The sequence below is a fragment of the Ambystoma mexicanum genome, chromosome 1p, assembly GCF_040938575.1.
Source record: "Ambystoma mexicanum isolate Mex_15411 chromosome 1p, UKY_AmexF1_1, whole genome shotgun sequence".
Classification (NCBI taxonomy): domain Eukaryota; kingdom Metazoa; phylum Chordata; class Amphibia; order Caudata; family Ambystomatidae; genus Ambystoma; species Ambystoma mexicanum.
In genome coordinates, this window is record NC_090921.1 from 791,495,624 (window position 1) to 791,783,981 (window position 288,358).

Here is a 288,358-nt window from a genome sequence, read left to right on the forward strand (position 1 = left end):
TGTGGATTCAAGTGATGGCACCCCCACAGTCCTCCCCAACTAATCACCTCCGAAATGCCCTCACAGCAATCTCATCTTATATTCTTGAAAGATGAGCTTGCCATCCTGCGTGGATTTGCAGGGGCGCGTCGATTCCAGTTACTTCACTGGTTTGAAGGCTCGGGAGAGTTCCGGAGAGTATTCACTCTGAGGTTCCTGGTGAGGACCAGTAAGTATTAAGTTCATAGAGTGCAATATGTCCGATTTTCACTCTTGTTCCCCCCCTTCTTTTCTTGTCTTGCATCTGGCTCGTGAAAAGATGCTCTTGTGGCAGCTGGTGGCGCTCAGGTAAGAGTCTGTATTACCCGGCGCTGTCCGGTAAATGTTGCATGAGGAAAACGTGTTGTTTTGTCTCTCTTTACAGATGCGTCACGTGAAAATATGGAGAGTCACAAAAGGATGCCTCCGGTGGTAAATCAGGTAAGTCTATGGTGGTAAGAATTATATTTGTTGGTTCCCTCGGCTCACCTTGTGGTTTTCTTTTGTCTCCTAGGTGCCGAAGTTCGGCGAAGAAATGATGGAGGCAGCGCCGACCCGAAGGATGCTGTGAAGACTGGTGAGTATGGTGCGGCGCTGCAGCTGGAGGTGCGGCGCGTGCAGAAATTATGTTCTTTACCGGTCCGGAGACGAGATGGATCCAGAATCAGGTGTGGAATAGAAATAAGTCTGTTTTCTAACCTTGTCCCTTTCTTTCCTCTTTGTTTTAGGAGCTCCGGATTCGAGGCGGGCGTGGCAGAAGACTGGATGCAGGCACGGTGAGCGTTACGCTGCTGGATGCAGAATAACGCGAAGCGTGTGTTGCTGGTCGGGCGTGGTTTAAATAGCCTCAAAAGTAGTCCCAGGTAAGAAGTTCCTAGAACCACACCGAGTAAAAAAATAGTCCCTGTAGAAAAATAGTCCCTTTCAGGATTCATGTTGGATTGGAGTCATTTGCAGCATGGTCTGCCTGAGATAAATAATGACTATGAGCCTGGCGCCTTAGCCGGGGCTGCTGAGGTTTTACTAAATGTCTAGATGCCTGCTCCCGGGGCTGATGGGCTTGGTCCGGATGCCTGGGGGTAGGCATCATGACAGGGATGAGGAGGGTAGGTGGAGGCAAAGGCACCCACTGTCACTTTCTATATAGGGCTGGTGACTTTGATGCCGAGTGGCAGTGCCGGGGTTGTGTTGCTGTAAGAGGAGAGGAGAGTGTCGGGTGTGTTGAGAGAAGAGTGTGGTCGGTCCAAGAGAGAGAAGAAGTGAGAGGGGTAGAGAGAGGGATGTCAGAAGAGATGAGAACGTCCATGGTGTGGCCCCCGGTATGCACCTATATATCGGAGGTTCTCCAAGGAAAGGAAACATTTTCTGATAGAATGTTGTAAGGAGTGGTATATCAACGGAACAACTCTTGTCTCGCAGCCCGCGTGAGTTGACCGCAGTAGCCGCAGCAGCAGGACCTGCACTGACAGCAAGGATTCTTTCCCCTGGAGAGAGACGGACCGTTAAGGAAAGGACTGCTCATCTCTTGAACATCTACCCACGCCTGCACCCACAAGCCCTGGAGGTGGGGTTCATGGTCTGGTGTGGATGCCCCATCTTGTCTGATGGATAACAGTGACTGATTGTGCACTTCTGAAAGTATTGGTCCTGAAGAAGATGACCCCACTGAAAGTATCATCGAAACCGATCCACCTTGTTTCGTTGTGACGATAGCCTTTTAAAAAAACTGTTGGGATATGGTATATTTGAACTAACCACCCATGTCGACTGCTTTGCCGGCACAGTACTGACGATACTGGTGGGATTGAGTCACTTATATGAGAATTAGATTGGAGCTGAAAAAATGAACAGCCAATGAAGTAGCCAACTGACTGTTTGTTTTTTAAACTTTTAATCGCGCCCTGTTTTTTTCTAAATCTCACATCTTGAATTCTGTGCACACACTTCGTTGGCGGTGAATAAAGAATGGCGCATTGCCAAAGGAAATATTCCTCTGTGAAATGTCCAGACTGTCAAAAGGTCGGGATATGGCTCAACTGCTTTTAAATATTCTGTGATAAACACATTGTAGTGATAGGGACAGTCCCTCTCACCCTCTTTTCTATTAAATAGGCGGTGGATCAGCATTGGCCTAGGGATACCATCACCCAACAGGGACAGGGTGTGCTTCTGACTAGGGATAGTGTTAGCGGACACATTTATGGTTCATATGAAAAACTCATCCTTGCACTCCTGTGTGCTCTACTTCTGTTTTTGTGTGATATAATATATCAACACATGTACCATCTGTCGGGTAAAGTTATGTAATGCTCTAGGGGGCTGTATTTGCAAAAAGGAAACTTTTACTTTGGACTTCTTGACGCAGACTATCCTTAGTTTTTTTAGGTAGGGAAGTCCCGCCTTAGCATAGGGCAAGTTATCCCTTTTTCCAATCTGCTTTTAGTTGAATAAAAGTTTATAGCCCAAAACTTGAATTCAGTTGCCTGTGTCTACTTCATGATGCCTTCGGAAATGGTGTCAGAGTGGGATGTGGATCAACCGATACAAGTTGGGGAACCCTATAGTTTGAGAAGTTAAGTCCCAAAGCATCCGATCCCTCAGTAGCCACATACGGCTCTATTGGGTCTGATATTTGCAGCAGTAGGGAAGAAATCATTCCTCCAGGTGAAAGATGACTAATACCCACTGATCTAGTCTTGGTTCCACCCCCCACACATACATCAGATTGGCTCTCAAGTCAGGGTTAGTGTGGAAGTATGGAACTGATATATTAGCCGTGGTCATAGACCCAGATTTCAGAGGAGATATAAAGGTGTTACTACAAAGCCATGGGAAAGATCCCTTTCACATCCGCCAGGGGGATACTATTGTACAAGGGGTGCTCGAAAGAGCAATGTTTCCTAGAGTAAAGGAAGAGGCCAGGAAAGAAGTAACCAATCGAGGTTCCCAAGGCTTTAGGGAGGATAATTAAACATCTGACACCCAACCTAAACCTGAGCCTGAAAGGGTCATAGAAGAAGAATCAGAAACTCTTCCCGATTTAGCCTTTGCCCAAAGGAATGACCCACTGTTAGCTAAAGCCTTCCTACAAATCATACCAGAAGTAGAGGACCGTGAGACAGGGTGATCCCACCATAATAAGGAACAACCTGCCTCACTTTCTAATCACCTGTCAAAAAGATCTAGATGGAAGTATGATCCCCATTACCAACTGGCTTGTCAATTGGGAGCCACATTTCATTCCCTAACCCTCCAGGCTATTCTCCCCATAAGGAAAACAGCAGAGGGGAATAATTTCCACCTTTTTTGCCCCCAAGATTATTTGGTACAGGAAAGAGACAAAATAATAATTTTGTTTGAAAAACAGATGAGTTTCCCTGAAAATGTTCCCATCTATGTAATATCCCGCTAAGAAAGAGAGTTGAAGATTCTACCTCTCATCTCCTGTTGGCATGAACTAAAGTTTATTCTCCGGAATTTTTCATCAACCCCAATCACAATAAAAAGAGGCGAGCTAATCGGAAGCCTGGTGTATGAAAGTTTTGGGGAATCTCCCTCTCATGAGACCTATAAGGAGAGTCAGTGAAAGGGTTATGGCCATACTTCTGAAGGATATGGACCCCAGAAAATTATCTCTACCCCTCAAAAAGGGAGGTCTAGTATGATTAGATATGGAGTAAGTTCTTGGGGAAGTCAAACCTTAGTCCCAAGGTTTCAATGTCTGTAAAGAGTTTCTCTCCATGGGAAATAGAATCTGAGACCAAAGAGAATTCCTACCAAATTTTACCAGGCAGTGACACTAAGGAAAATTTGGTTTCCCTACCTCCCTCCAAGGATGATAATGCCACAAAATATGGTGGAGAAAACAAGGGAGATTTCCCTTTTGACAAAGAGAAACAAATACTATCCTCCCCAGGGATACCCTTCAATGACCCACTAGAACTAAAGACATCCAATGATTCTGAAGATAGTGAGCCTGATTTAAACACTCTGAGGAGCGGGAGCCAAAGTCTCTCTTCTCCAGCATCATTAAATGATGAGAGCTCCTGTTATTCATGCAAAGAATTTAGCCACCCAAATTAACCGTGTCCTTTGGACCTCCAAATACCTCCTAATAATCAAGAGTTGAAGACATTAGAAAGATCAGGTCCAGACAATCTTCTGATAGGAGCTGGGAATAGAGACATTCCATCCTCTCTACCCCCATCTCCAAAGTAAGATTGAAGATGTTTATCTTGTAGAGGGTCTGGGCATATCGCAAGAGATTGTCCTTTAAATATAATTGATCTCCCCACCACTAAGAAAAGCCAGTCAAAATGGGGTAAACCATCTAATATGAGTGTGCTTTACGCTCAACCTGGTGAGATGCTAGCAGAAGGGGAAGAGAACCCTAAGAAAACCCTCTTAAAGGGGAAGTAAAATAAGAACCAGAGAAAAACCCATGTTTTTCGATGTACTGAAGATAAAACCACATAGAATCCCTGTTACCCGAGAGAGAAAAACTGTTTGGGCGCAATTAGATACAGGGAGTAAGAAGTGCGCCATAAGGCAGGTTTATTTCCCATGGGATGGAAAGAAGTAGGAGAAGAGAGGGTAACTTTTATATATATAGCCATATGGAAAATCACCCGTTAACCCAGATCCCCATCACAATCTTGGGGAGAGAAATAAACCTAACTTTGGCGGTGATCATGACTTACCGTTCCAGTTAGTCCTGGGAAGTGATTTACCCCAATTTAACCGATGGGCCTCACGAGTGGCTCAAATGAAATGGCAAATCCTTAAGGGTGGACCTCCATATCCGAAAGAACCATTGACCTACAGATTGAACAAAACACCTGGGCAAAAAAATCAACACCATCACTATGACCCACAAGCTTATGTCCCTTGTGCGGCAGGCCATATTCATAGGGGAAGGGTATCTGAGGGCGTCCTCACTTCTTTTCCCTATATGTCCTCCCCCAGGTGGCCAGGGAAAGGTTGTTGCTTTCGGATCCTGTCCTTGGGGGTGGAGATGCGAGGCAGGACTACCTGGGTGGAGGAGACTTGGGGAATGAGACGAGGCACCCTTGGGGGAGACACAGTACCCCCCATTCCCGTTTCACAATGAGTCCACCATTTCCCAGGCCTGTATAGGCTCTTTTCAATCCCTACCATGGTTTTCCCGAAAATCTTTCCCTAATAAACACCACTCTAGAACTGGGATGAGGAAGAGGGATGCTGACTACCAAGATCGTTATGTAATGAATGAACATTGTCTACAGCTGAAGCCAAGGGGACGGTATAAATGGCCTGCTCAGGTGAGGCTAAGACGATCATCAGTGGAACGCTTGCCAGAGAAGCTGTAGGTGAAACCAGAGAGACGCATGCCCAAAGTGCAGACGAGCTGCAGAGTCCTTGCAGCAGAAGCTGATCGTGGCGGGAGCATTTGAAAGGCCACTGGTAGCAGAGCTAGTTTGCATACCTCATGGAATCAGACAGACTCACTCTGCGTACAGCAGAGGTGGCAGAGACCCTGGAGGAGAGGCCCGCCGAGCCGTGAGAAGCGACAGCCCCAGCGAGCCTGCCGTTGCGGAGAAGAGCACCTGGCGACAGCGTACTCGGTGAGTGAGAGAAGCCTGAGTGACTCAGGGACAATGAGGTGTACACCACGTAGTTGCGGCAGGTCGGATCGCTTGCGAGTGAGCGAGCAACCATTTTGCCGATATGAATGCCGGTCAAGTTGGACTCGAGTGAAAGGCTTTGTGAATACTGAACTGTAAAAGAGATGAAAGAAAGGCTAACCTTCAGCCGAGTGAAACCCAAGAGTGAATTAGATGAAAGTGTGACTTTAAGCAAGCTTCGTCAAGCCCCAAGAAGAGGTTGTAAGCCTTGCCAAGAGTTAAGAGAGGACAAGCATTCTCCAGGCCAAAGAGGACAAAAGCATTGCCAAGCGTCAAGAGAGTGCCAGTATTGTTAAGGCTAGAGAGGACCAGGGAAAACTATACAATTTGAACTTGTGAATATGCCAGTGAACCAGTGTACAAGTTCCCAGCAGAAGAGCATACTGGGAATTTGATGGTGGTTTCGACAAATCGAACTGTATGAAACCAAGAAAATAAGCACTTTTTGTATAACAATTTGAATGAACTGAATCTGAATGAAAGCAGTTTTGTGAATTCCTACACTATAAAAGAACTGTGTAAATTAAGAGAACAAGCTTTGGCAAGAGGCATAGAAAGATAGGAAAGTGCAACAAGTGAATAGTGGCAAAACAAGCAATGATAACGCATCATGAGGGTGTGAAATGGGAAGAACCCAATTATCACTGTAGAGCTGAAACAGTGGCAAAGTGAATACAAGGAAGAAGAGGCAAGACAGGTGTTTCGGTTGCGTGGCCTATAATGGGTGGACTGTGAGGTCTGACAACTGCGCCTAGAGCGAGGACACCTACTTTTGTGAAAGCCACATACCATCAAAGAAAAAAGCCAAATACCAGCAAAGAAGCTTATAATTGAATATAAAAGAAATTTGGTGAACTGAAGTTAAGGAACTGTATTTTGTGAAATTGGTGAAAGGTAACCAAACCAGAGGAGTTGGAAAGTATCATAACGAACTGTGTTTTGGACCAGGATGAAAGACTTGAAAGCGTGGGGAAGGGAACCCCTTTGCATTGTGAATTATTTTGAAGCGTGGAGAAGGGAACCCCTTTGCATTGTGAATTATTTTGAAGCGTGGAGAAGGGAACCCCTTTGCATTGTGAATTATTTTGAAGCGTGGAGAAGGGAACCCCTTTGCATTGTGAACTATCTTGAGGTGTGGGGAAGGGAACCCCTTTGCATCGTGAACTATTTTGAAGCGTGGAGAAGGGAACCCCTTTGCATTGTGAACTATCTTGAAGCTTGGGGAAGGGGACATCTTTTGCATCGTAAACGATTGTGAACCTTGGGGAAGGGCAAACCCTTTCCAAACTACGAGCTGGAAGAAGCTCTGCACTTGTATTTGAACACTTCTTGTTTTGACACTGACATCCCTCCCCATTGGATACAAATAGCTGTGAGGGCAAGCTTAGATTTTGGACACAGACAGACTTTTACTTTGGACTTCCTGACGTAGACTATCCTTAGTTTATTTAGGTGGGGAAATCCCACCTTAGCAAAGGGCAAGTCAGGCCTTTTTCCAACCTCCTTTTTTGATGAATGAATATTTATAACCCAACACTTGAATTCAGTTGTCTGTGTCTACTTCAGGATGCCTTCACTCTGTGTACTGATGTATTGCCCGATACGACAGGGACACACCCTGTCAAGTCGGCCTTTCCAATGCTCACACTTCCTGTGTCTGTGCTATAAACAGGGGCTTTTGTTCAACAAGAAATGTGAATGGGGTGATAAGAAATGGGAAGGGAGCATAATGCTGCATGCTGTGTTAAGTAATGCCTATGGGGTTAAAACCCAAGTGAGATTAGACTCACATTAATTTGCCCGGTGCCACTGTGACCTTCTATGCAGGATGGCGAGAATAACACCAAAGCCATACTATTATTGCTTAACATATTTGTATGACTATTTAAACTATGCAAGCTTAGGATGTTATGAAAGGCTGGTTTATTATGTAATTTGAGTTATTTTCAAGGCATTGCCATAAAGAACTTATTATTTGGCACATGAAACCCAAAGCAAAATCTTAATAAATATTTATATCAACTAAACGTGGGAACATAGGTGTTAAATTGCTTTAATTGTTCACATCCGGGTTCCTTCATTTAACCAAAGTTTGTGATCCTGGGCAAATCATTTAATCTCACTGTGTCTTATCTGGAGCCTCTGTGAGTGATTCAGTCCATAGCTTATGTTAATATATCATGCTAGTGACTACAGAGTTGCTCCTTATAGTATAATAGTTCTATTCATATATTTCATACCACATTTATCCGCTACTGGGCTTACTTATGGCAGCATCTTTTAAGGTCACTTCCGATGGTGCATTGAAGTATCAAAGACTAAAGATGCTCCTTGCAATGCCCCTTTCTGAGAAATCACTTCTGTTGGTGTCAATGCTTATGCATAGAAGGAGGCTTGCATGTATTTTGACCCATAGGGCCTGGACAGAGCTCTAATAGTCGAGTTTCCTGTGTGTATAATGGTCCTGCAGTTTTGTTCGTTTTTTTTCTGTGAATGTGTTAAAATGCCATCTGCAACTAATGTCACCAAAAAAGTTGATGCAGGCGCGCTAATAATATCTTATGCAATCGTGAGCACTTCCGGTCACTTCTGATACACTACCACCTCCAAAGTGTCCTGCGAAACCATTTGGGAAAGTTGGTCACCCTAGCTGGCATGGCAGTGGCACCCTATGCAAGTGAAAAATTCGCCCCTTGGAGGGCGGAGTAGATTTTCGCTTACCTAGGGCACCTGCTGCTGTGCAGGCTCGGACTGACCCATAGGGCAATAGGCCCATGACCGAACCAAAAATCAAAATGCTGGTATGGGTCAGTTTTTCGGGTCAAAATGGCCCACTTTTTTGGCCAATGTGGACCAGTTTAATGAGTTCCTTCACTATGCAGCTACTCGTTTTGACCAGTATTGCTGAATAAATATTCTTTAAAATGCAGTTTGCATCACATTTTATCAAAAAACTCCACGTTGGATACTATTAAAACAGTGTCACAAAAGGAACGAATAGCCATTTGCTAATGTGGGCCACATTGGTGCCCGAGACAATTTTATGGCCCAGTCCGACCCTGCTGCTGTGCAGCACAAGGGGGCCTTTTAAAGGCTGCTCTCTACTGGCATGGCAACTTTGGCCTCCTTTGTAAATGACAGGATTTTGGCACCTCCGGTGCCTAATGCCAGTCTTGCTCTTAAGAATGAGCGTCAACCAATGGGGCAGTTTCTAGTATTTTATAAAAGCCCAGATGTCAGCCAATGGTTGGCTGCATTATGGGCTTGAGTTAGGTTCCAGCCTACCCTTGAAGTATGGAGTTACTATTATACTATTATTATTAGGTAAACTGACAGCTCCCATAATGAAAATCTAAGAATGCCCAGCCAAAAGAGCCCACAATCGACTATTTGCAAAAGTAGGACCCAAAATGGATTATGTGCATGTAATGTGTTGCTGTGCCAAGAGTAAGGGTACTCAGCAGTGCTTACTTATTCCCTCTAACCGTATCCACTTGTCATTTTCCTTGAATCACAGTAGCAAATTTAATTGTGTGCCACACATAAAACTACACGAATTGGAATACCCCTTATGAGCTATACCCACACCCGACATAGGACACCTAATTGAGCTGTTAGTGGCACTGAATATAGAATCCATGCCAGTCCTGGGTAGCAGGAGAGCTGCCAATTGGCTGTTTTATGCACCTTCAGCCAGTTCCTGCTTTTTCTGCTAAAATAGTACAATAGTACTTTAGGTCCCATTGCGTGGGGTAAGGTCTGGTGTTGGCCCCCTGTCCCCATTTTATCCTGCTAAATTGTATTTTCTGCTAGCACACTTTGCATGCACTACCCGTGTGTTTCCCCACCATAGCTGTGTGTTTGGAGTGGAGGTTCTGCCTACAGGGCCTCCCCCGGACCTGATTGGCGGTTCCCAATCATCAGCTGCGACAAGGGTCAAGGCCCTGCATTCGCCGCCTCCTCCGCACTTTATGTCCCATTGCGTGAGGTAAGGTCTGGTTTTGGCCCCCTGCCCCATTTTGTACTACTAAAATGTATTTCCTGCTAGCGCACTTCCCACGTGCTGCCTGTGTGTTTGCCCACCGTAGCGGTGTGTTTGGAGTCGAGGTTCCCTGTGGACCTGATTGGTGGTTCCCAACCATCAGCTGTGACATTGGTCTAGGCGCTGCGTGCGCCGCCTCTTCTGCACTTTAGGTCCCATTGCGTGAGGTAAGGTCTGGTTTTGGCCCACTGCTCCATTATCTGCTGCTAAATTGAATGTTCTGCTAGCGCACTCACCACACGCTGCCCGTATGTTTCCCCACCGTAGCAGCGTGTGTTTGAGTGGAGTTTCTGCCTGCCGGACCTCCCACAAGATGTGATTGACAGTTTCCACCTCTGAGATACAAGGCCCACGATTGGCTACTAGGGCTTCCTTAAGCCATCACTGTAGGACAAACCCCTGCCGGGTGCAGGCCCCCCTGCAAAGGGCCCCAAGGTAAAGGGTAGCCCCCAATGAGGCAACCATAGGAGGTGTCTGCAGGGGAAGCAAGCAGCCACCTACCAATAAGTATAACAGCCAACACTGCCCAAAAAGGAGCTATCCCAACTGCCACCCTAATCCATCACCTCTCACTCACATTCATTAACCCAAAAGCAAATCACTGACTCCCCCACTACCTCTTGTGGGGACACCACTCAACACTAAGCTCAAGGTGCAGGAGAGTGGTGCCAGTTGTTGTGGCATGCTTCGCTTGATTCCCCTCTAAGCAGCAGCCCACCAAGCTTCGCTGCTTGTACCACTACTCATTTGGGTGGTTGCCAAGGCATTATCCCACCGCAGCCGTGACCTGACCAGAGCCCCCATAAGACTCATCGCACTAAGGTAAGCCCCCTCCCCATTGCAGTCCCCAAGGTAGAGAAGCCAAGGCAGGGGACTGCACCAGTAGAAGTGGCTTGCAACAGTGTCCCCACATGCCAAAGGGGGAGCAGACAGCCGTCAACCGGCATCAACTGACAAAGTAGGCACATTACTAGCAGTAACAGCCAAGACTCCCTCCATCTTATCGTTAAACCACTGACACTTGCAATAATAACACCAACCGCTCACCGCAAACACGCAGGACACCCTCTAGGAAATAAGTGTTAATCCGATCTCGTTTGAAAGACTACCGTTTTGTGAAACCTAGGCCTTTCCTCACTATTCAGGAACCTCAAATCTAGGTGTGTTTCTCTTGCGTCTACAATTTTGTGAAACCTAGGCATTTTTCCCCCACTATCCAGGAAACTCAAATCTAGGTGTGTTTCTCTCATGTCTGCCATTTTGTAAAACCTAGGCGTTTTTTCCACTATCCAGGAACCTCAAATCTAGGTGTGTTTCTCTTGCGTCTACAATTTTGTGAAACCTAGGCATTTTTCCCCCACTATCCAGGAAACTCAAATCTAGGTGTGTTTCTCTCATGTCTGCCATTTTGTGAAACCTATGCCTTTTCCCCACTATCCAGGAAACTCAAATCTAGGTGTGTTTCTCTTGTGTCTGCCATTTTGTGAAATCTAGGCCTTTTTCCCACTACCCAGGAAACATCTAGCCACCCACTGAAAGCAATTGACTACAGCTAGGCCAGTGCCCCCAAACTAATCAAGAACCCAGGTTAGGTCATCTCCCCTCCCAAAAACAACCACCCCGCTTAGGCCCTCCACTCACGGGAAAGCGGAACACCAAAATGCTAACCCACAACTTGGGCAGCCACCCCCGACACCTGAGCAAAATACCTTCACCCCTAGAACTATATCAAGCCTGGAACCCACCTAATATTTCCAACTCATTCATTGTACAGAACAAGAACACCCTAGCAAATCTGCCAACAGCAGCCACCACAACCACCACCACTTCTGGAATATAACCCACGTACAAAGTCGCAATCCCATGGAGTATACACCGCTATCCCCATAATCATAACACAAGCAGCTAAGACTCAACAGCATCCAAACCTCATGAGGTCCAACTGGCGGGCTTCAGCCCGTTACCCATACTCCAAACTTCCAAACCATCTTACATCCAAGAACTCCAACATGCCCCAACACAGACTTGGATGACGCCAAAGAAAAACAGAACATGGAACAAACAGAACAAAACCACACCCCCTTCCAGTAGAAACTGACACAAATACAGAACACACCCCTACAAACATTGTAACCAACAGAACAAACATAATGAGAAGAGAAATGTTCCTATACCTAACACTGTACCTCGCAACTGACCACGCACCACAACATCTCAACGCCACCAACAGGGCTAGGCACGCCAAGCACATACTGGAGCCAAAAAGAAAAAGAAGAGAAACTCTGAGAAGAGAAAGGAACAAAACCAACACCCTCACACATTATATCACAAAAACACAAGGACACTGCCAACAATCGCATCAAAACATAGAAGATGAAGAAGCTGAAGAAATCAGCAACCCAACAACCAATTTAACAGCCTGTTTCAATGACGAAGCAGACCCCACAGAGCACCCATCAATCCGCGACAGCAACACGGAAGCACCCCATCAGAACAGCTGCAAGACAAAAAGATTACAAAATCAACCAAACCACATTGAAAGGATCCACTGCAACCTGATCAATGCATCAATGTCCAAACATGCCACACAGATTTACAACCTCCTGTGCAACAGAGGTATTGACATCCTATTCATAACAGAAACATGGCTAGAGGACAACTACAAAATCACACTCCATACCCGCCTCCCTGACAACTTCAAGTGCTCATAAGCAAACAGGAAAAACAATAGAGAAGGATGACTTGTAATAGCATACTAGGAACACCTCGAAATTAAAACAGATGAACCACTAAGCATCAAAAACTGTGAATCCCTAATCCTTCACCTGACAGCAAACCCCAAATCAAACCTCAAATTTGTCCTGGCATACAGACCACCGACATACGATGCAACCTTTGTGGACACCTTCACAGAAGCCATTACCAACCTAGCCATCGAGTAGGAACACCTGATAATCTTAGGGGACTTCAACATCTGGTCTGAAGAAGAAACCGCAAACCGCCAAATCACAAAAATCATTAGCCAAACAACTGAAGACCATGAAACTACATCAGTTAGTCAAAGGAGCTAGACGCACAGCGGGGCATACACTAGACGCAATCTTTGCCAACAAAAGCCTCATCACCTCGACGCCACCAATACAGATCCTCTAGAGCGACCACCTCATCATTCCATTCGTTATCATTCTACACGCAAAAGCAACCAAACCACCTGGCAAACTGCCGACTATCATAAAAAGAAACTGGAGGACCATCAAAGCTGGCAACCTAGTAGAACACGGGAATTCAACAAACCACCAACCATGCTCCTGAACGAAGATGACCTTGATAGAAAAACAGATCTGCTTCATAAATGCATCATTGGAACAATTGATATCCCCAAGGAAAAACCTTTAACCTCATTGTGCAAAATGGTTTACCCCGCTACTCAGCGCCATGAAAAGAAATCCACCAAATCATACAAAGCAGACGGACCAATCAAAACGCACAACCCACCCTCCCAATTGAGGATCATCAGAACAAACTACAAAGTTTCCCCCAAATATCAGTAGAGACATTCAACAAGTTAGTAAGAAATAGCAACAAAGCAGGCTCCTCCATGGACCCCTGCCCTTCACACATATACAAGTCAATCCTCACACAAGGCACACCCATGGAGCACTACAGAAACCTCCTCAATTTATCACTTTCAACAGGGAAACTACTACGATCATTCAAATTGGCAAACGTCAAACCACTCATCAAGGACACAGCAGGAAACGTGGAAGACCTCTTCAACTACAGACCCATCCCAAACATCTCCTACCCAGCGAAACTATTCAAAACCCACATCTATAGAATAACACAAGAACATAGAGTAAAACACTGACTACTGGACCAAGGGCAAGTCGGCTTCAGACCTATGAGAGGAATGGAAAAGGCACTCCTCTCAATCTGGGACGATCTAAATCAAGAAGGTACGAAAAAGCCCACTAACCCAACTCTAAAACTTTAATTTTCTGCATACACTTATCCAAAACACACAACCACATCTCTGCACAGCAACATGCACACACTTCACCAGGCTGTAACAACATACAAACAACACATAACCATACACAAGAGCACATGGGAATTGCACTGACCCGAAACTCGCACCTAAGCTCAGCGAACAGTGAAAACAAACTGAAGCTGCTAACAGGACATCACAACTCTCACTCTACCTATTCCCGTTATTCCCGACTTTGGCCCCAATATTTTCCGGAGAACGTGTTAATTTTGTGTGGCATAATATTCTGAGACCCCACCAGGCCGTGTGCAGGCCAAGTCTTCCCGACCCATTTCCGGTGTTCCACTTGCCTCTCTCACCCTCTTCCCGCCTCCCAGCCTTCCCACCTCCCCTGACTGGCTAAATTGCAGCTAAGGGCCCCGAGGCAAAGGGCGGCTCCAACAGAGGCGGCTCCATACCGTGTCCGCAGGTGTCAGCAGGGGAAGCCAGAGGTCAGCCGTCAACCAACAGCAACTAGTACAGTAAGAGGGAGCAGGGTGGGGAGTTCAACAGCTACTGAACCCTGGAAGCCCAGGCACTTGGTAAACCTACTTACACCTTTACAATGCTTTGATTACCATCCTCTGCCACTATACACAATTCTCAAATCTAGCTGTGTTTAGTCTCATACTCATTTTACATTAAGTGTAGGCCTCCCTCCCACTATACAGGATTCTCAAATCTAGCTGTGTTTAGTCTTCTATTCAAATCTAGCTGTGTTTAGTTTCATACTCATTTTACATTGTTGTGTAGGCCTCCGTCCCACTATACAGGATTCTCAAATCTAGCTGTGTTTAGTTGTGTACTCAAATCTAGCTGTGTTTAGTCTTGTTCTCACATCTAGCTGTGTTCAGTCTCATGCTTGTTTTACATTGTTAGGTATAGGCCTCTCTCCCACTATACAGGATTCTCAAATCTAGATGTGTTCAGTCTCATACTCATAGGTATAGGCCTCTCTCCCTCTATAGAGGATCCTAAAATCTAGCGGTGTTTGGTCTTGTACTCAAATCTAGCAGTGTTTGGTCTTGTACTCAAATCTAGCAGTGTTTGGTCTTGTACTCAAATCTAGCAGTGTTTGGTCTACTCAAATCTAGCAGTGTTTGGTCTTGTACTCAAATCTAGCTGTGTTTGGTCTTGTACTCAAATCTAGCTGTGTTTGGTCTTGTACTCATACCGCACTGTTAGGTGTGGGCCTCTCTTCCACTATACAGGATTTTCAAATCTGGCTTTGTTTGGTCTTGTGCTCAGACCTAGCTGTATTTGGTCTTGTACTCATTCCGTAATGTTGGGTGTGGGTCTCTCTCCCACTGTGCAGGATTCTCGGGTCTGGCCGTGTTCGGTCTCGTACTCATTTTACATTGTTGGATGTAGGCCTCTCTCCCACTATACACGATTCTCAAATCTGGCAGTGTTTACTGAAATCTAACTGTGTTTAGTCTTATACCCATCTTACACCGTTAGGTGCAGGCCTCTCCGCCACTATGCAGGATTCTCAGATCTGGCCGTGTTTAGTCTTGTAGTCAATTCTGGTTAGACTAAATGGACATGCATCCAGTGGAGACCACAACGTGATAGTATTGTACCAACCCGCCACCAATACCTCAAATAACAATATAGACAGCTACCTGAACTGAGTCCTAAACCACCTGCCAACCGTACCTCAGTACCGTCCAACCCCCCCACGGTCAATGCACCTGTAGGATACACACACAACCCATTGATGGAAGAACAGACAGCACCCAAAGTACCCAAGCTCACCTAGATGAAAGACCAGTATTGGCCCAGCACAAGACATCACAGTCGACTTGTTATCTCTGCACCAAGTAGCAAAATGCCCCGGAACAGGAATGGGCGCCGAGAAGGAGCACACGATCATGCCACAATGGACATGGATACACAAATCCAACTGACCCCAGCAGCAACAGCCCCAAATGCAGGAAACACCCCGCCAAAAACCAATATGACCAGAACAAACTTCGAAAGAGAAAAATCCTTATATCTTACACCATGCCTCGCGACAACCTCAGAACATGGATACCCTGACGACACCGAGACCTCATGCCAAGCAAAGAATTGCTCTAGACAGCTAGAAAAAAGACAGTAGCACCCAAGAAGAGGGTGGGTAGACTTCAACCCTCTCACCCCAAACATCTCAAGAACAGAAGGGCACCACCTACACCCATGAATCACCAGACAAGATGACGAAGTACTATTAACCAACAACCCAACCATTACCCTAACAAACCGATTCAAAGAAGAAGAAGCCTTCGCTGACCTTCAACCAACCGGCATGTGTAGGGAAGCACCGCTATTGAACAGCCAAGCTATCAATCTAGCAGACCACTTCAATGAAGATGCATCCCTCGCTGATCCTCATCCAATCAACGTCAACACAGATGCACCGCGACTGAACAAATGCAAACCAAAACAAGGAACAACTAATAAGCAAAACCTCACCAAAAAGATCCACTGCAATTTAATCAATGCAAGGTCAACGTCCACGCATGGCACCGAAATATACGATCTCCTCTGCGACTGAGGTATCGACATCCTATTTGCAACAGAAACATGGCTAGACGACAACTACAAGATCACCCTCAACGACTGCCTGCTAAAAACTTCAAATGCGTCCAAGCAAACAGAAAAACAAAAAGAGTGGGGGGGGGACTGGCAATCATCCACAAGGAACTCCTGTCTATCAAATTGGAAGACGCATTAAACATCGATAAATGCGAATCCTATCAGTACACCCCAAAATAAACCTGAAATTCATACTGATATACAGACCGCCAACCTACAATGCAACCTTCGTAGACGCCTTCACAGAAGCAATCACCATCCTAGCCATCAATCATAATCACCTGATCGTCCAAAGAGATTTCAAACTCTGGTTCGATGAAGAAATCACAACCACACAAAAATCTCTAACCAGCCAACTACCAGCAATGAATCTACAACAACTAGTCAAAGGAGCAACCCACTCGGCAGGGCATACACTTGACGCAATCTTCGCGAACAAAGAACTCATTACCACAGCAGCCCCAATTCAAATACTTTGGAGCGACCACCTCATCATTCCCTTCGTAATCACAACAAGAACCACTCCAGTAAACAAGCATCAAGACAACCCACTGATCACCATGAAAAGAAACTGGAGAACCATCAAAAACCTAACTGAACTCCTGGAGCTTAGCAAACCGCACCCAACATTTATGGAACAAGTTGACCTGGACAAAAAAGTAGCCCTACTCCACACCTGGATTGCAACAACTATTGACAACATCACCAAAGAAAAACATTTAATTCCTTCCCATAAAAGAGCAACGGCAAAATGGTTCAACCCACTACTCAGCACCATGAAAAGAAAAAAACGAAGACTAGAACTAGGTTAGAGAACCAAACACACTGCAAATAAGCTGAAATTCCTGCAACATAACTGTGCATACAAAAAGGAAATACGAAAAGAAGAGGAAACACTACGACAACCGAATCTTCAAAGAACCAAACACCCAAAAAGAACTCTTCAAAATCATAAACGAAATAAAAAAATCCACCGGGCTGCAACAATACGCCAATTCCTTCGATGAAACTATGCAATGACCTAGCAGACCACTTCCAAAAACAAAGTCATCAGCATCCAACAAACCATACAAAGCAGACCACTCGATCATACTACGAACTCCACCTATCCTCATGAGGAACATCCGAACAAACTACAAAGCTTTCCTGAAATACTTTCGTCAAACTGGTAAATCAAAGCAACAACTCAGGTCCTCCTGAGGACCCTTGCCCCCCGGATATATACAAATCAATTCTTAAACAAGAAACTTCCATGGAATATCACAGGATTGTCCTCAACCTTTCAATCTCGACAGGGAAAGTTCCATAATCCTTCAAATCAGCGTACATCAGGCCACTACTCAAAGATACAGCGGGAACCGTAGAGGACCGCTCCAACTACAGATCCATCTCGAACATCCCGTACACAGCCAAACTGCTTGAAACGTACATATACAAAACAACCCAAGAATTCAAAGAAGAGCACTGCATACTAGATCAGCCACAAGTTGGTTTCATACCAATGAGAGGAATGGAATCAGCTCGCCTCTCAACATAGGATGACCTAAAAACAAATGCAGACTCGCACAACAGTACTGCCTTGATACTTCTAGATCTATCTGCAGCGTTCGACACAGTTAATCACAACATCCTCATAGAGACTATAAAAACTAGGAATAACAGACACCGCCCTACTGTGGCTCAAAGCCTTCTTAACAAACAGAATGGAAACCATATGGATGAAACCTTTCAAATCCAACCCGAGAGACTCCACATGTTTACAATTGTAAAAAAACCTGGGGGTCCTGATGGAGAGCAATCTTACTCTAGAGCCACAAGTAAACGCTCTAGTCAAGAAATGCCCGTTTCTCCTGCGAGCGGCAAAAAGGATCCTACCATTCCTGTCATTCACCAACTTAACAACCACCATCATCACTCTCGTCATGTCCAGAGTAGATTACGCCAATAGCCTATACCTGGGTATGCAGGAATGACTCCTAAAAAAACAACAACGCATACAAAACACGGCAGCCAGATTGCTTCTCAAACTACCCCGAAAAGAACACATCACACCTGCGCTAAAAACACTACATTGGCTACCAATAAAACAACAAATAAAATTCAAAACAATATGCATCGCGCACAGAGCAATACACAAACAAGGCGCTGAGTTCCTGAGCAACAAATTACGCCTACATCAACCAACAAGAACGCTCAGATCAAGCAACGGCATCGGCCTTGAACCAAAACCCTACAATAAAAGAACACTCGGAGGATCTTCTTTCTCTCACCAGGTGCCGAAAACTTTGAACGACCTACCAAAGAACATACGCAAGACAAGAAACCACCTACTATTCAGGAAACTGCTCAAATCCTGTCTTTTCACTTCGTAACTAGAAGACCGCCCTCAGGGACACACACACACACACAACTAAAACAATGATGAATGAAGACACAGATCCCGACTACCACCAAGCAATCAACTAAAAAATTGAATCTAAAGAACACACTCCACAACACACCGAAAGACTAACTGAGAGATAGACATGATTGGAGGACACTAAAGACTGAATACATAGCGAGACCAAGAGGGAAGTACCAGGACGATTCATCAATAGCACCCTGGCCCTAAACCACACCCAAGCCCAACACGCCCATGTCACGACAGATAGCAAGGGAACAGGGAGCACCCAACCCACAGCTCCTACAACAGAGGGAGAGAAATAAACATACCCAATCACATTATACAAAGCTCATAAGGATACAGCGGGAAAGGCGCTGCACCGCCACAGACAAGCAATCAACTAAACAATAGAATCTAAAGAAGACACACCGAACGACTGAGATAGCCATGACAGGAGGACACCAAAGACTGAATACATAGGCAGACCAAGACGGGAGTACCAGGACGATTCATCAATAGCACCCTGGGCCTGAACCACACCCAAGCCACAACAGACCCATGTCACCATAGATAGCAAGGGAATAGGGAGCACCCAACCTCAACTCCTACACAAGTGGGAGAGAAATAGACATACCCAACCACATTACACAAAGCTCATTAGCATACAGCTGGGAGCTTGCCGCATCAATACACACAACAGTTAGACGGCCAATAAAGGAAATCAGCAATAACGCCACCCACAGGAATACAATTTAAATGGAACAAGATGAACTAGAACCAGGATACAGTCCCCACTAACCAAACTTTCAAATCTCTGCATACCTAACCCACCCAAAAATCCACACAACCATCTCTCACCCAGCAAACTGCACGCATTTTACAACACAACATCAACAACAAACAACACTTTAAAAGCACCTACAGCACACGAGGTCTCGCCTGGTCCAATACTCGCACCAAAGCTCAGCGCACGGTGTATACCCAACTGAAGCCGCCAACAGCACACCACTTCTCCCACTCTCCTACTCCCCCTCAACCAGACTAAACTTCGTGCCCTCCATCTTGTTTACAGATCCGCCAGAGCGCCTGGGGACCACTCCGGTGGTGATAGTGCGCGGTACAAATACCCTTTTAATATTAACATGCCTTGAAAAAGTTTCATATTGCCAATTATTAGCATTTGCCTAAAAGTGCTAGCATGCAAACTGTGACTAACAAGCCAGGATTGGCTGAACGTTTCACCCAAGCTACAGGGCCACTTTGCAGTTAGGCATTGCCAGTGCTCATTGGGAATTGAGTGGTTCATTTTTGTTAGCCTGTTTTTCTGGTTCCACGCCTATTTACTCTTTCATGTTGGATGTTGAAATCGCATGTTGCACCAAAACTACTTGCACCCTTGGACAATTTGTGCACGAACAAGGGTGTTGGCTGCACAGGGCGGGTCCAGACAGCATGGATGTTGAAATCGCATGTTGCACCAAACAAACTACTTGCACCCTTGGACAATTTGTGCACGAACAAGGGTGTTGGCTGCACAGGGCGGGTCCAGGCAGCAAGTAGTAACTCGGTTTCTGTTACAGGCACTTTAAGATGGCGGCTCTCGCTTGGATGGAGTGTCCCAAAGTGTCATCAGTGCTGCTTGCTGTTGCTGTCCTGATCCTTGTTCTGGAGCTCCGAAGGTTGTGGCTTCCATCCAAGCGACGACCCCCAGGGCCTGCGCCGCTTCCTTTCCTGGGTAACGTGTTCAGTGATCGAGACAACGTGGAGTTCATGATTCATGTAAGTGAAAGATGTTGTAGGTGACTGTCTTCTGCGAGCTCTCGGGCTTTCTCTTGCTGGACGTCGGTCTGACCTCCTTGTGTCCCGGTGCACTTCAGTAGATGTATAGAAATTTATGTTTCTGCATACAGATTGGAAATGGTTTTCACCTCCGCACTTGTCACAGTTGTGTCCAATGGCTGGACATGGACCAACATGAGGATATTTGAAGCCACACCTGTAGCATTTCTTTTGTTCCGTGGGACGTGGTGCTTCTTTGGAGGTTCTGATGGGGCATATTGATGCCATGGAATTGGACTGGGTGATTTTGATGTTGTCCAGTGATTCTGTCTGTTGCATGAGAGCGGCATCCGCTCGAGCGAGTTGTAGTATTTCTTCTAGTGTCCTGCTCTTCTGCAACAATTTCTTCCTGAACTCTTGAGATGCACATCCGGCAATGGTTTGGGATTTTATCGCTTCTTCCGTTGAATATCTATCGAAATCACAATATTTCGCTCTTTTTCTGAGGCGCATTACAAAATTGTCCATGTTTTCGCTGCTATCCTGTGTGGAGGTGTGGAAAATATGGCGTTCGTAGTCGACGTTTCGCAGAGGCGCGAAATAAGCATTCAAAGCATCAATAATACCTTGGAAGGTGTCTGTGGTGGATTCAGGCATTTCAAAGACGATGTCTCGTACTATTGGTCCTAGAGAGTGGAGTAAGATTCCTCTGAGTCGACGCTCCTCCCTTACCCCTGACGCATCTATGTAGACATGTAATTCTTTGAGCCATCTGGCCCATCTGGGAGCAAGGCTGCTTGTGTCTGACATGTCAAAAGGCGGCACAGCCAGTAGTTGTAGGGATTCCGAGCCATAATCTTCTCTGTGGGTGGCTTGCCGGGGCGTGGAACTGGAGGAGGGGCTCAGGCTGCCACTGTCCGGGTTGTCTGCAGACATGTTTTCTTTATATGTCGGTGGTGCCTTGACTTTGATGTGCGCGTGCAGGCGAAGGATGTGAGGCCTTGTTGTGTGATTTTCAGCACCCACGTGCTATGGGGGGGTTTGTAAACACGGTTGGCTCTTTCTGCTGGTGAGGTAGCGTGATAGGGCAGAGCACGACGACTTCGCACGTGCAGGGCCTGAACATGGGCTTAAGTCAGACTGGCAGTGGAGCGCGATGCGAGTGCGCGCGAGCTAGGCTTGACGATGGTTTTGCATTCACTCCGCAGCATATGAGTGACCTTTTCGCCGAGCACCGCGTGTAATACGCGGCGCGCGTGACGTGACTTCACACTGGTAGGGATGGCCGTATGTAAGTTGACGCTTACTTGAGTCCGAATCAGGGCCGCGTGGTTTGCGAGCGGCTTCGGAGCAGTGAGCGAGGCTCCCGGGGTCTCGAGCAGACGGCTGGCGGGATTTTCCTGCGTGTTCCGGCGCTCGATTATGAAGTCCTCGTCGCCATTGTTGTGGGTGTAGACCGGCATGCAGGCTTGCAATATGCGTGAATATAAATCATTAAGAGCCGGCGCACGGAAATAAACAGAGACAGCGGCGGTGCGTCTTTACACTTCTTTATTCCATATCCAACTGCCGCGCCAAGCGCGGTAACCCCGCCTCCCACACCGCGTGGGGCGCAGCCCACTTTGTCCGTCATAGACAGAGGACTCTTCCTCTGAGTATGCAGTGGAAATGAAGGTAGGACACTACAGTAACGTGTCAAGTTAATGCATCTGTTACAGAAACAAAGTAGTCTTTGGGAGTTAAAAAGTTAAGGGAGGCGGCAGGACAATCATTGTGAGCGTGACGATCTGATGGGGTGGGGCAAAGGAGGGGACGTTTCCTGCAGACAATATTGGAATGTTGTTTGCCTACTGCGGAATGAATCAACACATTGGATGGACACAGCGATGGTGTTTTTGTTTTTAATTAGAACAAAATGACAATCAAACAGGGAGGGCTTCTGATAATTCCGCGTATTGTATGCACTCTTAATTCTTTTTAAGTTGGGCGTAACAAACTCCCCTTCACAATGGGGGTTTGTAGGCAAATGAATTACATTTTTAACTCTAAAAACATCCACACTTCGTTGCACCTATTGTAGGATGTATTTTAAAATTAAAGTTCCTCTTTAGGGCAAGCACCCTCATGTGGCGCTGCCGTGCTGGCATCACTGACTCAAATATTCGTGTATCTGTTAGGGCGTGTGCAAGGGACGCTTTTTTATTGGGAATTTTCAATCCAGATTTTTTTTAGTAAAAGGTAAGTACGCCACTTGCCTGAAGGGCTGCTCACACGAGCAAGGACTGTGCAAATTAGACCTTAACTCGAAATCTTTATTCTTACAGTATAGGCTTTCCAATTTCCGTTAAATAAAATGTTACTGTACTCACTTTAAATGGGCCAACTCTTATGTTAGATATAACACTCCACGCCAGAGTTCTGCAGGATTGCAGTTCACGGCAGGATGCCGTGCTGAATCTCGACATTGTTTCCAGTGGGACCATTTTCTTTTTTACATGTCTGTATAAAACATCCAGCACGCGCAGAGTGCATTTCGGGGCCAGGAGCTCTGGGTGAGTTGATGGAACATAGTTATCACGTGCTTTTTAACCGTCCACTGTTGCCCCGTTGCCCTGCAGTACAACCGTTGTTTATTTCTTGGCTGGGTAGCCTGTTGGAAGCCCGTTGGTAGACTGTAACCTCTATGTACAATTTAAGGAGCAGAACGACTAGTACTGCTGCCATGGAAACCAGAGAGCATACTGCATTACTGTCGTGAGACCTGAAATTGAATCGGGCTTACTCTGAGGAGACAATTGATAGACCTGTTGTGGAAGATAAAATTCACTACTTTGGAACAGCTGGTCTGGACTCTGACCAACAGAGTAGTAATCAAAGAAGGAATCTTGTTGAGGTGAATAGTCGGCACCAAAGTGAGATGTATGAAGCCTGTGGGCTATTAGGGTAAAAAAACAGCGACAGAGAGGCCACCGAAGGACATAAGATTGGGCCTCATAGAGTATTCTAAACTTATACTGAAATCGAAACTGGATACACGAACGCCAGTACAGACAATCAGACTTCAGTCTCACTGCAGGCACTAGCACTGAAGTGGACAAGCCTAAACCTTAAAGCAAATAGAGAAGAGAACAGGAGGGTTAATACTACTGCAGTAAATGACTTAGGTATACTTGAGCTTGATGACATTGTTAATCTGGCGATGAGTGCCAAACGCATAGAACTGAATACCTTAAGCATGGGCTGGTGAGATTTGTTTTTCATGAGCTTGGACTGTGCCCTTGTTGTCGGTCAGATCCTTGGTGAACCACAGGGTGGGGCATTTGGCTCTGGTATGGTCCAGTTTTAAAGGGATATATGTACAGACAAACACCTTTAAGGTTAAATGATCATTTGCAGTATTTATTCATTTATACAGGGAGGAACAATGCTCTGTTGATCAAAAAGCATGTACAATAGATAGGAATTCAGATTTTCAACACATTCGTTCCAGAAAGTCATAATTCTATTAAAGGCACGGAGGCGAAAGATTATGCTTCTCTTTCCATTTTACTACTTCAGCAGCAAATGTACAAACCAATAAAACGTGATAAAACTCATTAAAAAAACTACAATACCCATTGTTTTTGAGTCTTTGGTAGTTCTGATCTTATTGGTCCTCAAACTGACCACATGATAACACTAACCAATCAGCATAGTCCTTATCCTTAAACCACACTGTCCCTCTACTTCACTTCCTCTTTCTTTGCTCAGTCGAGAATGCGTCCAGTCAACTTTGCAATCCCGTCCATTCCATGCAGATACATCCTCAATTTCCGGATTGTTTGGTGTTCGCCACTGCACCTAATAGAAACACCAAGTAACCAGTGACTGTAAGGCGAAAGAGGGTGGGACAATCGTAAAATCAACCATCATTTCCATCTATTATCCTTTTGTGCGTTTTAACAAATCTGTAACACTTCAATCTATTCATCATAAAACATTAAAATAATTTCAGGAAAAACATGTAAAACATTCCAGTAACTTTTCCATTCCATTATTGTTATTACGATTGATCCGTGTCTTTAATAGAATTATGATTTTCTGGAACGAATGTGTTGAAAATCTGAATTCTATGTCAATATCGGAGGCTCGGATTATGCTTGTTCAAAGCTTACTCTCACCACTAACGATGCCACACTTTCCGTTGGTTTAAAATAGAAGTTTTAAATGTCGATTTATTCAACCAATCTGCAGACCTCATAATTTCTTCTACTCTGGCTCCTATGTTGAATGCCTTGGTAGCCATCGCCCCTCTTGCTGAGTGAGCCCCATATTTTACTACGTCAATGCCTGCCTGTTCCATCACCCATCTAAGCCACCTGGCTATGGTAGCCGGTATTATGGCTTTAAAAGGTTTACAAATTGCTATTGGTAACTGAGATACTCCTGGAGGTCTCACTTCCCTTGTCATGCCCTCCTATGCTGCTAAGCATCTGACCGGGCATAATTCTGGTTGTCCCGGAAAAGATTTGTAAGATATGGATCTCAAACCTGTCTTAGCCCTCCTCGTTAAGAGGAAGGTCACTCAGTTTGGTGACACTCTTTCTGTTGATCTCAAGTGCTCTAACGTCTGATGACCTTTTAAAAGTCAATAGACAAAGTAGCATTGCTAGCTTGCCTGAAATAGCCTTCCTGGATAGCTCCTGATTATCTGGCCATGATAGAAATAATTTCAAAACTGTGTTGACATCCCACAATTGAGTATATTTTTCACTAGGGGGTCTAGTTATCTTTACTCCTGTTACTAGTCTACAAAACAGGGAATGTTCACCTATCGCCATGCCTTTGATCCTGGGGTGGCCTGCCGATATTGCTGACCTGCCTGTATTGATTGTTCTGTATGCCTTCCCTTGGGCTGCCAACTGTGCTAAGAAATTGGCTACATGTACTAAATCCGTTCCATCGGGATGGATACTCCCCTCCAAACACCAGCTACGCCATCTAGCCCATGCAGACTTATAAACCCTGTGTGTTCCTGGGGCCTAGGATTCGTTAATGATTTTTTCTGCCTCATTTGATAGTCCTGGCCTAATCCAAGATCTCCTGAATTTGTCCATGCGATTAGGTTGAATCTGCCTGACCCCACTAGTGGATGGCTGAGGTCCCTGGGGTCTCGAAAAATGAATTCGTAGCTGAGTAGCGCCACTGGGTTGTGGTGAGAGAATTCCAGTAGACTGGGGAACTGCACCTGACCCCTCCAATCCGGCGTAACTAGAACTAGCAATGCTTTCTGCAGCCTCAGAGTGTAATAGAAAAAGGAGGAAATGCATAGTTTGTCTGGTTTGTCTGTTGGCCCCATGGTTGCAGGCAGGCCTCTGTCACTTCTGCCTCTGGGTCCGGTCTCCAGCTGAAGAACAAGGTTAATTGTTTGTTCAGTCTCGATGCAAACAGGTCGATCTGGCAGCTTCCAATTGCTGGTGTCCCTGAGGTAACTGGAGTTCCAATCGGCCACCTCATTCTGATGTCCTGGCAGGTACTCCGCCGTCACTTACACTTTCCTCTGAAGACAGAGTTCCCAGAAATCTTTTGCTAATTCTGCCAGTAGTCTGGATCTTGTCCCACCCAGTCTGTTTATGTACCTGACTGTCGAGACATTGTCCATCAATAGCAGGACACAACATTGTGCCCTCTCTTGAGTCCAGCATTTCACTGCAAAGGACCCTGCCAGTAGCTCCATACAGTTGATATGGAGAGTTGTCTCCTGATCCGACCACCTGCCCCCTGTCGACAGGTTCCCGCATCGGGCGCCCCAGCCCCATCTGCTGTCGTCGGATTCGATGACAAGGTCCGGGGATGAGCCAAAACTGGCCCAACCGTTCCATGCATCCATGTGGTGTAGCCACCATTCCAACTCTTCCCTCAATTCTTGGGAGATGGTAACATTCGTTTCGTATGATGCGCCCCTCCTGAGGTGTTTGATCTTTAACCTCTGGAGTGCCCTGTAATGTACTGGTCCTGGAAATATCGCTTGGGTCTTAAGATGCTAGTCGGCCCACTAACCTTGCAATGTCCCTCAGTGACATTTCTCCTCTTGCTACGGTGTGTCTTAACTGTTTTTTGATATCGTTCACCTTGGCAATTGGTAGGCTGAGAGATCCGGAATAGAGTCCATTATGAACCCCAGCAATTCCATTGACTGTTCCGGTACTATCTTGGATTTCTCCCAATTTATTAGGAAACCCAGGTCCTCTAATAATGTTATTATTGTCTGCACCTGTACTTGGAGTGTCTCTTTCTCCCGACACATCAGACATATATCGTCTAGGTATATTATGAGTCTTATTCCCTGACTCCTGAGGTGCGTCACCACTGGCTTCATTATCTTCGTGAAGCACCATGGTGCAGATGCCAGGCCGAAGGGCAGACATCGAAACTCCCATGTCGACTCTCCACAGATAAACCTTAGGAATCTGCAATGTTCCTCTGCTATGGGTATAGTTAGATATGCATCCTTTAGATCTATTCTGGCGAGCCAATCTCCTTGAATTAAGATATCTCTTAACAGGTGTATCCCTTCCATCTTGAAGGGCCTGTACACCACAAATTTGTTCAAACCCTTCATGTTTATAATTGGTCTTACCTTGTGTTTCCCTTTCACCAGGAACATGTTGCTTATATAACCTCTTGAGGGATCTGTTACTAGTCTTATGGCATTTTTGCTTTTTAGTCCTCTTAGCTCTTCCTCTAGCAATAATTTGTCATCTCTGTTTAGCTCTAAACCCTTTGGAGGATTCCTCTGTTGAGGTGTCTCTAGAAAATCTATGTGAAAACCTTGTACAGTTTCTATTATCCAAGTATCCCCAGATATAGTGTGCCAATTTATTGTAAACTCTGCTATTCTCCCCCCTACTGCTGGGGTAATTAATCGTGGGCTGTTCGCTCTCACCTCAGGTCTTTTGTTGACACTCTCTGTGTCGCCAGCTTCTACCCCTTCCTCGGCCCCTTGATGGGAACAAATCGGTCTGCCTTCGATCCTCTTGGTCTCGCCACTTCGTTCTATCCTGGTAGGATCTGTTAAAGTGGAACCGGCCAGCCGAGCGACTCCTGCCTCTGCTGGCCCTCCCGAAAATCTGTCTCCCAAACACTCTCTTGAGTGATGCCTGCGCCTTGTCCAGAGCCGCATAGGAGTTAGCGAACTTTGTTAACTCTTTAATAAAGGAATCTCCAAAGAGCTTTCCCTTTGCGGTCGACGCTGACTCCCAAGAAGCTAGTTGACTTAGCTTCGGGTCTATCTTTACTAGAAGAGATCTTCTCTTCGTGGTGATCGTGTGGTTGGCGTTACCCAACATACAGATTGCCCTCTGGGCCTACACGATCTGAATTGCCGGGTCCACTGGTTCTCCCTTTTCTCTGGCCTCTTCGCCAATCTGCAGAATCTTAGTGAGGGGCCCTGTCATGTCCAGCATTTTGTCCTGGACCTATCTAGTCCTTTTCTCATGTCCGTGGTGTACTTGCTCATGAACGTGATCATTTTCTCATCGATCTCGGGTGTATGCGCCACACCCTCTGGGAGGTGAGGTCTCAGGCATTCTGCCCTCATCTTACTCCTAGCCTCTTTAGCTAGGGGCGCCCTCAGGCGCTTGCTCAGGTAGGCTGCTATTTTATTTGGCGGCTCCCATTTAGAAGACCATGGGTGGATCAGTGCCTCAGGATCAAAATCATCACCTGCACCGTCCTCCTCTGTCTCCTCCTTCCTCTTTTGCTTTGGCGTTTTATGGCCTTCGTCTTCTGAGGAAGATATGGAATATACCTCTTCCTCTGAATATTCTTCCTCCCAGTCCTCCTCTCCCTCATCAGAGGTGTCTGAGGATTTATCCTGCCACCTGGTAGGCCCTGCCTTGGATCTCACTCTCCTTCTCTTACCACCCTTCTTCCTTAGTGGTCTGCCCGGGGGGGGGGGCGGGGTGGGCTTCTTCTGCTTGCCGGCTGCTTTTCTGCCCCCTTTGTTTTCCCCTGTGCTTTTAGCCTTTTGATCTCCTCAGGACCCTGTGAGAACTTGAGCCAGTCCTCCATCAGAGCTATCTGCTGTGGCCTTTGTCCCAAAGAGGCCCCCAGGGCTTTTTGGAGGACCTGAGACATATCTGCATGGCTCCTCTTCTGGCTAATGTTAGCCTTTCCCTCATCACTGGAGGAGCTCAGGTCTGCACAGAACACTGGGGATTTTAAATATGCCGGGAGTTTTTATATCTCTTGGAGATTTAAATATATCTATATTGTATTGATTACCTGGCTTGTTTTATATATATATATATATATATATATATATATATATATATATATATATATATATATATATATATATATATATATATATATATATATATATATATATATATATATGATATAGCAGGTTTTAACTGGGACTGTGCCCATCACTGTTTTGTTGCGGTATCTCTTTCTGGCCTGCAGGGGCGCTGTGATCTATATTTGCGTAGCACGACTATACAGAATGTTGTGTCCTGAAGTGAACAAGCGGATTCTGTCACCAGACTCTTCAGGATCAGATGTTACAAAGGTAGGCTTTCGGAGCGCTCTAATTAATGTGATTATACTCTCTAAACGGTCCGTGAAATGGTGGGAGTGCTGGAACGGTGTGGTCCCGTCACGCTCTCCCTTCCCTGACCGTAGTGCCCTCTGTTGTTCTCTTCAGAGGTTGCGGTCGCCGGAGCACCAGCCCTGTTGCGACCGCAACTTCAGAATTCTCACAAATCAGTTGCGGATATGCTCCGCCAAAGCTCTAAGATGTGCACGCGTGCGTGCAGGTGTGCCTTTCCATACACAGACTATCAACATACATTCAACACAGAATAATGAAAAGGGCACTTAACTCGCTGCCGAACAGCAAAGAAAGAGGAAGTGAAGTAGAGGGACAGTGTGGTTAAAGGAAAAAGACTATGTTGATTGGTTAATGTTAGCATGTGGCAGGGGAGTTGCTAGGTCTAGAAAAGACCCGGGGCTACGCTGAAGTCGGAACTGTTGGGACTCGGGGCTAGCTAGTCTTTTGGCTGTAGCTCCTGAGATTCTACCCGGGGCTACAACCAAAATATCAGGGGCTATAGCCCCCTTAGCCCCCCCCAGCAACGCCCCTGGCATGTGGTCAGTTTGAGGACCAATAAGAACAGAACTACCAAAGACTCAAAAACAATGGTTATTGTCGTTTTGTATGAGTTTTGTTATCATGTTTTATTGGTTTGTGCATTTGCTGCTGAAGTAGTAAAATGGAAAGAGAAGCATTATCCGAGCCTCCGGTCTTGACATAGAATCAGATTTGACGGGAAACAGTGAGTTCGAGGTTGTCGAGGGGAGTAAGTGGAATAGTCACCGGGGACAATGGATGGGTGGACATACGTAAAGGACAAACAACAGTAGACATTTTAAGTGCAGATAGGCTGTACAGCCAGCTGTGTTCGAGATGTGACCATGATGGATGAAGTGCTAGAGTGGAGGCAGAGAATGTGCGGTACAAAGGGAGGTTAGAGGCGAGGGAAAAAATAAATGTTCAAGGATGCAGATTAAGAGGGTAACTCGGAGGTAAGAAGGTGGGCTTTTAGTGTGGATTTGAACAAATCAATGTGGACTGTTTCTCGGATGTAGGTTGTTAGGTTTAGGGGTGGTACTGTCTGAGAGGTTGACCAACCGATTTTCCATTGCTTGCCTTACCCTGTCCCTTGTGGGTAGGGAGGAGAATAGGAATTGTGACACGGTCTGTTCAGTTGAGCATAATTGGATTGAGGCATTTGAGGGGGTTTGCACATGAGTTATATGCGGGGAGCATGCCAGGATAAGGAGAGTAATTCTGGTACTCTTAGTCACTTGGGTTCTGTGAGGGGTCAGAAATGTGAGGCAAACAACTTTGTGAAGGTTTTTCAAAAGAGGCCATTTTATTAACTCAAAAGGTTGGATAAACACCTCACTATCTGACAAGGATTTCCCTGCCTAAAATAAACTAAAGGAAACACTCTAATAAAGGATCTCTGTCCCTCACACTTATACATACAGTAACTCAACGAGGTAATGTATGGCATTTCAAAGGCAACAAAAATATAACAGTTAAGTACACACCATGAAAACAATCTCTCCTTATAATTGTAAGGGAGGAAGGGTCCATATGCCCCCCCTTGTACATTCTGCATGAAATAAGTCTATTTGCTCATCCCATAGTGGGGAGACGTCCAGGGCTGGACTGCCCCACCGGGACACCGGGACATCCCCCGGTAGGCCTCTGGCCCATAGGGCCTCTTTGGAGCGCACACACATTGCCAGCGCAGGTCAGCAGGGCAGGCTGCAGCAGCCAGCCGGGCCGGGATCAATGTGGACTGGAAGATAAGCAAGCAGACACTTGATTAAACAAAGAGATATGAAGGAACTTTTCATTTGAACTGTGTGTGTCACTCACTGATCGTAGCTATAATAGGACTGGACTTTCACCATATGAACGCTGCTGTTCAAGCATTCGGCCTCTCTGGTTATACACAGCATGTGTGTATGTTACACAGCGCTGTTAACCCCTTAGTGCCCTTGTCGACCCTCTTTTAATCAAGTGACCCGCCCAACATCTCTGAATGGCATGCTGTTTTATTCACACGGTGAGACCAGTCTCTAATAGCCTTCTGTGTATGCACCCAACGAGGTGCCGCCACCATGAATGAAATAAATTCTGCAAAGTGGGCCTCGGGAAAGGAACCCTCACAGACCTTACAGTCTCTGCATTTCATCATTCATCCAATCATCCCAAGTAAGCATACATGACATCTCACATACAACCTCTCGCTGGCCAGCAACATCACCAGCTGTCAACCTTTGGGCATGGAACCCTGACAGACCTCACACATGCACCAGATATTCTGCATTCCCCATTCCAAGGCACAGGCAAACATCCAAGCAAGTGAGCATGACACATCACCACACATCTTCTCTGCAACGGAAACCGTACACCCCAACACAAGAACATGGCATATCACAACAGGCTGTGTAGTGAGCAATGTGACCATGGCTTACTAGGCATCATGAAAGTTTTTCACCAAGTCTGCTGTGTCAGCCAATCAGCAAGCTCAGATTGCTGGCTTTATCGACTCATATAAACCCTGATTTTTGCCCGCAGCCATGCGTACCCCCATTGCCCACCCACTCCTCTATGTTTAAAAGAAAAAAAACGTGCCTACAGCCACTTTCCTCTTGGTCCTGCCTAGGCCGGCACCTCTTTAAGATGAAACTAGAAAGAGGACCTTATGCATTTTGAAGGAGCTCTCTTCACTTATTTCAATGGTGCCTTTGGTTCCCTTTTTGGAAGAACCCTTTCTGCCCCGTTTGTCTGCTCGGAGCACAAGTAATCTTTGGAGAAATGGGGCACCCCGTCGCTATTAGCAGCCCAAACGTTTGAGCAAGGGATGGACTGTGTACCAAAAGAGGCCCTGGATATCATTTTCAAAGTGGTCCTATATAACACCTTTTCAGTGAGCCTAATCCTTTTCCTAAGGAAATAAAATAGGTAAAAACACAAAACAGCTCAGGGTGCAGAGGCCTACCAGGAAATCTCTAGAGAACCCTATAGGCCAATCCACCACTGGCCAGGGTGCAGAGGCCTACCAGGAAATCTCTGGAGATCCCTATAGGCCAGTCCACCCTGCCCCTGGTGCAGAGGCCTATCAGGACATCGCCAGAGTTCTGTATTCCGTATAGGCCAGTCCACCCTTGCCCAGTGTGCAGAGGCCTACCAGTAAATCTCCAGAGTTACCTATAGGCTAGTCCACCCATGCGCAGGGTGCAGAGGCCTAAGGTGGCTCTATGGTGACATGTATGCATGCCACCAAAACCGAGTACGAAATTAATTATTCAAAGAAGCCCCTTTTCTTTAGTCTTTGTGCCATTAGAGATACATGAGGACAATAACTGCCTCCCTCGAGTTAGATGGGCGGTGTTTTTTACATTTCTAGTTTTTTGCAATCATTTAACTGAATATTGGTCTTTGGAGTCCAAGGATCACAGTCATCAGATATTACTTAAATCAACCGCAATGAAAGTCAGCCCTTTACAGGATTCTATGGGTATTTAAAGCGGAGCTACGTTATGCCCCCATCCTCACATAATGGCAATTTACTCATACATGATGCAATCCCCAATCCAAAATGTGCCTTCTATGACATTCCTAGTGTATGCAGCTCGATTCCAGGTGCTGGAAAATCGAGTGAGATAGGTACTGGTTTCTCTTCTAAGTTGCGACGTGAAATCGTATATTTTTGGACAATGGGCACCCCTTCACATGAATGATCGCCAGGCAATTTCTCAAGGTCTTGCTCTGAAGAAAGCAACTTTCCTCGGGGTGAAGGCATGAACAATATATTTTTACCTGGGGCTTTTATTTGCCATTTATCCTTTCTGAAGCCTTTGACTTAAGAGTTGTTACCTCAAGGGATGAACGTACATTTAACCAGAGTCTTGCCAAAATAAACAATTATTGACAATGCCAACAGGTTGGGCTTTTGTATAGGCATGGGTAAGGTATTTACCTGGGCATCTAAAAGCAGTACTTCTCAAAAGCCTAATATTTATATACACAAGCTGAAACTGTTGGCTTTACCAATGCTTGTTTTTAACAGGTCTTCATAGGAGGATAGTGCTTATAAATCGAGTGGCTAAAGGCAGACCTTGGTAAGACGTTATTATTACACCAGTAGTGGGTTTACATATCTAATTAAGTCATTAACTGTCACAAGACTGCTTTGAAAAAAACTGGCAGGGACTTCAAATGCAAAGTTTGATGGTAAGGCTTGATTAAAGCAAGCTCGAGGAGTTCCTGTGAGGAGATGTTTTGGGCTGGGAGAGGCAGAAACTGGGTTGGACAGGCCATACAGATTAGCATGGCCATGGGCAGTCAATGGGTGGGCACATAACCAAACAACACCTACAGGCTGTGAGGTCCTCCCCTTATACCATGTCTCTCTATCTGTACTCCTATGCAATAGTTCCGGCTTATAGGTGGTGCAAGTATACAGGGTGTTTCCCTTCTGGTCCAAAAGCTGAATGTGCTGACTTTGTGTGGGATACGGATGTTACCATGTGTGATCATGATCTGTGTCTGTATGGAGCAGGGTAGGAAAAGCTCCTTCAGGGCTATGGGGAAACTCCCTAAAACATTAAGGGGCGGAGGCCCTATAGTAACAGTATCAGGATGGAGAAATCTGGCGCAAGAGTCTAATCTAATTGGACCTAATGTTATAGTCAAGTATCCACTGTCCTATTGTAAGCAATAAGGGAGCCTCATTTTCAAAGTCCCAATAATTGCACTGATGGGGCATTTATGCTTGATGAGCAAACAGGTCCCCTCTGTGCACTTTAGTCATTTGCAATACAAAGTGCAAAACAAAGTTGTAAATGTGTGAGTAATCAACTGTGCACCTTTGTTTTTGCACATCACAGTGCAAATAAGCACTGCTTGATGTTTATGCATGGCAGGCAGCATCTAAAATGGATTCAAAAGTAATCTGCCTGCTTTTTGCTGGTTTAAAAACCATTCAGATTGTATGGGAATCTACATCCTTTACACCAGCATGAATATGTCATGCCGGCATAAATGCTGTGGCATATGGATGGCGGACAGAATGGGGAGACGGAATCCGATATTAGGTTCCATGACCCCTTTCTGCCATATGCATGAAAGAAAATCAGGCATGACATCAAATGGATGTGTACAATTTTACACGTACATTGTACGCATGCACTGTATGCTACAAACTGCTCAACATGAGTCCAACGTTGCCTGGCCCTTAATGTTTTCTTCAGTGCACTCACTATCTCAGGGGTTTAAAGCACCCAGGAGTGGAGTGGCCTATAGTGAACTCTGGAGATTTCCTGGTAGGCCTGTGCACCCTGGGCCCCTTTTGTGTGGTATTTACACATTTTCCCGTAGGAAAAAATGTCTGGGATTGGTAAAAATGACCAATATTGGGCCTCTTTGAAAATTATTTCCAGGGCCTCTTTTCGTTCCCAGTCCCCCCCTGGAGACGTCCTCTTGTCTTTCACTGACGACAGTAGAAGGAAGCCCAGGCACGAATTGTTACAAACTGAAAACAGTATTCTGTCTCTTCCTCTGAGCTCACTGCCCTGAGTGAGACCGGGGCGGATCTTGATTTGTGTATTCATCCGTCTCCACAAACCTGCTCCTTCACCCCCAACTTTAAAAATTATAGCTTGCACAACCTTTTGCCCCTCTATTCTCCTTTGATGTAGCAGTTGGTGAGACCCTTTCCCGTAGACCATGCTAGATTGCCCCCAACATAACTAATACTGTGTGATCATACATTCCTCTTGGACTAATACCTATCAATTCATCCGTTTGAACCATGAGGCACCAGGGTGAATACATCGCAGATCAAAACCTTTAGATAAGCCACCTGGCAAACAAGACCACCGCACCTCAGCCCTGCAAAGGCCTAGGTAAAAAATGTGTATATGTTTGTTCACAATTTATACACGACCCCGCATTTTGGTATGAGTTTTATGTGTTCCATTATTCTTCGTATGTCAACGATTACTGTGTAGTTAGATTAGTTAGGACAAACGCATCTTGTGGACCCAGCCTGACCTTCACCCTTTCACCCCTCCCAGATTAGCCCAGCTGACCCATGTGCTGCGAGAAGCAACAGCTCTGCACCAACCAATCAAGTTGCACCAACTCCATATGGACTACACAGTATAGTTACAATGCACCAATGGGCCCGCACTATTCATCCCTTATACTGTTCATCACTGATGACAAAATTTGTATATAAAGATATGTTGTTTCTGTATTGTTGGCAGAGCGCTCTCAGAGCAGCAGAGTCCTCTGCGTGCGTCATTTACTTTATAAACCTTTACTCAACTTGCAATCTTTCTCCTGGTCTTATTCCCTACTGGGGTGTGTCAGTTTATTCTGAGTTGGGATTTGTATTTTTGTGGAATGACCAGCTTCACTTGGTGACCCCGATGTGATTGGCCCGGGAAGACCCCCATGCTCCGCGGCGAGATCCGGGGCACCCCCATCAAGACCACCGCCACCTACGGCCGACCAGTATTTAAAACGCGTACGCTCCTGAGCAGGTTCTGCGGGTCCCAGCTTTGCAAATACCCAACTGCTCACCGGAGCAGGCGACGGCTTGGTTGGGGGAGGCACCCCATATTGTGGCTAGACCGCAAACTGAGGCTCTCGGACCACCACGAACATGTGAGTATTGATTGCAAGAAGTCTTAAAGGAGGGGGAATTAACGTGAGAAGGGTCAGATTAAAACAAGCAGGGGGAATAGCCTGTGGATTGAATTCAGTATGAGTGGGATTGAGTGATTGTTGATTAAGGTCTTTTTTCTTCTTCATATGGCCATTAGGTCTTTTATATAAGGTGATGAAATAAGAGGAGATACAGGAACCTAGCTCCGAAAGGTGGTGGAAGGCGGCGCTGCATATTACTGTCTTGACCAATGCAGGGTTATACATGGGGAAAAGAGGAATAAGTAGGAGTCTTATATATTAAGTAGACTCGGAAAATATTAGTAATTAGTTTTTCTTTTTTTAGTGTTGGTAAACGCTCTTTAGAGGTCGTCCCAGAAGGGGTCAGGGTGGAGTGACTGTGAAGTGTGAATGAAGGGGAGAATTAAGTATTGTTGAAAAGGAATCGATGCCTAAAAAGATAGCTTAAAAAATATATGTTCTATGTTCTCTGTTGTGAGTGACTTTTTTTGTTGTTGGTGGTAAGGTGCGTCGGACTGTAAGGTCTGTCTGTTCAGTGGTTTATGTGTCCATGGTTTTCTGTTGTCTTAATGAAATGGTAAGAAGCAAAATAAGGTGTAAGTGAAATGTTTTGAAATGCAATCTTGAAGATTCACCATTTTGACATATTTGTCAGCACCTCCCCTTATACAGTGAGAAAATAAAAAAGTATCATGACCAATGGCTGACCGAGATTAAGGGAGAGGATCGTCTCAGATATGGCCAGAAGGAGGGTCCTTTGATAAAACAGTGTTGGATGTGGTAGCAACATACCTATTGGCCAAATATAAGGGAAAGCAGCTCCAAAATAGGAGGGAAGTATTAGACATCTGGAGAAGGTTTGAAGAAGCACAGCCTAAGAAAAATAACGTTGGGGAACCACAGTCTGCAGTGGCAACAAGCAAGGAGGAGGAGGGGGGAGGAAAGAAGGAAGGAGAGGAACCACAGATAAAAATGAAATAAGGAAACCCTGGTTTGTAACAAGGTTCCAACACAGTTCGGTGTGACTCCAACTTGACAACAAAGTTCCAACACTCCAATGGTTCAGCAACGGTTCTTTCTCTTCCTCTTGTAATAAGTAAGACTCAAAGTAATCTTCACATAAACAAAGAATATTTCCTTAGTTCATCAGTATTAACATAAATTGTCTTTGTCAGGATGCGTTTATTTATTTATTTATTTCTAATGTGCCTTAGGCCATAGGCATCAGGGCGTGGAGGAAAGATAGATTGAGAGAAATGGGATGTAAGATAGAGAGTCATCAGTAATAAGTCAATCTAAAAGAATAGAAAAGTCTTCAGTGCTTTTTTAAATGCAATAAACTTCTCTTACAGCGCACATTTACAGGCAATTTATTCCATGCAATGGCCGCTTTTACAGGATAGGACCTTTCTTTTCCCCTGACTCGTCGGGATCTAGGGCATATGAATCGCATGGAGTCCTTTGATCTGATATCTCTGATAGAATATTGGATAGTGATACGAGTTTTCAGATATCTGGGGGCATCGCCAAATAAAAATGTGTGCGCCATGGTTTTAATTTTAAACTCTATTGTCGCTTCTACAGGAAGCCAATGCAGTTCTCTTGTATACTGTGATATATGGTCGCACTTTGATGATTCTCACAGCATCATTTCGCAGAATCTGCAATCTTTTTATATGTTTGCTCGCTCCGCCTAATAATGCGTTGCAATAGTCTAATCTTGACATGACTAAAGCTCTAACTAGAGTAGCACAATTTGTTACTGAAGCAAAGGGTTTTATCAGGCATAATAGCCCGAGATAGTATTGTATGTTTTTGTCACACTTCCAACTTGAGCATCTGCATTAAGCGATGCCTCAATGGTAGCCCCAAGAATTTTTACTTTATTGACTGTATTTATTAGATGTTGGTCAATACATAGCTTTTCGTAATCCACTCCTATTTTTCTCTTGCTTTGTCAGAGCCAAAAACCAGGGGTTCAGTCTTCTGACTATTAAGGCAGAGGCCATTTTTCATCATCCAGATACACATTTTCTCATATACAGACGTGATAAGATCTGTGTCCTTTGCATATTCTCCACTCAGTCTAAAAAGAAGCTTAGTGTCATCTGCGTAATTGGTGAAATACAATCCCATAGTGTCCAATAGATCACACAATGATCGACAGAAGACATTAAAAAGGGTAGGGGACAGACAGGCTCCCTGCGGAACTCCACATATAACAGGCTCTGAATTAGATGAGGCATTTCCCCAGAAAATCTTGGACTTTCTATTACTTAGAAATATCCAAAGCCATTCAACAGTATTGGTAGAACTATTTCCAATTTCCTGAATGCATGTTAGAAGTTTGTAGTGGTCTACAAGATCAAAGGTCGCTGAAAGATCTAAAAGCATCAGCCCTGATCCACTATCATCCATAATATCTAGCATTGCTGTTTGTAAATCGAGTATAGCAGTCTCTGTCCCATGTGCAGTCCTAAAACTGGACTGTCGCTGGTGTAGAATGCTTGATTTCTCGAAATACTGTTGGAGCTGAATAGCCGCCACCTTATCAACTACCTTCAGCAGAAATTGGACACTGGTGATAGGTCTGTAGTTGGAGTATACTGTGGGGTCTAGATTTGCATTTTTAAGTAGAGGGGTAACTGTGACACTTTTCAAGAGGTCAGGCACATCATTATCTAAAAAAAGAGGCATTTGTAAAATGAGTCAGAAAAATATCTAAATATTGTAAAACAATTTTTGAGGGGAGAATGTCCATCTGAAAAGTAGTAGGGCACATTTCCTTGCAAATTTTAATAAGAGAGTCCATTGTAATAGTCTGAAATGAGAAAGGGGGATTAACATAGGATTGAGATTGAGAGGTAGAACCCTGAGCAATAAAATTACTATTGGTCTCTTTTGCATTGGCAATCATGCGTTGCGCTTTATACACTTTATCTGAAAAAGCTTTTTGTACTGCTTCACAATCCACATTATTCAGAATAATGTGTTTTATTTGGGCTTTTACTTTTTCCAACGATTTAACAATCTCAAATAATTTCTTGGTGTCATTGGCAGAATTGGAAATTTGGGAGTTAAAAAGACCCTTTTTTCCTGCAAGATTTCTGTCCGGTAGCTTTTCTCTAAAACCTTCAATTTCTGTTTTTTTCCCTAGGGATTGACCTTTAATCCACGACCAGATGCGGTGTGCACCATTTTTGGCTATATTCTCTCTCCCTGACTTTTTTCTCTTTCAGAGATGCACTTTCATCAAGTAATTCGCAAGTACTTTGAGCATACTTAGGTGCTAGTATAGTAGGTGGGTCATGATCTGATGTAGAAGTCATCAATTTGTTTATGTATTTCTGTAACTCATCAGGTGTAAGTTTATTAAAATTCCTACTAGTGACTGTTTGCAGTTTATTAGATTTCTAAGATTCCTTTTTAGGGAGAAGTAACTCGAAGGTCATTGTGTAATGGTCTCACCAGACACAAGGTTTAATACCAAGAAGTTGTAGGTGCACATTGCTGGCTGCAACCCAATCAAGGGTGTTGCCATGTATCAGCTAAACCGTGATAGGTTAGATTTGTAATAAAAACTGGAGAGCTTCCTTTGGAAAGGGTTTTGGGGGTTTCTAAATCATCCCCTGTAAAGGTGATATGCCCAGCCTAATTCCTATTCTGGTGAATCTAAAGATGGCCAGATTTAATCTGGGCAATTGGGTGGGTGGTACGTAAGGGGATTCACTCTTAGGTTATGCCAGCTGCACATTTAGGAGCACTGATGCCTGAACAAATAAGTGGGATTTGAAAACATCACCTTTAGTGGGTTGTGGATTTTGTAATTCAGAACTGTTTTAATAGCAGTCCATTAATACCCCAATCCATATGTAAATCTAGCATTAAAATCGACCATATAGGCACTTGGTATTCAGAAGGATAAGGAATGTGTTGCTTAACTCTCCTCCTTGGCTGTTATGGTAAATTTAGGTTGCGAGCGCAACATGCAATGTTATTTGTATGACCTTGCTTCATTGCAGTGCCGTCATTTTTGTATGCAAATTCTTGTTTCCATTACAATGGTACCTATATGTGTGATATTGGAACATACATGCTGTCCCACAGGTTCATGACAGCACTGCACACTAATTGCTGTGCTGTAAACACAGCAATGTTTTAGTTTCTTTTGTATGGTAACCTTTTTGTATATGTTTTTGCACTATTGTATGTGTTGTGTGAATAATGACAAAAGGAATCAAAATGATGAAATAATTGTTTGAAAAAATAGTTTACAAGCTAAATAATAAATGCTCTGTAAACCTGATCTACAAAATTGCTATTGTATTTGTATGATGATACCAGCAGATATACAGTCAACTTTGTTAAGGTTGCGAATGGGCTATTTAATGAAAGCTCCCACCAAATAATTGGCCGAAAAACTCAAAAAATTTACATTAATTAATGTGAGTGTGGAAATATATGTGGCAGGGCCCCCCCCCCCCTGTTTCATAATGCATTAAGCCCAGAGTCCTCCCGCTAACCGGGCTGTCCCTCCAAGTACCCCTTCTCAAAAGGAATGGGCGGGCGTGGTGGGGAAAGATGTTTGCCATGGTGGGGTTCTCTGAAACCAATAACATTGCTCTGTGGGTTTTGCACCCGCTAAATTTGTGTGTAACCGGATCATTGTCTTAACAGTGGGTCTGACCCAGCCAATGAGTACCATTCAGGTGCATCATGAGAGCATGCATTTTGAATACCAGGAAATCTTTCTGTATATAGGAATTTGGATTATTTGTATTTGCTACTTTTCTCAATGAAACCTTTGGGATTCTCTCTCTTCTAAGATGCAAAAAAAATATGGCGACATGAGCACCATCTTTTTGGGCCGCACCCCCATCATTCTCCTCAACAGTTACCAGGTGGTGAAGGAGGCTTTGGTGCAGTCTGCCTTGGAGTTTGCCAGCCGGCCATCAATCCCTGTCCTCGAATGGATACTTCATGGCCTAGGTATGTACTAAGTGACCCTTCTTCTGAAGTTAAGGTGGTGGTGGTGGGCATTCAAGCTGTTGTGATGGAGATCTGGCCAGACTTAATCTGTATAACATATTGTTTCATGGACCCAGTCAATGTTAATTATGGTTACAGGGGGAAACATAAAGGCAGTGTGTGGTTTAGCCCAGCCTGGCTTAGTTATTGTTGTGCCGATATGATGTGATGTTAAGGCACAGTGCTGGGGTAATGAAGGTGCTTAAAAATACGGGAGTTTATTCATAGATGGCCCCCAGTCCCGTGCCCACCTCTATGGATGTAAATGTTGGACAGTCTGTTTTTTGGTTGAAGCAGGCAATGTTTTGTTGATTAGTGTAGTGAAGAGAGGGTCACAGGAATGCCCCCGTAATCCCCATGAACATAACGGCCCAAAGAGTCAAGAATGCACGAAGTCACTCACTATTCGGACAGCCCCCAGGAGCGCCAGTGACTGACACGTGTGCAGAGAAGTACTCTCTCAGACAGCCAGTCAAACCTTATCAAGTGAATGTCTTTATGTATACAGGTGCTTCAACAGTGGTCATAGACCCAAATGCCATGATGGATGACATTGACTAGATGCAGAGAAACCACTGTGTGACGTCATTAGTTACACTACAACATAGCCACGTTAGTCATGAAGTACACCTGCAACCATGCACAGCTTTACACACTCGTATACATGAAGAACATGCTTACACAGTTCTGTAGATAGAGGATGGATACATATACATACTGTCGAAGCTTTTATTATTTTTCTCATTAGCTAAGTGCAGAAATGCTGAACGCAAGGCAACAAAGAGATGCAGAGTAAGCTTGCAGATGCATATGGCAACTAACCCTATGGAACTACAGGATCATATAAGGAGCCTGGCAGGACCAATTAGGACTAACCTATAGGAAAGATAGCACTATATAAGGGTGCAGAAATCATAGAATAAGTATAATGAAAATCACATAAGGCCTTAAACTGCAGGACAAGAGACGAGGGAAGCAGAACCAGGCTGCCGATGCAGGAACAGAGACAAGCAGCACATTCCAAATCTAAACACGATAAGGGACCATCTGCAGAAAAACAGAATAAATCCTTATAATTGCAGACCAGAAGAGCTCGATTTCGTGGTCCTCAACCACGTGATGAAGCCGAGCTAGACAATGGGTATTCACCCACAGTGGGAAGACAAACAGTTCTCAGCAACCCAGCATGAAGTGAAACATGAACAAGTTAACAACGTTGCAACATGGGTCTAAATGTGTTTTTAAAAAGTTTGTAATAAACCCAAAACAAAAAGACAACATTGCAACATGGAGAGCACTCTCACAGGAACAAATGGAACTGCTAACAGATACATTGGGCACACAGTCATTCACATCATCTTGAAGAGATGCACAAAGGGCTGAGAACCGAACTGGGTCCCAGGCCTGAGGAAACCAGTTCCAGCCAATCAGGGGACAGAAATCCAGGGGTTGATGGCAGGGGACAAAGATCAATGGTAATCCTGTGACCCTGCAACAATGTAATAGATAGTTTCATGGGGATGGGGCAGGCTAGCCACCTGACATGGAAGGGTCAATTGGGTAGGATGTATAAGGGCAATCCATAGTGTCTGCCACTCCGAGCACCCAATGAGTACATGTGATAGGTTTTTTGAGGAGGGCCCAGATTGTGACGCAATTCTGTATCAAAAAAGGCTGACATTACTTTGGAAATGATGACTGCAGAGATTTTCTGAATGTCATGTATGATTCCTGTCGGTTTTTGTAATAAACAACAGTTCTAACTTGCCCTTGCCTGAGTCCTCCGTTTGTTCTGGGGAAGGGTTGTTGGGCCATTGGGAGCTGAACGGGTAAGCTTGTAGTTACCCCCAGACCTCTGGCATATCAGACCTCACCAACAGTAGTTCCTGCGCTGGCTGGCTCTCCCGCGGTGAGCATGTACACAAAGGTGGAGGGAATGTTAGCATCTCTAAACAGATGGAAAGATTATTTTCCACAAACAGGCCTTAAATGGGCTCCGGTATCTACACGTGGAGGGTAGTCATAAAGTACTGCATAGCGGGATGAAAGGGAACTCGCATTGGATGAAACCCCTCTGGGGTGGTCCAAAGTAGAGGTCTTTGGATGGTGTAGCCTGTCCTAGTAGTAATCAAAGACCAGGATTGCAGCAGAGAGGGGATCTTGTATGGGGTTGGATTGCAGAGATCATCCCTGATTGTGGTTGCGGAGTAGTGTCTAGATCGACTGCCATTGATTACTACTGCACATCAGGCCTCAGACACTACTTCAAGGGAACTATTAACCGTGGATGACCTAGCTTTAGCCTTATAAACTTAGCCTGTGTATTGGGGTTGTTATTTCGTAGAAAATAACATAAATAACATATTGGATGCAAAACATACGAATAAAATTGTGAGTGATAAAATAACACACCTACGAAAGCCGACAAGACTTTTTAATTACCAACCATATTCAGAATAGATGGCTTCCTTGATATGCCATTGACGGGGCATTATATGCCAGGGCTACAGCAGCATAAACAAGTCTGCGGCAATGCCTTCATATGTTATCACAGCCATACATTGTCAGTTACTGCCATCTTATTTCTATTCTAGACTCATACATAATGTATAGGCATACTATTCTAAACCGAGCACCACATATCCCAGTGCTGCCAAACTATACTGAGTATTTTCTCTTATATGTGTGTACCTTCGTGTAAAGTCGGTTATAGCCCCACATGCTTGGTGTAGTCTCAATATGCCTCATATGTCCAGGTGATACCATGATATGCTAAGTGCAGTCGTAAGTGACCAAGGGCATCCATTTCATGTCAGTTAATGCCTCGTTTTCTTGGCACAGTCACCATAGCCAAGAAACAGTAGCTCATCTCCAAGTGCGGCCATCATAGGTCAAGTGCAATGTCGGATGTTGAAGCAATCCCATTCTATGCCAGATACAGCCTTCTATGACCGTAAGAGACATAAGTAGGTAACAGCAACACATGTCCAGGTGCTGCATTACATCCATGTTAAGTGCAGCCGTAAATGCTGTAATATTGCATTATAATGCTAGTTAGTGCTTTGTATACTCGTCACAGTCACTGTATGAAAGTAACACCATTATATGTTCAGGTGCTGCTATCATCATATGCCAAGTGCAGCCTCAAATTCCCATTAATGGCATCTAATGACAGTCAGTGCCTCATATGAATGATATAGTCATCATATGTAAGGTACAGCCTTTCATGTGTAGGTGCCACCATCACGACCTATCTTTCCCTGACATCACTCTTACCTCCTAGGGTCCCTTAAACTCCATTTAGTCACCACCATGCAATTCACCGACAAAAGGGAACATGTTTGTTTGGCTTATAGAATGGAGGAAAACATTGCAAATGCAACGTACTAGTTAAACTGCAAGATTAAAGATACCTCTGCACATTATAATGGTACAGTAAGTACATGGGAAGTTGCCTGTTCTGGAACCCTTTAACAGTGAGTTTACGGTATTGCGACAAGGCCTTGTGCACTACAAACTGGGTCTAAAATTTACAATTTCTATCCCTAGCATGTAGACCAACATTCCCCCTGTCATTTAGGAGATTATCATTCAGTTGCGTTTTTTTCTTTAAATTCAAATAAGTGTAGATATGCTTTTCCCATTTATGAGTTCACATAATGGCAAGAAAAAACAGGAATAGGTGAGCAGCACTCGAATTGACATGGAGTTTGTTGGCATGTATGTAGTAGCAAGAGCTTAGTGACTCATTCAGTCAAGAACTCTACCCCTAATACAAGCCTTTCATCTTTAACATAAAGGCGAGGATTTTTAAAAGCTTGACATTGAAGATCTTTGTAAATTCCCTTTTGAAATACGCCAGGAAAACCTATGCCCTCCTTTGCATAAATGAGACGTAGCACTATGCTAGAAGTCATGGGTCAGCAACCTTTTGCACTCCCGATGTTTTGAACTACAACTCCCATCGCCCCTAACCAGCATAGTCAATGGCGAGGAGGTCATGGGGGGTCATAGTCCAGAGCATCTGGAGAGCCACAGGTTGCATATACGAATGTTAGTACTGAGCATTTCAAAGATGACTTGTATGTGTGATCTTGGAGATTAAGCTCACACGTTCTTATGTAGTTGGGGTAGGTCATTCCTGATAAAACATTCCTGAACAACCCATTCATGATAAAGAAAAGGTTTCAAGCAACCAAATACCTTAATATTTTTTACACCAACCACGTTGTTTTAGCTGCATAAGCATGTGGCAATAGCACTGCCTTATCAAACTGTTTTTACCAAACCTTTCCATATTTTAACAGTTCAAAACACACACAGCTCTTGCCACGGATGCTCTCCTGTGCTTATGAGACTGCCCCACCTCTATTCCAAGACAGAAAGCTGGCTCTCGGAGCTGTGTTTTGCTTTCTTCCAATGCCACTGCTCTTGTGACCCATGCCTGACCGAGCCAAGGGTACCAAGCTGCTACATCTGGCGACGCTCACGTGATATCAATGGACTTTTTCATTTCTGGAATCCCTGACTTGGTGGCAGGGTTTTAGCTTTATCATTTCTACCTCCTTTTTTCCCTTGGGTCTCAGGAATGTGCTGGTTGAGTTCCTATAGGATCTAGGGTTGTCTCTATACTCAGAGGATGGGTCTTTCTCCACTCAAAAATGGTTTCCACATAGGTGAAACAATCGCATGTATCAACTGCTCTAGATAAACTAATGGCCACGAGTCCAAGGTTCCTGGGTGATTGATTTCCCAGGCCAGTATCCACAAAGTCATGCCTCAAGGAGCTATGGCATTCCTGCGCACTTCTTTCCTTGGTGGAGTCGGTTGTCAGTGAAACTGGTCACCACTTGTGCTTCGGATGCATTTCTTCCTGGGATGGTGAGATGGTCTCCAGCAGTGGTTGGACCCCTCATGTCCTAAGGAGTCTGATGTTCTTCTCATTGGGAAGGTGTGTGGATCCCCCCTCGTCCTCTGGGGGTTTCTAATGCATGGTCGCTCCTCCTGCGACATTCTGGATAGAATTAACCCCCCTGCCCCCTTATCTGCTTATCTGTACGGTAAGTCTTGTACTCTTGAGGTCGAACTGATTGCTTGCTCACAGCCACTTCTTATGGATCCCTCCCTACTTGACCATGCTTGTGGATGGTGGGGTTGCCAAGGTGGCCATGTAATACCAGGTGGGTGGGTGATGCCTGACACAGGGGCAGGATGGGTAGAAACCCTTGGCAAACCCCACATTCTTCTGGTGAAGCTGAAGGAACCTGTCTTTTTGCCCCAGCAGCTGGGTACTGTTCCTTTTTAGACACACTTGTGAGCACCCATAGAGAATCAGTACATTCCCTCTCCGGGAACATGTTTGTCAGAAATGATCAATATTCTTTCTTACCAAACATATACCTTATTGTAAAAATAAGAGGCCTAAGTTGTATGAGAAAAGAAGCTGCAAGTGAGAGCAAACTTATGCTCATTGGCACCTCCCAAGGGCCCAGCATTTGGAGAAGGCATCCAGTCCACCAAGCAGCTTTAGAACAAAAATAGTGAAGAGCTGCAGAGTCCCAAGCAAGCACCTCTGCACCATGACTCCCAGAGAGTTAAAAGCCCAGGTGGGAACTCCATGTTTTAATACATTGTGCCATATATCTGTAGTGTGGAAATCCATGGAACACCATGCAAGTGGGTAGTCATGCTCAGCAAATTCAAAGGCCCCAGTCCCATTTCCATGCATGTAAAAGCATTACCCTTGTTATCTGGCGCATTAGCGGCCCACCAAAGGAAAGGGGATTCAGAACCCTGTGGGTGTTTAGAGTCTGAGTAGGAGAGCGTTTTCAGTAAGCTGGAGGGGCACAAGGGAGCACAGAATGTTGGAACAGGTGGAAGGAACAAAGCTAGTGGTGATCAGGATAGAGGAGAGTGAAAAATGTCAGAAAGAGTGGTAGAGGACATCAGGAGAATTTCGAGAGATTTCAGGAGAAAATGGTAGACATCATCGGAAAGAGTTCCTAGTCTAGCCGGACCCATGCATGAATGGGAGGACTTTTGCTTTGACCTTTTTCTTTTTGCGATACCAACCTCAGGGCGGCTGTGACATTAGACCACCCAGAAACAACACTGGGGTTAATGTGAACAACCCTTAGAGAAGCAGAATCCTAATAAAATTAAAGCCAACATCTCTGTATATGTTCTTGCATTCTAAAGTTTAGCTTGATGCAGGGTCGGACTGGTCCATAGAATTGTCTCGGGCACCAATGAAAAAGTGGCCCACAGTTTTCAAATGGCTATTCATTCCTTTTGTGACAATATCTCCATGGTACCCAAGGGGGAGTTTTTGATAAAACGTGATGTAAATTATGCATTTTAGACAATATTTCCTCAGCAACACTGGTCAAACTATTAGCTGCTTAGTAAAGTAACTCATAAAATTGGCCCAAACTGGCTAAAAAAAGTGGCCCACTGAGACCTAAAAAACTGGCCCACACAAACGCTAGTCTGAGCATGGCTTGATGTATCCATCTGAGAAAATCCTACATCAAAGAACCGTGGAGAGACCGATTTGTGCAGGCTTTTTCTTTATCCTTGTTCCATTTGTAACATACCCTAGCCTGAACCTCCAATCCTGTCTTTCTGGTGTAGCCTTCCTGTATCCAAGGGATATAGAGTCGGAATTCTCTGCCACTTTTTTTCAGGCATATATCACCCCTGACATGCTTCAGGTTGTCTGTGTCACTGTATGGTCCCTGCCAGCTCCTCTATTCATGATTTCTACTCTTGCTTGGAATCCCAACCAGGTCCTTCTCTCTGTGAGGTGGCCCATAGTCTACCTCTGTCTGTGCACTGGCCTTTGAGACTGGGTCACGGGCCTGACTCGGGTTAAGGGGGACCTGGGACCCCTCCCGACCTAGGACAGGAGGCTTCCTGGGTGCAAGCCAGAGACACCTTTGTCTCAAAGCTAGGGAAGGGGAGTGTGGGGAGAGAAGGGAGGGGGTCAGTACTTTACTCCCATCTTGTCCAATGACTGCAAATGCTGATACCACCCCCTGTCAAACAATGTCTCCATACTCTCCTCTCCCTCCTTCCCGCCTGCTCTTTCTTCTCCCTCTTTCACCTCTGCTCTCATTCCCCCATACCAATGTCTCTACTCTCTCTTCTCCCTCCATCCATCCTCTCGCGTCTCTCCCTTCACCTCCACTGTCACATCTCCTTCTTCACCTACCCTACATGTTTACCTCTGCTCCTTTCACATTGCTCTCTTCTCCCTCCTTAACCTCCATTCTCACTTCTCCCTCCTTTGCCTCTGCTGTCCATGCGTCCCATATTCCCTTTTTGCCTAACTGCTGCACACTATCCCTCTCACTGAGTCACAGTTGACTGTGTTCTGTGTGTGCGCAACTAATGCCGGTGAATTGCTTCCAAGACAGTCTGTCCTTGCTGTCTATTGCTGCCCTGGGGAGGAGGAGGGGTTAAAACCCCTAAGGAAGCATGGAGCGCAGCGGAGTCAGCGGAGCCACAGTTAACACAGTTTACGGCAGGGTACGCCGCGCTGACCATCAGCTGCTGCAAGGAACTTCGTGAATGGGACCCAATGGATTCGGAGGGAGATATGCTGCGAGGAAGAACGAGACTCCAGACACATGTGCAAGGTGAGAGTTTCCACCCGCCTGTAACCCTTTGCAGCGAATCTGTTACGGCTTCTCCTCCCATTCCCTGATTCATGCCCTTGATGAAGGGGGTCCCTACTGCACCGCTACCTCCTCCGGTTCGTGGTGATTTACATTAAGTGAGGCCCACTTCTACACCTTTATTTACGGCTTCAGTGTCCCAGCTATCGGCATCAAGGCGTGACGTGACAGATGACAAGATGAAGGGCGTGGAGCGGGGATCTCCGTATAGCGTGGGCATGGCACTGACAAACTCTGTGCCCAGGAAGGAAACTCTTACATTTGATCTTTCCAAGCAAATGACCCTATAATGACCCCTAACAGTAGAACAGTCCATCAAGTTGCAAAACAGACTGTGACATGGCTAGCGGAGACCAGACGAGCAATGATGGAATCAATTCTGGATTCTCAAAAAATTGATTTAAAGCTTGCTGAACACTAGAGAGACAGGCGCTCCTGACCATTTTTGTGAGCGGGCCAGAATACCATGGATGAGCCCAAAGGGATCTCGCCCCCAACAGCCTGCCCAACCACAGGCGAAAAGCTCATTAGAAAGTGAGAATTGTATTCAGTCTCTGGCTACTCTGCTCCCTATTAACCAGCCCATCGCTGTATTAGATTAATCATCTAGTGAGCGGTTGGAAGAGCCTGGACGGAAACAGAGGAACAAGATTATTGCTTTCTTGACAGCCACCTCTACACAGGATATCATCCTGATGGATACAGTGGTAGAAGAGCAGCAAGGCTCGATTAAACCCCCCTACCCGAGAAGGCATTGATGTCCACGCCCCAGATGACGGACAAGTGTGATTCCAACTTTTCAATTCTTGGGAAAAGCAGAAGACCAACAGACCAGCTCTTATAAATCAGCAGAAGAAACTTAATAATCCACCTAAAAAAAGAAGCCCAAAAGAATGTCTCCAGAGCCTTCATACACAATTATGAAAGGACCACAATCTATGGTGTGCTCTAATTGCACGATGAGCAAGGAGGTGAGAAAGGAGGCCATTGTCCCACTTCTCTCCGATAATGTGCACAGTAGTAATGCGCCCTTGCCTATACAGGCGGATGAGCCTGTCAGCCTTTTGGATCTCACTCATAGCCACTCGATGGCCTCGATGGAGTATTCCACTTATTCTGTTGAATCAACAGAAGAAACGCTGGCCATTAAAGGGGCTCAGGCGGAGAGTCAGCATGCAAACGTGACCAGCAAATCTGTGCCCTTCACCTGTCGCGCTATTCTCAAGCCCAAGCAGGCAGTTTTGGTTCATTCAGAGGAGGAGCACTACTTGACGTTAGCAGAGCATCGCCAATTGGTGGAAAAGAGCAAGATCTCGGATAATAGCCCTCCTTTCATACCAGCTTCAGCCAGCAGGCCTCGAGGGAGAAATCCGGGCCTTGTAGTGGCAGACATCAACTGGAGCCCCTTCTATTCCAGTGGAGAATCTTGATCATATGAATGATTGTCTAATATTAAATAGATCTAATGTAATGATCTTACTGCATCATGTTCCCGATCCGTGATCTATAAAATCTAGAGACCTTCTGGTTTTGGAATTCACTGAAGGGTCGAGATTTGATTACGTAAGATTGCATGTGAGAGCGCAATCCATTTGGGAAAGGATATGGAGTGCAGCCCCCTTATTTTGGTCACTGAACTTTGAGCTCACGCAAGTTGAAATTCATAAACAAAAAAATAGGAAAATCTGACAGTCAAAATCGAAGGTTACTTTTGGAGGATGTAGCAAACACTCACCGGTGTTACCATCGTCTAGGCTCTCGGGAAAACCGGATACAGGGATCCCTCATAGACCTCGATCAAGCCAGTTCAGATGCAAATTAAATTTGATCGACCATTGAAAATTACCTTCTCCCGGATGCCCAATGAAGCTCAAAGAGTAGAATATGATAACGCTCATCTCGTGATATCAGCAGAAGACGAAGACTGGTCATGGATCCACTCGGATTTGACTACCTCAAATAAACATTAGGTTAAGGGGGGTCATGAAATGCACTCTGTTCTGATGGGATCCTGGAATACTAGGGGCTTTCTTCACTTAATGAATGAGACACTCATGGATTGGTCTCCCTTTCATAAACTACTCTTCAAGAAACCTGGCTATGTGAACCTCCCTTGGCTGATAACTATACAGTATTTTTAAATCATGCCCAAAAGGGAGCTAAGGGGAGACCTTTTTCGGGATTGATGATCCTCATTAAAAAATCTCTATCTTTGGAAATAGTGAGGCACATTATGCCCAATCCCTGGGTGCAGGCCTTAACAGTTAAATGGTCTTTTGGTGTGGGAAACAAGTTCTCAGTGATTGCATTTGTTAATTTATATCTGAACCACCTGATACACATCGACCCCTCCTGCTAGCCCAGGAACGCCATCGCAACTTAGCCCTAGATAACGCCAAACAGGCATATAGAGCGATGCACACCAATCTGTATGAGATGGGTGACAAAGCTAGCAAACTATTGGCATGGCTAGAACGAAGAGATGATGGCCACCGTCAGGTCAGGGAAATCAAAACAGATAGCTCAGAACTATTACAAACTGATTGCGACATTGCGGATGGGCTTGCATCCTATAATGCAGAACTTTATAAACCCCCAGTAGATCCTGGGGTGACGACGCTGCTTGAGGGGATCACACTCCCTCAGTTAAGCACCACACAATCAGCCCTCCTTGAAAAGGACATAACAGAAGATGAAGTGGTTGTAGCCATTTCGCAACTACAGTCAGGGAAAACACTGGGGCCGAATGGCTTCCCTGTCGACATATGGAAAAGGCTGGTAGGGAACGAGATAGCCCCACACCTACTTAGAATGTTCATACACTGCAAGGAGCAAGGGATCTTACCACCTGACCTGAGGAAATCTAACATAATCGTGATTCCCAAAGCAGAAAAACCCCCAGAAAGATGCAGCTCATACAGGCCGATTTCCCTAATCAACAGCGAGACCAAAATCCTGGCAAAAGTGCTAGCGAACAGATTACAAAAAGTGATAGCCTCGCTAATACACCCGGACCAATGCGGATTAATGCTGCAGAGGTCCACACGCACGAACCTCTGCAGACTTCACCTAGCACTAGAAAGGGCCCACACCCTTCAAGAATCTCTCGCCCTCCTAGCGATTGACTTTGAAAAAGCCTTTGATTCTGCCTTCTGGGACGGCCAATGGGGAATTATGCATCAAATGGGATTTGGGGAAAAATTCATTGTCTGGGTACAACTCCTATACAGCTCTCCAGAGACAGAGGTAAAGGTGAATGGTTGGCCCTCGAGAGCCTTCCAACTGGGTAAGATAACAAGACGAGGCTGCCCCCTATGGGCAATGCTCTTTGCAATAATAATTGAACAACTAGCTATATTACTAAGAGACACGCCGTCATGGATGGGCTTCAGTTGGCGGGTGGGCCGGGAAGATAGTTTCCTTATATGCTGACGACCTCCTGATATACTTAGGGAACCCAACTGTCTCTTGTCCTGTGGTTACGAACCTACTGAAACAATATGGACCGTTCAGTGGTCTAAAGGTAAACTGGTCCAAATCTATACTCTTCCCAGTTAAAGGTGCAGGTGATGCCATCCCAGATGACTGCCCATACCCTGTCAAATAGGCCATTTCCGTTACCTGGGCATCCAGATCACGACTAACCTTACAGAATATGTGAACAGGAACCTGCATCCGATAACGGACAGATTCATAGAAGATGTGCGCCACTGGGCTCTGCTTCCACTGACTCTACTGGGGAGAGCAGCGATGTTTAAGATGAGGGATCTGCCTCGATATTTATACATTTTGCAAAATGCCTCGCTCCATGTATCAGCCCTTGAATTTCACAAAATGGACCCCACTCTTAGACAACTTCTATGGGACGCAGGGCACCCGCGAATAGTGCTGCAGACACTTCAACGCTCGATTTGGGAGGGCGGCATTGGGCTACCACACCTGCAGGCTTACTACTGGGCTAGTCAAATGACAGTGGTCAACGACATACTACATGAGGGCAGAGACCTACCTCATGTTAAAGCAGCAATAGCCGCGATGCACGAGTCGTCCCCATTGGGAAGCCTCTATCAGACACTCAAACCTCCACTCCCATGCACCATGACAATACACACTGCACTGATTTGGAGAGAATCCCATAAATCTATTGGTTGGGACAAGAAGGTTACCCCAGTGCAAGCACTGTGGGAAATAGAAATCTCCCCAAACTGAGTAAACTTCTGTCCTGGCCGAATTGGGAAACACTTGGGATAACCAAAGTGGGGGATGTGATCATAAACGGGAAGCTGGCATCATTTGAAGACCTGGCGACTCGGTTCGGTCTTCCTAATAATGAGCGATATCGCTATACCCAACCAAAACACGCAATACATGCACATCTCCCGCTACTTCCTGACATGCCTGAATGTACACTGATAGTGAGAAATATTGTTCTTGACTGCATTAATAGCAAAATTACCTCTGTTATGTATAACGCCACAACCACCTTTGCAACACCAGAACTCTGCAACCTGAAAGGTAAATGGGAGGGGGATATTGGTCCAATACTGCCTGAAGACTGGGTTGCAATCTTAATGTTTCCGTGGGATTCGGCTATCTCTGCTAGGCTCAGACTGATACACCTCAAAGTGTTACATAAAGTGTACTACCCGAGAGTGGCTCTCTATTGATGGAGTAGGGCCACAGACCCCAACTGCTTACGATGCCTACAGGAAGAGGGCTCCTTCTTTCATATACTATGGGAATGCCCCCGGATCCAGGTATACTGGCAACAGTGCTGTGACAAACTATCTGCAGTCCTGGGGTATGCCATCTCTAAAGACCCTAAGTTGATGTTGTTGGGTGTTATGGAGAAGGGAGACACCACACGCTATGAAAAACTGCTCCTCCCGACGACCACAAGAATAATCAAATGCAATATAGCAAAGTTATGGGGCTCCAATGTAACCCCGCAATATGAGCAATGGGTAACAGATGTGGACATTTGTATGTCAATGGAACAGCGCATCTACACTGCCAGAGCATGCCCCAGGAGGGCCCAGAAAATATGGCAGAAATGGGCAGATGCACAATAAAACAATAAAGCGATAACAACTACATAACAGTTAATATGTGAAGATCATATGCCATGGACATGTCATACTGCATCACTTTCAATGATGGTACTGGAACTGTGATTGTTTTGCTTTGTTTGTTGATTTAATTGTATTATTTGTGTCCTCCTTGTTTATGTTGTGGATGGCGCTAATTTCATGAAAACAAATAAAATGTGTTATCGAAACAAATTTATATTGGAACCCGGATATAATTGAGTATGAATAATTTGTGAATGTTGTGATGCAGGTAATTGATGAGATAAGGGTGGAGTGGGAACACCCACCTATCATTCTGGTTGGTGACCTAAACATCAGGTGTGTCCCCTTGAAGGGGATTGATTTTCAAGGGGGGAAAGTGGGAAGTCAATCGCGAGCAACGATCAAAGGTATGGTTGAATGGAATGGGTTCTACAGATTTACTAATGTTAAATAGCAACGCAACAGGAGATAGACCATCTAAGGCTACTTGGGATACGGGAATAAACAAGGCAATATTAGAGTATTGTTTTGTCTCACGTAATATATATTATGACATTGAATCCCTGGAAATGGTAGAGATGGAGACCAGCGATCAAGCCCTCCTTAAAATCTACTGGGCTCACCAACTTCTAATAGCATGTAAAACCAAAGCCATGGGTATTGAGGTTACCCATGGCCAGAACCGACTGCGTCCCCTTCGACAGGATGTTATAGAGATCACTTCCTTCCTAAACTCTAGATTGGAATCAAGGAAGGGTGCCCCCAACTATGTGCCTATATTGGCCAGATATGAGCACCTTCAGGGGCAGGGACCCAGACCAGAGTTTGTTGAGAAGCATAGGTTCAATGATAAATTAGTCATTGAATGTAAGAGATACAGAGCAGATCTTAAAGCCCTAAAAAGTATGCCTCTAAATAGGAGGGCGCAGAGTAAAAGAAAGCGCCAACAACAATATAAAAACTGGTTGAACACCTTCAAAATAGAGCATATTCAGGCAGACGTGGGGAACATGTTGTTGAACCTTAAACAAAAAAAAATCTCCAGACTTGCATGGGAATGGATTAATAAAGTGGGGACATCGCAGGCGGCCCTGCAAGTAGACATGGTAAATGAAAAACAATGGTTGGATCATTTTGACCAACTGCTGTTGAACAAGCCCATTGATTCTGTTCCCAGACAGACTGGGAATCCCAGCGAGTGGGCTTGGAACCTAGGAAAACCAGAAATCCTTGAGGCAATGGATAAACTTTACTCCTCTAGGGCACCGGGGCCCAATGGACTGTCAAATTTTGCATTAAAGCAGGCACTCGCGGAATGGTCTGAATTTGCTCATATGCTGTTTTTGCCAAAGTACTAAAAGGAAAACGAATCCCTCCTTCATGGAAAAAGGCCATTATTGTACCAATTTTTAAGAATGGTGAAAGAAGCGACTCGGGCAATTATCGCCCGATAGCTTTCCTCAACAGTTTTGGTTAAATCTTTGCTTCTTTGTTACTGAAGAGGCTCTCGAGGTGGGTGGTAGAATCAAATCACCAGGATCCCAGACAAACTGGTTTCATTAGAGGCATAGGGGGCGGGATTGAATTTATTTCTGTTCAATTTGCTAAAGCTCCAGGCGATGAAGGCTAAACCTTATTTATATGTGGCCTTCATTGACCTGGAGAAAGCATTTTACAGCATGAACCGGCAACGGTTGTGGTGCAAGTTGCAGGACTGGAAATGCCCGGAGGATCTGTTGGAACCGATGGAAGCCCTTTATTTGGACACGTCGATGCAGGTTCGCCTGACTTCACAGGGTCTGCTATCTAAAACAATTACGGTTAATAGGGACCTTAAGCAGGGTTGTGCCCTTGCCCCATTCTTTTTAATTAGCATATTTGCGATATAGCTAACTCATTAAATGGGATAGGTGGCTTCCCTCCTAAACTTCATGATGGGACCCCGATACCGTGGATGATTTATGCGGATGATCTTCTTCTGATTGACCTGGCACCTATAGGACTTCAAAGGTGCTTAGGTGCACTTTATTCCTATATGCTTGCAAACGACCAAAGAGTAAAATGCAAAGAAATCAAAGATTCTGATATTTAAGGGGAGCGTAGAGGGAAGGCCTCCATTGAATTCAAATGGCAAACAAACCAACAATCTGCTTGATTGCGTCAACCTGATTACTTATTTAGGCGTCTGTTTCAACCAGAGTGTAGCAGAAACTCTGTGGGCATTCCCCTTAAGATCTAAGGTTAAAAATCTAGCTGCCCAGGGCATGGTATTATATCACATATTTGGCAAGTTCTCCTTTATTCCATTGATCACATTTTAGAATCAAAAAGTGATACCAATACTTGCGTATGGGCGAAATCAGGTCTGAACCTGACTTGGCAAATCTGGGATTTGTTAGAAGGGCTCTTTTCTAAGCAAATTCTGTGACTCCCTAGGAGAATGTCCATGGTCTGCATTCGGTTTGAATTGGGCCTACTATCCTTGTATTCCGTTTCGCTATGGAAATCCGTCCAACTCTTTCTCAAATCCTTGCTCTCTCAATATACTCTGCAATTGACCATTTTGTGAGACAGTGGAAGTGCTAGCAACCAAGATCATTTATCTCTATGGAAAACCAAATGCACTGATTGTCTATCATATCTGGACTCTTCAGTGGCAATTTTAATCTCGAATCCTACCTTGGTAAAAAAAGAAACTCAACCAACATGATTGGATACTGACACGGACTAAAAGAAATAAACTCAGTGTCATGAAAGACTATGGGCCTCATTACGACCCTGGCGGTACGGGGTTAACGGCGCCGTAAAAGGTGCCAGCGTCGTTTACCCCGTACCGCTTCATTACGAGGTCCCCTCGTGGGACCCAGGAAGTAACACCTGGTCAAACCAGGCGTGCTTACCGGGTCCCGCGAGGGGAAGAGGGAGCAAACAACGGGCCAACTCGTAACGGCCCGTTGTTTGCTCCCTCTCCCATTCCCATTCAGCCCTAGGGGGGCTGAAATGGGAATGGGGAAGGACCGGGTCCGGGTCCTTGGAGGGAGGAATTACCGGGCTTTCCGAACTCGGAATGGCCCGGTAATTCCTCATTCTGTGGACCCGGACGCGATTTCGGCGGCAGCCATGCCGCCAATAGCGGCATGGCTACCGTCGAGGTCGTAATGAGGGCCTATGTTTTGGAGACCAAATACGCAAAACAGGTACCCAAATATTTGAAAATCTTTCCCTGTCCAAAGGTGCGAGGAGACTTTGTGAGAATTTGCTTGAATTTGTACCCGACCAGGGCATTGGTGGTGGCCAGGAAACAGTTAAAGGGGGTTACGCCGCATTGTAGATATTGCTGGGTCCCTTAAGAGATACAATCATTGAAGCATTTGATAATAACCTGTGTGGGCTGGACAGACAGGCAAACTCGATTTCTGGGCCCTATATTTTCCTCAGCCGCCACATTAGATGCAGATGATTGGTGGTTAAAACATGTAATAGGCGAGAGTCATTTGTTGGTTTTTGCACTGGTGAAGTTCTTGAATGGAATCCCCCTGGGAGATGGCCCTAGGCTACTGTATAGTATTGAGTGTCGTCATTTGGTGATTTGGAAGATACATGAAAAGTGGTCCATGGTGATGCAGGTGTCAAATAAGAGGGGAACGGAGTTTAATTCGATGTTTATTGATCAGTTTTAATTCACAGTGCAGTTTGTTTTGTTTGTTTTTGTTTTGGTTTGATCTGTTTGTCTGAATTAGGAATGTTGTTTACATGTATTTGCACAATTTGGAAAGGTACTTTCCTTTTTATATTGTTTTATATGTATATCTGTGCCCTGGCATTACAGCTTCAGCAACTGGTGCTAGTTGGCTGGTGGACTGTGCTGGGGCTTCACTAGCTATGGCCATTGGCCTTATATCCACCATCTTGCTTTCACAGCAGAGACTGCAGTGGTAGCACGTCCTGTTTAGTGTCAACTTCTCCTTAGTTTGGTAACCGGGTAACAATTAAAGTTTCTGAGATATTTGATGGCTCATGGCGGCGGGAGGGGAGCTTGCGGGGGAGGGAGGGAGCAAGACCAGCAATTACTGTGTGAGTGACGGTCACAGACGTCTGACTTCCAATGAAGCACACACATTTTCTCATGGGCATTATGGGGCTCCTTCTCACTGGAGGCATAACGTTAATGGAAAGCGTAAAAGTCTTGCACAAGACTTTTACTTCTTCCATTAATGTAAACCTCCGTTTTTAATCATTTGTAAGGTGGAGAACTTGCATTTCCGCCCCTCCTTTTTCTCCGCTATTCGAATGCTCGAGCATTTGCACCGGCATGGCAAGCGCAAGCATGCCAGGTAGCATTTACACACTTCGCATTGCGGAGTGCAAATGTGAAGGGCAAAAGGTGGCGTACACACTACTATGCTGCCTTTTTCCATTTACATTTGCACCCCACAGTGCAAATGACCAAAATTTGGTGACAGCACCCGCTTTCGTTAAAGTGTAAACGTAACGGGTCCCTGTCACCAAATTACCAGTTTCATGAAATTGAGCTCCTATGTATTTTGTGAATGCCAGCGGTCATGGCTCCGTGGACAGCTGGAGCTTTTATTACCTTTCTTTTATATTACTCACATTTTGTCATAGCCTTGTTTTGCTTGGTGCCTGGTGGACAGGATTTTGGGGAATAAGCCAAAGCAGTACATGGAATGGGGAGCCTGTAGGCGATCCTTTGTGTTCCCCTTATGGGTCCAGCTTCATGGAACGGGGGTGGCAGTCCCCGGCTCCCAGGGTCACTCCAGTCCTAGCCCTTATCCTCTATGCTGGGATTCCATCACAAATGTTGGTGTTCAGAAGCACTCAAAACTTTTTGATATTTTGAGAGGGAAACTTGAAGAAGCAAATGTGCCCATTGGCTTGCACTGCTGTGCGTGATGTTTCAGAGGGAGAAAAAAGGGAGGAACCACAAATTGTGTGTCTACTCTTGTGCTGTAAATATGGATGGTTTTCATGTGTGGGCACCCCCACCGTCTACAGTTTACAGTAGAACCCACCACAGCACACCCACTTGCGAAAGTAGACAGCATAACACCTACTTGTCCTGATGCTTAATCTTCCTCTTCCGTCTGTGTACTTTCCCACTGATGTGATAGTAGAAGGCATATCATGTGAGAAATCCCGAGAGTGATGACCCGGTGCTGAATTTCTGTAATGGAAACCCCATGGCCATAAAACTCCCTCAGCATGGTGCACATCTCTGGGCTGACAATAATATGCCTGGCAGGTACAGCATCATACTGGAAGTGAAGTGGGTCACAACTTAGCTGCAATGCACAATGAATAACTGTATGGTCATCTAAAAAATGGTTAAGGATAGGACACGGGGTAGACGAGTCACTTAAGACACTGCAGTTTGACTCATACCAACATATGTACATCCATTAACTCTACGGGCCTCATAACAAGTTTGGCGGTGCAGGGAAAAAGATGGCTGTAATGCCATTATCACCACTTTTCTGGCACTGACAAATTATATTTTTGTCGGATTTACTGCCAGCTGAATTACTGCGCGGTAAATCCTCCGCTTTTCGTGGGTAACGTGGTGGATTCACCTCCAGCTTGTTGCTCAAGGTAAATTCTCCACTTTTCCACCAGAAATGGACAGTTTTAATGCACTGTAATTCCGCAGGTGGTAAATCTGCCAAAAATCCCCATGGAGTCCTACTGAGAATTACTAACGGCAATGGAATTTGGCAGTAGTTTCGGCGGCGTCACCGCCAAACTTGTAAGGAGGCCATAGGTGTTTTTATTAAGGGCCTGCTAACCTAGTACATCCTGAGTAGAGGGAAATCTCAAATGTGAAAAGATGCAAAGACAGGCAAGATGCCAAGACCAGTATTGTGTACTCTGCAGGAGGACGATGAACATAGGTGGCCTGAAAGGTAACGCCTATTCTATTAAAGAGACACAGTTAAAATATTCAGAAGTTTAATATGCTATGCAAGCGGTAAGAGAGTTGCCATGACACAAAACCCCTACCCAAAATTCAAAGGGAAAATGGTTTAAAAGGCAGCCCAAGAGCGTATTTAATGTTTCACTGAAGAAGCACATTTTTACTTCTATAGTAATTAAAAAGTGTAACTATTTGCATAGAAAGAACTAATTAATAGCACTGGATATTACGAGGTACCAAATATGGCCATTTTGATCCCTTGATGGACTGAAACCGTCCCGAGCAAATTTATAGGACTATCTTCAGCTATCAAGTGAGTGCACAGAACCCCTCTGCTACCATGCCACGCGGCTAACTGCTCCTCAGAGTGTGCATAAGCTTCAACCCCCATACAGTACTGTACATGACACCATCAGAATGTAAAAAAAGTGTAGTGTACAAGTGGGAGCAGAGATGCCATGGCCCGAACCCAACCCAAAATGCATTACACATTTCCATAAAAAAGCAAATGTTTACAATTCTGTAGTTCTGTCATTAAAATGGGTGACTGTTTGCGGAGAGGGAACGAAAAAGTGTCACTGGAAATAAAGGGGTTCTGAGCCTCTGCTCTCTGGTCCATGGCTGGACTGTCTAAACCTGTCTCAAATCGTTGCACATGCTGTAGCACATCCCCTCAACCACCAAGCTGCAGAGCTAATTGCTTCTCAAAGCATATATTCAAATTTGTAATAGTTTCCAAAACCTTTATTAAAATATCAGGATGGGTGTAACGCCTAACTTGCCCTATTACTATTTTGGGGATTGCCCTACCTAAAGAAACTAAGGAACGTCAATCTCCAAAAGTCCAACACAAACGTCTGTCTGTGTCAAAACCTATGCTTGCCCTCACATCTAATACCGTAATGTAGTGCAGGGATATTCTAACTCAAAAATAGCGTTCATAGTAAAAGTCTGGAGCAGTCTCTAGCTCACTTTCCCAAGTTCAGGATACAGTTTCAAAGGACAATGTTCTCCAGACGCTTGGGATCCCCTTCCCCAGGATTCAAGCATTAAGTTCCAACACAATGTTCTAACGGAGCGCAGGGTTCTTCCTCAAGCTTCAAGTTCTGGTTCACAAAAACAAATATTTTAAAAGAGCTCAGGAGTTCCCTTCCCCAAGATGCAGCTTTCTTCTCGATGTGCTGCAACCTCCTTGGTCTAGGCACAGTTAATGGGACACACAACCCACCCGTTACAGGCCACGCAACCAGTAGTCCTTACCCCTTGGCAGTTCCTTCAGTCTCGCAAGTTCACAATGACTCGTAGATAGAAATATATCTGTCATTGATAATTCTCAGGCTTTTCTTTTCCTCTAAGATGTTTTTCTGCCGTTCTGTTAAGCCTTCGCTCTGCTGGTTAATGTACATTTGCTGGTTTCATGTAGGTTTGCCTACTCGGCAATTTGCTCGCCCTTCACTGGCTCCCCTCGGGTGCATGTTCACACTGTCAGCGTATTGCTCCAACAACCTAGTTTATCTTATTTTCTTAACAGTCTAAACTTCAAGCCTTTTCAGTTTACTTCAGTCGGAGGCTTTTAGCAACGTGCCAACTGCACGCGAGCACTCCGATACAATATAATGTCTTTGCAATTGCAACGTCCTCTTTAAACCTTACCCTCATTTCCGTCTATTTCACTCGGAGGCTTTCAAGAACGTGGGGGCTGCGTGTGACCACTCTGATACAATGTAATGCTTTAGCTTACCTTCACTTTCATACGTGCACCAGCTTTCAGCACATCTCTTTGAAACTCAACGGTTGCTGCGTTTCCTTCTTGGGTTTTTCCTCTCAACTGCTTTGAGGTCAGGGTCACATCGTCTGCCCCTCAGACACCGCTGGAGGGCTCATCTCTTCAGGGGAATACGCACTTCTCAGCCACAGCAAAGGGACAGCCAACCTCCACAGCTCCCTTCTCTCTCGTTCTCCAGCTCCTTGGAGACACGGCTCTCTCGCCATACATTGAAAATTTGACTCACAGTGTCTGGTTCTCCTCATGGTTTTCCTGTGAGCTGTGCTGGTCTTCTCTCTCCACACCGGCTTCCCAGTCTCTGTTTTACTTGAAAAGCTCCACCTTTTATACACCTGTGCCCCTTTAAGGGGTTCCAGGTGTGCACAGCTTTTCTCATTTGCCGGACTCCAATTATTGGGTTGTGCCTGACCCCCAGGTCTGTAACTCCCAGACTACCCTCTTCTTCATCCGAGTACTATAATGGTACTTTCCACAGGTAACCGGCATTACTCTGGCATGTTATTATTTTTCTCAGTGAGAGACTTCACTTCAGGGTTGAAAATAGCATAAGACCAACAATATCCTACAAAAGCTGAGGGAGCATGAATTATATCACTGTTAGGAAAGTGGGTATACCGTTTCTCACCCTCAGGCACCCTCATCCCAATCCCCAAGGACCCTCCACGTAGGTGATCCTCCCTCGCTAGTCCACCCCCAATGCCGGGATCCAAAAGCGATGGCTCTTCCCTGGCCACCTGAACAGAAGATCCCTGGGGAGCAGGTAGACAAAAACAAAAGACTTAAAATAAATAAAAACAAAAGCTGATTCAAAAAGGCGTTGATGGAGGTGAGATTTGAACCCAGCTACCATTGCTGCTCTCCTTTCCTGAGGCAAGCGTCCAAACCAATTTACAACTACATTGTAACCTCGAAGCCCGTAAAAGCTTAGATGAGCGTTAACGCATCATCATATGCCACATGTGCTTGCACAAATACAATTCTGAACAGGCACAGTTTTTGTCTAGCGTTACACCATGAAGAAGCGTTGATATTTTCTCTTTTCTATCTGTGATAGGAGGAAAAAATAAATCAATCAGGGGCACTCTGAGATAAATGGTCTCATATTGGGGCAAAGCGTGCATCATGTTTTGCCTGATTTTTAAGAATTTGATGACAAGCACACTACAGCACCATTAGCTCCTTAGTAAATAGGGTTACATTGACTTTCTATTCAAAAGCTGTGACTTTTAAGTTGGACATCCATGGAGGAAAGTCAACAAAACATAAAAAAAATAGATTTTTCATGGGGATACTGACATGTCCTTTAGGCTGTCAGTTCTGGGAAACATTGTTTCCCTTAGCTTTGTTACATTGTTATCAATTGTGGTAACTTTTTATCATTGTACAATGCATCTTACAAAGCAGTACAATGGGGTGCACTTTTTGTTTTACCCTAGACGAACACACATGGGATTTTTGGTTACTTTTGGTGTGCCCAAGGGACAAGCTGGGGACAGCAGTTACTTTTTGCTATTTCTCTATTTTACTTTGGTCTTACTGCGTTTACCACGTTTGGCCACCTTGGCTAGTGTCCAAACATGGCCGTGCCACAAGGTTTTTCGTTTGTCCCTTGGCCATCTTGTCACTAACCCTTCTACCAGACCTGTGAGGACAGGAAAATCCTTATATGGGCTTCCAGTGCCCGGGAGAGCGGTGCTTTTTGCGGGCTACTGCAGGACCATGGGTGTTTGCTGCCAGGAAGTGGTTCGGCACTGTGGTCCCAATCCACAAACTGGTTTCAGTGTGTCTGAATTGTATGCATGAGATATACCACTAGTGGTGCTGATTGGACAATTGCTAGGGTGTGTGTGTGGGCCAGATCTTTGATTGGCTAGTGGGAATTTCGGCTCTTACCTGGCTTTTGAATAAGAAGAGGCCACTGCACCCATTCTTCAGAGATACTGGAAGAAACCTGAAGGAGCCAAGTATCCTGTCTAGCTGCGAGACGTGTTAGGAGACTGTGGACCCATTGGAAGAAGGCCTAGCAACCAATTTATGCTGTTGCCCTGGAAGAGCCCGGTCTTGAAGGTGATCTTCAGAAGTCCTATGAAGGAGCTCTGACCCTTAGAGTGGAGGGAACATCCATTCTCAACGTCAGCTCAGGGTCCTGTGACGAAGAGCCCTCAGAGGTGCCCCTGGATCACCCATTGGCTGCCCAGCTCAGGGTTTGGGCTACAATACTACAGATGTCGCTGTTCCGCATTTAGGCCCAGAACTATGGGCATCAACAGCTTGTGCTACAAGACTCACTTCTGCCAAATCTTGTGGTTCCAGTAGCAAGGGGTCCCAAGATAGGAGGCAAAGTCCGACCGTGACAAGTGTCCTCCTCCCCCCCCCCCAGCATTACTGTGGATCGAGAGGGGCCCTGCTTCCAGTTCTTCTGCATTCTCCAACCTGAAGACCTTGCACCAGCATTTGTCGCCGACTGGAGAAATGCTTGAACCTGCAACCCCTGGGCATCAGGGACTGGGGTTGAAGGTGGGAAAAGCACCCATGGACCCTCTTCAGAAGACCTGCCAAGTCCTAAGAAGAATCACAGTACAGGGGGTGAGGTGCAGTACTTAACTGAACCCCTAACTCCCTTTTAAAAGTTTGGTAACTTTTAGAAACTTTTACAACAGTTTGGCTTTGCCTGCTTGCTCACGCAAGTATTCTGAAAATTGGCGACACTTTTATTAGTTAGAATAACTTGTCCTTTACCCCTTGGAACTCTTCATTGGACCCCAGCGGCTCCACACTAATTGTTTCCCGCCTCACAAATCTGTGCAGAACTTTGGTGAACCTTTGGGAACAAGGCCCCATACATCTTAGGGATGGATTTTTAAAGTTAGTATTGTATCTTTGTGGACCTTGAGTGCTGGATACTAGTACTTAGCTTTCTTTTCAGGGGCTTGTGTATTTTGCCCTACTCCAGTGATTGTATAACTGTATCTTTTAGTTAGCATTGTGTGATATTACATGCTAAAAGATCATAGTGTTATATGGCCAGAAAAAAATATTTTTATTACTGATTGTCTAAGTGTGTTCCTTGACTGTTTTCACTGTGTGCACTCATTGAGGACCCCTTACAGGCTCACCACCTCTTCAGACGTAGCCTTGACCACTGCCTGGCTACCTTGAACTGGTTTGGTTGCCGCTCCCAGAGTTGTCCCTGTTACTAAACTAGTTTGGCCTTCTATGCATCTGTCCACCAGGCCAGAGTATAGAAAATCAGTCCTAACAAAATTTCACTTGGATTTGAAAAAACATAAAAAAGGGGCGTGCCTAAAAATATAGAAATGGTCCTTTGGGAACAATCAAAAGTAAACACTGCCTGGACACTTTGCATTGCGGCGTGCAAATGTGAGGGGCAAAAGGTGGTGTACATGCTTGTATGCCACCACCCCGCATTTCAAAGTGCAAAAGTAACAGGTCCCTGTCGGCAATTATTTATTTTATCACAATGAGCTCCTATGTACTTTATGGACACCGGCGAGAATGGCTCCTTGGCATTTGGAGATTTTATTGCCTATTGCCTTTGTTTTAGATACTCACATTGTGACATAACCTTGTGTTGCTGGGTGCCCCGTGCAGTGTCATGTGGATCCCAATTCAAATTTGAATCCAAGATTCTGAGAGGTTGAAGGTGCGCTGAATAGGTTTTGTCTGCCTGCTGTCTTGGATATGCGGATTAGGACCCAAATCCATGCAGCCTGTGCTGCAAAGACGCACATAGTATCTATCTGTGACATGTACTGATCACAGCAGTTGGCAAGACCATACCAGAGATTGGTGAAATATTCCCTTTTTTTAAGAAGAAAAACTGACCAATGTCAGGAACCAACGATGCCACACTGCAACATTTTAGAAAGGGGTCAATAGGAGGCCCTTCAGGCAAGTCATGGCTATAGGGATGGCAAGGTCATGCTCCTGTGTGTTACAATATGCCCGTATCAATAAACAGAAATCCAGATTTGGTGGCAGCCATGCAGGTCCATGGCATGGCTCTGAGCCCATGGAGCAGGACTGTGTAAGAACTAAAAGATGGCTGTTTCCTTAGTAAACCATGTAAATGCCTCACACTACGCATGTACATTTTAGGTGGCATGCATTAGTGTTTGTGCTACAGTACAAAGAAACCTGAGACTGTCCTCATATCCTTGCATAGTAAGAACAATTATTGTTGAAGGAAAGTTGACAGGTAGGGTCACTATGCTATGGGCGTGGCTGCAAGCTATGTTTACTGGGTAGTGCAGCTAGAGTTTCTTGTGCTTGGGGTATGGACAAATGCCATGCCATAGCCCTAACAGGCATTGCAATGAGGGTCCATGTGTCTGGGGGTAGCATCCTTGCCCAGCAATCACTCGGACACAGTGTCCACGGGGCAACCAGTGACTGTGTCCTGAGAGCTCTGGACATGGTCTGAAGCCATACCCAGCAGGGAGAGTCACTGTGCCCAGGGTATAGCCAAAGACCATGCTCCTGCAACTGTAACCCGGGGCGTGGCCATATGCTTTTCCCAGTGGGCACTTCAGGTAGGGTCGCTGTGCCGGGGGCATGTTTGCAATCCATGTTCAGTGAGAAAAGCAGGTAGCGACTCTTGTACGTGGGGTATGGGCAAAGGCCATGCCCTGGGCCCAGAAGACATTGCAGGGAATGTCCTTGTGCTTGGGGCTTCAGCCTTTCCCAGCAGGCGCGGCAGTTTGGCTCCATAAGCTCTTGACATGTCCAAGTCCAGGGCGCAGTGTTCATTAGATATATCAAGGCACAGGAACCTCCGGACATGGCCTGAAGCCAGGCACTGCAGGCAATCCAGGGAGGGTCACTTTATGGTGCAATTGAGGTAATGTAATTGGGCCGAGGAAGCAGGCCATTCCCAGAAAGTACTGCGATTAGGGTCACTGTGACATGGGCAGGCCCGCAGACTCTGCTTAACGGGAACAGCGGGAAAGGTCACTATACCTGGGGCAAGGCATATGATGATTTGTATTTTATTTATTTGTAGCACGCACCACCAGGCCCAAAGGCATCAGGGCGCGAAAACTTGAAGGCAGTTACATAAATCTACAATAGACTTGAGATGAGGTCATGCTATAGCAGTTACAAGTACATACAAACTGTGTGAATTAGGATCGGCGTATTACAGCGTGAAAATGAGCAGAAGCAAGTTATCATGGCGGCAACATAAGTTAAGCAAGGCATAATTTACAATAAGGTAGAAGAATCGAAGGGCTAAACAAGTGACAGAGTAACTTTGGGGCACTTACTGAAGTCAAGGATGCCATCTGTGATGTCATGTGAGACATTAGGGGGCGAGTTATGGTTGCACTGTAAACCATAACTGTCAATTCCCAGTATTTTTATAGTTAGCTTTCATTTTGACCATAACAACCCTTCAACTATAGTTTTCTTCCAGTTAATATATAAATGCATATCTATCCTTTGGTATTGCCTATTAAGTCTACCTTCTAGAAATGTAGGGTTGGTAGGTTTCTGTGGGTGGTCTGTTTCCCATTAATGAAAAAACTTCAATTTAGAAACATCATTGACAACAATGATACTAGCCTGGGAGCTGCTCTCGCTGCAAAGGGTTCACACAAGGATATGCACTTACATCCGTGATATCAGCCAGTAAACTGTCCTGAGTACATAGACAACTTACTGAGACTTGCCTTCACAGGTGGTGACCTCACCCATGGAGGTGCTTTATTTGTACCTATCTTTGATGTACGGATATCCAACTATAGTTTTTATAACAGCAAGGTCTCACTGGAAGCTGCCTTCAGTGCAGGAACAGCACATGTTCAGGTATAAAAAGATATATTTTAATAACGCACCATCCAGCCTTCCGTAGAAATGGTTAAACCATTTTGTCAACAAGCATGAAAAATCAGATTGAATATGTTTGCATCTAAAACAGAATGCACACGTCTACTAAGTTTAACAATTTCTTTTTAAACGGGCGTTTTCCTTTTCAGGCATACTGATGGCCCCATATGGGCCTTCCTGGAAGCAACAGAGAAGGTTTGCTTTGACCACTCTCCGCAACTTCGGCTTGGGCAAGAGAAGCACGGAAGCCCGCATATCTGAGGAGGCAGAATTTCTGATCCGGTCTTTCCAGGAAGCAGCGGGTAGGGCAAAATGCTACCTTTGTTTATAGGTCCCTTTGCTGGTGGAGGGGTCTCTTTACTGGCCATGTAGTCTGGTTGCAGTTTTTGGAGTCGCATTGATAAAGGAAAATAATTTTTTTCGGGTGGCTGCGGGTGGAAGTTGCTCTTTGCTGGTTGATGTTCGACTGGGCTGGTGCGGAAAGCTCTTTCCCAGAGGGGAGGGCTCTTTGCTAGCGGGCGGTGGGTGTGCTTGTTTGTGGTATGGAGGTATTGCTAGTGGGAGATCTTTGCTGGTGGCGTAGCTCTGGTGTCTGCTGAGACTCATGGCCAGCAGAAGGGGTCTATGCGAGCAGCAGATGCTTGCTGGCCTTTCCCTTTCTCTTTTTCCCTCCCCCTTCCCTATCACCTACCATTTGTCTCCCATATAACTTTCCTCCATCATCCTCAGTTGTGATAGTTCTCTCTCTGTATACTGGCTTTAGCAAAGTTTTGAGAATAAAAGAAAATGTATACGGTAGGAAAAACCCTAATGTATCCCATACTGTGTTACAACGAGAAGGGAGCAGAAAGAAACGGAATGCATCCTGAAAAGAATAGAAAAGGGCTACGACCAGGGGCATGAGCTATCTACCAGCCTGTACTCTGGAGAAGAAGCAAACTAAGTTTGCGGGGCTCAGAAGGGCATGCGCATGAATACATTCTGCAAATATATTGAAGGATATGTTTAAAAAAATGTAGGGTTCATGAACTGAACAGTATTACAAATGCCCTCTGTAAAAAAAAACTAAATTGTTTGATAGGGATTAACTCTAACTGCTGTTATTACCGCAAATACTACAGCTACGGATATAATATAGTGATGTCACACTGTGCCACTTTTTATTTTATCTTCCTTGTGTAGTTGGAAAGACATGCCACTTTATGATGGGTTCCACACCTCCTCACGCTTCTTGCTTTTATTTTCTATGGGTTATGGGATACTTATTTGTTTTGCGTGTTCAATCATGCACCACCGGCAGAAAAGAGAAAGAGATGGAGGCAAATAGGAGGGAGTTAGGGGAAGAAGGGAAGCAGGCTACATTCACAGCTAGACTGATGGTCCCCTTCCTAAAATCAGACAACATTTGAGACAAATGTCTCACATGTTGCATTTTCAATAGGTGTCCTGCCCATGTCATGGTAGACATCAACCACATTATATGAAATTGTCCTGAGGAGGGAGGGTGACCGCCTAAATCAAACCAGAGTAAGTGCAATGCACTATCCCTATTCCCTTAGAACCCTACTCCTTGGATAGAGTAGGGACACCTAGGAAGTCCCTGATTGAGATTAGAGATCCAGAGTTTTAGGGAGCCATCAGCATAAGATGCTGTTAGACGTCAGGGGGAGAAACATTCGATAGCACTAACACAGGGTTACTAACGGCTGGTAACAAGATGACAGAGGGAGCAGGACGGCCTTAGGCCCCACACATAACCAAATAAAAACCCTTCAACTGTCTCTAAGGACTCCAGAGTAATTTCTGTGCCACATGCGATACAGGATGGAAATCAGCATGTTGTAGGCAGTACTGCCATCTGACACTATCCTGCCTTCTTCCATCCTGTACATTTTTTCTTTATTTTTCTCCATGAACATTCGATCAGATTTGCACATCTACCCATCAGAATGTTTTCCCTCCCTGTGCCTGCCTACTCTCGATGTCCCTGACTGCTGCCCCCTTCACTCGCTTTGTCCTCCACACCTCCCTGTGTCCTTCTTTTAATGAGGTAAACTGCAGTATCACACTTGCTACCCTTCCCTTCCTTCCTACCCCCCTTTTTGGTGTTCCTCACCGCACCCCAACTTCCCTTATGCACTTACTTCACACAAGTCGCCAGTCCTCCCCATATCCTTCTGCTCCCGAAGGGCTCTTTCTGACACCTTAAAGCCACAGCCCCTTATTGCTACCTCTTCCAACTTCTGCTTCATGGAAAAGGAAAGGGGACTTGTTGGGACTTTATAGCATGCCGTTGGGAAAGTGTCCAACTTCAGTTCTTGAAGAGCTGCACTAACCCAACCATTCACGTAGAATCTGTCTGTCAAAATGCAGCATCCCAGTCACGAGACCTGCTGTTTGTGGATCTCTCTCATCCCACTCGATTGTTTTTTTCTAATACTAAAGCTTGTCCTCTTCTCTTCCCCTCCTGACTCTGCCTCCTCCTCCTCCTCTCTGTCTGGCTGTGATTTTGGTAACAGTTTTTCTTCTACGATTTCTCTTCAGATTTCTAGTTCTTCTTTCTTGTCATCCACATCTTTATCATATCCAGTTGTCTGCACTTCTAGTGCTACTATGTCCTCCTTTGACTTACTTTATGACTCTGATACTGCTTCTTGCCGTATTTGTGCCCACCCTATTGCTGCCCTAGGTGATCCTCTCCCTTCATCCTTGATCCCTACTGTATATCCTCCCCTTGTGGACTATCTTACCTCTCATTTCAATCTTTCACTGCCTCCTTCCATTTTTCCTTCCTCTTTCAAATACGCTTCTGTGCTTCCGATTCTTAAGAAACCCTTGTTTGACCTCTCTCTCTGCTCTAACTATTGTCCCATCCCTCTCCTACCTTTTCTCTCCAAGCTACTTGAGCGCATAGTTTATATTCAAGTTCATAGTTTATATTCAAGTTCCTTCCTTTGTTAACTTACGCTCACTCCTTCCTTTTTTCCAATCTGGATTGCGACCTTCTCACTCTACTGAGACTACACACCTGGCTGTAACAGAATCTCTTCTTTCTGCACGCTTTCAGAAGATGTCTTCACTTCTCGTTCTCCTTGACCTGTTGGCCGCCTTTAATACAGTCAACCACTCTATTCTTCTTTCCTCTCTTTCAAGTGTTGGTTTTTGGGATTCTGTTCTCGACTGGTTTCAGTCCGATTTTACTGACCGCACCTTTTCGGTTTCTTGGTCTGGCCAGTCCTCTTCTATTTTACCTCTTTCTCATAGTGTTCCCCAAGGTTCGATGCTTGATTGACTTCTTTTTTCTCTATACAGCTCTCCCCTAGGGGCTGTCATATCGGCACATGGGTTTTCTTACCATTTGTATTTAGATGACTCTCAAATCTTTCTCTCCTTTTCCTCCTCCTCAGACTCAATACACTAATCTCACTCTGCCTGTCTTCTTTCTATCCAATGTTGGATGTCTTGACATTATTTTACATCTAAACCCGTTCCAAATTGAGGTTCTTTTCTTTTCTTTCTCGCTTCTACTTTTCCTCCCCTTTAAGACCCCACTCCATTTCCTTTTCCCCTGCTTCCCTTCGTCTTGCCACTTTGGCCTGCAATGTACGTGTCCACTTTGACCCTGAACTGTCTTTCTCCTCCCACATATCCTTAATTTTGTGATCCTGTCGTTTTTCAACTCTTTAATATTCCAGACCTTGCACATTTAAAGAAAATCCCAGTAGACATGCAGGGCGAATTCCTTAGTTTATACACTCGACCTAAGAGAAATGCACTTGCCCCAAGGTGACTGGTCACAAAATACTTAACAGTGCTTTTTGTGAAATGGTGCATGTCGCCATAAGCACACTTCATATTTGGGGCAATGCTGTCAAGCATGCACTGTGAAACTTGCATTTGCCATTTACTGCGAACAAAGTATGTTTGCAGTAAATGAAAAATAGGTTTCTAACATCCCCCTACTGGCCAGCAAGGTTGAGTATCATGTAAATGGTACTAGGTCTTCATAAAAACTACTCACCAATGCTAGTGGGCTAGTAGATTTTGCGAGCCCTGAATTCGGAAAGGCCCACCGGTTCCTCAATTCCCATGCTTCTAAACTTCTTATCACCTCTTTAGTCGTCTCTTGTCTTTTCTATTGTTCTTGTTTACTATTGTTTCTCTGTGTCTATAGAATCTCTCCTCTTTGTTCTATGTGCTCCTCTTCTATTCATATTCTTTGTTCTCTATCTCCTAGGGACTGTATGTCCACTGCTCTGAAGCATATTCATTGGTTATCTTTTGATGCCAGACTCCGCTAGAAATTCCTATGTCTTGTCTTTAAGGTTTTGCTCCTTCCAATCTTTCTGTGCTTATTTCTTTCTACTCTCCACCACATGCTCTTTGCTTACAATCTCTCTTCCTCCTTGTTGACGCCTTAGGCCCTGTGCGCCATCTCGCTTCTGCTTTTTTTCCCTTTTGCCTCTTAAGCTCTGGAATGCTCTTCCTGTCTCTACATTCTCTGTCCAGTTTCCCTCTCTTTAAATCTAAACTTAAAGATCACCCCCTTTCTTTGTGATTCTTTTAACTGATCGACCCATTTTGTACTGTTTGTATGCAAAGCGCTTAGGTGATAGGCACTATATAAATCAAATAACTAAATAAAGTTATACTGTTGGAAGTGGTCAAGTGAGTCCATAGGTCATGGGTGTAGTGATTGGTTCCGATGTCTGGATTTCATTTTTGGTTGTAGGTCCAACTCCTGTAGTAGGGTCAGCTCCTGTAGTAGGGTCTGTGAGCAGAGTCCCTGGAGATAGCAAGGTGAAACAAACAGTGTCTTCAAGGTTTGAAGACATCCACAAGATGGCCCATAAAGAATTTGTCTCCAGAGCTCATATTGACACTTCACAGAATGCTCTTTTCAGAACAGAGGACTACACTCAGTCACTGGACATAGAAGGGTATCTCGAAAAAAAGAACCGCTGTGGAAGTCCAGTGCAGGTTGGCCCAAGATAAGCAGATAAGCACAAGGCTTCTAGATGCGTCATCCTACATTTCACAGTCTGGAATGCAGATGCTTTCACCTTAATGTGAGGGGTCAAGGAAAGATGCAAACATGTATTCAATGTTTTCTTTTATTTAATGCGTGGATCATTATGAAAGATTGACATCTGGCGTCTCACCAGCTGTGAAAAGTCTCACCCGTCCATGCTTTTATGTATTGTTACAATTTTCGACAGGATAGTTTCCCAAAAATATATCAACGGAATTACTTCACTAAGTGACACACAGCTATGGTTCACACGCTGTTTGAATTCCTCAAAGGGCCATAGCTCGCAGGCATTATGCTAGAGCTGCCACTGAGTCAGTTTCGCAGTGCAGTGCTCGACTGTGACGATATACGTAGTCACATACAGGATTGCTTTGCATTCACAGGTGATCGAGCATATACAAAGTTTAATTCCAGTGCAGGGGAGGCTGGGGGGGGGTCTAAAACCTGCATCTCTCCAGATGTTTTTGATTACAACTTACATGATCCCTTGCCATTGATTATGCTGGCTAGGACTGATCGAAATTGGTTGCACACTCCTTTTCTAGTGGATGATCACAGCCATTTACATCTGGCGATGGGGGAGGTTGTGTTAGGCATTCAAAACTGTCAAAGTATTTCTTGAGTGTCACAGCAGGCATATCATGCACAAAGAGTCTCACAGGGTGAAGAACATGTGAAAAAGCATGACACATGCTTTGTGTTCATCAGCAGTGACATTAGAGTCATTGTCCAAAAGCCAAATATAGCTGTCAGGAAGTTGGCAGTTTTCGCCACATTAGTCCAGATGTCTGCACCGGTGTGTCTCTTGCAATTAAAGCCTCGGATTCACAAAGTGGCTTTTGGGTGAATGTCATGCTGCTGCTGTAAAGACTTCTCTTGGTCACTAGAGGGGAAGGCAGCTCAATCTGCTGTTAGTCATGTAGTCAGTGCTTTGGGCACTCGCCCACATATCTATTGAAAAGTGAACTTTCCTACCGTCCACCCTTCTTCACCGAAAGAACTGCTGCATCATACAACTCTGATACACTCTGGCATGCTGAGTAATTCTGTGTGGGAATTTGCCAAAAGACCTCAGCACATCCTATAAGGTCCCTAAAATGTTTGCTTTCAACAAAGGCCTATGCCAAAAAGTCTACCAGAACAGTTATTGCCAATTTGGCTTTCAGTAGATGGTCATGGAGGTTTACAATGTCATTTCTGGCTGCACTCAAATAACTCGCTGAGATAGGGCGTTGGTATACCCATTTGTCGTCCTGCTATTACTACAGATGTTCCTGTTACTGTGTGTACTTCAACACACTTCCTGCTTCCGGAGTGACAGGGCAGAGCAGTTCCAGCATGCTGCTGAGTGTTTGCTAATTCCTGGGGGGCTGCTGTTGTCTATAATGGTCCCATTCCTATGCATGATAGCACTTCATATGATCAACAATTGATAAGATATCGAGATTGGTTCCTGGATTTCCACAAACCACTGTTTTGTGGCACAAAGTGCAGGTGGCAAGTTGCAGCTCTCGACCGTCAACAAAAACATCATGCTGAGAAGATACGTGCTGTGGGCCTGCAGAAACAACAGCAGGTGCCTTTACTTGACGACAGTCTACCCAACTAACACTTCGACTAGGTTTTGCAAAAGGAGTGTGTACTGAATGCATGCTTTGTGGAATATTCTTACTATAAATACATGCAGAGGTTTTGCTGACAGGTGCTGAGCCAGAGTTAGCTTTTTTCTATCTGTCCTTCTGGCTCACTGCTGGTGCTGTGGTTGGTTCACAGATTTGTCTCAGCCTTCTCTTCCAACAAGCTTGTATTAAGCCAATGTGGTGGTCATCGTCACCCTCACTAGATTCGTCATCACCATTGCCGTCATCTGATTCATAGGCCAAAAAATGGTAGGGATGGATCGCAGTACAGTAGAGAAACATTCTGCACTTATTTCTTTCTTTTTTTTATTTATTGTGCAGTAGCCACAATTTTGACTCTGCACACTAAACAACAACATACATAGAAAAGGAATACAATTAGGTCAATTTACACAGTCACATTTGCAATTAATCAGTCAAAACATTCAACTTATCATATTTTTACAGAAAGAAAGAAGAGCAAAAAAAGTTAAACATGAGTTACTAAATGAAAAAGAAAAAAAGACAAATCACATAATACACTACATATTACAAAAGTAAAAATGTAAAATGCTTCTGGATTAAGTACCTTTTCTACTCACCCTGGAATTGTCAATTAGCCATCAATTTTAGTTCCTTTAAAGTTCTGACGACCTCTACAGACAGAAAAGGCTAATGCCTGAAGATGGTATACCCCAGAACTCATCGGTGTTTAACCAGCGTTCATCATGGACAAACCTACTAAATCTTCTGACCCTCATATTCCATGTGCCAGTGCACTTGGATAGTAGGTGTTTAATAGTCTGAACTTCATTGTTGTCACACTTATCACAGTTAACAGCGATCTCCCCTTCCTTATCTCTAGTAGCTAATATCTCTAGAGTAGCAAGTAGATTTAAACATAATCTCAGAAAAGATATTCTAGAATATGAATCCGATGACTTTTTTAAATAGGCAGGCACTACCGACAGTCGCTTTTCCGTCAATGTGAAGGAGGCTGATCTCTTAGCCTTCTTCATGTTGTCTATCGTGCCTATCCGGTCACACTGTTTCATCTTTTCTTTGACTTTTAGTGGATTCTGAAGAAGAAGGTCAACACAGCACTCGGATCTGATCAATATCTCAGAAAATATTTGCTTAAATTTAGCCAAAAACGCATTATTTTCAGACTGCATCGCGAGGGCCACTTCCTCAAACAAAGAGCTCTTCGGAGGATCTAGAATTAATCTATAGAGTGCAATCCACTTCCATTCCATCCATCTAAGAGATGAAAGGCCTAGTTTGTATCGAAGGCAAACTATTGGGACACATTCTGCAAAGCTCTTCAAACACACTTCTTCAGCACAAAGATTAACAGTCCCAAAACAATAATGTCTTTCTTTGACTAGTCAGGTAGCTTCTCCTTCCCTACTCTTCTGGAATATAACAAACATACTGCAATTTCCCTTCAGTGTAAGCCTCTTCAGACACAATGTTCTGGTTCACCAAAGGATTTCACACTCTTGATTATCCCCTGAAAAATTTAAAAAGGGTTCAGGGAATGATGCATTCACGCAGTCTCTTGGGTACTGTCTCTGTTTCCTTCTGGTTGTCTCTAGTTAAAGCTGGGATACTGCTTCCTCCAGTCATCCTTGTAGCCCCCGTAGGTTTTGCTGTGTATCCGCCATGAGATGTAGATGTAGTTGGAGTCTCTCTTTAATTTGACAGGAGAGCTGATTTGTTTAATCTTCATCATTTCCCAGAGGCAAGGTTAAGAGGGATCTAGCCACTCACATTCTTGGGGTCCTGATTTTTTCCCTCTTGCAGAATCTTTTTACTCCTCTGATCTTGCTCCTCGTTGATGCCTTGCCATGTGCCCATTCCTCATCACACCACCTTCTAATTTGTGTCTCATGGTCAACTGCTGGCTGGGGTTAAACATGCCCTCTTGTTACTTCCTGATCTTGCTACATACCACCTCACTAGCCTACTATACCTCTCCAACAATCATTTGAATAACTTTCACCATCAACTTCCTGTTGACTTCCACCAACTAGTGATGACCTACACCTTCCAACTCCTGGTGATATCCAGCAAATACCTCCTGATGAATTCCAATCGCCACCTCCCAATGACGTCCACCTATCACTTCCTGATGGCTGTTCCCCTCATCTTGTCTTCAGCCTCCTTCACTCTTACCAGTCTCTCTCCTATCTCCTTCCTTAGCCTTGTTCCTGAATCGCGAACCTGCTCCAAGCTCCTGCCGCACCCTTTTCTCCAAGCACACATACTTCTTATTCCTAGAATATTCCTTTTATATAATACCCACCTCCCCCCCGATTTTGTATGGGTCCAAGGACCTGTGCCTCTGTATTGTCATTAGGGCTAGAGACTGTTTGGTTGTTGTGGCACTGCTTCCCTCCCTCAGGTGTAGCATATGTCCTAGGCAAGAATCTGCACCAAAGCATGGGTAAGGGTCCTTTGGCTTGGCCCGTAAAGTACCTCTTTGGCTGAAATGTGACTGTCCGTTGTGTGAGTTTCCTGGCCCCTTTGGTCCCCACACTTGATGACCCTAGAGTATGGCAAGGGGATTCATCACAGTGGGCTGGCAGCAGTGAAGTTTCAGACACAGGCAAGTCACAGACGACATTAAAAGTAATTAGCCACCTCAACCAGTGTTTCAATGCTAGAGTACTTGTAGCAGTGGTAGATATACCACTTCTGGTTTCTTCCTGGTGCTTTGCTGTTCCATTTTTTATTGTGCATTTGGTTAACATTTTTAAAACCTTTCAAACAGTCAAAAACATCAATTCATCAAATTACACATAAATTTAGAACTAGTGTAAACATTATTTCATTTACATTTACAAAACAAACAAAAGAAACAGCTCTTTGAGTGAAATAAATGACATTTCATAAAAATTCATATTGATTAACATTCAAGAGGTACAATTACTTCTAAAAGTTCAAAGGTTGCAATTAAAAAAACTTTTTTTCATTCAGATTCAAAATGCGGATCCATAAATGGTCAGCCGGTATAGCCCCAAGGTTGTGGATACGTCTACCCAACTTCTCGTAACGGAGCTGGCTAAACCTGGGGCCTTCCACACATAGGTGTTCTAATGTCTCCTGATTGTGGTTACTGTAGCAACATAGTCTCAAGCTGGATGACAGGCCTTCTTGTGAACCTTGTACTGCCTTTGTTAAGTATAGATTAAATCATAATCTCATGGCCTTCATTCGGTAGTACCTAGACGGATGCTTTCTCAAATAGACAGACAAGGTATTAAAGCTTCAGGAAGTCCGCTTCTGAAGTCTACTGCTACTGCTGAGCTACTATCTTGCCATGGATCTGTGTTGGAAGACTGAACACTCTGAAATTTGGACTCTGTTTGTTTAACTCTGCCCGCATTACCCATAATTCTATATCAACACAGAACACTTGCACTTGAGGAAGTCTGCTTCTGAAGTCTGCTGTTAGGCTGTTAAGCGGTTCAGCGTGTTCAGACTTCCGAGGTGTTTACATTAGCAGAAGCTTATTATCTTTACTATCCATCTTGGTTGCTTTTACCTTCTAAAGTATGCGAGATTCGATCTACACCCGAAAATCCGATATGCCTTCACATATGGTGATCACTCGTGCTTCGGTCCTTTTAAGACCAACGCCGCCAAGACCATCGCGGACCATTGCGCTTAAAAGAAAACTCAGTGGTAATCCAGCTACTGCTCTGGAGAAGAAAGTCGTGTCAGGAGAGATTCATGAGTTCTGTCAATTATGCAGTGACACAATTGTTAACCCTTAACCCTAATTGGGAACCTGTTGATTCTCTTATCATAGATGCAACTATAAGTAATTGTGTCCCTCGTATGGATGACTTTCACCCACTTGCTAGCGTTTCAATCTCTGATTGTCAGATGGCTTCTATTACTGAAAAACCAGGTTGCTCTTTGTCTCCTTTGGTTGAGATTAACAGACTACGCTTACAACCCAGTGTGATTGCTTTAGAACATGGCGCTGCTTCTTATTGCCCCAGCATTGACACGGGCGATCGAAGCGCGTCACGCAGGGTGTCAATATGAATGTGACAATATGAATTGTAATTTAATTATTGGCCCTTGTACTATAGCTGACACGGGCTCCGTTTGCATATTGCAAGCATTATTTTTCCGTCCCCGATAGCCAAGGATGTTGAAGGTGTGGATAATAGCCTTTATCAATCACCCAGTTTATTTGAACATCCAGCTCATATTTCTGCTGATTTACTGGCATCCTTTATTCAGCCAACACCACGTAGACCGTCTTTACCAGCTGGTTCTCAGGCTATGGGGTTGGGTCCCTCCATTAAAACTGATAATTCCTTAATAGAAATAACGCTAAATGCCATCAATAGATCAATTAGTTCTATGTTGAAACTGTTTGAAACCCTAGAGGCGAAAAGTGCACATCAATCTAAGCAATTAGACATTTTGGTAGCCAGAGGAAAACATCACTACAGCAAGCCCCCAGATACATTGTCAGTTCCTCGCGGTGCTGATTCCAGTTGTTATATGGTAAATGGTTCGCCCAGAGTCAATCACTGTAAGCTCTTGGCTCAAATGTCAAACAATAGTGTACTTCCCTCCTTTACAATCATTATTCATCCAATCGAAAGAATGGAGGGAGTTCTATCTTTACATCCTATTTCAAATCCTGTTGGTTGTGATGTTGACAACTCCCTATCGGAGACTGACCCCGTGAAGGCTGCTATTTATAATATATTTGACTCACCCACCAAAGTGGACAAATAAAAGCTAAGTGTATGCCGAAAAAGTCTAAAAATCAAGTGGCCCACCCTTCTAATATCACTTCTAATGTCAGACAGTTTGTGAGGCAAATACAACTGCTTAAAGTTCCTTGCCAGAAAGCAGGGCATGCCATCCGTCTAAAAATACAGAAATATCGCAAAGCAGAGAAGAGCCGACGCTACTGAGAGCACCATACTCGATAAGGAGTATGAACCTCTCAATGAGTTGCTCGAGGTGATTAATAAACTGTCTGAAGCACCCAAACCAGTGGAGCCTTTGGTAACTCCTCCTGCACCCAGGGTCGTACATAATCATACCCCCTGTATAACATCTCAGAAGAAAACAGAGGGACATTTCCTCTGCTAAGAACAGCATTAACTCTGAATTGAGCATGGCTCCTTTGCCCTCTTCAAGTATCGGGTCTCTTCCGCCAAAGCACTCACCAACTGACACCATATTATGTTCGAGCTGAGATTCAATGATCTATAGAAGAGTACCTCGAGCATAAAGCTTCAACCCTGGTTGAACACCATATGCTCCATCCACCTGCAATACCTCCTGTTTTATCACATAGAGCTATCCCCACTCACTTACCCTTTGCCTGTGAAGGGGGTCCACTGGCTGCTAGAACCAGTACTACACAGAATTCAACCATGACTCAGCATGTTAATAACCTGATGAATTTCAATAAATCTAAACATGCTTTATCTTTCAACAAGTATCGCCGTATTATATTGAAATGTCGCCCAGCCCCCTTCCCTCCCTCCATCTATCAAGATCGTGTGTGTTAACAATTCTGAGTGATGTTGATGGTTTACAGGATATTACATCTCCTGACATCACCCAGGTCGAATTTTTAGATGAGGAAGATTGGTCTGTAGTCAGAATCTGGGTTTCCTCTAGTGTTATACGAAATGTATTGTGGCAAGCCAGGATGTTATTCTTTGCAATGGGTTTCCTCCTGGCCGTAGATCCCACATCCCAAATTGATTCCAATGGATTAGATATTGACAATGTCAACTGTTCTACTTCTTTAGTAAGGAAGCTGATATCCGCAAATCATGATATGTCACACATAAGAACCATTCTAACATGCAAATAGTCAACACTGAGGCTCACAGATGGACAACAAACCAATGACCACCACTGGAATGCAAATCTAATGTATATACCCTAGAAAGTTGGAATACTCGTGGATTTTCACATTTGATGACAGACAATGTTTCTTCTATTTCGTCTTATAAAATAATGGCCTTACAGGAAACTTGGCTGCTTTGTGGAGTGGCTTTGACTTGGTCCTGAACCCTGCTAGAGCGGGTCCAAACGGCCGTCCTTCATCAGGTCTTTTGGTAGCTGTAAATTGTCAGTGAAGGGTTCCAACTTAGTCTGTGGGCTGCACCAAGCCACTATTTACAATTAGTTAAAATACAATATGATGTGGGCACTATTGCGCTCCTCAATGCTTATCGTAACCCAGTGGCATTGGCTGACGTACGTAAAACTCTTCACTGATTTAAGTTCTACTCAACATGATCTTACAGGCCCCTGAAACTACCAACACACTTACAGCTGGCAATTTTAGTTTACAATGTTTACCGGGTTCTAAAGGTGGAAGTATTCAGACTTGTCTCAAGTGGAAGAGTTTGATGGAAAATCGTAATCTGATTATGCTTGATGGTGCTGTAGAGGGTGACATTGCACCTAAAAATACATGGCAGAGAGGCAAAACCAGATCAACAATTGATTATGTATTCACTGATATGCACACATTTTCTCAAATCTCTATATTTGAAATAATTGATCAAGTGCAAACTGATCATGAGTTGTTGTTAGCCGGAATCCTAACTTCTTTGTTTCATCTGTTAAATGCAACAAATTCGACTCATGTTTAACAGTAACTAATGCGAGAACTAGATTTCGTTGGACCGATCACTCTCTAGGTGCTCTCAAACATCGCATTGTGGATACCTTTTCTTCACCTGGCTGGACTTATGAACCCTATACTTCAGCTTTACAATTATGTAAAATACACTCTGGCACACGTACCCATTAATACTTTGTTCCTAAACATAACTACAATCTTGAAATTCAACGGTATAGAGCTAGGTTTAATAAACAAAAGCGACAGGCCTCACATTTACCTCCTCCTTTAAGGACTGCCATAATTGGATCTTTAAAATGCAAATATAGAAATCGAGTCAGGTTTCAAAGAGCAATTCTCTACAAACATGATGGAGAGACTATGCTACAAGCTATAGTCTCAAAGAATCTATCAAATATATGGTCTCTATTAAACACCGCAAATCATCAGAGACAAATGCTGGCTCAAATTAACTGTGTATTGGAGAGAACTTGGAATGATTATTATACTTCCCTCTATGCCGTACCAAATCAACTCCACCAAGGTAATGCTGTGCCTGCAGTGAACTTCCATCAAATGGAAATCCTTGAGGAAGACATTCTATATTTTGTCCAAAAATCAAGCATTTCCAGGGCCCCTGGGCCAGATGGGCTTAATAATTTCATTTTTAAGCAGAATCCTCAGATGTGGGCTAACATTATATTTCATATCATTGCCCTGATTCTTCAAACTAACTTAGTCCTGCTGTCGTTCTATTATCGTCCCGATTTTCAAGAAGGGCGGTCGGTCTAATCCCACCAACTATAGACCAACCGCCCTCTTGGACGCCCCAGGGAAACTTTTCGCTCGTTTTATTTTGAGGGACTTTAACAGGTGGACCAAGCAGCATTCCAAACGAGATCCCTGTCAAACAGGATTTATCTCAGGTTTAGGAACCTCAATTAACCTTTTAACGATCACTGCTATTAATCATCATCATGCCATTAAGCAGCTCCTTTATCTTGTCTTCATCGATTTACGAGCTGCCTTTGATTCGGTATCTCGTGAAATCTTAGTCTGGAATCTCAAGCAAGAGGGATGTCCATTATACATTGTATCCCTAATAAGTGCATTAGACACGAACACTCTTATGCAAGTGAGACTGACTGTACAGGGTTCCCTATCAGAACCGATTAAAACATACAGAAGACTGAAGCAGGGCTGTGTTCTTGCTTCGGCTTTTATTTCTTTTTGGCGGACATTGTACATGCGTTTGATAAAGTTTTGGGAGATCCTCCCAAACTGTCATTTAAAGTTACCCCAGCATTACTTTATGCTGATGATCTGATTTTACTTTCCAAAACTCCCCGAAGCCTTCAAAATCTTTTGGACGGTCTTTCAACTTATGCCCAGGATAACTTAATGATGATTAACTTAGGGAAAACCAAAGTTATGACAATTCATCTTAATGTGAAAACCAGTATGAAATCTCATGCATGGACAGTACAAGGGCAATCACTTGAGAAAGTCCATCAATATATGTATCTGGGCATTAGTCTTTCCATACTTAAATCTCAAGCACATTGGGCCAAATTAAATGACAAATTGGGTCATATGATATCTCAGACATCCATCATTCAAGCAAGGTTTGGAAAGTTTTCTGTATGCCCTGCGCTGAATTATTTCCGCCAAAAGGTTACCCCTATTCTACTCTATGGATCAGAAACACAAGAACTAATGCCTGAATCTCTTTGGAGCAAATTAGAGCGTGTTTTCTGGAAACACTGTCTAGGTTTACCGAATTGTATTCCAATTCCCTGGATTAGACACGAATTGGGTTTAATTTCGCTGTACGCGCATCACCTTTGGCAAATTGTTAGCTTATTTCGGAAGTGTATTGTAACAACTGACATGACCATGGTCATAGGCGTTCTGTCTAATTACATTTTTTCAAGCAATGATCCATACATCCGTAAATGGCATTGAGTGGCACTTAATGCCCTAGCTGATGCTGATGTCTCTCTCAAGACACTTCTTGAAAATCCTGTTAGAGCTAAACAAAAATGTTCACGCGTGATTGGATCAGAAATATAGAACGTTGCTTACAGTTTCAGGATTTTAAAGGCCATTTTCAATCCTATTAAAAATACAATGAAACTGAGCTGTACTTAATCAAGTCACCATCAACAACTGAATGATCGGAATTCTTATGCCTCAGGTTTAACCTGTGGCCAACAAGGGAGATACTGGTCAAGCGTAAAATAATTTTCCCACAAGATAATTTCTGTAGATATGGTCAAAGGAAAACACAACCTGAATGTGAAGTTCTTAGAGATAAGCAAATTCAATACCTGAAGCCTACCCTTTCAAACTACGGAGAAATAACCTCTGAAATGCTGTGGCGGCTAATTTTCGATAGCACGAATATATCTTTAAGAATCAACTCAATTAGCCTTCTGAATGAGTCAAAACTACATGATAAGGCTTTGACTGATGATGACGATTAAGTTTAATTTATCTTTTTTACTAATGATAAGTTGAATAAAAAATTCTTGTGCAGTACCATCAATTTTAAAGGGATCAATGTCTAGTGATGAGTTGGTTAACTAATTGAGTAATTCACATCTGCTGTTTTTATTTTAGGATTTTATATGTAATTAATTTGATTAATTTTGATCCTTTATTGAATTGATTTTGATCTTTTATTGAATTTATTGATTTTTGACACAATGCTGTAAAAGTATGTTTTTTTAATTTTGTAACATTGGGAAAAGACAAATTCCTTTTTTAAAGTTGATTAATTTCAGCTAAATAAAAAAAAAGAAATTAAAGCTTTTCATGTTGTGTTGAAAATGGTAGTTGAAGCATTAGTAGTTCATCAGAATAGACCTGTTCTTCAGCCTTTAACTAGTAGAAAGTTTACTTTTCACCTTGGTAGGGTTGCTGACTAGTTCCACAGCAGAGGAATCGATCCTTGTTAGTATCAGCTCACAATTGTCCCTCAACGCTACTAGTGTCTTATAGATTGCTCGATTGAGTTCATGACCCAATGTATAAAGATGCATGTGGGGAAGCTAGAATTAACGTATACATTTGTAGCATTTTACATTCAACCAGACAGCCAGCAGGTATGAAACCCAGTTCATGCCGCCATTGGAAGAGAATTTGGCAAATGCAGTGCCTTTATCCACAGGAGGGCCTCTAGCAATGAACAATCTATGTTGATTCCCAAGTTCTCCGTGCCATAAATCAGGCCTGGCAAGATCTTTTGCCTGTACAACTTCAGCATGGGCTGCATCGAGTAGCACCCAAATTCCATCCAAAAACAAAATAAATGTTCCTTTACGAACCACCTTTAACAGTTAAAAAATAGAAGAAAAAAACTCATAGATCTCCTTTATATTTTGTATCCTCTACAGGCAGGTCCTCTTAATATACAAAGCTAGATCAAGCTGCAAAACAAAACATCACTAACAGCGCCTCATTCAATACCAGCTGTTAAAGCCCTGATGAAAGTGGTCTTCTCCCCACTGAAACCGGTCGGCTCATCTTTACACTGTATCTGTGCTGTAAAACTGGATAAAAAAAACGCCAGACTACAGTCTGATCTCTCCACAGAATATAGGTCAGATCAAGGAATTCTGCTGTGCACTGAAGTCCAAGGGACAAAATAAAATGGCACTTCATGCATGAGGGTAGAAAAGGAATCTATACGAGGACTCTGCTCCATCATTTATTATCTATACCCACCTACAGACACCATGGTTGCATGGTAAAAACACTACGATACCAACCAGGGAACCGTGGGCTTTTAAAGAAAATCTTCCCTCTATAGAAACTGAATAAAGCTACGAAGTGTTTCATTTAGAGGACAGTCTTTTATGACAAAAAGGCAATAATACTTGACCAAATATTGGTTTCTCAACAAATCATTGAAGAATAAAAACAACTGAATCATAATGTGGAACTATCATATTTAAGGTAAGATTTGGGTGCTAGACTACCCTTTAGGTCCAGTACGTGGATACCCCCAGTTCTACATTGCTGCCTGAGCAGCGCCATATTGCTTGGAAATTATACACTAGCATCAAATAGTCACTTAGGTGGGTGGCCCGTATTTCTAGAGATCCACCCCTATCGAACAATTCCGAAGACAGAAAGACATATGGGGTAATTACAAGGTTGGAGGTAACCTTGACTGCTCCGGCACCTTTACCGGCGCTGTTAACCCCTTACCGCCAACCTTGTAATGACCCCCATAGTCCATGGTTGATCGCTAGAGATTATTGTGCCATGATAAACTGGGCGGAATGCCAGGCTGTAATACTCTGTTCAAGAGAGACAGATCCTATATCTGGAGTTCTTTGGAGATCCGACTCCCATTTTGCTGTTTTTTGGCTGACAACCCCAACTGATCTTGTTTTTGGTATCAAAACTGCTCGAGACATTCTGCGTTGAAATTACCAACAACTATAACGTGGCCCCCTTCCTCCGGGGATTCACTGAGCATTGACTAACAAAAATCAGACAGTAAATCATCCAAAGTTACACGGTCAGGATTAAAGTAAACATTAAATAGGAGACACTTAGTTACGATTTTAGTTACGTCCAGTCTCTTCCAAGACAGAAGGGTAATTAACTTGTCTCATCTTGATGAATTGATTAAATTAACTTCAAGGTCCTTGGTTAGGTTTAATAGCTGTTAAAAGCCCGCTGTTAGGGCGGCCTCTTTCACCCTGTTTGGCCGTAGTTGCAAACACCTCATAGCCATCCATAATAGGGACATCGCACATTAGGGTTTCCTGTAAACAAAAAATATGAAAAGCACTTAGACATCTTTGTTACTAGAATTTTTTTTTTAATCAAACTATTTTATTGATTTTCCACATACATTACAAACAGTACATTTACTGATAAACTCTCTGTGTCCTCCCTCTCCTCTTGCACCTGGCCATCAGTAGACCAGACTTGAACTCTGAATCACTGGCAGTGTTGAGCAATGTTCTATTGGTGTTTTGCTGTTTCGCAGTTTACTCACAGGTGCGTATACCGGGCTAGGCAATAGCCCAGTCAGTGAAAGTCTTCCCATTTTTGCCATATTTTACTTGCTTTTTCAGGGCAACCTCTTGCGGTGTACACCCGGTGTTCCATTGCGGCGCATATGTCCAGATCCGTAACACGCTGGTCGAAACTGGGAGTGACTTCCGAGCCCCATAGCTGTGCAATGTTCCTTCAAAGTACTGACTTGGCAGTTGACAAATAATTTTTCATATCTTGACAAATCACTCTTGTGCTCCACACCCAGCAATAGCTGCTTTGGTTATCTTGATATTGTTTTGCCCATGACCCTAGATAGTTTGTAGCAACATGCCTGCCAATATTGTTGTATGTAGTCGCATGCCCATAAAATGTGAAAGAAGGTGACTTCCTCGTGTTTACAGCGTGAGTCTGAGACTTTACCCCACCGGAAGAGGGCCACTCTCTGGTAATCGGTGTAGGATCTTAAGCTGGACAAGCCGGAGTCTGGATGAAATTGCGGCCTCCTTGGGGTACATCAGTGCAGCAATCCAGTCTTTTGGTTGTAGTGCTCCTATATCTCGTTCCTATTTGGCCTTAAGGGTAACTTATTCCTGTGTGGCAAAGGAGGTGATCACATTATACATGTTTGGGGTGACTTTGTGTTGGATCTGCTCCGGGATTATGTTGCGTTCCATCGGGATGTACGCGGGCATATTATTCATGTCTGGGAGATGGGTTCGTAGTGTGTGTTTTATTTGAGTGTAGCGGTATTGTCTTGTTGGTGGGAGAGAGAATTCGGACTGTAGAGTTTCGAATGTGACCATCTTGCCCTCCTGTATGATGTCTTTGATTCTCATTACCCCGTGTGTTACCCAGGCAGGCCATCTAGGGAGCCTGTTAATTTCTGGGAGACATCTGTTGTTCCACAGTGGTTGCTCAGGTGTCAGTTTCATGTCCCACTCCATGTACTCATGTGTCTCTACCCAGATTTGTGACAGGTGCGCTAGCATGGTCGGGGGAGCTGCCCTGTTCAGGTTGCGGTTTAGGAGTTTGACGGGGGGCAGTCCCTTGCTGGTGTTTATTGCTCTGATGTGTGGCAGTGTTGCGTCCCCATGTAGCATGTCGTTCACGGCTGCCATCTGGCTGGCCCAGTAGTATGTTTGTAGTCTGGGCAGTCCAATTCCACCCTCCCAGATGGACCTTTGGAGTGTGGCAAGTGCTATACGCGGGAGACCTCTGCACTATAACAGTTTACGGAGGGCGCAGTCGATTTTTCTGGAACTCGAGCATTGGGATATATAGCGGGGCATTCTGTAGAATGTACAGGAAGCAGGGCAGGGCAATCATTTTGAAAAGGGCCGCTCTGCCCAGTAGAGTTAGCGGTAGCGAGGCCCAGTGACGCGTGTCCTCTACGAATCTCGTTGTAATGGTATGTAAATTTGCGGGTATGTAGTCTGTGAGACTATTTGTGATCTGTATGCCTAGGTACTTGAATCGCGTTGTTTCAACTCGGTATGGGCAGTTTACAGGGGTTATGTCGTTTGCCCTCCCTATTGGGAATAATATAGATTTGGCCCATTTGACGCGTAGTGCACTGAAGGCCCCATACCTCTCTAACAAGTATGTGATTGCGGGACATGAGTTGACCGGGTCCTTCAGGTAGATTAATAGGTCATCTGCATACAGTGAGACAAAGCCCTCCCAGAGACTTCCTCAGCAGCGTTGCGAGGGGGTCTATCGCTATTGCGAAAATCATGGCTGATGAGGGACAGCCTTGCCTTGTGCCCCTCCTTAGGGTGAAGGGTTCTGACCGCCAGCCGTTGACTCTAGTTCTCGCCCTTGGGCAATTGTACAGGAGTTTTACCCATGTAATGAACTGGTGACCAAATCCCATACGGTGCATTATTTCCCATGTGGCCTCCCAGTGCACCGAGTCGAAGGCTTTTTCGAAGTGGATGGCGAGCAATGCCAACGGATCCTGGAGTCTGTCAGCACTTTGTAAGGCTCAGTGTAATCTGTATAGGTTCATTCGGGTTGACCTCTGTGGCATGAAGCCGCATTGGTTCGCGTGGATCAGGTCAGCTAATACCATTTATGAGTGAGATGGGTCTATATGACCCGCAGTTTTCGGGGGGTTTGTCCGCTTTGGGTAGCACTTTATGGTGGCTTCTCTGAGGTCCGATGATAGGGAACCCAAGTCTCGCGCGTTCTGGTACATACGCAGTAGGTGTGGGGCAATCTCATTCGCCCCTATCTTCTGCCATAGTTTGGTTGGGAAGCCATTCGGGCCGGGGGATTTCCCGGGTTGGAGTCCCTCCATGGCTGCTATTACTTCCTCTTCAGTGATATACTTATTGATTTGTTTATGGGGGAGAAGGGTGCCCTGTATAGGTTAGCATAGGTTGTGGCAAAGCCCTCCGCTATATCGCTGTCCGCTGTTAGTGGGTCAGAGTCACCATTGCTGAGTCGTCTAACATGGATGTGCCCTTCGTCCCTGTGTTCTAACCCTGCCAGCATTTTGCCAGCTTTATCCCCAGTCTCACACACTCTAGCGCGATGAGCTCTGTGCACTTGCCTGGCATTGTCCAGGGCTATGTTTTGGAGGTGTTTCTATGCCAATGTCAGTGCCTGGTGTATTTTGGGCGTGGCCTGCGACAGGTGAGCCTCTTCTGTGCGTTTAACCTGCTGTTTGGCTTAATGCAACGTGGCAAGATGCTTTTTCTTGTGCGCAGTTGTCCAAGAGATGATGTCGCCACTTAGCACTGTTTTATAGGCTTCCCACAGGATTCCCGGGTCGGCTACGGTCCCCGTATTTAGTTCAAAGTATGTTTTGGTGGTGTCTTGGATCTTTTCTACCAGTCCCCGGAATCCCAGGTAATAATTATTTAAGCGCCAGCATGGGGGGGATTTGTTCTGGAGGTGCTGATTTCTAATACCAGAGGGGAGTGGTCAGAGATTCCTCTGGGGAGTAGATGCGCCTCGCATATTTTATGTGTGTCTATAGATGTGATGAAGAAGTAGTCTAGCCTCGAGAGTGAGGCGTGGGCCGCAGAGTGGTAGGAGTATTCTCTACGGTCCGAGTGCACTGTGCGCCAAGCATCCTGCAGTCCTTGGGCGCTATGGTGGGATTTCTACCTCGTAGATGTGTTCGGTCCAGTTCTACGTTCATGACCTCGTTGAAGTCGCCTCCCATCACTATGACTTCCGATGTGTCCCGAGTGATCAGGGGGGAGATGTCAGTGAGTAGCGCGGGTAGCAGGGTTGGCGGCGCATAGACTGCTAGCAGTGAAATAGATTGTTCCCATAGTGTCCCTGTTATGTACGTGTATCTGCCCCGACGTCCTGGGTGACCATAGTTAGATGGAGGGGGAGTTTTTTGTTAATAAGTATTAGTATGCCGCGGGAGCCCATGGTGAAGCCGGCGTGGTTGCCGTTCAAAGGTTTGTGCGTTTGAAGAAAGAGCAGTTTGTGCCTGCTTGGTGCGTCTCAGTCAAGAATGCTATGTCTGGCATGTGCCTATTCAGAAGTTGCACAACTAGGCGCCGCTTGATCCCGTTACCTAGCCCATTCACATTCCAAGTAAGGCACCGAAGGTTCCTAGTGGTAGCGCTACGTCTGGCCATGCTACGGTGGGGCAGAGGGGTTGGGGGTTGCAGCATTTATGATGAGGTGCATTTGTGTCCTACGTGCTGTATTAGGCCATTTGGTTGGTTCTGACTATATCCGGTGTTCCTGCTGAGTAAACAATATTCAGGTGTTGTCATTACGCCTGTGAATTCGAGCATGTGCCGTGGTTGACTGATCGCTAAGATGCCTAACGGGGTTATTCTCTGTGCCCGCTGCCTTGTGACACAGCCACCCTCCCTCTATCCCTCCCTGCACTCCCCCCACCCCACCTAGAAGCACCTGTAGCCCGAACTGTGCACCAACCGGGCGCATATCTTAAAACCAAAACATTTTTGGAGGTAGCGCGGAGCTTACGCCAACCGCGAGTGAGTTACCGTCTTCCTATGGCGGCCGCCTGTGCATGGTCCCCTTAGTTCTGTGATGTACTTGAGAGCAGAGTCCTTGCGGTAGCCCTCATCCGGTCCCTTCTCCAACTGGAACTGGGCTGTCTTGTGACAATGCAGGGTGGTCGTAGTCCTGTGGGTTTTGCTGTGGCGGAGGGTCGGCCTTGCCCGGCATCTGCCTCGTGGGTCCTCTTGGGGATCTTTGGTGTTCCGGCATGTTTAGGATTTGGGTTTCCATCCAATCCCAGGCTTCTTTTGGTGAGTAGAACAAATGGGTGGTTCTTCCATGGTGCACTTTGAGTAGCGCTGGAAAGACCAGAGCGTATTTCATCGAAAGGGATTGCAGTTTCTTCTTGACTGAGTCGAAGGATTGACAAGCCTTCTGGACCTCCCTAGTGTAGTCCGGATAAAATCCGACCCAATGGCCGTTAAATGTGATGGGACCAGTGGCACCGGCCATCTGGAGGATTGTGTCTCTATCCCGGAAGTTCATTCGTTTTGCAATTATTGTTCGTGGCTGTGCGCCAGGGATGGGCCGTCCGGTGGGCACGTGCAATGTAAAAAAGCATAGAGATTTTTTTTGGAGCGAATACATTGGTCAGCCAGTCTTCCAGGAAGAGCTCGACGCTGGGGCCCTCTTCTCTTTCGGGAATTCCAAGAATTTGAATATTGTTCCTCCTCGCACGCCCCTCGCTATCTTCAGCTCTGTTTTCAAGTTGTGTTACTTTCTGGGTTATGGTGGCAAGCTGTTTGTTCATCTGTCCTAAGGTATCTTATGAGATGGAGATCCTCTGTTCTGTTTGTCCCACCCTCGAGGACAGGTTGTGGAGGTCCTGCTGTAGAAAGGACACCCCTGTAGTTAGGCCCCCTATTTTCCCTCCGAGGGACGTCTGCGACTGATCTCTGTCAGCAAGATGTTGAGTTCATCCTCTCCTGTCCCCTCCTTTTCGGGAGTTGTGGCTGGGGGTCGCTGGAGGGGCTCAACCGTAAAGGGGTCCATCTTGCTCTGGTCTGTCTTTTTGCTTTGTCTTTTCCCATACCGTTGCCCGGTGCAATGAGTGGTGTGACGTTGATCACTTGTGGTTCTTGGCGTGTAGACCCTTCTGTGACATTGCTCGTTCCTTAGGGTTGACCTGATGCACTGGGTCCGAATGGTTCATTTCAGTCTCCTGGTGAGACCCGGCGTCGAGGGCTGTGCATGTGTTCTACTTTTCTGATGCCGGCCTGCGCTGTGGCGGTGGGACCACCAGGTCCTATAGTCGCACAGGTACCAGTGAGGCTTCCCCCAACTGCTCAAGGGTAGGGCACTCACCCAGAGTCTGCCAGCTGTGCGGAGTTGGGCGTTGTGCGCAATGTGGGTGCAGACCGCAGCATCAGAGGATGACTACTGGTGTACCCGCATGTGGGTGGTGGTTGCAGCATTGTAATCAGAGTCTCGGAGGGGGTATCTGCGATGCCAGTGCCAGGTGGGCTTTCTCTGAGATGGTTGATCCTTCGGCCTCCCAGCTCAAGCAGGTCCAGTGGATTTGGGGTTTCCTAGCTAGCACCCTGTTGTCGTTAGGCAGGTCGTGATGCAATTTGGGTGAGTGTAGGTGTACCCCCGGGCAGGAGGTGGGTCACGAGTCGCACAGGAGCCAGTGTCTCAGAGATGTAGTCACGCCAGGGGACCCACTGGTGCAGTGTGCTCGTCACTTGCCTTGAGGGGAGGGGTGTAGTGATCCAGGTCAGGATCTTACGTTTTTGAAGCAGCACCCAGAGCCTGTTCTGTTGTGCGCGCTGCGTGTGGGCCTGTCACATGGGGCTGTTCACCCTGCTGGGTTTGTGGTCTGGGGCGCTGGGGATCCGCTTTGTATTGAAGAAGGTCTATAGAGGTAGTGCCCTGCTGCCGGCCCCTTTGTGGCCTATTTCAAGCTCCAGCACCGTGGAGGAAGAGGGAAGTCCAGAGCTCCTCCTCACTGTGGGCTCAGAGTGATGCAGTTGCGTGTGCCAGTCCTGCTCCGGTTAGGCAGACTTATTCAGGGGGAGGGGCGCCTCTGGTCGTGGCTGCTATGCCCTGCATACAGTGTAAGTGTCCTGCATGGGGGGGTGTCTGCTGCCGTTACAGGGTGATGCCCATGCGTTGGGGGCGCATATGGTGCCTCTCACCTTAGTCTGCTGGCATGTGTGGTCGCCGGACCCGTGGCTGGTGTCTGGTCCGTCGCGGGAGTCGGCGGGTGGAAGGGATCACAGGTGGCGCCAATGGCTGTCACGGGCATAGTGTCAGGGTGCATCAGCTTTGCTCAGCCGATTGCACCACAGCAGCACGCTCTCCGCCTCTGCTCTGGTTTCAAACTGATGATCCTGCAGGTAGTGGTGGTTTGGGGGCGGGTGGGCAGCTTGCCTCTTCGCACTGGCCAATATGGCAGGCAAAACTCTTCTGGCGGTCTTCGGCCCGTTAAGTACTTCTCGGGCCCCAATTCACCTCAGGAAAGCAGCGTGTGTTGCCCAGATGGTACCGCTTCGGTCTTGTCTTGGTTTTAGGCTGGGTAGATGCCCGGGGCAAGGATATCACAGGATATTTGCTGTGGCCTCCGGGAGCCAATGCAACTAGGTCTTCATGTGCGGTTCGCGCATTACTAGAAATATTGTTGAAACCCCTCAAGTTCCAAGACACCATAGAAGTTGTAAATAATCATGCATGGACATCCGTGGTAGCCACTTCCTCATGTGTTAAGGATTTCAATCAGGCGACACACACCTTGGTCTCGGCCTAGTATGCAGCACACGACTGAAATGCTTATCTTTTTATGTTAGATTCAATATTGAGATGATACACCACTCATATCACACACCGTGAACAAATACCCCGGGTCACAATGGACCATGCACCAGGCTGGTTGGTCAAATGCAATATTTATTTATTTAAAATTCAAAAGAAATCACACACTTTTTAATATAGGGCAGCAATCGCCAATGGAGTGATAGTTACAAATGAGAATGTGAGCAATGCACTGGGTTTGACTTTAGTGGAGTACATACACAGCACAACAGGATAGGAGCACTTTTGATTTAGGACAGATAGCACCCAAGTTAGGATTACCCCATGCAAAGTTCCCTCACCAACAAATAATCAGTTCTGAATGGATATCGGAAGCATCAGGTGATCAGGAATAAGGAGCTGAAAACGGAAGGCAAATCCGACCTTCCCTCCTCAAAAACAGATTTGAAACCCTTGCAATGTTAAAAAGGACACTCGGAAATGGATGAATAAAATAAGGAATGTGTGCAAAAACCTTGAAAAAATACAGTTCTTCATTAAAGCAACAATGTAAATGTACTAACGACCACAAGCAATGGAGTAGCAAGAGCATACAGTTCGAAAAATGAATGGAAGATTTAAAACAGTTTACAATCAAAATGACACATTGCAAATATTTCAGTTTTCCGTATAAATTTACTAAAACAGTTTCTTTGAAAAGTGAAATACTGTAAATTGCAATTTTTGGTTGGGGGGGGATAGCTGTAGATCACAGGTACACTATGGAAGTAAAAGTAAGTCCCTAGCTGGTAAATTGAATAAGTTATGCAAGATCTAAGAAGGTACACTTTGAGTAAATGAAGGCACGAAAAAGGAAAGGAAATCAGGTTGTGAGAAGAACAGTTTTACTCTAGAGTATTGAGGCTAGGCCACCAAGGAGGGACACAGTAAGCTCGAGGGTTGATTCGCGAGTTCAACCCTCCCTCCCCAGCGCCCGCCCCAGTGGAACCAGTCCGATCACTCAAAATAGGATTAATGGCTTAGGATTTCACAAAACAAAATTACTAAAGAGATGAGGCTAGCACTAGAAATCAATGGCAGGGTTGCAAGAATGATTCTGACAGTTTTACAAGTTATCAGGATATGGATAGGATGACTTAGTGGGTGGGATAAGGACCAAGACAAGATAGGCTATGGGTTTAGATGGGGTGGCAATTGATACTCACAGTCCGATTTTTGGTTTTTGGATTTTGGACAGTCAGTGGTTCTGGTCACTACACGGCAGGGTGCCTCACAAACAGCTGGGCAGTTCTGGTTACCGGGTAGCACTTCTGGACTGGCAATTCTGGTCACTGGATACCATAGGTCATCAGGATAGCAGGATGGCAGCAGCCTGCAGTGAGTGGCGGCAAGCCAGGCTGGATCAGGATGCCAAAGGTACCACAGTTTTCCCCTTGTTAATGGGGAAACTTAGTGGTTTTCTTTTATATTGGAGGCCTTGCTGGGAATTGGATCAGCACTGCTTGGGTTCTGCAGTGGGCCCTGGAGCAGGATCAGCAATGCTTGGCCTTGTTGTTGGTGTCTGGATCTGGAAGATGATGGGTATAGGAACGCAGCTCAGGAAAAGTGTGTGTGTCTAGAGTCTTGTCAGGGACCCTTATTTATAGTGCATAATGAATCATCAAAGTATAGGCTGGGCACGGTTAACCAAGCACGCCCCTAAACTACTTGGATTGGCAGGGGCGCTAGTCTCCGCCTTGTTCTCAACTGGTTGGATTTCCAAGGGAATGATCTCAGGTTTATGAGGTGAGCTTTACAATGTCCAAAAACTCCCACATCTGATTTTGCCAAAAACATACATTTACACCCTTGCAATCCTCAATACTTTGTCCTTTCTGTCCACAATGTGTCAGTGAGTTCTACCATGTCTCTAAAGAAAGCACAACAAACCACTTATAAACTGTGACATTTTTACAATTTTTCAAAGTCTTGCTGCAAAGATAGAAGTCTTTAAAGTTTATTCCTGAAATAGTCTTTGGGACCAAATGGCAGTCTCTTTGTTCCTGGGTCCATTTTTTTTGTCATTAACTGCTGCCAACTGTCATTTCCTTTAGAGCATGGTGGGGGTTTCTCAGCTTAATTGAAGTTTTTATTGCCCCTTCACACCTTAGCCTTCCTTCCCTGTGAGCTTCATTGTCCAGGTCGCAGCAGAGACGAAAGTCTGTTCAACCCCGTAATTATCAGGGGGCTGTTAGTATCTGCTGAGAGAGAGCCCTCCTTTTGGTGCCACCCCTCCAAGCAGGAAACCTGTTTTTCAATTTGCAGCTCCTGCCACCATAGTTTTAATCTTTAATTTCTGATCTTAGATCTAGAATTAAAGCAAGCCGGTTGCATAAAACAACCCATGTTATATAGTCTCACCATCAACAAACTCCTTCATATTGCTGAAAACTGGCAGGCTTTCATTCACCATTGTACTGTTACAAAACACAGGCATTTGTTTTTCTTTCATTTGAAAAAGGCAATTTCTTTACACGTGGTGCAGCTGGCCTTCCTTTTTAAATTCAACTTTTCATCTCCAGCAGATTCACACACTGTCTGCAGCTATAGTTATTCTCTTGAAGTGCTGGAGTTGGTGTGAAGCACAGATACATTGTAGCAGGCCTGGCTTCGCTAGTTAGTCTCTTTCTGAACAGCTGAGTTTTGGATACTTTTGCAAAGAAAATGACCGTGTTTCCCATGTGACTAAAAGTAGGGTTCCTGGTTCATTATTTTTAGTTGGTTTGACTGGGCCTGTCAATTCAGAATCATGCCTGGTTTTGCTGAGGCACAGTGAAACACACAGGGCTTGGTAGGGCTTATTAATCACAGTGGCTTTAAGGAACAGAGGGAATTAGCGTCAAAGCCGCATTTTTTTTTAAAGGTGAAAAAGGGTTTCTTTTCAATGGATATTTTGGCTTTTGCAGCAAAGCAACACAGCTTTTTCCACTTTCTTCCTTTTGTTTATGTGGGAACCCACTGGCAATCTCCTTTAATGTGCCCCCTGGTTCCATCCTGCCCAATGTGTGTTTGGCAGGATGGTGCAGCCATTTTTGTTGTTGTTGCACAACGCAGTTTTGAGCCATGGTGCTCACAGGACCCAGCACAACCCTTTTGTGATTGTTTCTGCGCAAATGCAGCTTAGTGATGTGGGGCAATGCCGTTGAGTGGGTCAATATATCCCACACATGTAGTGCATTTACAATCCTGACCCAGTCATAACTTGCTCTTCCGCCCCCCCTCCCCCTGCATAGTAGAGTGAGGTTTCTGGGATCCCTGAGGCTGTTTAGTACTCAGATTAACTGTTAAGTGCTGAGAGTGCTCTCTAGGGAGCCAGTTTTTGATGGTTCTATGCCTGCCAGGAGGGGAAGCAGGAGACACTAAATTCTCAAAGATTTCATACCCCAATGATAGTAAGGCTTCACCCTCGGCAAGGATTACGTTTTCTATATTTGCACGTTAGCACACTTTTACAACATTCCGGCTATCTTTGTACACAAAAAAACCTGTTTTATGTCATTAGATCTAATTAGCCTTAAACTTGGTATTTCCAAAAACACAGATAGAATATGACGCTGGTTTAAGGGATTATTGTCAAATTCTTCCAACAAACCCCCCATGTAAACAAAATGAGGCTCCTCCGCAAATTTCACATTCATATTACTTTTGCCAATAGATCCCCCTGTCTTTTTTTACTCTGGACCGGGGTTGGTCCCCTTTTTTGTGGCTAACGCCGGGGGCTACATGCCACTGTATTATTACAATTGACATCAAGCGGTGGTCTGTGAGCCAGGTAGGTCCCTTCTTTTCTCTTCTAGTGTCTTAAATATTGGGAATACCTCCTTGCCCACGGAATCAGTTCTTTTTTCAAGCCCTCAGTTAATGGAACACCTTGACTCACACAATCCCTCCCAGACGTCACCGAAGTTTCAGTCAAAGTGTGACATTTTTCCAGCCCAACTTGTATACAGCTTTCATTGATTCTGCCCAGGGACGTAGCCTGGGGGTTATTCTCAGCCTGGACCTGGTTCCAGTGTCTGAATAAACAGAGATCTTGCTTAGGTCAAGTAATTCACATGACTTGGGTACCGGCACCAAAAAACGGGAACAAGGACCCTGAGAGGTGGTGGACGTAACCTTGTCTGCTCAAATTGCAGATTTTCTCCCGTTCAGTCCCCCAAAACCATTTTTCTTTCCCTGTGTTGGCATTTGAGGACCTCCTCCAGAGCTCCCCACCAGCCCATCAATCTTTAGCTTTAGGTTGCGTAGGAATTTCCTAGAGCCATTGTTCGCTCTTTTTTCTGGGCTTTTACAGTTTTTAGGTTCAACCTGATTTTTGGGGATGCCTTCCTTTGGTATCCCCCTGTGCAAGGGTTTTTGGGCGGCCACCTCTGGAGTTTCGATCTTGTTCCTGTTGTTAGTAATTTCGACCACCATCTCATGTATTGCTGGGCTGCTTTGGCCGAGCACAGAAACAGTGGGCGAGGGCATCTTCTTGGGAGTTAATTCTACAAAACTCCTCTGTTCAAGAGCCTGCGTCTTAACAACCGAGCAGTTCTCGAATTGCAGTAGAACAGCTAACCACATGTTAACATCAGGATTGGAGGCTTTGGGGATAGAATTATGTATAGATTGTACCTTTATTTCCTCGGGATTCTCTGAGATATTAGGAATATGTGTTTGAAGTCCTGTAATGAAACCTTCAATAAAATTTACTTTTCCACAAACATCCTTTAGTATTGTCTGCACCCCCCCTTAGTTCAAAGTTAACGGTATCGTAACCCCTGTTCATAGAGTCCAGCAGACGGGATTGAACCAGGAAAGATAACTTGTCGACCACTGTTTGCTCAAGGCCAGGGTTACTACCCCCAGGCTTTTCCATATTGTATGATGGATGAGGCTCCCGCCTTGGGTGTTTCAGTGGCACTGATGGGTCCAGGGCCTCTTTTTCTTCCTGTGTAGAGATTGATAGTGCAAGAGCTCCAGTGAGGCAGTGAGGCAGTTCGGCGAGTAGCCAGATGTAGAGGGCCGATGTAACATGACCTCGGTGACACCTACTTCCTCATCAATAGGGCCTCGAAAAACCCACTGGTTGGATTTAATATCGAGCGAGAGCCTCACTCGTTTCCCTAGTTTGTGACAAATTGCAGGAGCCAGGTTAGACATATCGGAAACAAGATCATGGTTATTTAAGTTTAGTGCATGCTGAGCGCCAAATTCCTATTGAAGCCAAGGAGACCCCCGCAGGAGGCACATACGTAGGGGAAGTACAACCAGTGCTACGACAGGACTTTATAGGCTCTTCAACTCGTTTCAAGTTAAGAGTGGCACTCTCCATTAGAGGCCTCACAGGGCTTTTAACCATGAAGAGCAATGAAGGTTGAGGTTTTTCTTTTTTTTTAAAAACTTTTATTTATTGGCAGAAGGTTAAGACAGGTACAGCACATGCTGCGCAGAGAAAAGAACAACACATTATAATATCACACATAGGCGTTGCATCACAAGCATTTCGAACATCTCAGCCCGAGGGAGGAGGGGGGACGATACCACTTGGGGGGGGGGGGGTTCAAGTGCTCAGTTCTTATGGTCAGTTGGGTGGGTCTGACGGGTGGGTGGAGCTCCACTCAACTTCGTCTCTACTGTTCAGGTAGCTGTAGAATTCTGTCCAAACATTTTTGGGACGGGAAGGCATAGGCAGGGAACCGATATATTCTTCTTCACACATTTGTACCCAAGCGAGGTCTTTCAACCACATTTCGAATGTGGGGGCGGTGGGGGGTGCGGCGCTTCCAGCATTGCAATATGCAACTCTTGGCTACAATGGTACTTACATTTAGAAACTTTGACATTGCCCTGCCATCTTTCCCAGCCCAAATTCCGAACAGCAGGGCTAGTGGGTCCAGACCTACTGGGGACCCAATTATCTCTGATAGCGCCTTTGTTACCTCCGTCCAGAACGTGTTTAAACCAGCACAGGACCAAAACATATGTGCATGGTCTGCCTCTTCAGAGTTACAATTCGGGCATGTATGGGTTGAAGTACCTGTGAATTTCGCAACTCTGTGAGTCTGTTGAAGAGTTTGTACTGTATACAATGGAATCTGGCACTGAGGGAGACTTTGCGCGTGTGCGCACACATCTTGCTCCACATCCCCTCTGTGATTTCCGTTCCCAGCTCCCTGGCCCATGCCTCCCGTGGTTTAAGGGATACGTCCTTTATTTTTGCCAGCTGCATTTTGTATAGGGAGGACACTATGCCCCTGCACCCTGTGGAATTCGCTATGTATTGGAGTTCAGGTGAGTCTGGGGGTTCGTCCGGGTACGAAGGCCACATTGCCCTTACTGCCGCTCTTAGCTTGAAATATTGCAGTAGCTCAAGCGCAGAGTTGGAGTGTGTGGGTCGCCATGTTTGGGGGTGATGAATGTGCCATTGGGGGTATAGGTCAGTTAGGGCTTGGTAACCCAGGTCTTCCCAGTGTCGCGAGAAATGCTGGTCGTGTGGAGCGGCAAGTCCAGGAGATTGCCATATGGGGAGCCATTTGTAGTATGGGCAGTGGCCTTGCTCAGAGTGCAAAATGTTCTTCCATGCTGTAATCGTGGTCTATCTGGGCGTCAATTTGGAATGTGCGGTGTAGTAGTACGGTCATGATGTTAGTTCCATCCCCTGCAAGCTTCTCCAGTTTGACGTGAGGGGGCGGATTCAGGTATATGTACCAGTGAGTTGCGTGTTGGGCCTGTGCTACGTTCCAGTATAAAGTTAGGTCAGGGGCTGTGAAACCCCCTTTTTCATATGGCAAGGTCATGTGCTGCCACTTCTTGCGGACCGCTCCGGAGTGCCAAAGGAATTGGGTGCACGCCGAATGGAGCCTCTTAAAATATTGCTTCCCGGGCCATATTGGTACATTGGCGAAGATATAGAGGAGCTTGGGGACCACGATCATTTTTATTAGGGACACCCTACCCGCGAGGGACAATGGGAGATTGCGCCATTTGAGCATTTTGGATTCTATGAGCTGAGCTGTTGACTCGTAGTTGTCCGCTAGTAGTGAGGCTTTGGTCAGTGATACTTGCATCCCAAGGTATCTAATGCCACCTGGGGACTAGCGTAGGGGAAATTTGCATGCTGGTTGCTGGGTTGCTATAGTGAGAGGGAAGATTTCTGATTTAGAATAATTGATGGTAAAACCTGAGTACGTGCCTATTTTAGTTATGTCTCGGATGATCAGATCTAGGTGCGTGGAGGGGTTTCTGACGTATAGGAGAACGTCATCCGCATAGAGCGACATGATTTCTGGCTTGTCCTGTAGGCGAATGCCCTTGTTAGTGTGTCGATTCCTGACGTGGTCCGCCATGGGTTCGATGGCGAGCGCAAATAGGATCGGGGAGATTGGGCATCCCTGACGGGTGCCCCTGTGTAGCGCAAAGGGAGGAGGTGGTAACAGAGTTGACTAGCACCCTGGCAAATGGTCCTGTATGCAGTAGTTTTATGTAGGAGAGCATGTTCGGTCCCACTCCCATTTTTTCTAGCACAGCTCATAGGTATTTCCACGAAACCATGTCAAATGCCTTTTGTGCATCCAGTGCGACCGCCACTGCGTCAGCACTCGGATCAATTCTGGACATCGCGTTAAATAGGCGGCGGATGATGAGTGCTGTAGAGCGGCCAGGAACGTATCCGCTTTGGTCAGCATGGACTAGGTGGGGCATGAGTGGGAGGAATCTGTTGGGAATTATTTTAGCAAAAATGTTTGTATCCGTGTTAATGAGCGATAGGGGCCTATAGGACCCACATTCATTGGGGGGCTTCCCCGGCTTGGGGAGGGCTGTTATTAGGGCTTCTCTTAGGGAGGGAGGGAGTTTATGTAATCTGAGTGATTCGGTCCAGACCCCGAACAGAATGGGTGCTAGAATAGCAACATGTTCCTGGTATAACTCGGATGTGAGCCCAGCAGGGCCCGGGGCCTTGTTCTTAGGGAGGTCCGAGATTACCTGAACGATCTCTTCTAAGGCGATCGGGACTTCAAGTTGTTCCTTGGCTTTGTGATAGATGAGGGTCATGGAAATACTTTCTAGTAGGTCGTCCAGATCGTGGGCTGTATGCTCTGGCCGGGGGCCATATAGATTGGTGTAAAAGCTAGCAAAGGTGTCGATGATGGCTTGGTCCGACCAGTGTCTTAAGCCCCGATCGTCAATAATGCTATCTATACGGGTCTTGCCACCCTCCACCCGCACCAATCTGGCGAGGGTTCATCCCGGTCTGTCTCCCTCCCCATACCTTCGGGCAGCCACAGGGCGGGCATGGTATCGTACCTCACTTAGGGCGTGGGACTCAAACAGCTCCAGCTCTGTTCTGATCTTTGCCAGGGTTGCCGGGTCTGGTGTGGAAACGTACTCTTGTTCAAGGGTTTTGTGTTTGGTTTCGGAATTGCTTAAGGCCTGTCTTATAGCTTTGAGGATCCCGGCCTCCCTCGAGATACACATCCCTCTGATGTGTACTTTAAATGCCTCCCATCTGGTCCCTTCGGTGGTGTCAGACGTGTTGTTGTTCTCAAAGAACGTGTTTATGTCCGCTAGTATCTCGCCCTTAAAGACGATGTCTGACAGAACGTCAGATTTAAAGCGCCAGGCGGGTCGGGCCGTCAGAGTATTACCCATATGGATTTGTAGTAGCACAGGAGAGTGGTCAGAAAGCGTGCGCGGGAGGATACTGACCTCAGAAACCCTGCCCACACGGTTCCCGGACAGGAGGAACATATCTATTCTTGAGGAGCTGTCGTGGACCGTTGAATAGAAAGTATACTCTCTTTCCTGGGGGTGGAGCGTTCTCCACACATCGTGTAGATTCAGGGAGCGCATTTGTGTATGGAGTCGCTTGGCAGCGCGGGAAGGGACCCTGCGGGTGGTGGTCGTTCTATCTAGGACGTTGTCAAGTATAAGATTCATGTCGCCTCCCCATATAATGGGGACTTCCACATATCTCATAAGGATGGCGGTTATTGTGTCTATAAATTCGGGGGAATCTGTGTTGGGGGCATATGAGTTAACAAGCAAACATTCTTCGTTAGCTAGAGTGCAGTGGAGAATCACATATCTACCATCTGTGTCAATGTGGGATGTATGGAGTGTGAATTTTATAGACTTGTGAATGAGAGTAAGAACTCTCCTGGCCTGAGTGGAATATTGAGTATAGTATCTATTGGGACCCCAGGTTTGTGCACGATTTGATGAGAGAAGTTTCAGTGCGTGTCTCTCTTGCAGTAGGAGTACCTTGATCCCATGCCTCTGTGCGTATGCCGTGATCCTACGGGACTTTGCGAAATTTGTCAATCCCCGGACATTCCATGTCAGCATTTTTATAGCCATGCCGACAACTTATGGGACATCCCTAGTGTAAAATCTTTCTCTGAGTGCCGCCATATGCGCTGCAATGGCGTGAGGATGCCTTGCTTTAACCCCGGTCCCAACCTTTCCGCCATTTTCAATACACCATTCCCCAACTTTGCCACCCCCCACCCTCACTGCTCGGTACCAACTAGCAGTGTGATAGTGCCCACCCCCGGAGCGATCAACTGCACGCCACCCCCAACTCAGCGACACTTTAACAGTAGCCCAACTGGGGCTTAAACACAAACACTCCGTTTTAGGAGACATTGCAGTTGCAGTGGGGGCTGCAGCTGCCGTTCGACCCACCTTTGTTACTATCGGTATGATGGAACAACATTAACATTTTGGATTGGCTGATGAAAGTAAGGTTACGAAGAGAGTACACACATGTAGTAGAATGGCAAGGGATAAACTGCTACTGCCTTGGGGTGGTGTATGACAGTACTGCTTAGCTGTCGGTGGTCGGGCCCCGTTTGTGGTGATACAGTCCAGTGAGTTGAAGATGTATCCCCTTCGAGGAGTCATGCTCTTGATATACTGATGTTTGGCCTGTGTCGGCCCAAGATGGGTGATGAGGGGGGGAACAGCAGCCCTCCAGGTGGCAGTTCACAGGTTGGCCACATCCAACAAGACACCGCGCACAGGGCTGGCAGCCCTGGAGTTAGTCGTTGATCATGAGGTCTTCTGGGGGTCCACTAGTGGGATTTGTGCCTCGATGAACTTGACCGCCTCGTCAGGGACCGTGAAGAAATAGTTTGTTGCGGCGAAGGTTGAGGTTTTTCATTAAACACAGGCAAGGCAGCGGGCAGATTTGAAGTAACTGTACAATGTAAAGTGCCCCTCCCAGCTTCTGGTCGAAAAATAACTGCATTAGATGAATCTAAAGTATTTTGAACAGGGGTATTGTTTATTGGCAATAGATAGCCCTGGGCAACCTCCACATTATTTTGTTGCGCTGGTAACATACTTCGGAGCACGACCACCATAGTCGCTGGCGAGAGGAGGAGAAAGAAAAAGAAAGGTAGGCCTTTTTGAAAAACCTTGGAGTGCTGCTCTGTTATCTTTCATCTACCCTCAACTGCTGAAGCAATCTGCAATTCTTCAATAATCACGCTGCTTCATCACAAATTCCTCCTTCTGTGGTGTGTTGCGTTACATACAGTCATCCCAATACTGGTGCCCCTGCCTGAATGATCAAGTCCTAACTAATGGCCCATAAACTTTTGTTCACCATTAGAAATTTGAATGCTGAATCTTGCATTCCAGTTTGTTCATTTTGTAGCTACGCGCCTACAAGCCTGCTCATGCAAACTGCTGTTGACTAAAAAAAACTAGCACTGTATGAAGTTGAACCTCATGATATGGGACTGTTTGGCAACCATGGCATATTTATGAAATGCATCTCAGACATAATTTTTGAAACCGGCGCTTAGTACACAGACCCTGTTAGTTTAGTCATGGCCGAGAGAAAGGGAGCATCAGCCGACTGACAAACCCAGATTGACTTAATGTCAAGAGAATCATTCCACTGGCCTATGAGTTGTAATCAGAGGACCAATTCTTGTTCATGATAGAGCGTTATAATTATGTCACAGATTGTCCCCATGCACCACACTTCACCAAAACCATTGTAGCACTGCCCCAACCAGTATAGATTTCCCATATGTTGCAGACAATTCATTGAATTTACAGGGGAACCCTAACAGCTCAATACTATTAGTGCCACACACACAGATTATTGGGTATGGAGCACTTCTTCATTGTGCAGTATCTGCCTGAAATACCATTGTGAGCCCTAGTGCAACACTACCACTTTAAGTTCTTAATACTGATTGCAATCTCTTGTTTTTCGTCCACAGGACAGCCATTTGATCCCCAGTTCAAAGTGACAAATGCGGTCTCCAACATAATCTGCTCCCTCGTCTTTGGAAATCGATTTGACTACACCAATGCCGAATTCCAATACCTACTTGATCTTATTAGCAAGAACATCCGCCTGACGGGGAGCATGAGCGCACTGGTAAGAATGATTGACAAAGTTTGGCATTTTCAACCTTCCACAGTCTCCGAATCATACCATACTGCCCAATATTACAGTGTTAAATAGGGGAAACAATCCACTGTAATTTGCAATAGAAAAGGTGCAATCCTACATGACCTTATGACTCTGCCACTAAGAAACCAGAGGGCATCAGTACTGGGCTTTCATGTGCTTAATAAAGGGGCTTAACAGCGCTATGACGTCACTCAAAATGCATCAGTAAATCCCCCAGACTGACTGGAGAGAAAGCTTAAGGAGTTAGGCTATATACAGCAGCAATATTGCCAAACTCGGAACGGTTATAACTCCAAAAATGCTTTACTTTATTTATTTTATTTGTTTATAGAACGCTGAAAGCCCACAGGCATCAGAGCGCTGTAACAAAACCAAACTTACAACATAAAATAACACAAATACATAAAGCAATACTAAATAACTTAATATCAATATTCTTAACAAATAGTAGTCCGCAGCTAGTCCTCTATCAGTTTTAAATCAGACACACCCTTGGGCAGGTACTTGCATTTGCTAAGAAAATCTAGTAGATTATTGGCCCCACATCCTACCAGGACACAGACCCAATTTTCCTGGGTACACCACTCGTCAGTATCCAGTCTACGTAAACTTTTCAAGTCTGAGCATCTGACCACCCTGTTCTTTGGCAAAGCCAGGCCAAAACTTTGACCTTAAAGCCTCTTTGGTTCATACCCACATGATTTCTCTACATTAGTGATGATGAAATTCCTACATCCATGACAAAGTTTTGTAAGGTCTTATCCCTACGAGACTTTGTCATGGATGATAGGAATTTCATCCATGAGTGTTTCCGCTGTATTTCGCTTAACTTCCTAAGCTTTCTCTCCAGTTGGTCTGGGGGATTTACTGATGCATTATGAGTGACGTCATAGCGCTGTTAAGCCCCATTTTCTGGAATCCATAGCTCCATTGGGGAATTGGGCACATTTACAGTGACCATTAATTTCCCTTGTGATGAATCCACCCATTTTTGACATTGAAGTGGTGAATTTACTTGTATCAAAATGCTGAAGATACATTCTCGACTTTAAGCTGAAACTTGGAAGCTGAAGTAGTGTTAAAAATGGCAATAGTTCCCTTCCCACCTAAAGAAATCGCAGTAACAGAAGTACTGCTTTTTATACCGCAGGACAAACTCAGAAAAAGCCCTATTGTCTTCAAATCAGTTGAACCCTCTGGACCAATGTACCAGATTAGAATGGTTTGTAGAAGGAAAGACCAGGACTGGAAACGTCCATGGAGCCATATGGTCAACCTATAAATTACCTATGATAATCTACGCACTAGGAAACCCTGGTAACCTTTTACAAATTGTTTTCATCCAAAATAAAGGCTTTGATTTTGGGGTAAAACAAATCGGTTATGTGAAATGTAGATTATCGTGGATAATTTGTCCCAGATTATCCCCTTCTTGTTAATCCCATCCGTTCCCCAGATAAAAGCAAATATAGTGCAAAATGCTCAAGAACGTGGGTTGGCCAAACAAGCTGATCAGTGAACTCAATATCCTCCCTTATTTTCCTATAGACGGGATTGTCCAATCTTGAAGTGGCTAGTTTGTTAGTAGACTTAAAATGACTGTTTTGGGGTTACAGAGTGGCAAAGAAACACCTGATGCCATTAGAAGGAATTTAGAGACTATCCATTGTTTTAAGACAACATGTTTGTATTACCTTTTTTAGATGGTGAACTTGTGCCCCTTTTTAAGGCATTTCCCTGGGCCACACCAGCAAATCAAGAATAACGCCACCCAAGTGTTCAAGTTTATCGACAAGGCAGTCCAGGAGCATCGGCAGACACTCGACGCAGAAAACCCACGAGACTATATTGATGCCTATCTACTGGAAATGGAAAAGGTGGGAGACGGATGAACTAGGTTCCCCTTTTTGTAAGGGTCCCCAGTCTGCCATGGCTCAAATCTGACAAACAATGCCAGTTCCCTAAGACTTTAGTCTGGAGTTTGAGTCTTGTGGAGAAAAGATCAATCTTTTACTGCTTCTGCAAACCTATCCTAACTTTTTTGATTATGATAGGTTTTGCAGAAGCAGTAAAAGATTGATTTTTCTCTTGTCTTGATGCATGCATATCAGAAGAACGCAAGCTTTATGTGTTGGTACGGCAATTGAGGTATGTGTATCTTGGTGGGAACCCCAGGTAATAAGGAATTCTGTCCTGCAAGTGAGAATGGCTTGCTTGTTGGTTTGAAGGCAGTGTTTAACAAGCTGGTGGGAGAGGTGGGAGAGGTGTAGAGTTCAGATTCTGTGATTGTGGAGTGAGTAGTAACACATGACATCTGCAGCGTGTGGTTGGCTAGTTGATGTGTGCAAGGTAGAAAGTACAATGGTGAGTGGATTAGTAATGGGTGCAAGCAATCAAGAAGCCACAAATGCTTTGAAACAATTGTGTATAGGCGCATAATAAATAATCAATCAAACAGCAAGGACGAACATGGCATTTCAAGGCATAGCAAGGTATGTAAAGGCCTAACAATGCAAAATAACATGGTCTTCTCAAAATGGCCACTGTAGACCTCTCCAATTTACCTTTCTCACTTTGCCACTGTCAACCTGCGTAACTCTCTCTCGATCATTCAGTGTCTCCATCTCCCTCATCTTTCACTCATCTCCTCTCCCTCAGATAGATGCATTGTATACTGTGTGAAACAAGAACCAGAGAATTGGGAGATGAGGGGACAGAGCTGACTGGGGACTTCACCCATAACCCTAAACGAAGTGTAAAGGGTTATGGGAGATTTAACTTTTCAGTTTGGAGAAAGAGCTGCTCAACATATGGAAACTACAGGTGATCATTTCACCTTCCTTAGTGTGTTGATTGGTAGCCTGAAAACAATCCCTAACCTCACTTTAACTTGCTCATGTGCTCAATTAAAGGGAACCAGATGCTGAGAAGACGGAGATTAAGTCAGAGATGTACTGAGGAGAAAGACCATTGATATCTCCATACATTAAGATAATTAATTTGAAAATTGAGCTGTTGTGCATGGAGCGCCAACGAGCATGGTATTGGCAGGTAGAAGTGAGGGAGGATCTGGTCATGTTGTAGAGTGCAGGTAGTGAAGTTGAGGACTTTCTATTGAGGGAGGAAGTAGTAGAGAGGTAGGAATGAGTTTTTGGAAAAAGGGGAGTATGGAGTGGGCCAATTTTGCTGAATGTTGTGAAGTTAATACTACCAACGTAGGTGGTGCGGATAGTGAGGAATTGTTGCATTTGGAGGTTGCTATCAAAGAAGACCCCAAGATTGTGAGCCTTGGTTGAGGAATTAAGAAGGTCAGGTGGGAAAGATAGTAGAGGGGAGGGATGGAGTTGGAAACCAAGAGAAAGATAACTTCGATTTTTGAACAGTTCAGCATGAGGCAGCAGAAAGCCACCCAGTGACTAATTGCAGTGCACCATTTGGTAATCCCTTCCGAGCAAAGAGGGGATAGTAAAATTCAAAGGACAAGATCGGTATTCCAAGATCAGAGATATAGAGGGGAAATACCAGAGGTCCAAGGACTGCTAACAAGGAGAGGAGTGGTGACAGAGGTTTACAAGTTCCAAGTGGTTTTAAAAGAGGAACCTTCTAGGTAGAAGACAATCCAGGTAAGGGGAGATTTGTGAAACCCAAGGTCCTGGAGAGTGAGGATGAGAGAGAAGTGGTCAACAGTGTAGAAACAGGAATGTAGGTCAAAGGATATACGAGAGTGAAGCGTGATGAGCATCAGAGAGAACGTTGGAAACATTTTCTGGATAGAAACCAGTGGATCTCTAAGGCCCCTCTCCTCAATATATTTAGTGATCTGGTTGAAGATCACACGCTCATTGTCCTTTGAATAATGGAAAGGAGGGAAACTGGGTGATAGTTGGATGAGACATTAGGGTCATGGAAGTGTTTCTACAAAAGGGATAGGACAGTTGCAGATTTGAATGAAGCAGGGTATAGTCCAGCGGAGAGAAAGAGTCTAAAGCGCTCAGAGATATAAAGGCAGGTGATTGAGACTAAACCTTTGACCGTTTGAGGAGCAAACGGGTCTACAGGATCATAAGATGGGTTGGTGCTCTGAAGGATAGGTGCTAATTTGGCAAGAAATGTTGGGGAGAAGTAGTTGAGACTAGAAGGTTTGGTGAAGAGGCTGTGGACACAAAGAGGGTGGGTGATGGAGAACGAGGTGGGCTGTGAAAGTTTCATGAGCCTGAGGTTTTACAGGCTAAGTACCGAGCAAATCATTAGCAGAGTGGGAGGAGGTGATGGATATTTGACTATTGAGGTGTGAGCAAAGCTTGTATGAAAGTTTGCAGGGGTGATTGGGAAGGGAAGAGATTAGGTTTTTGCACTAGGAGGATTTGGCACAGTACAGGGCAGAGGAGAGTGCTGTAAATGAGTTTTTGTAGGCTAGGAGTAATTTCCGCCAGTATTGTAGGTCATGATGCATGTTTATTTTGAGTGTCTGGATCTGAGGTGGTCTAGGCTGAGGACAGGGATGGGAAGATGTGACCGTGCTTGCAGGATAGTGTTGGTCAAAGGGAGTCATGAATGCACTGGGAAAGTCGGAATAAACATTGTCAATGGAAGAGGAATAAATGGGGTAGAGGGACAGGTGAGAAGTCGTCACATCATCAAAGTAAGGGCCAAGAAGGTCCTGCTGGATTTTCTTCTTGGTCATTTATGATGGGAGAAGAGGAGTTAGAGGGTGGGGGGACTAAGGTGTGCAATTGCTTGATCAGGGGATAGGGGTCAATGAGGAGGTCAGAGGAGGAGAGCAAAGCGCAGAGAAAGACAAGTTCCAGGGAGTTCCCAAAAGAGTGGGTAGGCTAGTCATGGAGGGAGTGGTCAGAAGATAGGTGGGAATTAAGCTCAAGGCAGGTGACTGTGGAGGGTTTGGGAAGGTTAAAGTCCCCTAACATTAAAATGGGGATGTCCGTGCCAAGTGGCTCACAGAGAAGATCCAGATTGGGGACGAAAGAGCCCAAAAGTGAAGTTAGAAGTGTCCATAAATATCCTCTCTGTGCAAAGCTAAACTTAGAAGTGGACCTAAAAGCGCACCAAATTTAGAAGTGTCAATCATGAGTGCACCCACTCCACCAGAGTCTGTCGGAAACGACCACCGTGGACCGCCCCCACTCCCCGATCTGCCTTCCCTCCCGTCCTCCCCTTCCCAAATCATTCCACCCTCCTTCACATTCCCTACCATTCCCCTTTCCAAACACCAAGCCAGAGGGGCATGATGGTGAGCCACCCACCCTAAGACCACTCCTCCCCCGAACCCCACCACCGACCAGCCTACTTTGATCATGCCCGCTCCCCTCTATCATACCGGGCACACCCCGCCCTACAATCATCCACCCCCCGCCTTTCCCACAAACCCCTGCCACTTTCCCCCCTGACTCACCCTTTCCCCTCCCTAAAAACTGCATGCTTAGCCCTAGCGAGAACCAAAGCCTCATCCCTCTCCCTCTCTGACCCCCCTACCCTCTCTCACACTCCAATAGTAACAAAGACACTAAAGAGCAAACATACCTGGTCCCCCTCGATCTCTCAGCACTCTTCGCCTCCCCTGTCTCGACCCACTACCTCTTTCCCCCAATCGCCTCCTTCCCCCCTTGCTTCACCCTTCGTGAAACCCCTCTCCCTCGATTTCTCATCAACTGCAACTCCTAACTGCCCAGACCCCACCTTCAAATCCCCCGAGCCATACCCAATCATCCTAACATACGCAGCCACCCACTCCCGCCAGAAACCCGCCAACTTTTCTCCACCACCTACCTGCCAACTCAATAAACAACCAACCCCCGACACCTTTGACTCATGGCTCAACGCATCACTAATGCGGCTTACACCCTCTTGCAAACCATCAACCCGCCGTGGCCTGTTCCCCAGATGGTTCACTCCTGAGTTGAAGACCACTAAACAACTATATAAATACCTAGAACGTGAATGGCAGAAAGGCAAAACCCAGGAGAGCAGGGCCACCTTGGCCCGACACCTTTACCAGTACAAGGCCGAAATCCGGAAAGCAAAAAAAGCCCACTACAACTCCCAAATCCTAAACTGCAAAAACCCCAGCAAAGAACTCCACAAAATCATCTCTGAATTCACCAAACCGGCTTGCACCACGACCGTTCCAACCCTCTCGCAATCACTGTGTGACTCACTCTCTCTCCACTTTTACACCACGACTCTCGAAAGAACAAATACTCTAACCACCAAACTGGCTCTCTTACATCCACCAGGCAATACTCCCCCCCACCCCCCCCATTCCGGCCAGCCCACCAGCTGCGACCACTACGCAATCAACGTTCGAATCCTTTAGTCCAATATCACCAGACCAATTTCTCAAACTTCTATCTGTCCACAAACCATCTGGCTCTCTGCTGGACCCTTGCCCGGCCACAACCCTCAAAGAAATGTTCGCTTCCACCTGCGCAGGAGAACACGCAAGATCCATTATAAATGACTCCCTTTCCTCTGGTATCTTTCCTGATGCATTCAAAACAGTTCATGTCAAACCTCTAATAAAAAAACCTTCCCTCGACCCTCTCGATCCCAAAAACTACTGCCCCATCTCAAACACCAGGTTCCTTGCCAAACTCATTGACCGAACCGCCTACTCCCAACTAAATGCCTTTGTCGAAGCCAACTATCTCCTAGACCCCGCACAATCAGGTTTCAGAGCCCGTCACAGATCTGAAACCACCCTAACCTCAATCTAGGATGACCTTAAAATGACGGCAGACTCTGCGGGATGCGCCGCATTAATCCTTCTTGACCTATCCGCCGCCTTTGACACAATCAATCACTCAATCCTCCTGGACCACCTCCACTACCTTGGAATTCGTGGAACCGCTCTTAAATGGATAGCTTCATTCCTCAAAGATAGGTAGCAAATAACAATACTCTCCACCTATTCCTCCCAAGCCCGACCAGTCGACATGCGAGTCCAACAAGGAGCATGCCTATCTGCCCTCCTGTTCAATCTCTACTTGATCACCCTCCCACCAATAATTCGTTCACACAACATCCTGTGTTACAACTACGCCGACGACACTCAACTAATTCTAAAACTCCTGAATTCAAAACCCAACTCCCGACCTGACCTGGCCTCCTGCCTCCTCGACATAGAACTCTGGATGACCCAAAGCCACCTCATGTTAAACCCCTCCAAAACAGAAATCATGGTATGTGGCAACTCCGAACTTCTTCCGCACCCACTACCCTGGCCATCCGCCATGGGCAACTCACCGACCCCCTCCGACTCAGTGAAAAATCTTGGATGCACCCTTGACTCTGACCTAACACTCTCACGCCAAGTCAACAACGTCTCAAAGTCCTGCCACTACCACCTTAAAACCCTTAGGCACATCTTTCCATATCTCTCCTTTCCCAACAGACTCTCTGTGGTCCAATCAATTGTTATATCAAGACTGGACTACACAAACCCCCTATACCTCGGAGTCCACGCGTACCAACTGAATAAACTCCAATGGGCACAAAACGCTGCATCCAAAATGCTACTTGCGCTCGGCCCAAGAGACCACATCGCCACAGCCCTTAAGCCGCTGCACTGGCTTCCAGTAGCCTGAAGGGTGACTTTCAAAACCTTATGCATCTCCCATCGAGCATTGCATAAAACCAGACCTTAATATCTTCAAGACAAGCTAAAACCCTATCACCCTCCACGCACCCTAAGATCAAGCTCACCTGGCCTCCTAGTCATACCTAAGACAAACTCAGTCAGGTTAGGCGGATCATCATTCTTGGCCTTGGCCCCCACGCTGTGGAACTCACTCCCACCCCACATCCACCTAACTGAGGATTTAACGTCTTTCCGCAAACTACTGAAAACCTGGCTCTTCCCCTAAAACCAACCAGTACCCAAACTAACCCAAACAGACTAACAGCATCTCAATGACACCAATCCAACAAACTACTTGATGCGAGAAATCTACAGCTAATAACCACTAATATAAACAAAAAGGACAAACAGAATTAAACGAGTAAAGTAGATCAAAGCAGTGAAGTGGATAATAAGGATAAATCATACGGAAACAGTTGGAGATTTAAACTACTGAAATGGATATAATGCATGATGAGCGAACAAAGTGAATGCCGTGGATGAAATAGAATGGATGAAGCGTGTGGAACGGATGATTGCGCTGTGTGTAAGAAAGCACTGAACAGATGAGTATGTAGATCGAATGAGTGTGTAAATCGGATGAGTGTATAGAATGGATGAACATGTTGAGCGGATGAGTGTGTAGAGCGGTTGGGTGTGTAGAGCGGACGAGCGTGTAGAGCGGATGAAAGCATAAATAGAGATGAATGTGCAGAATGGATGAGCGTAAACTGGATGAATGTGTAGAAGGGATGAGTATGTAGAGCAGATGAGTGTGGATAGCGGATGAGTACGGAAGTGAAGAGAGTGTATAGATCGCTGGAGCAGATGAGTGTAGAGAGCGGATGAGTGTAGAGAGCGGATGAATATATAGAACGGATTACTGCGTATGAGCGAATGACTTTATAGGGCTGAAGAGTGCATATAGCAGTTGAATGCGTGGAAAGCACGAGTGCATAGAGCGGATGAGTGCGGGTGAGTGCGGGGAGCGGGTGAGTGCGGGGAGCTGGTGAGTGCGAGGAGCGGGTGAGTGCGGGGAGCAGGTGATTGCGTTGGGTGGGTGAATGCGTAGAGCAGGTGAATGTGTAGTGCATGCGAGGGCATAAAGCGGACAAATGCCTAGAGTGGATGAGTTACATAGACCGGATGACTTGAGTAGAATGGATAAGTATGTAGAACGGATGAGTGCGGAATCCATGCAGAGCAGATAAGTGCGTAGAACGGATGAATGCGGGGAGCGGATGGATGAGCAGAGCGAGATGGATGAGCTGAGCAGAAGAATGTGTAGAGTGGATGATTGCATAGAACAGACTAGTGGGTAGAGCCGACAAGTATATAGAGCAGACGAGTGCATATGAGCGAATGAGTGCATCTGAACAGAGGGGTACGTAGAGGGGCTGAGTGCGTAGAGGGGTTGAGTGCGTAGAGCGGGTGAGTGAGCAAAACAGATGAATGCGTAGAGCGTGTGAGGGCATGAAGCGGACGAGTGCCTAGAGCGAACGAGTGCCTAGAGAGTGGAGCGGACGTGTTGCGTAGAGCAGATGAGTACATAGAATGAATGGGGGCAGATTGCATGCAGTACGAATGAGTACGTAGAGCTGCTGAATGCGTAGAGCGGACGGAACAAGTGAAGTATATAGATGGATTCTATATGGATAGAACGAATGATATATGTGAATGGAATTCATCACATATATGGATGGAACGGGTGCCGTACGTGGATGGATCGTGTGCCGTATGTGGATGAAATGGGTGACGTGCGTGGATGAAACATGTGAAATAGGTGGATGGAAAGGATGAAGTATGAAGATGTTACGGGTGAAATATGTGGATGGAGTGCATAAAACAACCTGGAATACACAAAACGGATTGGAGTAAATAAGAGCGGATTTGAGTGGGTGCGTCGGACAGGAGTGGGTGCGTCGGACAGGAGTGGGTGCGTCGGACAGGAGTGGGTGCGTCGGACAGACAGGAGTGCCTGCGTTGGGCAGACAGGAGTGCATGCGTTGGGCAGACAGGAGTGCAAGCGTGGGGCGGACTGGAGTGCACAGGGCAGACTGGAGTGCATGAGTGCGTTGAGCAGACCAGAGTGTGTGGAGCAGACTGGGGTGCATGGAGTGGACAGGAGTGCATGGAACGGACTGGAGTGCATAGAATTACGTGACGTATATAGTATGGTTTGGAATGCAGGGAACGTTTGAAAGAGCATATAACCCATCATATCACACCACCACGCTTACTCTCTTCTTTACACCACCACTCAACTAGAACACAGAGATACTATGACACCATTCGGTATAACTGTTCTCATACCAACATCCGACGCACACTCCCCATCATTCTAAGTAAACACTGCTGGTTACACACCCCCCAGCCAGGCGTTCTCCTCAGGCCTAACGCAGCTACATTCGATCTGGATAAATCCTGCCAGAACGAAAACATACTCCTGATCTCTCAACCACCACACCTACCGCTAAGAAGCAGCTATTACATGAATACCGCACCAGCTGCACACATCACCTTTGACTCTCTCCACTCTCTCTACTGATCTGAACTTCGGTTCCCAAGGGCGTTAAACCTACCAGCGCCTTCAGACCATACCAATGGTATATAAGGCGCTATATAAATGCAAAATAACATAACATAACACATGTTCCACTTATAAAACACACTGTTATGGCCTATGCATGTTTCAGCCTACCCCACCTCCCCCAGCCCGACCCACTAGGGTCTCTCTCAGTTTACTCTTCTTGGTCAGCTATCTGTCTCCTGTCACACTTCACTTTTCTTGGCTGCCTGGCAAAGTGACCTAGCACCCAGCCCCAGAGGCTACCGCCGGACTGAGAGCTAACACTTGCACAGTGGCGCAACAGCTCCTGTTCCTCCTCTTTACCCATGCATACTCAGAGGTAGGACCATGAGGAAACGATGTTGCTCCACCATCATAAACCCACAAGTCGGCAGGGTGTCCTGTGAGGTATGGGCATCAGGCAACAAACTGTCTCCTTACAAGGAGTTCTAGAGAATACTGGTGTTTTTTAATGGTATCCTGGTAACCCGCACACATTTTACAGAGGCTTTTCAGTGGGATCTGAGGTTACGGGGAGCTCGGCATCCCAAGGATAACTTGGTTGCTTTTAGTGGTGCTATGTTGGAATGTGGGGGATAGGCACTTGTTGCTGTGGCAAACAGAACACATAAGAGATGTATGGTTCAAACAGACTTTATTCTTGTCCAGGTGGGTAACTGGATAGAAGGTTATAGGTTACAGTTGAACTGTCCAAACAAACCGTGTCAAGATGACTTAAAGTGCAATGCAACATGGGTCTCCTGTATAATACTGGTGCTGGTTTACCTCTGTGTATCCACTCTAACTACAGTTTCTACTGGGACCAAGGGACCAAGTGCCCAGTGTGATTCTGGATTCTACAACACAGTCTCAGGAATGTAGCGCCAAGCACAGTATTTGTCATCTAGAGATACAATGCCCATCTCACTTCCAGTGATATAGTGCCTGTCTCATTTTCAGTGATCTAGTGCCCAGGCCGCTGCAGATATATATAGTACCAAGTATAACTTTTTCTTCAGTTATTTAGCACCCTGTTGGTCTCTCAGTCTGTCCCAGATACTCACCCTGTGTCAGGGTAATCTCACTCCTTAGTGAACTCAAACCACTCATCTGTCTCTGCCCTACCAAGTCCCACAGCTCTCACAGGACCTTTACCTCTCTGGGCACCCTGTGGGTCTTTCACCCCCTCCAGTCCTTTGCCTCTCTCAGCACTTTAGGGTTTCCTCACAGGTCCTTCAGCTCTCTGTTCTAGGGTTTTCTTCAGGTTCCTCTGGTCCTTTGACTCCCTTAGCAATCTAGGATCTTTCATCCCTCTCAGGTCTCTTAGCTCTATTGGCACACTGGGGTCTCTCTCTCTCTCTTTCTCCTGTCTTCAACCGGTTGATCCAAATGGTGGTTCTGAACTAGGTGGAGGGTACTGCATATCCCACAGTTGTCCTCTTCTTGGAAGCTCACAGCACAGGCCTGAGGCGTCCCGTAGGACAGACTACCCTGGTTCACAGCGTAGTCTGTAGCATTTGGGATGTGTTATAGCTACTTTGGTTTGTTGGTCGCGTTGCGCCTGGCAGGGCTTCCAACACCCTGTGGGCTATTTGTAAAAGAAATTCTTTAAAGTATAGATGGGACCTTAATACCTATGTTTGCAACCCTGCATACCTTCATGTGTATAATATTGTTCACTTCAATGTCTGATTGTAGCAAAACTCAAACCCGGATTCAACATTTTCATCAGAGAACTTGCAAGCATGCATCGCAGACCTGTTTGTAGCTGGGACAGACACAACCTCCACCACCCTCCGGTGGGGCCTCCTGTACATGATCACATACCCTGATATCCAAGGTAAAAAGTGTCCAGAAACTTTCAATGTGCAGTAAGACGACATTCTGCATAAGAAATCTACTGTATTGCTAAGTAAGTTAAGCCCAATGAAATGTATGGTAATGCACTTTGATAACCTTGTTCAGATATATGCACTTACATCTACTTTCAGATTTGCACACTGATATCCTGGATAAGATATGCACACTGAAATTAAAGGAAAGGTATCTTTTTACAAAATAATTTTCACCACAGATTTTTACCACACATTTTATATTGCATTTGGTTCCATAAAAACATGATCAAATCATTTTTACTGCACCTTTTAACTGCATTTTTCACACAAAATGTAGATGTCTGGTTTGGGTGAGGAAATAGTTTATGGGGAAAGGAGGGTGGGTTGGTTGGGGCGCTGTCACCCCGCATTTTGCAGAAATAAATGTACAGTGAAAAATGGTTTGATTAAAAACACATGGAACTATGCACACTACTATCCCAGGAGAAGCACCCACTGTGACCCCCATGGAAAAAGAAACGGCAAACAAAGAGTACAATGCACAACCCTACCCATACATAACCCATGCATCAATCATACCTAAATAAAAAAACATACAATGCATAGAGAAAGCAAAATACAAAAACATTACAAAATACAGTAAATATTGGTGACCATGTCTAAGCTAGAAGCCACATGAAAAAAACATCATTTCTGAAGCCTGTGCTGGAATCTTTCACTCGTCGGGCACAACCATTCATTATTTGCAAATGAGTAGAAATTACAAAACTGACTTGTGCAGGCTAACTCGAGTTCCGGCTTGGGGTATTGTCGTTCCTAAAACCTTCACCTGAACTCAGGTGCTAGAGTTCTACTGAGTAAAATGCAATAAAATAAAAGCGAATGAATGTGGGGAAAATTCTGCTTGTCCATGTAAAATGAAATCAATGCGTGGGTGAAAAATCACCATAAATCACACACCAGTGATTACACACAATGTTCCAATGCATCAACCAATAAAAAACACTAAAGCGTTTGCGCACCCTCACATCAACAATGCAGACCATTGTAGAGCTTCATTTAGGCCACTTTCGTGGGTCCTCAATCGATGGATCCATTTCTGTTTGGGTTTCAATAGGCGAGTTGCCATAGAGGAACCAACTAGATCAGGCTTCAGCTGGTCTAAAACCAGCCAAATGAAAGTCAGGCCTGTGATTGTGTTCCACAAAGAGTTGCACCAGCGGCACAGAGAGGACATTATTCCTGGTTCTGCTGTGATGCTCGCAAATCCTCACCAACACCTTCCTAGTTGTTATGCCAATATAAAAGAGATTGCAACAACACTTGATGGCATAAATAACATTGGTGGAATTACAGTTTGAGAATGTATTCAATGTCAAATGGAATGAACTATGGACAAACTCCCTGGTGGTGGTGGTAAGTGTGCAGACACTACAGTTCCCACACAGGTGATGACCAGCTAAAGCAGCTACCTGGGATGGATTGTATGTCATTCAATGATTTCATGGCAATTTTTGCAATAAATATTTCCTTTATATTGCCTTTGCCCGTTTTGACTATTTAGACGGATATGCATAGGACTCTTTTTGTTTGTTGTTTGAGACCCATCGTTCCTATGCTTTTACACATTGGATTGGGGTGACCTCATGTTCGTGTTGGTTCTGCATTGAAAAATAGGCACATTTCTATTCAGGGTTGGATATAAACGTTAACATAAACATTGGTATGTAAGGGTTTGAGAGGTTTTCAATTGTGCATGGAATACAGGGATTAAAGACCAGAAATAACCAGCCGTTTTGATAAGCCTGGTAATCAAATGTTTTGTGTAAAGAATCAGGAATACAATGCCATGGGTAGGGAATTGAGATTTGGGGGAACATTATTGGGAATTGAATGCCTTTTTTAAAAATAATTGTGAATGGAATATCTTGGGTAAGAGGTCAGGAACATAACTTTTCCATCAGGACTGAAACAGTTTAGGAAATGGTATACCGGGGTAGGTGATTTGTAACAACACACCTTTTGATCAGGGATTTGGAATTGAATATTTTCTGTATACAAATAACCTTTGTAAGGGATTAAAGGATTGGAAATAGAATATCTCTAGGACAGAGGTTTTGAATTAAATATCTTTGGTAAGGAGTGAGCATGTAATACTAGTAAAGGGGAATGTGAAAAGGGTACATTTGGATACACAGATGGGAATTAAACACGTTGTCTATGCAATCTAGAGTAGAATACTTGGGTGTAATGCAGTCCCTCCGCCAGATCAGATGGTAGTATAGCAGGTGAGGTGAGCAAGGCATGACCAGACCATAACAGTGCCAGTTTTAAATGAGACTGTGGCTCATTTTTAATGAGAAAGTAGTGTATTTCACAAATGTTTCCTCAATGTGCAAATTGCAAAAATCCCCATATTATGAAAGCTCATTTTCACATGTTTATGACTATGCAGTTTCACAATGTACTTTTCCAATGTCTACATATTTATTGATCCCAAACCAATACTTTTAGTGGAAGGGCTTCCATATTTCCCCAAAGTGTAGCGAGGGAGCCCCGTAACTTATGGGTTAGGTTTAGGGGTTATCCCCAAAGAAAGTTGTTTTTAAATAATCTGTTGCAATTGTGTATTTTAATAGCACCATTTTTGAGAAAAAATAGGTAAAAGGTAATTCAATGTACAATTGGTTCTCTGGGGTAACACATGAAAAATCCCCAGTAAATGTCATGTTGCCAAGAGTACACAGTAGCACTTTACACCATTCTCATGAAGCTGTGGCCACAACCCATCCATGCCTTTAATGGGCCCTGTAAATCACTTTCCTTAGCCTGAGGACACAATGCATCTATGGCAGTTATAGTCACTATAAATCAGATGCATGAAGCTGATGCCACAACCTCTTATGGCAGTTATAATGAATGTAAACCATGTGCATGAGCCTGCGGCTGTAACCTGTAAATTACATTAATGATCAGTGTAAACTCCCTTTCATGACCCTCAAGCTACAACTTACTTATGCCAGTAATGGTGACTGTAAATCTCTTTCATGAGACTGCAACCACATCCTATCTGCGCCAGTAATAGTCACTATAAACCACTTTCCATGAGCCAGTTGTTAAAATGTACATCATACCCTGCCCACCAGAGCCTAACCTCCACCCCAAACTTATTCTAAATGCCCACTTGAGCCTGTGGCAGGGAATAGTGCTGTACCGAAGTAAGGCTCTGAAGAAAGTTGGATCTCTGCACTTTAGTGCAAGAGAAACTATTATTCTTGAATACCTGACAGGCTTACTATTGGACATGCATCTTGTTGTGGGTCTACCACTTAGTGAATCTAGGTATCAATGCCTACTACCCTTATATGTATGATGAACATTAAATCCTTTTAATATCTTTCCAATACAGTTTTATTACTAACCCAACACTTGCAATATAGTGTCTTTTATAGGCCTACATAGAAACACATTGGTAATGCCATTCCTCTCTTGGTACAAATTCATGTATTGTTTTGAAGAGCTAATATAAACATTAAAAATAGTATAGTCAAACAATGTACAGTTCCGGAAATTAGCAATAAAGTATTTGAGAAGATACCTCCTGTATTCACTTCTAAAATGTTAAAACTTCCTACAATCAACCAACAGTGTGTGTAGCAATTGTGGCCCAGTAAATCTTAAAATCAAACTCACAGTTGCGATGCTGTGGATTGGCAAGCCAGGGGACAGGTGAGGCTACAATGCCCAACCTCTGGATAGCCCATTAGATGGAAAGGGTTAAAAACTCAATCAAAACGTCCATGGCTTCTCTGGGAAGTTAACTAAAAACAACCTAAAAGCGATCTACAGTCATTGATCAAAAAGATTACAGGTAAAACAATTTAAATCCACCTGTAAATAGTCCACTCACCCTTCATCTGTGCTTTAATGGTGGCACTTTATACTGGCCAAAGAAGTGCATGGGCGACACAGGTTATATATGGACGCTGTGGCAAAACTCAGTACCTCAATAGAACCAGCACAAGGAAAGTTGAAAGGGTATTTTAACAAATATACATCACAGTGCCTCTTAATAGTGGTACCATGGAAAAGAAAAATATTGCAACAGTGAAACAATTTGAATTTGGGAAAATGTTCCAATTGCCAGATTTTAGCCTTATGAGTAGTTTACTGTCTGAGTGAAGGCATCTGAGCGCTGTTTGCTGTAGATTCCCAGGCAGTTCAACTTTGCAAATTATCTATGCCTCCAAAATATTGAAGCAAACATTGAAAATCAGAATTTTAAAAAATTGGCTATGGGCCAGTTTTTAGGCTCATAGTCTAGAATCTTGGCCATAGTCTTGGCCAAGTCACTAAAGTATATGCTTGCTTCTTTATCCAAGCAGGTCAAAATCTTGTGGATCAGCAGCTGTCTTCCAGGCTCTTTCCCCCCTCAGGACCCAATCCACAGTGTCTAGTGTTACGCTACCATGTAACTTTTGGGTCTTCCAACGAGGCGTGAGAGCCTGGTGGTTAAATACCCCTGGCGCCTGCCGCAGCGACATACCCAGATTCCCGCCACTCACCTGGATCTCTGCGGTCCCGCCTCTGCCCACCCAACAGTGTTCTTCTCCTGCTCCTTGTTGGCACGGCAGGGTGCCCGGGCCCTGGAGGAGTGAGGCTGCTGGCATGTTTGCCTGGACATCGCTGACACGTCTTTGCTGGTTCAGAAATCCGCGTGCGTGCATACGTTCATCATAGCGTTGCCTTGCAGCAACTAAACAACCTCATTCCCGTGGGCATAAAAGCAGAAAGTGAATGCAGCCCAGTGCGTCTCAACAACCTTGTTGTCCCACTCCTATTTTCAGCTCCTCTTTTCTCCTTGCACCACCCTGGGTGTTTCCTTGCATTATCTCTGCTGTGTTGTCCTTGTTTATCTGCCTTGCCTTCCTTGCCTTCCTTGCCTTTATTCTGCCCTCTATATTCTTCCTAGTTGCTTACCTCTATTAATTGAACTGGCTAGTCCATTTTTGGACCTTCCATCTGGATTTCCTTGACCAGTGCCTTGCACTGTTTTTGCACCACATTAATTTTGGGGAATCCTTTCCATGGTGCAAGAAGACTTACCCTCTGTCCTGCCTACTAGGTATTGTGTCGGTGGGTAGAGGGTGGTGCTTCTACACTGCTCTTACATGGTTCCGGTACCAAAGAGCATTGTGACGAAACCTGTTCAACGGACCTTGAGATCCGGTACGCACCAGAACTCCATTCAGCTTGACGATTTCAGAAGAACATCCTAGCCTCCTAAAACAGCAAGTTTAAAAAGGATTAGTTTCTCCCCCGTTTCCATGTTGTTATGTCATTCATGTGATCCATAAAAACTGACCAGCTATTAGGTTTCTGTTTGAAGTGAAGCCAACTTGTCATTCTGGACCATGTACATAAAAAGTGGCATGTTTTGAACAAGGAGGACCTTCGCCAAAGAGTACAGAACGTCCATGCTCATTCAAAACATTTGCGCCTATCAGCTTGTCTTAATGAACCATTTGCGCAGGATTGGTGGTTTATTTATATTCGCTTGGATGTCTGTTTTGTTTATAGAAGAAGCTCCAGATGTGTACATGGTACAAAAAGTATTTATGATTTGCAGTTCAATTGCTGTTCGTGTTTTGCTGCGTACAATTAAGCCTTTTCAAAATACATCTCGTGTTCAACAGTTAGATATTTTATTTTGTACTGCTGTGCTCTCTGTGACTTTGTCTGTAATAATGCTGATAAAATGGGTACACATTCCTTTTGATTGAGAAGGGAGAGCATTTGATTTGAAGGTGTATATAAACTGTATAAATTAGACATTTTGCTCAGACCACATTGTCTTGTGGTTTTCGCATATCAAAATGCACTTTGAATGCACATTGCTTTTGTGGCTGCAGTTAAAACAGGTTAACATTATCACGTGATTTGAAAGTTTCAATAATGTTCTGTTATATTTTTTTATTGTGTCTGACAAGAGAAGGTTGACAAAGCCGATATTTGGAATGCACACTTGGGAACTACATCCTTGTCAAGATCGGTAGAATTGTGATGTCTAAACATCCTGTGGCTATAGGCCTACTTGGCTTGCTTGGAGTTACAACTCTTCAAATTGTAGGTTTTTAATGCAATTTATGACAAAGGTCACAATCCATCTATGCCAGCAATGGTCACCATAAATCAGATGCATGAAGCTGTTGCAATAATCTCTCTTTGCCAGTAATGGTCAACCGATTAAATGAGCCTTAGGCTGCAACCTATCAATGCCAGTAATGGTCACTGTAAACCACTTTCATGAGTCTGAGTGTGAAACACAACAGAAATCGGTAGTGTTTGGCTTCCCACGATAGGCACACATTTGTACATTGCATTCATTTCCAGACACCTGCACACTGTCAGACACATACATGCACACACACTCTCTGATGCTAGCACACATACATACACACACAGCTAAAGATTCACTCCATTAGTCATACATATGCACACACATGCACTATATTCAAACATGCATGCATAATACATTACACAAAACACACTTAGCTTGGTCTCTGAAATGTATCTTCTTTCCTCAGGGAAAGGCATGGTGCCTAAGGACACTGGGGCACGGGCATGGCATAAGAGTGAGAGCAAATCAGGGATGCAGTGCCGGCACACCCCAGAAAAACTGGAATATCTGGGTTGCACTGGCTCCGTGCGAGCGATCAACGTTGTTGCTAAGCTACTGGGGTCAAGCACGTTGTGCTCCACCTGCAAGTGGCCCACCATTAAAAAAGAAAAATCAGGACTCACACTTGAGCGCCAGCCCCTTGGGATGTAAGCGGGTCGAAAGAGAAAAGATCAGGTGCACACGGGTGCTTCCAAGAAATGATGAATAGGCATCAAAACATAACAATATTCAATATTCGATTTAAAAATCTTTATACAAAACTCTTATGGTGCTGGGAAGGAAACCAGAGTAAAGGCAGACTCTGGAACCTAGAACACAAACTAAAAACCAACCCCTCAAGTAACCTCTGGGGTTTAACTGCCCACACTCTACATCGAGCATAACGCTCTTTAACAAACTTCACTGATATTTACCAAAAGCAATATTTTATTTTCAAAATATTGCTTGTGGTAAATATAAGTGAAGTTCTGGATCTCTGTGGCCAAGAGAAGCCTCCTTCAGCAGTTAAAGCAACTGACTAACTTGAAGTGATCATAAAAACATCCCTGATCAAAGCAAGAATAAACTATAGAAATCCAAAACTGTGCAGTAGTATCGTGTATTGATTTCAGAAAGCAGCTGAACATTATATCCAGAATTATTTCCAAAGCATGAACATATAGACACAGTTAGTGTAATGTGACCAAAATATAAACACTATCCTAAGTAGCACAGGATGTTGTTGTAAACCTCCAACTCCCCTCTGAAGCAGCGTCCATTTGATTTGAACTGTGACCACCAACCAATAAAGCCACTAATATGGCCCTAACTATTAAAGGTACCTTTGGAAAGTGAGGGGGAAGTGTCCCAGTATTCTTCCAGTACTCCTTTATCTTTGATCAGCAGCGAAAGGGAAACACAGTAGAACCGGCTCATTTGAATTGTGTTTCCACATTGCAAGGCTCTTGGGTGCGGAGGTCTTGTTTTTTTTAAAGACATGCCACAGGATATTTAGTCCTCAAGCAGTGTCCCCCCATACCATACTGGCATGAAACGCTAAGAAACCTGCTCACTACTCAGTCCACACTCCTTCACAAAAGCTCAGACCCCGAGTAAGCAAAAGTCCAAAGTAATTCAGGGGCTAAAGTCCAAGTCTCTCAATTTTCAGTCTTTCGTTAAACATCTTTACTCCAACACTGCTGAGTTCCCATTGCTCGTTCAATTTTCTGGGTGCCTGTTTTAATGTTCTTGTGTTCTAGTCACCCACAACTGGTAATGGAATACCAGGGATAAAAGGTTGGGTTCATACTCGAACTGAAATACCCTTGATCAGAGAACAGGAATGGAATACTAGGTATACATTCTGAACAATGGACTGCTGTGATTAAGCGATTGGCAATGGAATACTGGAGATCAGGGATTGGCCATGTAATACATGGAGTAACTGGGTTATAGGAAATGGATGAAATACCAGAAAGAAGGAATTGAAAATGATAAACTAAGAAAACGAATCAAGCAATGCACTAGCTAGGATAAAGGATCAGATTTAGGATACCTCGGTAATAAAGGTGGAGCTATTAAATCAAAGACAGGAATAAGATCCTAAAAAGAGGAGCAGAAGGGATAATGGACCAGGATTTGGGAACAGATAACTGGAGCATACAATCAGAAATATAAAACTGCATGTTAAGGCACCAGGAATTAGTTATTTTTGATAAAGTTAAGGCAATGGAATATTGTGGCCCAGTGTCAGCAGTGGAATACCTTGATGAGAGATTTGGAATAGAGTATGGTAAAAAGGAGTCAGGATCGGCTTGAGTCCAATGTGTATACCTGCCAAAGTGACAACTACACTAGTAGGAACTCTTTTCCAAGGGAGAGGCACCAGAGTTTTTTTTTAGAAATCTCTTGTTGCGTCATAAATCAACTGTGGCCATGTGAATTGGCCCTACAAATCTCCCCACCTAGCGCCTAGACAGCAGAGGTATGTGGTGACGGACTGGCAAAGAACTAGATGGGAGGAATTGTCTGCCAACTAGTTCCCCCAGGCTATGCAAGAGAGGACAGAGGAGACAGTGAATAAACACTCAATACTATATGTACTGAAACAAGAAATATACGCCACCTTACGGAATGCTGGACTGAACAGGAGACACAAGGTGGAAAATCACACCTTGGGAGCCTGGGTGCATAAACCGGAATGTCCCACATGAAGCATGACACAAAATAATACTTTGCAGAGGGAAATTTGGTGGAAAATATACATATGCTGCTATTTAACTTACTGCTCCTCTATGCCTTACTCACAAAGCAAAGCCTTTGCCTGTACCTGCCATATTTGTGTTGATCTGCCTCAAACCGGCCTAACACTGTGTCACTGTGTGCATGCCTTCATCAAATATGCCCAGGTAAGCTGCAGGAAGCAGCCCGCTCGGTAGACTGTTTGCTTTCGATGTATTTCCATTTTGGCTCAGACAAGCAAAATGTAGAAAACCGCCTCGCTCAGCAGATGCTTTCAGTGTGTAAAATTAGAAACATTAGGTGGGCCAGGCATTGGCCAAGTCCTGTGAGAACTGCAGTATGCACTAGATATGGCTGGCTTGCTTAAATGTATCGGAATACGTCTGCAGTGCTCCATGTTACAAGGTGTGCTCCCCCAGGTATGAGAAGGTAGTTGAAGTCTATTTAACGTATTATCAGAAAGCTGTAAAACACACTGAAGATAACCTGATACATTTTATACTGTTCATCGAAAGGTGTTTAGCATGCCTCACCCATACAAGACCATGTTATGTAAAAGTATAAAAGCAATGGAAGCCAGGGAAGGGGGGTTGTTGTACCATGTTCTGTCCGAAGACTGGGATCAGGGTGTTTTGGTGTCATCCTGTTCTGTGGATGTCTGTATCCTGCATTGCTGACTGCCATTAAAGATGGTTCCCAACCACCTTGAGATTGGATTATTGCTGAGTGGTGAATTTCCTTGACAGACCTGCCCTGCCAGCACATGGACGAGAACTAAAGGAGAGAGATAGTCCACTTCCTGACTCGCAGAGTCATCACAAATCTAATAGGAAAAGACAGGCAGGTCAAACCCCAGACCACTGTTCAATACAAAGAAGGTTCAAAATGCAATTCAAGAGCAGAAACAAAGCAAATCCATGTCCGGCAGAGAGGCACAGATTGTCCAGAACAATAAAGTGGTGTAGACAGAGATGGATCAGACAGGCAGAATCTAGGTACACGGGCGAACCATCACCCAGCAATGGGTCTGAGATACACAAGTCAGGCAGCCAAGGTAGCTGTACACAAGAAGTCCTGTACAGGGCAGGAGGAGCTAGGGCAAAACAGGTTGACAAGTCTGGGTTTAGCACACATATTACTAGCAGTACTAAAGGGAACAGACCATGTGGGTTGAAAATAGGCCATAGCTTTGTGAGATCAAGATCGACAGACTGCTGCCAGGCATGTCGGAAAATAGTTTACCCACTTTTTCAGTTGCTATGGCAATCACCATGACTATAATCCCCTACAGAGAGCGACCTTTGTGTTTATGCAGCAGATTCTGTCCAAGTAGGGTACTCATCATCACCCTTAGCTGTTTACGTGATTAACTAGGGGGATATATGCGGTAATGATGGACACTGTTCTGAGTTACATCCTCCTAAGCGGCTCCATATCTTCTCATCACTCCAATTCCTGTGCTGCTCCTGTGGCGGAGATCTTTACTGCACTAGCACACAATTCATCCAGGCTCCTGCTCCACACCGATTCTTCTGCTCGAAGGTGTGTACATTCCTCACCCCACCCCTCCACCAACCGCTCCTTTTGAAGGGGGGGTTCTCTCTCTCTCTTCAACCCCGGTAACTTCAGCTGCCCCTCCCCATTTACCTTTCTTTCTGCCTCTGGGGTGTCCCTCTTCCCTGTCTACGGTGCTCTTTCGCCATCTCCTCCCTGCCTCATTGCCTCCTTTTACTGCCCCCTCAATGCTCAGTAATGCCCCAGGCTCAATATTGAACCTGCGCTGCCTAAGCATTGCAGTAAATTCCAAAACAGCAAATCTGACAAGGTAAACGTCCGCATTTTAAAGACAGTACATTTCCTAATGGGTAGTGAGGGAGGTCTTTAACGATTGTGACAGCTCTGGTGGTCTTGTGGTAAACCATGTGATGGGATCCAAGCTTTCCTGAGAAATACAATCAGCAAGAACCAAATGAGGGTGCTGGTCTACGAAGATATTTGCGGGAGGAGGCCCTACCTTTCTCCAGCATGGGGTCTGGCATGGATTCACATGCTCATTAATATTCCCAGTCATAAGGCTGTGAATCCTCGGTAAAAGAAAAAACAGTTTTGCTTTCACTAAAAAATGTATTTCCCCACTAAACCAATCACTGTCCTCTGGTTCAAACTGGCCCCATCCAATGACAGTTGTCTCCCTAAGCCCCTACTCTGGAGGCCATCTTCAGATTTTTACTGTACTCTTCAGTTTTGGGGGTCCTCGAGTTAGCTCTCAGAGCTATTTGTACGTTTTTGACAGAAAAAGTTCTATTTCTGTTTCAAAGAAGCCTCTGTGTTCTTTTCTTCATCTGCCGACAGCAGGGACAGGTTGTCAGTGAAGTTCTGCACCCCTCAAGGGCGAAGATCGTCAAAGATTCTATAAGGCCTTTGGGCCTACTTCACACCCTCCGACCATGAAAGAGGAGGAGGAGGGAAGGTCCCTCTTCAGGACCTGCACCAAATGCAGGGTACAGAATGTGTTTGTGGAGGACAAGCACCTGCAATACCTCTACTGCCTGCACTTGGACCACAAGGAAGAAGAGTGCGAGTTATGCCTCGGTTTCTCCAAGAAAATGACAAAGGACAGGCATAGTAGGCTGGCGGCATGGCTTAACGCCAAGGCCTCTGACCCGTGCTCTGAGCAGGGTCAGGCCTCACCCAGGACCGGCCGGTCTGGGGAGAAGTCTTTTTAAGTCCTTTGTGGGTGCCTCATCCGAGGGGGCCCAAGATAAGGCCAAGAGCTGGAAGTCCGAGTCCACTGGGTGCGCTGCAAAAGAGGGTCACAAAGTAGATAGGGCACAATCGACATCACCCTCCGCCTCTATTGCCAGCCGATAATCGAGCTCCTCTTCAACAAGGAAGTCATCTACCCTGGCTAGACTACGTGCGAAATCCGGACGGAGGAAAAGAAGGCCGAACAGCCTAAGCAGGCTCAACCGGCACAAACTAAGACCTCATCGGTGACTGCTACTGCCACGACGGCTAAGGGCGCTGATCCTGCGAGGGTAGCCCCCATGGCTCAAAAGGCATCCCTAGCCCCAGGGCACAACACCGCTGCATTGACTTTGCAAAAGTCTACAGGCACGCCATAAGGGGTGAAACTGGCTCAAGGCTTGGTTCAAGTCCCTCAGAGAGGAAAAAAGGGGGTGGCGAGGAGGCCCCAAAACAGCCCTCCAAGGTTATTACGCAAACCATGGAGGTCTCATCCAGGGCTTTAAGTGGGGTAAGAAATCGAGGGGGGGCCCTCATTTGGGGGCGTGGCTTGTGGGGGGCGTGGCCTAAAACGTACGCAAATCGTAAGGTATGCACACACATATATATGCATGTCATATATCTGTGTGCGTACCTTACTATGGTTTGTGTTCTTTGCAAGCCATCTTTTCTAAACATAGAAATATGTATTTCTATGTTTAGAAAAGATGGCTTGCAAAGAACACAAACCATAGTAAGGTACGCACACAGATATATAACATGCATATATATGTGTGTGTGTGTGTGCATACCTTACGGTTTGCCTACTTTTCAGGCCATTTTTTTAAAAAACATTTCGGTTTTATAAAAGATGGCTTTGAAAGTACACAATTCAAGCCATATTTTATAACGCTTTGACTACGGACAAAATTGTCCGTCGGCAAAGCTTTATAAAAGATGGCTTGAATTGTGTACTTTTCAAGCCATCTTTCATAAACCTCGAAAAATATCAAGGAATCCCCAGGTTCGCCGAGGGTTAAAGACGCCTCGGTGACCTGGGGAAACAAAGGGACAGTAACTGCCTCTGGTGACCCCTCGCGCGAGAGGTCACCAGAGGCAGTTACTATGATTTACAGAAGTGGCAGCCAGGCACAGCATTGCTGTGGCTGGCTGCCACTTCTGTCAGATCGCCTGACTTCATGGCAGGCGCATATCCCGTCGCGGCTGCTGCCGCGACGGGATAATGCATCCCGCCAATGTTGCGTGTGGTGGGACGGGGGCCCCGGCAGGGCCCCGGCTCAGTCCCACTTTTTGGAGACTGCCAGGGCCCGGCCCCGGCAGGCCCCGGCCCACTTAAAGCCCTGGTCTCATCCATGAATGACGTAGACCAGGAGTCCCTGCATGCAGTCCACAAGGATGTTGACGAGGAGGACGATGGCGCAGGGCCTACTTTTCCTGTTCTGCCTTTGCAGCTGAGTGACATTTTTTGGGATATTCTGTTGACTCTACACACCTGGATGTCAGAGAACCAGATGAAGATGCCTCTGGCTCTGGTACCTGTGGTCCTCCAGATCCCTGATCAGCCTACAGTTAAAAGGAAAAAGAGAAAGCATCATCTGACAGCCACATTTCAACGTCCGCCACCACATTGGGTCCCTTCCCCCACCAGCAGACCCAGACACAGGTATGGGGACGGATATGGTCACGACGGCGGATGATGATGAGGATATCATCGCAGCGGACGGTGAATCTTCACATTTGGATGCTGCACATAGGGTGTCCCCACAGGATGAGATGGGATCGTTCCACTCCATGATCTCCAGAGCCTCTGAGCTATTCCAGCTGGTGCCCAAGGAAAATGAGGGCTTCTGCCCCTTCTGGACGACATTTGGGATGAGGGCCTGGACCTCCTGAAGAACCCTTGCATGGCTCAAGTCAAATGGGATAAGCTGGAGAAGAAATATAGGGTGCCTGACTCCGTACCCAAGTGCCTAAGGTCGCAGCCTTCGCCGGATTTGGTGGAATCGGCAGCCACGAGGAAAGTCGGCCCGTCTGTCCTCGTTGTTTTCAGTCCCTCCGGACAGTGAGGGGAAAAGGATTGATGCCATTGGATGGAAGGTGATTTACACCACAGCATCCACTATCAAGGCGATCCTGGCCAGGTACCACAGGTAGTTGTTGTATAAGCTGGGGGCGATTCTGGAGTTCCTCCCCGACAAAAAGAAGATGGGAGGCAATTGCTCTTTTCCTGGAAGGGGAAGTCGCGTCTGATCACAGCATCATAGTGGCATTGAACGTCGCTGACACAGGGTTCCGACAAATGGGGAACAGTGTCTGCCTTCATCGCCAAGGTTGGATTAAAGTCATGAATTCAGGAGGTCCAGGCAAAGATGCTGGACATGCCCTTTGGAGAGAATGTTTGGGAAGGTCATCGACGAGTACCTCCAGGCCATCAAATCGGATAAGAAGACGGCCTGTTCCCTGGGCACTCTCCAGCAGCACTGCTCTTCTTTTCACTCCTTAAGGGGAAAGCCGAGCAGGTCTTCCAAAAGTTTCTCAACATCGTACCAACCGCCTTCCAGATCCACAACGCAGGAAGCCTACAGAGGCCGTTCCTAGGCATACAGTAGTGGAGGACAGCGTCGCCATCACCCGTAGGGCAGGACGCCATTTCCAAAGCAACCATCAACTAACCGGGACTCGCGCAACTCGGTGGGAGGTTGGCTGATGCGGGTCCTCAGTAAGTGGAGAAAGATAACCACCGACAGATGGGTGCTGGACGGTCTCGCCCAAGGACACACCCTGGAGTTTCAAGGCAGGTGTCTGCGGATCCCTCCAGTTACCCATCAGGGTGAGCACATCCCTCAGTTCCTGGAAGAGGTACGGGCCATGCTGTGAAAAGGGGCGATAGAGCTAGTTCCCCAATGGCTCAGGGGCTCTGGAGTCTATACCAGATACTTTCTGGTCAGAAGGATGACTGTGGGCTCGAGGCCCATTTTAGACCTACGGCGTCTGAATAAATACCTAAAGCCACAAAGGTTCAGGATGGTCACGTTGCAACATGTGTTTGGCCAACTGGAAAAATACTTCTCAACTTTGTTGGACCTGAAAGTCGCCTACTTCCACGTCCCCATTCACAAGAAACATGAGAAGTTTCTATGTTTCGTAGTGTAGGGACAGCACTACCAGTTCAAGGCTGTATGTGTCAGCTTGAAGTCGCTACTGAGAGTGTTCACAAAATGCCTGGCTCTGGTGGCAGCCCATCTACGTCTACAGGGCATACTACGTCTTTCTTTCAGCAATTGTGATTGTGTCCTGTATCTGGGTAGGGACTCTGGTCTGCATGTGGATGAGAGCTGCAAGGTTGGGTACTGGGAGCTGCTGCACCAATGGGGTCTGGGGAGATAACCCACTGTGATGGACCCCCATCTCACTGTGACCCGCATATTGGGCAGTCTTGCGATGTATATTCTCTCAGGAAGCATACTCAGCGCTTTGCACCTGCCCTCCACTAGTTTCGCCCCCATCAACACTGCCTGTCATTGGTAATGCAGCCATTCCGTTAATGGGGATGGGGTGGGGTAGGGCGGGCTGTGCACAACACAAGAGGCAAAGCAGAATAATCAATACCACGAGCCAGGCACCATACATCATTCCCACTACACTATTCTATCCAGTGGTTGTTTTTTCGGCAATTATCTTTGTCTCACGTGACCGCCTTCCAATAAAACACTTCAGGCCCCGGATGGCCCCGGATGGCGAGCATGTGGCGCAGGGTGACATTGCCCGAAACACACTTTTGAGACATGTGTTCCACTAACATGGCCACTGAATCCACATAGCTGTTTCATAGCTTCGGAGAGACCATGGCAGTAAAGGCCACTTACACTGTTTCACTTTTGTCATGAATAGGCTGATGCCAGCTGTCCACGCTTGACGCGGACAGCAGGGCGCCGTGCTGTGCATGACCGAGCCAACACTTTTCCAGCCTGCTCACCACCACCCGACCTGCTGCAGCCCCCTACCGTGCTCCTGCACCACCTAAGAGAAGGGCAATTTACACACATATTGTGCACACTAGTACCAGGTCAACTGACACAAAAATGACCTTTCAGCATTGGGACGGTCATTACAATAATAAATACTACCGAATAACACAGACCAGAGGATTACTAGTGATGCGAACAATATTATTAATATTATCGATACTACGAACAATGATTCCAAATTGCTAAAAACGAGGGCGGACCCCCGCCTGCCCGCATATTTTGCTGCTAGGTAACATTCTGTGTCTGCTTCCACGTTTAATTCTCCTGTTTCAGCGCTTTGCTTTCAAGGGTATGCTTTCTGGGCAAGTATACACCCCTGCCTCAGCCTTCTCGTAGTTTGTAGTGGGGTTGTGAGCACCCCCTCCATGTTTAGTCTGATTTGTAGCAACGTCTCACTATGAAGTTAGTTTACAATATCTGTAATAGCAGGTGGGCATTCTGCTTTCTGTAGTTTGTTGATAAGTAGCTGCCGCGAAACAGAGTCAAATCCCGAGTGAAAATCAATGTATGCAAGATATAAAGGCTGTTTTGCTACATTAGACTATTGCTTGATAGCATACAACATCGTTAGGTTGACAACTGTTCCCATCCTTGCCACAAACCCAGTCTTATGAGGGTCACTCTTATGACGCTTAAGGTTCCATAAATTAAAGTCCTGCTACACAATCTGTGCGAAGATTTTCCCCGCTACATCAAGCAGTAATATGGGTCTGTAGTTTCCAGCTACAGACCCATCTCTACTTTTGTAAATCGGGATTACCACTGCTTTGCGCCAGGAATTTGGTAGACGCCATGGTGACTGTGATGTGGAGTTGGACCCAAACGTGGGCCATGAAGAGTTGTCATATAGGGCACGAAAATTGTCATGATGCCTACCCCTGGAGCACCAGGCCAGGCCCAGCACCCCCGGGAGCAGTCATCATGCTCTTTGGACTCTGTCCTGGCGCCGTTGGCTCATGTTGGACATCAATCCTGGCGCCATTGGCGCCAGGCTCATAAAGGAAGGTGTTTTGTGCACTTACCTGATGCAGACCATGCTGCAAGATTCAGGCCTCCCTGAGACCTGAAAGGGACTATTTTTTTCATCGGGACTATTTTGCCACTCGGGCGTGGCCAGGGAAGGATACTTACCTGGAACTACTTTGGAAGCTATGTAAGCCACGCCCAGACAGTAGCTCACGCTTCGCGTTGTTCTGCATCCAAGCAGCTGAACGCTCACCGTGTCTGCTCCTGCATCTGGTCTCCAGCCACGCCCGCCTCGATCCTGGAACATCTGTAAGGAAAGAAGAGAAGAGAAAGGTGAAAACCAAGAATTTTATCAAACTTCTTACCTGCATCCGGAACCTTCACGCCAGCGTTCCTGAGAAAAGACTTTCATTTAAAAGCACCGCGTTGCTCGCTGCAGCGCCGCGCTTCACTTACCTGTCCTCTGGAGTTCTTCTGGCTCCACCCGACTGTCTGCACCGGTCGCCACATCTCTGCGCCTAGGGGAGAGAAGAAGAGACAAAAGGTGAGCAGAAGGAACATATGAGGAAAGCCTAATCTTCCGCCATAACACTTACCGGTCTTCTGTTGGTGGACCATTCCTCATTTCGGGTTGGCGCCGCTTCGTTGGCAGCTACCGCACCCCGGCCCCTATGGGGAAAGGACAAAAGACATTACTGGAGGAATATAAAGACATTAAGAGGGATCGCCCCCATCGCTAACTCACCTGAGTTTACCATCGGCAATTCAATCCCTCAACACATCGCCTTCATTCTGCACCTGAAATAAAGGACAGATCACAGGTTAGGAAGGCAACAGAAAAGGAGGCTCAACACTTGAACTTTGTAATCTTCATACTTACGGCGTTCCGCTCGGAAAAGTCAAGTGGATTTTGCCAGCGCCATTCTGAAAACCAGTGAAGTAACTGGACAAACACGCGCCCCTGCACCAGAAGCAGGATGGAGAGTTCATCCTTTCAAACCATAAGGTGAGCTTCAACCGGGGATTTCGGAGGAAGTTAGAGAAGAACGAAGGAGGGAAGGGGGGAGCAAGCACACTATTCTGCAGACTGTTAATCCCCTTTCTCATCTGCAGAAGGATATTCCTACGGGCCAGACAAGCAAGATTTGAGGGTCCTGTTCAGTGGGTGCTCCGAGTTCTGCGCATCACGCTCGAAGAGGCCACAGCAACCCAGACTAGACCAGCGCCTCCGTGGGAGTCAGGTGAGCGTTACAAAAATGTTCTATCCACTAACATTCCATTACTCCGTTAATTTGCACTCGGATCTGTGAAGCGCCTGTTGTCTGGTTAAGCATGGACCAAATAAGTGCTGTGTTTTTAGATGAAATAGCTCGTAGCATACTTTCACAGTCGCGTTGGTACTTCATTGCCTACCGACTTCCAGTCCAATTTCTATATTGGCATTTCACTGTACGTAGAGGTGCTGGTATTTCTGATTGTGGTAGGTGCTTGATTGCTTTTTTTAGGTTGTAATTCAATTTGTTTTTGTCTTTTTGACCTAAATCAAAGCAGTGAACCTTTTGTGATGACTTACTGTTCTTGGTGTGCGTCTTGAAGAAAATAAGTGCCGTAGTATATAAGGTGTCTCCATGCAGGAGTTCATTCTTTAACAGCATATCATTTAGTTGTAACAATTTATGTCCATTCCATTTAAACCGTGTGGCTGCATTATTGACGTTAATTTGAGGGGTGTAATAATCTCTTACCTCGACTTTCTTCTACAAATTCAAGTGCCAGCATAATGTGAGCATATTATGATCACTGTTTATTTGATCAATGACTTCAAACTTTTCTGCTTGGTTGTATAGTTGTTTATCTACATATACGTAGTCAATGATGCTTTTCGAGGAACCTCTGGACCATGTTGCACGAGGTTGGAGGTCCCCTAGTAATGATCCATTTACCATTATAAGACCTCTTTCCTTTGTCATAGAGGACCATCTACTTTGACTTTCACAGTTTTTAATTGTGTTGTCAAGGCATCGCAAATTCAAGTCTCCAACAAGTATTGTATTTGTGACTTGTGATTCGCTAGCAATTATGTCTAATACATTTCCCAAATCTGAAAAGAATTTCTTATCTAAAATGCCCGCAGGATTTCTGTATAGGTTGACCAATGCAATCACACAGTGCTGGTGGCAAAATGTAAATAACTGCCTGAAGTTGTTCAGAGTGGCCCAATCCTGTACAGTGAATCCTGAGCTCGTCTTTAACGCTAACATGAGCCGGGATGTTGGACAGCCTTTTAGAGCGGGAATAGCTGTAAGAAAGGCGATGCTGTGGTCGTTCCAGCCTTGTTTTTGTAGCAGCCACGTTTCCTGCAAAGCAATGATATCGAATTCATTAATTCGATTTTGATTCAAGCTTGTGAGATGTACATGCCCGCGGGTATTCCAACTAGCCAAATTGATCGTTTTTTTATGTTCTTACTTTTTTTGATACTTCAATTCATCAGAGACGCATAGTTATGCTTTATGTGTCTTTGAAGTCATTTCTGGCGCTAAGCTTTGAAAAGCACAAACACATTCTTCAACTGTATGCCTTGGTCTTGAAGTGTCCTGGGAGATTATAAATGGATAGCTCTTGTCCTTTGGTATGTTGATACTTTGTCTCCGAATTTTGTATTGGGCGTTCGTTAATCTCCCGAAACTGAGCTTGTGGGTTGTTATGCTGGGAATACTGAATACACACACATTCCTTAACCGCCGGCACCAGTTTATTCTTGGTCGCAGTTTCTTCAATCTGCTTTGACGTATCTTGCGGAGCTTGTAACACTTGTGATGCCATATATACCTCAACAGCCTCTTTAATCTCATTAGTGCGTATTTCCATCGCTAGCAGATCAGATTTCTTTTCGCTATCTAATTTCTTTTGTCTTTCATTTGAGCATTTTTTTTTTAATTGCCCAATTCTTGCCAGAAAGGTCTTTCTTTTGATTTGTAATCTCTGTGATCATGTCATCCAAAGGAGGATATGGTGCAGCTCTTGTAGTCTCACTGTTCTCCTCAGTTTTTGTCCTTTCGCAAGTTTTTATATTTTCTCACAACAGCCAAGCTGGCGTTTTGTGCTTGTTTTTGCGATGCAACAATCGTTCTAATGAATTGTTTTGAGGAGGATTTGGGATTAGACCCTAGTGTGTTCATGTTTTTGGTTATCTTAATTTGTGCTTTTTCTGAAGTTTTCCTTCGACCCTCCTTGTTTTGTAGATTTTGCTGGGGGTCGATTTGAAAAATGTCATAAGTTAGTTGTGGTGGTACAGTTTTAAGTGACGTAATTTCTTTAGCCCCTTCCATGATAGTTAAATGAGAGTTTTGGTCAGTGATTGGCCGAATCATGGCATCAAAGACAGGTAGTACAGGCAAGGCCATTGTGTTATGTACCCTCGTCTGAGTAGCTGTCTGTTGAGTGCTTATTTCAATTCGAACAGTTTTGTCCGAAGTCAGACGTTTAGCGGTCTTTGAACTTTGGCAATCCAGTCCGTAATTTGTTGAATTTGGGCAGATTGGAATGTTATTTTTGATCCAAGGATTCAAATAAGTGTCCCAAACTGGTTATTGCCATGTTGATTGCCGTTAAAGTAATTTCCAACAAAGGCTGATGTTTCGTTCTCTCCTTATTGATAGCAGGCACAGCGGGTCTCTTCGGAGTAGGAGCAACAAAGGATAGTGACACATTTGATCACTCGGAGCATTCCTGATGGAAAATGGACAGAGAGCTAGATACATTCTGCATATGCACATCTCCTGATAAGCTGGCATGTATTAAAATATCTGCACTCGACGGGTGAACCAAATCTATAACAGAGGGCTGCATGATGCCCATTGGTGTCGAAGATTTTTCACTGTTATTCAGTGAGTCGTTCACATTTAGTGAAATGGTAGATCCATTTGTCCTATTTCGTTTACCTGCTCTATCTCTTTGGGACAGAATTGTGTTCAGGCTCACTATGCCTATTTCATCTCTCAAATTTTGGCCGGTACTGTACACAAATACATCGCCTCCAGTAACATTCAGCAATTTGCTGTACTCTATTGTGGTCCCAAGTCAAGTAGTTTCATGCTTCCGCTCAGTTCTATTGTCGAGTCAGTAGGTATCAAATTTGTTGTTGGTGTGACCGGGGACGCCGACTCCGAGTTAAGATTAACTGCACTACAAGGAACACAAAACCCACATATATCAGCCGCCGCCATGTTCTTTGGATTAACTGGCGTTAATGTTATTGCTTTTTTCGAAATCCACCTCACAGAGCGTGGGCTGGGGCGAGTACAACACCTAGTGGGTATTGCGCTCGCAGGCATGTTAGATTTAAGAGTATATATTGTAGCAAGCATTAGCTTCAAACATGCACACTACATTTGTTTGTCTGATTTCAGCAAGTATACAACAGCGTACTCAATTTACTTGAACTCTTCAGCTGTTCAAAAATGCGAAAATGCGTAACAATTGAAAATGCTGTTTTTGGTTTGTAGTGTGCGTCTGTTACTTCGCTCCCAAGGCAACCTTGCCGCCCCTAGCTATTGCGTTGCTATAAACTAAACAGAAACTCTGGAACCAGTGTGGAACTCCTACTGCTTCAAGAGCACGACTTTGTATTTCTCCAACCGTATTAATGAACAGGGCGGGGAACGCCCGACAGCTCGAGCAGCTGCCAGAGTCCTTCTCTCCCCCCCGCGCACTGTATCAAGCCTCACAGAAACAGTCTTGGAGGCTAAACAGGTCGTCAGACAGTAGTAGGTGTAATTAGTACTCACACGTTCGAGCTCCTCCAACAATCAAAAAGATCCTCCACTTGGTGTTTGGGAATATTCAAACAAGATTGAAAGGAGGCTTTGTGCAGGTTTTACTGGCAACGAGAGTGTTAAGTCGAGTCTCACATCGCGTGCAGCCGAACAGCTCCAAGGAGCTGAGCTGTGCTCTTTAGGCCCGGCGGGCTTAATGCTGCAAGGGTGCTGGCGAGTTGAATTTATGTCCCAGCTGATGGAAGGGGCGTATCCCAGCCCTTAAAGCAGCCGGGGCTCCCGAGTTTACGTGAGCGCAATTACTGTTCCTGTCAATATTATTATGGATATGGATAGGCATGTGTTAGTTTTCTACTTGTTCCATTTATCGTTGAGCGCTTTGAGACAGTAGTGTTATGTATTGGCCATTTATGTATCTCGGTTGATATTACATAGCATGGCACGGTGTGGTGATAATTTTACATGACGTATGGGAGGGTTTATGTGACATACCGGCAATTAGATGTGTACTTTGGCATGGTGTTAGTGGCATAATCCCTCTTCTATGTGTTCCTTTTGTACACACCCAATTGAATTAGTTTAAGTTCTAAGGGATGCACACAATGTAGCACTTCCAAAGACACATTCTCAGGGTGGTTTGGTGGGCCCAGATGATTGTCCCTTTGTCATCATTGAATGGCACCTGGAATGTGCCAGGGCTGTGTGCACTCCGCAGGGGTTGGATTTTATGTGAAAAATGTAGCCACAAGCTGGGTACGGCAGCCCCACCACGTGCCCTTTCCCTTACCATGCGCAAGCAACGTGCATGTGGTTGGGGATGTGGGGGCACCACCATGTCGACGGGTACACCACGCCGTGTTGCAACATTGTGCAGGACACATGCTGGCACAATGATCCTGCACACTAGTGGTGGTGCATATAGCAGCTCACCACCAGAGTGCTCAAGGGAGCGGAACCGTGACTTGAGCACTCCGAATGTGCGCTCCACTATGACCTGAGTTGCAATATGGACTGCATTGTATCTTACCTGGGGTGGTGTGGTAGGGTCCTGTATTGGCGTCATCATGTAGGTGCTCAGAGGGTAGGCACTGTCCCCTGTAGAGGTGAAAATGTTTGTCACTGGTGTGTATTTGTCTGTGTGTGACATGCGTGCATGTGCACGGGCATTTATACTCACCAATGAGCCATGTGTTGCCATGCCTCCCAGCTTCCAGGGCCCAGTGTAGGTAAGATGACCAGATTTAAAAAGTAAAAAACCGGGACAGGGCAAATAACATAAAAGTAGGACTACCTCTTGAAAGTTGCTGTAAAGGCACTACACTTCAGTAGCTTTTGGAGAAGGGAGTTTATGTCACGACCCTCAGCCCTGATCCCCACTGGCAAGCCCATTGGCCAGGTGGAATCAGGGCTCGGATCACTAATAAGGCCTGGCATCCACTTCTCAGGCACTCTTGGGGCCAGTCCTGGCGCCTTTGGCGCCAGGCTCATCAGTAAGGAAAGACATCTGCTTGAGGAACTACTTTATTTAGGCTTTCAGCCAACATGGAGGCATCTACATAGCTTGATTCCTAGAACCAAGCTATGCGGTCTAGTGTTTTGGGTGTGGTGGCCTAGGGACTACTTTACCTGGACTACTTTACAGTGGCTATTTAAAACACACCCGAACAAGACAACACGCTTCGCGTTACTTTGCTTCTAGCAACGTGACGCTCACCGTGTCCAGCTTTCTCACGAGTCTGGTGAATTCCAGACCTGCAGGAAAAACCAAGAACATCGTTAGCAGCAGAATCTTACCTGCATTCATCATCCTTCACTGCTCGCAGCTCCTGGGCAGCCCTGTTGGTGGAGTTCACCGCCCGGATCAAAGGACCTGAGAAAAGGAGAAAGACATCATTAAAGGAGGTAGTGGAGACATTCCAACCACAAAGCGCTTAAAGACTTACCTGGTTGGTTGCTTTTCGGCCGGCATAGCTCCGGAACTCCATCTGCGCTGGGAACTCAACGCGACCTGCGAAAAGAGAAAAGCACAGGTCAGTGAGGACAAGACATCTCTGCGCTACGCAAAGCGCCTTCTTACCGCATCATAGCGCTATAGCGCCATCATCTCCCGGTGAGAACCAGCATATCCAGTTCTCCAAGCGGACACTATGCGCTCCTAGGGAGATAAAAAAGAGACATTTAGAACAGAGAAAAGGCATGCAAGAATTACGACGCTCAATCGCAATAAGACCTACCTGAAAGACACTACAAGGGCAGCAGTCAGTGAAGTAACTGGACCGCCTGCGCCCACAAAAGACAATGCGCCCCTGCCCAGAGAGCAGGACGGAGAGCCCACTGATTCCGACAACCAGGTGAGAAGAGAACCTGGAGGGGCTAGAAACACAAGGCAGGTGGGGGAAAACTTACCGTGGTCGCCCAGTCCTAATATAGTCTTCATTTCCAGACGGAATCCCACCGACACCGAGACCACACCAGGGAATCATTGGGAAGGGCACCAACGACCAACTTGCTGGGTGGCCTCCCCATGGATACCAGGTGAGCGTAACAGAACGCGAAACCTCACATAAATAATCCAGCTGGGCACCATGGAAACATCAGAAATCGACCAATTGGCCCAATTGTTGGGGGACCTTCGTGCTGAGGTTCATTCAGCCCGACAAGAGACTAATGCACTCCGGAGAGACATAATAGTGACCAAGGAGCGCACCGACGAAATCAGCAGACAATTCTTGCAATAACAGGCAGGGCAGACTCCTCTGCCTGGAGGAAATCCACTGATGCAAAATCGTATCTCACCATCTTATACCCCCACACCAGTACAGATCACGCTGCCTGGAACAGTTCCCCTGGCACCACCAGAAAGGTTTTCGGGCGACCCACAGAAGTATGCAGCATTCATAAATCAGTGTCGCCTTCACTTCCTTTGTCGCCCTGGGGCATTTCCAAATGACCAAGCTCGGGTAGCTTTCATCCTATCATACTTGAGTGGAAGTGCAGCGGATTGGTCGGTGCCGTTGGTGACCCATAATGATCCGTTGTTACAGGACTATGGGGGGTTCCAGCGAGAAATGGGAAAAACTGTTTGCTCGCCATACCCAGGAACAAGCAGGGGATAACAAACTTTTATCCCTCCGGCAGGGGAACCAAGACTTGTTAACATATATTGCGACTTTCAATAGACTGGTTGCTGAAGCCAGGTGGCCAGAAAACAAAAGAACCACGTTATTCCATCGAGGCTTACGAGGCAAATTAAAGGACGTCGTGGCCCAGGTAGTTGATCCCCCCCAGAGACCGTACCGAATTCATAAATCTGGTCGTGCAGCTAGACCAATCGGTTGCAGGACCGAAAAGCAGGCCGGTCCAAAGCAGACTCTCGAGTAGTTTGTTTGGCCTAAAGACAATGCGCCAAGGGGGCCAGACAACGCCGTAGAACCCATGCAGATTGGAGGGATTCGACCTCCATTAACAAAACAAGAGCGGGATAAAAGAAGACAACAGCAACTTTGTTTGTATTGTGGAAAACCAGGACATTTTCTGAAAGACTGCCCAATAAAACCCCCAAGGAGGACAGTCGGGGTCACAGAAAAGGATGAAGTTAAGGAATCGGAAAACTACCAAGCTCGGCAACCGTAGAGGTCAGTTTGTCGAGTAATGAGAAAGAGCCACTGACCTCACACTTTGCGATACCCGTGATCTTAATAAATCACCAACAATCATCAAAGATGCATGCCGTAGAAGCGTACATCGACAGCGGAGCAGTTGGGAACTATATAGATCAAGAGTTGGCAGCAGAGATGGGGCTCCTTTTGTGTTCTAAGTCTACCAGGGACAAGGTGACTACCGTGGATGGGACAGAAATCGCCTCCGGACCAGTAACCCAGTGCACAGCAGTAGTAACCTTGCTGTGCCAGGATGGGCATTGGGAGTGTATTTTGTTTGATCTTATAAAGGCACCTCAGTTCCGGTTGATACTAGGGATGCCATGGTTGGTTGCTCACAACCCTTTGATAGACTGGTGGGCACGGAAATTAACCTTCTCCAGCAACTGCTCCCTAACTTGCTACTCTCCTGACCCGGAACCCGACTCCTGTGTCTCCAAAACTTCCAATACTAGAGCCTCTACACTGGGAGTAACTAATACTTTGCCAGATGAATATCGTGACTTTCAGGACGTATTCCAAAAAGACCAGGCTAACACATTGCCGCCGAATAGGCCTTATGATTGTCAAATTGACTTTATTCCTGGGGCACAAATACCTTGCAGCAGGATCTACGCTCTTACCGAACCAGAAAACCTTCACCTGAAATCCTATTTGGACCAGTACTTTGCAAACGGATTTATCCACCCATCTAAGTCCCCAGCAGCCAGTCCTTTGTTCTTTGTACCGAAAAAGGAAGGGGACCTGTATTGATTACCGCGCAATAAACCAGATAACCGTGAAGAACCGCTACCCCTTGCCTCTTATCCCGGAAATGCTAGACCAAGTCAAAGACGCCCAGATCTATACCAAATTAGACCTTCAGGGAGCATACCACCTGGTCCGGCTCAGAAGCGGAGATGAGTGGAAAACCGCTTTCCGTACCAAATATGGCTTGTTTGAATATCAAGTCATGCCTTTTGGCTTATGTAACGCTCCTGCAGCGTTTCAATATTTCATGAATGTCTTGAGAGAACCGATTGACGTTTGCGCCTTAGTGTACATTGATGACATCTTTGTCTACTCAGCCTCAAAACAAGATCATATCAGGCATGTTCGTTCAGTCCTCACCAAGCTCTGCCAACATCGTTTGTATGCAAAGCTGGAGAAATGTTTTTTTCACGTCACCGAAGTAGAATTCCTTGGTTTCATCCTTTCGCCGAAAGGCATCAGAATGGACGTACATAAGGTTGACGCTATTCTAAAATGGCCATCACCAAAATCTCTAAAGGGGATACAGAGCATGCTAGGCTTTGCAAACTTTTACCGCCGGTTTATCCCAGACTTCTCTCAGGTTGTGCACCCGATCACAGTACTGCTATGAAAAAGCAATACAAAGTTTGCTTGGACTGAGGAAGCAGAAAGAGCCTTTCAGGGACTGAAACAAAGGTTCACCTCTGCTCCAATCCTGCGGCACCCACGTCCAGACCTCCCTTATGTCGTAGAAACTGATGCTTCCAGTATGGCAATGGGAGCGGTCCTTTCACAGAGGGACCCAGAAACTGGCCAGCTGCATCCTGTGGCCTTCTGGTCAAAGAAATTCACACCCCCTGAAATTAATTACGCTATCACGGACAAAGAATTCCTAGCCATCAAGTCCGCTTTCAAGGCGTGGCAACACTATCTTCTGGGAGCTAGACACACCATTACAGTGATCACAGACCACCGGAACCTGCAATATCTCAAAACAGCCAAAGCCCAGTCTTCACGCCAGTTACGGTGGGCCCTCTTCTTCACCGAATATGACTACGTGATCACCTTTCGACCAGGGGTCAAGAATGGGAAAGCTGATGCCTTATCTCGAATGGGCATCGATGAAACGGTGTATACAACTCCAGACCCGGTACCCATCATACCTGAAGTCAAACTCTTGGGTATCACAACAGCGTTATCACAAGCCGAATTACGAAACAAAATTCGACAGTCAATGAACCCGGATGCTTTCCTCGCATGGCAAACTCAAGGAGAACAATATTGCATCAAGGATCAGTTACCTTATTTTAGGGACCGGCTATATGTACCTGAGAAGGAGTTACAACAGCATATCATTTCAGGTTATCATGACTCTCTGATCGAAGGACACTCTGGAATCGCTAAAACTTTAGCCAAGGTAAAAAAGAACTTTTGGTGGCCTACCTGGCGTAAGGCCATTGTCCAGTATGTTCAGTCCTGCGGTGTCTGTGCACAAACTAAATCACAGAAACAGAAACCATCGGGTCTCCTACAACCACTGGACATCCCTCCCGCTCCATAGCACACTCTTTCCCTCGACTTTATCACTGATCTGCCACTGAGTCAAGGCTTTAACACCATTCTTGTAATCGTGGATCTGTTCTCAAAGATGGCACATTTTATTGCTCTCAAAGGCCTCCCGGACACATTCACCCTAGCAGAAGTATTTCTGGAAAACCTTGTCAAGCTGCATGGCTTTCCATCAGTTCTGGTCTCCGATCGAGGCAGCCAATTTGTATCCAATTTTTGGAGAAAATGTTGCGCAATGGCACAGATTGACGTCCGGCTATCCACCAGTCACCACCCCCAGACAGACGGCCAAACCGAGAGGAGCAACCAGACCCTCGAGCAGTAATTATAGTGCATGCTGCACCATGAATTGAGAGATTGGAAGGACTTACTGTGGCTAGCCGAGTACGCATATAACAACTCTGTACATTCTAACACGGGCCAAACACCTTTTTACACCTTTTAGGCAGACATCCACGTACATCAGAACTTGACCTTCCTACCAGCTTGGAAATGCCTGCAGTAAAGACTCTTCATACAACCATCACTCAGGCGTTTAGAAAGGCCAAGGAACATCTTATTCATGCTAAAGAAAAACAAAAGCACTTCGCCGACCAGCATCGGAAAAAGGCCCCAGACTATCAAGTAGGAGACCAGGTTGGGTTAGCCGCCAAATACGTACCCATCAAAGGGACCCGGACCTTCCATCCTCGATATTTGGGACCCTATACCATCAAGGCAATTATCAACCCAGCAGCCGTCAAATTGGACTTACTACCTAATCTACAAATCCATCCGGTATTGCATGTGTCCCTCTTAAAACCAATGCAACCTGGTACACGAATCAAGGCACCACCTCAACCTATACTAATAGAAGGAGAACCAGAATTCGAAGTCAAGGGCATCCTGGACTCTAAGTACTCTAGAGCCAAGTTGTACTATCTTGTTGACTGGAAGGGGTTTGGGTCTCAAGATAGATCCTGGGAACCCAGTGAGAACATCCATGCACCACGTCTGATCAAGAAGTTTCATCAGAACTTCCCAACTAAACCTGGACAAGGCAGGAGACACATTGGGAGGGGCCTTGGAGGGGGGAGTGCTGTCACGACCCTCAGGCCTGATCCCTACTGGCAAGCTCATTGGCCAGGTGGAATCAGGGCTCGGATCACTAATAAGGCCTGGCATCCACTTCTCAGGCCCTCTTGGGGCCAGTCCTGGCGCATTTGGCACCAGGCTCATCAGTAAGGAAAGACATCTGCTTGAGGAACTACTTTATTTAGGCTTGCAGCCAACATGGAGGCATCCACATATCTTGATTCCTAGAACCAAGCTTTGTGGTCTAGTGTTTTGGGTGTGGTGGCCTAGGGACTACTTTACCTGGACTACTTTACAGTGGCTATTTAAACCACACCCGAACAGGACAACACGCTTCGCGTTACTTTGCTTCTAGCCACGTGACTCTCACTGTGTCCAGCTTTCGCACGAGCCTGGTGAATTCCGGACCTGCAGAAAAACCAAGAACATCGTTATCAGCAGAATCTTACCTGCATTCATCATCCTTCACTGCTCGCAGCTCCTGGGCAGCTCTGTTGGTGGAGTTCACCGCCCAGATCGAAGGACCTGAGAAAAGGAGAAAGACATCATTAAAGGAGGTAGTGGAGACATTCCAACCACAAAGCGCTTAAAGACTTACCTGGTTGGTTGCTTTTCGGCCGGCATAGCTCCGGAACTCCATCTGCGCTGGGAACTCACTGCGACCTATGAAAAGAGAAAAGCACAGGTCAGTGAGGACAAGACATCGCTGCGCTACGCAAAGCGCCTCCTTACCGTATCATAGCGCTATAGCGCGCCATCATCTCCCGGTGAGAACCAGCATATCCAGTTCTCCAAGCGGACACTCCGCGCTCCTAGGGAGATAAAAAAGAGACATTTAGAACAGAGAAAAGGCATGCAAGAATTACGAGGCCATCAATCGCAATAAGACCTACCTGAAAGACACCACAAGGGCAGCAGTCAGTGAAGTAACTGGACCGCCCGCGCCCACAAAAGACAACGCGCCCCTGCCCAGAGAGCAGGACGGAGAGCCCACCGATTCCGACAACCAGGTGAGAAGAGAACCTGGAGGGGCTAGAAACACAAGGAAGGTGGGGGAAAACTTACCTTGGTCGCCCAGTCCTAATATAGTCTTCATTTCCAGGCGGAATCCCATCGACACCGAGACCACACCAGGGAATCATTGGGAAGGGCACCAACGACCAACTGGCTGGGTGGCATCCCCGTGGATACAAGGTGAGCATAATAGTTTAAGTGCTACTGTTTAAATAAACACATGTTCTGATCAATGTATCACAAACTAACACTATCTTAAGTTGTAAAATGCAGCATGTCTTCTGTGTGAGCTGCGCCTGCCAGCTATGAAGACCTACTACCAAAAACCGGGACCAGTGCAGTTTCCAATGGGACTATAATCTTGAGAGAGGGGGACAGAGCAGCAAAAACCGTGACAATCTCGGCAAAACCGGGACGTCTGGTCACCCTAGGTGTAAGGGTGACCTTCTGAATATGAAACTATCATGGGTGGACGCTGGATAGTTTGCATATACAGAAGTAATGATACCCTTGGCATCACATACAACCTACATGTTTATGGAATGCCAGTTCTTGCGATTGCGATGTCTAATATGATATGAGGTGGAAACCTATACCTGCCATAGTCCTGGTCATCAGGCATCCCAAAAAGGCTGGTACTGGGTAGAAAAATACGGGCCCTGGCCATCCTCCTCCTCTGGTGTCCCACGATCACTGCTGCGAGAAATGGTACATTCATTGTAGCTGTATACGCACGTTTGTTGTTTGCGCTACCTTTTTATGCATTTGTCTTAGTGCACAGTGACACTTACGGCAGCTTTCGCGTGGCGTACGTGTTTCCGGATTTGTGCGTCTTTTTCCACGCGCCAGAGAGACCTATTCAATTCCATGAATACGGGTTATTAGCCCACGTATGGGCGTTGCAAGGATTTTACTGTGGTACTTCCCTCGTTCCGCCCACATTTTCGCTTGTTGTTCCCCATTCCACGTGTTCCACCCACTTTTTAGGTGACTGTGCAAGACGGAATGCCCCTTCGCTAGGAGTCTCGCGCAAGGCGTTCGTAGTGTCGCAGTGACGTGCTGGACCCGTGCGGTTTCCTTGCATGTCTCTTGTAAGCCCCATGCATTGTGTTACATGAATCGACAAACGGGCGCTTGCGCCCTTTTTCGCGTGCAAGTCCTCTATTTTCAGCGCAATTCCATAAATCTGGCCCAAAGTGTGGAATGCATAGGGATACCAGTCTCTCCAGAAAATTCAAGTATGGTGAAGTGGAGTCTCTGGCCAATTTCCCTGCATGGAGTGGGGTGGAGTTTCATGCACCAGGCCTTGCTTCAGCCACGGGATCAAAATTAAACTGCTAGTGCTTTTTACTGGTTAATGTATTTTGTGACGGGGCATGCTCTGATTTGATGTTATTTTGTCAAAAAATTATGAAAATAAAGTTACAAAAATAATGTTTTTGATGTTATTCACCACATTGAAAAGCAGTGTGCCGTTTCAAACTGAAATATTTATTTAGCTTACTTCAGATTCTAATACTTTAATGTGGTATTTTGAATGCACTGCAACCTGTTAAAGTGTATTAGTAAGGCAAAGTGTACATGGATTAGTAAGGGGTGCTGAGATTGAGATTATGATGGAGGTGCATTGACACAGCTGTGTGTGGCTATTGTCTAGAATCGACTGGGGATGATCCATAGCTCAGAACATAGGTACTTTGACAGAACTGTGTATGAAATGCAATTACTATAATAGTGGTTCATAAAAGTGGTACATTAACAAGAGTTTGGTGGTCCAGTGCACTGTAATAGCAATAGAGTTCATAAGGGATACTTTGGGGTTTATTTGTCGAAAGTTGCTCACCTCAGAGGCATCTTGGCTATTGATTGTGAAAGTGTCTGCTGAAAGTTTCTACATAGTCAGTAAGATTGTCTCTCCTTTACTGCTCCCTCTTTATGATGCCAGCCCGGTGCCAGCAGGAGATTGAGCAGGTGGTTGGCTGGGACCGTCTGCCCGCCTGGGATGATAGACTCAAGATGCCCTACGTGGAGGCAACAATCCATGAAATTCTGCGCTTTGGCATCATCACTGCATCTGGGGTCTTTCGACAGGTCACCAAGGACACCACCCTTCGTGGGTATCACCTGGTCAAGGCAGGTATCTGACAAACAAATCACCTTGTACATAAGGGTAAAGTTATGCTCTAAAGAAATGTTTATGCAACAATTTTTCCCCAGTCATCAGTGCACTGGTAAGTCTCCCTCCCATGAGATCATTTTTGCGTAAATCTCACCACTGTGTGATTGCTCAGGTAAATCTGCCCTTCATAGGTTTGTGAACAGATGAACAATCCTCACTGATTAATTCAATTCAAATCAATTTTATTTCAGAAATTGTGTTCTCCATAAAAGCCACAAATATTAAATTGACAACATAATAGACTATCACAAAATCCCTAATATTATACAAAAAAAACATCAAAAACGTGTAAAACCAATCTGCAATCCAAATTCCAAGCCTTTTGTTCCTGCAAAGGATGACCACATTTAGACCAATACAAAAAAGCTATCATTGAATGATATGCAACACCACACTACTCCATTTGCAGGCGTTATGACAGTGGGTGCATTCATTGGGAGATTCAATCACTTCTTTTTTCAGTTAAATAATTTGGATTAGTATATTAATGCACAAAAACAGTATAAGAAGAAGATACATTAAATTCTCAAATATATCAATTAGCATATAACCATAATGAAGAGAACAAAACTGAAACATAACATAACTTCCGAAAGACTTGTTTTTAATATAAGAAATATGTAATATATATCTATTGATTTATTTATTTATAGAGCGCCATACACCAAGGCGCTGTACAGTGGAACAACATAATACAAGATAACAACAACAAAATAACAGTGGGAGCAAAATTACATCATGAATCATTTGACAAAACAGTGCAAAGAGCAATTAACTGAATGTGGGGGGAGGGGAGTGGGATTAGGTGTGGGGGGGTGGAGATGAGTTGGACGAGGGTAATGGAAGGGAGAGAGAGGAGGAGGAGGAGAGGGGAGAGACAAAATCAGAGGGAAGGGAGACGGGGTAGGGGAAGTAACAAGGGCAGAGGGGGAGTTTTCAAGGAGGAGAGTGGAGGAGGAGGGATTTAAGGGAAGTGCGAAATGAGGTGAAGGTTGTGGTAGAGCGGATTGTAAGAGGGAGCGAGTTCCAGTGCAGAGGTGCAAGGAGTTGGAAGGAGCGGAAACGGGAGGAAGCGCAGGGGGATAGAGGTACAGTGAGAAGGAAATGATCAGCAGAACAAAGGGAACGGGAGGGTGAGTAGAAGGAGAGAAGGGAGGAGAGATAAGGAGGAGCAAGACCATGGAGGGATTTGAAGACAAGGCAGAGAAAGTAAAATTTTAGCTGTAAGTGAAATGGTAGCCAGCCAAGGTAAGAGAGTGAGGAAGAGACGGAGTCATGGGAGGTAAGGAGACAAAGGGTATGAACAGCAGAGTGGTAAATGGATTTAAGAGGGGCAAGATGAGATGCGGGAAGTCCAAAGAGTAGTGAAGAGCAGTAGAAGAGGCGGGAAAAGATGAGAGAGGAAATTAAGAGTTTGGGAGCGTGGAATGTGAGGGAGGGACGGATTTTGCAAATATTGTAGAGGTGGTATCGGCAGGTGCGAGAGGTGAGGGAAATGTGTTGGGAGAAGGTGAGAGAGGAGTCAAAGAGAACGCCTAAATTACGAGCTTGGGGAGAGATAGGGAGATTGGTGGGAGGAAAGTGAATGAAAGGGGGTGGAGAGGGAGGAGGAAGAGAGTTAGAGGGGAAGAAAAGGACTTCTGTTTTATCGGTGTTAGGAGAGAGAAAGCGGGAGGACATCCAGTTCTTGATAGCAGTGAGGCAGGAGGAGAGTTTAAGGTGAAGGTCAGTTGAGAAGGAGGAGAAGGAGAGAAAGAGTTGAGTATCGTCAGCATAGAAATGGTGGGAGATGCCAAACAAGGAGATAACAGGGGCAATGAGGGAGGTGTAAAGAGAGAAGAGGAAAGGACCAAGTACAGAACCTTGAGGAACACCGTAAATAAGAGGGAAGGAAGGAGAGGTCTGGCCACCCCATGATACAGCAAAGGAACGGGAAGAGAGGTAAGAGGATAGCCATTTTAGAACAGGGCCTTTAAACCCTAAGGAGGAAAGAGTGTGGAGCAAGAGTGGATGTGTCAAAAGCTGCAGAAAGATCAAGGAGAATAAGGATAGAGGATTGCTTGGCATGTCGAGCAGAGAGGAGGGAGTTAAGGATAGAAGTGAGAGCAGTTTCTGTGGAATGTTTGGGACGGCAGCCAGATTGGAAGGGAGGAAGGAGAGAGGAAGTAGTGACAAAGGATGAGAGCTGAGAGTAGGCAAGGCGCTCAAGAAGCTTAGAAAGGAATGGTAGAAGAGAGATAGGTATGTAGTTAGCAGCGAAAAGTGGTTCGGCAGAGGGTTTCTTTAGAATAGGAATAATTGTTGCATGTTTGAAAGCAGAGGGAAAGGTTGATGAGGAGAGGCAGGTGTTGAAGAAGGTGGTAAGGTAAGGGATAAGAAGAGGGTAGATCTTGGGAATAGGAACAGAGGGAAGTGGGTCAGAAGGGGCGGACGTGGGGTGGGCTTTGGATAGAAGGGAGGAGACTTGGGAAGGGGAAACAGGTGAGAAGATGGACATGAAGGAAGAGGGAGGAGAGGGGGAAGATGAGAGGGGGAGTCAGAGAGGGAGTAGATTTTTTGCCTGAGTGTGAGGATTTTGGAGGAGAAGAAGTTAGCAAAGTCAGAGGGAGAAAGTGTGGAGTTGGATGAGGGATCAGGAGTAGGAGGAGAGAGAAGACGAGAGAGAGTTTGAAAAATACAACGAGGGTGGGAGGCTTGAGACTGGAGAAGGTTAGAGTAGTAGGAGGATTTGTATAGTGCATGGTAAGAGAAGGAAGAGGTTTGATTAGAAAGCGAGGGAGTTTTGAGCCAGAGTCTCTCCAGCCGTCGGAGAAGGCGCCGCATAGAGAGGAGATGGGAAGTAAGCCAGGGTTGAGAAGGCTTCCGGGTTGGACGGAAGAGAGAAAGGGGGTAAAGTTGATCAAGGGCAGTGGAGATAGAGGAGGAAAGGGAGGATAGAGCATCGTCCGCAGATAATAAAGCAAAGTCAGGGAGAGATGGAAGAGAAGAAGAGCAGGTGTCGAAAAAGAGGGAGCGTCGAAGTCACGACATGAGTAGATTGGAGGGGAGGGATTAGCAGTAGGGGATTGTGAGAGAGGAGGGAAGGGAGAATGAGAGTAAGGCATGGTCATAGAGATAAACAGGAAGAAAAGAGATAGGGGAAGAGTGATAGGAAGAGTTGAAGATGAGGTCAAGAGTGGAGCCAGAGGAGTGAGTAGGGGATGAAGGAAGGGGGGAGAGGAGGTAGGAGTCAAGGATGGAGAAGAGGGGAGAAGATTGAGGGGGAGAAGGAAGATGAATATTAAAGTCGCTAAGTACTGAAAGAGGAGAGGGGGAGGTAGAGATAAGCGAGAGAAGATGATGAAGGTCTTCATAGAAGGAAGAGAGAGGGCCAGGGGGACAATAGATGATAAGGAAGGAAATAGGGTGGGGAGAGGAAAAAGACTTATAGAGGAATTCAAAGGAAGGGAGAGTTGGAGAGGAAGAGGAGGAGATGTATCTGGGGTGGTAGAGTGGTCCAACGCCTCCACCACGGCCAGAGGAGCCGGGGGTGTGGATGAAGGAGGAAGAGGAGGTTGTTAAGGAGGCGGGGACAGAGGTGTTATGAGGGGGAATCCAGGTTTCAGTTAGACAGAGGAAATGAAGGTTAAGGCGAAAGAATAAGTCAAGAATAGCTGTGGTTTTATTACAGATGGATCTGGCGTTCCAGAGAGCAGTGTTCATGAGGGCAGAGTGGCTGGCGGTAGGGGGGTAAAGAAGGTTAGGGCGGTGAGAGAAGGAAGGAGCATGACTGGAGGAGTGGGGGTGAGGATAGTGAAGAGGACTAGGCATTAGGAAGAAAGAGGAGAGTAGGAGGGAAAGGAGAAAGTGGAAGGGTGGAGAGAGGTGGGGGAGAGGGAGGTGGAAAGGAGATGTGGAAGATCACATACCAAAGGACTCAGAGAAAGGACGAGTAGAGAAGGGCAGTAGTTGTAGGAGTTAGAGATGGAGGGGGTAGAGACCAGTGTGATCGTTACAGAAAGGGGGCAGTGTGCAATGGAGGACCAAAGTGTGGTATGGGGAGAGGATAGATCAAGAGTAGGTATAGGATGGCGCCAAAGGTGGTCTCAAGTCTAGTGAAGAGAGATGGCCGGCAGGAAGCAATAGAGACAGAGGGAGCAGACACTCAACACAGTAGTTGGAGGAGACCAGGGGCCTGAGGCAGGAAAAATGAGGTAGCAATTATGGGCTGCTGCACCTGAATGGTAAGGTGCAGGAGGCGTAGGTAGCTGCAACCACAATAAGAAGGAGAGAGCAGTGGCACCAGGAATCGTTTGGAGGCACCAGGGGAACGAATCACGCAACCAAGGAATGCAGAGAGGTACAGGGATAGAAGGAGGCTGGAGTCACGTTAGGACAAGGGGGGCAGCAGGGAATGGATCCGGGATTAGAGTGGTGGTATCAGGAGAAAAGTAAGAGAGTCAAGTAAGATGGCTGGTGCAGCAATGGTCTGTAACCTCATCCACCCCTGGGCGGGGAGGATTGCCAGCAGTCGTAGAAGATGGAAAGGAAGCACCGGCGGGAGGACTTGCAGCAGCAGAGGAAGATGGTTGTAGTAGGGGGTCCCGGTAAACCACGTGGTCAATGGCAGGGAGACCGCAAGCAATGTACCAGGTGACAAAGGGCGATGCAACACCGCTGAATCAGCTTGTTAGGACTTCAGGCAGGTCACCATGCAGAATGGACAGTCAGGTAGTGGGGAGGATGCCGATCTAACACACTGGGCAGAGGCAGGTAGGGTAGCAAGGAGTGCGTCAGGAAAAGCCGCAGTCTCAGTGGTTGTTACGGCCACAAGGCGGAAGGAATGCAGGAGGGGTAGGACTGAAGAAGGCGTACCTGGATGTTAGTAATCGAGTTCAGGCGGGGAGGACCGCTGTAGGTGGAGTTTTGGAGGAGCCGGGCTGGAAAAGGCATACCTGTGTATGAGCAAACGAGTTCATGCGGGTAGGGCCACTGTAGGGGGCACTAGGTTAGAAAGGAGGTACCCCAGGCAGCCACAACCCCACAGGGACTGCAGGTGCCTGGATGTGAGTAATCGAGCTCAGGCGGGCAGGACTGCTATAGGAGGAATGCAGGAGGAACCAGGCTGGAGAAGGCGTACCTGGGTGTGAGCAATCGAGCTCAGGCGGGCAGGACCGCTGTAGGTGGCACCAGGGTAGAATGGAGGTACCCCAGGCAGCCACAACCCCACAGGGACTCCAAGTTCACCAGTTGACAAGGTGGTCCAAAGCAAGAAGAAAAGCGAGGGCGAAGCAACGTTCAGACCACATCTGGTGCCGAGTGAGCCGAGGACTGTAGGAGCAGGGTTGGAGCCGGAAAATGAGGCAGGCTGGATCCACACTTGCGCGAGGAGGAGTGGAGGAGGCGGGCAAAATGAAGATGGTGGGACTCAGGGCCGCTGTGATCCCGCCAGGACTCAGAGAGCCGGTGAAGAGGCGGAGTGTTCAGGTGCCGGTGTGGAGGCAAATGGAGGCTCCAAGGGCTGCAGTAGAGGAGCAAGGTGCCGACACTCCGGGCTGCCGCAGTCACACCAAGGCACCAAAAGCCACAGTCTGGGGGGAGCACTGTAGGAACAGGGCCCGTGCCGGAGAAAGTGGAAGGCCGGACTTGCTCCCGAATGGAGGAGGCGGGCCATCGTCAAGATGGCGGCACCTCAGACTGCCGCAATCCCGCCAGGGCTCCGGGAGCCGATGCAGAAGCGGAGCGCTCCGGAGCTGCTGTGGGGGCACGCAGAGCCGCCCCGTCTCCGCCCAGACACAGGAAGGGCGAGAGCCAAATGGAGGACCCGGGAGCAGGAGTAGACAGGTCCCGATGCTGGCTCACGGACGGCTGCAGACTCACCAGGACCCCGTGAGATGAAGAAGGGGCACCGGGGGCAGTGTGGAGTCCAGTGTGGAGGTCCCAGTGTGGAGGTTCCAGGAGCTGCAGCAGGCACTGGGCGAGTCACAGCAGGAGGGGAGGACCGCCGCTCTGGATGTCCGCGATGGCAGAGTAGGAGGAGGCCGTCCCAAGGCTCGATCCGAGAAACCACACAAGAAAATGCTGTCGGAGGAGCCCCAGTAGGTGTTGAACAGGAACGGAGGAAGGTAAGGGGCAGAAATGCAGTTTAAACTGTTTTTTATTTCAGAATGATTCAGCCTGAGTGAGGAGACGCTGGCTCAGGCAGCCATGCTCATGCGCCCCCTGGTGGTTTGCATCTATTAGATCAGCTAAGACTTACAAGGGGGGACAACTAGACAAACTGGAGGAACATATAAGGAAAATGCAGGGAGGGCAATACAAAATCTGGATATAAATAAATGTATCGTGCAAGATAACCATTAAAGACATTACATTTGCTATTCAATTTGGGCAGAGTTCGAGTAGACAGAGCATACATTTTTTTTTCAATTCTATGATACGAACAAATAGAATTCCACCACAAATTATAAGAACGTTTTTGTGCATGTTTCCAGTTGGTAGCAATGAGATGGAAGATTCAGTTGCTTCTTGAGGGACATGTTCTTAATTTATTTTGTGTGCAGATTGCTCGTACCCTAAATCTCGCTCCCCACATTTTGCAGCTGGTAATGCTTGGGCCTTGTTGACCTCTATTGCTGGACCTACTACTTTTCCACAATATTGCGTGTCAAGGGTCTGAATTGCTTCACCTCGCCTAGCCAAAGTAATTGCACTTTTGGTTACTTATTCCTGACATCTAGCAAGCTTAGTATTAAGCATGCCTAAGTAATCAAAAATGGCAAGGTTTGGGTCTATTTCACCTAAGCCATTTGACCAAATCACATTTGATTTGAATTTATTTGACCTTTTTCTCGTTCTAAAATGCAGGGGGAGATCCTCTGCAACCCTCTCGCCCTACTTCCCCCAACCTAATATATACCCTTACCCACCCCATATATATATTTAATTAAATTGGACTAGAAAAAATGGTCAAAAGAATTTGATCTAATGTTTTCGTCATGTGTTTTTAGGTCACTTATGCTAATACCAATGACCACTTGTTCCATTCTTCCCTCAATTGGTTGGGTTCAGACATAGATTCAAGGACTGGCTTCTTGTGACATTCATAGTTTTTTTTTTGTTAAAGATTTTATTGAATTATACAAACAATCAAACAATACAAACGAAACAAACAGTGCATGTTCCAACAGTTTCATTACACTTTCTTAGCTTCTAACCACTACTTCCCCTAACCCACCGCCCTTTACAAGTCTATTGCATTAAACCTTCAGTTTCCGCAACCTGTGGTTCGGTTTCCTCTTCTACAGGCTCCGCCGGGTCAGCTAATGACCCAAACAGTTCGGCTATCAGTGATTTCCAGGCCATCAGGGACTCATCCCCCCCCCCCGTGCTACTCGCTTCTTGCCATGCCATGTTTTCGGCTTCTGCCCAGTTTTCAAATCTCTCCACCACACCTCTACCTTTGGCACATGGCATGACTTCCATCCCATAGCAATCCTCCTTTTTGCAAGCACATAAGCCAGATCCCTCATCTTACTTACATGCCTGAGCTTTTGTGGTCTGGGGAACCCCCCCAGCAGACAGGCCCACACTGTATCCACTACCAACTTGACCCCTTTTTCTTCCAGTTTCTCTTTCACTCCCCTCCAGAATCGCTCTATGATCGGGCATGACCAGAACATATGCACCATGCCCGCATTCTCCTCATCACACTTGGGGCATGCTTGCCGCCCTGCATTTTCAAACCTCGATATCCTCCAAGGCGTCATATAGGCCCTGTGCATTATGTACAGCTGAATCTGTTTCAGCCTCGCGTTTCTAGACACCTTCACCCGTTCCCCTGCACCCGTTCCCACATCCCGTCTCCCATCGGGGCCCCAACCTCCATTTCCCAGTCGAGTCTCAACTGCGTGACCTCCTTCCCCACTTTAGACATCTGCATTTCATACAATCTGGAAATCTCGTGACCCCCCTCAGCTATGTCATATATCATGTCTATGGTGGTGTCTGATTCTTCCTCCAACACAGTTTCAGGCCATGTTCTCTTAATCCTCTGTACCACTCTATGATACGTAATATACTGGCTGTCGTGCAACCTAGTTTCTTCCTGCAGCCCCTCAAAAGGAATACTAGAGCCCTCCCGCCAAATATCACCCATTGTTGCCACCCCAGCCTGTTCCCAGTGGTTCCTGAGTATCATACGTAGCTGCGCGTCTGCCCCCGTCAATACAACCAGTGGCATCTGCGGTGAGCATGGGGACGGGTCATCCATCATTTGACATGCCCTGCGCCACACCTTCCACCCCAATAGCATCATTTTAGGACGCCCCACCATTTCCTCCCTGGGTGCCCACATCATCTCTTTTAAATAAAAAGGTGCACAATCACGCCCCCAAACAACCTGAATTCAGAGGTCTCTTCGTCAGAGAGCCATTTGGCAACATACTGTAACTGGCTTGCCACATAGTACGCCTCATAGTTGGGCAGCTTTATCCCTCCTTTGTCATGGAAGTTCTGTAGCTTCCATAACGCCACTCTATTTCGCGTGCCATGGCCACAAAAAGTCCCTACACATGCTATTAAATTTCGTGAAGAACTTCTTAGGAATCAGGTATGGTATGTTCCCGAAGTAGTGTAGGAGCCTTGGCAGGACCACCATCTTTAGCATTGCTCCCCGCCCCATCATCGCCAAGGGCAGCTTTGCCCAAAACTGCATGCACTTCTCAATTTTTTTAATGGCTACTTCTGTATTGCACCTATGCTCTTCCTCCACGGTGTGGTATATACAGTGGTCGAGGTGGGCGGGAGCGGTCGGGAGCGGTGCTCCTCTACTTCTTTTAAATAGGTTTTACCGTTCCTATACTTTTATTTTAAAAAGAAACCGTTCCGGAACGGTTTCGTTTTAAAATAAAGGTGTAGGAAGACGTTGAAACTTGCACTTTCAGTGCAGTGCACTGGATGTTCCCTTAAACATCAGGCGCATGTGTTTTGGGGTTTGTATTGTGCATGGGGAGGGCTGCATCAACGGGGTTCGTGGGGAGCGGTGCAGGCCAGTGGGAACATAGTTCCACAACTTCTTTTCTTACACTTCGGCCACTGGGTATATATCTATCCCCATGTACCGAAATGTGCTAACCGCCCACGGCACTTGCAATACAGGTAACCGCTCCGCTGGAATCCCCATATACCCCCCTAATGGGAACAAGCTGGACTTCTGGGGGTTCACTGCTATGCCGGACAGCACAGCATATCTCCCCAGCACTTCTAGAATGTACTGGAGATTTTCTTCTGGGAATCGCAGGTACAGCAGCATGTCATCTGCATATAGGGAGATCAGATGCTGCTCCCCTTTCACCTCGATGCCTATGGTGTCATATTGCTGCCTCAGATATATTGATAGAGGTTCCAGGGCCAGTATGTAGAGCATTGGAGACCACGGGCATCCCTGTCTAGTACCCCTGCTGAGCGGCCACCTTTCCGATATCACAGATCCTGTCCTAACTCTAGCCAGCAGTTTGCTATATAAAATTTCCTGCCCACCTTACATATCCAGGCCCTAACCCGTAGTGCTTCAGGGCCTCCAGCAGCCATGGCCATTTAACGGAGTCAAAGGCCTTGATCGCATCCAAAGACACAATTGCCATTTCCTCATCTCTTTCCCTGCCAAACTCAATGATTCTCTGGAGTCGCCTATGATTATTGGTAATGTTTCTATGGGGGACATAGCCTGTTTGATCCGGATGTATTAATTTGCTAATAACCTTCTTCAGTCTATTTGCTAAAACAGCAGTTAATATCTTGCCGTCTTGATTCAGCATTGACAAGGGTCTATAGGAACCACAGCTGTGCCCAGGTTTATTAGGTTTGGGGAGAGGTATTATGACAGCCTCTCTCAGTGACTCCGGTAATCTCTAGCAGTGGGGGGTGGACCTCTTCCATGTACACTTTGTAAAATTCACTTGGGAGTCCATCTGTCCCTGAGGTTTTACTAGTAGGCAGCTGCCTCACCACCTCCCCTAATTCTTCCAAGGTGATCGGGGTATCTAGTTCCTCTCTCTCCTCCTCGCTTATCTTGGGCAACCCCATATCCTCAAGCGTTTCTTCCATCATAGCACAACTACTTTCCCCGTCATCTCCGTATAATACTTTATAATAATCCACAAACGCTTGATTAAGTCCCTACTGGGTGTCCTCTACGCTACCGTCTTCTCTCTCTATAGTCCCGATTGTGACTCTGGGGGTCTCACTCTTATATAACCACGCCAAAAGTCTCCCTGGTTTATCACCTCCCGCATGCTGTCTCTCTATGTATTTTTTATAATTAAGGTTACACAATCTCTCCCAATATTCTGCACATTTTTGCTGTAGCCGAAGCGTCAATTCTAGCTTCTCTGCTGCTTCTCTGCTGTATCGCCTCCGCCCCTTAAGGCCTTTTCTAATTTTTCTTCCGTCTCCTGCAGTTCAGCCAAAACCCCACCTTGTAGGCCCTTGGATTTCGCTATGGCTACTCCCCTCATGACAACTTTAAAGGCCTCCCATAGTGTTCCCGCTAAATCCACGCTCCCAGTATTTGCTTCAAAATAATTTACAATCTCCTCCCTCAAGTCCTCCCTAAAAAAGGGGTCCCGCAACGCCTCCGCTCGTAGACGCCATGTCGGGATCCTCGCTCTCGGGGGGCAGTATTGCCATGCGAGAATCAGGGGCGAGTGGTCCGAAAGGACCCTGGCCTTGTACTCTATTTGTGCGATCTCCGCTATCATTTCAGGTGATGTGAAGACATAATCCAACCTCGTTGATAACTGCTGTGGGGCAGAATAATGTGAATATTGCCTTTCCTGGGGGTGCCTCACTCTCCATGCATCTTCCAACCCAAAGTCATCCAGCAATGTCGGTAACGCCCTGGCTGCAGGGGCCGGTCTACCCATCTTCCCATCCGATCTGTCCCCCCTTGGGTTCAATACGCAGTTGAAGTCCCCTCCCCAGATCACCGCGCTTCCTACGCATACGCTCAAATTCGCACTCAATGTCCTAATGTACGCCGCTGTGTTCTGGTTCGGGGCATACGTGTTAACAATGCTTATCTCCCTGTTCTCCACCAGTCCCCTCAGCATAACCATCCTCCCGTCTGTCTCAGCCACCACTTGCAATCGCTGAAAAGGGATATGTGGCGCCACCCAAATAAGCACTCCTCTTGCATAAGCAGAGTACGATGAGCCCACCAACACCCCTTTCCACTTCCCAGCGATCATGTCCATCCTCTCTCGTGTAAGGTGGGTTTCCTGCAGCAATGCAATATATATTTTCTGCCTGCGCAGGTACAACATAACTTTGTTCCTTTTTAAGTAGCTGTTGAGCCCCTGCACGTGCCATGTAAGTATCTTAAGGTCCCCCATGGCCTGTTCCAGTTCCGTTCCCTCTCCCACAGGTGCAGTCTGACTTTGAATTCCAATCCAATCTGTATAGGCTTGCATCCCATTCTAAATTCCCTTTAACTAAAAACACACCAAACTTCCCGTTCCCCCTCCCTCCCGCCTCCCGTCCCTTCCCCAACATCAGACCCCCCAACTGTTGCCCAGCTCCATCCCTGGATCTCAGGCTCCCCCGCATCTAGCTCTTTCTGGCTCTCGCCTGTACTCGAAGCTCCGCAGGGTGAGGCCGCCCTAGTGGCCAACCTACTACTACTACAACTATAATTCGGGGGGTAGGGTGCTTTTGCCCTGCCGCTCCGATGACGCATCCGATTAACTACACATTGCTATACAATTTGAATATATGTACACGCTACTATATTCCAGTCCTTCAAGTCTGTTACTATCAGCAGTATTTTATCAAAATATCAGCCTCCTACAGCCGCGCCCATTGTTCTTAAACTTCGTCTAGGCACCCCTGGGGTGCTCACTCAACGCCTTAACAGTATGCATACCGTATCCCAGTCACTTATCGCGTCCCTCTTGGGTCTCTTCTGTGTCTTGTTCCGGGCAGCCCTGCAGATCCAGCCACATTGTTGCTTCTTCCGGAGTGTCAAAAAAATACATTTTGCTCTTGTGCACCACCTTCAATTTCACGGGGTACAGAAGCATATATTTTATCCCAGCCGCACGCAGCCTCCTTTTGATGGTCACATAGCTGTACCATTGCCTCTGGACCAACATAGTGTAGTCCGGATACGCCGTGATGGTGCTCGAGGCCTTTTCGATTGTTCCACATTTTCGGAAGTACTCCAATATTTTCTTGCGGTCTTTGTAGTTCAATATTTTGGCGATTATCGCCTGGGGTGGGGCCCCTGGTCGCGGCTTCCTCATAAGGCTCTATGTGCACGCTCCACTGCGAATCCCTGCGAGAGTTTGCCAGCCCCAATTCCTTGTAGAAGTAGTTTCTCGATGTAGTCTGTCGGGTCCTGGCGCTCCTCACCCTCCCGCAAGCCCACCACACGAATATTGTTTCTCCTCGCTCTCCCTTCTGCTTCCTCTGCTCGAGACTCCAAGTTAGCCCCCTGTTGTTTGAGTACATGGATCTCCTTTGAGTTGTTAGTGCTGGTGTCCGTGTTAGTTTTCGCCGCACCTTCCAGGCTGCTTGTTCGTTCTGTCAGCCCCCTGACATCTTGCCTCAGCAGGGAGACTTCTATGCCTACTGCATCTATTTTAGCCTCCAGGGAAGTACGCAGGTCCAACATCGCAACCCCCCAAGAGTCTTTCAGCTCCGTGATGGCCTCTAAAATCTGATGATTATCAGACACTGTGGTGCCCTCCGCTGGTACCATCGAGCCTTTGGGTGCGATGGCCACAGGAGAATGTTGCGTTTTGGCAAAAATATCCAGTGTGGGTTGTTTATTCTTATTCTTGCCCACGGCCCCACGCGCCGACATTCTGTGGCCTCCGTTGGGCCTCTCTATCACGATTCAGCATCCGCGTGCCTCCCCGACCGTCTTTTCCACCCTTATCAGCTGTTAGTGGTAATCTTCAAGTAGTCGCACCGTCCGCCGCCTCTCGCCACATCTTACTGCTCATCAATGCCGAGCGAGCGCTTCCCATGCCTGTCGTGGCACGGCCTATCTGTTCGCTCTTGCCTTCCGGGTCAGCACGTAAGCCATCGCGACACAAGGCTTACCGCCACAGGGGTTACGCTCCATCTCCACTTCGCCATCATCATTCTTTCCCCGCGGCTGCCGTCTCTATTCTGCCGCTCCGGGTGCTCCAGTTTCGTTTCCTATGTTGTCGGCCATCTTGTGTGACAATGGACCGAGCAGCCGCTGTCGTTTGCCGAACAATTCCTCCAGAATTCCACTCACGATTCTCTCGGTCTTTATACAGCGAGCAGAACACACGTTCCCATGCATGTATAGTCAATCCTGGAACCAGTAGCGCGTTTTTGAAGGTAGTTTTCACGGATCATATGTCGGATCCTCCGAAGCTGCTCAGGAAGCACGTCCTACTTCATGGCTGCCCAAGCCACGCCCCCCAGACACTCATAGTTGATCCTTTGTAGGTGCAGATGTCTTCAAGCAGGTTAAGTTTACACTGCAGACTTCAGTGTCTCTTTGATGTTAAGACGGCATTGTCTGCAAATGGCAGAACTCGTATCTTTTCTCAGCTCAAGGTTGGTGTATCAGCCTCCAAAGCTGGCATGTTTGTTGCAATTTCATTGATATACCATGGAACAAATAATGGTGCTAACACCAAAGGTATTATAGGTGTCCACTACCAAGGCTCCCATATTCAAGGGTTGAAAAAGGATTTCACGAAAGGGGGAAACTCTTTATATATGTTAAGTTAATTGTAACGTCACGCTGCCAGTGTATTCGTTTTGTATTTACTTGATTTCTTGTTTTGCTCAGATCTATTGATGCCATCTTCAAGAGCTACCATTAGTGAAGATGATTGGATCATGATCACTTTCCAGAGGTACAGCCTATGTCTGCAAGCAAATGCCAGCTTGCTGGGTCAGCCATTATGTAGTCTATATAACTAGCCTTCCTTTCAGTCCTATTAAATGGCTTTGTCTGGCTCCTCCATTGGAGACCCTCTGGCCTGCATTAGTAGAGGTAACTGCCTTGTTTTTTTAGCGGTAAGACCTGTTTGCATCACACAGTGCAGATAAAGCTTTTTTCTGGACGAGGCAAGTCCCACCACGGTAGGTTGGTGCAAATATGTAATAACACACAGCCTTCATCTTGTGTCTCAAAACATTTTATTTTTAAGTTATAGCAATGTTACTTATATTGATATTTTGAAGTTAAAGCCAGGCCTAATAAACGTGTGGTTGTTCTGTGCAAGCTAACTGCAGCATTTGCGTACATGAAAAGTCCAACCTGTTTCTTTGATGTCCAGAGATGTATTCCTGCTAAGGAATTTGGTGGTAGTTAATGCATTTAAACTAAAAGCATAGTCGGCCAGCGGTGACTCTGATATAAGATTATTAAAAATGTAATTCCAAAGTACGTGTGACTTTCACTATTTATTTCACCCATACACACAGTGTGGATTGTGCTGCACCATCAATGGAACAGACTTCTTCTGCATTTGTCTATTTGTTTCAGAAACCTGAGTTCTCAATTCTAGTCTATTACCAACATCACCCTCAAAGTAGCTAGCTTAATACGTTTCTTTATTTTTAAAACCATAATCCTAATTTATAAACAATATTTACTTGAAGGACAATGGTACTTAATTCCTATTTGAAGGTTGTTGATTTGTTTACCCTACTTGTGATAGCTTTGCTTTATTCTTGCCAAGAGCATTATCTCTTAACTCATTCCTGCTATTAGAACTAATCGAGTGTAGATATTACATTATTTTTCACAGATTATTTCAAATTGGTAGATTGGATCTTCTGCTGCCATCCTCTTTTACAGCTCGACAGACCTCAGCATTATTACACCCAGGAAGTATGAGGTGAGTGGATGCCATGTTCTGGCAGATTCCTTCATCCATATCCCTACGGATTGCTGAGTAAATCTGAGGTGCTTACCACATGGGCAAATGAAGCCATTTTGGACATTGAGTCAGCCAAGTGAATGCTTTAAGAAAGCATGAAAGAGGCTGTTTCTTAGTACCACCCTCCCATCGCCTCATTAGTATTTTTTTGCTTAGGAGCGCTGCCACATGGCTTAGAAGGTAAAGGCCTTTAACCCTGAGCATAAATGTCATCCGACCCGGATATTTTGGGTATATGTCTATTGGTGAAATGTAAGTTGATGTAAATCCCCAAACTACACGTTGGGAAGAGTCGAAAAGCGTAAGATAGACCGCAACATGGTCAAACATAGATCCTGTGTTTTTCTATTTTTGTGAGAGCTTACTTTTGTCTTCATTAGCAGGTTGTTGGTCAACTAGGTCCTCACAAGTGTAGTAAAATTTGAAACTAGCCCACGCTATTCACTTTGTATCCCAACTTCAGCTGTATGTCTCACGGTGAGATCCTCCCACTTAAAGGAATTCAAGACTGTGTGTGTGTGTGTGTGTGTTTGTATGCGTATGTGCGTGCCACATGCACCAAAAGAGAAGCACACACACGCACACATCTTAGATCTGAATTTCCTACGCAAATGTTACTTAAGAAGATATAGGGAATGAATGTTCCAGGACCCTAAGTATGGAACAAACAATACACCTTGTAATGGAAATTCTAAAAAACATGCGGCAAAGCTTGTGTTGGACAATTTCCAATGTATATTGATGGCTGCCAGTATATCCTCAAGGAAAGAACAAAATATCTTTTGTTTTACAAGATTTCAAAATATTTAGGCCGATTCATGGAATTAATGTGTGCCGAAAATCTCCGCGCAAGCGTGCGAATCGCAGTGCAAGTGCGAAAATCGCAGCGCAAGCGTGCGAAAGCCGCGCACATTGATTCATGGAAGTCCGTGCGCGTGGAAATCCTAGGATGTGCGCTAAAATCCTGCGTGGCGCATGCAGGCGCACACATCATCAAACATCATGCACTACGCGCACAGCGAAAGCGCACATAGCGCAGCGCACACAACAAAAGTGGGCGGAACACAGGGCGTAACATGCGGAATGGGGAACAACGCGTGAAAATGTGGGCGTTACGGGGGAAGTACAGGAGTTAAATGCACGGAATGCCCACACGCGCGCCTACAACACGTATTCATGGAATCGAACAGGGGAAACGCGTGCGCCAAAAAAGACGCGCTAATCCGGAAACACGTACGCCAGCAGGCGTACGCGGCCCTGCCCAGCAAAAAAGTGCACGCAAACAACAAACAAGCTCAGATGCCACGATGAATATACCATTCCTCGCAGCAGTGGTCGTGGGACACCACAGGAGGAGGAGGATAGTCAGGCCCAGAATTTTTACACCCAGGACCAGCCTTTTTGGGATGCCTGATGACCAGGTGTATGGGAAGTACAGGTTTCTACCTCACATAATACTCCACCTGTTGAGTGAGTGGGAGGATGACCTCACATCACCCACCCTGTGCTCCCAAGCACTGAGCCCCTTGGAAAAGGTGCTGAATGTACTGCACTTCTTGGCCACTGGTTCATTTCAGCGGACAAGTGCCATAGTGGGGGAGGGTGTCACAGGCCACGCAGTCACGCTACCTACACCAGGTGTTGGCCATCATGACTGCACGCTCTTCAGTCCGCAGGCACATATACCTGCCCAGAACACCTGCAGAAAGGCAGGCTGCCGTCCAGGATTTTTACGGGAACGCACAATTCCCCAAAGTGCTAGGTGCCATTGATTGCACCCATGTGGTTCTACGTCCTCCCAGGGCAACTGAGCACATCTATAGGAACCGCAAGCACTGGCATTCCATCAACGTGCAGGTAGTATGTGATGCCAAGGGAATCATCACCTCAGTATATGCCAACTATCCAGGGTCCACCCATGACAGTTTCATTTACAGAATGTCACCCCTAAGCCGGGACCTAGAAGCTGGGCATCATGGTGATACATGGCTGCTTGGTGAGTATAAATGCCTCTGCACATGCATGCATGTCGGATACTGAGTAATGTCACAACCTCACTAATGATACCCATCATCACCTCCCCAGGGGACAGTGCCTACCCTCTGAGCACCCACATGATGATGCCAATTCAGAACCCCAGCACACCACCCGAGGTAAGATACAACACAGCCCATATGGCAACCCGGGGCATAGTGGAGCGCACATTCGGAGTGCTCAAGTCACGCTTTAGCTCCCTTGACCGCTCTGGTGGGCAGCTGCTATACGTGCCCCCAGTAGTGTACAGGATCATAGTGGCAGCATGTGTCCTGCACAACATTGCAACCCGCCGGGGCCTGCCGGTGGACATGGTGGTGCCCCCACATCCCCAACCACATGCACGGCCGCTGTGCATGGGAGGGGAAAGGGCACGTAGTGAGGCAGCCCGTACGCAGCTGGTGGCTAATTACTTCACCTAAAATCACACCCCTGTGGAGTGCACACAGCCCTGGCACATACCAGCTGACAATCAATGATGATGACATAAGGGACAGTCAACTGTCACAACCATACCAGCCTGAGATTGGTCACCTGGAGTGTTACATTGTGTGCATCCCTACCTACCGAAAGACAACCAATGCTGTGTCACAAAAAGACACACATTTATGCTGCATGAATGACTACCCCCTTGCAAAATACAACATGAAAACAGCGCCATGTCAGCCAACCCCTCCCCATCTCCGCTACCCAACACACCATGGCATGTCATGCAATGTGAAAGGAAACAAAGGAATGCACAACACATGACACAAGTGTCACAAAGTGCCCTGTCCCAAATGGAAACAGGCCACATACAATATGCTCCCAGTAATCAATAACAAATAGCACACATGACCAAATACTTACCAGCAACACAATACAGCAACACAGGATGAAACATTGCCAAAATATGACGGTACCAAATCAAAGTAGTGCAAGTCCTACAACCCGAATAATCCAGCACATCGACCCCTTCCAATGGCAGAGTGTTTCTGTCAGGCAAATGTGTCAGTGTACTGCATACAACATGAACTGCATCTGCAAAGGAGACAGCCTTGTGAAGACATGAAGAAGGTACCTGTGAATAAGGAAGAAGACATGGATGCACAAGCACATATCAATACACCATGCAGTGTTCAATACAACAACAATCCCCACTAGGGATGTACACACAGTTTTGACTACAGACTGCCCACAGAGCTCATGGGAGCCCAATGTCACTGTGTAAGTCACTGTCACTTGGTCACACCCTTTGCAAGCCCATGGAAAGGGAAGCAGGAGGGGTGTGTGTGTGTCAGGAACCCAAGCATCTAACCCAAAGACAGGACAAGCCTGCATGTGCCCAGCTGGAATACACAGTGGATGCCCACGGGAGCCACACAAGGCAACACCATGTAAAAAAAAAAACATATATCAAAAATGGCCATGTGGGGGTCAGGGGGGGCACCCAGGAGGTTCAAGGACAGGGTGCACACCAACACCCACCTGCGTGGATGTTGCAAAAAAATAAAACCTCCATGGCTCATAGCCTGCACTCCTACGCTATTGTGGGAGAACTGCTGCTGTCGCTCTCTTCACCCTCTGCTGCTGCATCAGGTGGTGGTGGTGCTATGGGCGGCAGCCCACGCAAAGCCCTGGTATGGTCCTCCATGGCAGCAAGCATGCGGATGTTGAAGGTCTGATTCTGGAGGATGATAGTGCGGAGATCCCCATGCAGCACCTCACGGGTTGCCTGCATTTCTGCACGCATGGCCTCACGTGATGCCCGGATCTCCTCCCAAGTTGCCTGCAGCTCAGCTGAGAGCGAACGTGTTAGCTGCTCCAGCTGCTGTTCTGACCTTAAATTTCAGGAAGCCTCAAGTTCACTTAGAGTCTGCCTGAGGAACTGGAGTTCTAACCTCAGGGCTTCCCTGTGGCCCTGTGACTCTACAGAAATGGCTTCCAGCAGAGTCTCCAGTGCCGCCCGTCGGTCCCTGTTGGACGCCAACATGTCTTCCCTGTGTGATTGGAAAATGGAGTCTGTTGCCTGCTGTTGTTGCTCCATCTGCCTTTCAGGGGGGAGAATGGAAGTGGCCACCCTCTCCATTGCCTGAGCCATCATTTCAACCGATGCTCCCTGTTGTGCTGCTATACCGTACATGGAGTTTTCCCATACAGTATTGCCTGGTGGCGTACGGCCACCGCGTCGGCTGGCACCACACCTGTTTGGGGCAAGGCGATCTGCACCTTGCTGTGCTGGCACTGCCTGAGGCTGCAGGACTGCATTCCCCCTCTGATCTGCTGGCCCAGGAACAGGATCAGATGTTGTGGAGTGTGACCCTGCATCCGTAACCACCAAAGGCGGACTTACCAACAATGACATCCCCATAGAGGTTTCTACGCCTGGTGCAGGTGGGTTGGACAGAACAGAATCCCTGCCAGAAAACTCACCTGCGACAGCACATAAGTCTCATCATCCGATTCAGCACCTGAATCATAGAGGTCTGGAGAGGTGCAACCAGAGACACCCCTGGACAGTATGGTCTGCGGTAAGATTGGGTTTTCACCCACCACGTCCTCCACTGGTGCCCGGTCATACCTGAGATTCCTCCTGGGTCTGCACCATCTCCTCCACCTCAACAGCATCAAGTGCGTCATCATCTGCAAAAACATGAAAGACAACAAATGGAAACCGGCATGAGCACCATAGCACACACATAGTCCTGACAAGTCAGAGATCCAGTACATGAATTACACATGTCCCACATGACTATAACCCTGGCATGCATGCACTGTCAATGAGTTGGAAGGGGAGGCAAAAAGGCAAAACGGCAAAAAGCAGACACTGAGGACACCAAGATGGAAAAGCAACACATTTGCTGCATGCTGGGTAGTAGTGGCATCACACATTAGCCTCTGAGTGGCATGTCCAATACACATACATGACAGATGCCAGCACATAGATGCCATGTAGCATAGCCATGGTACATTTCACAAGTACAGCCATATGTCATTGAATGAGTACTGTCACCCATCCATGTGAGATGGACATGATGAGATGAAAAATGCAAAATACTGTGTCAAAATACGCATGTGCCACACACTGCAACACATCCAGTGTACAATGATACAGTGATGGCATGCAGATGAATACATCAATGGTTGGTCACTTCAACATGACATGAAAAGACTATCATGTTCCACATTCAAACAGGCCCCAAAAAATGTTGTGAGCAGGCCCTTACTCAATCAGCCTAAATGGTCTAATCATTCCCATAACAAGGTAATAAATGTGGCCCAATGTGGGGTGTAATCAATGACAGAGGCATGTCACATATGTGGCATTAGGACTGAAAAATGCGTTTGAAAAATGGGAGAATTGAAACAATCAGGCTGAATGAACACAAGAAAAATTCAGAACAATGTTGTTGCAAGATGACAGTTCAAGGGCAACTGCAGTAATGTTGCGCTAATTGGCTACTGTGGTCAGAAGGGATACTGTCATACCCATATCCAAGGCCACTGAATGTTTTGGAGGAAGCACATGGGTGACCCATACCACTCAGGACTACACACCCTCACCTGGCACTCAATCTGAACACATCACCCATGCAACATACACATGGATTACACACACATGCGGACAATCCTTCGTAATCAGGTAGGTCTCCCACGCCTCTGTGATGAAGGTTCCAGCAACAGACTCATGTTCAGTGAGTTGGTTGTCCTCTGGTGGAGACCCACCGCCAGTCACCAGACTAGAGGCATGATTGGAAGCCAGCTTGTTCTTTACTCTGCGTTTCAGGTCAATCCACCGCTTGTAGCAATCATCAGCTGTGCGCCTCACAAATCCAAGGGCACTAATGTGGTCCGCGATGGTCTGCCAGTGTGCCCTACGTTGACCAGGTGTGGTCTTGCACCCTGCAGTCACCACCATTTCGTGGCTATGTGCCGACACATAGGCCATAAGTGCATCAAGTTCGGCGTCATTAAAGCTAGGCTTCCTTGACGTGCCGGAGTGTGTAGCCGTGTCTGGGGTCTCAGCCTGTAGTGCCAGAGCACCCTTCTTCTTCTTCTTCAAAGGTGGTGCGGATCCTGAGTGGCTTACGCCGCTCTAGTCAGTAGGGGCAGAAGCGCAGGTGGACTGGGTAACAGAAGCCTGTAAAGGCACAATGACCATAGGTCTTGGTGCAGGCATTGGCTGCAGAGTGATGTTGGCAGGGCCAATGTCGGTTTGATGGACCTGGACCGACACTGTCCCAGCTGGGAGACTCGGAGCTGAGGTGGATTGAGCTGCAGCTGCCTCTGCAGCCTCCCCACCATGGCTACTTGGGGCAGCAGATGACATTGCTGCCCCAGATCCACGTGGCCTGGTGACAGCAACTTTCACCGCCACACGTGGCTTAGACTTGCTGACCTGCAAGTCAGCCTGGGAGTCATCCTGTGCCGGTTCAGGTGCCAAAATGGGCCGGTCCAACAAGGGCTGAGCTGGGATGGTGTCAGCTACGTTTTCCACAACCATTGGGGGGGGCATGGGTGTCCCCGATTGGTCCTCCACACACAGGGCTCTAGGGGCACCCTGCAAATCCTGGCAACGTCCCCTACCGCACCCACCACTCCCACCTTTTAGAGGCCAGCCACCTTTGCCTCCCTTACTGTTTGGTCGCCTCCCAACCATGGCATTGATGTTGTTGTGCATATGGGAGTTGCAGTAAACTATTGTCCTGGGCAATTGGGGTGAAAGGGGTAGGGTACTAAATGGAATTCGTACCCTAGTGCTCTGGCAAGGCTGTATGTGACCCCTGGGGAAGATGACGGGTCACGCAAATGCACAGGCACCCCAAAACCAAAAGCACACGTGCACGCAACCCCTGGTAGACCACGTGCGTGGAAAAATAAACCCGCACTACGCTGTGGCACCCAGAAACACAAAAATAAGCGTAAGCGTGTTACACGCAGCCCACAATGACCACTGAAGGGGTACACAACACACGGGAGCAACCACCGTTGGGAAATATGTGCGCGACTCACCGTCTGCCTTGAAAAAGAATGTGAAAAAGACACACGTGTGCGCATTAGCAACACCCCCGCCAAAAGAAGAAAAGAACGCAGTCTGAGGAAACAGGGAGTACGAACTGGAAGTGAAGTAATCGCGTGTGAACCGACAAGAAATACAAGATACACCCGCTCGCTCTCCACAAAAAGTATGTACAAGGTAATAGCATGATACTCGTACCTTTTAAGCCAGCCCACACGTGAAATGTCACTTACGCGCTAAGGCCCTTTCCTCCAATAGCACGGTGACGTGCAGTCGCCTCACATGCTGATTCACTATGCACCCGTGTTGTGGGCAACGCCTGCGCGCGTAACGTCACTGACGCACGCACGTACGCGCTAAGGGCCTTCCCTCGGATTACACGCTGACGTGCAATTTTTTTCACGTGCCAAATCACTCAGTATCAAGCTGGCCACGCGAATACACTCGGAATGAGAATCTGCATTTTTGGGCAGGACCACGCTATTTTCCTGCCCCAAGAGCCCCGAGCACGCTCCCACCAGCCATCTGCTGCTGCCTGCTGCCTGCTGCCTACGTGCCCTGCTATTTGGTGCCTGCACGTCAGCCATCTGCAGGGGTCCAATTGCTGTGTCCACCCCTGCTGGCACAGAAGACTCCCGACTGGGATAACATCGCTCCACAGCCCAGCCCCAGGATCCAGTTGCCCACCCACGCCTGCCTCGTGGGTTTCCATGTCGGGGCAAACACCATCTGAGACCACTGGCGACCCCCAGTCAGAGAAGCAGAGGGCCACCAGCTTCAGTGAGAAGGAAGTTGGTGTCCTGGTGGAGCATGTCCTGGGGCATTATGATGCCCTCTTCGGAACATCACGCGCCAACAAGGAAGGATGGTTGAGGATCTGGGAGGACACAGTGGTTGCCATCAACGTGGAGGAGGTGGCAACGCGCGACATCAAGCACGTCAAGAAGCCTCACGGGGCAGCATGAGTTACATCCAGGTGAGGGTCCTGGAACACGTAGCCCCAGCGCTCCATGCCCAGATCCTTCAGAGGCAGACCCGTCTAGAGTGGAGCGGTAAGTGGGAAAGCATTGATGTGTGGGACAGGGCATGTTGCAGTGTGCTGGTAGTCTGATACTTGCCTGTATGTGTGACATAGGCCATGTATGGATGTGTGTGTGCAGGGACATCATGGTCATGCATGTCAGACCAGTAATGTGTGAACCACATTGATGGTGCATGTGTTCCAATGCAACATGGGGAGCTGTATGCGGAATGCACACATGAATGCATGCCAGTCTCTGTTCTTGGACATGGAGGGGGGTGAGGGATGGGTGCTGCTGTCATATACATGTATGGTGCACATGTGTGTGTGTCTGAGAAGTGTGTGTGTGTGTGACTTTGAAACACCATGGTGGCAGGTCACACGAGTTGGTGGCAGATCACTCTCTTCGGCAGGGGCCTCTCTCTGGAACAGCCTTCCTGCATCCCTGAAACTCGAGGAGAACCACCTCCGGTTCCGGAAACACCTCAAAACATTCCTCTTTGCTTCTGCTTTCTCTCCTCCCCTCCCTTGCTGAACTCCTGACTGAAATTGCACTGGTTACCTGGCCACCACTCTGATCTCTGGCCCAGGCCCTGTCAACTGCCCACCTGCACTGCCTCCCTGGCAACCCCTGCACTTGGGGACTGTTTCTGTATCCCTTCAGTCCCCTTTCCAGCACTTGTCTGCACTTCCTGCACTTGCCTGTTTTTTATTAATGTGTTTTATTTATCTTATTTTTTCCACTTCCCATGTACTGCACTTCCCCCTCTCCCTTTCCCCCCTTGCACTCATCCTGTCCCCCCTTCCCATGCACTTGCGCAATCTGAATGACACCTGGCCTAGTAAGATCGTTATCTGTCCTCCCTTTGTTCCCCCCGACCCCCCTTGCCTCGTCGCGCCTTGAAACACTTGTGTATAGGCACGTTATTAATGCCATATCATATCATATCATATATCATGACACATGTCCGTGATGATGTGTAGATTCACTCATGCAGTGCGGTCCCCGTTGTATCCACTGTGTCTATCCACTGTGTCTGTGGTGTACAAGCCATGATGCACGACCCTCCGGTGATGTGTGTGCATGGGACCAGTGTGAGCCATGATGCATGTGAGTTTGAAGTCAACATTTTGGTTAACAGAGGCCCTTGTACATGGATGCTGATGTTGATTGTAGGTGCCAGGACTGTTTCTGCATGTGTGTTGCGTGCATTCACCCATGTGTTGTGGAGGGACAGTATGGAAGTGACATTTGACAGTGTCACTCATGTGTTATTGCTTCCTGTCTAGGGTAATATTGTACTGTACCCTGATGCTTGTGTTCTATGTCTCCCTCTACGCAGCGTCAAGTGAAGAAGAGGGCGGAGACGGCGCTGTGGAGCCAAGCAGCGGGGATGCCTCCACTGGGCAGCGACGCAAGGCCCAGCCACCCTCCCAGGAATTGCCAACATCTGGGAGCGAGGGGGCTGGTGCTGCGTCTGCCACTACGGCTCTAGCGGAAGGGCCGGGTGAGCCCCCACAGGGGCTTGCAATGGCGGAAGACGGTGTGGAGACATCCAGGTTGGTGGTCTCCACAGAGGAGGAGGAGCCCGCCACTGAGCCGCACATGGGGCCTGGTGGGGGTAGTACCACTGGTGCAAGTGGTGCAGTCCAGGGCCAGGGTCAGGAGGCAGCACAGGTCACCACGGAGGGGCTTGTGCATGTCGCTGTCCTTGACCCTGTGACTACACCACCATGCACCAGCAGGGATGCCCCGTCCCAGGCCCGTCCGCAGGTAGGGGGGAGTGCCACGTCATCTGCCTCCCCACTACCTGCGGACGAGGGGTCCCACAACTGTATGGGCTCCGTCCTGGTTGGTGTGACATTCGTGATGACATGCGTGCTTCCTGGGCGGAGCACACACGCCATCACGAACAGCAGCGTCGCGACGTGGCCCTGTTGGGAGGGGCCCTGGTCGGTGGGTTTCTACATGTGTCGCGCACTCTGGCGGACCTCTCCTCCTCTGTGGAGACTATGCGCCAGTCGTTCTCCCTGCCTTATTCCGGCGCAGCAACAGCAGCAGGCTGTAGGTGGGAGCAATGATGGCTCGGGGCCATCGACATCAGAGGGGCAGGCATCGGCCAGAGAGCAGGAGAACCCTGGAATGGGTGTGTCTTCCGTGTGGCTGCGGTTGGGCCAGCGCATAGATGCGGAGCGGCAGCGGGCGGAAGAGGCGCGGCTCACCATGATCAGGGCGGAGTTCTCCATGCGTCGGGCGTTGAGGCGGACAGAGTGCCTCGAGGCAACGCGCAGGGAGTTGGAACAGGCCATGAGTGCATCCCTGCGAGACCTCGGGGCCAGGGCAGAGGCCCGCCTCCGGGACATCGACATGGAGTTCGATGATGCTCTGGCTCGATACATCACAGAGTGAGCCACAGGACTTGCCCGCTGCCATTGTATATAGTTAGATAGTGTTAGGTTTCCTTTGTTCTTCTTTCAATTTGGAGTTAATGGACATTGCTCCACTTTGTATTTATATTGTTTTTTCTTCCTAGGACTTTTTTGTAGGTTCCTTTTGTTTGTGGATCATGGACCATTTGGACTTACATTGTATATAGTTGCAGTCTTGTACATACTTTCTTTTTCTATATTCCCATAGATCAATATTTTTTTTTTATTTGGATTATGTTTTTATTATGGACATTGGCAATGGCCCACTTTTTCATTCTACGTGATTTTTCTTTTTTTTGTAACTTCATTGGATTTACAATAATTATTTTCTACTTCGGTCATTGTGCATTGATTTTCAGGTTACTATTCCTCAAAGTCAGTTCTTTATGTTTTTAATACATTTTTTATTACTTCAGAATTGGTGTTGTGTTCTGTAATTGGTTTTGTGCATGTCTCATTGAACATTTCCTCAGTCACGTGTTGCCACTGTGTGGCTACTTTGTGCATTCCTGCATGGGCATGGTGGTTCATTTCATCTATCATGGCATGGGTAATTTGGGATTGGGTTCTGTGGATGGTTGCATGCTTGGATTGGGGGGCAAGGGGGATTAGGGTTGGCTTTCGGGACATGGGTCTGTTTTGTTAGGACATGTTGTTTGTTGGGACATAAATCTGGGCCTGAGGCTCACTGCTGGGGGGTGGGGTGCTGGGGGACATGAGTCGTGGCCTGAGGCTCACTGCTAGGGGGTGGGGGTGCTGGGGGACATGAGTCAGGGCCTAAGGCTCACTGCTAGGGGTGGGGTGCTGGGGGACATGAGTCGGGGCCTGCTGGCAGGTGCCCATCACTGCTGGGGTTTGGGGGTGCTGGGGGACATGAGTCGGGGCCTGCTGGCAGGTGCCCATCACTGCTGGGGGGTGGGGGTGCTGGGGGACATGAGTCGGGGCCTGCTGGCAGGTGCCCATCACTGCTGGGGGGTGGGGGTGCTGGGGGACATGAGTCGGTGGCCTTCTGGCAGGTGCCCATCACTGCTGGGGGGTGGGGGTGCTGGGGGACATGAGTCGGTGGCCTTCTGGCAGGTGCCCATCACTGCTGGGGGGTGGGGGTGCTGGGGGACATGAGTCGGTGGCCTGCTGGCAGGTGCCCATCACTGCTGGGGGGTAGGGGTGCTGGGGGACATGGGTCGGGGCCTGCTGGCAGGTGCCCCTCACTGCTGGGGGGTAGGGGTGCAGGGGGACATGAGTCGGGGCCTGCTGGCAGGTGCCCCTCAGTGCTGGGGGGTTGGGGTGCTGGGGGACATGAGTCGGGGCCTGAGGCTCACTGCTGAGGCTCACTGCTGGGGGGTGGGCGTGCTGGGGTACATGAGTCGGGGCCTGAGGCTCACTGCTGGGGGGTGAGGGTGCTGGGGGACATGGGTTGGTGATCACTAGTGGAAGGTGACATGTGGGCTGGCTGGGGGTCATGCCCATGGTGGATGGGCTGCGTGTGGGACATGCCCAGGGGTGCAGGGTAGTCCCCTGTGTGTGGGTTGCCTGCAGGGGCCGTGGAGGGGTAGAGGGCACACCTGGGAGGACCCACACTGCCAATTCACGTGTGGGACTCCCTGCGCACCTCGGAAATAGACGTACCCTACTCGCACAGGGCCAATCGCGTGTGAAACTTCCCACGAACCCCAGTAATACACATACCCCACTCGCACAGGCCCAATCACGTGTGAAACTTCCCGCGCACCCCTGAAATACACGTACCCCGCTCGCACAGGCCCAGTCGCGTGTGAAACTTCCCGTGCACCCCCGAAATACACGTACCCCGCTCGCACAGGCCCAATCGCATGTGAAACTTCCCGCGAACCCCAGTAATACACGTACCCCGCTCGCACAGGCCCAATCGCGGGTGAAACTTCCAGCGCTCCCCCTGAAATTCACGTACACTGCTCGCACAGGGCCAATCGCGTGTGAAACATCCCGCGCAGCGGGGTACGTGTATTCGGAGGGGTGCGCGGGGAGTTTTACAGGCATTTTCGTGGTTAAGGGCCTGTGCGTCATGTACAGGATTTGTGCGCTGTACATGGCGCACGGGGAGGGGTTGGGGCGTAACTGGCGCTGCTGCAGGGTCGCTGCGCCACGGCTGGTAATGGATGTTAAAATCCATGAATACGCTGTGCGCGGAAATGGATTTTGGCGCACGCGGCTGGCGCAGACTGTTGCACGCACACACTGTGCGCCAGCCGCGTGCGCCACTTGTGCCCTGAATTCTATGAATTACCCCCTTTATTGTTTTTAAATCAATTTCTTTTTTTTGTGAATTACTTATGCTTCAAAATAAACATAAATGCCTTAAAGCATCAGACTTTAAAAACACCTTCAAAAAGTCTGTAATATCAGACAATTCTTCAATAAATGTCTTTATATCACTCTTCCAACTTTCTTCATTGTTCAAAATATGGTATCAACAATTTTAGTATTCGAATTCCACTTTTATTAACCTCTACATGTGTGTCCACACCTTTTGGTGGATAATCAGGAGGATTTATATTTTGATTAGTTTCCTGCACCTGTTGACATAAACAATGTCAAAAGAAACAGATATAATAAATATATAGAGTCATCCTTTGTATATATAGTGGAAGAGTTGCCTCTCATCACTTATGAACATTGCTAGTATAAAAGATTGTTTTCTGTTACTTACCCAGCCTTATCCTTATCCTTTTTCCCTCAATATATGAGAGACTTTCTATTTTGGCTCGCAATTTTGACAAAGTTTCTAGTAGCAGAGGAAAGAAAGATACAGGCTAATGTGGATATGTCCTAATTTGGTTTGTCTATGATGGGGACAGGGCTGTGATTGGTTGCTGGTGGTTCAATGATTGTCCCCTGTCATGTGCCAGGGACCAAGGGCAGGAGACTAGGGGATCAACCTCATTTCTCCCTGTGCCAATCATCTACTAGTTTGTTAGGCACCTGACACCCTTGGTCATTGCATTTTTGGTCTATGGAGCTAAGTTAAGGGCCACCAAGGAGCAATACAGTAGGCTGGGTGCCTACCTAAGCCTGTGGATTATGGGCTTGGGTCGCCATTGTCTGTGTTGAATGCAAGGTGCAGTCACATAACCCTGTAAGGATGCACAAGAAAAGGTTGACCAAATGCCTCGATGTCCCTAAAGCTAAGAGGTGATTCCCTACCTCAAAGGAAACTAGTGAAATTGTCCGTAAATTAGAAAATAAAGAGCTAGTCGGCGTGTCCAAAAACCTGCTTCTGTCCCTAACACTAATAATCTAAGATAACTCTGCAAGGATGGTCTTAAAGTAAAAAGTGTTTGTTGTGCTTTCAAACAGAAACACTCCCAGTCTTTCTGGTAATAAAGTGATGAAAAATAATGTTCCAAAATATGCAACTCCAAGGGCTAGGGTTGTGCTCCTTTCCCCTACGTATTATTCTCTCAAGTTGCTTGATCTCTCATGAGGACCTATTGCTTGACTTCCCAGTTCCTTTATCGTACCAGCTTGGTTTGCTTCGCTACCAAGCATAGGATTCCTTTTCCTTATTAGTCCAAGGGTTCTTGACCCTCTTATCCTTAACCTCTTAATGGGGTGCGGGTCCCAGACCTGCAATACTTTACACAGATTGGTTTACTCTCCTGCCAAGCAAATGTTTTCTTTGGTAATGTCACTTTTCTTCTTTTCAGGGTCCCAGACCCTCTTGGCTTTAAACTTGGCTTTATTTGTGAGCCAATGCCTGGGCTCAGCAGACTAGATTGCTTGCTTGGATTCACGCAAGTAATCCTTGTACTCCTGGCTATCTTCTTCGTCACAGTGTCTTAGGGGAGAAGGGACCGCATCCTCAGATTCGTCACAATCCCCTTGCATGGACCCACTCCCCAACTGAGTGACCCTGAACCCTAAGCAGATCCAAATTCCCAGTGAGGAAAAGCACGCTTCACATTCCCAGAATCTTTTTTGTCCATTTGATATTAGTAGCATTTGGCCTAGTACTGTTATAATCTAATCCATGTTATCAGCAAAGTCTCGTCAAAGCCATAGCAAGATGGTATTTGAGCACCAAAGTGCTGCAAATGTGCAACACTTTGATTTATACAGTGTTGCAAATTTGCAGCTGACCGCAGGTTTTCCTGCATGTAATGCAAAGTTACCAATTCATTGTTTTCTTGCAGAATGTTCCCTCGCGGAAGATACAATTCTGCAAATTCACCATGAGCCAACATTATCAATGCATTCAGAAGCATACAAGAGTTTTTAAGCATACAACTCACACACTGAGAGAATATTACACCTGAGCCCTGCACAGGCAGTGGTAGAGTGTGGCGAAAGTAGAATCCAAGATGGTGAACAGGCCAGATAAAGCATTGGTCTGCTCCCTACTTAAGCAGAAAACAATCCCAACGCTGCCTTAAATACAGGAAGCAGGTGCCTATTTTCACCAAAGGTTCAACTAAAGTGGAGAAGGGAAGCACTAACCCAGAGATCCCACTCAGTCAGTGTGGATTATTGGGGAAGGCGGATGTGGTAAGTGGTTGGAGAGTATTGGATAAAGGCGAGGCTTAATGAGGCGAACGTGGAGGTACTTAAAGCAAGAGAGGGAGAAGAGACAGGAGGAGTTGGTAACATTAAAAGCAGAAAGTGGAACAGAGGAGAATGAGGTTGTAACGAAGGAGGAGGATGTGTTAATAGGGGACTCTCTGCTCTGATGGCAGCAGACCTGGAGCCTTCACTTCCTGCTCCAGTAATATGGGAGTTGTATATTGGGGGAATCACGAACCTTGCATTGTATTTTTTACAATTTTTTGGAAAAAGGTTGCATGTATGCTGAAAGCCTCTTTCACTGTCGCCAGTTACTGTTTTACATGCAATATTATTGTTCTTCTTGGATCATCATTTTACTTACTGTTTTAATGATTTGATTGTGTTTTATTGTGTTAAAAAGCTGTTTTTCACTACTGTATAGCTGTGGTAAATAAACATTAATAATAGGGGAGGAGAAGGTGGTAACAGAGGAGGAGCAGATAGCAGCAGGAGGTAGAAAGGTGAAGTAGCTGGTAAAAAAACAGGAGGTACAGAGGAGGAGGATGTGGTAGCCGTTCTTCTGGATCTTTCTGCAGCATTTTACTTATTCGACTACAACATGCTGACCAATAGACTGTGCTCTACAGCTCATTTTTCATCTGAAGCAGTGTACTGGGTTCATTCATTCTTGTCTGAACGTATGGTTAGAGTATGTAGTGCATCCACTGTGGCTGCACAAGTCAAACCGGAATGTGGTGTGCCGCAGGGATCTTGCTTGTCTCCTACTGTTTACAACCTGTTCACTAAACCTCTGTTTGACATCTTGGATGTCCTAGACGTCTTTTCCACCAACTACGCCAATTATACACAAATCCTGCTCCAGCTCTCAGGGGACTATAAGCAGTATGCTGTCAGCATCAACAAGATCTATGACATTATTCAGAGTTGGATGGCCGAAGGGTTACCAGACATTTGGTCGAAAAAAATTGGTCGACCAGACAAATGGTCGAACCAATTTGGTCGAAAATCAAATGGTCGAATTTTTTATTTTTTTTATTTTCACCCCTTTTTTTTCTAAAAAAAACCAATTTTTGTAAAAAACGAAACGCCGAAAAATAAATATATAATTAAAAAAAAAATGTGACCATTTGGTTTTCGACCAAATTGCGTCGACCAAATGTCATTCGACCAGTTTTAGGTCGACCAAATGTCTGGACACCCTTCAATGCGCTAGTGCTTAATGATGCCAAGAAAGAGCTCCTCATCGTTGGTACACAATTTACATTAGGTAGGTTTTCCCCTGAGTTTAAGGAATATACCATTGCTGGTTGTGTCATCCCAGTGGCGGCCAAAGTTAAGACTTTAGGGATCTTCTTTCATACTAACCTAAACATAAAAACCCAAAACAACTATATAGTCTCTACGATGTCATACTTCTTGAAACTACTTTGTCATATCCGCCCCCGGTTCTTTCTAAAGCAAACTGTGCCCATCTGGTGCAAGCCATTGTTGCTGCCAAAATGGGTTATTGCAGCAGCCTCCTACATGGCACATCAATATTTCTAAATTCCAGACCCTGCAGAAGGGTGTGGTTTGGCTTGTGAATCAACTTAAGCACAGAGACTACATTAGAGAGGCCCATAATGCACTCCACTGGCTCCCAGTGAAGAAACTGTTTTAGTATATTTCTATATAAACCACTGAGGAGCCATTTATATATACATCTATCTTTATCTAAAGTCAACATGAATACTGGATACATTCCAGAACTTTCCCCAACCATTCCTCTACACATTCCATGGCCAGCATTCTATAATTCTCCTTAACCTAGCAACATATCATTATTAATCATAAATAACATTACACAACAACCCCCCCTTACTTATCATCTTGTTAGCAGGCTCACCATTACATTTGCTCAATTAAATGGGTGTTAAGCTCACCTGGCTCCCACAAGGGCGTCGGTCGGACCCGGACAGCTGCGGTCTCCACCCACGTGATGCGTAGTGCAGCGATGACTGAGTGGATCTGCCCTCCTAATCTGGTCTGCTTAACCCGTAGAAATATTCTCCTGCAAGTGGAGAGATGGATTCAGCCACTTGTGGATTCAAGTGATGGGACCCCCACAGTCCTCCCCAACTAATCCCCTCCGAAATGCCCTCACAGCAATCTCACCTTATATTCTTGAAAGATGAGCTCTCCATCCTGCGTGGATTTGCAGGGGCACGTCGATTCCAGTTACTTCACTGGTTTGAAGGCTCGGGAGAGTTCCGGAGAGTATTGACTCTGAGGTTCCTGGTGAGGACCAGCAAGTATTAAGTTCATAGAGTTCAATATGCCCGATGTTCACTCTTGTTCCCCCCCTTCCTTTCTTGTCTTGCAGCTGGCTCGTGAAAAGATGCTCTTATGGCAGCTGGTGGCGCTCAGGTAAGAGTCTGTATTACCCGGCGCTGTTGCATGAGGAAAACGTGTTGTTTTGTCTCTCTTTACAGATGCGGCACGTGAAAATATGGAGAGTCACAAAAGGATGCCTCTGGTGGTAAATCAGGTAAGTCTATGGTGGTAAGAATTATATTTGTTGGTTCCCTCGGCTCACCTTGTGGTTTTCTTTTGTCTCCTAGGTGCCGATGTTCGGCGAAGAAATTATGGAGGCAGCGCCGACCCGAAGGATGCTGTGAAGACTGGTGAGTATGGCGCGGCGCTGCAGCTGGAGGTGCGGCGCGTGCTGAAATGATGTTCTTTACAGGTCCGGAGACAAGATGGATCCAGAATCTGGTGGGGAATAGAAATAAGTTTGTTTTCTAATCTTGTCCCTTACTTTCCTCTGTGTTTTAGGAGCTCCGGATTCGAGGCGGGCGTGGCAGAAGACTGGATGCAGGCTGCAGGCACGGTGAGTGTTACGCTGCTGGATGCAGAATAACACGAAGCATGAGCTGCTGTTCGGGCGTGGTTTAAATAGCCTCAAAAGTAGTCCCAGTTAAGAAGTTCCTAGAAGCACACCCGAGTAAAAAATAGTCCCTGTAGAAAAATAGTCCCTTTCAGGCTTCATGTTGGATTGGAGTCATTTGCAGCATGGTCTGCCTGAGGTAAGAAATGACTATGAGCCTGGCGCCTTGGGCGCCAGGACCGATTCCTACTATGAGCCTGGCACCTAAGGCGCCAGGACTGAACCCAGATAGCCCCTAGCCGGGGCTGCTGAGGTTTTATTAAATGTCTAGATGCGTGCTCCCGGGGCTGATGGGCTTGGTCCGGATGCCTGGGGGTAGGCATCATGACAGCTCATGACAACGGGCTGGTCTCCGACTCACCCTACATGGACAATTTCCTAAAACAACATCTTGTAATTCAGGACTTATATGACCATTAGACTCATCTTACAAAGGATTTTCTAACACAGGATCAAAATCCATAGAGTCATCATCAAAAGGAAAACTGTCATCTTCAGGTCCATTAATCATGTCTTCATCTGTATTTTCATTTCCATCACGAAATAATTTTCTAAAAAATGAAGCATTCCTTGTTATCTCACATTCATCCCCTATAGCAGTTACCATAGGGCCCTTGATCTCCACAATCCTCAACGGCAATGGCCTATATCTGGAATCTAGTTTTCTACGTTGTCTTTGTTTCACTAAAACAGAATCTCCTACTTTTAGAGTATTTTCACGTGCATGTCTCTTGAGATCAGTCCATTCTTTAATTTTCTTCCTCTTTATCTGGTCTCTTTCTCTGATTTCATCATCCTCAACAGGAGTGTAACCTTCTATTTGTGGAAGCCTGGTCCGAGGTTTATATTTAATCATTAAACTAGAAGGTGTATATCCAGTCATTTCATGAGGAGTATTACGATAGCTTCTCAACATCTGAGATATCGCTTGAGGCATTGACATGTTGTCCACTAATGCTTTCTGTCTAGTTTTTTTTAATGTATCCATGAATCTTTCAGCCATACCATTAGCTTGTGGCCATAATGGTATAATTCTCTCATGCCTAAACCCAAGATGAGCAGCAAATTTGTTGAATTGATGACTTTGAAATGGAGACCCATTATCAGTCTTGACAACATTCAGGACACCGCATTCACTAAAGAACTCTTCTAGAACCACTGCAACATGGTGAAACGCAGTAGAAGCCAAATGTTTAACTAATGGAAAACATGAATACTCATCTATCGCTACTAGAAGATATCCTCCTTCTTCAAGTGGGCCGAAGAAATCAAGTGCCACTCTAGTCCAAGAACCATCAGGCAACGGCACCACTCTAAGGGGTTCAGACTGCTGTCCAGACATAGTTACTTGACAAGCAACACAATGCTTTAAGCTATCCTCAACAATGATACCCCAAAGGTTAACGCCCTCACCTTAGGTAAGTGAACGCCGAGCTCTCCATCTGCCTCGGGGCAGGGTGCCGTAACCAGTTTCTTCACTGGATAAGGGTGCAGGCCTCTTGATCTCAGAGGACTGCTGTCCGTCGTTAACTGCACGAACGGTAAGTTCTGGGCACTTCAAATGTCTTAAAAGTCTTTTGTAATGATATCTCTTGTTTTGCAGGGTTCTGGCGATGGCGGATGGCGGGCTGATGAGAGTTGAGGATCGAACCCGCGTGAGCAATAGAAGCGCCTGGAAGCACGTAAGTAAGCGCTTGTAGCCTGCTTCACGATGCGCACTAACTGTCCCTTTTATCTTGCAGGTACAAGTTCGGAGCTTTAGAGAAGCTGAAGGGTGCTGGAATACCCACTGGAATCGGCGTGGGAAGGAGTAATGGCATGTGAGTAATAAAGTTGCCCAATGTCTTTAAACGCACCTTCTTTTGTCTTTCAGATGCGGGATGCAGCGCCGAAGGCCTCCAGAGCGTGCGAAGAGCTGGTAAGCTTTTGTCTTTCAAATGCCGGAATGCAGTGCGAAGACCTCCGGAGCATGCGAAGAGTAGGTAAGCCTTTGTCTTTCAGATGCCGGAATGCAGCGCGAGGCGTTGGTGACAGCCGATGGACCAGGTAAGAGATGCGCTGCCACTGAAGACCCTGGATCCGAAATCGGCATGCAATGTTCCCCATGGGCGGTCACTCCGTTCCATTGCCTGAATAGGTGGCCCCCTCTCCACGGGACTTGCTGCCTGGCAGGGAATGCAGGCCCTCACGAACTCTTCAACCCTTCTTTCCAGATCATGAAACCAGACCTTCAACCTGAGCCGTGCTTTCGTCTTAGACATCCCCTGGTGGCCTTTGTGGGCGAGCTGCAGGACTTTGTTCACCAGTGTTCTGGGTATCACCATCTGGTGGCCTCTCAGCAGGAGACCGTCATCTGCAACCGACAGCTCATGGCGTGCCTTCCTGAGCGCTTGTAGGTCCTTCTGCGCTCCCACATTCCTCCGGGAGTTGTTCTGGAGGACTTCTCACCACTCCCCACTGGCTACGGCTTCTTTTATTACGATGAATGCCTCGTCAGTGTTGGATTTGTCTGCAATCTTGTGGCGCGCTAGGGCAACAGGCAGTGCCAACTCCACCACCAGGTGTATAGCCTCTATGCAGTCAGCCACTTCCTGCGAGTCTCTGGGTCGTCCGGTACCCGGATGGCGGGACAAGTAGTCTGCTGGGTTGTGTGTCCCTGGGCGGTAGAGTAGCCTGACCCCATACTCCATGAGTGAGAGCATCCATCTTTCTATGCGAGGTGGAGGTTTGGACGATGTGCCTGACAGAATCGGGATGAGGGGTTTGTGATCTGTCACCACGACAACTGGCTTCCCTAGGATGTAGATCCGGACAAGTTTGCACCCCCACAATATGGCCAAGGCCTCACGTTCAATCTGAGAATATCTCCTCTCTGTCTCGGTGAGCGCCTTGCTCGCATAGGCGATCGGTCGCATGGTCCCCTGATGGTCTGCCTGCATGAGGACTGCGCCCAGCCCCACCGGGCTGGCATCGACCACGATCTCCGACTCGCAGTCCGGGTCGAAATAGGCCATGGTCTCTTGTCCGGACAGGGCATTCTTGATGGCTGTGAACGCCCTTTGTTCATTTCCAGTCCAGGTCCACGCAACGTCGTTTCTGGTCAGAGCCCTCAGGGGTTCCGACAAGGAGGCTAGGTCACGAATGAATCGTCCGCAATAGTTGACCATCTCCAGGAAGCTTCTGATTTCTGCTGGGGACATTGGCGGTGCTTCCTCTCGAATGTCTTTCACCTTTTTGGGATCTGGGGAGATGCCCCCGGCGTGGAATATGAATCCAAAAAATTCCAGCCTGTCCTTCAGGAATTCGCACTTTTCTTTGTGCAGAGTTAGACCAAGGCTGCGAAGTCTCTCAAGGGCGTTTTCCAGGCACTTTAGATGTTCTGCCTCTGAGCGGGCAAAGACCAGAATGTCGTCCGACATGTTTATGACTCCTTTGAGTCCTGACAGGGCCCCCCTGATGGCATTTTGGAAGACCTCTGCTGTGGACGAGACCCCGAAACTGAGCCTTTTGTACTGGTATAGCCCCTCGTGAGTTGTAAAAGTGGTGATACACCTCGACTCGGGGTGGAGCTCTAGCTGGTGATAACCAGATCTCAAGTCCAGTTTCGAGAAGCCCTTCGCCCCCTGAAGTTCGCCAACAATGTCGTCTAGGGTGGGCGTAAGGTGGCGTTCTCTCTTGATGGCTACATTGGGTAGCCTCATATCCACACATATGCATACAGCGCCCGGCTGTTTGGGCTTTGGGCCCACCACAATTGGGGAGACCCACGGGGTAGGTCCTTCCACTCTTTCGATAATGTCTAAGTCAACCAATGACTGTAGCTCTTTTTCTACCTGAGCCCGCAGATGGAATGGGATGCGGCAGTGCTTTAGCGCTGTCGGCCTCACTGATCCATCGATGTGCAAACGTATGGGGTCGGCTTTTAGTTTCTCTATGCCGTCGAAGATCATATCAAAGCGTTGCAGCAGGCATTCCAGATCGGCATGATATACCGCTAACGTGAAGTGCACAATGTTCAGCGCTTCTACGTGGCACAACCTAAGAAGGAGTGTGGGCTTACGTTGGTGACGAAGAACCGTGCTTTGATTCTGTTCTGTCCATGAGATACTGGAGCCACAAACACTCCTTGGATGGGAAGGGGTGCATCTCCTCCAAATGCGTATATTCTTGCTGTGGACTCAGTCAAATTTGGCAGGCCTGGGAGTGCATTGTAGTGTTCGGTAGCCAACACACAGACAGATGCTTTGGTGTCTGAGGACCGGAGTAGGGACTTCTCCGATGAGTACTGTACATTTTGGTTGTCGACTTTCACCAGGGCCCTTGGCAATGCTGGAGATGAAGAAAATGTCCTCTTCTTCCTCTTCCTCTTCTGCGATATTGAGGTCTTGCATACCCTGTTCGACAGCCGATGCAACCCTCACTCTCCGAGCGTTGCTCCTGCCAGCTCTCTCTGGCCCCCTCGAGGCCGCTACTGGTGTCGCTGCCCTGCACACCCTAGCGTAGTGTCCTGGTGTGCCACACCTGCCACATACCCTTGATTTAGCTGGGCACGCACCCACGTGCGGCAGGTCATACCCGCAGTAGGAGCACGACGGAGCAGTGCTTGGAGTCGTGGAGCCTTCCCCACTCCTCGGTGTCCACCTCGCTCTCCCTGGACCAGAACGTCTGATCGCAAATGCCTCTTCCTCTTTTCTTGAGTGTTTGGCTGCATCCATCTTTGCCCCCTGGCCTCAGCAAGTTCGTAGGCCCTCCCCGTGTCCAGAATTTGCTGCAGCGTCAGCCCAGGTTCCCTCAGGACTTGTCTCCTTAGCTTCCCGGAACTGCACCCTTGCAGCAGCTGGTTACGAATCATTTCTTCTATATTCGCCCACCGGCAGGAGCTTGCTAGGTGCCGCAGCCTTGCACAAAACTGGTCTAGCGACTCTTCTTCCAGTTGTTTTTTCGGCGCTCATGACAAACCTGTCAAAGTCTACATTTGCCATGGGAAGGAAATGGTCTCTGAGCGCTTGTTTTACTGCGTCATATGTGACTACTAGGATAGTGAGCGAGTCATATATCCTGTGGACCTCCGTTCCTGCCGAGTATACCATGATGGCTATCTTCGCCTCATCCTCCGTTTCCCCCGAGGCCCTGAAGAACATTTCTAATTTTTTTGACCCGCAGGAGCCATTTCGGTCCCAATTTGGATGGATGGCCCATGGTTTCGAATTCGGGCATGGGAACCAAAGTACTGTGCATCCTGCGTGGGACCGGGGCCATGGCACCCTCATGCTCTCCCTCCTCACCCATTGTGATGAGTGGTACTCCCAGGGGGATGTAGTCCTTCGTGGGTGTCGACGTGGTCTAGCCAGGTGGGCCTACTTGCGACACAGAATCCTTCGCTGACACACCTTGTCGACTGGTTCACTTTTCTTCGATGCCACAGTCCTGTGTGTCCCATAACTTGGTCTCCAAAAGCTAGCCGAAATGCAGCTGGCGCACGAGCACCCTTGCGGGCCGCAACCACTGCAATCTGCGTGTGAAGCAAGATGGCGGCCGGCCGGCCGTGCGCATGGATCCGTGTCGACACGGAGCGATGATTTTCCCTCCAACGCCGTCGGAGTGGAGAATCGCTCCGGAGTCGTCCTCGTCTGACAATGCTTCTGCATCAGTCACACCGTCTCGAGCCTTCTGCCTCACATCAGTGCTTGTGAGTACCGTTGTTCCATATATTTAAATGATGCTTTCCTTTCCGCTCGCTTTTTTTTTTAATTAGCAAATGTTTCTCTCCCCTTTTCATCGACCACAACATCCCTCTGCAGACGCTACCGAATGCATGCACCTTACCGTCTTTTCTCTTCACATTTCCTTATTCGTTTTCCATTTCACGTCGCTTACTTCTTTGTTCCCTCTTTATACTTCTTCTTTTCAAATCCCCATTCGTTTCAATTTCTCTTCTTTTCTCTTTGCGATCCGTTTCCCCTCGTCGCCATTGTTTTAGTATATTTCTATATAAACCACTCAGGAGCCATTTATATATACATCTTTATCTAAAGTCAACATGAATACTGGATACATTCCAGAACTTTCCCCAACCATTCCTTTACACATTCCATGGCCAGCATTCTATAATTCCCCTTAACCTAGCAACATATCATTATTAATCATAAAAACAATACACAACAGGAACGTTTTGCCTTTTCAGGTCATTATCATTGCTCACAAGTGCTTGTGTGGGAGAACCCCACGCTACCCGAAAGCTAGATTAACCATCAAATCCAGTCCTCACCTTTTGCGTTTCAGCAATAATTACCTATTGGTTACCCCACGCGCTATGAGCTGGGAGATTGGCCTTTGATTCCACAGCTTTTTGTCTCTGGAGCAATCTTCCGCCGGACCGAAGAGAATCAGCTGTCTGCCACACTTTAAAAAAAACTTCAAAATCTATCTCTTTGCCTATTCATTCTCTGAGTCCTGCGACATTGAACGTAGCCTGTACTTAGGTATGTAGTGGTATGGTTTGTTTTTTGGTTTCTTCTAGTGTATATGTATGTCTCATAGTTAATGTTGCTTTGTTCGTTTTTTTTGTATGCCTCTTTGCCTACGGGATGTGGGCACGTTACAAATATTAAAATAAATAAATAATGGTCAATGAGAACGTGTTAACAGGTGGGGAGAGCAAGCTTGAAGAAAAGAGAGCCACCCTCTACCTAGACAGAATAGGAAGGTTTGGCAGGCCTATTGGACCCATGCAGTACCAGAGGGAGGAGAACTGAGACATAGGCAGGTTGTAAGAGGAGCCTTAGTTAGGGCAACTAAGGGGTGGAGGCTGCACATTTTGTGGATAGGGGGTGAGCAGCAATGCGGATACGCGCGGGGTGGTACGAGGTGGAAAACAGATACTGACACATTCTCATCCCAACCAAGAAGCCACATTTTTATAAGTATTTGGTGGAAGAGATGACCCTTTTGGTCAGGAGAATTTTCTTTTGGAACTAGGATTGGCCATAGTGCTCTACGAAACTTGAGAGTACGCTGGTCAACATTTAAGTGTTTGGAAACCCTTGGACACCTGCAACGCCACTGATAGTTGAGATGGCATCACACCCAATGAGGTAGAGTCGGTTTGATATGATATTATAATCATAGGTTATTTGTAGCGCGATGTATACCCAGAGGGTTCTAAGTGTTGACCCGTGGATCAAACCTGTATTGCTTTGTGTCATCTTGCTTCCAAGGCGAGCACGTTGCCACTGAGCTATCCTCCCGGGACTCAAGTGTCCTGTGGTTGCATTCCTTTCGTTTGTTCTTTCTCTAAATAAATCCTAGTGAATCATACTGTCCGAGTTCAGCCTTTTGTGCAACCTGTGTGGGCTTTCTGCCAAAACGTACTGTTTTCTCTGATTATTCCACAGGATGTCTACCGCACAGAGCCTGTTTCTCCTGAAGCTGTCTTCCCCCCACCACCTCCTCATGAAGCTGTTCCCACCTACCCCATCTGGAGCTGTTTCCCCCCCTTTACATGCTCCTACCGACACATTTCATCACCCCACCACCCCGCCTGGCCTACTTCCTGGAACTGCCACTACCTAGAGCTGTTTGCCACCCCGGCTTCCTGGAGCTGTTTGCCCCCCATTTCCTGGATCAGCTTGCCCCTCTGTCACGCATCCTGGTTGTAGCTTTTTTCCTCCCTCCACCCCTGCTTCCTGGCTAGAGCGATTGCCCCCCCGCCCCACTTCTAGGCTTAAGAGGGTTACTACCCTCCCTGATTCCTGGCTGGTGCTGTTTGCCTTCTTCCTCTTTGTCCAAATTCTTCCCTCATCGGCTCTCTCTCCTCTCACCGTCATTGATCTGAGTCCCCACACCCTTAAACTGTTTTCTTACCCTTAAGCTGTTTACCGCCTCTTGAGCTGAGACAACCCCTTGAGAGCTGAGTTTCCGCCTCTCTACTGAGCATCCCCTATTCCCAGTTGAGCAACCCCACTTGCCAGCTGAGCTTCGTTTCATGGTCTTTATTACTTTTTTCATTCCTAGGGCACTACAGTGCTGGTTAACCACGCCTCCATCTTCTTCGATCCTTCAATGTGGAAAGACCCCAACCATTTTAATCCTCAGAATTTCCTGGATGAGAAGGGTCGCTTTATGAAGCCAGAACCTATGATCCCCTTCGGTGCAGGTGAGACAGCCCCCACAGTAATGGCATGAGAGTGGATTTTTCGCAATGCCCCTCTCTACTTTCACAGTGCAGGAGGTCTGATTGGCGGAGATTTGTCATCTTTATTAAAGACAATGGGCCTCATTACGAGTTTGGAGGTAGCCATGCCGTTTTTAGTGGCAAAGCTACCCCTAATCTCGGGTCCGGGTCCTGCAAAAGGGGACTTACTGGTCCATTCTGACCTTGGAGGACCCGGTAATTACCTTTCGCGGGACCCGGACCCAGTACGTCCCCATTCCCATTTGAGCCCCCATAGGGCTCAATGGGAATGGCGAGGATGCTAACCACGGGCCCGTTAATGACGGTTGTTAGCATCCTGTACTGCTAGCGGGTCCCGCTCTGCACATCTGGTCTGGCCAAGCGTCCAGAGTGGGACCCGCTGCAGACCTCGTAATGTGGCGGCACGGAATGAACGGTGCGGTCCCTTATCGACACCATTCATTCCACGGCCGCCAGCCTCGTAATGAGGCCTAATGTCTGAGGAATAAATACTGAACAGGTTCTCGTTGAGTAGCGCTAGACGGTGCATTGTGAGGTGATGAATGCACTTTGGGTTAAGATTAGATGCAGTCAAATACATGATGAATGGCACAGCCCATCTGCACTAGTTACCCAAGCCACACGCAGGGACAGCTACAATGCATTGCATGCCATATGGGATTCTCCGCAGGAGCAAAGAGGCTTTTTCTTTAAACCTAAGGAACAGTTGAATCACACAGCATTTTGGTTTGTCATTCAAGAGTTTGACACCTTTAAGGAATTCAAAGCAAAGCAGTATTGCAGGGAGAGTGCTAGTCTTACTCTTGGGAACAGCCCTGGATCGTTCAGCATTGGATTGCAAGTACCACACCAAGATGTCTGAAGGCCAAATATGTAGTCTGGAGTGGGATTCTTGATAATTTCCTAGAGCAGACACATTACTTGACTTTGTTTTAGAAGGACAATGGGATGCAAGTTCAGAGTATTTCTGAAGGTTAATACATGACACTATTTCAAGCTATAGATGATTCTAATTCCTCTGTGCTGGATGGCTAGACATATGGCTAGAGACCTTTTGGTAATATTTGAGAATATCGAAGCATATTATTCTATGCAGGAATGGGCTATGACCTGAATCGAGTGTTTAAAAGGATCTTGTGAGGGTCTGGGGGGACAGATTTCATTTATTGCAAAGGTTACCTTGGTCTCAAATGTGGCTTGCTGTAATAAATGGGAGGATTATGCACAGATGAGACTTGTGTGTAAAGCAACTGATGAGTGTCAAGATGAAGGCAGAATTGGTTTCATCGCTCTTCAGGGGAAGACCGTTATTGTGCAACCACTGCTGACTTCCAATATGCCGTCACCAGCCCTGCTCTGACAGGCTAAATACTAAGGATTTGTCTTGGCTTGGAATTTGGCCTATACCTTTGCATACATACATTCTAAACGGCATAACTGCTACAGAACCTGGTAAACAATTGTGACAAAATATATCCTAGCCTCATATTTTGCCAACTCAACGCCTATTCCAGTTCAGGGGTCAAAACATTGGCTCTCCAGATGTTTTGGATTGCACTTCCCATGATCTATTGCCATTGACTATGATGGTCCCGGGAGGACAGTTTAGAGGCAACGTGCTCGCCTTGGAAGCAAGACCACAAGGAGCAACACAGTTTCCATCCTCGGGTCTGCGCTTAGAAACCTCTGGGTATTAAGGGCGTTATAAATAACCTATCCTATCGTATCATGCGTAGGGATGGGAGTTGTAGTCCAACACATCTTCAGATCCATAAGTTGCAGACCCTTGTCCTAGTTCTATCGATGAAGATCTATGGGTTGGAAATTCCTTACTGGCTTCCCAAAGTCCCAACTGGGCCCCCTCAAAGCGAAAGCACACATGGTAGTACTTTTAATTATCAATGTTATCTGCTTGTACCATATTCCCCACTCTGTGCCAGATAGATCTTGCAAGACAGCATGCCCAGCTGATAAAACAATCCACCTTGGCTATTTGACAAATCTCTGGAGACCCTTGAACCTGAAACCTGGAAATTCCAAACTTTAAAAAGTAACGAAGTCCACAAAGCCTTCACAAGGCAATTCATAAGCGTTTGTTACTCTGTGGCTTATTCCAGGTCTTGTCACCTTCATTAAGGAACTAATAATCTACCTTTCTGAACAACAAATAACAACATTCCACCTCCCTGAAAGCCCTTACAGTGCTGGAGGCACTAGCCCAAACCAACAAGTCCACAGCATCCGATGCACAATGTGTTTCCTGTAGGTTCTGAGCTACAAAACCTGGATTTGATGTTGTTCTGGTGTAGATTTGCACTCTGATGTTTAATAGGATCTGGTACCAGTCAATGTGGTTGCTTTTTGCAGCATTTATTATCAGGGGTCAGCCACTCAGATTCCCCTCCTGCAACCTCCATGACCTCCTAAGCCTCAATTTCCCCTTTTGCGGACTCCCTGACCCTTATCCCCCTATATATTTGGGCAGAAATGTGGTAAAATAGCCTTTCACCAAATGTGATTAAATGGCTATGCTATGTTGGGCACGTAACACCTGATTCTGCCCTTCTCAGTGCTACATAAAACTATAAAAAATAATTACAAATACAAAATACCCTTTACCAAGTGTTCACATTGGGTAGGGCTTCTTTATCCTCCACCCCACCTTTTTGGGTCCAGTCTTATGCCTTGCTCTGGTGTCCTGAGTGGGTTTTCTTGCTTGTCCATTTTTGGGCCGTCTTCCATTTACTGCTCCTGATGTCTTGATTGTTGGTCGTTGTTTCTACTGCTTCCCTTCCCACCCCCATCTTATCCCTGCTCTCTGTCTATTGTGTTGTTTCTGCACCTCATTTTTTTGTCCTCACCTCTCATGCACTTCTGGTGTTCTGTTTGGTTTGGAGCAGCTTCTCGTGCCTCTTGAGTTTTGTGTGTGTGTGAGACAAATGTTCCGTCCTGCACTTCTGGTTTGAGGGCATGACTGTTTTTGTTGTTGCCTAACCAGGTTTACATGACCTTTCCCCAATAAGTACCCATCAGAGAAACAAATATGGATTGTGCCCCTAAGAGACACTAAACGCTTGCCGTTAGGGTGCCACAAGCAGGCTGTGTGGGCTACTCTGATTGGTGTCAGCCTTTGTTGGATTCAAGAGGGGTACCTCTGGTGTCTCTACCAGGAACCTATGTAGATCTAGTACAACATTTTGACATTGTTCCTATGGGAGATATGCACGGGATATTTATGCTGCCATGCATGGTCATGGCTACTGCCTGCCTCAAAATTTGAGGGCTATGTTTGTGGATGTTGCCTGTATTCAGGGTCAGAATCCATACCAGAGAAGGATAGCCCAGGACAAAGCCCCCAAACGTTATGTACGGCAGCCCCATAGTGAATAAGTTGCGTCCAAATGTTTGAAGCAATGCAAGCTTGTGGTTTTGAGAGTAGATATTCACTCAGCCCTCAAACGATCTCATACCTAACTTGAAGGTCTGCATCCCTAAATTGTTAAACCTGAATAGAAATCACAACCAGAATAGGGATCATGTGGATGCTCTGCTGCTTCCTGCATTCTTCCACAAACTGTTCTGTTGATTAAGCTCTGGCCGGTATCTGTGGATGTTCTTACCTTGACCTGTAGGGACCATTTTCCTCATAAGAATCCATGGCTTCTAAGAAACACATTCTAGCAAGGTCCAGCACACACCTGACAGAGGTAGAAGCATCTGACATGAAGATTATTGGAAACCAACAAAGCTTCGGGCATACAGTTGCTATCCAAGACGGAGAACGAATCTACAGTCATGCAGGGCACAATTTACAGTGTGCCCTCTGGAATCCTTGCTTCACCTCGTCGCTGCGCTGACTCAGAATGACAAAAAGGTGAGAGTGAATTACCAAGATTCCCGGTATTTGAAGTCTGGGGCCTGTAGTTTTCAAAGCTTAACCCCCCCCCCAGAGTTGAGGTAATAAAGAAACCAGGAACGGCTCTGTCATCTTTTCTGCAACCCAGGTGCCGCACCTTTGGTGCCCACACTCCACTGATGGATCTGCATCGTGTTCATCATTGCTGGGAATGCCTGCTTGTCTTCGGTCACCAGTGCTGATGGTTTGCAATACCAGCACCAACGAATGCTCAACTGTGACTCAATAAAAATCTTGACTCCATAAGCCCCTGTCACTGGTGAAAATGAATTTAACAGCTCCCACAGATGACGGCAACTGAGGTTTTGGTCAGCATCATGTAAGTTTGCCAGACCCGCTGTTAGTAGGGTGTTTCAAAGTCACTACCTGGGGCAGGACTTCAAAAAGCCACCATAGGGATAGCAAGGTGAATCACAACCCCAGTTTAGCAAAGATTCTCTAGTAGCGTTGACCAAGCAGCACGGCTGAACTAAGGAGGAAGGGGGGACTGTTGTGTAGTACAGTTAACACTTAGCAGAATTAGTAAGTAAAAGAACCACACAAGGCCCTCAGCAACTCAGCTGTTGAACTTCGGTCTTCCTGCAGGTTCGTCTTCTGGTGGAGGGCTGCAGATTTCCAGATTCCCAGCAGAGCTTCGATTGAAGACGGCGTTGTATTGAGGTGTGGAGGTTCAGGAAACACGCTGACACAGGTGTATAGTCATCACTAAGTTTATTGGGGGACCAGGAGGACAGGTAGAGGATTCCAGGTAGGTAATCCATGAAAGTATGGAGGAGCCAGAGGACCCAGGCATCCTACAACCAGAGAAGCTAGATGTAACTTCCCCAAACTGACAGACTAGGAACACAGACACCAACACTCCACAGCATCACTCTCTCCGTTAAACACCCAACCTTCCATCCAGAACAAGACGGACAGATACTACAGATGACACCTGCTGCAAGCAGTAAAACACAAAGGTCATAAAAGGGAGATGTCCATTCCTGCATTGGTGGGTCTAGGGACTCAGCAGTTAACCGAATAAAACATTGCAAAAGGGATCTATAAGGTGGTGGATATTTCTATAGGAAAGCATGGAGACAAAACTAAGGAGAGAAGTTTCCCTCATACTGGAACCCTATATGAAGGGCCCAGTGATCCAAGAAAAAAAGTAAATGCAGGAGGCGAGTGACATAAATCTCACTCACCTTCAAGGTCAATTAACAAATCCCAGTGAGTCCATCAGTAGTGCTGGTATACTTAGCACAGAGAGGGTAACATTTACAAAAAAGAAAATGGGCATCAATAGAACTATGCCAGTCCGGAACCAATGGTGCCGGTAAGCTTACTGGCACCGTTGTTTCTGGACCGGCATATTACAGGTCTGCCTACTGGAGTCGCTGTGTCCGGCAGGTCTGGCCCTGCCGGGCACAGCAGCCACAGAAGGCAGGCCGTCAAGGTAGGCAGACATAACGGTGCCAGTTTCCGTGTTCCCCATTCCCATAGAGTCCCTGTATGGAACTAGCGAATTACAATTTAGTGGTGCCTGACTTCCCGGACCGCCGGGGTTGTAATCCCCCAGTTTTACCGGGAAGTCAGACGCTGATAAATCATTACGGGTCCAGCGGCAACCTGCCGGTATCACCGGCACGGTGACTGCCAATCCAGTAATGAGGCCCAATGTCTCTTATGCCTGTAGAGAACACTGACATTGTGGGTAGTGAGTACTTAATGCTCATCAAACGTTGCTCACTTGAGACCTGCACCAAAATATTTGCCACCTAGATATAAAGTATATTTTCATAATAATTTGATATGAACAGTCCTTTATTCAAAGTAGTACTGTGTTGCCCTATAGTTTTGCCTCCACCGGCCTCACTCCTGAGGGTTAGTCTTGACTCCTCCGTCACAGATACCAATAGTTGAGCTAAATAAAGCATAAGGAAATCCTGTTTGAACACTTTAGGAAGGTGACTACCTGAACCAAACAAAGGGTAGGGAGAATTTGCCTCAACAGTGGCCACCTCTCATAACGTTCCTGTTGTCCTGATTGATTCCTCATCTCCTTTTGTTGTGCTCCTCGCTGATGCACTGACCCTGGTGTCATGATACAGTGGTGTGTTGGGCTGCTTCTCTTACACTTCAAGTATTTGGAGCCCCTCTCAAACAGTGCTACTTGTATTCTATATTTCCTGTTCCTCACTTGTACACCGCCTACAATTTTGAATTTGTCTTATACCTGCCCCCAAGGCATACATTTGTTTTCAAAAATTGATTACCAGCGTTTGCTAATTAAATTGTTCTTTATTAGCAAACACACTCATTTGATTAGCAAGGTTGTACTAATATTTTTAAGTGGATGTGTGGAGTTATTCGGATCCAAAACATCAAATGAGCATCAACGCAACATTTTTGCTGCTAAAGTAAGTTGTTAGTGATATGAATCAGGTCATGCAAATTCTTTAAAATTTCACTAGACCTGCAGGTTAAGTAATTTAGTTTACCTACTCGACCTAAAAGGGAAGCACTCGGCCCATAGCAATGGGTGACAAAAAATGTAAATGCACTTTCTGTAAAATGGTGCATGTCACCACAAACTCACTTTATATTTGGCACACTGCTGCAGCCCAGAAGCCAGCTATGCACAGTGAAACCTTCTTTGATATTTACTGCAAAAAAAGTAAATGTTACGTCAAAAGTTTCAAACATCCCCTGCAAATGGTACTCGCCCTACATAAAATCTACTGGAATATGCGAGTGAGTGGGTGGACTGTGCAAGCTCTAGCTGAGTGTCTGTAAAGCAAAAAAGGTTTAACTACATGAATGGACACAAATACATTGATTTGATAAAAAGGCTATGAAAACAGTTTGGCCAGCTCTCTCCCAGAGGTACTAATATATAATGCAATCATAATCGTAGAGCAAAGTGAACTCTGGAGGCTTACTACAGTGTGTGTTATTGCCGGTGATGTGTCAATATACAGTCTGGATGGAACTATTGATCATTCTTTTGCATAAACATCTAGTAAGCCTTGTGTAGCAGCCAGAGAACTGGTCAAACTATGTGGAATATTGTAGTCTGTTGCAATCGCACTTTCAGAGTAACTGGTATAAAACCGCTCATGCGTTGAGCACCAGTGGCACAGATATGTGCAATCAGCAGGTCTGGTCACAGAACCTGATCTGCCATTAAAAGCAATCGGCCGTGTGATCATGTACATTTTCAAAAGTGTTCAGTCATCAATGTGATGCATCTTTCTGAACAACAAAATCTAGTCGACACTGAGATTTAGATGCAGTAACCTAAACTTTACTGTAAAGCATGGAGACAATGCAGTGATTTACAGAAGCAATAATGCAGCTCTGCATTGTGCAACAACTTAAATTGTTAGGAATGAAATTGCATGACCATTTTTATTAAAATTACACATACTGGTCTTTGCCAAAGAGAATGTATCTTTGCCAAAGAGGATATAGTTATCTTAATAAAAATATAATCCAGATTACTTCTGGTTTTCTAATGTTTGAAAAAGAAAATAATTCTTGCCTAGCAGTCCCACACATGCATTTGGAACTGAAGGAGATGATTACTATTGCACTCTCTCTCCCAATTAGCCCCTTTGAACTTGCAGTGAACAGAGAAGAGGGTGGCATGAGCATTGAGAACTAGAGAGGAATTCTGCGTGAGCAGTGCTTTTATTGAATAGGGAGACTGCTACACAAGTGTCAACTTAATTAACAAACCTACAGAATTGCATAGCAAATTACTATGCAACACTGCTTATGTTATGCCTTGTGCCCCATATGTTCAGAATTGGTGTGGGGTTGCTTCTCTTGTTCTCCCAGTTTCTATGTCCCCTACTAGAGTTCCTGATGTCCTAATTGTGTGAGATTGCTTCTCAATCACATTGTTTGTTGGATCTCTTGCGTTATTCCAATGTTCTTGTTGTTGCAGTCCCCTCTACTGGTGTCTCTTTGCTTTTGGGGGTTCCCCTGATGCCTTTTATCTTATTTCAGGTCAGCGAGTGTGTCCAGGGGAGCATCTCGCTCAGATGGAACTCTTCATCTTTTTCACCAGCCTGCTTCAGAATCTGGATTTTGTTGTTACTGATAAAGAGCATATCCAAGATTTTTCTTACACAGGTGGGTTTGTCCGTGCCCCACTCCCCTATGAGCTGAGTTGTCGGACAAGGCTGCAATCGTTTGTGTTCAATGCTGAATGTTAAGAGCTGATACGGAAAGCATCCTTCACATGTATAGGTGAATGTATACTTTAATCCTAACCCTTGTATCAATCCTACACCCCCTGCCTCATCCATAATGCTAGATGTTCACGGTATTTACAGACAAATGATGTCTGTAAATGTATACTTGGCACATTCTCTTGTCATATAGCCTATATCAAATTCACTGTATATACTGATCTATCCCTGAATGTGATGTGCTGCCCGGTGTGTTTAACACAGAACCCAGCATATGTTAGTGTCTTGTTTTATGGCATGTAACCCTGACATCAAAGTGTGTGACGGCGTCCAGCCAATGGGTGCTTGAGACCAGATCGAGGGTGCCTAAATACATCATTAGAATGTAGCCCATTCATGGATATTGCACACTTTCTTATTCCAGGAAAGTGATTATGAGTCACTCCAGCCTGTGTAGTCTGTTTAACTGTTGGGTTTGTAATCAGCCCTGCTAATTTCTTTTTTACCCTATGCCTAGGTTGCAAAGCAGTGTCCTGGGTATGTAACACATGTGTATGATATACTGACATGTTTCTGGGTGATATACCTAATGCCATAATGTTTTGATTAAATCCTGTAGTTACGGGTGCAACACTAGCGCATAGGTTTGTCTGTACACCATGCTTTTTAATCCTAGATTATACGTGTCCTGGGCAAGTTAAGAATGTTCTGGTGCTGCGGGTTTAACACTGAAGCCAGGGTGAATAGGCCTGCTATGTTGAATTGAGTTGATATTTTATTTCTATCACGCTCATACACAAGTGTTTCAGAGCATGAAAAGGCAAGGGAGGGGAAATGGGGGAGAACAAAACAACGATCTTACTAGGCACAGTGACATTGAGAACGTGCAAGTGCATGGGGGAGAGGGAGCGGAAAAGTGCAAGGAAGGGGGGAGAAGTGGAAAGTGCTGAGCAAAAGGAGAACAGAATAAATAATAAATAAAAAATAAAAGCAACAGTGGTAGTGCAGCCAGCAAGTGGCAAGTGCTGAGTTTAAGGCAGTAGACAGGGTAGGTCAGATAAGTGCAGGAAGAAAAAGGGGGGGCTGTATGGGTACAGCTACAGACCCCAGTGCAAGGGGTGGCCCAGACGCAGTGCGGGAAGGTGGCATGGTGAGCAGGAACCTGGGCCCAGAGGACAGAGGGTGGCCAGGTGTACAGTGCCAGGAGAGAACAGATCAGATCAGCAGGAGAGGGGGCGAAGGCGGAAGCAAAGAGGAAGGTCTTGAGGTTCTTCTGGAACCGGAGATGGTTCTCCTCAGATTTTAGAGTGGCAGGGAGGCTGTTCCAGCCAAAGACAGAGATCTACCTCCAGCTTGTTTCTGAGGGAGTTAGAGGTAGAGTAGCAAAGAGCTTGAGAGGGGAGGTATTTGCGAAGGGATAGCTGAAGGTATTTTGGACGCAGGCCCCAGAAAGCCTTATGGACAATGCAGAGGGTTTTGAATGTAATCCTTACATCCACTGGGAGCCAATGGAGAGATTTCAGAGCTGGAGAGATACAATCCAGGGCCTGAGGCCAAGGACAAATCTCGCAGTCCTGTTCTGGATTAGTTGCAGAGGGCGGAGAGTAGAGGCAGGTAGGTTTAGAAAGAGGCTGTTACAGTAGTCCAACCTAGAGAGAACCAGTGTGGGAGACGGTGTGCTTCTGGGAGAAGGAGAGGAAGGGCAGAGTACCTCTTTTTAGAGATATCAGAGATGTGGGCGCAGAAGGAAAGTGTGGAATCAAAGATGAACCCAAGGTTCTTAGCCTCGCAGGTGGGGATAGGAGGAGGGCCATGTGAGGCCGGCCAGAGAGTGAGGGGAAAGGATGGAGAAGGTGTGCCGATGAGGAGGATCTCAGTCTTGCTGGCATTCAGACAAAGATCATTGGCGGAACACCAATCTTGAATGGCAGTAAGGCAATAAGAGATGAGAGAGGGAGAGGAGGTGGCCAAGGGCAGCCTGAAAATGAGTTGGGTGTCATCAGCGTAGCACTGGAAATTTGAACAGAAAATGACAATGCAGTGGGTGAAAGTTGTCAGGTATTAGTTGAAAGTCAGGGCGAGAGGTTAGACCCCTGGGGAACACCACAGGTAGAGAGAGAGATAGATAATAGGAAGGACCCCAGTATGTCCTGGGATGGTTGATCAGAGAGCAAGGAGGTCAGCCAGGCCAGAGCCTGATCAGTTAAGCCCAGGTTATCATGGAGATGGTTGAGCTGGATGGTATGGTTGACCGTGTCAAAGGCAGAAGAGAGATCGAGTAAGATGAGGACAGAGGGAATGTTAGAGTCAAGGTTGGAGAGCAGATCTTCATGGATGTTCAGAAGAGCAGTTTCCGTGCTTCTGGCATCTCTGAAACAGAATCAGAATGAAGGTTAAGTTGGGAGATGGCCAGCTTTTCCAGGAGTTTGCCCAGAAAGGGTGTAATGGATATTGGGCGATTAGTTAGCCGGGTTCCATGTGTAAATATCCCCCCAAAAATATCACCATACAAAAATATCACACAATAGTGAAGGATGGGATGGTAATGCGCTCTGCTCCATTAAAATAATCCTAGTTATTTCACCAACACCAATTGTATTGGTACATTTAACATGGTCATGAACAGCCGACACGTGTTTCGACACACAGGTCGTCTTCAAGGCAAGAACAATTGCAGTCAAGAAATCTTGAGAATCCTAATGGATGTCCGTGTTCAATACACAGCAAGAAACATCAATGGTGCCATGCAGATGACAATCAAATTCAAATAAATGCTGTGTTGGCTGACTGGATTATATAGCTCGATCAATCGAGCAGCGCAGCAGTGAAAGGGAACACGTGTTTCGACACACACACAGGGCGTCTTCAAGGCTGGGTAATTTAAACAAATTATGAATTCAAATATAAAATAAAATGGTAAATTACAGACATGGTATTAATCACAGCAAGACAAAATTAACCATTATGTTGTGAGCAGACATCATACATCAAAAATAAAACACATGAAAGTTCCAGTATCACATTCATGTGTGCAAACCAAAAGATGTTCACAATGAATAAATCAAGAAAAATTAAAGAAACATCGCATACCACGTGTCAGGTTGAGGAAGGGGGACAAGTGATGCGTAGTTGGTTGAAGTATTCAAAAGAAAGATCAAATGTATTCAAATATAAAATAACATGGTAAATTACAGACATGGTATTAATCACAGCAAGACAAAATTAACCATCATGTTGTGAGCAGACATCGTACATCAAAAATAAAACACATGAAAGTTCCAGTATCACATTCATGTGTGCAAACCAAAAGATGTTCACAATGAATAAATCAAGAAAAATTAAAGAAACATCGCATACCGTGGTTGAGGAAGGGGGACAAATGATGCGTAGTTGGTTGAAGTATTCAAAAGAAAACAGAATCAAAGTAAACATACACTTAGTAATTAGTCCATATGATCACATAAGTCATATCAGTATCATTAATCTAATATAATCCAAAATTCATGCTATATTATCCTAATAATGATAAAGGTGTCCAATTTGACCAAAACACAGAGAGCAGCCCACAAGTGGCCCAAGACCCAGTCACCTGAAAGGATATTTGGAAGAAATTCTCTATGCAATGTATGCGAACGTAAGGTGCTCTAAACATGCTGCGTGCAATCCGTAAACTCAAGACATTCATGATATTGGGTATATCATAATGTTCTGAGGGTCCAGAAAAAGCGAGTACAATAATAGTGTCCGATATTCAGTAAAAAATATATAACCGTGGGTGCAACATCCATATTCACATACCTAATGGATGTCTGTGTTCAATACACAGCAAGAAACATCAATAGTGTAATGCAGATGACAATCAAATTCAAATAAATACTGTGTTGGCTGACTGGATTATATAGCCTGAGACACAATGGAGAAAACATAATATCAGATCCAAAGTTTGATTGTTAAGTCACTAGAATAATCAAGTGATAATACGTAGTAAGAAAGGAGAACAAAACAAACAATCAAAGGTAACACTTACCCGATCAATCGAGCAGCGCGGCAGTGAAAGGGGTAATCCTGGGAGTGGAACACCGTTAGCGCGCGTACTAGGTAACTAATTCCGCGTACGTCACGGATGTGACATAGGAAGCGTAAGGACGCGTGGCATCGCAGCTGTGACGTCAGAGGTAAACAATATCAATCTGGAAATAACGTTAATACTAAAATCATCTAAGAATAAGTATGTGGCTCAATGAAGTATATTGAGGAAATATTCTGGTGCATACAAAGATTAAATAAGCGCAATGCTTTAAAGAAATAATAAGACGATCACTGGATCAATAACGACCTCCAATAAGTGAAATGGTTGTGGTGAACAAAACACCATAGTAGATCAAACTAAGCTGTAACAAAATGGGGGTGGCCACATGGAGTACAGGCCAAAGTCCAAATACAAATAAAGTGATATGGTTAAGTAAGACAGGCGGTGGGACTGGATCACAGGAGGGTCAGACCCAGGTGCAGGCCAACGGGGTCCTGGTTTAAAGTATTGAATGATAAATTAATGGAAACACATAGAAACTGCTAATTGTACAACATAGACACCCTTATTTAAGGTGTGAAAATGCTGAATTTACAGGAACACATGCATCTCATGATCAGAATTGAGACCTCTAGTTGTACAACGTAGAAATCAGATAAGTTTAGACTCCATTTGTCTGAGATTGAGTTTTAAATTACCTCCTCTTTTACCCCTGTGCACTTTCATTAATCCAATGTAACGTAGATCGGCGATATTGTCCAACTGGTGTTCTAGTTGCCAATAGACGGCTAGAGGGGATTTTGGCTCACACATTTTGAGACTGGCTAAATGCTTTCTAATTCGTACTCTGAGCTGGCGAATAGTGCTTCCCACGTAGAGCTTGCCAGAAACGAAGATTGTGGCATACACCACGAAAGTACTCTTACAATTTATAAAATCACGTATGACAACTTCTGAGCCAAATTTGTCAGAAAAATCTTTGCATTTCGTGTGGGCCCATGGACACTGATTGCAATTCCCACATTTATGGAAACCCACCGGTTGTTGTAGCCAAACCGATCTGGGCAATTTGTTCTAAAAAAAATGATGGACTCACCATTGATTTAATCGTTGGTGCTCTTGTAAACGTAAACTTAGTCTTGGATGTCAAGTATGGTTCGAGATCATGATCCAGTCTCAAAATGTGCCAGTGCTTCTCAACCAATTTATATAGTAATGAGGAATCATTGGTGAATTGGGTAACAAGTGAAATGTGTTGTGGGGGCTCTTTGTGATTAGTGACATCAGCCAAGAGGTCGAATTGGGTAACATTCGCAAACTTAGAGTGTGCTTTATCGATGACAGAGCTTTTGTAACCCCGATTTAGAACACGCTGATTAAGTTGTTGCATTCCTTGTCATAATCAATGGGATGGCTACAATTATGTCTGGCCCTGTGAAATTCACCTATTGGTATATTATCAATGGTCGAACGTTGGTGATTGCTTTGCGCTGCAAGAATAGAATTCACCTCAGTCGGTTTCCTGTAGGTGGTGGTATATAAATTGCTACCTTAACTGAAAATATGTAAATCCAAGAAATCGATTTGTTGCGGATCACAATTACCAGTTAGACTGATACCAAACCTAGCGGTGTTAGCATAAATTAGAAATTCAAAAAAAGAATCCGGAGTACCCTTCCAAATCAAGAAAATGTCATCGATAAAGCCCCGCCACATGATAATATTCGAGACAAATTGTTGTTGATTGAGTGCATGAGTTTCTTCATAATATGCCATGGAGAGGTTAGCCAGGGAGGGTGCGAACTTGGCTCCAATTGCAACCCCCTTCAGTTGGAGAAAGTACTGACCATTGAAGATACACACATTGTTAGCTAGTACAAATTTCAAAAATTCCTTAAGCATATGAACATGATCAATGTATGAAGCAGAAATATTGCGAAAAACATAATCAATCATCTGCAATGCTAAATTGTGGTCAATATTGGTATAAAGAGCAACAACCTCAATCGTGACCAACAGATAATCTGATTCCCAGCTAATTGATTGCAAACCTTGAAGTATGTGCGTACTATCTCTGATGTAGGAACTCATTTGGACCACAAAGGGTTTAAGTGCTTCATCCATATACTTAGATAGGCATCCGTAGCCCAATTAATTCCACTCATAATTGGCCTGACCTCGGGCAGTGGGTCAAAGGGCTTATGAATCTCGGGAAGGAAATACAAAGTAGGTAACGTAAGTTCAGTGATTAACAAAAAAAATGTATCATCATCAGTTAAGTATCCCTTGGTGTACCAAATATCAATTAACTCCATGAGGTCCATTACTACACGTTTTGTTGGTTTTGATTTTAAGATCTTGTAACAATCTGGGGTGTTAAGGTGTTTTAAACCCATTGTGATATAGTCCTCTGAATTGAGAATCACAATATCACCCCCCTTGTCTGCCTCTTTGATAACACTATCATTATCCTCAGCAAGATTTTGAAGGGCTTTGGTTTGATTGATAGTGAGATTAAATCTTCTGTTGGGTTTCGTCCGCCTATCTAAATAAGAATGGATATCTTTGGTTAGTGCTTTGTGAAAAGTCTCAATGACATTGTCAGGAGTGAATTGGGGAGTACATTTGGATTTTTCCTTAAGTTCTTTTAGTTCTAGATGTAGTGTGTTGATATTCAAATCTTTAAAGACACTTGACGATTGTGTACTAACCTCTTGGTTGAATGAAACTAAGGTCTCAATGGTATTCAGGTCCCCGATGGTGAAAGTGCTGGGGGGTTCCAGAATTGGCTTAGGTTTAAACATGGTAATCTGGAGGGTAAAACATTTCTTTAATTTGAGTTTTCTCAAGAATTTACATATATCAATCTGAAAATTGACGAAATTAGTACCAGTGCTAGGTGAGAAAGATAAACCTTTATTTAAAGCAGACTTTTCATCAAGAGTAAGTAACCGTTTAGAGAGATTGATAACCAAGTCTGAGTCTCCTATTGTCCCAAACGCTTTTTTGAGCGAGTCAAGGTCCCTGGTCGTGTGCTGTCTTCGTCGGAGCTGTCGCTTCCGCTGCCGCTTCCGCTGCCGCTTGCCCACTCCTGCCCCCTGTGTGGTTGGCAGAGTTGGAGTATATACAGTGGGAGTTTTGTTGAAGCGTACCTGTTTGGTATTGGCAAATCTTACATTGCCTTTTTTGTACCTTCTGATTTTGCCTAAAACATTTTTGCCAAAATCCCCTCTTGCTGTCCATTGGCAACTAGAACACCAGTTGGACGATTTCACCGATCTACGTTACATTGGATTAATGAAAGTGCACGGGGGTAAAAGAGGAGGCAATGTAAAACTCAAACTCAGACAAATGGAATCTAAACTTATCTGTTTTCTACGTTGTACAACTAGAGGTCTCAATTCTGATCATGAGATGTATGTGTTCCTGTAAATTCAGCATTTTCACACCTTAAATAAGGGTGTCTGTGTTAAATAAAGTAGCTCTTTTGTAAAATCATTTGATTCTTTTTTGCTAATGGCTGACATTTTCAAATGGGCCCTTTTACCCAGTTTTCTTCATTTTGCAGACCAAATATGGAAAACCATAAGAGTCTGCTTATGGGTGCTACAAGGGGCATCTCAAGCATGGGTGGCAGATTTACAAATGTATTGGTGGGGATAGGGCAGTGTTATGAGAGTGTTAACATGCCAGCGGTAACAGTTAAGTAACCTTTGAACCGATAACATCACAGATTGTGACAACACTGAAGTTAATAAATGAGAATAAGTTAATAAAACAAAAGCCATAGTTAAGAAGATAACATTTACTCAAGATTTACAATTTCTTTTCTTTGACACTGCTGCACAGAAGAAAGGCTTCCCTGAGTAGTATATACAGAACATTTTAGAAAATAATTTCCAGACCAATGATCAGATCTGCTTCTGTCTCTTACTACACGTGTACAAAATATTTCATCTTGGTGATTTTAACATGTGGGCTAATGGCTTAAATGGCCAATATGTCAGCATTTGTAAAGATCAGACAGAGCAATTGGCTTTACATTAGTAAATACAAGTTTAACTCATACAAAAGTCAACCAAATGGATTGGCTTCTAGCTATGTATAATGATATTACGATTTCTTCGATTGTGGATTTAGAATGAACTGATCATAGGCTATGATATGATATGATATTTTATTTATATCGCGCTCGTACACAAGTGTTTCAGAGCATGACCAAGTAAATGGAGGGGAACAAGGGAGAACCAAAAATAAAAACAACAATCTTACTAGGCCCAGTGACATTAAGAAAGCGCAAGTGCATGGAGAAGGGAAAAGGGGGAAAGTGCTTGGAAGGGAGAGAAGTGGAAAGTGCAGAACAGAGGAGAGAAAAGAATAAAGAATAAGTTAAATAAATAAATACAGGCAATGAAAAGGTGGTAGTGCAGCCAGCAAGTGCAAGATTAGTCAGATAGGGTATATCTGATTAGTGCAGAAGAAGAGTGGGGAACTGTATGGTTACAGATACAGAACCCAGTGCAATGGGACGCCCAGAGGCAGTGCAGGAGGGCAGGGTGCGCAGGTGCCTGGGCCCAAAGGACAGAAAGTGCCCAGGTGCACAGTGCCAAGAGAGAAAACAGGTTACTTAATTTTGATATAAAAATCACAATTTCCATCAGTATTGTCTGTGCAAAAATATGTTTTAATACATCTTTTAAACAAGTAAATTTATGTTGCTGCATATTCTTTTCTACTTGTGAAAAACCTCTAAACTCCCCCATGCATATAATATTCTTGGGTTCACAATCTTCTCTATTTTAGCTGAGTTTTAACAATTGTCAAAAAAGAAAAAAACATACAGAATATATTAAAATCCATGTCACAATAGCCCACAATCTCCTCTATTTTAGCTGTATTTGAAAAATTGACAAAAAAGAAGAAACAGAATTTATTCAAATCCATGCCACATTAGAAATGATAGCCTACGTGTGTTTCACTCATGTAGGGTTAAGTTTATGACCATTCAGTTGAGTTTCTTCAGGACTAATTCTAACAAATTCTTACTGGTATATTATACAATCAATGCTACTGTATAAAATAATGTATGTCCTATCTACAGAAAGTTGAGGGTTAGGGGATATAGACAAAGAGTGGGAAACGGAAGAAATTACATTTGATTATTATCATACTAAAACATATACACTTGTCTTAAAGCTACTAGCTCACTGATAGATCACACTAGTTACTTCAGTACTATGTTATATAGTAATCCATATTTATGCCTCCCAAGCCATAATAGGCTTTTGAGTTGTCCAGATAACTGTAAAATATAATTTATTTGATTGTTATTCTTTCCCAAGTAATTGTTAACGTACAATTCACCACAGATCAGGATTATACAATAACTAACCATGTTGGCATGCAAATTGTGCCTTATTATTTGTGAAATCTTTTACATCATTTCATTCTAAAGATGAGGTTTCATACTTAAACACCACATAATAACGCAGTGTTCTGTGCAAAAAAGTTAAAAAAACAGGGTTGTCTTAAATTATACATTCAAAAATTCTAATCATGGACTTGAGGAATAAAGTTGTCACTCCATTACTAATTATCCTTATAAATTATGTGTTTATATGGGTAATTACTTCTTAACTTATTTATGTTGCTTGTAAGGTCTCCCGGATGTTCGTCCTCATGGTTATGGCGTGTTGCAAAGCGCAGCCTCCATTTTGTTTCTTAAATATGCATTGTAAGGTAATGTAATTTGTCATTTGGATAGTGCCTTTATTCCATTGGAATGGCCTCAAAGCGCTATAGGTTAAATGCCCTCGGGGGACTGAAGTCCAAGTATGGGACATTTGACAGAGAAGTTTAGAATGTGTGTGTGCTTTTTGGCCAAAAATGGAAGTTGGGTGGGGATGACCTGTGATAAACGTTTAATGCTCACCCTAAACCTGTACGTCATTTATGGTGCACTCCTTTTCTATGTCCCATTGGCAAGAAATTAGTAATCTATTCTGTAAAAGGCATACAAATAAATAGCAAGCTAACACAAAATTCCTAAAAGTAGCTAGACACCAATATAAAACTGAAATTATTGCTGCATAAACACTTCTTCACATCTAGCACAGATGCAGCAAAACACTCCAAAAAACACATTTTCCAACCTTTGCATCTTTTAGAAAACAATAGGTCACTGTCACCAAATATACCCATTATGGTTGACTGGCTACAGGATATCCAAACATCAAAGGAAAATTAGAGTGACCTAATTAGAAACTCAATTCAAACCTCTAAAACATGCTCAGCTATGTCAAATACAATAGCCATGCTTAATTCTAATGTGCCACATTTTTATTGTAATCACATTTTTCTGGAACATCTACAACATATAGGTACTTCTGTTTGACCCACATTTTGTCCAGGTAACCCATGCCCCTCACAGATTATACAAGATGTATGTACTCAGGACATACATTAATCATAATTGATGATACTGTTTGACCTTTCAGTGGCTTTTGACACTCTTGACTAAAGTATTTGAATTCAGAGATTGAGCTATGTTGCAAGTATATCAAAATCTACACTAGAATGTTTTATTCTTCCCTTTCTGGTCGCCAATGTTGTTCTACCCTAAATGGAATCTGCACAAAGTGTGTCAATACAAAATACAGTGACACTCGGGGCTCCTCTCTTTACTCTCTATTGTTCAATATCTATGTTAAACCATTTCATGACCTGCTTGCAGACCTCAGATTGGGTATGACTGCTATGCTGATGACACCTAATTACTTTTCATACTTACAGGCTCTATTACCCATAATATTAACATTTTGGAAAATGCTTCTGGCCAAATCAAAAACTGATGCAAAGCAACTGGCTCAGCCTGAATACCTCCAAGACTGAATTAATTAAGGTACAGCCTCATAAAGTTATACCGACATGGAATCTCATGCTCTACTGTTAAATAAAGTAAAAACTCTGGGTTTGTATTTTCACCCTCAACTTGATTTAACTGGGATTGTTAATAGCACTTCCAACTACCTTCATCTGTTCAAACAAATACACCCCTATTTAGAAGATAATTGCCTAAGTATCCTTACTAGAGCAATCATAGGATCTGGAGTGGATTATTGCAATGCCCTGAACATAGGCTTACTGAATTATTAATGTCATAAACTCCATGTGCAACATAACACTGCACATATCATTAAGAATGTTCATTTTTATATCCCACATAACTCCAATACTCTGCTGGCTACACAGGCTTGCTGTCATTGCCAGGCCTGAATATCTATGGTAAATCACATTAAAATCTAAAAAGACGGAATCAAACCATACACCCCGACTAGTATTCTCAGTTCCACCAATACTCATTGATTTATTGCTCCAAGATTTAATCTGACTTCTGCTAGCGGATGGAGTTTTACTGTGCAATTTGCTAAGATTTGCATTGATTTGCCGGACCATCGTAGGTTTCAATCTAATTAGCCTTTATTCGGGAAAGGAATAAAACATATATGTTTAACATTTACTTTAATCCGTAATCCTTTTTTCCAAATATTATTTTTGATGTACGACAGCAATCTTCAAACCTTTGTGCGTGATATAGAAACAAGATAACATACTGTAACAGCAAAACTGTACTTTGTTGAACAGTTCATATGTAAATATTTGTGTGGTACATACTTACACAAGTCCATTTTAGGTAATCCCAAAATAGTGCCCAGTTATCAACAGGGTCTTTCTCAGGATGACAGTTTGGTCAAATCAGGAATCCAGCATTGATTTCTGGTACATTTGTTTGAATTTAAGCCTCTTACGTGTCGGAGTGAGCAGGGATTGCCATGTTTTCTTATATAATTTAATTAAATACACTTATAGGGTAAGTCAAAAGACTACAGTTCCTTCTATCCCATCTTGGGTTACACTAAGGTTCACTGTGTTCTGCTTTGTTCTTATTCAAAAGGTAAACTAGTACTGCATTCAGTAAAACTGACTTTCAAAGTATCAAACTACATCAATTATATAGTGTGGCAAGTTAAAATGCCTATAGTTCCACACTTAACCTGAGAAATCCTATGCATCAAATAGGTCCTAGAGCAGTTAGAATATGTTGATGACCATGGACTCTTTCTTTCTAACAAATTTGTAGAGTAGCTATGGGTACCGGATTTTCCCCTCACTTGCCAACCTTTTCATGTCTCATTTTGAGCCAACATATATAAAACATCATGATGCTGGAACATTGCAGTAACATGATAACCTACATGCAATATCCTCTTAATATGGAATGGTAGTAATATTGAACTGCAAGACTGTGTTGCAAAAAGTAACCTCAACAATGAAGAAATTCAGTGGATTTATACCATTATTAAAACTAACTTACTATATCTCGATGTTAAATTGTTTATTGACTGAATCAAATAAAGAGTAAGATGTACTCTGAACCCATGGCGGCTACCTAAATCTTACATGCAAAAGGTGGGCCCTTAACGAATGTCATAAATATACTCATATGGGAATGCTTGAGAGCAAAAGAATTTGAAGTAATACCTCAGACTTTGAACTGGAAACTCACAAAATGATTTTAAAAATTCAGAAAGAGTGTCAATCTGAAACCTTAGAAAAGGCCCTACCTGACATGTAAATGTAAGTCCCAGACAAGGTTTATGATACTATAAAAAGTAATAATGTCTGAAACGATATATTTCTTTACACAATAAACTGTACAGGATAACAAAATCAGATACTTGTTTAAAAAATACGATTTACTCCTAGTGGACTAATGTCTAAATGAAAGCCCAATGATGATATTCACTAAAGGAAAGTGCAATCCATTTATGAATCAATATTTGGGATACATGGCTCTCAAGAAAACATAAGGGTTTTTTGTTGTCAAATATGCAATGCATGTAGATTTGTGATGAACACATTATCCACAATTTCAATAACAAGAAATATGTCTTAGAACAATTCACCAACTATTGTACTATGTTATGTGTCTTTATTTAATGTATCTGTGTAAGGAGATATGTTGACAGCACCAAAAGGAAACTTAAAGCCAGAATCATAGAATATATCAGAAGATCAAAAATGGAAATATAAACCACCCACTATTGGTACATTGGATTCAACAACATGGAAGCGTAGATCGGCAGACTGTTCTTTTTTTAAATATTTTTTTTAAACTAAAGCACATACCACAAGAGGAAAGAGGTGACCGTAAACTCTGGTTGAGGCAAACCGAGGCTAAATGTATTTTCAAAATGGATACAGTCGAAAATCGAATTAAACTCTTCAGATGAACTCATTGTGCTTCTACAGTAACTTTCTTTGTTATGGAATGCGCCACCTGAAATATAGTCTCGCTTTTGATGTGATTGATCAATCTATTCTTGCATTATAGTCTTGCTTATAACCTCAATGACTTGCCATCCATGACTGTATAGAAAATGAATAAGGAATATTCAATGAATGTTTTTAGTGTTTACTGCAATCGGATTGAGTGAGACAACATAGTAATGTGATCAAATGTAACCTTATTATGCCACGAGATGGGGGAATATTCTTCGTTCTCAAATATGATTAATTATTGATTTATAATCTGTTGGTCATAAATTCCTAGATATTATCAGAATAATTGAGGCAGAGATCCATCAAAACCATCTTCTGTCTTGATCATGTAGTGTTAAAGCAACCTAATTTGAATGTCATTAAACTACAGGTTTTTAAAGCCCAAATATTTTGAAAAGTTTCTAATATTGCCCTGGTTTGTCAAAATCTTGCGTTGTACACGATCACTCGCCAGTAACACAATGTTATTAAGTCACGGGTTTACAGATGATCACCTTTAAAACTCATATATTGCCAATGCTGCAACTTTTCAGATTAATGACATAATGTGCAAGAACTGTAAATAAATGCACCTAAAATGGCTCCTGAAAATACAGAAAACCATCATATTGCAATGTGTATGTCTTTTCTTGATGTCCATTAATATATAAGCATTTAAAATGGCAGTGGCCATTAAGGACTGCGTGGCAGATGCAAATATGCAGGACATATGCACTCTGGTACTATACTTGGTAAGAACAACTGAAATTTAAGTTTGTCCCTCCGTTATGAGAACCTGTACATATATTTAAAACTATTGTCTATCTTATTACACTCCATTTTAGACAAACCTATCATGATACATTTTTTCTGTATTTTTTCTGTATACAGCTATCTGAAGTGCTCAATAAATTAAAATCTTGCCAAAAAAGCTAGTAAACAAAAAAGAAACATCACAATCATATAGGAACTACTGTGAAATTTGATATACAGCATTAAGCACTGTAAGTACCAATGTAAACTAAATCAATATGTAAATATACTTAGGATAAGGTTTAAGGTGACTGCTTCCTCTATGTTGGCCTGTACTCATTGTAATGTGTTTTGTCCATAGTTAGTACAAATGTAATTATTTACCAAAGTAATTATGCGAATTTGACATTTTTACAATGAATATATACGTTTATGATCCCTCAAATAGATTATTACGAATTAAAAATCTCAATATACATGACAGCCACTGCTATTTTATCGGACTCAAATGTCTGGAGAGATTAACAAATTGTTCTCTTCTTTTTTTCTCTCCACTTTATATCACATGAACGGTTATATTTTAGTTTTTTGACATTTCACAGAAACAAAGCGTTGTTAAAGTGCTCTAAGGCGACACACAGACCACGTGTTGGCTTATGTTGAAAAACATGTTGCAAAAACATTTCCTGAACTATGTTATTACTCCACTTAAACTCTGTTGCTATTACATTGATATTTTATCTTTCTAAAATTGCATAACTGAAATCCTAACGTGATACAAATGTATATTATTAAAGAAGTCTATTTCATAGCAAAATGTGGTTGTTTATTCCTTTTACAATGTGCTATTTTTGTCAGTGCACTCACACACACACACACACACACACCCATCCACCCTCCGGTGATAACAAAGTAAATCAAAATGTGTGAGTTTTTGTTTATATGTTATAATCCATTGTTAAAATAATTGTTTTTATTTCATGAAGAGTACGACCTTAAATAATGTACAGAGTGCATTTTGTAAAATCAATTCACGGTTGTCCCATTTTCAATCACATTCTGCCTACACTGTCTTTTCATAGAAACAAGCGGTAAGTAATAGTGAAAAGTGCAGATCACTGGTTGAGCTTGTGGCCTGGTTCAGTTTTGTTGTGGGAAGCGGCCCAGATTTCAGGGCATGACATCTAGATGGTAATCATTTCCACTGTCTCTTCATAAATAAACAATGGTGCACTATGATGAAAGTATGTAGTCTGATGACTAAAAACATCACAATTTGGATTGATCAAATTACACCACAGACCAGGGTTGGTTAGCAGGAAATGAATGAGATTTAGATAAGCCTCAATTTGACCATAAAGTAAGCACCAAAAGGGAGTCATTACAAAGAGCTTCCTGAATTTCCTGGTGTGCAGATTTGAGGGCAAAGTGGGCAGGCAGGGTTAACCAACAGAGATGAGAGAACGGACTGGTTTCGGTTAGAAGAAGCATATTTCTGATATTTGTTAATCTGTTTAGAATCACATGCTGTGAATATGGTCCGACATCTAGTGGTAACCGCAGAGTATTGCATCTTGTCTTTCGGGGACCGAAGGGGGACGTCGGCATAGGTGTGTCTGTGATACTATCCGTATCGTGACGTGTAGTGTACCCAAAATCCCTCACGCGCCAAGGTCCCTCAGTTTGTTTTTTTCCGCCCAGATAACTGGTCGCCCTATAGCAGAGCTCTTACATAATAGACATTGTTTATCTTATACCGACTTGTCAGTTATTCCCCTTTAAGTCACTTCGATCACAAGAACATCTTCGACGAAGACTGCGGGGGCTTTGTCTACGGCAGTGGATTTCGGCGCCTAAGATCCAGCAGCCGGACTTTCCATGTGGTCGGGCCCTCTGCCCGACCTTTACAGTAGGGAGAGTGAGGTCGGGGTGGCCATATTTACGGTATGTCTTCCCTCTTTCCCCCTCTTTACTCTTTAGGTCTGGTCATCTTCCCCTTTTGCTATGGAAAGGACTCCTTTTAGGTTGGACCCTAAATGTAGGGTTAGATATCCTTGGAAGGATGAACACAGGACGTGCAACGCCTGTCTCCCCTTAGATCATGACAAAAAGTGGTGTGCGGCCTGTAAACTCCTTCGGCCTAAGACCCTTAAGGGCCGCTGAGAGTGACGGGGGCACATCCGATGACCAAACATCCATTGCGGATGTGATGGACATCGAGGTGGACACTTCTAGGTCTGGCACACCCGTCCCAGACCCTTTCAGGCCTGACTCTGGTCTCGCTTCAGGGACAACACCTGGCGACAGGGGCGTACAAGCGCATTTCACTAAGCACACAACCCCTACACCTATTTTGACGAGCACGGCGAAAAAGGTGAAAGCGCCAGCAGGGCTGTTGAAATTTTCAGCGGATTCCTCGGATCGTTCAGATCCAAAGGCTTCCCCACATCCGTAGCAGCATCTTGCGACTGTACATTCAGAAACAAATAAGGGCGCTACTCCAAAAGCTGCACATGTCGAAGCACGGAAAACCAATGCTACGACGGTCCTGAAGGCCGTGGTAGGCCCGAAAATCACGACTAGGCCTCTAGTCGAAAAACCGACCGCTAGGCCCTCTAAAGCCGCGGAAGGCAATACACCTACTGATAGACCATTGGAACCATTATCGCATGCCGAGTCAGTGATTATCGAGGACAGCATCAGGAGAATTACTTCGGCGGTTGGACTTATTCCTCTTCTGCTGAAAATCATGGGGCAGGCCGCGGACAAATCTTCGGATACGCCATGGCGCCCAATTCTCACGATACTCATGAGGACCGTCAAGAGCCTCTTTCCAACACCCTGAGAGACACTTTTCGGCGCCGTAAGGCAGAAAATGAAGTTCTTCCACCCATAGGCTCTTCGGGGTCCTCTAAATGGACAACGGAGAAATTTGAAGGGTGTATGGACCGTCTGGAAATAATTTTCAGTTTTTCTGATCATCCTTCTCTGAAAAGAGAGAGAGCCTCTCGTGGGGTGCCTAACCTTCAATCTACTCCTCATTATCAAGAAGATCAGCCTTCTGTCCCCGTCCAACATGAAGACATCGGCCAGATGGACACCTATAGGGACATTTATGATGAAGAGGAAGAAACTTCCTTTCTACAGAATTACGAAGAACAGGCAGATGCCACGGACAATTGGGAAGAAACCCAGCAAGAAGGAACGGACCTATGGACACTTCCCCAGCAAGAGCAGGACACTGATGTGTTGTGCCTGGATTCCCCTCCGTCCACCCCGGCTCGCCAGGCCTCACCTGTAGATGACCAGATGGCCTTCAACTCTGTTAAAGAAGGCAGCTGAACATTTTCAAATCTCTACTCAAGAGGCAGTTCCTGAGCAGGACTTTGTAGAGGATATTCTTAAGGAAGAACCTCCATCTAGCCAAGCCATTCCACTCCTTAATTCCATCAAGAGGAGGTTGGCTCCCTCCTTGGTATCACCAGCTCAAACCCTGGCAGTGAACCCGAGAGTAGGAATGTTTTTTTGGCTCTCTCCTTTGGACCCACGCCACCCCCGATTCTCTGGTAGTGACTACCACCCAGAAAAGGGCAGGAGTACTCCTTGCCACAGGGGAGGCACCTCCGGATAGGGAATCCAAGAGGCTGTATCTTGGCTGTCCTTTCGAGGGCAGTCCCATGCAAGTCAGAACAACTATGGCACGGGGAACTCCAATACAGGACAAACTTCAGGAAGCCCCGCATACTATCCTCCAAGGGGTCAGCAACGCGGCAAAAGCAGAGGTAGAGGCCCATCAGATCCAGGTCCCATCCCATGTCACCCCGGTTGGGGGGCGCTGAACATCTTTCCTCACGGCATGGGGAGGGGATAACTTCAGACTAGTAGGTCATAAAGACGGTTGCCCACAGGTACTGCGTGGAATTCGCCCAACCTCCACAATTCAGACCACTGCACTCACGGCGCCTTTCACCGGACCATCTGGAGATCCTGAATCAACAGGTGGAAGCGCTGCTGGGAAAGGACGTCATAGAAGCCGTCCCTATTCTTCAGGTAAACGAGGGTATTCAGTGTACTTCCTTGTACCCAAAAAGGACCTCACCATGCGCCCTGCTCTAGACCTACGCCCAGCGAATAAGTTCATAAAACCTCAGACGTTTCGCATTGGTAACACTACAGGAGGTGATCCCGCTGTTGAAACAGGGGGACTACATGGCAACATTGGACATGAAAGATGTATACTTTCATATTTCAATGTTGCCAGCGCACAGGAAATATCTAAGGTTCATGATAGAGGACAGGCATTACCAATTCAAGGTACTCCTCTTCGGCATCGCCTCGGCGGCAAGGGTGTTTACGAAGATCCTGGCAGTAGCTGCAGCACACCTGCGCAGACTATCCGTCCCAGTTTACCCTTACCTCGATGACTGGCTCATAACAGGGGACTCGTACAACACATGTTTTTCGAACACCCAAAAAAAGTAGATCTTCTCTTCAGTCTGGATTTCTCTATCAACGAGAAGAAATCCAGTCTAGTCCTCAGTCAAACAAAACAATTTCTGGGAGCTCTAATTCAGACAGAAGGCGGCCTTGTCTTCCCCTCCAATGAGAGGGTTCAGAACATGCTTTTCCAGATCCCTCAATATGTAGCCAATCGGGAGGTTACAGTGCGCAAAGCCATGCGCTTGCTAGGAATGATGGCGCTGTGCATATACTTGGTTCCCCACGCGCGGCTGCGCATGCACCCATGCAAGAGTGGCTCAACAGCCAGTGGTGTCAAGCCAGCGGACATTGGGAAGATCTGGTAGTTGTCTTGCCAACCCTCGTTCTCTCTCTGCATTGGTGGTCAAGAAAAAACCTCTTGAAGGGGAAGACCTTCACCACCCCTGCAGTGCAAGCCACTCTCACGACATACGCATCTCTCATGGGGTGGGGGGCTCACCTGCTTCAGCAGACAGCACATGGAGTGTGGTCCCATCAAGTAGCGTCCAACTATATAAATGTACTGGAGCTATTAGCGGTGTTCAAGGCATTAAAGGCCTTTCAGATGCAACTGCAAGGGAAGACAGTGCTGATTCTAATGGACAGCACCACAGCCATGTATTACCTGAACAAACGGGGGCACTCACTCTCCAGGGCTATCCAAGCAGTCACAAAACATTTGAATATGGGCTTTCAGACACAAGATGTTTCCGTTTCCCCAACATGTTCCAGGGGAACTCAAGCTTCTGGCAGACGTGCTCAGCAGAGATTTTCCTCTGCCTGAAGAATACGAATGGCGTCTGCACGAAGACATTGTGTCCAACGTCTTCGCAGAATGGGGCTTCCCAGAGATCGACCTGTTCGCAACTCAGGAGAACGCCCAATGCCAAGACTACGCCTCCAGATACCCCCAGAACCGCTCCAAGGGGAATGGCCTCTGGATAACATGGTCAGGGAAATTTGTCTACATTTTTCCCTGACTCTCCTTCTCAACAAGATAGTGCACAAGATGCACCAGGAACCTGTTACCATGGTACTGGTGGCCCCCATGTGGTCCTGCCAACCATGGTTCACTCATCTGATGGTAATGTCCCTCTCCCCACCAGTGAAACTACCCTGCCCCTACAACATGTTGTCTCAGGACAGGGGGAAGACTCTACACCGATGCCCACAAACTCTGAATTTAGCAGCCTGGCTCCTGAGGTCATAGAGTTTGGACACCTACAGCTCCCTCCGAGGTGCATGGACATACTCAGGGAAGCTAGAAAACCAAACACACGTTATTGCTATGCCCGCAAAAGGAAACATTTTGTCATCTGGTGTAATTCCAAGGGCGCCAATCCTATCGATTGCTCACACACACACATTGTGCTGTACCTTACCCATCTGTTAGATACTGGGTTGGTCTTCAATTCCCTAAAAGTTCATCTGGCTGCACTCTCAGCTTATACCACATCACAACAAAAGGTGTAGTTGTGAAAGATACCGGTGATCAAGGCCTTTATGGAAGGGATTAAGAGGATTGATCTTCCTATTTCTCACCCAGTCCTGGTTGGGACCTAAATGTGGTTTTGACCAGGCTCATGAGAGCTCCCTTGGAGCCAATGCAGAACGCAAGTCTAAAGGACCTGACTTATAAAATGGCCTTCCTAGTGGCTATCACTTCTATTAGAAGGGTTAGCGAGCTACAGGCTCTTTCTGTTCTAGACCCCTTTGTTACAGTCCACAGGGATAAGGTAGTTCTGCACACTCACCCCAGATTTGCGCCTAAATTCATCTTGAAGTTCCAAGTGAACCAATTGATTGAACTTCCTACTTTTTTCCAGAATCCCACTAGCATGGCCGAAAGAAGCCTACACACACTAGATGTGTGCAGGGCAGTCATGTTCTTTCTGGAAAGACTATCTGAGGAAAACAAACCAATTTTTCATTTCAGTGGCAGCTGGTAGAGAAGGGGATCCTGTCTCTAAATCAGCTATCTCAAGGTGGATTGTCAAATGCATCACACTTTATATTACACCCTTGGTAAGATAGAACTGCCCTTCGAGCCTAGAGCACATTCTACTCGAGGCACTTGGGCATCCATGGCATTCTTCGCAAATGTTCCCCTTGAGTCCATTTGCAAAGCGGCAACCTGGAGTTCTGTACATACCGTTACAAAGCACTATTGCCTAGACACTGATTCTAGGTCTGATTCTCAGGTGGGACAAGCAGTATTAAGACATCTTTTCTCTACTGTTCCTTCTCACAACCCACGTCCAACTCTGGTTACTGCTCACTAGTCTACGCACAGCATGTGATTCTAAGCAGATTAACAAGCATCAGAAGACATGCATTACTTACTGTAATAGCATTTCTGATGATTGTATCTGCTTAGATTCACATGCGCCCTTCCTACCTCCCCGCTCGGGGTGTAAGGATCATAGACGTCTTACTACTTCTCTCTTCTTCATGTACTCACTCACAATAGCCTTAAGCTCCGTCATGGCAGAAAAAATACAATCGGAGGGACCTCGGCGCATGAGGGATTTTGAGTACACTACACACATGCCTATGCTGATGTCCCCTTTCGGTCCCTGAAAGACCAGATGCAATACTCTGCGGTTATCAATGGATGTCGGACCATATGCACAGCATGTGAATCTAAGCAGATAAAATCATCAGAAATGCTATTATGGTAAGTAGTGCATGTCATTCTAATATTTTCCAAAGTTGAGTAAATCTGCTATCAGGTTCTAATAAGTGGAACTTTTATAAAGTTTTCTTATTCTAATTCTACACCCGCATCTGTTTTGGGGACTGAATTAAGTCATTTTTTTACCAACGTTTCAGAAAGTCTTTTTAAAAACAAACATTTCCTTTACATGACCTTTGACAATAAAGAGTGGCCATGATGTATTCTTCTTAGGGTAGCTTCTAACTGTACTACTGTGTGGGGTGTGGGGAGAGACAGTGAACTATGGTATGCAGCAAATATAGGCAGATCAGATGTAAAAACCTGTGCTCCTCCCTGCAGTTCCTTGAGCCAGGGTAAAAGAAACCACATACTATATGCAGTAGTGGATGGACCTGAAACATCCAGCAGATGGATTCAACAGTTAATCTGTTCTTTTACTCCATGGCATTGGCTCAAATTTTACATAATTGTCCTTCGAAGCCATGGGTGTTTGATAGAATTTTTTTATTTTTTTTTATTTATTTTTTTTAAAACTTTATTTTGTGAGATTTTCATAACTTCTAATTACAGGTGTGCCATTCAGGCGTACCAACATAACAGCAAGTCAAGGTAGGAAAGGGATTAAGTCAGCTGAAGAGGGGGTGGGGAGAGGAGGAAGAAAGAACAAAAAGGAACTCAACATTACCCCTTAACAGGTTCGACCACAATTCCCCTCCCCCCGCCCCAATGTCCGCATCTCCAGGCCTCAAAATGTTCCTTGTTTGATGCTGAATGGCACCGAGTACACAAAAAGTGCATAGTGGCTCCACTCCCGCCCCAGTAGCCTGCACCGAGTTTAGGTTTCTTCCGGGTCAGACGGGACTGTACAGTTCAGCAGATATGTGATGTAAGGCCCCCAGATGTCAGGAGGGCGCGTATGTAGCGGGAGGGTTCTGATGAAGTCACTCTCTATGTCTTGACAGAACGTTACGTCCCTTTTCCACTCTTCGAACCTGGGTAGGGGCCCCCTGCTCCAGGCCATGGCGACTCGCCTCCGGGCCAGTGTCAACAGGAGAGCTGCCAACTTGCGTGACGCCGGTTGCAAGTATTTGGTGAGACCGAGCAGAGGCGCTAATGGTTGCGGGGCTATCTGTTCGCCAATTATGTCAGCAATCATTTGTAACGTCGGAATCCAGAAGCGCCGAACACCCGGGCAATCCCAGGCTAGGTGAAAGAAATCGGCTCGTCTTGCTGAACAGCGTTCGCACTGAGCTGGGGCCTCCGGGTGATGTCGCTTCTTTTTAACAGGGGTGTAATACGTTTGGTGGACAAAGTTAAAATGTATTAATTTGAAGCGTGTGTTCACTGCGACCTTCTGAGTTTGACGCAGTATGTATGCCCAGTCCTCATCGCTTATCGATTCCTGAAGGGCGGATTCCCATTTTTGTCTTGTTTTAACGTTGGGTGACATGGTGTCCACCACTAGGGATTTATATAGCAGTGAGATCAACCTCCCCTCTCCCTCCGCCCGAATAGTGTTATGTAACAGATCCCATGTGGGTGATTGCTGGGGGAACGAGGGGAACAATTTTTGTAGTGTGTGACGTAATCTAAAATATATGAAGGTATCTAGTGAAGTATTGCCTCCTCTATCTTTGGCCATTTGTGGAGACCTTTGCATTTATTGGATGTGCAGTGGTGGGAATAACACTACCTGTCTGTTGACATGTCAATCTTGATATAACTACTCTTTGTTATACTGTGCCATATTTTAGGTGATTATTCACATTATTGTTTGTAGGCTTTGAGTCCTAGAAGTGAATAGGAGAGAGTTGGATAGGGCTAGGTGGGCATCCCTGATGGTCTCGTTCTGTGATAGAATTAATGCTATAAAAATGTGCTCAATGCTGAAATTAACATACTTGGCCTCCATGATCCCAATGACCCCGACGGCTGCTATGTTCAATGAGTTAGACACATATGCTGAAATTCATCTGGTGCTGCAAAAAAGTGTGCCTTAACAAGTCAGTCCTCTAGGCATCTAAACCGGTTGGGGGCCTGGTGCTCCCCTCCTGGAAAACCTATTACATGGTCACACAAGTATGCTGGGCTAAACGCTGGCTAACCCAGAAGATGTATCGAGCTGGCGCTCTGCAGAGCTGACGGTTCTCCAGCCATACTCCCGGTAGATGTTTTGGCCATTTCACCGACAAGGCTTCCCAAGATATTTAAAAAACACACGATCAATGAACCCACACTTACTCAATGGCACAAAATGCATTCTATGACTGGTACTGATGTTAGGGTTGCTCCACCATGGAGTAGTGTTAGCGCGGTATTATCATACAGCTAACACTACATGCTACTCGACAAACCAAACTCAGATTGGCAACACAAGAGGATCATGGACCTCTATGAGAACTCTAAGCCGCACGTACTTGAGGTTGCCAAATGGACACTCGGCCTGGCTGGCAGAGTCGCTTCAATATGCTGTCCTGCTGTTCAATTGCACACAACCGCAGCATCACGCGACAGCGAACCCTCGGCTGTTAAGGCTGAATTGGCCCGGGATCTAAGGATTTACCCAGAACTTAAGACATTTTATAATTTGTGTATCCCAAACAGTTTGTTAAAACACCATACTGGCTAGATGCTGGTCTGAAGACTTGGACCTCACACTGGACACTGGGGACATGTCTGACTTCTTAGTGATTAAGGGGGTAGTGTACAGCATCAGGAATAGAGAAATACAATATAAGATGCTACAGTGCGCTTATTTCACTCCCACTAGACTATTGAGTATGAATCTGACTCAGTCAGCAGACTGTTGGAGGGAATGTGGGTGGCCCAGGACTATGGGACACTCGATCTAGTTGTGCCCAAAAATTGTGACTTTCTGGCGCAGGGTCCATAGACATTCTTCTAGGCTTCAGGGTGCTGCTATTGAAATGTCCCCGAGGACCATGCTGTTTGGAGCTAATGTGGAAGAATGGCATGAGGACTCACTCACAAGAAGGCTCCTACACATCATGTTCTTCACGGCCTGGAAGGTCATACTCCTTAATTGGAAAGCACTACACCCCCACTCTTAAACAATCGGCAGCCCTATTATCCAAAACCTGTTATCTCGAGAGAAGTACCTTCATATGAATTGCGAACAATAATAGAGCAGACACATTTTGGGACTGGTTGACCCCTTCATATGAGACGTGGACTATGTGAAGACACGTGGTGACCCGGCCACTCCATTCTCCTCATCTCCCCTCCTCCTCTTTGCTCCCTCTACTCTTCCTTTTATTCTCATCTCTGCTCTCACCTTTCCTCCTTGCCTCTCTGCCACACCATACTCTGCACTCTCCTCCATCTGACTCCTAACTCCCACATCTTCTAACTATCTCTTTATGCCTGGGATTCATAAAATGTACATACCAGGCCAAAGGCAGGGTAGGGCTGGGTCTTTGGGGATCTTCACTATACTGCCTCTGGAGCCAAAATCGTAAGCAGGTGTTTCCTCGGGCCTTATCCTCCTGCCTCCCACATGGGACCTTGTTGAAGTACCCATATCTTCTTGTGTTATATCTCCTCCATGCAGGCTTTATAGCTGTAAGTACAGTCTTTTTGTGGGGCTTATCTCATAGGGAACCTGTAATATCATTGAAGTGTGAAGTCCGCGCAAGGAAAGGGCGCACTTCTATTGCCGTTTGGCTGTTTGCTGTGCGCTGGACGTCTGGCGGAGGGTCAATATCGTCCATCCAACATCACGCACTAGCTGACTGCGGAACCTAACCCATTGATCAACGGAGGCTCGGATTGAACATTGTGACCTCCATAAAAGTGGTCACCGAAGAGAGCGTCTCGCTACTGCCAATACATCTGTTGTGGGTTTGTCCCATAAACCTGGAATCCCCAGTGACATAACAGTTTTGGAAGTGGTCTGCTCCTCAGTCTGGGCTTTAATGTTTGTGAACGCAGCGAACTATTGACTTTGGGGCTGTCCCTCTCATTAACAAACTACCTTCCAACTGAAAGGAGTTTTGGGGCGTGGCGGGTTACAGGGCGAATTTTAGGAAGTGGTGACTGTGGAATTTAGTCCTTTGAGCCACTTTTTAAGGTTTATAATTGCCGCCGCTTTTTGCTATTGCAGTAGTGTGTTGATACTTTCCTACTTACCACAAGTCTGGATTCTGGCTGCTAGTGGATACATATTTTGCCACCAGTTTTAGGCCCTAAAACGTGGACCTCGTAGTCAGCACCGTATCTAGGGGACTGTGGAAATAGGGGTCACAATGTATGATTTACACAGCTCAGCCCAAGGACCTCAATCCAATCGGGATTCCTACTCCAAGACTATGGTGTTCTCAAAAAGGTCAGAATGCCCTAATAAGGGGGGGTTCAAGTTTTTTCAAACCCTATAAGACAGGAGGAGGCATCTCTGCTCCAACCCCCCCCCCATCCAGCATCTAACCAGCAGACAACCAATCGCCTACAGCATCAGGGTTCCAAAAAGACACTGTTGACTCAAGTTTTAAAGGAACCGAATCAACATCTTTAAGTCATCCTATTCGGGCCCTTTTCCAAGGCAACCTTGATTATACCTCAAGAGCAACAACGATGAAAAAGGTCATCTCCAACCATTTGTCAAAAACAACTGAACAATCTACGAATTCTATGATGAATGCCCCATCTATCGAAGAAGTAGCCTGAGCTTAGTCTGGGGACCCTCAACTGCAGTCAACGAACGACCTCAGTGAACTAAGGCTTGAAGATCTCTTGGAGTTAGAAGTGGCAGAATCATCGAAAGGGCTCGTAGAGCTAAATGCGGTTGGCGATGGTCAAGGGCAGGCATGCAGCAAGGATCCTGGTGTATGTAACTTTACTAATCCTATAAGAAGTCCTCAAGTAACTTCTAATATGGACCAAGCTAATAAATCCCAGGAGCTGGCTGAGCCGACTATAATGGCCTTAAATTTCGTTCTTACATCACTGGTAAAAGTCTTTGAAAATCTTAAGATGGAGGTTCAGCAACATACGGGCATCTTATTAGAGGTCACCAAAGAATTGGAGATAAACAAATCAATCATGACTGCTTTGAGTTCGGCAGTTAATGAATCAATGGGGGGAACTGTGAAGGAGATTCAAAAAGAAGTCAGGGAGCAATCACTAAAAATGGATCAGGTGACAGCAGTTTGTGGAGACCTACTAAAGATATCAATGATCAATTCAGAGAAACTTGATCTCATTGTTAGAAAATCTCAGAGAACCAAGAGAAAGCACCCTCCCTAAAATGAGTACAGAATCCTTTCCTCAAGATACACCACTATCAGCATCGGTAATGGAAGAATTCTTGAGGTTGGCATTAGTTCTGGAATATGACCTCTTGCAAGCTGACCAGGAGCAGCCGATTAATATATCCTCAGGGGATTCTGATTGTGCTGCGTCCAGGAGAAAGAAAGTGAATGGAAGAATGAAACGGAAAAGAAAAAGAGTTGCTTTTGAAGTCCCAGCACCGGCAATTACTCAAGGGAAGAATAAAAAGAACCATAAGACATCAGGGGCTAACCAATTCTTGAAAAAGTTAAAAGATGGTATGAAAAAAGATGAAATTAAGCAGAATGAAACTCTGCCCAAAAGGGGTCAAGGAAGAAAGTCGAAAAAGATTATCAAATCAAAGAGCCAAGACATTCAAGACTCGATGGAAAAAACTACACCTGTGGAAAAATTAACGGTGGGGATCCAAACGGACAAAATTGAGCCACCAAAGAAAATTGCCCATATATTCCTCCTAGCAAAAGGCAAAATGAAGCCTATCAATTTGTTGCTAAAAATTGCTCCTATTTTTCTGAAAAAAGCAAAAAGTGATCCCTCCACAAACTCAGGGGGGGGGCGCAGGGTTTGGTTAATGGAGGGGGGGGCAGTAACCAAAGGGGCAGCTATAAGCTTAGACAGCAGAGGACCACTGAATACAAATTTTGAAACAACCCGGTGAATTCAGCAAGGCAAAATGAAAGCAATCTCCTGGAAGGCATGTTTGATATCAGTAAGGAGGTAAGAGGATCGCAGAGTCTTTCTAATGTGGGCAGTCAAGTAAAAGATAGCAGAGTCTTTCTCTCGAGAAAATCTCCCATTTCCCTAAACACAATGCCGCTGAATCGATCTACAATCCTACGGGAAATGAAGATGATTCCTGCCCTTAAATATTTTACAACTGCTGACATTGATGTGGTGAGTTTTCCCTTTGGGCCCGACACAAATACTGCAGAGGTTACTCTGAAATCAAGACTGGGTGTCGATTTAATATTGGGTGAGTCATTGGCATGGGACCAGAGAGGTCTCAGGATTTCCCAGATATGTCCAAGTTTAATGGATATGAATCAAAGCTTTTCAGAGATCCCAAACCAGAAGACAGAAATTAATAATAATGAGTGAATTCTTTCTAATCCATCAAATATGTGGCAAATGGTCCCAGAGATAATCTCTCAGATCTTTCGTAAAATGGGCATGCCCCAGCAGAGACTCTAGGGAAGAATCAAATAAATGTATTATCATGGAACACCAGAGAACCAGGGAAGTCCCAAATATTTGACTCATCTGATCTAATATTATTCCAAGAGACTTGGTTGATTGGTTTAGTTGGGTTTGATGGTTTCTCCATTTTTCAGCAACTGGCTCGAGGGTCAGAAGGGGGCAGACCAATAGGAGGCTTGCTTGTGGCATGTAGCAATGAGATTTTTGAGATTTTTGAGAACTCGAAGAGTGTATGGAATGTTAGAGCAGGCATCCTTATGGTAGGAGTGACAAGGAGAGGGATTACTGAGCAAAAAAAGGGCTCATTGTAAATGTTTACTGGAACCCCAATGCTATCTCTCTCCCAGATTTTCTGCTTAATCTCTCGGATGGCCTGGTAGAATGCTTTCAGCAATATCCATCTGATGATCTTATTATCGCGGGTGATTTAAATTCCCAATGAATCCCCACAATCGACCTTATTTCAGGAAAAACCTGTCAGAAGACTTTGAACGGGAAAATTTCGGTAGACTTCATGCAAGAATGGGGCCTCCAAATGTTTAATGATAACGTGAAGAGGACATTTCAAACGCCCCATCGTGGCGTAGAGGTTTTGCTTTTTCAACTATCGACTATCTCTTTGCCTCAAAATGTATTTTTGAATCTTGCTTAAGTTTTCAAGTGGGGGAAGGGAGCATAGATGACCATCTAATCTTTGGAGCACTTTTGTTGTTTGAAGGGGTTCACGAAGTATTGTTGTTTGATCAGGACCTCATAACGAATAGAGCTGGAAATGTTGTAAGGAGATTTCACAAGGGGGGGGGTGATTTAAACTGTGAGTTGTGGGGCCGGGTGCATCAGTTATCAGATCAACAGCTTTTTAATTTTTGTAATCCAGGTGATTTCTCTCTCTTTCTTTCTAACTTGGCTCCCGCTGATTCCGACTCGAAGAGACCCCATAGGATCTATAAACATACTTTTAATGTTGAAATAATGAAAAAGAAGAAGCAACTCAGACAGCAAAGAGGGAAGCTGAAGAGATCTTGTATAGATTTAGACCAGCTCAAGGAGGCCTTGAGAACCCTTAGAAACAACTATAGAAATTGTTATAGAGCGCATAGATACCTCATATGGCAACAAGACGGAGAGAGAATGTTATCTGCTCTCTCGAGGGGAAACACAAGAAATATTTGGGCAATGGTAGGTGGAAAGGAGGTAAGTCGGAATCAAAAACTGGATGCGATTATCCAAGAGCAGGTCTGGTGTGAGCACTTTGCCAGACTTTGACTCGCCCAATGCCATACTCCGGGATAGAAATACAGTGATTAAGTGGACCCTGGACTTTTCAGCCACGGATCTGGAAATACTGATAAGGAAATCATCAGCTTCCAGAGCGGGGGGACCGAATGGGTTGAGTAATTCAATCTTAAAAAAGGACCCTTCCCTGTGGGCATGGACATTAAAAAAACTATTTGATAACATAATCCATCAGAAGTGCTTCCCTGACTCATGGAAACATTCCCTAGTGATACCAATCTACAAAAAGGGGGATAGAGTGTTAGCTGCTAATTACCATCCAATTTCCCTTTTAGATGCAGACAGTAAAATCTTTACAGGGCTCATCTTAAGGGAATTGGAAGTATGGGCAAAAAAGAAGGGTGTCATCCCAAGGAAGCAATCGGGCTTCAGGAAGGGTTTATCTTCTTCCCTAAATGGGCTGGTTCTGAGCTCCCTGTTTTCGCCGTCCGTCCAAGGAGGGGGCCCTCCCCTCTTTGCGGCCTGGTTAGATCTCTCCCAAACATTTGATACTATAGACAGGAATCTCCTATGGAAAAAATTAGATGAGTGGGGAATTCCTCCTAGTCTTTTGTCAATCTTGAGAGAATTACACCACAAAAATTCCATGGAGGTGAGGCTTTATAGATCAGGCCTATTGACAAATTCGATCAGGGTAGAGAGAGGGGTCCGTCAAGGATGTCTCCTAGCTCCGCTACTGTTTATTTTCTCTATGGCAGATCTGGCTGAGGTGATGAAGTGAATAGGTTTAATATCTCTGATATTAGGAAAAACAAAAATCAATTGCCTGGCATACGCGGATGATGTGGTAGTCCTTGATCACTCCCAAGTAGGGCTGCAGCGTCTTTTGTGCGCCTTCGAAATTTATCCCCAAATTAATACCTTATCATCATTCCAGTAAAGTCCAAGATAATAAGATCTAAACATCCAAAAAAGATCATTAAGCAATATGTTTGGACTCTGGACCATCTGCCAATTGAGATTGTCTCAGAATTGACCTATTTGGGAGCATCGATCAGCTCGTTCCCAACCAAGAGCAGCCTGGTGCGCTCATTGGAGTTAAAAGTTGTAAAATTGGGAGCCCAAATGAAAAAAATCAGATCCCAGTTTTGCACATTTTCTATGCTCCCTTTTGGTGAAATTTTATATAGGGAAAGTAATTCCGATACTCTTGTTCGGTCTGGATTACAACTGTTTAGGAATGGACCTCGAGTGGGATTCTTGGGAAGCCAAGTTGTGGAAACGCACATTAGGACTGCCGGATTGTGTCCCAATAGTCTCTCTTCACTGTGAATTGGGTCTGTTGTACATTAGATCATGGCTACAATGGAAGTGGATGATTTTATATAGATCAGTATTAGATGCTCCCAAGAACTCACGATTTGAGGAAATTGCTGGAGAGCTGTATCTTGGTAAAAGCCTGTTCCTGGTTAAGTTCCAGCAAAGATGCCTGGAAATTCTAGAAGGAGTGGGCTGTGACTCGACCCTACTGTTTCAAAATCCAGATAGGGTAAAACAAAAGCTGAAGCAAAGGGATTGGACTGATACGATTGACAGTATGAGGAGGACGAAAAGATCTGCCTCTTTTTCTGTGGTTGATAAGGCTCTTTCTCTGGTTCCCGCTTATCTTGAAAAGACACCTGATCTGAGTTGTGGACTACTTCCTACTCTAGAGATTTTGTCATCTAGAGATAGAGAAGGGAAAACAGATCCATACTGTGACAAGTGTCACACTAAGGTTTCGCAATCTTCTAAACATCTACTATCTAATTGCTCGGGCACTTGGAGTATGAGGGCCAGAAGATTTAGTAGGTTTGTTCATCAGCTATCCTGGCTTGATTCTGTTGAATTCTGGCGGAGAGTATCCTCTTGTCATGAATCTGCTCTCTCAATGGAACTTGTCAGAGCACTGAGAGAAATTAATTTGATCAGTGACCCAGTTTCGATTTCGATTGAATGAAGTCCTTAGTAACTAGAGTCATCAAGGTCTGACCCAGTGTTTGAAGGTCTCTAATGCACTTTGTACAATTAAATAGTTTTTCTGTATAGGTGAATTTTCTCCTTGGAAACCGGATTCTCCGTCTATTTTGATTTATGTTCTGTACTGCTTATTGTACTTATAGTATTTTTGCTTCTTATAATCAATTTTAGTGCTCGTGAAAAAAGTTTGTTTTTTCTGGATTGTTTGATTATTCTTTTTAAAGTTCTTCCTGACGTGAGGTTTGTAAATTGACTGAAGCATTCTAGTTCTATTATTCTGCTGAATAATTGTAAAAGTGTTAAAAGTCAAAGGTTGGCTATTGCACAATAAATAAAATAAAGATATATCAATGAAATTCATACATTTTTCAGCTGTTGGTCAATATCATCCTTGTTAGCTTTTAACCTATTGGTTGGTTTGGCCATTTTAAATTCTGACCTGGTAGTTACTACTGGTGTATTTAAGTTAAACTCTGTTGGTTGCTACTAGTCTGATAACCTTTAATCAGCTAGTCACTACTGGCCTTTTTCAACTTAAATATGTTCATTTCACAAATTCAGTGGGTGTACACTGATAACTACTGACCAAACATGCACCCATCCCTCTCTCCTTCCACTTAACTTCTCTTCAACAAGACTTCCTTATTCACTGATCACTTTGACTCTAACCTTTACCAACTCTCATTAGTGACTGTCACAGGAACCTTGCTCACCCCACGGCTCAGCCACACGTTTAGCCCTGCATACACTCTCCATTACATCTTTCCACTCCCCTTTCCAAAATGGGTAAATGAGTGGGTATTCTCATTAACTAAAAAACTCCATGCTCCCCCTTTTCCCCACTTTACTTCGTCCCATCCTTTTTTTTAAATACGTTCATGATCAGCATCTTCCTCCATCACCTCTCAATATTGTCACCTATCACTGGTCTGTCATCCTCAGCCTCTTTTTCAAAGACTTTGACCTCCTCCTTGAATTCCTTCCCATGGAGGTCCCAACCATATTCATGGGTGATGTCAGCATCCCAAATATTGAAAGCTCAGCAAGACTCTTCACTTGTGTAGACTCTGGGTAACCCTTTACAAACTTCCTACCCATGTTCATGGTAACTCTCTGGATCTTTGCATTCTCTCATCCTCCCTGCACATCCCTCTCCAATCACTACAGAACTATTCCCTCTGACCACTCCCTTCTGCACTACTGTTGTTGTTGATCCCTTTCTAACATACTCCTTCAGATCCTTTGATCATTAAAATGCAAATTGCCACCGTACTCAGCGATTCCCAGTCACAAAAAGTCTAGCCGAAATCCACACCACTTCCCTACTCTATTGAATCAGCTTTCCTTAAATTTAACTAGCCTTTCCCTTCAAACACCACTATTCAGCCCGCTTCTTTACCTCCCATCAGTTCCTCAACTCTGGATCCTCTGTGCCATCCAGCAATTGAGAGACGACATGCAGCTTCATCTTAGTTGCTAGCAAATAAATGGCTCCCGGTACAGCTTATGACGTATCTCTCTGTATCCTTTCCACTGCTATTGAAAATAATGCCCAGTCAGCCTACTACACTAACTAAATCTCTTCTCTATGATCCTACCCTGCGAGCTAGCCAAGTTCCTCCATTGTATTCGCCCCTGCCTACTCCTCCATCCTGTCCTTTCATTGTCCTGATTACTTGCTACGTCTCCACTACTATCACTCAAATCTGGGACACACTCGCCATCCTCCTTTCCCTCCTCCCCTTTTGTTCTTGTCCCCTCTATCCCCCAATCTCACTACCTTCTTTCTCAGCTACTACTTTTTCTGAACTTGCACCCATTCTTTGCTCTGCTAACCTGTCCTATCCCCCTGATGATCCCTTTACACACAGGACCATCACAAAATAGGCACCCCTCACCCATCTCATCTCTTTAACCTCTTCCTGTCCATCTGGATCTGTCCAACCTTCCACTCCTGAAAAAATAGATGGCTGACCCCCCAACAATCCTGCTACCTACTGCTGTTTCTCTCTCCCCCCCTTACTACTGTAAAATATTCGAGCCAGAAGTGTTCGACCATATTACCACATACTTGGAGAAGCATGAGCTCAGCAATACCTTCCAGTCTCGATTTCATAGTAGGTACTGCATGAAACTATTACTTTAACTTTCTAAGTACTGGCCGCCACTTGGACCTTTCCTCTTTCTTCATCCACCTTAGCCTATACAACATTCATTTCTGTCAACCAATTAGCTCTCCCCATGACTGCTCACACCTCGGCTTCAGGCCCTTTCCCTTGCATGGACTGCCTCCTACTTATCTGGCAACTCCTTAGCTGTCTCCTGGAATGCGTGTCTGTCTTTGGCTGTTATATTTTCATCCTCTAGATCTCATACCTTTGCAAACGCCTCTCCTCTTTTGTATCCTCATATCACCTATTGGCAAATATTGTTCTCCTCTTTCATCACAGAGCTTTCCTCCTGCATCCCCAAGTTCAGGACCGCTATTCAACACAGGATGCGGATCCGTTGGCTGATGCTGAAGTCAACTGAAAAATGAGGTAATCTATCACCATCCTTCAACAAATCCTTTTCCCTCTCCCATTTACTTCCCACTTGACACCCTCACCCCATCCACCATTGCCCTCGATTTGGTGGACTTATTTGGTTCACCAAGGGGTAAATGTATCAGAGTAGAAGCACAATGTGAAAGTACAGCAATGTATCACTTCTACCTTCCACCTTGCACCAGACCCAAACTCCTGAACACCTGCAAAATCTGCCCTTTCCTCACTTTCCACTCTACCAAGATTCTCCTTTACACTCCTGTCCTCAAGCAGGCTGGATTTTTGCCCTATCCTCTTAAGATGTACTGAAGTCCATCTGTGGGTAAATATTAAGCTGACTTCCATCAGAAACATTGCTCTTTGGCTTAACTGCTTCACCAAATGTTTTATTTTCTCATTTGAATACAATTTTGTATTGTATTGTATTTGGTTATTTATATAGCGCTCTTTCCCCATTTGAATGGCCTCAATGCGCTTTGTAGTTGGAACTCCCTCGGTGACCGAAGTCAATGTGTTAGAGCTTCTAAGAGTTTTAGATGAGAAGATGCATGTGTGCATTTTCTCGCCTGATTAGGACTTAGGTGGCTGGCTAGGCTCAACTAAGCAGCCCAAAAGGTCAGGCACATGGGTGGGTGCTGCTGGTGGTTTGCAAGAGAGGGCTATTGTTGAGAGAGTCGACGTGTGGCCAGCTATACAGAGTTCCTTTGGGTTGGTAGTCGCTGTATGCTAGTGGCAGGGGTGTTGAGGTACGTCATGTGTTTCAGTCTGGACGGCTGTATGTGATGCTAGACTGGAAGAGCGTAGCCATAGCAGTATTCTACTGTGCATGGATGCTTAACCGTGCCTGTGGCCTGCGTCCACAGAGGGGTGTGAGATATATACGTACCGTAGGCTTCAAAATTGTTTGGCTGGAGCGATCTTTGTCCAGTAGGTTTCACAATATAATAGGCAGAGATGGGGGGGGTATACCTAGATTTGAGAGTCATGTATAGTGGGAGAGAGGCCTAGGATTCCCAATGCAGTTTGGTACAGGAGAAGACACACCTAGCTTTGAGAGTCCTGTATAGTGAGAGGCCTAGATTTCACCATATGATGGGCAGAGATGGGAGATATACCTAGATTTGAGAGTCCTGTATAGTGGGAGAGAGCAAATTAACAAGGGGGGTCCTGGGAGTCCCTTTGCCAGACATTAGTCCTGGTTACGAGAGACTTACCCAGAGTATTTAGCTCACTATCTTTCACAGAGAAGAAATATCCCAAACATATCAGTCTTTGTCCTGCCCTGGGGCAGTCCAGCACCGAAATGCAAGGCAATTCTCCTCTGAACAAGAGTACCAACAGAAACCCCAGACACGTGTTTCGGTCTGGTTGGACCTCATCAGTAGGGTGGATCTGTGCCTCTCTAAGAATAGTGAGCAAGGGGTCCACGTCTGGATTCCCCTAGTAACTTAGGGTGAGACCCAAAGTTACTTAAATATGCAAATTAACAAGGGGGGTCCTGGGAGTCCCTCTGACAGACATTAGTCCTGGTTACGAGAGACTTACCCAGAGTCTTTAGCTCACTATCTTTCACAGAGAAGAAATATCCCAAACATATCAGTCTTTGTCCTGCCCTGGGGCAGTCCAGCACCGAAATGCAAGGCAATTCTCCTCTGAACAAGAGTACCAACAGAAACCCCAGACACGTGTTTCGGTCTGGTTGGACCTCATCGGTAGGGTGGATCTGTGCCTCTCTAAGAATAGTGAGCAAGGGGTCCACGTCTGGATTCCCCTAGTAACTTAGGGTGAGACCCAAAGTTACTTAAATATGCAAATTAACAAGGGGGGTCCTGGGAGTCCCTCTGCCAGACATTAGTCCTGGTTACGAGAGACTTACCCAGAGTCTTTAGCTCACTATCTTTCACAGAGAAGAAATATCCCAAACATATCAGTCTTTGTCCTGCCCTGGGGCAGTCCAGCACCGAAATGCAAGGCGATTCTCCTCTGAACAAGAGTACCCCCCGCAAGGGGGGTCTTTTCTTTTCTTCTCTGTGAAAGATAGTGAGCTAAAGACTGTGGGTAAGTCTCTTGTAAAGAGGACTAATGTCTGGCAGTGGGACTCCCAGTACCCCCATTGGTAATTTGCATATTTAAGTAACTTTGGGGGACCATGTGTGCTGTCCAGAGGAGCTGCTGGCCACCTACTGAACAACAGTGGTGGTAGGCTGTTATTTTGGTCATGTTGGTGGAACCCATTTTAGGACTAACAGCTGGGGTCCCTGTGGGGGCACTCACAAGACCCCGATACATGGTAAAAGGATCTCCTCTGGCCTAGGATTTGGTGCCCGGAACCCACGCCATCCTTGCAGCCAGCTCCCTGTAGTTGGCCCTGGGTGATACCCGCGCTACTGCCCTGCCCTCATCCGGGACCTCTGGGCTAGCCCTCTGCTTGCCGCCTGAGTGTCAAGTGTGGGGGGACAACGGGAGGTGGTCCCCCTGAGCGTGAACGACTAATAGCATCCCATCGAGGCTGTAGGAGGCTCAACACAAAAACCCTGAGTGGATACTGTTCCCCCCTAGTCCAGTTTAGGGCCCAATCACCTTTGCCTTGGGGGGTACATTCCATGCTGGTACGGACAGGCGACTCAGGGTGGCCTCTAGTGATCTGGAGTCGGGCCTAATTGGCGGAAATTGGAAAAACCTGTTGGGCCTGCTTCCACCACCAATCTCTAAACCTTGGTGGTGGAGATCGCCGACGCACCGCCAGAGTTTCAATCTAGCTCCCACCAATGCCTTAAGCACAATTGTACGGAAGCCCTGGGCCCTTCCTTACATCTGGGCATTACAACAGTACTGTGGCACGATCTCCATGAGCTGGAAGGAAGCCCTCTCTAATGGCAAACAATGGCTCATACAACAAGAGATCAATTGTAAAACTAAATTTGTAGTGTACTGTATTATTTGTATATGTAAGAAGATTTATGTTGGTAGCACCAAAAGAGAGTTACGAGTCCGTATTCGTGAGCACCTGGCAAAGATTGACAGCCAAGATACTTTGTTGCCACTATCGGATCATTGGCAGAACTGTTATCAGTTGCATAATAAATCTGATATTAGATTCATTGGTTTAAAACAAGTTACCTTGAGCAAACGAGGAGGAGATACATTGAAGGCATTGCGGCAGTCGGAAGCACGCATCATTTGTTTTTTTAATTCTACCAAAACAGGTTTGAACAATGACAATGAGATGGCCTCATTCCTATAGAAATCTGGTTACTCAGTGTTTTAGTGTTTTTTTACTGTTTGGAATCATGTCCAGTATCGTTGGGCAATGTATTTTGGGATATAGAAGGCCAAGGGGATTTTTGTTACATGTATTTACGAATAATGTGTCCTCAATCATTCCAGTGTTTTTTAGGGATGGTTTCTTGTCTTATACATGGTTTCCGCTCTTTAGGTATGATGTAAATAATTCTTTTTCTCTCTATATTGATATCTTAGGATGTCATTCTAGCAATATATGTACTTAATAAAAGTAGTAATGCATTTCCCCAATTTTTCGAGCTAAAAGGCATTAGAATGAATTTGTATAAAGGCATTTCTTTGCTGTCCAAGCGTTTTAGGGTAACTTCCCCTTTAATTTGGATCATTGCAAGGCACTGAGCCAGGAGCCAGGTTGCCGAGAGCAACGGGTGCTAACGCTGCCGTGACAACGATGAATACTATTTAGATCTGTCAAGATGGCGCCGGCTGCATCTAACATTCGAGCAGCCGACGCGAGAGACTACAGAGCAGAACAGTGAGTTTCTTCTTACTCTAAAACACTTGTGTATGGGAGGAGTGCTTTATAATGAGCACGGTTTCTTCGTGAGAATGCAGTGCGACTAAGCGGCACGCGTTCTTATTGTAATTAAATACTCGCGAAGGCGAGATTCATCTTCAATATATGTTTGTACATGAATTAGATATAACGGCATAGTGTGATTTTACATTTTTAACACCTGTGAAGGTGAGGTCTATATTTTGGTAAAGGATACGAGTATACCATGAAATGTAACTTTATACTTTGTTAGTCATACAATCGCGAGGTCGGTTCTTGTTGTGAAAGAAACGCGCAATGCTGGTTGGAAAATTCGTGAAAGCGCAACTAGATGTTGCTATGTAAGAACCTATAATGGCCTGCCCACAATCCCACTAATACAGGTCATTTTTAATTTTTGTGTTTACAGAATTTCGACTTTGGGATTTGTCCCTATAACTGTTTCAGACAATGTTCCTATGGACCTTTTTGCTACTGGGTAAGCCCCAGGCATGTACCTTATTTGAATTACAGCATTATACTCAGTGATTCGTCTTTGTAGTAACCGGAACTAATGGGCTTTTCTTTTTCTTTTTCTTTTTTCCGTTTCCCCCTTTTTTTCGTTTTTTCGTTTTTTGAAACAATTGTATTTTGTTTTTCTTTTGATTATTAATTGAACACGATATGACTATGGTTGATATGATGACTTTGTTTTTGAATATTCTCAACCCACTCAATCCTCCCTTTCACCAACACCTGTTTCTCTGTCGAATAAAAATGTGCTATATGTTTTGTGACAAATCAATGTATATACAATGTGTGCAATTGAATCATGCATTTGCCTATTGTATTGTGTGTTTTATGAACAACATTTTTTTTTGGGTTTGTATAATGAATGTAGCCCTGATTTGATAAAGGCTCGTCGGAGCCGAAACGCGTAATCAAGTAGAGGGCTTGCACATTAGATTGTGCAAACAGATTGTGCCATTAAACAATCCAACTCTACACTGGCGCTGAGTCCTGGAGTTTTTTCATCTTTTCTCTCTAAATACCAGTTTCAGACCAGAGGTGCTGAGATGGCTTTGGGAGACCCCCCCCCACCCCAGTCCCGGAACTGGGTACCATGCAGAACAATATACAGATGATTCTGAAGGATCTCAGGGGGATAAGGACTGACATGGGGGCCAAGTGTTACGCTCGACTGGTATCCACAGGGACGCCACGCAGCCGGGTTACTCGCTGGTTTGTTTCTCAGCTTTGCCCTAATGTGGTCTGCGGGGAAGGTTCTGCCTGAAAATACAGGAGGACTGTGTTCAAGACTGACCAACTGGGGTAAGTATCCTCCCTCCACCCTGTATGATTTCAGTCCCTCTGGTGCCCTCTCCTCACCTTGTGGTAGAATTAGGCGTGCTCTCCGTCCTGCCTTCTTTGCAGGGGCGCGTTGTCTTTCATGGGCGAGTGCGGTCCAGTTAATTCACTGACGCCGGCCCGTTTGATATTGTTCAGGTAGGTTTTATTGCTGTTCTTTAGTTTAGTTTAGTTTTGTTGCTATTGCATGCCTTTCTTTGTTTAAAATGTCTATTTTCTCCCTTAGGTATGCAGAGCTTCAGCGCGGTGAACGAGCTTGGTTGAGCCCCGCTGGTAAATGATGGCGCATTAAGAGCGCTATGATGAGGTTAGTAAGCGTTAAATGCGGCGCTGCGAAGTCTTGCCTTTGCTAACCTGTGTTTTCCTTCCTTGTAGGACACGGTGTTCTTCAGCGTGAGTGGAATGACCGGAGTGGTGCCAGCCATGAGGCGAACAGCCAGGTAAGCCTTTTGAGCAGTTTGTAATTTGTAAATGTCTCTACTGCTTTCTTTAATGTTGCCTCTATCTTCCTCTTTCAGGTCGTTCTGTCCAGGAGGCGTGCATATTCGAGGAAGCTGTTCTCAATAGCTGCGAGCGTTTAAAGATGAAGACTGCAGATAAGATGCTGCTGCTAATGATGTTCCTTTTGTCTCCTTGCAGGTTCTGCTTCTCCGAGGTTCGAGGGAATAGCTGGACACGGTGAGCATCACGTTGTAAGCTGCAAAGTAACGTGAAGCGTGTTGTCTTGCTCGGGTGTGGTTTAAATAGCCCCAACAAAATAGTCCAGGTAAAGTAGTCCCTAGGCTACCACACCCAAAACACTAGACCGCATAGCTTGGTTCTTAGGAACGAAGCTATGTGGATGCCTCCATGTTGGCTTACAATACAATAAAGTAGTTCCCAAGCACATTGTTTTTCATGGTGTATGAGCCTGGCGCCATAGGCGCCAGGACTGGCCCCATGAGGGCTTTTGAAGAGGATGCCAGGCTCTAGAAGCCTGAGTGCTGACTCCACCTGGCCAATGGGTTTGCCAGAGGGGGTTTTGGGTGAGGGTCGTGACACCAAGCTAGCAGACCTCACGTCAAAGTTATCCACGTTGGAAGACCGCATGGAGGAGGTTGAGAACAACCAGCTATTGATGGCACTCCTGGAGACCCAAATGGAGGCAAAATTCATGGAAGTACAGCGACATGAGGAGGAATTACGTTTCAAGGTCGATGACATGAAAAACTGGGAGAGAAGGAACAAACTACGCATTTGCGGCCTGGTGGAGGCGGAGGGCGAGAGTCTGCATGGTCTGGAAGCAAGGTGCTGGATATTAAACGGATTGTACGGGGGCGGATGCTGGAGAAGAGATCGTGCTGGACGGAGTTCACTGTGCGGAGGGGAGGTAGGGGCCCTCGCTCATTACTGGTATGACTGCATTACTACAGAGACAAAGCTAGGATCCTGGAAGAAGCCAAGAATCTTTGGAACATACAGTATGGGGACTCCACGGTTGCCATTTATCAAGACATATCTGCCCTTACACTGTTGATGAGGAAGAAGTGTGGCAATCTCACCAGGTGGCTGCAGTAGAAGGGGGGTCATATACCGCTGGGGTCACCCCTTCTATCTCTCGTTTGAATGGGAAGGGGAGAAGCATCACCTGGTCTTAGAGGAAGACATCCAGAAGGTCACGGATGACCTGGTGGTGGTCGAGCTGGTCCCTCGGAAGGTCAAAGTGGAGGGGACTTGAACCCTGCTCGGGGCCCCAGTGGGCCGAATGTGTTTAAGGGAAAAGCTTAGGTGACACTTAAAGTGATGCTGAAATTGTGTTTTGAATGATCTATATGCTGTGAATTGGACTGTTACCCCCGTTGGGGTGGTTACTTTAAAAGGGGACTGAATGGCCTGGGCCCCCAACAGGTCAGGTTGACTCCCCAGGTTATACGGTGGTTGTTGTTGCCCCTGCAGTGGGGAGAGCATTAATTGGTTTGCATCGGTTTCCAGGGAGGTGTTGGATGCACGGTATGGTCGGGACCATACTGTGATGGGGGGAAGGGGAGAGGAAGGGGGGAAAGATTTGGGAGATTACAACTTGAGGTCAATGATACATGTTGCCAGCAAAGGTACAGGTGGGTAGCTTGGGACTGGGTTGCCCATCAACTGAATGTGTCGGGGCTGAAGATGAGCTCATGCTGGTTTGTTGACTGACCCCAATACATTTTTGGGGGACTGAGATGGACACCTCGGTTAGGGGATGGGAGGAGGGGAGAAAGATATAGGACAAGGGGGGTGGGGTGGGAGGGAAAGGGGGAGGTACTGGGGGCATGGATCAGGGATGGGTCAGCTGGGTCGAAACATGGATTAATGGATCGCAATGGGCTCTGATGGGGGACTCTCAAAGGGAGGTTTTAGAGGACAGGATCGAGGATGACAATGGTTGAGGGACGGGTGGGCACACTCAATGTTAAAGGCTTGAACTCCCAGAATAAGAGATCGTTAACCAGTAACATGTTTCCGAAAAAACAGCTGCTGGTCCTCTTCTTGCAGGAGACCCACTACAGACAGGGGAAAGAATCAACGATAAGAGGGAAGGAGATTGGGAGGAAATTCTGGGCTTCCCATAAGAGCACCAAGAAAGAGGGATAGGCATACTTCTGGGGAAGTCATTCCATCTTACAAATGTGGAAACAAAGAGGGGCTTTGGGGGGGCGGATTTCCCCAGGATCAAGGCACCTGCGAGGGTGAACGTATCATGCTGGCCACCCTGTAGGCACCCAATGCACTACAGATAACATTTCTCAGCCGGATTTTTAGAGTAATGGATGATTGGGCTGAAGGAGCCATTGATATTAGGTGGAGATTTTAATCTCATCACAGACCCTCAACTAGACTGGTGGTCTGCTAAGGGGATGGGGACCAAGGAGTTTACAAGAGACAACATAGCCCTTCGGGACCTCCTAGGGGACCACTACTGGGTTGACATATGGCGGCAATCATGCCCATGGCCGGGAGGCTACACTTTTTTCTCACCCCCACATCACACATACACAAGTATTTACCTATTGCTGGCCTCTGAGGAGCGGGGGGAGTTCAGAACACTGAGGGTAGAAGCAATCACCTGGTCCAACCACAAACTTCTGGTGGTGAACTGGTCGCTAAAGGGAACCTTAAGGACATTTAGATGGTGCTGTAATGACATGCCCTTAAGAGACTGCGTTTTCAGAGATTTTCTAAGGGAGGAAATGAAAGCCTATTTTGAAATTAAAGACAATGCGGACACAGAGATGGTGATGGTCTGGGAAGCGGCTAAGGCCACCTTTCGGTGACTCCTCACTTCGGGAGCTCGACGTAAGCGGGAAAGGGCACTCATAGAACATAGACTTTGGGAGGAATTAAGGGATTTGTGTGCCCGACTCACTAGGGAAGGTGGAAGACCGGGAGGCACTTCTGGGTGAAATGCGGGAGAAGAGACAGCCACTGCACACAGTCCTTATAGGGGAAGTGGTTAAGAAGATGAGGTACACACGGCAAAGGTACTATGAGAGGGGTGATAGGGTGGGTACCCTACTGGCACGTAGAACGAGGGGGTGCAGAACTGAAAGGAGGGTTGGTGTTGTCAGAGATGGAGGGGGCAGTTTGTGTGGGAAATGGGACCAGATAGTGGACAGTTTTGCAGACTTCTACAGAGGTCTGTACACTAGACAGGAGTGTGAATCACTGGAAGACATCCAGACCTATTTGGCCGAGTACCCATTGCCCCAGCTGACGGATCCAGAACGAGAGGCCTTGGAGGGGGAAATATCGGAGGAGGAGGTGAAGCTAGCCATTCAGAGATTGAAAACAGGGAAAGCCCCGGGGGGTGACGGTTATACAGCCGACTTTTATAAGCAATACCAACCTATCCTGGTAAAGCCACTAGCCAAGCTGTTTAATTGTATTAGGGGTCAAGCCACCATCCCACCCGCGTTCTTACAAGCTTTATGAAAGGACATGGCAGATTGTGGCTCATATAGGCCTATTTCCCTCCTAAACTTAGACCCCAAGATCTTTGCCAGGATCCTGGCAACGCGTCTGGAGAGATGCCTCCCCCGTCTGATCCACCCGGATCAGGCGGGGTTTGTTATGAAAAGACAAGGCTCCGATAATATGAGAGATGCTCCACGTGATGAACTCAAGGGTGGTTCAAAACGAGGGGGCTCTCCTACTAGCCCTAGATGCCGAAAAGGCCTTCAACAGGGTTAGCTGGGCATTCATGGGGGAAGTTTTCACAACTCTGGGGATGGGCCCGAGATGGCTGGGCTGGAGGTCAGCTCTGTACTCCAATCCCTCTGCCAGGGTCATGGCGAATGGAGTGTAGTCGAGGTCGTTCCCTCTAGGAAGGGGTACAAGGCAAGGCTGCTCCCTGTCTCCCCTTATATACGCACTGCTCATGGAACCCTGGGCAATCTCTGTTCGTAATGATGAGGCGATCAGTGGGGGGAGAATAGGGGAATCTCACTGTAAGGTTGGATTGTTCGCAGACGATGCATCGCTTTACATCGCCAAACCGTCACAGACGCTGCCCCAGGTACTCCAAAGTTTGACATGATACAGAAACCTCTCTGGGTTTAAGGTTAATCTCGAGAAATCAGTGGCATTCATTGCAGGCAACCTGTCGGGCCCAGAGGTGGATTATGTAGTTGGGCTCCCCTTTAGTATTCAGAGGGATGGATTTAGCTACTTAGGTATTCAGGTGACACACAAGCCGGAAAGCCTCTTTCCTAATAATGTCCTTCCCAATGGGACAGCTGTTCAGAGGGATATTGACAGATGGGCGAGATCGGTGTTCTCCTGGATGGCTCGCCTCAACCTGGTGAAAATAGAGATTCTCCCCAAGTTCTTATTTCTGTTCCAAATGCTCCCGATACAGGTGTCTAAGACATTCCTAACCAAGGTAAAGCAAGCTCTCTTACGATTCCTCTGGACGGACAAAAAACATAGAATCTCCTATGAAGTGTTGACCAGGCCCAAGGAAGATGGTGGGGTGGGACTCCCAGATTTAGAAACTTATTACAAGGCTTCCCAATTGAGGATTCTGGTGGACCATTTCACCCCTGGGACAGAGAAGCAGTGGGTGGCGATGGACAACACGGTTCTGGCCCCAGTCACATTGGACGAATGGCTTTGGGTCCCCAGGGCACGCATTCCTAGGAGGGTCCTGCAGCACCCAGTACTGGGGGTTTTATGGTCGGTGTGGAAAGAAGGGGGATATTATAGATGGCTCACAACGTGGCCCTCTCCACTGAGTTGCATTTGGGCCCCCCCACTCATAGATAAGATCGATGTTTCTGAGGCGTTCCAACAATGGTATGAGGCCGGCCTCAGTAGGGCAGGTCAGTTATGGGTGGGGGATCCTTTATGACCCTGACAGATTTGGAAGATTTCCTGGGACTTAGCAACCTATCCCCGTTTCGCTATCTCCAGCTGAAGGGAGTCCTCACGAAATCCACTTGGGGAGATACCCTCAGAAGGGACCTTAAAGATTCTGAAAAACTTCTCATCATAAAACGGGGATCCAAGAGTGTCATTCCTGTCTCTATAAACTTCTCATGTTGGCAGTTCCAAGAGACCCCCCACCAGAAAGGACACAATGGGGGAAGGACTTAGGGGAAGAGATTGATGATAGACGGTGGTCCAAAATGTGCAGGCAAGCCAATCGCTCTACAGCCTCGCTCCAATTCCGGCATCAGGCCTTGAAGGTACTTCACAGGTGGCATTACCCACCATAGAGGATAGCCAGGATGAGAGCGGGGTATGACCCGCACTGTTTGAAATGTCGAATAGAGAAAGGGGATTACATACATATATGGTGGAACTGCCCAGTGGTGCAGTCATATTGGGAAGAAGTGCTGTCCTGGATTAGGGGGGGTCAACGGAGTGGGGAGGTCCCTGTCCCCATGGCTCCTCCTTTTTGGGATTAGTGGGAATGGGGAACAGGACGAGACGCAGGGTCACATGTTACAGGTCATGCTGGTGGTGGCTAGGTGTTGTTTGGCCCAAAAGTGGAAATGTCCGGACATGCCTGGGGAGAAAGAATGGGTCATTAAAGTTCGGGCTATCTACGATATGGAGTTTTTGATGTACCTTATTGATGAATCCAAAACGGACATTGAAGGACTGTGTATTTGTATTTAGTTTATTTGTATAGCGCCTCCAGCCCTGAGGCAACTGAGCACTGTTCTTACAATTAATACCAATATACAATTTATACATTATGCATATTATACAATAGATAGGGTATTTATACACAGTAACAAGAGGCTAAACACTTTATACAATGTATACAGTAATGGGAGTGCAATAACATTTCAGAGGTAGTAGGATAGGTCAGTTATGTTCTTGATCCTGTAGCCATGTTTTTAACTTGTTACGAAAGGCCATGAAGGACGGTTCTGCTCTGATGTAAATAGGCAATGAGTTCCGCTTTTTTTCGGCCATGACTGGGAAACTGACCCCGCTGGCTCGTTGTTGGTTGTAGCGAGGTATGGTGATTCAATGTGATTGGGCAGATCTACTGGGACGTGTAGATGTATGTCGTGCAAAGGTATCACAGAGGTATATGGGTACCTGATTGTAAAGGCACTTGTGTGTTAGAGAGAGTGATTTGAGATCAATCCTTTGCTTAATATTCGGCCATTTTTAATTCTGCCTGGCTGTTGTGATGTGTTGTCTTCTAGGTATATTGCAGGCTGATCTAACTGCATTGTTTTGGAGAACTTGCATTTTGTTGATATTCTGTATTGATGAACCTAGGTATAGGGCATTACAATAGTCAAGCTTGGATAATACTAGAGATCTTGCTACTCTAATGCAATTAGTGGTGGAGAGATATGGGTGGCAGGCTGTAATGAGTTTACAGGTGTATGATGTTGAAGATGCTAGGGCATTAGTTTGTCTTGTGAGAGATAAGGTGGAGTTGATATAAATACCAAGGTTTTTCACATTGTCTGCTACTTGACAGTATTACCGTCAATATTGAATGCTTTGAAGGAGGTTCCTAGTTTGTTAAGTTTGGCTTTGGAACCTAGTAAGAGTAGTTCTGCTTTATCGTCGTTAAGACATAAACTGTGGTTTGCCATCCAGGTTTGTATGGTACTGTATATGTTATTCAGTTTTAAGCTATCTCTAGCATAGTCACCTGTGATAGGAATGAGTATCTGGGTGTCGTCCGCATAATTAGTATATGTGACACCCAGATGATCAAGTATATCAAACAAAGGCTTAGTGAACACGTTATAGAGTGTGGGCGACACCCACAATCCCTGTGGAACCCTGCAGGAGACTGCTGTGGGTGGGGCTGTAGCATTAGGTGCAAAGACCCTCATGGATCGGTTAGAGAGGAAGGATTTAATCCAAGAGTTTGCTTGGTTGGAGAAGTGGGCAGCCGTTGATAAATGTTTGCAGAGGATTTCATGGTTCACTAAATCAAATGCCGCAGATAAGTCGAGTAGTAAAAGGACGGAGGATTTTCCATTGTCTTTTAGTGTCTGGATTTGTGTCTTTGAATCTATAAGTGCAGTTTCAGTCCCATTTCTTGGTCTGAAACCTGACTGTCTTGGTCCTAGGAGGTTTTTAGTTTCCAGGTATTGCCGGATCTGAATGTATGCTGCACGATCTAGTATTTTCTTTTTTTTTTTTTGACAATTTGTTTTATTGACACATACATATAAGGCTGGACGAAACGGACCGTTCCATCAGTAAGACACAGAAAATTAGAGAGACAGGTTGTCAGTTTTTCCAAAATTAACTCCCTTCCCACCACCCTCCTCCCTCCCACCCTAACCCACAATTAACACACCAAGTTTTGAGAGTTCACGAACAGTAATAGCTCTGGGGAGAACGGTTACTTGCCAAGTACCAATCAGACAAATCACTTGACACAGTGGGTTCAGCTTGAGAATTAAACAGAAGGATACAATCACAGTCTCAAGGAAGAATGGAGATAGGCATCTCGTGGAGGCAACCTAAAATACAATCTACAGGCGCATAGAAATACAATCCTCGTGGAGAAGAACTGCAGTCCATTCTTGCACAAAGTCCGTCATGGTGTCATTAGTTATTGCGGTAAACTTTTCATATATGAAGATCGACCTGAGTTTGCAGAGCCATTCCTCTTTGGACGGGGCCAGTACACTTTTCCACTTTTGGGCGAGCGCTAGCCTCCCCGCTCTCAACATGGCCCCAATGACCTTAGGGAACGCATTCCGTTCTGTCTCGGGTGCGGGGGTGCCCAGGAGGATTTCCAATGGCAGTAAGGTCGGGCAGAACCCCTCGATTTCCTTGATCCAGCTGAGTAGTTACGGCCAATAGACCTGAATGACTGGGCATTCCCACCACAAATGAAACCATGTGCCCCGTTGGAGACACCCTCTGGGGCAAAAGGGGGACACATCCCTAAACATTTTGGACAGGGTGGCCGGGGGGCGATGCCATGAATGGAGGATTTTGAAGTTATGTTCCATAGCAGCCGTATACAGAGACCCTGTGAAAATGCATTTGAAAATCGCCTTCCACGTATGATCATCCAGAGGCATGCCCAGCCTGGTTTCCCAGATCTCCTTGAAAGGTTGCCTACCCTCCAGGTCAGCTGTAATCAAAACACCATAGAACCTAGATAGGGAGCCTCTCTGCGTTGTGCTTATGGTCAGGATTGTCTCGAATTGGGTGAGGGGGCGTTTGAGACGATCGGCCCAGCGAGGGTGGGTCAAGATCCCCTTCAAGCGTAGGTATTCGAAGACTGAGGGAGGGTTATCCGCCAATGCTTCGGTCAGTTTATCATATTCTATAAAACCCTCCTCACGGTACAATTGAGAGATTCTCTCCAGGCCCATGTCTGACCAAGATTGGGTGTCTCGGAATCCCTTGGATCCTAGATCAATAGGGGGGCCCCAAAGCGAAGTCAGGGGGGATGGCCAAGAGGATAGTCGTTTGTTAGCAGTGATAGGCTTCCAGACCGCCCAGAGAGCCGCCATGGTGGGATGAGTCCTAAGATGTGGGGGGAGACCCTTAGGGAGCGCCCACAAAAGGTCTCTAACTTTTCTCGGGTGGGCGTGAATGTCCTCAATATATGTCCAATATGTTCCCATGTCATATGTTCCAACATTACTCGGAGCTGGGCTGCTTTATAGTAAAGCCTGAAGTCCGGGAGACCGAATCCACCCTCTGACTTTGGTAGGGTCAAAGTGGAAGTCTTGATTCTCGTCCTTTTGCCATTCCAGATAAATTGGAGGACCCGGGATTGGAGAACCTCAAAAAAGGCCTCGGGTATCACCACAGGGAGTGCCGCGAAGAGATAGAGGAGGCGGGGCAAGATATTCATCTTTACCGTAACCATGCGCCCCAGCCAAGAGAGTGTAAGGGGAGCCCATCGTTGAAGGTCGCTACTAACCTGAGCCAAGATCCCCGGGAAGTTGCAATGGTATAGTTGGGAGAGGTCTCTGGGGATGGTGGTGCCCAGGTATCTGGTGGATTCCCGCTCTATTCTTACCCCCAGTATTTCGGTGCTGCCCTCAATCTCATGTTCCCCTGGTCCCATGGGCATTACGCTAGATTTGGACGTATTTATCTTCAGTCCTGAGAAGGAGCCGAAGTGGTGTATGAGATCAAATAATCGTGGTAGGGGGACCCGAGGTTGGTTAGGTAGCCCAGGATATCATCTGCGAACAGGGATAGTTTAAAGTCGCAGTCGCCACACCGTATCCCCGTGATCTCTTGGTCTGTCCTGATTGCTATAGCCAGGGGTTCCATCGCTAGGGCATATAAAAGGGGAGGGAGGGGGCATCCCTGTCGGGTGCCCCAGGAAAGGGAAAACGGCTCTGAGGTGCCTCCGTTGACCAATACTCTCGCTAAAGGGCCGTTGTAAAGTGCTGCGATCCACCCACAGAAGTTATCTCCCAACCCCATCTTGCGGAGAACTCTGCCCATGTAGGGCCACTCGACACGGTCAAAGGCCTTTTCTGAGTCTAACGAAAGAAGGTAGCCTTCCGCCTCTTGTCTTGAAGCTTCATGCATGAGATCGAGGGTTTTCCTAATGTTGTCTGATCCCTGGCGCCCCGTAACAAAACCCACCTGATCTCCATGTACTAGGGAGGGAAGGAGTTTCGCTAATCTATTTGCTAGGAGTTTAGCTAGAATTTTAACATCGATGTTAAGAAGGGAGATGGGGCGATATGATTGGCATCGGGCGGGATCTTTTCCTTCCTTACGGAGCACTACAATCAAAGCCGACATCATCGTGGGTGGGAGGGAGCCCTAATTCAGTGCGGCATTGAACATCTTAGCCATGAATGGGGCAAGCATGGACCTATATGTTTTAGAAAACTTGACTGTGTAGCCATCGTCCCCCGGGGCTGTTCCGCTTTTCAGCGAGGATATGGTATCTATTATTTCTTGTGGGGTTATGGGCAGCTCCAATAACTCAGCTTTGTCGGGGTGGAGGCCCGGTATCGGGAGGGAGTCGAGAAAGCTGTCAACCTCGTTCCCGTCGCCCACGTATTCCGAGCTATACAGCCTTTCATAATATCGCCTGAATTGTTCCGCGATTTTACTATCCCGCACTGTCGAGTCCCCCTCCGGGGTGCGGATGGAATTAACCCTTCTGCTGTTTCTGAACTCACGGAGCCTCCAAGCCAGTATCCTATCCGCCTTTTCCCCCTTTTCCATATATTTCTGTTTTAAGAAAGAGAGTTTCTTCTCCGTCTGTCCCACAAGGAGGTCTGCTAATTTGGTTCGTAACCTCTGCAATTCCTCCCATTTCCCAGGGAACATCTGAGTTTTTAATTTCCCCCCTGGTTGTATTGCCTCTATCTTCTCCCTTAGTGATTTCTCCTCCTGGGCTCTTTCCCTCTTTTTCCCCGATCCTATCCCTTTGAGGGTACATCTGATAGTAGCTTTGAATGTCTCCCATACTCCCATGACCCCCACCTCACCGTTATCGTTGAGGGAAAAGTAGTCCTCGATGGCCACCAGAAGAGCTTGGCGGACCTCTTTATCCAGCAGAAGAAGGTCGTTACACCTCCACCGGGATCCTACTGCTGGGGCAGGGGGGAGGCCCAATCTAATCTTTACCATGTCGTGGTCAGTCCAATGGACAGTCTCCACTCCCGAGTCAGTGACCTCCCTCTGAAGCGAGGTCTCGACCAAAATGTAGTCAATACGAGAGAAAGCTGCGTGAGGCCTTGAGTAAAAAGTATAGTCGGGGTTCCGACCCTGCTTGCAGGTGCTTGCGTCGCTCAGGCCCAGTTCCCTGTTCACTTCGCTAAAGGCCACAGCAAGTCTCTCGTGAAGGCGCATGTTCGGGCAGGGTTTAGCAGACTTCCTATCCCTCTCGGGGCATAGAACCATATTAAAATCTCCCCCAACCAATAGGGTACCCTCCGAGAATGATATTATCTCTTTCATTCCAACCCAGAAGGTGTCCTGTGCTTCTTTCGGGGCATAGATACCCACCAGTGTAAACAGCCGACCCCGCACCTCCCCCTTAACCATGAGAAATCGTCCCTCTGGATCTGATTTCAAGGCTTTAAGCACAAAATGGGCCCCGGGGGCTACAACCAAGGCTACTCCTCGCTTCTTTGCCTGAGAAGATGCCGTGAATACCTGATCAATAGTTTTAGCCCTGAGCTTTGGTTCCTTGCCCCGGACCCAGTGGGTTTCCTGTACAAATAAGAAGTGAAGCCGGAGCCTCGCAAATTCCCGCACCAACAACGATCTCTTTGTGGGCGAGTTGAGCCCCCGCACATTTAGCGATCCCACTGTCAAGTATTGGAGCGAATCATCCATTAATACACTGGTAAAAGCTCGTAGCTCCCCTCAACAAACAGCAACAGTTCCTGTTCCCACAGTGCTTGTCTACCCCTTTAGAGGCTTGTGAAAGCCCTGGGGGTGCGTAGTAGACCCCAAAACCTGGCATTCCATAACTGTAACCCCAACATCCCAACCCCCTTAGTTCCCCCCCCCCCTGATCGCCTGGCAGGTCGTTGGTGTCATCCTATCGCCAACCAGGCCACCATTGTCTCCCCCTCCGGGCTCAATAACTCTTGATTAACAGCAACTCGAGCCCCCCCCCACCCCCAAGGTCGTCCTTGGGTATAAACAATTGTTTCCCCCATCCACTCACAAAGTCGATTGCAGGCTTTTTCATTAATCACCACGGTCCCTTTCATGTGTCCGGAAGCCCCGGGGATGCCGGGGCCAGTCTCCTGAATTTCCTTTGGCCTCGAACCCTGCGTCTTTCCCTTGGGGCCCTGGTCCCTTTTGGGCCTGTCGGAGCTCGCTCACCCTCCTGGTCGCCCAGCTCCATATTCGGACTGGTCAACAGTTCGCTGGACACTCTCTGGATGTCATCCTCCGTCACTAGGGCGTATTTGTAGCCTTCAAGCTCGAAAGAGAGTGAGAAGGGGTATCCCCATCTGTACCGGACCCCCTTGGACTGGAGCATTTTTGTCAACGGAGCGCATAGTCGGCGTCTTGCCAGTGTGAAAGCCGACAGATCCTGGTAGATTGAGATCCGGGCCCCTTCCCACTCCACTGGGCCTGGCTTGCGAGCCAGTTCGAGGATCTTACTTTTCTCGGCAAAATAGTGAAAGCGAACAAGAATGGACCTGGGGCCTCTGGAGGAAGCGCCCACTCTGTGGGCCCTGTCGATAGTGGGCACATTCGTGTTGGCTCCTTCGAACAGCAGACCAACCACTGCGCTGACGGCTTTATTAATGTCCGCTTGCGTTTCACCTTCGTGCTCCGGGAAACCTAGAAAGCGCAAGTTGCACCGACGTTCCCTGTTTTCTAAGTCATCCAACTTTAAGGAGCATTTCTCTTCCCTCCTTTCGAGCTCCGCCAGGCGCATATCGAATTGGGTCTCGAAGATGTCGTTGGAGGCAGTGTTATTCTTGAGCGCTAGAACTCTATCGTCTATTTTGTCAACTTTCTTATCCAGGGTGTCCAGTCGCAGCGCTATATCTGCCCTGAAGCCTCTGATTTCCTCCAGGAGGGCCACCGTGCCCCTGGTGACAGTGCTGTTGTCCGCCGCTTCCTGGTGTGTCTGTGCCGCCATTTCAGGACTTACTTGGGGGCCCGGGGACGGGCGGCGAAATCTCTGTAGTGCCTCCTTCCAGCTCATAGGCCCCCCCGGAAATCTCTGACACGAGGGGCCTACCTCCGGGAAGCGTGTGTTCAGGGGGGCCTCCCCGCCGGCTTTCTCCAGGCACCGGGGGACCCGGCGGCACCGCTCTGGGCCCTCCCCGGACGTTGCGGGGGGCTTGCGTCTGTCCCAGGGGGAGCGGGTCCAGCTACATCCAGGGTGCGCCCTGCCACCACTACCTCCCTCCAGGGGGGAAGGCGCCAGCCAGCGTCAGTCGGTCTAGTCACAGGTCGCTCTCTAGCCCGGGCTCCGCGTAGTTTCTTGTGGAGCCGCGGTGCCGAAGGGGGGAGGGGTCCCTCTCCCTCCAAACTTCAACGGGCCACGGTTTCGCAGCGGCTCCAATGCGGAAGTTCAAATTTCGGGGTGATGTGCCCACCAATGTTGGCAAGGTGGGGTATGGTTTGCTCCTCACTCTGGGGGTTTTGGGGGGGGCTCAAGACCCTCAAACGGTGCCCAACGGAGAAGACGAGCTGAGATGCGTCAGCACATCTCTGTGCCCCCTGGTGGATCCCCCCGATCTAGTATTTTCAAAAGGATTGGTACAGTGGTAATAGGTCAATAATTGGACTGATTGTTAGAGTCCAAGGTAGGTTTCTTCAGTAGAGGGAGTACCCAGGCATCTTTCAAGTTCGTGGGAGTAGATCTGGTGTCAAATGAGGTGTTGATTAATGTAGTGATAAAGGGGGCAAGTGCAGTGGCCACCTCTTTTATGAGCGTAGCCGGACAGATGTCGCCCTTGCAGTTGCAGACTATGGCTTCCCTTTTTGAGAAGTATGGACGCTTGGCTTGAGAAGGTGATTGCCTGCGGGGAGGGAAGTCCGATTATGATGGAGCCCCAGGAGTACCACCTTGTTCGGGCGATATGTGATATGCATTGGGGGTGTTTTGATGGGTAGTGTTGAGCCTAAAACTTGAGTGAGTGGCCAATGATATAATCCTTACTGTAAAGCGAAGTTCCAGTCATGAGCCCTATTAATATTACAGATGTATATGTTTGATCCATGACCACAGGAAGGGGTGGGGGATGGGTTCTGGAGGGGTAAACTGTTATAATTATTGTTAGGAACAGAGTAATGTTGAATACTGTGTGCTGTTGTAACTAAAATGTCAATAAATTTAGATTTTCTAAAAAACAAAAATGTTTTTTTGGTGTTTGAACCACAATTTGTTAAATAAAACAACTATTCAGCTTCATATTCGGCTGAATACTTGACAAAATATGTAGTGTTCATCCGGATGCAAAATGTGCTATTCGGTGCACCCTCTACTTGTGAACACCATTTTAGTTTGGGCTGTTAGTTGTTGTTTAAGTGCCACTTGTAAACTGAAACTATTGCATTGAAGTACAGGTACCAGGGAGATGACACAGGAGGAGGGACACAGCTTGTGGGTGGTGTTTCGTTATTTACCGACCCATTGACTGCCCATGATAATCCCTATGGCCATTCCCACTCATTATCTGCATCTCCTGCCCAAAACGCAATCGCCTAGGATTTCTTTTGAGCTCCCTTCATCAACAATAACATCTAACTTTTGCGTGCAAATGTTATTGCTAAGTAATCTGCTGGGAGTTAATTGCAGCTGTAAATGGCTACTGGTGTAATAGAAATGTCTTAAGCAAGTTTGCCTTCAGCCACTTGATGTATATCTCTTCCATGTACTGAAGTTCTGTTAAAAACAAGCAACGACAAATCCAACCCTTTTGGCTTGAGGTATTAGTTAGACATCTGCTAAGTAATAATTTCATTTTCCTGCTGTTGTAGTCTTATGTCTAGGTATTACCATTACATCAGCGCCTAGCAAATGCCTATCCCATACCTACCCAAAAGCTCAAACTGTTGGATTTGACAATGCTTGTTTAATTTTGACAAGATTCTCAACTTTATTACCTATGCTCTTAAACCTCTTGCGATCTTCAATTACTTCTGCACATCGCCTCCATGTGGGTTGGTTGCTGTGATGGGAAGCCCAACAGAAAATGCAGGTCAGAAATGTGTTAACCTCTATTTACGTTGTCTGGATGGGACTGGAAGGAATTCCTATGTGAATAAGGTGGCTTTCCACAGTTAAACAGGAGGATCTTTCAGAACAAGCTCAATAACAGTGTCTGGATCGGTTAAACCATAAATATTGAGAGTTTCTTAACTAATGGGAATACCTCACTTGGTCGATTTGCATAATCTTTGGGTCGGAGCATCCAGCTCTTCTCTTGGCACCTGTTGCCACTTTTGCAGTGGGTTTAGGAGAGTGCCCTATGAGATCTATGGAAATTACACAAAAAGCAATAAAAGGATGTACTTTATATAAGGTGCATGGTCAGGATAAGTCGAAGTAATTCAATTGCCTACCTGTGGGGGTAGATCGAGCTTCGCTTGGTTCTCCGTGCTAGTATGCAGTCACAGGACATAGTGCCCAGCATGCTTATTACCACAGGCACCAGATTTTAATGCCTAGCTCGCTTCTTCACTTTACCTACCAGAAAGTATTTCTCCCTTCTAGCTCAGGGTGCAGAGTAGATATTCTCCTCCGACTGGGTTGCCTTCCTGGGCCAGGACCATTACCTTTTACACACCTAACATCTGGCATTTCTCCCCCTTGCTTAGGTTACGGATCAGGCTCATATATTTATATCCTCTAGTGTTGGGTCAGCCTCCTGCTCCAATGATAATACTGTCCATGCACTCCTTCTGACAATGTCTTCTGCTCTGCCCAGAGATTTAGCAGGCTGTGGCATTGTTACTCACTCTCTGTGATGCAACTCAGATTAGGCTTTCTGTTTTCTATCTGAATCTGGTTTCAACTAGTAATAAATATATAATCACAAATACAGATCCCACGTATCCCATGGCTCTACACTTTAAAGACCTACATGAAGGAAAGCTGGATGGTTTCACATTCTTTGATATACACACAGTCCAAGAATCACCCGGGGGGAGGGAATCGTGAACTCCAGCTACAACAATTGGAAACCAAATGTATATTAGATTTAGAGACCAAAAACCAAAAGGACATAACTTGGACAAAGAACTGTATCCCTTCTTGGGTACATGAACCCCTAGTTGCATCTGTATCTCCGTATTTTTGAATTTCTTGCATTAAGTATGTGTTCGGCCCCTTGTTATGTGTTTGAGAGGTGGCCTGCTAGACACCGTCTCTTATTCTAACATCCCAGTGCTTTTCTTTCCTTCTCTCTTGTTCTTTCTCTCTGCTCTCTGGCTTTCTTTCTTCTTTTTCGTGTCTCCCTCTACTTCCTCTTTCTTTCCTGCCTCTTGAGGAGGTTCTTCTTTCCCTATTTCATTTTCTTTGATTTGAAGGAACAGCAGCAATACCATCCTTGCTATATTCTTATAATTTTATATTCTTTATTTTCATATGAGCACAATTTTGGGTTTATATTTTCATCCATTCTAACTGGGAGGAGTCCTGATCCCGTTTCTATTGGGTTTACGATCAATGATCTTTTCTCCTCTTTTTGATGGTTATAACACCTAGTTACTATAACTAGATGTAGGTTTTGTTTGTGGTATAAGGGAAGTTAGGACATAGGTTGTTGATACATATGGTTTCAAACTAGACCTGAGTGCGCATAATGAGTTCAGGTCGACATCTTTACAGCGACAGAACAAGTGGGAAGCACTTAGACAACTCATCCATAGCATACTTGCCTGTACCACCCCCGAAGTTCCAGCAGACAAATTCACATAGATAGTAGAGAAAGAAGACACCACAACTCCTGTTCCGACACCTAAGGTGGAGAATAGTCACTCCAACCTCACTACACATACTTCATTAGAATACATTATACATAGGTCATTAGAATACAAGAGGGAGTGCGCCACGCTAAAACCTCAATTGTTCTGTTAGGCGTTGGCCTCCCTCCCACTATGCAGGACTCCAAATTCTAGCTGTGTTTTGGGATTGTGCTGAATTGTTCAATCGTTTCTCAAATCCGGCTGCGTGTGGTGCTGTACTCAATTGTCCTGTTGGGCGTGGGCCACTCGCTCCACTATTCAGGACTCTCAAATCTAGCCGTTGTCGCACCATGCAGGATTCCCGAAATCTAGGCATACTGTGAAGATTAGCTGGAAAACATACAATCCACTAACAAAAAGCTCAAACTCTCTGCATACTTAAATTACTCAAAAAACTCACACAACCACCTCTCGCGCTCCAAGCCGCATGCACTTCACCACACTGCAACAACACATAAACCGCACCAACAGCACACAAGGTCTGACATTGCTCCGATACACCAAAGCTCAGTGCATGGTGTATACGAAGATGAAGCTGCCAACAGAACACCACTCCTCTCACTATCCTACTCTCTCTTTACCTCTTTACCCTACTAACCCACACTGCCTTCTCGTTTGCAGATCCGCCAGAGCGCCTGAGGGCCAACTCCGCTGGTGACAGTGCGCAGTGCAAATACCTTTAAAAAAACCTTTAACATAACATTTCACATACTGTACTAACTTTACACAGTATATGCAGTTTACCATTGTTGTTGTTCACCGTTATCACAGCCCCTCATTGGATGTGCATAATTATGAACTCTTTTCTGCCTTATAGTTTTCATTTTGATTTGAAGTTTATATAGCTATGCATTATGCCATCTTAAATAGCATCGAATTGGATTTGCACTATGCGCTTTACTTTTATTTTATATGCTGCTATGATACTAGTTTGCACTACAATGTAATTTGCATTTTGCGACTCTACTTACTTTGCACCATCATGCACAATGCACTTCAATCTCTGCGCCTTTTAAAAAAAGAGTCAGACTTAGCAGTAGTATTTTATTACGCAAATATGGCATACACGTCATGTTTTCCGTACTTCCATGCACTATGCACTTTACCCTGAAGTTTACATGCTGCTCCTCGCATTTTCATATAAAGTCAAGATATGCACTTTGCACTTTAATGAACATATTGCTGATCACTTCAATTTCATGTTGTTTTGTATTATACATTTTGATGTTACGAAATAGGATCTAACATTATGTATTGTAGTGGTCAATAGGCTGTGCTTGGGAAAAGTATATGCGCTTCGTTATTATATTAACGTTCCATATTCATTCAGCAGTGTGCTTTTTATATTGTCCATTACTAGATTTCCCTAGTCAACCAAAAGGCTAACGGGGGTTTGCTTTGACTGCATTCCATAAACGCGTTCTTCATTGTTTATGCAGTTACACGTTAGATACCTGCAGAATTATGACGGCGTTTTCTCACCTTCTTTAACGCACACGCGTTCATTTCCCAATTTTATTACCGAGGGCAAACGCCAATGTCATGGCGGTATGACCACACTTGCCATGATCGTCTTTGGGGGCTCAGCGGGTTTCACTGTCGCACTAAGCATGTCACACGTGTTTCTTCACATCATTTTCGGAATCCAAATACACAACATGCACATTTTGAAAGTAAAATGATACCTTTTAATGTCGAGCAAGGCACAACAGCATTTGTAATGTATTATTTGCATACATTCTGGTATAGACAAATCAGCAGCATGCTGCTGATTTGTCTATACCAGAATGTATGCAAGATTTGCGACCTTTTATAGCAGAAAACAATGGTCTTCTCAGAACATGACTATTGTCTATCATGTTGAAACCATAGAGCTTTGTAACTTATCAATGCCCTACCTTTGTGTCTGTTCCCATTTATGTGAACAAGTGGCCTGTTTACCGTGAAACGCATTGTGTTGTGTGCTGCCCTGTTCAACTGTTTGCAAAATAAAAACTCTACTTCTGTGGACCTCGTGATTGTTATTTTTGCAGAACCAAGGATTTGCTGTGGTCCACTGCTCTAGGAGTGCCATCCGAAAACTGTACACCCTGTAGGATATATATAGGTAATGGGATTTTTGGGGATTATAAAGAGAAGTAGATACCTTGATTCCTCGTTCCAAGGGGATGGAAGGGAACGCACTTAAAAGACTCCAAATAGGGGTGTTAAGGATGCCTGAGGCAAGGCCAACAAGAAAAGTACGTATGAAACCCCAAGATGGAATAAAAATGAGATGAGATACATTTACTAAAGATAGTAAAGGAAGGCGTATGCAGGGGACATTTATTAAAGTGCACATGTATGGGGTTATAAATATGTCGGTGTAAAGCTTTGGTTGTGTTTAAACTAATTGATATGTAACTATAGTAGAAAATGAAGATGTTATCAGATAGTTTAATCAAAAGATCAACGCCAATCAGAAGGATACAAATCGAAGGAAACTAATTTGCAAATAAAGAAAAGACTCTTAAAATATCAATAAAATGATAATGACAATTATATTTTATTTATATCGCGCTCATACACAAGTGTTTCAGAGCGAGACATACGACATAAGATACTAAAAATTGATAGAAAGCGTAAATGAAGCAATAAAAAACATTGTTGCATAGAGTTTTAAAAGCAGATAAAATATTTAGATTTTCAGATAATAAGAGGTGATTGATGGTGCCTGCTCAAACTAATCAGTGTGGTATATTTGATCAAAATAAACAACAGAATAAAAGGTTCGGTAAGTATAGACCATCGAGATCGACTTGTCACCATGGGGGACATTCCACTTCTACACCAATGCAGGACATTGCCAAGATACACAGCTAAAATAAGGAAGTATCATTCGGAGTGGGTTCAAGGCACGACTAATAAGACACTCATGCCGTGGTCTCAAAAGGGTTTGTTGTCAAAAACAGTATTGTGATATATGACAATGTATTTGCATGCTACATATAAGGGAAAGAAGCTACAGAAAAGGTTTACTCTTTTAGAATTATGGATGATGTATCAGAGTGAGAAAGAATATCCAGCCGAGGAGGAGTGGATGCTTAATCAGCCTAAAGGGAAGGATGTGTAACGTCTTCGGCTCCCCTTTCCCTTCCTGGAAACAAGAGTGCAGATACAGAGGAGAAGGGATTTTATGCTTTAACAGAATTGAAAGCAGCAGCGGGTTACGTCTATCTGACATATGAGGCCCCCGCTTATAACAGTGAGGATAACCCGGAAGAGAGCAAAAGTATAGAACATAAATATATCTCAACACGCGATTGCAATTAACAACCTGATGAGAAAAAGGATAGGGAAGATAGACAGTTGGAAATAGAGGAAGAAGCAAGGAAGCAGAAGGAAATAAGACAAAGCAAAGGGAATAACAATATTACAGAATTAATGGATGGGAGGACAAATATTACTCAACCTGGATGACAAGGGCATTGTTGGGTTCGAGAATGAGAGGACCGGGGGGCAAAGGAAGAAAAGAAAGAAGAGAGCATATAAAGAAGCCAAAGAGAATGCTTGCAAAGGAAAGAATGAAGAAGGTATGAGGCGGAAAAGGAAAGGCTAGAAGAGAAGAGTCGAGAGGAGGTAGGACGGCATAGAATGAAAGCGCGCAGGTTGCAAAGAAGGTGAGAGGAAGATGAATTAAGGGAGATGAGGAGAAGGGAACAAGAAATGATCAGAAGTAAGGGACTAAACGATGACTAGATAGATTATCTATGTCATAGAAGCATAGTGCTGATGGAAGCATAAGAACGATTTGAGGACGAGAGAGGGTCACAGGGATACCAAGAAAACCAACATGAGCGAAAGAACAAGACACAGAAAACTTAGGGAAAAGAATTGGGGATTTATGTAGGCAAATAAGGGATAAAGAAGGATATAAGGCCATAGGAGGTGCAGGGATGTTCTAGCACTCCTGCGTTGCTCCCCTCTGGCAGGGCAATAAAAGGAGATGAGCCCCCTCCCCGTTTAGCCGGCAAAAGCAAAAACTGACACCACCCGACCCACTTGAAACTGTTGGGAACGTGGGGGTGTAAACATGCAGCGTGAGCTCCTCAGACAACTGTGGGAATCAAGCGGATAAGCGACAGTCAGTGAAAGTGATTCCTCCGAACCGTCCCGTGGTTCCAGCAAGTAGCAAGGAGGAGCTGCTACGGAACCTGAGAACCACCTGGAAAGATGCACTTGGAGAGAGGCTCACAGCTCTCGAATTCAAAGGGACTTCACAGCCTGATCCCTGCCTGACCCCTGTCAGGGAACACGGAGTGTGAATACCGAGCTGAGGAGAAAACACATGTGGAGCAGCGGAACCAGAGGCAGGGGTGAGTGAGTTGACCCCCCCTGCCCAAATAGGTCCGAGTGTATTGGAGGTCTGGGGAAAGCCCTGGGAGGCTCGTGCCACCCTCCCCCTACACAGAGTCACAAATTCCTGGGAGCGGGCTGTGTTCCGGGCAACAGCCAAGGTGGTGGTCTGTCTAGGCCCCCAGGGACATTCATTGGGGCAGGAAGTTCCCAACCAAGGACCAGTAAAAGACGGATCCAGCTCCTGCTGGATCCCACCAACCCCCCACGGTCGAAATGCCCAACGAGGCCCGGCTTATATCACGGAGGGGCTGGGGGGGTCTGTGAGCATGCCAGGAGAATTCCGAGGAGAGGAGCGGAGTCCAGTCCCTTCTTCAGGGTCCTGGCAAAGGGTCCAGTGTGGGAGCACAGAAAGGGCTCCCACACCCACACAGATCATATCTACGCTCGGATTGCATCTGAAGATTCAACAGCGTCCTGACAGCGAGATCCCACCCCAATGGGCACCAAAAATCAAGGACTTTCACTAATAAGGATCAAAAGAAAGGGGTACACACCCACTCCCTGGTAGAGGCCTGCGGAAGGCGAGCCTTGGAAACTGGAAGGAAAGGGCTCCTCCTGGATGGAGGGGAGCTTGACCATCCTGTGAAAACCCTGGCTTGCTCCAGGGAATTGAGGAGCACTTTAACGTACCACAGCTACGCGAGGACAGTATAATCCTAAAAACCAAGGGAAGAACGCACCTCGGGGGAAGAGGGGTCCATGCACCCCCACGACAGCGAAGGCACAGAATAGCTGAGTGGATGTGGGTTTGGAGCCCCCCCAACCTAACACTGCTGCCTAAAGGTTTTTGTGCTCTGTACAGGGGGGTGGTCCTGTCCTCAAACGTTTGCACTACAGTGAGTTATTGCAGTGATAGTTTAAACAGACCTCCATATTAGTGATAATACATGTAAACAAGTATGCATTATTGGAAGAAGGTTCTGATCCAAATACTGGAGAAAAACTACAGTGTCCTTTATTTTAATTAGGTCACACATGTAGGTGTAGAAAGTAGAAAGTAAACCAGATCACCAATTATACATGTTAGGTTAGATAAATAACACATAATTCAAATGTTCAGTACACATTCATTATGTGGATTTTCTCGACCATCAAATAATAAATAAAACTGTCCTAGTTGAGTCGGGTCAAATCAAAATGGCATATACTAACAAAATATAATGCCTGCCCTATCTCTTGTACAAAACGTGTGTAAAGGAAAATATGTGTGCAAAGGAAAATCAGTGTTCAGATATCAAAAGGTGGCTGAGTCAGCTCTCCTCGTGCGTTAGACAGCACAGAGTAAGGCGGTCCCCATAGGCAGAATGACACACTATGGCTCAGAGTCTTAACAGAAAGGCAGTTCAAAACATGGATCGATGCCCACCTGGCCTTCCACAGTAAAGTCTCACTTTCCAGCTTCCAAAACACAGTTCAACAAAAGGTTCACACCGGTCCCCCTCTGTCGGGCTCAGACCTTTCCAAGCAAAAGTTCACAACACTTGCAGGGGTTTCCTTCCCCAAGCTCAATTAACATGCCTTAGGGGTTCCCTTTCCCTAACTTATTAGACTTCCGGTCTCCCTCAGTCAGGCTCGTACCATTTCCTGATGTTGAAGACTTTAATTGTGCGTGGCTTTTTCTGCAGACCTCCGCAAGACCACTTTGACTTTCCAGTACCAAACTTCAACGTTCACCTTTGTACTCTCCCCTGTTCTCTGGGTTAATTTTGATCACTTTGCTTTTACAGTTCATTAACTTTATCGCTACAACCATTTCACCTTTCACTGAGACTTTCAAGTGAGCTACTTCCTTTCACCGGACCTCTGCGTTACTCAGTACTGCTGGCTGTACAGCTATCGTTACTTCAAAGTTAATTCACAAGTCTGCCTTTCTTCGCGTCTCATCCACAAGTGTGCAGCCTTCAATTGTACGATTTAATGTTGTAACTTCAATCTCTCGTTAGCACACACCGGTTTTTCATGTCGCTTGACAACTCATCGGCTGTGTACGTTTCTTTCTTGTCTTTACAGTTTTCCAATTCACGAGTCAAGGTTACTACCACAGGAATGGCCTCACCTCCCCAACTCTTCCGTTCACCCATGAGTGTCGCGGGCCTCCTTGATACACAATGCAGCCTTCTTGTTTGGGATTTGGCCTTCGCTGCGTGTCTTTAGCAGCCTTTTGGAGGCAAAAACCTCCTGTAGGGAACCCCTGGGATTCTCCACCCTTTGCTCTCATCCCTCGGTCCATTGCTCTGCTCCAGTAGGTTCGCCACCACCCCGGAAGTTCTGTTCTTACTCGTGTTCCACCTTGCTCAAAATGTGTCTCTATATTCCGCCTTTTAGCCGTGTGCCTTGTGAGGAGAGCTAATTGGTATCAGATGTATGCACTTAAAGTCAAGTGCCTGACTTTGCCTGACCAGATTAGCGGGACATGTCCAATGTGATATGTAAAGATTAACCTCTTTCCTCTCAGTCGCCCTCTTCCTCGGCTCAATGTTTGTGTAGAAAGAGGGGAATTGGGAAATAAGAAAATCCTATGAAATAGGATGGGTTTGGTGTATGGCAAAGGGGGAATACCGTGTCTCACCATTGGTCGCCTCACCCCCATTCCTGAAGACCTCTCAGCCAGGTGATCCTCCCGCACTGGTCCACCCCAGGAACTGAATCTAAAAGTGATGGCCATGTTCTGGCCACCTGGATGACCAGTCTCCGGAGAATAGCGGGTGAGACACCCGTTGGTTTCTCACATACCCTTCCCCTATGCAACGTGGATAGGTTTATTCTTCTCCCAGGTCCTCCAGTTTGAGGGTCTTGGATAGAACAAGGAAATATTGTATCCACGGGATCTCGAATATTAACTGTGTTTCTTTTCGGCTGTGTTGGTAGGGGCCAGATGTTGGCTTTAGTCCCCTGTAAGTAGCCCATGAACTGAGATCGAGGGGTTTTCATACAAAAGACATGTTTGTGAGGGTCCGTTTCTGTCCATTCCCATACCAGAGAGGACTGGGAATGAAAATCAGATTGCAAATGGATCTGTGGTATAAATTCTCTAGGTAGAGTTGGAAGGTCTTGAAGAAAGGTGGAAACTTCTGGGAAGTCCCTTCCATTAATGACCTCTTCCAGAAGTCCAGGGATAATGCCTGATGACACTAGCTGATTCCCCCCGGATTATATGTATGGGTAGTCTGGGATATGTATCGTTATTTCCGTGTACACAGGTAACTCTAACCAAAGAACCATTTTCTAGATCTGCTGGAGTGACCAAATCTGCTCTTACGGCTGTCTTTTTACTGCCAGAATCAATTAATGCCTTCCCCATTTTCCCATTCACCATAACTGTCTCATAGGTGAAATCACGGAGTATCGGCATAAATATATGCTAAAGTTTTCTAGATCTTCCTCTTGTTCTTCCCATACCTCTCCTGTTGGGCATCCTATTTCCATAGGCTCCTCTCTTTGATTTTTGGGACAATGCTGTGCAAAGTGACCTGTCTCTCTACATGAGAAGCAGATGGATGGTGATGGTTTAACTCCTCTGGGTTCTTCCCTCTTTACGTCCTGTTTACCCTTAATGTTGTTTTTTTTATTTCTACCTTTTCTTTTGGGGTCCACTCTCGGGTTTTAGAGAGTCCTCCCCCTCCTCGCTCTAATGTCTGATTTTGAGAGCTGTAGGTTGTTTTTTGATCTTTTCTATCTTCGGTTTTATGTAAGGAGTGGAAATGTTGTACTGCGTCTGAGTGATTTTGGGCAGTCTCAATAGGCATGCTAAGGGTGGGCCGATTTAATTGCAATACTGCTTTGTGTAAAAATGGAAGTAAAGAGTTGGTAAATTGTTCAAAGATGATCATGTCCACTAGCTCCTCCAGGGTTTTGTTACCAACCAAAAGGGAGGCAGTGTTTTTAACTTCAATCTTTCCTTAGTGCACACCAGTCTTTAATGTCACTAGCCAACTCACCGGCTGTGTGCGTTTCTTTCTTGTCTTTACAGTTTTCCAATTCACAAGTCGGGGTTAGTACCACAGGCTTAGTCTTGCCTCCTCAACTCTGCCATTGACCCGGGAGGGTTGCTGGCATCCTTGAAACACAATGGAGCCTTCTTGTTTGGGATTTGGCCTTCTCTATGTATGTTTCGCAGCCTTTTGGAGGTTTAGAGAAAGTGCCAAATACTTTATGGACCACAAGTTCATATGATGTGGGTTTGTTGAAAGGAGTAGGAGCGGTTAAAATGAAGCTTAAACCAGAATCCCTTTTGCCACGTGCAAAGCAATACCTCACGTCCATAGAGGCAGATGAAGGTATATTTGAGACCATCTCAGCTTTAATGAAGCAAGGAATATTGGTATTGTCTGATTCTCCATGTAGCACGGCTGTGTACCCAGTGAGAAAATGAACGTGGGGGTCATGGAGACTCATTCAGGACCTTCGCCCCAAACAATATAGTCGAAGAGGAGTTTCTTTTAGTTCCAAATCCCGCAACAATATTGTGTAACATCCCATCTAAGGCCAAGTATTTCAGAGTCATAGGCCCCCATTACAAGTGTGGCGGTTCGGAAACAACCTGCCAGTAACTCTGATTATTGGCACTCATTCCGGACAGCAGCACTGCGAGAGGGAATGTCGGTAACAACGGTGCCAGTAAAAGTGTGCACTGTACTACCATTGCCAATAGCACATGAAACTGAATCTGCGGGACCCTCGTGAATCAGTGCGTGAAACACTGGTACAAAAATGCTAATGCCACTGGGAAAACTGTGCCGAAAGACTGGCACCGCAGAGCAGGTGGTAACCAGGCCAAGGTGTGGAGGAACAGGCCGTAGGTGCACCCAATTGACCCAGCTGCACACAATGAGCATAGGGACTGACGAGAAGAACCACACCCACACCACACACACACACACACACACACCTTCCAACACATCCATGCTACCACTCGTAGCAGCAGTCATGTATATGGAGTTGCTACATGCACCTCTATGATCAGGAGGTGCAACGGTGGCAACAGGCTGACAAGCAGTGGAGGAGGATCAGGATAAGGAGGATGAGAAGGAGAATGCAAAGGAACAATGGGCAGCAAGTTGTGTCCTGGAGGCATGTACCTATACACTGACAAGCAGATCCACACACATCACCGCCTGAACAGGGACACCATACTTGCAATAGTGGACCACATCCAGGACGACATCCAGAGCATCATTGGCATCCAGACTGCCATCTCTTGCCCCCCTGTTGAAGGTGGTGTCTGTGCTTCATTTTTCAATTTTCTTGCCACAGGCACATTCCAGCACACAGTCGGGGAGCTGCATGGCATCTACTGATGCCACATAGGGCCTTCAAATATATAGATATAAATCTATCAATGTATAAATATATAACAGCAGTTTTGTTAGTTGAGCATATAACGATTTATTTGACAAAGAAGAAAACAAAATAAAATTTGCCAAAAAGCACAATCTGTTATACAAAGTAATTCATGACGTATGACATATTAAAACAAATTGCGATGAAGCAATAAATGATGAAGAGATGATGCTGTCCAATTGTGGGGTGGCCGACGCGTTTCGAGGGTAACCTCTTCTTCATAAGGGCCCAATTGAACTGTTGACAACATTACAAAGAGACAAAAAGTAAAATCTTTTATTTTATTTCCATACCAGTCAAGGACTGACTGACAAGCTGTACATAACTCGAGATGCTAGCGAGATGGTGAAAAGCAGAATACTGGAGATCTAGTATGGTGAAAAGAGTGAACTCTCAGATAAAAGAGAAATACTCTATACTAATAACTAAACCCATAACAAAGGAGATGTATTGTGTGAGATCCACCTACATGGTGGGATCTAGAAAATGGCGTGATAAAAGATTGAACAGATCGAGATAAGCCAAAGGCGGTAGTGGGTTATAAATAGCAAGGACCACCCTTGAATAGTGAAAAAGCAGAGACAATATGGGGAGCGTGTATAAGAAAAAAACCTTACCCCTCCTATGGACGGGAAAAGAAAAAAGAAAAACTCCAAAAGAGCGTTACTGAATAAAATAAATAATACTTAGAATGAACCGGAAACGGTTTTAAAGAATGCACTCACTCGAGTTGCGGGACGGGTAGCCAAGGTATCAGGGGCATCCGTGTGGTCAACAAATATTTGAAACAATTATACGATGCAGGGCATCTGCAAAGAGACACGTACTGCTGGCACCTAAGTGGGGACACATACATTTCTGTTATACTGAAGAGAAATGAACATGGGGTCTCCCAACCGGGCAAAGAAATCCAAGTAGCGGTAGCTTACCTATACAGTGTGTAGAACACTGTTAGTGGAAACTGAAACCGGCAGGCAATGGCTCCGCACGGTCGTGACCTAGGAAACGAACTGTGCTGGGGACACGCCGTCAGACGTAAAAAGGAAACTAAATAATAAACTTAAAAAAGGGGGCATAGAGGACGGTGAGTGAGGAATATGGGGGCCATCTTGCAATGGCGCATAGTGCAAACGTACTCATAAGGACTGACCAGAGATCAGGATGAATAAGAAAGGTAGAGTAAATATGTTCCATAGTGAAATTTAGGAATTCTGGTGTTCACCATCGTAACGCATTTTATAATTTAGGTACTAAAAAAACAGAAATTTGTGAATAGTACAGTAATCATTACAGTCATGATAGATAACACAAATGGTACATGCAGTTTACTCTAAATAGTCCAAAACAAATCATATAGAGTAATGAGGCTACTCATTATATAGTGAAACAGTTATGATACAATGGCAAGGGGATTGAGGGCAAGGATAAGAGATTGCGATATAGCCTATTACTCATACAAGGTTCGAAATTTAGGAATTCTGGTGTTCACCATCGTAACGCATTTTATAATTTAGGTACTAAAAAAGCAGAAATTTGTGAATAGTACAGTAATCATTACAGTCATGATAGATAACACAAATGGTACATGCAGTTTACTCTAAATAGTCCAAAACCAATCATATAGAGTCATGAGGCTACTCATTATATAGTGAAACAAGTATGATACAATGGCAAGGGGATTGAGGACAAGGATAAGAGATTGCGATATAGCCTATTACTCATACAAGGTTCGAACCCATAGAAAGATGGTTCAATAGGTCATTCGTGGACAAGTGCAAACAATTAAGTAAATATAGGCAAATCAAACAAAGGAGAATACAGTTCCTTTGGAGAAAACATCAAAGTCACAACAGTTGTAATGAAATAGAATATTAAAGTAGTGTAAACAAAAAATTGTTTTAAATCCGGGATACAGACACTTGTGTATAGTAATTGGCAATGTAGTATGTGGATTTCACAATTAACTATAGAAAGCAACTCAAAGAGAATTCATCATTCAGACCCTTAGGTTGCAAAGTGTCAAGTGTGTGGATCCAGTACTTCTCTCGCTGTGACAACAGGGATTGGTAATTGCCACCTCTGGGTGGACGTTTGACAATTTCTATAACTTGAAATTTAATTTGTGCAATCGTGTGTTGGAATTCGATGAAATGCCTTGCCACTGGGGATCTGAGATTCTTACATCTGATGGTGGATTTGTGTTCTGACCATCTTTCTTTGACGGGTCTTATGGTTTGTCCTATGTATAATTTACCACAGGGACATTTCAATGAATAGATGACACCTGCGGAGAGGCAGGTGGAAAAATCTCTGATTTTGAATTTCTTCCCAGTTTGTGGGTGAGATATCGTTTCACCTTTTATAACATTGTTACAGTTCGTACAATTCAAGCAAGGAAATGTACCCTTCTTTATGGTACTCAGTACAAGTTGTTTGTCTTTAGGAGGTCTTTCCGCTCTCACTAGTTTATCTTTGAGATTGTGTCCACGTCTAAAGGCCATCATTGGTGCTTTAGGAAATAATTTCAGGAGAAAGGGATCATTGTGTAGTATGGTCCAATTTTTACGCAAAGTTTTGCTGATTTGGAAACTCTGTCGTGAATACTTTGAAATGTAGAGTAGCGGTGTGGGTTTGTCTTTGACTTTAGGGATGCGTAGTTGTTCCTTCGTGAAGGTCTCTGATCTGTTGCGGGCTTCTCCTATGACAGTATCTGGATACCCCCTAGAACCAAATCGTTCAACTAAAAATGAACATTCTGAGTCAAGGCCTGCTGGATCTGAGATAATTCTCTTCAATCTTAACATTTGACTGAATGGTAGGCTTTTAAGCATGGGTTTAGGATGGAAACTGCTGAAATGTAAAAGATTGTTCACGTCTGTTGGTTTATGGTACACCGTGGTGTCGATGTGACCCTCTTTGATCTGTAAGCTCACATCCAAAAAATGTAATGAAGGATCCCCTACTTCCATTGTGAATTTGATTGTGTTATTTACTGAATTCAGATGTTCCAAAAAGAGATCCAATTCATCTCGTGTTCCACACCAAATACCAAAGATATCATCTATATAACGTTTCCAGGTCAAGATTTTGAATGACCAAAATGGGTGCTCCAACACGTTTTCTTTTTCAAATTTATACATGTAGGTGTTAGCATAAACCGGAGCCATGGCAGACCCCATTGAAGTACCTGATGATTGTACATAATATTGGCCCTGAAATCTAAAATAACTATTGTGAAGAATTATTTCCAATAATTCCACAATAAATTCTTTATTCCCTCTTATATGTTCATGATTCAACAGAAGCCAGAGTACAGCATCGACCCCTTCGATGTGGGGAATAGAGGTGTAAAGGCTGCATACATCCATACTAAAGAGAATACAGCTAGTGTCCAGGGCTATGATTTCTTGTAAACAATTGAGGAAGTCTGTAGTATCCTTCAGGTAGGTTGGTATTTTCTGAATTAGAGGTTGAAGTAAACGATCCACATAGATGGCCAAGGGGTCAAATATGCTATCGGTTCCCGCAACTATTGGTCTGAGTGGCGGATTAATATTGTCTTTATGAACCTTTGGTAGGCCATAGAACACAGGCGTGATTGGATATTTGTTTATAAGGAACTGACTTGTTTTTAAATCAATCCAGTTGTTTTCCAAAGCATTGTCAACAGCTTTCTGGATGATGGCTTTGATTCTAAATAGTGGATCATTATCAAGTTTTGTATAAGTAACGGTGTCGTTAAGTAGTTCCAAACATCTCCGTGTGTAGTAAGATGAATCCATGATCACGATTGCCCCACCCTTATCCGCAGGTTTGATAATTAAATCTTCATCTTTAGCCAACTGTTCAACATGTTCAAGTTGGCTGTTCTTGATATTAACTGGTTTAGTGCTATGATAGTTAATTCTATTGAGGTCATTAATGACACTCTTCTCGAAGAGATCCAAGATCGAGTTTTGAATCTGAGGGTCGAAAGTACTCTTAGGGCGCATCTGTAAGATGTCATCCTCTAGGGCCTGTGATTCTGTATCCAAATCGGATTCGAAAAACATCTTCAATCTTAATTTCCTCAACAATCTGTGAAGACAGATTTTTTCTTCAAAAAGTGATGTGTTGCAAGTAGGAACAAAGGAAAGACCACGGTTTAAGATATCAAGTTGGCCACTCGTCAGGTTTTTGCTTGATAGGTTCATGACTAGATTTTCACTTATTTGTATCTTCCTTTTTGTGTTTTTCTTGCCTCGTCGTGTTTTTCTTTTTCTTTTGGTCTGTCTCTCAGGCCTAAAAAAACACCTGTGGTACTAGCAACTGTCCCAGATTGAGATGGTATAGGGTGGGGAGTTGTAGTCCCAGGTGTTGGTGCTTGCTGTGAAGTTTGTTCTTGTGACTGATCTTTCAGTATTGGTTCTCCCACACTACTACTACTACTGTCACTCCCTGAGTTGGAGTTATTAGGATTATTAGCTCGACTTCTGATGACGTTTCTGTGAGGGTAAAACTCCTGCCAGGTATACACGATATCGTTCAAATAATCGAACGTATCACGTTTAAACTTACGTAGTTTCCTTTGTTCTATGTCTGCTTTGTAATTACTCAATTTGGAGTTGATGTCTTCCAAAAGTTGTGTCAGATCCTCTTTTGACTTGAATTCTAAAAGCTGTGTTGTCAGTGCTTCTATGTCTTTGTCGATGGATGTCAATGACTTGGAAAGTTCCTCAATCGTAAGTAAGATCAAGTCAAGTGAACACTTGTTCAGAATTTGATCCCATTTAGCGACAAATGCTTTGCTCTCGCTGCAGAGTGTAGGTCTCAAATATACCCTCAAACCTCTAGGGATTCTCTGTGATTTGTAATATTCCACTAGGGTACTGGCATGTAATTTCTGCGATATCTCACGTCTAATGAGTTTTTCTAATTGAAAGATTATTTTGTCTGGGCTAACTTTACTCTGTAAAGATTGGTCTGTATCCTTGATGAGAGCTAATATGCGTTTAGCTTCTTCCGCATCAAATGCAAGTGTAATTGCGTGTTTATCTGTGATCTCATTGATGCGAGAAAATGACATATTTATAATGAACAAAATTTATATCAGGGTGCTCCCCACTTGGTACGTGCCACACTGGAAGACCAGTACATATGGAGGAAACAAAAAATGCTGACAGTGGTGCAGTGTCGCTAAATGGGATCAAATTCTGAACAAGTGTTCACTTGACTTGATCTTACTTACGATTGAGGAACTTTCCAAGTCATTGACATCCATCGACAAAGACATAGAAGCACTGACAACACAGCTTTTAGAATTCAAGTCAAAAGAGGATCTGACACAACTTTTGGAAGACATCAACTCCAAATTGAGTAATTACAAAGCAGACATAGAACAAAGGAAACTACGTAAGTTTAAACGTGATACGTTCGATTATTTGAACGATATCGTGTATACCTGGCAGGAGTTTTACCCTCACAGAAACGTCATCAGAAGTCGAGCTAATAATCCTAATAACTCCAACTCAGGGAGTGACAGTAGTAGTAGTAGTGTGGGAGAACCAATACTGAAAGATCAGTCACAAGAACAAACTTCACAGCAAGCACCAACACCTGGGACTACAACTCCCCACCCTATACCATCTCAATCTGGGACAGTTGCTAGTACCACAGGTGTTTTTTTAGGCCTGAGAGACAGACCAAAAGAAAAAGAAAAACACGACGAGGCAAGAAAAACACAAAAAGGAAGATACAAATAAGTGAAAATCTAGTCATGAACCTATCAAGCAAAAACCTGACGAGTGGCCAACTTGATATCTTAAACCGTGGTCTTTCCTTTGTTCCTACTTGCAACACATCACTTTTTGAAGAAAAAATCTGTCTTCACAGATTGTTGAGGAAATTAAGATTGAAGATGTTTTTCGAATCCGATTTGGATACAGAATCACAGGCCCTAGAGGATGACATCTTACAGATGCGCCCTAAGAGTACTTTCGACCCTCAGATTCAAAACTCGATCTTGGATCTCTTCGAGAAGAGTGTCATTAATGACCTCAATAGAATTAACTATCATAGCACTAAACCAGTTAATATCAAGAACAGCCAACTTGAACATGTTGAACAGTTGGCTAAAGATGAAGATTTAATTATCAAACCTGCGGATAAGGGTGGGGCAATCGTGATCATGGATTCATCTTACTACACACGGAGATGTTTGGAACTACTTAACGACACCGTTACTTATACAAAACTTGATAATGATCCACTATTTAGAATCAAAGCCATCATCCAGAAAGCTGTTGACAATGCTTTGGAAAACAACTGGATTGATTTAAAAACAAGTCAGTTCCTTATAAACAAATATCCAATCACGCCTGTGTTCTATGGCCTACCAAAGGTTCATAAAGACAATATTAATCCGCCACTCAGACCAATAGTTGCGGGAACCGATAGCATATTTGACCCCTTGGCCATCTATGTGGATCGTTTACTTCAACCTCTAATTCAGAAAATACCAACCTACCTGAAGGATACTACAGACTTCCTCAATTGTTTACAAGAAATCATAGCCCTGGACACTAGCTGTATTCTCTTTAGTATGGATGTATGCAGCCTTTACACCTCTATTCCCCACATCGAAGGGGTCGATGCTGTACTCTGGCTTCTGTTGAATCATGAACATATAAGAGGGAATAAAGAATTTATTGTGGAATTATTGGAAATAATTCTTCACAATAGTTATTTTAGATTTCAGGGCCAATATTATGTACAATCATCAGGTACTTCAATGGGGTCTGCCATGGCTCCGGTTTATGCTAACACCTACATGTATAAATTTGAAAAAGAAAACGTGTTGGAGCACCCATTTTGGTCATTCAAAATCTTGACCTGGAAACGTTATATAGATGATATCTTTGGTATTTGGTGTGGAACACGAGATGAATTGGATCTCTTTTTGGAACATCTGAATTCAGTAAATAACACAATCAAATTCACAATGGAAGTAGGGGATCCTTCATTACATTTTTTGGATGTGAGCTTACAGATCAAAGAGGGTCACATTGACACCACGGTGTACCATAAACCAACAGACGTGAACAATCTTTTACATTTCAGCAGTTTCCATCCTAAACCCATGCTTAAAAGCCTACCATTCAGTCAAATGTTAAGATTGAAGAGAATTATCTCAGATCCAGCAGGCCTTGACTCAGAATGTTCATTTTTAGTTGAACGATTTGGTTCTAGGGGGTATCCAGATACTGTCATAGGAGAAGCCCGCAACAGATCAGAGACCTTCACGAAGGAACAACTACGCATCCCTAAAGTCAAAGACAAACCCACACCGCTACTCTACATTTCAAAGTATTCACGACAGAGTTTCCAAATCAGCAAAACTTTGCGTAAAAATTGGACCATACTACACAATGATCCCTTTCTCCTGAAATTATTTCCTAAAGCACCAATGATGGCCTTTAGACGTGGACACAATCTCAAAGATAAACTAGTGAGAGCGGAAAGACCTCCTAAAGACAAACAACTTGTACTGAGTACCATAAAGAAGGGTACATTTCCTTGCTTGAATTGTACGAACTGTAACAATGTTATAAAAGGTGAAACGATATCTCACCCACAAACTGGGAAGAAATTCAAAATCAGAGATTTTTCCACCTGCCTCTCCGCAGGTGTCATCTATTCATTGAAATGTCCCTGTGGTAAATTATACATAGGACAAACCATAAGACCCGTCAAAGAAAGATGGTCAGAACACAAATCCACCATCAGATGTAAGAATCTCAGATCCCCAGTGGCAAGGCATTTCATCGAATTCCAACACACGATTGCACAAATTAAATTTCAAGTTATAGAAATTGTCAAACGTCCACCCAGAGGTGGCAATTACCAATCCCTGTTGTCACAGCGAGAGAAGTACTGGATCCACACACTTGACACTTTGCAACCTAAGGGTCTGAATGATGAATTCTCTTTGAGTTGCTTTCTATAGTTAATTGTGAAATCCACATACTACATTGCCAATTACTATACACAAGTGTCTGTATCCCGGATTTAAAACAATTTTTTGTTTACACTACTTTAATATTCTATTTCATTACAACTGTTGTGACTTTGATGTTTTCTCCAAAGGAACTGTATTCTCCTTTGTTTGATTTGCCTATATTTACTTAATTGTTTGCACTTGTCCACGAATGACCTATTGAACCATCTTTCTATGGGTTCGAACCTTGTATGAGTAATAGGCTATATCGCAATCTCTTATCCTTGTCCTCAATCCCCTTGCCATTGTATCATACTTGTTTCACTATATAATGAGTAGCCTCATGACTCTATATGATTGGTTTTGGACTATTTAGAGTAAACTGCATGTACCATTTGTGTTATCTATCATGACTGTAATGATTACTGTACTATTCACAAATTTCTGCTTTTTTAGTACCTAAATTATAAAATGCGTTACGATGGTGAACACCAGAATTCCTAAATTTCGAACCTTGTATGAGTAATAGGCTATATCGCAATCTCTTATCCTTGCCCTCAATCCCCTTGCCATTGTATCATAACTGTTTCACTATATAATGAGTAGCCTCATTACTCTATATGATTTGTTTTGGACTATTTAGAGTAAACTGCATGTACCATTTGTGTTATCTATCATGACTGTAATGATTACTGTACTATTCACAAATTTCTGTTTTTTTAGTACCTAAATTATAAAATGCGTTACGATGGTGAACACCAGAATTCCTAAATTTCACTATGGAACATATTTACTCTACCTTTCTTATTCATCCTGATCTCTGGTCAGTCCTTATGAGTACGTTTGCACTATGCGCCATTGCAAGATGGCCCCCATATTCCTCACTCACCGTCCTCTATGCCCCCTTTTTTAAGTTTATTATTTAGTTTCCTTTTTACGTCTGACGGCGTGTCCCCAGCACAGTTCGTTTCCTAGGTCACGACCGTGCGGAGCCATTGCCTGCCGGTTTCAGTTTCCACTAACAGTGTTCTACACACTGTATAGGTAAGCTACCGCTACTTGGATTTCTTTGCCCGGTTGGGAGACCCCATGTTCATTTCTCTTCAGTATAACAGAAATGTATGTGTCCCCACTTAGGTGCCAGCAGTACGTGTCTCTTTGCAGATGCCCTGCATCGTATAATTGTTTCAAATATTTGTTGACCACACGGATGCCCCTGATACCTTGGCTTCCCGTCCCGCAACTCGAGTGAGTGCATTCTTTAAAACCGTTTCCGGTTCATTCTAAGTATTATTTATTTTATTCAGTAACGCTCTTTTGGAGTTTTTCTTTTTTCTTTTCCCGTCCATAGGAGGGGTAAGGTTTTTTTCTTATACACGCTCCCCATATTGTCTCTGCTTTTTCACTATTCAAGGGTGGTCCTTGCTATTTATAACCCACTACCGCCTTTGGCTTATCTCGATCTGTTCAATCTTTTATCACGCCATTTTCTAGATCCCACCATGTAGGTGGATCTCACACAATACATCTCCTTTGTTATGGGTTTAGTTATTAGTATAGAGTATTTCTCTTTTATCTGAGAGTTCACTCTTTTCACCATACTAGATCTCCAGTATTCTGCTTTTCACCATCTCGCTAGCATCTCGAGTTATGTACAGCTTGTCAGTCAGTCCTTGACTGGTATGGAAATAAAATAAAAGATTTTACTTTTTGTCTCTTTGTAATGTTGTCAACAGTTCAATTGGGCCCTTATGAAGAAGAGGTTACCCTCGAAACGCGTCGGCCACCCCACAATTGGACAGCATCATCTCTTCATCATTTATTGCTTCATCGCAATTTGTTTTAATATGTCATACGTCATGAATTACTTTGTATAACAGATTGTGCTTTTTGGCAAATTTTATTTTGTTTTCTTCTTTGCCAAATAAATCGTTATATGCTCAACTAACAAAACTGCTGTTATATATTTATACATTGATAGATTTATATCTATATATTTGAAGGCCCTAATTGGCATCAGTAAATAGTGTGCAGGGGACGGGAGGGCCCCACCTTTTGGGCCCTCTTCTATTTTCTCTTTTCTGATTTAGGCTTTGTGCCAAGGCCTTGTTTCCTCCCCCGCACCTTAAAATTCTTAAATCAGCTCTGCTGTACGTATAATGACGATTTGAATTTCTATATCAAATGTTACCAGGTGTGCACCACTGTCAGCATTTTTTGTTAGCTGCATGGCATCTCCCACCCAACATTTTCAATTGTGCAGTTCCTGAATGCCCTCCTGCATCATGTGTCCTAGCACATCGCCCTACCAACGACACAGGCACAGGTGAACACCCCCAAGGTCCGCTTCCATGCCCTCGTGGGCATGCCTAAAGTATTGGGAGCAGTGGACTGCACACACATAGAGCTAGTGGCTGCCCACGCCCCAGAGGAGGTGTATCAGAACAGAAAGCTGTGCCACTCTATGAATGTGCATGTCGTCTGTGATGCGGCCCTGATGATCACACACTGCTGTGCATGCTTCCCGGAATCAACACATGACTCATTGGACTGGCACAATAGCACATTGCCTGGGTACATGCCACTTTACGGTGGACAGCGGACCTGGCTATTGGGTGGTCAAAGGATCAACACACATACCACATTGCATGTACACTAGGGCATGGGGAGGATATTCACTGTCACCAGTGCATGCCCCACAGATACCATGCAAATGCAGGGACACCTTCTGCATGCAAGAGTGGGTGGCCATGACTGGCATGTACCACATGAGTCTACGGAAGGACACACCAGAACAATCTGTGCACGGATGGACAGGCAGATCTAATGCACAACAGGTACCAGAATGCATCAATCCCTTGCAAGCACTGCATATCCTCACTATGCCCCACTCTCCACTACGAACCCATCCTTGGTAGTCTGATCCTACACATGTCCTGACCAGCATTATGTGTCACAGGGTGCAGCAAAGTGACTGACGACCTGCAAGTGTACAGACCCAGATGCATGTGTCAATCCACATCTCAATATGCATGCACAGCCCAGTCACCTCAATAATGTGGCCCTCCCTGTCTCCCTTTCCATGCAAGTGACTCCGACTACTCCTTACTACCATGGCTGATGACCCCTGTGAGACATCCACAGAGCCACCAGGAGACAGCGTACAATCGTGCACACATCAGAATAAGGGTGACAATTGGGCAGACCTTCTGGCTGTTGAAGGCACAGTTTAGTTGCCTTCATCGCTCCGGCGGGGCATTGATGTACAGGCCTGTAAAAGTGGCGAAGGTAGTCCTGGCCTGTGCCATGTTGCGCAGCATGTGCACCTGGCAGAACATTACCCTGCCCTTGGACATGGACATGCCTCCACTGGGCAATGATGACAGTGACGTGGATGCAGCTGTGGACATGCGAATACACCATCACAGGGAGGACAGGTATGAGTGTGCAGCCCACAAGGGACTCATACAGAGCTACTTCTGAGCACACAGCACCTGCACATGACCCTTGGCACACACTGCATGCGATGCAGCACGAAAAGAAAGCACTCTACTACACAAATTGAATGTCAAGACATGAATTCATATGCCCCCCAATATAGCCCCCCCACATCCCCCTCCCCAACGAGCTCATTGGTCGCTGTCAGATGATATGCCTCTGGGGGTAGGATGGGCATGTCGTTCGTTACCTCTGTGCCATTGTATGGCCTTGCAACATGCAGCACAAACAGCGTATGATATGATGCCTGTGCATGGTATTTACATACGTTGCAGGGGCTTATGTCATTGTCACTGTACAAGTGCAGGGTTAAATGTCATACAGGGGAGGTAGGTGTGAGCGGACCAGGATGAGAGGGGGTGTAGTGCAGGTGGTGAGGTCCACAGGGAGCTCAGCACGTGTTGATGGGAGCCACAGGGTCAAGTGGATGGGCCCAAAGGGGGGAAGGGAGTACAGTGTGAGGGATGGGGTAATCCAGAATTGGGCTAGTCAAGGGAATGGGGGGACGTGTGTCGGTGCTGGTAAGGGATGCTGGGGTGACTGGACAAGGGTGAACTTGCACCAGTGTGACTCATGGGGGACCAGGCCCCACACAGCCTTGTGTATGAATGAGATAGAGGGTCCTGGAATTGATCCTTGCAATCACAGGGAGCCTGTTGAGTGAATCCAGGGCTGGAGGGGAGCAGACCCAGGGATTGAGGCCTAGGTTTATTCATGCAGCACTATTCTGGCTCTGTTTGAGGGAGTGAAGTGAGGTAAGGGATGGATTGAGGGAGAGGCTGTTGCTGTTGTCAAGCCTAGTTTAAAACGGTGTTCTGGTGACATTGGGTTTCTGGGTTGGGTGAGGTAAGGTGGTGTGCCCCTGAGGTGGTGGTGCAGTAAGTTGGACCTCTTGCCATGGTCCGTGATGTGTGGAGGCGAGGTGTGGGATGAGTCAAAGGTGACACCATGGTCTGGGGTGTGAGGAGGGGCCCATTTAGGGTGGTCCGGAAGTGGGTGTGTAACCGGGGCAGGCGTCACAACGAGGGGCCTCTCTGTCTCACTGGCATTCAGGCATGGATCATCAACAGAGCATGTAGCATGATTAGCAGTCAGGCACTCATGTATTACAGTGGATGGAGAGGAAGTAGAGGATGCCAAATTGGAGTTGAGCGGTGTGTCATCAGCATGACACTGGGGGTGGGGTGCAATGGTGGTGGTAGAGCGGGCCAGAGGGTCAAGGTAGCTGTTAGGAGCAATGGCGATTGAATGGTACCCTGAGGGACGCCACATGTGGGTAGTGAGGTAGAGGTGTGGGAAGGACACTATTGCACTTGGGGGTGCCGGTCTGACAGGTAGGCAGTCAGCCATGCCAGTTCCATGTATGTCAGGGCGCTTTGGATATATGCGTGCATGCATGTGAGTGGGTCACGGGGGCAGATTGCTTGTGGTGCATGCATGCTGCCTTGGAAGTGTGTGTGCCTCGTGTATATGTTGCTTCTCATGTTGTCAATGTCTACACATGAGCAGTACTCGTTTGGGCATATGTGTGTTTGGATATTTGGGGGGGCAAATGTTTGTGAACCCTTGCCCAACGGCAATGGTTTGTTGGATGGACACTGTATGGGTTGAATGTGGTCTGGTGTCATGCAGTTGGGAATGTTTTAGTGTATTGTGCACTGTATTTGCATGCCCTCTGTAATTGATTTGGTGTGGCACATTGTATTCACCGCTCTTGCCAGGTGTCCCTGCACCAGCCTCCACCGTTCCCACTCCCTCGATCCCTTCAAGGTGCAGCACACTGTTGCATTTCTCCTCTCATGGCATTTTGCGGACCCACAGGTGGAGGGCATCCAACTGCTTATGGCAATCGTGTACAGTGCGGGATACAGGTCCCAGGGCTGACACCTTCTGTGCCAGCTACTCCCAGATGGTATTTTTTCCTGAGCTGTGTACTGCACCAGTGCTTCGTGGCAAACAGCTCTGCAGCATGCTCGACAATGCTGTCTCTTAGGATGGTTAGTTCCTGCTCTGAAAAGCATGACTTCCGCTGCCATCTTTCTGGGATCAGATGCCATGTTTGTTGGTTCAATGTTAGTGTCTGCGTGTCCGGACGGCTACAGGAACTGGATGACTTTAAGTGGATTGTCTTTTCCAAAATGGCCCCCGGCAAGCTTCCACTTCCCGCAGTGACATTTCCAGTGACGGTGTTTCCATTGCCGGTGGTTCCATGGGTGACATGCCATAAATGGTGCAACCAGCATTGATGCTGGCAGTGCCATTGATTTCACCAGGCGATGGCAGTGTTTCCGTCATGCTAATCACACTGTTTTCGGCATGCCGGAATGCGCGTCCCCACAATGTTATAATGTGCCTATGAATCTGTGGTTACGGTTGCTGAAAATTGTGCCACCAGATCCATGGAATCACCAGCAAAATATCAGCAAACTTATAATGAGGGTCATAGACTTACAAAACGTGTTGTTTTCAATTCCCCTTCATGAAGACTCACAAGATTTGACTTCCTTTTTGTATAGAAATATCCACCTGAAACATACCCGTTTGCTCCGGGGGTACCATGAGTCCCCTTCAATCTTTAACAGAGTCCTTCAGATGGTTCTAGGCAATGTTCAGCTCGAAGGTACAGTAGTCCAATATGTGGATGACATTTTGGTGTATAGTGAGACAGAAGAAAAATGCAGAGAAGATTCAGTTAAGCTTATGACCATACTTTCTGAGGAAGGGTATAAGGTTTACAAGGAAACGCTACAATAATGTCAGGAAGAGGTCTTGTATATAGGACAGTTGATTTCTCACGAGGGTAGGAAAGTGACGCCGGAAAGAGCAGGAGCAATTATGAAGAGCTCAGAACCTAAAACAGTGAGGGAAATGCAACAGTTTTTAGTCCTATGTAACTATTGTAGGGCCTGGGTTTTAGATTATAGTACATATATTAGACCACCTTTAAAAGGACTTAAATAAGCTCAGGTGGACAAGAGTAAAAAAACATGGACAGCTGAGATGACTGCAGGATTTCAAGAACTAAAAAAGGCAATCAGTACAGCCCTTGTTTTGGGAATTCCAGATTCTTATGAAGACTTTTACTTTTTTTCTCATTCAAATGTCATGACCGCAGTCCTTACACAGAAAACGACATTAGGACATGGACACAAACCATTGGCTTATTATAGTGGGATTTTAGATCCAGTTATGAAAGGGCATTATCCCTGTGAGCAGTCTTTAGATGATGCTGCATTCACAATCGAAAAAGCTTCAAGTATAATAATGGGGTGTTCAGTAACACTATTTGTAGAACATGCATTATTTGCAATCTTAAAGAAGTCCAAAAGTACATTGACAACACAAGGAGTATAAGGATACAAGGTCAGTATATCGAAACCTGCGATTAAAGTTGTTAGATACAAGACTGTGAACCCAGCAACGTTCATTGCTGAACCAGTAGGGAGGATGATTATGTACATGATTGCACAACATATACAGAACACTGTGATGACATTCTCCAAGCCAGAGAAAATGCTATTGGGAGGGGGGGGGTGTTATTTTTATTGACGGTTCTTCAAAAATTGACCAAATGACAGGCATACTGGATCAGCAGTAGTGAAGCTGAACCAAGAGGGTGAATTTGAGGTAATGACAAGCGCAAGATTGCCTTTGCATTATTCAGCACAGGCTACAGAATTACTGGCGCTTATCTCTGTGCTCCAAAGATTTGAAGATGAGGAAGTGACAGTGTACTCTGACTCCGCCTATGTGACATCAACTGTACACACAGGTCTGTCACACTGGGAAAGGAGGGGCTTCCACTTCGGAGATGGTACTCCAGTGCAACATGCGGCCCTATTGGATAAACTTATTGAAGTATTAGCACTCCCGTTGACTCTAGCAGTTGTAAAATGTGCAGCGCATGCTAAAAGGGAAAACGTAATTTCTCACAGAAACGAAGCTGCAGATTTAGAAGTAAAAAATGCAGCCTGCTTCCCAACCATTTCTAATTTTGAAATAGAAAGTGTTAAACAAATGATAGGATGATGCATGTTGGTAAAGCAGGGTTTTACCATACTGTCTATTGTCCAGTTAATTGAGATACAAGGTCAAGCAACACAAGAAGAAAATTATCTATGGAAAAAGCAGGGGTGTTTTTATCCTCCTCTGAGGTAATTTAAAAAAGGGATGGCTGCATTGCCTAATCCATTGCCTTATATGCCCTAAAAAAAACAGCCTGGCTCATATCACCATCTAACTCCTCATGGGTTGGTGACTGGATGCTGCATGAGAATTCCCCCACCCCCGTGATTCTCCAACTAGGTTAAAAATTGATGCCCATAGTTTAGCAAAGATACTAGGTGACAAGATGCATGAGTACCTAACAACAATGACTGCAAGTGTTTCTTTCATGTCTCAACAGGTCAAAAACCGAAGGGAGGGGTCAAAGAGAAGCGACAAAGATGATCAATCCATTGAAGCAGAAGATTTGTCAAAATGACCCAGACTATATGCAGGGGACCAGGTGCTGGTACGAAGGTTTGTACACACTTGGAGTACGCCCCTCTTGGAAAGACCATATGAGGTGGCAGAAGTTACTCCTACAGCTGCCAAGTTAAAAGGAAGAAGAGCTGGGCTGGGCAGCATTTTCATGATATCAAACCATATAAAGGAGAAGCCTCAACCCCTCCTGCAACTACTGGGCGTGAAGAAAGAGAAAAAGTTCCATGCATGCAGACTCATTCAATGGCCAAGAGTAAAGACAAGGAAAATGAAGAGCACAACAGTATTTTAAAATAGAGACCAATATCTTTCAACATTCGATTTGATAAAGAATAAATAGACTTGCAGCTATCCTGGAACTTTTTGAATAGGCTCAAGAAACAATGTTTTAATGTACTGGAGTGGAAAGAAGAGAAGCACACTTCATCTTTGTTACCCATTGTAATAATGATGCACACATTCTTGTTTGCTGTGTTTACATATATATTGCATTCTTATCCAGCTTAAGTAAGAAGACACTTGAATATTGTGATTTTTTTAGCATTCCTAAAACCAATCATATTATTTTCAGAATAACTATAGCAATTATCTTGCAGTTCCTGATCTAAAAGTGTGACCCATAAAGAATTACAGAGTTACATATTCCGAATGAAAACAAGATGAGGAGGCTCCAGAATATAAGAGACTCATTGCCATAGAGAAAATCGATGAGTTTTAATGGAATAATTATTATATCATTCTGTGTTATGATTTGTGGTTTCCTCCTGCTTATTATGGCATTTAGACATATTGCAAAAATTGATGCAGTAACAATGAAATAGTTACTAATGTCCCTGATGAAAGCACGATTAGTATCCTTTCTCATCTTACTTGGCATCTATTTGAAAGGGATGTTGGGGAAGATCATGAAGATATAAGCACACATCTCGATAATTAAGCCCATTTAAAAAATAATCTATGGTATCCGCAAATGAAGGAGGTGGGTAGAGAACGTCAGATGAATGCTGCTTTGTCTGTTCCTTAATACCATATGCCATGAACGCAGCATGGGCATTTATTGCCAAAGCGATACCTGCACATGATGCAATATGTCTCAGTCATCTAGCAGAATGTACGACTAGACGGCAAGTCGAAGGAAAATGTGCAACTTTACTATGGCGTTCAAGAGGAACATTTCCATCTGAAGATACTTATATGAACCGTACTTGTGAGCTACACAAAGTCCTCTTTTTAGGGACTGGGTGGGTGAGGACGGTTAAACACCAAAGCTACAAATTCCCACAAACCAGCTTCCTATCCTCTTTGCTAAGAGTGATTATTCACAGATTCAAACGCATTATGTCATGTTCACCCCTACTCAAAAAGAAGCGATTAACCATGTGATTTATCAAAAATATACATATTTTAATTTTTTCAAAAAACATTACACTTAACAATCATATTCTAAATTTTTTTTAACAAAGACACCATCTAGAATTCATTCCTATGCTTGTATGTGTATTATCTACCTGGAACAACAATTCTTTTACTAGACCCCTTCTATACCACACTGCAGGGTATATATCTTAACCCGCAGTGATGTGATTAATGCCCCTCCTGATTTCTACGGGCAATGAGGCTGTGCCAACACTATAACCATGTGTTTCTAGAACCAGCATTAATCTCAATTTCAACACAAACATATACATGAATTCATCCCTAGTATATATTCTACTGGTTCTGTCTTCAGGGCACTTAAATCTTTCTTGTATTCTTCCAGTTGTCACGCATAACGTTACGTGCTACCAGCCATAGTTCAGATATCTCTAAAAAATACAAAATAAAACATAGACAGTCTAAAACACATGGTTGTGTAATTTAAAAAATAACATTTCATACATTGAATCTGTGGACCAACTTCATCTCTATTCTCTAATATCAGCAGAGGGATATATTGCATCGTGATCTCTTTGTACACCACTAGCTTTTCATTTCTTAACATACATTTTTTCAATACTTAGCATATCCCAGCCTTCTCTGGGTGCCATTGTCTATATTTGTTATCCAGTATTTTTATCATAACAACATTTCACAAAATAATTTTTCACAGAAATGTACTCTCTTTCCTATCCCCCCTGTCACCAGATACTATGTGTAGTGGGTGTACATAGCCCGAAATGGTTCGTGGCGTGAAATAAGTACAGGTACTTCAACAAAGTTTACCTAAACTTGTCTTGGTCTACCAAAACGCTAGGCGGCTTGTGTGTTGAGTCCGCCGTCAGCGGAAAAACATTTCTCTCAATGTCTCCAAAACGGCTGTTCCTACTGCCTATTTTTTGTCTTCAGCCGTGTGATTTCTAAAAGGAGAAAATGCTTTTGATTTAAGTGCCCTGAAGACACCCCCTACTACTGCCTATTTTTTGTCTCCAGCCGTGTGATTTCTAAAAGGAGAAAATGCTTTAGGCAGTAGTAGGGGGTGTCTTCAGGGCACTTAAATCAAAAGCATTTTCTCCTTTTAGAAATCACACGGCTGAAGACAAAAAATAGGCAGTAGGAACAGTCGTTTTGGAGACATTGAGAGAAATGTTTTTCCACTGACGGCGGACTCAACACACAAGCCGCCTAGCATTTTGGTAGACCAAGACAAGTTTAGGTAAACTTCGTTGAAGTACCTGTACTTATTTCACGCCACAAACCATTTCGGGCTATGTACACCCACTACACATAGTATCTGGTGACAGGGGGGATAGGAAAGAGAGTACATTTCTGTGAAAAATTATTTTGTGAAATGTTGTTGTGATAAAAATACTGGATAACAAATATAGACAATGGCACCCAGAGAAAGACTGGGATATGCTAAGTATTGAAAAAATGAATGTTAAGAAATGAAAAGCTAGTGGTGTACAAAGAGATCACGATGCAATATATCCCTCTGCTGATATTAGAGAATAGAGATGAAGTTGGTACAGCTTCAATGTATGAAATGTTATGTTTTAAATTACACAACCATGTGTTTTAGACAGTCTATGTTTTATTTTGTATTTTTTAGAGATATCGGAACTATGGCTGGTAGCACGTAACGTTATGCGTGACAACTGGAAGAATACGAGAAAGATTTAAGTGCCCTGAAGACAGAACCAGCAGAATATATACTACGGATGAATTCGTGTATATGTTTGTGTTGAAATTTAGATCAATGCTGGTTCTAGAAACACATGGTTATAGTGTTGGCACAGCCTCATTGCCCGTAGAAATCAGGAGGGGCATTAATCACATCACTGAGGGTTAAGATATATACCCTGCAGTGTGGTATAGAAGGGATCTGGTATAAGAATTGTTGTTCCAGGTAGATAATACACATACAAGCATAGGAATGAATTCTAGATGGTGTCTTTGTTAAAAAAAAATTTAGAATATGATTGTTAAGTGTAATGTTTTTTGAAAAAATTTAAATATGTATATTTTTGATAAATCACATGGTTAATCGCTCCTTTTTGAGTAGGGGGTGAACATGACATAATGCATTTGAATCTGTGAATACTCACTCTTAGCAAAGAGGATAGGAAGCTGGTTTGTGGGAATTTGTAGCTTTGATACTTATATGAAGACAAAAAGGATGAAAAGTAGGACGGGGTGGACAAACAAAAAACATATGTGTTCATCCCAGATTGGAGAACGAATAGAAATTGTCGAGATAAAGAGGATGGACTGCTCAGATATGACTGAAGAAGCTGGACAACCAGGATGTTGGGAGAGACTTCTGCTATTGGCATGTGGGCGTGTTGCCACTAGTACCAGATGGGAAGAAGGACTATTATCTTCCCACTTATTGAAGAAAGAACCAGTAGGCATAGTGCAAATAGTTAATGACAAAGGCCTAGAATCATGGGCCAAGTATTCTAAGCTAATAGCATGGGTTGACAATGAAGCAGGACCAGTATCCATAATAACATTAAAGAATACAAGGGGGCGTGGCTCACTAGCCATGGACTAGGACGTGCTTTCGTGTTGAGCTCCTGTCGATCGGACATCCATCTGACAAATTACGCTTAAAAAATGCTGCACGCGCCTGGAAACTGAAGGGACGGGTGTCGGAACACATGCTCTGAAAGAATCCTGAAGAGGAAGTCATTTGTGTCTGTGGATCTGAAGATAATAGACTTTACAAGAAGCGGCCGTGTGGATAAGTTGTTGCCAAGATGGCTGACAACAAAGGGAGCGTAATCGCAGCCCTGATGTCAATCGAATACTGCTGAATTACACAGAGCGCGAGGAAGTCGGCTGCCAGCAGCAATGCATTGAAACCTTGCTTTCTACTGTAATAACGAGGCGGCACTCCCGGGCGCGAATAATGTAGCGACCGGATATTGCTACAATAACAACAAAGGAACGCCATATGCTGGTGCGGCTCCCAGCCAATCACAAAGGCATCTGAACCCTGCTGAATGACAAGGAGCGCGAGGAAGTCGGCTGCCAGCAGCAACGCATTGAAACCTTACTTTAATCACTGTAATGACAAGGCAGCGCTCCCGGGCTCGAATAAATGTAGTGCCCATAGAATGCTACAGTAACAACAGATAAACACTGTATGCTAGCGCAGCTCCCAGCCGCTCACAAAGTCAGCTGAGCATGATGGACGCTGCGATCCACAACATGAAAAGCGGGCAGAGGTGAGATAGAGGAGGAAGATACTGACCACGAGCTGCATGTGCTTGAAGGTAGCACAGCCCTGAGCGATAATGACAATAGTGGTTCATCATTGCTGGAACGAATGGAGTAAGAGGCCAGTCTGAGTTCCTTTATATGGCCGCAGTGCACTGCAAGTGCTGTTGAATTGAAATACAGCCGAAATTAGTGCCACCCAGTACGGAATCAACAATGGATCGGGGTGCACTGTAAGCCTGCCCTGCCACAGCAAGCACTTAAGGACTGACCCCTTCCACTGCTGAGACATTCGTTAAATGCAAAACTGCTGGGCTGTACAGTGGCACCGCGGCTGTGAAGTAGCGTCACGCGAAATACAGTGCGGAATAAGCACACGAGGTGCGTGGATGACCTGCCATTCATGAACTGACACAACACTGTAAGCTTTAACGGAGGTTGGGACCTGCAGAGAGCACATGGAGCCCAAGTTGACACGCTGCCAGGGAAAAAGAATAAGTGGAGTATGAGCACGGGCCCCGGAAACACGCAATTGAAATACTGCTCAGAGGAGACCAGTGGGAGGACACAGACCACTCCGGGCTTGATCTTGCAGGCCGCCTTGTGGTATAGCCCACTGAGGACTTCCAGACACTGAACTGAAGTGGGGAAGCTATAGAAATACAGGAGAGCTGATATAGGACACAAAGTGAGACTGCAAGATGTCGGTGAAAGGGCTGAAAGCCAGGAGTAAGCAACCCACTATGGACACCTTTGCAAAGGCACAGCGGAGCCCTCCGACCCTAGCACAAAAGACGGGAGAGGCATCGGGGGATGACGCCCCTGAAGGAGAAAACCAACAAGTCCTAGCGGCCATAACAGACCTAAGTGCTAGGTGGGGCACGGCAATGGCAGAACTGCGGACAGCCCTGGAGAACAAAATAGATGCGTGGGAATTGAAGTCACCTTGCTGCGACAGGACGTCAGAGCGCTGGCAGAAAGAACCAGCGGCCTGGAAAGCGCAGTGAAGACTAACACTGACGTAAGCACGAACAATGCGAAGGAGGTCCATGTGCTCAAACAACAAGTCGCCAACCTTGAAAACAGAGTGGAGGAAGCAGAAGGATGGGCGAGACGGAACAACATCCGGGTGGTTGGCCTGCCAGAAGGAGAAGAGGGCCAAGAACCCATGCACTACGTGGAGAACATGATCCTGCAGGAAGTGGGAGCGGACAAACTCTCACAGGGGTTCACGGTAGAGCGGGCGCACCGAGCCCTGATGAGGAAACCACGGCCTGGAGCTCCACCGCGGCCGATAATTGCGAACATTTTGAATTACAAAGACAAAGAAAAGATTCTGGAGTATTTTTGTAAGGGCGGAACGATAGAAAGAGCTTCCTCTAAGATTACAGCATACCCTGAATATACTATGATGGGGCAAAGGGAGCGATATAGTTATGTGGCGGTCAAGAGAAGACTGCGGGCAGCGGATATCAGGTCCATGCTATTGTACCCTGCGAAGTTGAAAGTTCTGCACAAAGGCAGATCGCTGTTCTTTGACACCCCAGAGGAAGCAGCATTGTGGTTGGACTTACGGGACTGCCCGGCGGTAGATGGGGAATAGGATTGCCAAGAGCACGATAAGTGAAGATACTGTATCATGTACACTGTGAGGATGGGAGGGTGGGAATCTACTATAGCGTCTTGATGCACTTGATAGATGAGGTGTAGCCCTCAAACTTTATGACTCTGGTGGACTATATTATGGTGTATAATAGCGCACATGAAAACGAGAGCATTAGGCGTAGCAACTTTAAACAAATAGGAGCAACAGGATTGCGGTTACCTACCCCCGAGAATTAGTAATAAGGCAGCCAATAGGGCGGCCTCACCCTGCTGTAACGCTCACCTGATTCCCGTAGAGGCGCCGGTCTTGACTGGGCGTATACCGTATCTTCAAAGGTGATGTGTACCACACGGCTGGCTCTTTGGGCTGGACCTCTGGGTACTGTATGTCTGACTCGAAGGGTAAGATGTCTGCAGATAGAAAATATGGGATTAATGAACTGGGTTATTGAATGTCTCTCTCTTCTTCCCTTTCTCTTCTCCTGTAGAACCCCGAAGGTTAATGCTCTCACCTTAGGTAACTGAACGCTGTGCTCTCCATCTGCCTCGGGGCAGGGTGCTGTAACCAGTTTCTTCACTGGATAAGGGGAGCAGGCCTCTTGACTTCAGAGGACTGCTGTCCGTCGTTTACTGCACGAACGGTAAGTTTCGAGTAATTCTAATGTCTTTAAAGTCTTTAGTAATGATGTCTCTTGTTTTGCAGGGTTCCGGCGATGGTGGATGACGGGCTGAAGTGAGTTGAAGATGGAGCCCGTGTGATGAATAGAAGCGCCTGGAAGCACGTAAGTAAGCGCTTGTTGCCTGCTTCACGATGCGCTCTAACTGTCTTTTACTTTGCAGGTACAAGTTCGGAGCGGCTGCAGGGTGCCGGAATACCCACTGGGTTAGATGTGGAAAGGAGTAATGGCACGTGAGTATTAAAGTTCCCCAATGTCTTTAAACGCACGTTGTTTTGTCTTTCAGATGCGGGATGCAGCGCCGAAGGCCTCCGGAGCGTGCGAAGAGTTGGTAAGCTTTTGTCTTTCAGATGCCGGAATGCAGTGTGAAGACCTCCGGAGCGCACGAAGAGTAGGTAAGCCTTTGTCTTTCAGATGTTGGAATGCAGCGCGAGGCGTTGGTGACAGCCGATGGACCAGGTAAGTGAAGAGCTGTCACTGAAGACCGTAATGCTAACCTGTTCTTTCTTGTCTTTATAGGTGTTGCTGAAGACTGGATTCAGGATGGTAAGCCTTTTTCCTTAGGCCCAGGATCAGATGCAGAAGACACGATGAGCGTTCTGCTGCAGAGGATGCAGAATAACACAAAGCAAGATTCATCCATCGGGTGTGGTTTAAATAGCCTCCTGTAGTGCTTAGGTGTCTCCTTCCACAGCCACGCCTAGGTAAGAAAAGAGTTCCTGCTTTCCAGAAGAGTTCCAGTGTTCTGAACCTAGGGAGTGGCTCCTGCCCCACCCAACAGGAAAAGTAGTTCCAAACAGAAGAGGATCAGAGGCTCAACTGGCAGGCAAGTAAGCAGCATGGTCTGCTGCAGGTAAGTCCACCCAAGCATTATGAGCCCGGCGCTTCCAGCGCTGGGACTGGGCATATTTATGAGCCTGGTGCCACTGGCGCCAGGACTGGGTCCAAAAGGTCCCAATTGGGACTGGTTGGCCCTCGGAACCTGGGTTATGGATCTGCTTCCAAGGGAGTTGGGAAAACCCTGACCTTTTGGAAGCAGAGATCATGACAGTACCCCCCCTCAAGGCCCCTCCCAAACCGGGCTTCTCCGGGGGTTTTGGCTTGTCAGGAAATGTTCGGTGAAATCTTTTGATTAGGCGAGGAGCGTGGACATATTCAGCAGGTTCCCAGGATCTCTCTTGGGGGCCGTAGCCTTTCCAGTCAATTAGGTAAAATAGTTTAGATTTGGAGATCTTGGAGTCCAGAATGCTTTTGACTTCAAACTCGAGTTCTCCATCAACTAGGATAGGTTTTGGAGATTTAGTTATTCGGGTTTGAGGTTGCACGGGTTTTAATAGAGAGACGTGGAAGACCGGATGTATCTTCATGTGCGGGGGCAAGTCCAACTTGACCGCTACTGGGTTTACTATGGTAGTGATGGAATAGGGACCAAGGTATCTTGGGTTGAATGTGCATGGCGCTTTTAGAGGTAGATATTTGGTGGATAACCAGACTTGATCCCCTACTTGATATTGAGGGGCTTCCTTCCGATGTTGATCTGCTCCTTTCTTGTATTTTTCTTTAGCCCTTTGAAGGTGAGAAACAGCTTCCTTAAAGGCTTGGGTGATTGTAGAATGCAGGTAGTGTACTGCTGGTGTTTCAAGATCTTGGAGGGGATCCAACTCCGAGGTTCGAGGGTGACTGCTGTACAAAAGAAAAAACGGGGTTTTCCCAGTTCCCGAATGGACAGAGTTATTGTAGGCATATTCGGCTATCCAAAGGATGTCTTTCCAAGTTTTTTCAGTTTGTTGCAGCATGCAGCGTAAATACTGTTCCAGAGTTTGATTGGTCCTCTCGGTTTGTCCGTCGGTCTGAGGGTGGTGACTGGTCGATAGTCTCACATCAATTTGAGCCGACCGACAGCAACTTCGCCAAAAATGAGAAATAAATTGACTACCTCGATCCGAAATTAGAACCGAAGGAAAACCGTGCAGTCGGACGATGTTTTTGAGAAATTCTCGGGCCAGAGTTGATGCTGTTGGCAAGCCTTTGAGCGGAATGAAATGCGCCATCTTGGAGAATAAGTCCACGATTACTAGAATCGTATTGTATCCGGAGCATGGAGGTAGATCGGTGATGAAGTCCATAGAAAGCGTATGCCAAGGGCGAGGTGGGATGTCAATAGGGCGTAAGAGGCCTGCTGGTCTTTCCTTTTGACTCTTGTTTTGGGCGCATACTCCACAGGACATTATAAAGTCTCTGATATCTTTTTTCCAAGACGGCCACCAGAAGTAGCGCTTGATCTTTTCTGAGGTCTTGGCTATACCGGGATGTCCTTCTATTAATGAATCGTGATAACAAGAGATTACTTTTTTCTGTAAATCTGTGCTGGGTAGGTATAATCGTTCTTGGAAATACAATAAGTTGTCTTTTACTGCAAAGTCCTTTCCCTGCAGATGGCAATTCTGTATGTCTGCTGGAGTTACAAGTTGCCTGGCTTTATCCTTAACTTCCTCTATGGATTCTGTGGCGATTACACCCAGAATTCTTTGTTCGGGAATGATTGGTACAGGTTTAGGGTTGATCAAGTGTTCTTCCACTCCCATCCGAGAAAGGGCATCAGCTTTACCGTTTTTTGTACCAGGTCGATAGGTAATTATGAAGTCAAACTCGGCAAAGAATAATGCCCAACGGAGTTGTCTAGAGGACTGGGCTTTTGCGGTTTTCAAATATTGCAGGTTTCGGTGATCTGTAATCACAGTAACGGTGTGTCGGGCCCCCAGCAGATAATGCCGCCAAGCCTTAAAGGCAGACTTGATAGCCAGAAGTTCCTTGTCAGTAATCGTGTAATTGATTTCAGGAGGTGAGAATTTGCGGGACCAAAATGCCACGGGATGCAACTGATTGGTTACCGGGTCCTTCTGTGATAGAACTGCCCCCATGGCAAGGCTTGAAGCATCAGTTTCCACGATGTAGGGGAGTTCGGGGCGAGGGTGTTTTAAGATTGGTGCAGAGATAAATTTAGTCTTCAAATCCTGGAAAGCTTGTTCCGCCTCGGTAGACCATTCAAAACGTTTGTTTTTCTTTAACAAGGCAGTGATGGGCTGGACTATTCGAGAGAATTCGGGGATAAACCTGCGGTAAAAGTTAGCGAAGCCTAACATGCTTTGCACACCTTTTACGGAGGATGGTGATGGCCATTTGAGAACTGCATCGACCTTCTTTGAATCCATACGCACTCTGCCAGGTGATAATATGAATCCCAAGAATTCAACTTCAGTCACGTTGAAAACACATTTTTCCAACTTAGCGAAAAGTTTGTCTTGACGCAATCTTTCGAGGACCATTTTCACGTGTTTCTGATGTTCAGATTCCGATGAAGAATAAACGAGGATGTCGTCAATGTAAACAACAACACACACATCTATGAGCTCTCTGAGGACATCGTTCATAAAATATTGAAAGGCGGCCGGGGCATTGCAAAGTCCGAAGGGCATGACCTGATATTCAAATAGCCCATACTTGGTGCGGAAGGCCGTCTTCCATTCATCGCCCTCTTTTACTCGTACCAAGTGGTAAGCTCCTCTAAGATCCAGCTTTGTATATATGCATGCTTTTCTGACTTGGTCCAGGAGTTCAGGGATCAAAGGTAACGGATATCTATTCTTAACGGTGATCTGGTTCAGGGAGCGATAATCTATACAAGTTCTAAGGTCTCCTTCC

At 45.5% G+C, this 288,358-nt stretch overlaps 1 protein-coding gene across 1 annotated transcript; it reads left to right on the top strand.

Annotated features, from left to right (window-relative positions):
* Positions 1-20,287: 20,287 nt before the first annotated feature.
* On the top strand, positions 20,288-197,071 carry LOC138512403 (cytochrome P450 2B4-like). Its single transcript, XM_069627680.1, has 11 exons — positions 20,288-20,492; positions 40,578-40,740; positions 67,245-67,397; positions 103,399-103,559; positions 105,299-105,472; positions 115,496-115,637; positions 147,045-147,236; positions 161,092-161,158; positions 162,109-162,148; positions 188,153-188,294; positions 196,246-197,071. The coding sequence occupies exons 1-11, from the start codon at positions 20,304-20,306 to the stop codon at positions 196,452-196,454; spliced, it is 1,632 nt and encodes a 543-aa protein (XP_069483781.1). The 5' UTR covers positions 20,288-20,303; the 3' UTR covers positions 196,455-197,071.
* The last annotated feature ends 91,287 nt before the right edge of the window (positions 197,072-288,358 follow it).

Excerpts from the sequence above, each read along its gene's own strand:
- LOC138512403 (XM_069627680.1), top strand. The coding sequence starts at position 20,304 with ATGGCGGCTCTCGCTTGGATGGAGTGTCCCAAAGTGTCATCAGTGCTG. Across the intron at positions 115,638-147,044 it reads CACATACCCTGATATCCAAG|CCCGGTGCCAGCAGGAGATT; the intron begins GTAAAAAGTGTC and ends TTATGATGCCAG. Across the intron at positions 147,237-161,091 it reads GTATCACCTGGTCAAGGCAG|ATCTATTGATGCCATCTTCA; the intron begins GTATCTGACAAA and ends TGTTTTGCTCAG.